This window comes from Emys orbicularis, chromosome 2, assembly GCF_028017835.1.
Source record: "Emys orbicularis isolate rEmyOrb1 chromosome 2, rEmyOrb1.hap1, whole genome shotgun sequence".
NCBI classification, from domain to species: Eukaryota; Metazoa; Chordata; order Testudines; family Emydidae; genus Emys; species Emys orbicularis.
Genome location: NC_088684.1, coordinates 166,270,747 through 166,559,104, shown reverse-complemented (window position 1 = coordinate 166,559,104; position 288,358 = coordinate 166,270,747). Strand labels below are relative to the sequence as shown.

The 288,358-nt window shown below is 45.4% G+C and overlaps 1 protein-coding gene across 3 annotated transcripts; it reads left to right on the top strand.

The window, feature by feature from the left end:
• The first annotated feature begins 60,464 nt into the window (after positions 1-60,464).
• On the top strand, positions 60,465-162,444 carry TENT4A (terminal nucleotidyltransferase 4A). 3 transcript variants are annotated; one of them, XM_065397930.1, is made up of 14 exons: positions 60,465-60,947; positions 60,984-61,240; positions 81,453-81,576; positions 84,281-84,327; positions 85,433-85,553; positions 88,453-88,560; positions 110,442-110,570; positions 113,311-113,524; positions 116,189-116,315; positions 128,998-129,098; positions 129,681-129,841; positions 144,246-144,404; positions 153,426-153,590; positions 160,206-162,444. In XM_065397930.1, the coding sequence occupies exons 1-14, from the start codon at positions 60,465-60,467 to the stop codon at positions 160,386-160,388; spliced, it is 2,379 nt and encodes a 792-aa protein (XP_065254002.1). In that variant the 3' UTR covers positions 160,389-162,444. The 3 variants fall into 3 exon arrangements, with proteins under 3 accessions (XP_065254002.1, XP_065254001.1, XP_065254000.1); XM_065397929.1 differs by having other exon boundaries at positions 160,203-162,444; XM_065397928.1 differs by having other exon boundaries at positions 60,465-61,240; positions 160,203-162,444.
• The last annotated feature ends 125,914 nt before the right edge of the window (positions 162,445-288,358 follow it).

Genomic DNA, 288,358 nt, shown 5'->3' with positions numbered 1-288,358 from the left:
ATAAAGCATGCCTTGTAACAGGGGTGGGCAAACTTTTTGGCCCGAGGGCCACATCTGGGTGGGGAAATTGCATGTAGGGCCATGAATGTAGGTCTGGGGCAGGGTGTTGGGGTGCAGGAGGGAGTGCGGGGAGTGGGGGGGTGAGGTGTGCAGGAAGAGGCTCAGGACAAGGGGTTGGGGCGGAGGAGGGGTGCGGGGTATATGAGGGGGCTCAGGAAGGGTGTGGAGTGTGGGAGGGGGCTCAGGGCAGGGGGTTGGGTGCAGGCGGGGTATGGCATGGGGCTCAGGGCAGGGGGTTGGGGTGCGGGGTGCAGGAGGGGTTTGGGGTGCGGACTCCGGCTCAGTGCCAATAACCTGGAGTGGCTCCGGGGTGGCAGCAGCACCGTGCCACTAAGGCAGGCTCCCTACCTGCCCTGGCCCCGCACCACTCCTGGAAGCGGCCGGCACCATGTCCCTGCGGCCCCTGGTGGGGGAGGGGGCAGAGGGCTCTGTGCACTGCCCTCACCTGCAGGCACCGCCTCCCGCAGCTCCCATTGGTCAGGAACAGGGAACCGCGACCAATGGGAGCTTTGGGTGTGGAAGCCACAGGTGAGGGCAGCGTGTGGTGCCCTCTGCCCCCACAGGGGCCGCAGGCACGTGGTGCCGGCCACTTCCAGGAGCGGCACAGGGCCCGTAGTGCCACGGGGTGGCAATCCCATGGGCTGTATCCAGCCCGCAGGCCGTAGTTTGCCCAACCCTGCTTTGTAAGGTATCAGGGGAAAGATTATGATCTGCTGAAAGTCATTTCTCTATCCATATATGTGTATCATTAATGCATATGAAGTTATGAGAATTGTGTTGTATGGTGGTCACTAAAACATGCTGCAAGTTGGGGAATCAGCCAGTTATTAGCTCCCCAGAGGCAACAGCAAGGAAAGTAACCAACGCCCGTGCGGGGTGTCAAACAACCCATCAACAGCCATTGTCCAGCAAGGGAGCTACAATGCAATGACTCACCTGCATGAGGCAACACCAGGGCAATTGCTCAGCCTTGCTTGGAGAGACTCAGCAGTGCCCCCCAGACGTGCCTGGACTTGTGCTCCCCAAGTACATAGACTGAGGGTATAAAACAGAGTGGACACATACTGGGCCCTTCTCCTGCCCCCACTTTCACTGCAAGCAAGACACTGAAAAGAAGACAAGACTCCAGCAGAGGAGATTGTTCCTTAAACTGGGCCAAACCTGTATATTAAGGACTGCAGTATCTGGTGGGGTGAGAAAAACTGCTTAATCTAGATGTTGCCCAGTCTAATAGGGTTGAGAGTTTAAACTGCGTGCTCATATTTTATTTCATTTTGGTAACCACTCTGACTTTCTGCCTATCACTTAATATCACTTAAAATCTATCTTTGTAGTTAATACATTTCTTTGTTTATTCTATCTGAAGCAGTGTGTTTGGTTTGAAGCGTGTCTGAGGCTCCCCTTGGGATAACAAGCCTGGTACATATCAATTTCTTTGTTAAATTGTTAAATTGTTAAATTGACAAACTCATATAAGCTTGCAGCATCCAGCGGGTATAACTGGACACTGCAAGAGGGAGGTTCCTAGGGTTGTGTCTGGGACCGGAGATATTGGCTAGTGTCATTTGGTTGCACAATCCAAGGAGCAGCTTACGTGCCAGAGGCAGTGCGTGAACAGCCCAGGAGTGAGGGTTCTCACAGCAGAGCAGGGTAAGGCTGGCTCCCAGAGTCAAGGATTGGAGTGACCTAGCAGATCACCGGTCTGGGTAACACCAGAGGAGAACATCACACTGGGAGTTTGCTGATGTTGCCCTAAAATGTAATTCTTGAGTGGCTGGCTATAGCACTCATACAGTATAGCTGGGAGTGATTTACATGCTAGAGGCTGTGTGTGAGCAGACCAGGAGTAGTTACTCTCACAGAGAAGCAGGGTAAAAGGCATCCCATGTTGGAGATTTGAGGGGACACAGCTGTCCATCAGTCCAGATTGTAACTCCCTTACAGCAATAATTAGACAGGCAACAAAAAAGGGAACTGAAGGAATTGAGTGTGAAACATAACATTCTTCTTCGAGTGATTGCTCATATCAATTCCAGTTAGGTGTGTGTGCGCGCCACGTGCACAGATATCGGAAACTTTTACCCTAGCAGCTACCAATTGGGTCGGCTGGGGAGCCCCCTGGAGTGGCGCCGATATGGCGATCCATATAAGCCCCTGCCAGCCCAACCCCCCTTCAGTTCCTTCTTACCGCCTGTGACGGTTGTTGGAACAGTGGTCTCTTGTCTTTTCAAGTGTTCCACTTATCCCTAGCGTTCTCTCTTATCTTCATTGTAAATAGTTAGTAGTTAGTAAGTGTTAATCTTTCTTTTATAGTATTAAGTGTAGTTTAGCTGTTAAAGGGTGGTCTTGTCAACGACTGCTTAACATCTCGGCACCACTCGCGGTCACGATCAGCCTCCCAGCGCTGATCACCGCGTGACCCGCATCTGCCAGGAGACTCTGTGCCTGCATTGATCCACTCCCGCACTGCCCCCTCTTGGCCGTCGCGGTCCAGATCTCCTTCTGGCAGATCAGAGAGAGCATCTGGGGTCTTGGACATCCCTCACTCTGGCCCAGGAAGCCTCGGTCAAGTCCCTCCAGCGACCCACTGGCAACCCCAGTGGCAATTTTGGACACCCTGGGCATACCATCGAGCCCAGGGTGCTCCCCCAGTTGCCCGGCCACCGTCTCGCTTGAGCAACAGGCCTCCTGAGGCAACCCTTAGCCGTCCTCCTCCTGACACAGACAAAACTGTGGTTCCAGCACCTCCAAAAGAGGCTACTCCAGCTCCCCAAGAGGAGCCATCCACGTCTGATCAGGATGTTCCATCCGCACCTGTCCTGCCGGTGGAGTCATTCTCATCCTCCCCTGACAAGGCTGTGGCTGGGACGTCCACGTCTGGACCACCCCTATGGACTTTAGGGTCCTCCAGGAGCTGTTGAGGTGTGTGGCCCTCAATATGAACCTCCAAGTTGAGGAGGTTGTGGAGGATGAGGACCCCATGGTGGACATTCTAGGGCCAGAAGAGCCCTCCAGGGTGGCTTCCCATGAACAAAACCATACAGAATAATGCAAAGTCCCTTTGGCAGACCCTGGCCTCCATCCCTCCCACAGCTAAAGGGGTGGAACGAAAGTACTTTGTTCCCACCAGGGGTTATGAGTATCTGTTTACCCACCCTGCCCCATGTTCGCTGGTGGTAGATGCGGTAAATGCCAGGGAGAGACAGGGCCAGCAGGGGCCTGCTCCCAAATCAAAAGACACGAAACGGCTGGACCTTTTTGGGAGAAAGGTTTATTCTACTGGGGTCTCTCGCTGCGGATTGCTAACCAGCTGGTGATCCTCAGTAGGTACAATTTTAATTCTTGGTCTGCGGCCCTTAAGTTCCAAGATCTTCTCCCAGCAGAGGCTCGTACAGAACTGGGGGCCATTGCTGAGGAGGGTAAGCTGGTTGCTAGGACTTCCCTCCAGGGTTCCCTCAATGCTGCGGATGTGGCTGCGCGTACCCTGGCGTCGGGAATCACTATGCGGCAGAATGCCTAGCTTCAGTCCTCCAGCCTCCCACCTGAGGTCCAGCATACCATCCAGGACCTCCCTTTCAATGGCCTGGGCTTGTTTGCAGATCAAACTGACTCCCGCCTGCATACCTTAAAGGACACAAGAAACACCATTAAGTCCTTAGGTATGCATACCCCGGTTACCTAGAGGAAGCCCTTTAGGCCACAGACCACCCAGCAACAGCCTTTCCCTCCAAGACCGAGGCAGGACCCTTCTCATCGGAGGAACAGATACTCCTGACGTAGGCCGTCTCGTCCTCCCTCTGGACAAGGCCAAGGACAGTCTAAGCCACCCCCGGGCCCTAAGCACCCATTTTGAAGGTGCGCCAGAGGACGGACTACCAGTTCTCACCCAGGACAGTCATCCCTTTCTAAATCGTCTATCCAGTTTCTACCATGCCTGGTCCCATATTACCTTGGACCGTTGGGTCCTCCGCACGGTGCAAATGGGATATTCTATCCAGTTCCATTCCAACACGCCCTCCCACCCACCCCCGTCCCTCTTCAGGGACCCTTCTCACAAGCAACTTCTCATCCAGGAGGTTCAGTCCCTCCTCGCTCTGGGGGCAGTGGGGGAAGTTCCTCAGGAGTTCAGGGGCAAGGGTTTCTACTCCTGCTACTTCCTTGTACCCCAGGCAAAGGAGGCCTAAGACCTATTCTGGACCTCAGGGAGCTCAACAAGTACATCGTCAACCTGAAGTTCCGTATGGTCTCCTTAGCCACTATCATCCCTTCACTGGACCCTGGAGACTGGTATGCCGCCCTCGATATTAAAGACATGTACTTTCACATTTCGATTGTCCCGCCTCACAGACGTTTCCTCCGTTTCATGCTGGGCAAGATGCACTATCAATTCACAGCCCTCCCGTTTGGCTTGTGCACAGCCCCCCCATGTCTTTACCAAGTGCATGGCGGTTGTGGCTGCTTTCCTCCGCTGACCCCACGTACACGTCTTCCCGTACCTGGACGACTGGCTTATACGGGGCCGGTCTCATCATCACGTGCAGTTGCAGGTACGCCTACTCCTGGACATGTTCACTCGCTTCAGCATCATGGTAAAGCTCAGCAAGTCCGTCCTCGCCCCTACTCAAACAATAGAATTTATAGGAGCGGTCCTGGATGCAAACCAAGTGAGAGCCTTCCTTCCAGAGGCACAGCGCCTGGCTATAGCAGGCATAATTACCAGCCTCTGCATTTTTCCGACCACTACAGCAAGGCAGTGTCTCAGGCTGCTGGGTCACATGGCGTCCTGCACATATATTGTGCAACATGCCAGGCTCAGGCTCAGGCAGCTTCAGGCATGGCTGGCATCTGCCTATCGACCGGGACGCGACAGCCTAGACATGGTCCTTACTGTCCCACTCGACTCCCTGCAGTGGTGGCTGGACCCTCAGATGGTGGGTGCCGGGGTCCCGTTTCATCCCCCCCAGCCCACTCTCACTCTAGTTACAGACTCATCTGCCCTGGGATGGGGAGCCCACCTCGGCAGCCTGACAACGCAGGGCTTATGGCACGAGAGCGAGCTGCCGCTGCACATCAACATCAGAGAGCTCAGGGCGATCCACCTTGCGTGCCAAGCCTTTCTTCCCCACTTGCGGGGTCACTGCGTAGCAGTCCTAACGGACAACACCACAGCCATGTTCTACCTGAACAAGCAAGGCAGAGCCCAGTCATCGCCACTCTGCCAAGAAGCCCTCTCTCTGTGGGACTTCTGCTTAGTCCACTCCATCAACCTTCAGGCCTCATACCTGCCGGGCGTCCAGAACGTCCTGGCAGATACTTTGAGCAGGCGTTTTCTGACTCACAAATGGTCCATACGCCCGGATGTCATTCATTCCGTTTTCCGCACCTGGGGGTTTCCCTGAATCGACTTGTTTGCTTCGCGGACCAACAGAAAGTGCCCAGCCTTCTGCTCCTTCCGGAGTCACAGCCTGGGCTCGTTAGCGGATGCCTTCCAGATTACGTGGTCAGGCCAGTTGCTGTATGCCTTCCCACCGTTCCCGCTGGTTCACAAGGTGCTCCTCAAGATCCGCCGGGACAAGGCAGATGTAATACTGGTAGCCCCTGCCTGGCCGCGTCAGTGTTGGTACCCGACTCTGCTGGACCTGTCAATTCAGGCTCCCCTACGTCTTCCTCTTGACCCTGACCTCATATCCCAGAACCACGGCCATCTCCTTCACCCGACCTCCAGTCGCTCCATCTCACAGCCTGGAGGATCCGTGGTTGAACCAGGCTGAACGCACCTGTTTGGACTCAGTAAGGCGGGTGCTTCTGGAAAGTCGCAAGCCGTCGACTAGGCTTACCTACGAGGCTAAATGGAAGAGGTTTTCCAGCTGGTGCACTCAGCGGAAGGTGGCCCCGCTCCAGGCTTCCATTTCATGCATTTTGGACTACCTGATGTCCCTAAAGGACCAGCACCTAGCCTTTGGATCCCTTAAGGTCCACCTTGTGGCCATTTCTCCATTCCACCCAGGCGCGGCGGGGCATTCAGTGTTTGCACATCCGGTCATGCGGCGTTTTCTCAAAGGCCTGGAGAAAATCCATCCTCCAACGAAGCCACCCGTGCATGCATGGGACCTCAACTTGGTCCTCTCCTGCCTTATGGGCCCTCCTTTCGAGCCGCTGGCCACCTGCTCTCTTCTCTCTCTCTCCTGGAAGGTCGCCTTCCTAGTGGCCATCACTTCCGCACGTCGAGTCGCCAAACTATGGGCTCTCACGTGTGAACCGCCCTATACCATCTTTCATAAAGATAAAGTCCAACTAAGACCTCACCCAGCCTTCCTACCAAAAGTGGTGTCCCGCTTCCACATCAGCCAGGTTATCTTCCTACCGGTTTTCTACCCAAAACCGCATGCTGACCTACGTGAACAACGCCTCCATTCTCTCGATGTTAGAAGGGCACTTGCCTTCTATATAGACTGGACAAAACCCTTTCGTAAAACAACCCAGTTGTTTGTCGCCATTGCGGAGCAGATGAAAGGCGCCCCGGTTTCCTCTCAACAAATATCTTCGTGGATCACCAGGTGCATTCGTGCTTGCTATAACCTGGCAAACGTCCCTCCGCCTGCTGTTACAGCTCACTCCACGAGAGCTTAGGCGTCATCAGCTGCCTTTCTGGCACACATTCCTCTCCAGGAAATCTGCAGGGCTGCCACGTGGGCCTCGGTTCATATCTTTACGTCCCACTATGCCATCATCCAGCACTCTTGGGATAATGCAGCCTTTGGCAGAGTGATCCTTCAATCTGCGGTTCATTGACTCCGACCCCACCTCCGAGGTAAGGCTTGGGAGTCACCTAACTGGAATTGATATGAGCAATCACTCGAAGAAGAAAAAACGGTTACTTACCTTTCTGTAACTGTTGTTCTTTGAGATGTGTTGGTCATATCTATTCCATTCCCCCCCCCCCACCTTCCCCTCTGTTGGAGTAGCCGGCAAGAAGGAACTGAAGGGGGGTCGGGCCAGCAGGGGCTTATATGGATCGTCATATCGGCGCCACTCCAGGGGGCTCCCCAGCCGGCCCAACAGGTAGCTGCTAGGGTAACTACTCACACTATTGGGATGACATTCTGCTGAAATAGTTGATACTGGATTGTTAGGGCGGGTCTCTCTCATCCCACTTTATAAGAAGATTCACATGGCAAACTGTCCTACAGGTTCTCTCCTCAGATATCTTAATAGCATAATCTGCTGGACCAATTTGTCTTAAAATCCTTGCCTCTTGGCCAGTAGCTTATTTTTGTAGTATTAATAACTTTTCACCTGGTTGGAAAATTCTATCGCTTCCCTGTTGATTATACTAAATGTTCAGTTGCTTTTGAGCATTGCTCTGACTGACTTGTGCCAAAATCAGACATCTGAGAGAATTTCTCTCATCTCAGTTATATCAGAAACAGCACTTTTTCCCATTTGGGAGCATGCTAACCATTGTTCTTTAACAACATCAATGGGCATAAAATTTAGTCCTACAAAAAGAAATATATCTATATCTATAGATATATAAAAACTGTTCCTCAAAAAAAAAAAATCAAAAATTTAAGTTTCAGGTTTCTAGGCCCTTGAAGCAAATCCAAGCTGATTGGAATCATTCTGCTTATTACCCTTAAGATGATGTGAAAGGCATCCATTGATATAAAGGTTTTTTCCCTCTACTTCTAAAGCTGAACTTCTAGTTCAACACAGTTTAAGGTAATACAACTACCTCCGTCCTGTTGTGTGCAACACAGTTTGAGAGACTTAGTTTTGGTGCATAGGCATTGTGCTGGCCCCTTGCAGGTAAATTTCATCCTTAGTGAAACTGGAGCCAGTTTTCTTTACATCATGGTAATTCTTGGTTTACATATACCAGCATGCACCTTATGTGCCTGTGCTGCTCTGGAAGCCTATGCATTCTTTCCCTTCTAAAGCCTAGAGAAAAAGAAAAGTGCTATGGCAACTAAATGTTATGGAATGTGAATGTCAAGACAATGTAGGATTTGTTATACTGTATCAAAATGGGATTAATAAAGACATTAGAAATCTGTATGTTATGTTTAGTGCTTTTCTATTGTAAATCCTCACTGTATAAAACCTCCCAGATCTTCCTTAATTAAGTTGGAGGGCTTACCTGGTCACTTAATTCTTTATTCCTTTGTACTTTATCCCATTTAGAAATAGACCTGTGCCTATTCCCCCAAGGCCCAGAGCAGGGGTGGCCAACCTGAGCCTGAGAAGGAGCCAGAATTTACCAATGTACATTGCCAAAGAGCCACAGTAATACGTCAGCAGCCCTCCCATCAGCTTCCCCCCCCCCGCTCCACTCCCAACACCTCCCACCCAATGGCAGCCCCACCATTCCCTCCCCGTACCTCCCAATCAACTGTTTTGTGGCGTGCAGGAGGCTCTGGGTGGGAGGGGGAGGAGTGAGGGCATGGCAGGCTCAGGGGAGGGTGTGGGAAGGGGTGGAGTGGGGGCAGGGCCTGTGGCAGAGCCAGGGGTTGAGCAGTGAGCACCCCCGGCACACTGAAAATTTGGCACCTGTAGCTCCAGCTCTGGAGTTGGTGCCTATACAAAGAGCCACATATTAACTTCTGAAGAGCCGCATGTGGCTCCAGAGCCACAGGTTGGCTACCCCTCGCCCAGAGGGTATTTTTAATAGACAAAGCAGGAACAATAATTTTACTGAATCCCGGAGTCTCCTTTCACTTTTCAAAAGTAGTCTTTGGGGGGGGGGCATGTTTTGTTCTCTCCCCGCTCATGAGCTTTGACAGCAAATCACATCTAATTCTCAAATAATGGCATTTTCATAAGCATTTTATTATTGAAAACTGCCTCTTGCACAAACTATTATTATTTTAAATCCATTATCCAGATTTTCTAGTATAATGTGATTTCAGTTGGTAAGTAGAGGCAGACATGTTGCAACTATTACAACAAGGAGCCATGTTAATGTCCTAGGCTGGGATTTTCGAAGAAGCCTAAGTAAGGCAGGTACATAAATCCCACTGAAAATGCCAGCCCTATGCACTTAATCAATTTATTAGAAAGTGTTCTGGTTGTCAGTGATACTTAATTCTAATCTGAAGGCAGGGTTGTTTTGTTTTGTTTTATTTGGGGGTTCAAAATCAGTCTTATTGGTACAGAATTAGTGGTTTGAACATTAAATAAGGAAAGACTATACTTCCCATACTAAAACAGCACACACCTGAAGAGCTGGGACTAGCACCTGGCTCTCTAATGCACACACCACACTTTACCTGCTTGAGCTAAAGTAAGATCTTTCTCAGTTATAGAAATAGCCTTAATCTCTAAACTACAACCTAATGAAATTCAAATGGATCATTAGCTCATCCACTATCTTGGCTGCCCAGACTTCTTGTTCAAATTCCAGAGATCACTTTCTGTATTTGAGACCAATTAGGTGGTTCCGTTTTGGATCCCCTATTCCCTAGCATTTTGTAACATGTCACATATAATGTTGATGTAAGCAGAATCTGAATGAGCTCTTCCCTGACACCTAGTGGTGAGGTGTGGAAAAAGACTTTAGAAGCTGATCTCATTTGCATGGGCACACCCACCCTGCCTAAGTGCTCAGCATGATGGGACTGCTTGCCCAGATGGTCACTTTTGGCTGGTGTGGGATCCCCAGTCTCCTTGTTATTGGGGCGGGAGTAATGAAGGGTTGTAATCCTTGTTGTGTGAATCAAGGGCAGCAGAACTGTACTTGGCATGTCCAGATTGAAGGACTCACCCTCAACTAAACAGCACTTGCTAGGCAGGGGACCTGGGTTCCAAAGCCCAGTAAGTTGAGAGAGGGTGGGGAAAGTGGGTGATCTAGATACCACTTGACCTTTCTACTCTCCATTATGTAATAACAGAGCTAATTTAGACTCAGTTGAGAGTCTTGTTACATGCTGCAGTGCTGAAATCACTAATATCTAGTTTAAGTATTAGACCTGCTTTGGGATAGTATCTCTGATGCAAGAGACTGCCCAGTGTACACCAGCAGTGAGGCTCCCCCACTAACAGCTGAAATCACTAAGAGCTATGTTAAGTGGGGGGCCCTGAAGACATCTTGGCCTGGGTGGCTGGCAGAGAGTGCCAGAGCAGAGCCCTTCAGAGAGTGGTGATGAATGAGTGCCCAAGCAGTGGTGTGAGTAAGGTGCCTCCTAACCCCCCGCCCCCTCCATCCAGGGTGGGAGGCGAACTCTGCAGATGCAACTCTGGGTCTGCACTGTCCAAGGACAGCAACTGTGAGTGGGGTGCAGAGAAGGGATGGGCACATTAAAGGGACTTTTGGGTTGCTGGTCTTAAGAACGTGAGAGGAAAAAGGACACTGCCCAACTTACTTGGTGATGGGTCTTTTGCTCATGGTTTATGTTTATAAACCCTGTTTGCAGTGTTTTCCCCCAAATTAATGCTGCATTATTTCCTTCCTTTTATTAAAAGTTTTGTGCTACACTCAGACTCTGTTCTTGCGAGAGGGGAAGGTGCCCTCTTAGAGGCGCCCAGGGGATGGTGTGTAATTGTCCCAGGTCACTGGGTGTGGGCTCAAGCCGGTTTGTGTTGTATTGTTGAAAAGGAACCCCTAGATGCTGAACCCAGCCCTTGTTGCTGCCAACTCTGACTGGCAGAAGGGTTACATTATGTTTGAGCCAGTACCCACTACTTATTTCCTGTGCTCTTTTTTCAAATTGGGTGAGAGCCTTTCACTAGACACTTGTGACATTCTGTCCTGGCCTAGCTTATATTTATAACAATCCTATTTATGCCAGTTTTTTCACAGTACCAGTATTTAACTGAACTGCTTTCCCTTAGTTTTTGCATTATTGACTTTTTTAATAAAGTGAATTTCACTTTTTGTAATAAAAAATGTCATGGATGAGATTAGAATCCCCTCTTGCATTTTACATATTAGACACAGAACTGTACTTGCAGAAAGCTGATCGCCATGGGTCCAACTTCCTCACGAGTGGCTGCTTCCTCTTCTGGTGCACTGCTGCCAGGAACATGTGTCTTTGCATGTCTTTTGCCAGTGCAGGTGGCGTCTCCCCTTTCCCACTCTTTATAGCGCTGGGCTGTGCCCTAGCCAGCTCACATTGATGGCTGGCTCCAAACTGCACATTAAGTGCTTGTACCAGATCTGAATAACTCAGTCTCTTTTTGAGGATATGTTTTGCAGCACCATCAGAGCTGGGCCACTCAAGCTGGCTGCCAGAAATCCCCCTCTCTGTTCACCTTCTCAACCATTCATTTGGGCTATGATTTTGAACTGAGCCAAATAAGTGTCCCTGGGAGTTTCCCCCTGAAAGACAGTGGGGTTTTGCATTATTTGAGCTGGGACAGATTGATGTCTCACCTCTGGGCCTTGGGGTGGAGGTTTACAAATCAGGGAGAAAAGTTTGTAAATGTCTGGTCTTAACCAAGTTCTCTGGCTGGCCCAATTCCACATCCAGGCAGCTGACCACTGTGGTTTCGGATTCTGATTTCCTTCTCTAGGTGATTTCTCAGCTCTTTAAGTTCCTGCTTCAACTCATCTCTATTAGCAAGTTCCCATTTGGCTAAGGTCTTCCTGACTTCCTCTCTTTCATGGAAAACCTTCTGATCCATGGTAGTCATTGCTGGTCACCTCATGGATCCATCTTGCCATTCCAGGCTGGGATCTTTGTAGATGGGCTTCCCAATCTGTCCAGACACTTTGTAGTTGCTGCTCCAACAGAGATTCTTCTTCGATTAGTGTGCCTGTAGGTGCTCTGCTCTAGGTGTATCCACGTCCTTGCGCATCAGATTGAGATTTTAGGTAGCAGTGTCCGTTTGGCCCGCACATGTGCTCTTCTCATGTCATGCCCTGCCTCATGGCTATATAGCGCTGCACAAGTTAGCCGCTTTCAGTTCCTTCTCAGTCGCCTTTGGCCTGAGATGGAGCCTCAGAACGGTTCAATTTGAGAATTCCTCATCTATATCTTGCTTTCTGTTCTTGATTAATAATGTTAGTTCATAGAGTTTCCATTAGTAAGTTGTAATACGCCTCCCTTTTTTCCATTTTTCCCCGAACACAAAAAAATTTAAAAATTTAATAAATAAAATTTCCTTTATTTTATTGTTAGAATAGCCAACTACCTGTCCTTAGTTAGTTTGTTATCTCTTGCCTCGGGGGAAGTGAATCATGGAGCGGGTATGCCCAGCTCTCCTGGGTTTAAGTATTGTATTTCCTACTGGAAAGCAATTCCAGTCAGCGATGGACATTCTTGCTGCATTCATGGCCTCAGAGAGTCACACGTGCCTCAAAAGTGCACTTTCTGGATGAAACTAAAATTGAGAGCTAGGAAGAACCATGCACTAAACCCTAAGACTTCTAATGATGGAAAGTTCACTCAGACCAGCCCCGGGACAAGCCCCCTTCCCCTGTTACAGCAGTCCCCAACAAGGCTGATTCCATCAATGTCCTCTGCTCAGAATTCTCCAGCAGGTTAGAAGAGGGGTGGGGGGGTTACAAATCTCCGGAGTAGAGAATCTACCGTAAAGAGACAATCCTTGAGAAGGTTGATCACCTTGGTACCATCCAATCTACAACTGGGTACCCATGAGAACAGTCGAGCTCCATCCTCTTTGAAACCCCCTTCAGGTAGTTGAAGTCTGCTATCAAATCCCCCCTCACTCTTCTCTTCTGTAGACTAAATAAGCCCAGTTCCCTCAGCCTATCCTCATAAGTCATGTGCCCCAGGCCCCTAATCATTTCCATTGTTCTCTGCTGAACTATCTCCAATTTGTCCACATCCTTTCTGTAGTGGGGGGCCCAAAATTGGAAGCAATACTCCAGATGTGGCCTCCCCAGTGCTGAATAGAGGGGAATAATCACTTCCCTCGATCTGCTGGCAATGCTCCTACTAATGCAGCCCAATATGCTGTTAGCCTTCTTGGCTACAAGGGCACACTGCTGACACATATCCAGCTTCTCTTCCACTGTAATCACCAGGTCCTTTTCTGCAGAACTGCCGCTTAGCCAGTCAGTCCCCAGCCTATAGCAGTGCATGGGATTCTTCCACTGTAAGTGCAGGACTCTGCACTACTCCTTGTTGAACCTGACCAGATTTCTTTTGGCCCAATCCTCCAATTTGTCTAGGTCACTCTGGACTCTATCGTTACCCTCCAGTGTATGTACCTCTCCCCTCAGCTTAGTGTCATCTGCGAACTTGCAATTCATCCCATCATCCAGATCATTAATAAAGATGTTGAACAAAACTGGCCCCAGGACCGACCCCTGGGGCACTCCGCTTGATACCGGCTGCCAACTAGACATGGAGCTATTGATCACTACTTGTTGAGCCTGATGATCTAGCCAGATTTCTATCCATTTTATAATCCATTCATTCAATCCATTCTTCTTTAACTTGCTGGCAAGAATACTGTGGGAGACCATATCAAAAGCTTTGTTAAAGTCAAGGTATATCATGTCCACCACTTTCCCCATATCCACAGAGCCAGTTATCTCATCATAGAAGGCAATCAGGTTGGTCAGGCATACCTTGCCCTTGGTGAATCCATGTTGACTGTTCCTGATCCCAGCCTGCTCAATTTCCTCCTGCCCACAGGCATTATGAACCCCAAAGAAAAAGACAGACTACAAAAGCGGAGACCAGTTGCCTCACAATCATCACCATCACAGCTCTCTACATCTAAACACCAATTCTGATGTGTTATCACCCCCACATTTATTTGCCGAAACAATCCAAACATCTCCATCCCTTTGGCAACCGTCTTACTCTTCTTCTTCAAAACTGGGAGCGTATAACCACAAACACCTGGGTATTGGAGATCATCTACATAAGAACATAAGAATGGCCATCCTGGGTCAGACCAAAGGTCCATCCAGCCTAGTATCCTGTCTACCGACAGTGGCCAATGCCAGGTGCCCCCGAGGGAGTGAACCTAACAGGTAATGATCAAGTGATCTCTCTCCTGCTGTCCATCACCACCCTCTGACAAACAGAGGCTAGGGACACCATTCCTTACCCATCCTGGCTAATAGCCATTAATGGACTTAACCTCCATGGATTTATCCAGTTCTCTTTTAAACCCTGTGTGACAGACCCAGACCAGTGGGGTACAGGAGTCTGGTAGAGGGCAAATATACCGGTCACTGGATGAGTAGTTTCCTGTTCCCTGAGTGACCAGAGCAGGGGCTGCACTAGAGTAATCAGGAACCTGCTAGAACCAGTTAAGGCAGGCAGGCTAATTAGAACACCTGGAGCCAATTAAGAAGAAGCTGCTAGAATCAATTAAGGCAGGCTAATCAGGACATCTGGGTTTTAAAAGGAGCTCACTTCAGTTTGTGGTGGGAGTATGAGGAGCTGGGAGCAAGAGGCACAAGGAGCTGAGAGTGAGAGGGTGTGCTGCTGGAGGACTGAGGAGCACAAGCGTTATCAGACACCAGGAAGAAGGTCCTGTGGTGAGAATAAGGAAGGTGTTTGGAGGAGGCCACGGGGAAGTAGCCCAGGGAGTTGTAGCTGTCATGCAGCTGTTACAGGAGGCACTATAGACAGCTGCAGTCCACAGGGCCCTGGGCTGGAACCCAGAGTAGAGGGCGGGCCCGGGTTCCCCCTAAACCTCCCAATTGACCTGGACTGTGGGTTCTCCCAGAGGGGACGGTCTCTGGGCTGTTCCCCAACCCACATGGTGAATCTCTGAGGCAAGAAAATCCGCCAATAAGCGCAGGACCCACCAAGATAGAGGAGGAACTTTGTCAGACTGGTGTCAGGAGTGGGATCTTGGGGTGCACAGCGTGGCGGAAGAAGGAGGGCGATTTAAACAAAAAAAAACAAAAAAAAAAGGGAGAGGGTTTATTTTTTTTCCACCACAATGGATGACGTAGTGCGGGCACTGATACAAGCTACGGTGGCCCAGCAGGAGGCTACCTGTGTCCAGGCAGCCGCCCAACAGGAGGCAGTGCGGCTGCAGCAAGAGACTAATCACCTGCTGATGGACCAGGCTGCTCAAGACCGAGCTATGTTGCGGGAACTGGTAAACCAGGTAAAGTCCCTTACAGAGCTGAATCGCTGTCATGATGGGACTCGGCTCATACAGGCCAGCCATTGGCTGCAGAAAATGACACGGGAGGATTATGTAGAGGCATACCTTCTGGCCTTTGAGAGGACAGCCCTACGGGAGGCCTGGCCTCGAGATCAGTGGTCTGGCATCCTTGCCCCATTCCTGTGTGGGGAGGCCCAGAAGGCCTACCATGATCTGCCTGAAGAGGCTGCGGCAGACTACCCCCAGCTGAAAGCAGAGATCCTGGCCAGATCTGGGGTAACAACAGCAGTGCGGGCCCAGCAGCATCACGGTTGGAGGTACCAGGAAGACAAAACCCCGTGGTCCCAATTGTATGACCTCATCCATCTCGCACAAAAGTGGTTGCAAACAGAGTCCCGGAGTCCGGAAGAGATACTAGCGGTTCTGGTCATTGACCGATACATGAGGGGACTACCACCAGACCTTCGTGCCTGGGTAAGCCAGAACGAACCCTCCACCTATGACGAGGTTGTCGCCCTGGTAGAGAGGCGAAGGACAGCGAGGGAGCTGACCTGACCAGTTAAGGAAGAGGCACCCTGGGTTAAACTAGCAGCACCAAGCCCTAAAGTTCGGGTGACTGGGCCACCAGGAGGGCCCAGGTGGAAAAAGAGAGAGGCTGAAGGCCCATCAGAGGCCACAAAGAGTCGGAGCACTGAGGGAGAAGAGGATCGTGGTGCTAGACTGCCCAAACCAAGAGACCGGGGAATGTCTAGGGCTCCATACAGATGTTATGCCTGGGGGGAGTGGGGACACATAGCTGCACAGTGTCCCAATGCTGAGGAGCCTATGCAGTGTAACCTGGGGAACTGGGGCAGATCCATGCTCCCTCATCCACCTTGTGGGGGTCTCACTAACCCCACATATGTATACCAGACCAGTGAAACTAAATGGGGTAGGGACCACGGCACTGGTCGATTCGGGGAGTGCTATCACGCTTATCTCAGGGAAGCTCGTGAAGCGTAGTCAGCTTCTGCAGGCTAAACGTACGGCGATAACATGTGTCCATGGGACAGTTAGTTACTACCCCACCATCCCAGTAAAAATCAAGATCCAAGGGAACACTACTGAGGTAGCAGCAGGTGTAGTCCCTAAACTCCCATACCCGGTGCTCATAGGGAGGGACTTCCCAGGGTTTGGAAACTTATTCCCAGTAGGGGGATTGGAGAAAGATGGGGACCCTAAAATTGGTGAGGCATCCACAGCAGACTGTCAACCCCCAATCTTCTCTGAAATATCCCCAGATTTGTTCTCCACTCCCAGACAGGGTAGAAAGACAAAAAGGGAAAGAAGGGCAGCTAAGGCCTTGGGAACCCGAATACTGACCCAAAGCCAGTGGGTCGCTCTTGTAGGTAGGCGGACCCGCGCAGCTGAAAAGGAGGCCATGCAGGAGGGAGAAGCACCTGAGTCTGACCCCCACCCTAATGCTGCTGAACCAGTAGAGGCAACAGAGACTGGGCCCCTAGATCTTGGGCAGATTAGCCCCGGGAGAGGAAATTTTGGACGGGACCAGGCAGAAGACCCAAGGTATGACAACATTAGGAAGGAGGTGACTGAAATAGATGGGGTCCCCGTGGAAGGGAAAACCCAGGGACCAGGACTCTACTTAATAATGAAGAAGGATCTCTTATACCAGGTTGCACCAGTACAGGGGCAGAAGGTACAGCAGATCCTAGTACCTCAAAAACACCAGAATGCTGTATTAAGTCTTGCTCATAGTCATCTTTTTGGGGGGCATTTGGGGGTAGAGAAGACCCTGGCATGAGTCCTACGATGGTTTTTCTGGCCTGGAGTACATGAAGAAGTGCGGAGGTACTGTGCCTCCTGCCCGGAGTGTCAGCTGCACAGTCCCCGTCCCCACTTGAGGGCACCTTTAGTACCCCTTCTCATCATAGAGGTCACCTTCGAGCGAATAGCCATGGACCTAGTGGGACCCCTGGAGAAGACGGCTCGGGGCCACCAATATATACTTGTTGTTTTGGACTATGCTACTCGCTACCCAGAAGCCGTCCCCCTGCGGAACACGGCCTCTAAAACTATAGCCAAAGAGCTGGTGGGGATCTTTGCCTGAATGGGGCTACCGAAGGAGATATTAACCGACCAAGGAACCCCATTTATGTCGAAGCTAATGAAGGACCTCTGTACGCTGCTCCATATACATACCCTGAGAACTTCGGTCTACCATCCACAGACTGATGGGTTGGTAGAAAGGTTTAACCGAACCCTCAAGGCTATGTTAAGGAAGGTGGTAAGTCGGGACAGGAAGGATTGGGACACCCTACTACCCTACCTTATGTTCGCTATCCGGGAGGTACCTCAGGCCTCAACTGGGTTTTCCCCCTTTGAGTTATTATACGGGCGTCACCCCCGTGGCATACTAGATATCGCCAAAGAGATCTGGGAAGAGGAACCCAATGAGGGGAGAAATATAATAGAGCATGTAATGCAAATGCGAGACCGGATAGCCCGGGTTACCCCATTGTACGGGAACATTTGGAGAAGGCACAGGAGGCCCAGCGAACCCATTACAATCGCCAGGCAAAAGTGTGACAGTTCCAACCAGGGGATCGGGTTATGGTGTTGGTACCCACGGCAGAAAGGAAGCTTCTGGCCCAATGGCAGGGGCCCTATGAGGTGGTTGAACCCGTGGGGGAAGTAACCTACAAGGTGCGGCAGCCAGGACGCAGAAAACAAGAACAGATTTATCACGTTAACCTTCTGAAACCCTGGCATGCACAAGAGGCATGCACAACGGTCCCAAAAGACCTAACCCCGGAAAACAAGCCTTCCAAACAGGTGACAGTGTCTCCTGATTTAACACCAGACCAGAAGAATGAGGTGTCTGAGATGATCTTCCAGAACCAAGATGTGTTCTCGACAAAACCGGGTCGAACAACCGAGACATATCACCACATCGTCATGAACCCTGGGGCCAGAGTAACAATGAGGCCCTATCGGGTGCCAGCGGCAAAAAGGGAGGAAATAAAAGCAGAAGTAAAAAAAATGCTGGAGTTGGGGATCATCGAAGAATCCCACAGTCAGTGGTCCAGCCCAATCATGCTGGTGCCCAAACCTGATGGCACCACAAGATTTTGCAATGACTTCCGGCGACTAAACGAAGTATCCCAGTTCGATGCGTACCCCATACCTCACATAGGTGAGCTAGTGGACCGTCTGGGTAATGCCCGGTACTTGACTACCCTAGACTTGACAAAGGGGTACTGGCAGATTCCCCTTGCAGAAGGCGCAAAGGAAAAGACTGCATTCTCTACACCAGAGGGTCTTTTTCAATATACCGTCCTCCCTTTTGGACTACATGGGGCCCCAGCTACCTTCCAGCGCCTCATGGACAAGCTATTATGCCCGCATAACAGTTATGCTGCTGCCTACTTGGACGATGTGGTCATTCATACCCCAGACTGGGAAACCCACCTGGAGAAGGTGGAGGCAGTCCTCGATACCTTCAGGCGAGCTGGCCTTACAGCAAACCCTGCCAAGTGCGCTGTAGGGTTTACGGAGGCCAAATATCTTGGCTACATTGTGGGGAAAGGTCTGGTAAAACCCCAAGTGAACAAGTTAGAGGCCATCCAAAATTGGCCCCGACCAAGTCGCAAGAAACAAGTCCGGGCGTTCCTAGGTGTGGTGGGGTATTACCGACAATTTATCCCCACTTTGCCACAAGGGCAAGCCCCCTGACAGACCTAGTGAAAGCCCGTGGACCTGATCTGGTGAGATGGTCTGACGCAGCAGAGGAAGCATTCACAGACCTACGGACTGCCCTCTGCAGTAACCCCGTACTGATAGCCCCTGAAAGGGGGTGTAAGGGCTTGGGGGGATATTTTGGGGGAAGAGGAACTCCAAGTGGCCCTTTCCCTGTTTCTTGTTAAATCACTTGGTGGTGGCAGCGTACCAGGTTTTAACCTAAGCTGGCAGAAATAAGCTTAGGGGGCTTTCATGCGGGTCCCCACATCTGTACCCTAGAGTTCAGAGTGGGGAAGGACCCCTGACAGACTTCTAGCATTTGTATATGAGCATTTACAAAATTTGTCACTTTTTAGCTGTCTACTATATGTTATGTAATTGAATGGGACTCGTTTGAATTTTTCTCTTCAGTTCCTACTTGTACTTTATCTCCTCCTTACTAGGATATAGAGAATCCCCACTGTTAGATTCTCCCCTAACGGATGTCTCTGTTCGAACCGAGTGCTCCTCTGCACGTGTCAGCTTTCTCCCTTATTTTAGAAACTCCTCTACAACCTTTTAGATTACTACAATAGTGTGTAGGATGTGAATATAGGGTTGCATTCTACCACACTGGAGCTTGGGTAATAGGGGAGGTGATAAAATAAAAATAGGAGAATAAAAGTAGGGGACTGGGAAGTGAGAAGGAGGAAAAAAGGAAAACAGGAAAGGTTTCAGAGGTCAAGGAGAAAAAAAATAGACTTGAGTATTTGAGCGGACACTGTTAGAAAAGAGAAGCAGAGGAAAATAAAATCTTCAGACTTACCAGAGAGCCAATATCAATGGAAAAAACTGAAAGGAAATATAATTGGTGACAAGGGAGATTGATCAAAAAGCTCTGGACAGATCCTGGAAGCAGTAAATGAAAAGCCCATTGTAGCGGGGTGGTCCCCTGCTCCTGCCCGGAAGGGCTTGAAAGCAGCCCTGAGAGGGCTGTGGCTGGGGACGGCTGATTGGGGAAGCGGACGCAGCTGGGCCATGCCCCAATCAGGCCTCACCTGGCCCTAGATAGGAGGCTGGGAGCCAGGAGCTCAACAGTCTCTTTCTAGCTGTAGAGGGAGACAGACCTGGCTGCAGGGACCTGAGTAGAGTACCTGAGAGGAGCAGGGCTGGGGAAAGGCAGAGGAGCTGGGGAGGCTCCAGCCTGGAAAGCCCCAGGCTGTGGCCTAGCAGAAGGCCAATGGGTACTGGGGGTTGCAGAGGGCAGCCCACAGTTAGGCAGAGGCAGCAGGTCCAAACCCTCCTTGCCAGTGATGAGTGGCTTATACTGCAGTCTGCCCCAGGGAACGGGGGCTAGTTGGTGACTGGCAGTATCCCATGACTGAGGCAATGTGGGGATAGTAGGTGGGGGTTCCCCGGGGAGGGGAAACCCCGAGAGTGAGGGGTTACTGCCAGGGGGCAGAACCCCAGATAACGGGGCACCGGGTCCAGGAGGTGCCCCCGGGGGCCAAGCGGCAGCGGGACACCGGCCTGCAGAGGGTGCTTTGGAGGCTGGACAAGCTAATTCCCAGAGACAACCAGCAGGAGGTGCCGCAGGGGTGAGTCCCGCATTGCTACACCATCCACAATGGACCTGAAGGGTATGAACAGAGTGAATGACTGAACATCTGTTGACAGAATAGAGGTCAAAGGTGCCTAATGGACAAGTGAGGGCCCAGTAGATGTGGATAAACTCGGTGAAGAGGTACAGCCACAGGAACATCAAATCTAAGGAGCACTTCAAGCTGAAGAGAAGCAAAGAACAGGACAGCAAGAGTGGAGCTGGACTTACAGCCAAGACAGGAAATGTTCATTCTTCTGAAAAGACAGAATATTGTAGAGCAATCTCTTAGAATAATAGAATCATAGAATATTAGGGTTGGAAGAGACCTCAGGAGGTCATCTAGTCCAACCCCCTACTCAAAGCAGGACCAACACCAACTAAATGATCCCAGCCAGGGCTTTGTCAAGCCGGGTGTCAAGGTTCCTTCCCCATTCTGAACTTTAGGGTACAGATGTGGGGACCTGCATGAAAACTTCTACGCTTAACTACCAGCTTAGATCTGGTTTTGCTGCCACCACTCCCAAGTGCTAACTCCCTTCCCTGGGTAGCCTTGAGAGACTTTTTCACCAATTGCCTGGTGAACACCGATCCAAACTATTGGATCTTAAAACAAGGAGAAATTAACCATTCCCCCTTCTTTCCCCCCACCAATTCCTGGTGAGTCCAGATCCAACCCCTAAGGAAAAATCAATCAGGTTCTTAAAAAGAAGGCTTTTACTTAAAGAAAGAAAGGTAAAAATCATCTCTGTAAAATCAGGATGGAAAATAACTTTACAGGGTAATCAGATTCAAAGAGCCCAGAGGAACCCCCTCTAGCCTTAAGTTCAAAGCTACAGCAAACAGAGATAAACACTCTAGCAAAAGGAACATTTACAAGTTGAGAAAACAAAGATAAACCTAACACGCCTTGCCTGGCGGTTACTTACAAGTTTGAAATATGAGAGACTTGTTCAGAAGATTTGGAGAGCATGGATTGATGTCTGGTCCCTCTTAGTCCCAAGAGCGAACAACCCCCAAAACAAAGAGCACAAACAAAAGCCTTCCCCCCCACCAAGATTTGAAAGTATCTTGTCAGGTGTCAGCCAGGTTACCTGAGCTTCTTAACCCTTTACAGGTAAAAGGATTTTGGAGTCTCTGGCCAGGAGGCATTATAGTATTGTACACAGGAGGGCTGTTACCCTTCCCTTTATAGTTATGACACCGGGCCTTAAAAACCTCTAAGGATGGAGATTCCACCACCACCTCCCCAGGTAACCCATTCCAGTGCTTCACCACCCTCCTAGTGAAATAACGTTTCCTAATATCCAGCATAGACCTCCCTCACTGCAACTTGAGGCCATTGCTTCTTGTTCTGTCATCTGCCACCACCTCTTTGGAACCCCCCTTGAAGTAGTTGAAGGCTGCTATCAAATCCCCCCTCACTCTTCTCTTCTGCAGATTAAATAAGCCCAGTTCCCTCAGCCTCTCTTCGTAAGTCATGTGCCCCAGAGCCCTAATCATTTCCGTTGCCCTCCGCTGGACTCTCTCCAATTTCTCCAAATCCCTTCTGTAGTGGGGGGACCAAAACTGGATGCAATACTCCAGGTGTGGCCTCACCAGTGCCGAATAGAGCAGAATAATCACTTCCCTTGATCTGCTGGCAATGCCCCTACTTATACAGCCCAATATGCTGTCAGCCTTTTTGGCAACAAGGGCACACTGCTGACTCATATCCAGCTTCTCGTCCACTGTAATCACCAGGTCCTTTTCTGCAGAACTGCTGCTTAGCCAGTCAGTCCCCAGCCTGTAGCGGTGCATGGGATTCTTCCACCCTAAGTGTAGGATTCTGCACTTGTCCTTGTTAAACCTCATCATATTTCTTTTGGCCCAATCCTCCAATTTGTCTAGGTCACTCTGGACCCTATCCCTACCCTCCAGCATATCTACCTCTCCCCCAGTTTAGTGTCATCTGCAAACTTGCTGAGGGTGCAATTCATCCCAACATCCAGATCATTAATAAAGATGTTGAACAAAACTGGTCCCAGGACTGACCCCTGGGGCATGCCGCTTGATACCAGCTGCCAACTAGACATCGAGCCGTTGATCACTATCTGTTGAGCCCGACAATCTAGCCAGCTTTCTATCCACCTTATATAGTCCATTCATCCAATCCATACTTCTTTAACTTGCTGGCAAGAATTCTGTGGGAGACCGTATCAAAAGCTTTGCTAAAGTCAAGATATATCACATCCACAGCTTTCCCCATATCCACAGAGCCAGTTATCTCATCATAGAAGGCAATCAAGTTGGTCAGGAATGACTTGCCCTTGGTGAATCCATGTTGACTGTTTCTGATCACCTTCCTCTCCTCCAAGTGCGTCAAAATGGATTCCTTAAGGACCTGCTCCATGATTTTGCCGGGGACAGAAGTGAGGCTGACCGGTCTGTAGTTCCCCGGGGTCTCTTTCTTTCCTTTTTAAAATATGGGCACTATATTTGCCTTTTTCCAATTGTCCAGGACCTCTCCCGATCCCCACAAATTTTGTGTTCTTGTTAATAACAATGCATTTGGTACTAGCGTGCACAAGCTCACAAAGGTTAATGAGTTGGTAACCTATAGCTTATTATTATGAACAGCAAGTCTTTGGTAATGTTCTATATCATTTATGCTCCTGGTACAATTTGGGGGTTTTCTCTTATAAAGTACCAAAAAATTAAAATTTTCCCTTTTGTCTTGGTTTGCCTTTCCTCAGAGTTAATATAAGCTAGTCTAGCCAGGACACCACCATGTCATATAGATCTGCTACAAATCACTCTCACAGTCACTATTTAGACTAGAATGCACTTTAAGAATTAGAGGTTGTGGAAGTGTAGACTCATCACTGGAATCCCCCTTGTGGCTAAACATGGCATAATAGGCTCTTTCATTTCTAGCAATCCCTTCCAACAGTCACTCTGGTGGTCTCTCTTCTCGTTACTTGGTCCTTCAGTGAGGTCAGGTATTGTCCCACTCCTTCCAGGATAACAGAAGGTCCAAAAAATAATTTCAAAACATTGTGTCAGGTCTCTGGCTCCTGACACAGTCCAGCCCCACACTCCGGCCCCAACAGTCATCATGTCCTTTTGTCCAGGTTGTGAATTGTCCTTATCCCTTTACACCAGGGAGCTTCATACTACTTTCCTAATGGCTGGAGGGGAAACGCAGGCCCACCTGCTACACTGAGTTCCAGTGCATGGACCCTACAACAAGTAGCCAAGGTCTGCTCCATTTGACACCTTGCTGCTGCCTCCCTGGACTCCTTCCTACCATTAACCTTTCTTCAGGCCTTCATCCTTTCCCCTTCCTGGGCTCTTTAGAACAAGCAACACTTACCAAGGCTTCTCCCCAGAGGTTCAGTTCCTACCCTTGTATCAGGGCCAGCCACAGGATCTTACCCTAATCCAGGGGTTCCCAAACTTGGTTCGCGGATTGTTCAGGGTAAGCCCCTAGCGGGCCACGAGATGCTTTGTTTACCTGAGCATCTGCAAGTATGGCCACTCGCAGCCCCCAGTGGCTGCAGTTCGCCATTCCCAAATTTGTGAATCCCTGCCCTAATCCTGTGTATTCTAAGCATCTTCCCTCCCCAAGCTTCTTCCATGAGCCTGTGTTCCCCACAGGTCTCTCCACTTTTACTACTCTACTCCCCAGAAAGTGACTGCAGAGTTCTTCTTCCTCTCCCTGCAGCCCTTCAAACTTCAATCCCAAATGCCCCCTTAAGTTTTAACATCACAGCTTTGTGGGCATTACTGCCTGCAGTTTCCTCATGACAGAGGACCCTCACTAGCTCACGTTTCTCTCTGCCTTTAATTCAAGCCAGGAAACTCCCAGCTACCCCTCTCCTGAGTTTTCTCCCTGGTCTCTGTCCTCCCCCTTTTATGAAGACCCAGCTCCTGCCACCATTCCAGATGCCACCCAGTGACCTAATTGGGCTCAAGCTCCTGTTAACACTTTTGTTGCCTGTGTGGGGTACACATCCTATCACAAATGTTAATACATTTACATTCATACAATAATTCTAGTTCAGCTGAGTTCATTTTAGGCTCAGCTGTGAAAATAAAACCCCAGTGTCCTGGGTGAGAGATGATGTATTACTATCTGAGTGGAAGGAGTACACATGTAAACAAATGAAGAGTTTTTTTTCCCTACTGTCTTCTCAATGAAGGGCCTTCATGTATTTTTGCAAATATTTTATTGGTTATAACATTTTATTAGAAATAATTTTTAAAAACCAGCAAAAATATTGTAGTTAGACTTCTCAGAAATTTTATCACTGGAGATGGCTCTGTTTTCTTGGGCTTCTTTTAGAAAAAAGGCAAAATGAGAAATTATATTAAAAGGTTACTTTGACATAATTCTATTTGGAGTTATGCCACAAGAGGCTATTGTGTGTTATTGATTTCCCTATCTTACATATAAATGAAAAATTTTAACTTCTAATTTTTTTTCCCTGTAGAGATATTTCACTGACTACTAAAGGAAGCCTCAAAGTATCATCTTGGGACTCACAAGGGAACTGGCATAATGACAAACCGTGTTGTGAATGTGAATGAACTTTTCCTCTCCAATTTGTATTCTTAAAATATGGATTCCTAAGTAAGTGTTGTATAAAGCCCCCTCTAAGGAATCATTATAGTGGCACTGCTGCACTATAAGGTTGCATCACAACTTCTGTTTAAAGGTTGATCTTTGTAAGTCGTCTAAAAGCAACATGCTTGTGCCTCAGGAGCATATGGTTAGTGACCCAAATTTGGGGTCATTTGAGTTTGAGGTTGTGGAGATATAAGTAATGAAAAAAGGCATTTTTCAAAAAGTTTCTAGGTGGGGTGTTTTTTGTTGTTGTTGGGTTTTTTTTTTTTTTTTTTTTTGCACAGAGCTGGAGATCAAACTAAAAATGTGATGTGGGTAAAAATAGTCTCAATTGGTCAAGTTTTATGTAAGATACTGCATGGCACCCACTAAATCTTTGGGGAATCCAAGAGAATGGTATTTATGAAAATGTATACTTTATGGCTTGCATGTGCCAATACAGAAAACAGCTAGAAGATTTTCCTTCTCGCCATTTTATATGCTTTAAAGCTTGACTTTTGTAAGTGCTCTAAAATTTTAATAGTTACTCAGATTGCTTTGAAATTTGGGGTGCTTCATGGGGCACAGGATAGCATTATCGATAGACCCCCAAGGGGTTCCTGAATTCCACCCCCTGCTCCTCCCCAAAAAACCTGGTTTACTTCTGCTACTTTCTATTGTTAAACTGAGAGGTACTAATGACTGGATAAATCACAAGACCTCTTGATGGCTTTGAACTCACCCTTCAATCAACATAACTAAGAATAAAGTAATCACAACCACCCACTAACACAAAAGGAGTTTTGGACTTAAGGTATGTCTATACTGCAATTAAACACCCATGGCTGATATGGGCTTGTAGGACTCGGGCTAAGAGACTGTTTAATTGCCAGAGGGCTCCAGAGCCTGGGCTCCAGTCCAAGCCTGAACTTCTACCCCACAATTAAACAGCCCTTTAGCCCAAGTCCTGAGTCAGCTGGCATGGACCAGACCTGGGTGTTTAATTGCAGTGTAAACATACCCTGACTGGCTGGAGGTTGTTACAATTTGTGAGTCATGGGTGGCAATTTTAGTTTGGGAGGAATGTAATCCAAGTCTTTGGGGGGAAATTGGATGTGTGAATGCTTCCTGGGAGGGGATAAGCATTAGGGGGCAAAGGAGTTGGGAAATAGGGGGAGAGGGATTTGGGGCTTCAGCAAGGGAAGGGAGGTTATGGAAGGGGAGGGGGATAAATGGAGATGGGTGGTAGAGGAGGGGAGAGAAGTTGGGGGCTCGGGGCGGGGGAGACTTGGCATCCCAAAGGTCTCCCAGTGCTCGAGAGCAGTCCCTGGCCCATGTTCCCACCCCTTGGAGTGCACCACCCAGGACAGGTGGAGGGTCCGGGGCTCCCAACAGTGGCCTGGGCTCCCTGGGTGGCTCTTACCACTGCCCAACTCCAGCTTCTGGCCTGGCCAGGGGCCAGGGCATGGGGTGGGGAGGAGCAGAGGTGGGGTCATGGAGAGGGGCCAGGCCTTGTGGTGAGGGGGCGCTAAGGCGGAGGAGGGATAGCTCAGTGGTTTGAGCATTGGCCTGCTAAACCCAGGGTTGTGAGTTCAATCCTTGAGAGGGCCACTTAGGGATCTAGGGCAAAATCAGTACTTGGTCCTGCTAGTGAAGGTAGGGGGCTGGACTTGATGACCTCTCGAGGTCCCTTCCAGTCCTAGAGTCTATGAATCCCTGCCACTGGGAAGAGGCTAGCACTGCATATTATCTTATTAGCTCCCCCACCGTGAAGCACAACCCCTGTCGGCATCACTCTGCACCAGCCCGAGGCTTGCAGTTTGAGGGGGCAATGTGGCCCTCTGCCCCGCAAACTACACCCATGTTAAAAAAGTGGACAAGCATGGCCCTCTCACTTTTAAAAAGTGGGTAACAGCCTCCCTGGTCCCTCCGGTTCTGACATCCCTGTCTGCAGCTAATCCTGGAACTGGGGGTTGCTGATTCAATAAGCAGCAACCCAAGACTGTAGAAAGAACAGGGAGTACTAGTGGCACCTTAGAGACTAACAAATTTATTTGGGCATAAGCTTTCATGGGCCACTTCATTGGATGCATGAAGTGGAAAATACATATACACAGAGAATATGAAAAAAGGCTGTAGGTCTGCCAATCAGGCTTCAAAGTGAAAGTGGAGAAAGATAGCAGGGGTGGGGAGGAGTGGAGAGGAGTGGTGAAGGAATCAGGTCTTCAGGATCTTTTCTCTACAAAGCACTAACCTTTCAGGTGATTAAAGGGAGCGAAATAAGGATAATAAACTGGGAAAGAGGATAGTAAAAGAAAAGTAGAAACATTAATTGTAGGTATAGCAGATATTATTGCCTATACTTAAAGTTGCCCAGCACTTTTCATTATAAGACCCTATTTTCAGTTACTTATAATTTTGCCAAACTGTAACTATTTTGTGCTGAAATTCTCCATGCTGGGTGTTTGCCTGTGTCGGGTTTTGTACCCCGTCGACCCCTTAAGTCGGGGGGGGGGGGGGGAAGAGGTAACCCTGTCTCTCTACGCCTACATCTGTTTTTACACCCCACCCACCGGTAGTCAGCACAATGGCCAGGGTCCATATACTGCCTCTCTCCGAGTGGGGTAATGTGGCCTAGCAGCCTGAGTCCATGCAATGTGCCCCTCGGGCAGTGCGGCCCAATGGCTGGAGTCTGTCTAATTCCCCCTCCCCTAGTGGGATAGCACGACCTAGTGGCTGGAGTCCACACTGCCCCCTTTGGAGGCAAAACAGGGGATCAGGTAACTGGGGGCTGTCACAAGGGGCGATGGCCCCTGGTAGGGGGGCCTGGGCCCACCCAACTCCACCGGGCCCCGACCCAGGGTCCTGCCAGTGGCGGAGTGGTCCGCCACGGGGTCAGAGTGGAATCCTCCCTAAACATGCTGACCTCATCATGGTGGGAGGTACCATTCCCCTACCTTCCCTGGGTCACTTCCTACCGGTTCTCCGGCAGCACTAGTCCATATGGCATTGGGGTCTCCAGGTTCCCCAGCACCAGACACTCCCTGGGGTTCTGATAGCTGCAGGTCTCTGATCCAGGTTTCTGGCTCTTCAGCCCTTGTAGGTAAGGGCTGTAGCAGTTCCTAGGCTGGAGCCTCTGCCGAGTGTCCTTCCTCCTCAGCAGCCAGCCCTGACTGAGCAGTTCTGCAGGCTTTTATATCTGACTTCCAACTGGAGCATGCCCAGCAGAGCCTCAGGGGCGGGGCTTCTTCTGCTAGGAGGGAAGGGTTAACCCCCTCAGTACCAGTGCGGGGCTGATCCGCCCCGTCACACACCCTCCCCCTTAAAATGGTGGCCGGAGCTTCCACAGAATCACCCTCCTTCCTGTCTTCCTCTTCCCCCACCTGGGAGAAAAAGTCCGCATTTCGGTGGGCCCTACCTGGCCTATGGAGCACTTGAAAGGAATAGGGCTGGAGGCACAGGTACCACCGCATGATTCGGTCATTTGTCTCTTTCATGTTTTTGATCCAGCGAGGGGGGGACGTGATCAGTCACTAAGAAAAAGTGGTTCCCCAATAAGTAGTACCGCAACATGTTGACTGACCATTTAACTGCGAGGGCCTCCCATTCTATGGTAGAGTAGTGCGTCTCGTGTAGGAACAGCTTCCGGCTGAGGTACAAAATAGGGTGTTCTTCCCCCCCCCCCCGAACCTCTTGCAACAATATGGCTCCTATTCCTACTCCCGACGCATCGGTCTGGAGAATGAAGGGCTTTTTAAAGTCAGGTTGGGCTAACACAGGCTCCTGGGTCAGTTGTTCTCGGAGCGCGTGGAAAGTGTCCTCGCATTCTTCTGTCTATTGGACCTTCTGGGGCTGCGTTTTCTTTGTTAGGTCTGTCAGGTGGGCAGCCAGTGTTGAAAAATTAGGGACAAACCACCAATAATATCCCGCCAGCCCTCAGAAGTGCTGTACTTGTTTTTTTGGTTTTAGGGGTGGAGTAGTCCCTTAAAGCCTGTACCTTATCTATCATGGGGCGTAATTTCCCCCGCCCTACCATATAACCTAGATAAGTCACTTCTTGTTGCCCTAGATGGCACTTGGCTGGATTCGCTGTGAGGCCTGCATCGCCTAGGGCCTGTAGTACCTTGGTTAGATGCTGTATGTGGTCTTCCCAGCTGGTGCTATAGACGATGTCATCAATGTATGCTGCGGCATATGAATTGTGGGGGCTCAGTACCTGGTTCATGAGCCGCTGGAATGTAGCCGCAGCCCCATGTAAACCGAAAGGCATCACTCTAAATTGGAAGAGGCCGAATGGCGTGGGAAAGGCTGTCATCGCTCGTGAGGTAGGTGTCAGGGAGATCTGCCAGTACCCCTTGGTCAGGTCCAGGGTGAAGATAAATTCTGCATGGCCTAGTCTCTCCAGTAACTCCACCTGTGGCATAGGGTAGGCATCAAAGTGGGAGATGGCGTTTACTTTACGGAAGTCGATGCAAAATCTGACCGAGCCATCCGGCTTGGGGACCAGCACTATGGGACTCCGCCACTCGCACTTAGATTCTTCCACTACCCCCAGGGCTAGCATTGATTCCACCTCCTTCCGCATGGTCTCCCACATCTTCTTGGGGAGCGGGCGGTAGTTCTCCCTCACCTTTTGGCCGGGGACGGTGGCGAAGTGGTGACTGGTCACCGTGGTCTTTCCTGGTTGGGCGGATAATATCGGGGGGGGGAAGCTGCCACCACCTGACGCACCTGTTCCTGCTGGGTAGGGTTGAGTTCCCGGCCAATGGCTATGGACCCCAACTCTTCACACTCACTGGCCAATGGCCCTAGTTCGGGTTCCAAGGGGCATGGGGTGATCAGGAATTCCTCTCGGTCCTTCAACGCTTTAAGAAGGTTTATATGGTACACATGGGTGTCCCTTTGCTGTCTGGACATCCGGATCTCATAATCGATGGGACCCACCCGCCGGACCACCTCGAACGGCCCCTGCCATTTGGCCAATAGTTTAGACTCGGAGGAAGGCAGTAACAGCAAGTCTTGGTCCCCATACTCGAAGTTTCTCATCTTCATTCCCCGGTTGTACTGGGCCTTTTGGCTGTGCTGTGCCTGCAACAGGTTCTCCCTGGCCAAGGTGACCAATTCCTGAAGCCGCTCCCTCAAATGGAGGATATACTGGACCGAGCCTCTGACCCCGGTCTCCTGCTCCTCCCAGGTTTCTCTCAAGAGGTCTGAGATTCCCCGGGGTTGCCTCCTGTAGAGGAGCTCGAATGGGGAGAATCTGGTGGAAGCTTGGGGCACCTCCCATATGGTGAAGAAGAGTGCTGGAAGTAACTTGTCCCACTGGTGGGGGTCGTCCACCATGAATTTCCATAACATCACCGTCAGTGTCCCATTAAAACATTCCACCAGCCCGTCCGTCTGGGGATGGTAGACCGAAGTCTTGAGGGCATGAATGTTCAACAATCGGCAGAGTTCTGCCATCAACCTGGAGGTCACATTAGTCCCTTGATCCGTTAATATCTCTCATGGCAACCCCACTCGGGAAAATATCTGCAAGAGCTTGTTGGCGATGACTGGGGCTGTGGCTGTTCATAATGGTACTGCTTCAGGATACCGAGTCGCATAGTCGACCATGACCAGGATGTATCTATGGCCCGATCTGCTCTTTTCCAGAGGTCCCACCAGGTTGAGGCCAATCCGCTCAAAAGGAGTGCCAATCACTGGTAAAGGTACCGGGGGGCCCTTGGTATCCCCTTTGGACTGGACTTCTGGCACTCAGGACAAGAGGCACAGTAATCCTGGACCTCTTGATGTATGCCTGGCCAGAAGAACCATTGGGCCACCCTTAGTAGGGTCTTTTCTCTCCCCCAAATGTCCTGCCCAGGGGACCGTGTGGGCCAGGTGGAATAGTCCTCCTCGGAACCTTCGCGGGGCCAACATTCGTGCAACATGGCTCTCGTCTCCGGCTCCTGAGCCACCTGATAAAGCAAGTCCTTGTGGATCTCAAAATGGGGGCCTTGGGGCCAGTGTTGCAGAGAGCAGGGCCGGCTCCAGGCACCAGCCCAGCAAGCAGGCCAAGGGGAAGGAGCGGCCAGTCGGGCTGTTTGGCGGCAATTCGGCGGCGGGTCCCTCTCTGAGTGAAGCACCTGCCGCCGAATTCCCGCCGAAGAAGAAAGCGGCGGGGTGGAGCTGCCGCTGGAGTGCCGCCTATCGCAATTGTGTTTTTTTTCCCCCGCCGCTTGGGGTGGCAAAAACCCTGAAGCCGGTCTTGGCAGAGGGTGGGCCTCTCTGGCCCAGTGTGCCACCTCCTTCTAGGCTTGGCTAAGGCTTTAGTCTCCTCTCTGTTCATCCAGGAAATCTCCATCAATATCCAGCCATCCTGGCTCTTCCCCTGTCAGACTTTTGGCCAGGGCTTGACTTTCCTTGGCTACTTTGGAGCCTCTCGACGTCCCCTCCAAGGGGTCCTGGGGCCTGGTTTGGCCTAACAAACCCTGCCTCCCGTGGCGTACTCTCCCCTTTTTCTTGGGCTGTCCGCTCCACCCCCATATAAGGTCAGCGAAACCCAGCCACTCGTGCCCCAGAATCATGGGGTAGGCTAACCTATGGGCCACCCCAACTAGGCAACACAATTCCTGTTGAGCGGCCTCCAGTCGCACCCAGATGGTGGGGTAAGATTAACTGTATCGGTGCCCCGGTGGGATGGGAATGCTCTACCAGTCCCGTGTGGATGACAGTCTGGCTACACCCCAAGTTCACCAATGCCACTGTTGGAGTTACCTCCACTAGCACCAGGATCACGATCTTCAGTGGCCCGTCCTTCCAGGCTCATCGGTCCACCGCCAGGACCTGCCCATAATTACAGTCCATGTAGGAACACTCTCTCCTGAAGTGTCCTGTTTGTCCATACTGGTAGCATCGGTCCCGGTTCCCCTCCGTGGGTGGGGTGCTTTGCGGTAGGCTCGGTTCCCCTGACGATTCCTCCTGGCCCCGAGACAGGCGTGCCCTCAAGGGGCCCCATGTCCTGAGGGTCATCGGGGACCCCATCTGCCTGGTGTGCAACCGGGGCTTCCCTCTCCTGGCTTATGCATCGCTCCCTCTGGCGGTCGGTCTCCCCATGCTGAACTCCTTGTCGGGGGGAGGGATAGCTCAGTGGTTTGAGCATTGGCCTGCTAAACCCAGGGTTGTGAGTTCAATCCTTGAGGGGGCCATTTAGGGATCTGGGGCAAAAATCTGGGGATTGGTCCTGCTTTGAGCAGGGGGTTGGACTAGATGACCTCCTGAGGTCCCTTCCAACCCTGATATTCTATGATAAGATCCGCTCGCTCCTCCTGCTTGGCTGCCATGTAGCCCTCCGCAAGGGACATAGCCTCCCTGAGGGTCTTTGGCCAGTGTCGCTGTACCCACTCCTTCCCCCCGGTGGGCAGGATCCAAAGGAACTGCTCCAGCGCCACAGCCTTGGCCACTTGGCAGCTGGTGCGGCGCTCTGGCTCTAGCCACCTCCAACAGACGTTGTGGACCCTCTGGGCTACTGCCCGTGGTTTGGCCCCTGGTGGATATTTCTCTTGGTGGAGCCTCTGCCGGTACATCTGCAGGCTGATGCCCATCTGGTCTAGGATGGCAGCCTTAATCTTCTCATATTGCAGCGCCTCCTGCAGGTCAAAATTGCGATAAGTGGCCTAAGCCCCATTAAGTACAGGGCTAGAATAGTGGCCCAGTGTTCGGGGGGCCACTGAGTGACAGTAGCTACCCATTCAAAAGTCACTAAGAAGGCCTCGGGGTCATCCCCGGGCCCCCATCTTTGTAAGACGCACCGGTAGTCCCCCAAGGCCATCCCCAGGCCCACCTCCAGCTGGGGTGTGAGAAGGCCTTAACAAGGACTCAACCTGTTGGAAGAGATGGTCTTGATTTACGTGCTGCTGGGCGGCCAACTACTGAATCAGCTGTTGCTGTGATTCTTGTTGCTGTGCTGCCTGCAGTTGCTGTTGCTGTGCAGCTTGTTGCTGTTGCTGTGCAGCTTGTTGCTGTTGCTGTGCAGCTTGTTGCTGCTGGTTTTCCAGCAGCCATTTCAGGAGCGTCTCGGTCTCCATCCTGCAAGTGTGGGTCCTTCTATCAGGCTCTGGTCAGTGTCCACATTCTCCAACACATGTGGCGGGTTTTGTACCTTGTCAACCCCTTAAGTCGGGGGGGGGGGGGGAGAGGTAACCCCGCCTCTCTACGCCTATGTCTGTTTTTACCCCCACACACAGTAGTCAGCACAGTGTGGTCCAATGGCTAGGGTCCGTATACTGCCTCTCCCCGAGTGGGATAATTTGGCCTAGCGGCCTGAGTCCATGCAATGTGCCCCTAGGGCAGTGCGGCCCAATGGCCGGAGTCCGTCTAATTCCCCCTCCCCTAGTGGGATAATGTGGCCTAGTGGCCGGAGTCCACGCTGCCCTCTTTGGAGGCAAAACTGGGGATCAGGTAACTAGGGGCCGTCGCAAGGGGCAACGGCCCCCGGTAGGGGGGCCCAGCCCCCCCAACTCCACCAGGTAGGGGGGCCCTACCAGTGGTGGAGCAGTCCACCATGGGGTCAGCATGGAATCCTCCCGAAACACACTGACCTCATCTTGGTGGAAGGTACCACTCCCCTACCTTCCTGGGTCACTTCCCACCAGTTCTCCAGCAGCAGTAGTCCATATGGCATTGGGGTCTCCAGGTTCCCCAGCACCAGACACTCCCTGGGGTTCCGATAGCTGCAGGTCTCTGATCCAGGTTTCTGGCTCTTCAGCCCTTGTAGGTAAGGGCTGTAGCAGCTCCTGGGCTGGAGCCTCTGCCGAGCGTCCTTCCTCCTCGGCAGCCAGCCCTGACTGAGCAGCTCTGCAGGCTTTTATATCTGACTTCCAACTGGAGCATGCCCAGCAGAGCCTCAGGGGCGGGGCTTCTTCTGCTAGGAGGGAAGGATTAACCCCCTCAGTACCAGTGCGGGGCTGATCATAGAATCATAGAATCATAGAATATCAGGGTTGGAAGGGACCTCAGGAGGTCATCTAGTCCAACCCCCTGCTCAAAGCAGGACCAATTCCCAACTAAATCATCCCAGCCAGGGGCTTTGTCAAGCCTGACCTTAAAAACCTCTAAGGAAGGAGATTCCACCACCTCCCTAGGTAACCCATTCCATTGCTTCACCACCCTCCTAGTGAAAAAGTTTTTCCTAATATCCAACCTAAACCTCCCCAACTGCAACTTGAGACTATTACTCCTTGTTCTGTCATCTGTTACCACTGAGAACAGTCTAGATCCATCCTCTTCGGAACCCCCTTTCAGGTAGTTGAAAGCAGCTATCAAATCCCCCCTCATTCTTCTCTTCTGCAGACTAAACAATCCCAGTTCCCTCAGCCTCTCCTCATAAGTCATGTGCTCCAGCCCCCTAATCATTTTTGTTGCCTGATCTGCCCCATCACAGCCTCCCATTAAATTTATTTATTTATTTATTGTTTGATTCAGGTAAAATGGTTCAGCCATTTCCAAGGAGAAGATTTGGGGGAAATACTTTGTTTTGCGAAGGTTAAAATAATTCATATAATTATTTAACGGAGAAGCTCTAGCACTTCTGTGCTTTGGAGCAGGGATTTGAAATTTGGCAGCAGGGTTGCACTGTGTCAGGGATATACCTTAGTTGCTCATATGAACAACTGCCAAATTTGGTTAAGTTGTAAATTTCAAAGAAAAAAAAATCTCAGTTCATTCATGCTCAGTAGAGACTTGTTAGAATTTGCCTGTTAAATCCCCCGAAAATTCTATGCACACACAGCATGCTCCAGCCCTTCATAGTTCCCATCGGCTGACTGAACTGAGCATGTGCCACCCTCTCAGAGCAACTGAGGAAGCACCATCCTAGAGCTGCAGGGGCTGAGGAGGACTTTCCTTGCAATAGCTCCTGCTGGCAGCCATGGCTGCTGTGGCCCAGGCACAGGAACTGAGAGTAGGGAGACCATATATTCTATGCTCCCAATGTTCTCCCTGATGGCACCCAGACAGCAAAGAGGAGGAGGAGGAGGAATTAGCTATAATGGACTGTAGCAAGGTGAGGAACTAGAGTTGGTAGGAGCAGAGGTTTGTAGGAGCCACTGGGTGGGGAAGCAGAGAAGAAGGGGGAAAAGCAGAGCTTGCTGGATTTGAAGACAAGGTGGGACTAGGAGGAGAGTGGGCAAAAAAGCCTAGGGGCAAAGAGGCAGAAGGTTCTACAACCAGTAGAATACATTCCCCTAGAGAATCTGGAATTCAACCCAGAAATCCTCAGTCTCTACATTCCTTTTCTGTCAGCAAATAGCTGTGAAAATCACTGGCAAAGTGCCTCTTTCTTCCTTGCTCTAGTGACTGGTCCAGAAGGTGAATAACATATACCTACTGCAGTTCTGGGAGACGGCAGGCCTAAACCTGTCCATAGCTAAAGTCCCTCCCCCAGTGCAGCCGACAGACAACAAATGAAAAAACAGGGATGTGAGTGAAGATTACAGGGCAAAAACCAGGTAAACATCTGGAGAAACTGAGCAGAGGCCCCAACAACACCCAATGCTCCTCAAAGGCTTCTAGAGAGTCAGTGGACACTGCCCAGAAGAGCTCTACTCACAGGTGTGATTGGACAAGAAAACAGAAATAGACCCCACAGTCACAGAACCTACTTCCTCCTCCTGGTGTGATGGATGGCAGTCTTGGCCAGCACCAGGAGGAGCTTGATGAGAAGGTCCCATGACTTGATTGGCCCATGGATGGGGTGTGCCAGGATGAGGAGTTGCAGGGAAAAGTGAAGCCAGAATGTCAGTAAGCGTTTCTGGAGGAGCTGGAAGAGGGGCTGCAACCTGATGCACTCTATGTAGATCTGCACCAGGGTCTCCCTCTCGCTGCAAAAGGGACAAGTATCGGGTGAGATTGTGAACTGTCCCAGGTACATGCCCGTACTCATGGCTCCATGAAGGAGCTGCCAGCTGATATCCTCTGCAGGCCATGGGACCAGAGTGGAGTACAGGCTGTCCCACTGGGGATCCTCTTCCTCCTCAGTTTGCAGCAGGTCCTGTTACTTGGTGTTGGGATGGGACACAAGGGTGAGGAAATGAATAGAATGAAGCATGAGTTTGTACAGATGTTTCCTGAGTGCAGTTCGGAGGTGGATCATCTGGATGACATTCAGTCAACTTAGGTTGTGTGTTGGGGCGGCTGGGGAGGCTCAAGGGGCAGGAACCCGATGACAAGTTCCCAGAAGACATCAGTGGGTAGGGAACACCCTCATGCAGGAACTCCCAAACTCGAGGAAAGCAAGAGAGGAAGGAGGCAAGGTTGCCCTCATCTCCTGGGGCACATAATTGGGGACGTGCAAGGTGGGCAGCCCCATGCATTGGCTAAGTGCCATGGGATCCACCCAGTCCCTCTGATCATAGTGCAGGAGGTCTCCAACTCTGGAGTTACCAGCCCTGACCAACCTCCAGCACACTGGGGTTACTCTTCCACCCCCACAAGTAGATGGGGGTTGTGTAGCTAGGGTTCTGCAAGAAGGTCCTCCCCCTCGGCAGCTACTATGGACCTGGTCTCTGAGACTAGCTTCCAGGGCCTGAGGAAGTCCTGGTAGAAGACTAGTAGCTTAGGAGAGACCTCTCAGGTAGAGATAAAAGAGCTGCTGGTCGTATTTAGCCCTTGGAGATGATGGAGGAAGGTGTGTGCCAGCACACTCAACACTAGACTACCGGCACTGTGAAGGAGTCACTGAAGGCAGAAGGCTTGGACCTGGCTGTGGATGCAACCATGCCCGGGGGAGGATCAGGAACCCCACAGTGCATTCCTGGCCAGAAAATCTCCAGGATTTTCTTATGGAGACTGGCCAGAGTTCCCGGGGGTGGGCTCAGGGTGTTGGATAGGTACCAGGACATGGACGGGACCAGCTGGGAAAGGCACCAGAGCAGCCCTGTCCTCCTTCGCAACAAGTCAGCCACCCTGGCCTCGAGATCACTCCAGTTCTCCAGCCAGGAAGGATTGGTGGCAGAAAAGTAGATGCCCAGATAGAGCAATGGACCTGCACCCAACTGGATGGCCTGGTGCAGGTGGGAGGGAGCTCACCTGCCACCCATCCCCAACCATCAGGCCAGAGCTTTTGACCAGTTGACCCAGGTGGAGGAGGCCACCAAACAGATAGTTTGGCAAGCCTCCACCCTCCTGGGCCACGAGGAGCACACTGTCAGTATACGCTGACAGGACCACCCACAAGTCCAGTTCTCAAAGCATCAAACACATCATCCTCTTACAGTGTAGGGATATTAAAGAAGGTACTAACAGTGATTCCCCCAAGTGACAGTGACCCCCTCATAATTTGTCCCCCACACTTTAAAATCCAACAGTTTCACCAAGTACAAAAATCTCTTGGGTCTTCTGTTAAAACTTGTAAGCTACTGTCTGTAGAAACCATTGATTATATCTATCCTGTGAAAGATACTTTACTACTATGTAAAACTTACAAACAAGTTAACTGACTTTGTTCTTGAAGTAATTGATACAATGTAAACAAACACTGTAAGCTGTTAAGTGACTTTCACTTCATTCAACGGCTCCTAGGACAGACCCCCCCCACCCTCTGTGATTAAAGGGCCGGGAGTCTCAAATGAATTAGCACACACCCCGAAAGTGGTGGAGACAGTAAATTAAAATATGGTTAAGGTATGGAATGTATGCTGATGAATGCTTGATATACATGGATGGTTAGGGAGGTGCCAGCCTAGAAAGAAAGTATCCATCGGCCGAAGAATGTGTCAAGTGGATGACCAGAAAACCCCCGGAGGGTAAACTGGGATCCACCCCATCACCTGGAAGGATGAGAAACACAAACTTTGGACAGTGTGGAGCCACCAGGAATGTGCCACTTTGGACAGGAATGTGTGCCATCTGCTGATTGAGTCAGCAACAGCAGGATGAAACAGCTCCCATAGACTAACATAGGAATTAAATCCTATAAGAATGGACTCTCAAGACTGAGGACTTTGAGTCTCTCTGGTTCTGCTGCCAGCCTCCAGGAGCATCAGGTGCATCTGACACAAGACTTGGCTCCATCCTCATGACCAAGCTACCTGGCCAGTAACTTGGCATGAGCAACTTCTAGGCTGGTAACTATAACACCTATACAGAACTTGAATGAATGATTGTGTGAATGAATCTAATCTAATCTATCTATCTATATATATGTGTGTATAAGGAATAAGTAGTGATAGGAATAAGTAGTCAAACAACATTGTTTACTTTTATCTTTTGCTTTATCATTATATTTACAATAAATGTGGCATCTTTGCCTTATCCCTCTTAATAAGATCCTGCTGGTTTTTATTCTATTAGTATAACAACAGCGGAGATAGAGAAAGGGCTCCCTGGTTATGGTATAGAGCTGGCCAGACAGCAGGCAGCCCTGATGCACCCCTGGACCAGAAGTGACGAGTTCGCTCAAGGCCCAGTTGAGCTTGACCAGACACCCCACAGAGGCATACAGAACCTGGAGAAAGCCCACAAAACAGGGCCTGAAGCCAAAAACCCGCAGAATGCCCATGAGATGCCCATGATCCATCCTGTCAAACCACCTTCTTCTGGTCCAGAGAGAGGAGGGTGAGCAACAGACCATCCCTACATGCTAGATGGAGTAGGTACTGGACCGGACAGAGGTTATCAAAGATGGTCTGACCTGGGATGGTGTGGGTCTGGATGGGGTAGATGACGTACGCCAGTACAGACCGCAGATGCTGTGAGATGGCTTTCACTATGACATTGTAGTTCATGCTGAGGAGCAAGATTGGATGCCAATTCCTTAGGTCACAGAGGTCCCCCTTCTTAGGCAGCAGAGCAAGCACAGCCTACCAGCATCACAACTCCCTAAGGACTCGGCCCTGTACATGGCAAGGTACAGGCTGAGGATGTTCCAGAATATGCCGTAGAACTCCATGGTCAGCCCATCGATGCCCAGGGATTTATTGGTGGGCATCATACGGAAGTCTTCCAAGAATCTGGCCAGAATGAGAGATTCCTCTAGCTGGTCCAGGTCCCCATGCGGACCATAGGGAGTTCATCCCACAGGGTCTCACAGGTGTTGGTTGGATCCAGGGAGAAGAAGCTGTCATAGAAGGCCTTGGCCCTTCCCTGTATCTCCACTGGATCCGGGGGGCGTCCTCCAGTAGGTGATGTGCTTCTTGAACCTGTAGCGGGGTAGCCACCCCGCTCCTGCCTGGAGGGGTTAAAACAGCCCTGGAGAGGGCCACAGCAGGGAAAAGAAATGCTGATTGGGGAAGCAGCCACAGGTGAGGCCACGCCCCAATCAGGCCACGGCTAGCCCTATAAGAGGGCTGAGGGCCAGAGGCTGAAGACAGACACTCTCTCTAGCTTCATTGAGAGAGAAGGACCTGGCTGCCTGGGAAGTTGAGAAGGGTATCTAGGGTGGAGCAGTGCTGAGGAAGGCCAGAGGGAGCTGGGGAGCTCCAGTCTAGCAAAGCCCCAGGCTGCAGGCCGAATTAAGGGCCCGCAAGGGTACTAGGACTGCAGAAGAGTGGCCCAGGAATAGGCAGAGGCAGCTGGTCCAACCCCCCCTTGCTGATGATGAGTGGTTTACAAACTGCAGTCTGCCCCAGGGAGCAGGGGCTAGATGATGACTGGCAGTAGCTACTGAGGCAAGGTGGGGATAGGGGGTTGGGGGTTCCCCTGGGAGGGGAGACCCAGACTGAGGGGGTACCGCGGTGGGCAGAACCCCTGGACAAAGGGCACCGGGGTCTGGGAAGGACACAGGGCCAGTGGCAGGCGAGACATCAGCCGGCAGAGGGCACTCTGGAGCTGGAAAAGAGCTAATTCCCTGGACGACCAGCAGAAGGTGCCGCGCCAGTGAGTTGTCGCCCCGCCACAGGACCCCATCTTTTTCTTTGGGGCATAGAAGAAGCAGGACCTGCAAGCCATCTCCTGAAGGATTGGGCACCCTGGGCCTGATGATCATGAAGGGCCCAGAGCTCATCCCACTTCCCCTGATGCTCTCTGCAGAGGGATGGATCCCAGGGTGAGTGACCAGCTCCAAAATCTCCCATTGCAACTGCTCTATCACCATGTCCCTCCTTCAGCTAGCCCGCCCCTGCCCCACCCCCGGGTGTAGTCATGGCAGAAGAGCCAGGTACATAGTTGCCCCACATCCCACCACCCCCTCACTGAAAGAAAGACACACCTCCACCTCTGCCAGGCCACCCAGAATACCTAGAAGGATGCCACAAAGCCCACATCCTCCAACAGGCTGTTACTGAAATGCCAGTAAGCCCGCCCCAGCCTCTAGGATGTCAGCAAGGTCATCATAGTCACCAGATAGTGGTCTGAGAAGTTACTCACCTTGTGCAGCAGTGATGGTCCTTCGAGATGTGCGTCCCTATGTGTGATCCACTGTAAGTGTGCTTGCATCCCTGCACTGCTGATCGGAGAACTTTGGTAGCAGTGTCCATTGGGCCCCCACATGCGCTGTCTCTCCTTGTGCTCCGCCATGAGGCTAACCAGTGTGTGTGGGCTAACCCGCTTCAGTTCCTTCTCTACCACAGAGGCAATGACAAGAACTCCCAAAGTAGAGGGGAGGAGGATGGGTTTTGGAGCACCCATAGGGACACACATCTCAAAGAACCATTATTACTGCACAAGGTGACTTCTTTTTCTTTGAGTAGTGTCCCTTTGGGTGCTCCACTGTAGGTGACTCCCAAGCAGTATCCCCCACTAAAGGGCTGGGGCTTTGGAGTCGAGTCAGTTACAGATGACAGCACCATGGAGCTGAAGATGGCATCGGAGGCGGAGTTCACAGTAATCGCACAATGTTCTGCAAAGGTATGGACTAACACCCAGGTTGCCTCTCTACAGATCTCTGAGATAGGGACGTTCTTGAGGAAGGGAATGGATGAGGAGATCGATCCTGTGGTATTCATACACACTCCATCTGGAGGTGTCATGTTACGAAACTGATAAGATTGTCTAATGCAGTTTGAGACCCACTTGGAGAATCTCTGGTCTCATATTCCTTAGGGACTTCTTAAAAGCCTTTCTCCTGTCTAGATAAAAGGCTAGGGCTCTCCTAACCTCTAGCGTGTGTAGTATAGCCTCCCTGTTATCATGGTGAGACTTGGGATAAAAGGTCAGAAGACGTATCAGCTGGTTCATGTGAAAGAGGAGGTCACCTATGGGGTGAATTTCAAGTGTAGCATGAATGTGATTTTTGTCCTGAAAGAATACTGTGTAGGGGTTATATGCCATCATAGCTGCTATTTCCCCTATTCTCCTGGCCGAAGTGATCACCACCAGGAAGGCTGTTTTCATTGACAAGTATGTAAGAACAGGGTTCAAAGGGAGGTCTAGTCAGGGTTTTCAGCACCAGGTTAGGTCCTATGGAGTGATTTTTAACTTGTTCTTTTTTTATTTTATCCCCTAGGAGGGCTTTGGCTTCCTAGACCACGGGATGCTATTTGAGGAAGGACTGCTAGGCAGAGATGGCATTCACCTTTCGAGGAGGGGAAAGACCCTATTTGGACACAGACTGGCTAACCTAGTGAGGAGGGCTTTAAACTAGGTTCGACGGGGACAGGTGAGCAAAGCCCGCAGGTAAGTGGGGAACATGGAGACCTGGGAGATGGGTCGGAAACGAGAGGGAGTGTGGGCTATATTGGCAGAGAGAAAGGAGGGTCAGGACAAAACTGGGAGGAAAGATCAAACCAGTATCTTAGATGCCTATATACAAATGCGAGAAGTATGGGTAATAAGCAGGAAGAACTGGAAGTGCTAATAAATAAACACAACTATGACATTGTTGGCATCACTGAAACTTGGTGGGATAATACACATGATTGGAATGTTGGTGTGGATGGATACAGCTTGCTCAGGAAGGATAGACAGGGGAAAAGGGAGGAGGTGTTGCCTTATATATTAAAAATGTACACACTTGGACTGAGGTAGAGATGGACATAGGAGATGGAAGTGTTGAGAGTCTCTGGGTTAGGCTAAAAGGGGTAAAAAACAAGGGTGATGTCATGCTAGGAGTCTACTACAGGCCACCTAACCAGGTGGAAGAGGTGGATGAGGCTTTTTTTAAACAACTAACAAAATCATCCAAAGCCCAAGATTTGGTGGTGATGGGGGACTTCAACTATCCAGATATATATTGGGAAAATAACACAGCGGGGCACAGACTATCCAACAAATTCTTGGACTGCATTGCAGACAACTTTTTATTTCAGAAGGTTGAAAAAGCTATGAGGGGGGGAAGCTGTTCTAGACTTGATTTTAACAAATAGGGAGGAACTCGTTGAGAATTTGAAAGTAGAAGGCAGCTTGGGTGAAAGTGATCATGAAATCATAGAGTTTGCAATTCTAAGGAAGGGTAGAAGGGAGAACAGCAAAATAGAGACAATGGATTTCAGGAAGGCAGATTTTGGTAAGCTCAGAGAGCTGATAGGTAAGGTCCCATGGGAATCAAGACTGAGGGGAAAAACAACTGAGGAGAGTTGGCAGTTTTTCAAAGGGACACTATTAAGGGCCCAAAAGCAAGCTATTCCGCTGGTTAGGAAAGATAGAAAATGTGGCAAAAGACCACCTTGGCTTAACCACGAGATCTTGCATGATCTAAAAAATAAAAAGGAGTCATATAAAAAATGACAGGTTTCAGAGTAGCAGCCGTGTTAGTCTGTATCCTCAAAAATAACAGGAGTACTTGTGGCACCTTAGAGACTAACAAATTTATTAGAGCATAAGCTTTCGTGGGCTACAACCCACTTCTTCGGATGCATATAGAGTGCTTTGTTCAGTGATGTGTGGTTGCTGGTGAGTATTTGCTTTAGGTTGGGGGGTTGTCTGTAAGCGAGGACAGGTCTGTCTCCCAAGATCTGTGAGAGTAAAGGATCATCTTTCAGGATAGGTTGTAGATCTCTGATGATGCGCTGGAGAGGTTTTAGTTGGGGGCTGAAGGTGACAGCTAGTGGTGTTCTGTTATTTTCTTTGTTGGCCCTGTCTTGTAGGAGGTGACTTCTGGGTACTCGTCTGGCTCTGTCAATCTGTTTTTTCACTTCAGCAGGTGGGTATTGTAGTTTTAAGAATGCTTCATAGAGATCTTGTAGGTGCTTGTCTCTATCTGAGGGATTGGAGCAAATGCGGTTATATCTTAGAGCTTGGCTGTAGACAATGGATCGTGTGGTGTGTCCTGGATGGAAGCTGGAGGCATGTAGGTAAGTGTAGCGGTCAGTAGGTTTCCGGTACAGGGTGGTATTTATGTGACCATCGCTTATTAGCACAGTAGTGTCCAGGAAATGGACCGCTTGTGTGGATTGATCTAGGCTGAGGTTGATGGTGGGATGGAAATTATTGAAATCATGGTGGAATTCCTCAAGGGCTTCTTTTCCATGGGTCCAGATGATGAAGATGTCATCAATGTAGCGCAAGTAGAGTAGGGGCGTTAGGGGACGAGAGCTAAGGAAGCGTTGTTCTAAGTCAGCCATAAAAATGTTGGCATACTGTGGGGCCATGCGGGTACCCATAGCAGTGCCGCTGACTTGAAGGTATATATTGTCCCCAAATGTGAAATAGTTGTGGGTGAGGACAAAGTCACAGAGTTCAGCCACCAGGTTAGCTGTGACATTATCAGGGATACTGTTCCTGATAGCTTGTAGTCCATCTGTGTGTGGAATATTGGTGTAGAGGGCTTCTACGTCCATAGTGGCCAGGATGGTGTTTTCTGGGAGATCACCGATGGATTCTAGTTTCCTCAGGAAGTCAGTAGTATCTCGAAGATAGCTAGGAGTGCTGGTAGCGTAGGGTCTGAGGAGAGAGTCCACATAACCAGACAAGCCTGATGTTAGGGTGCCAATGCCTGAGATGATGGGGCGTCCAGGATTTCCAGGTTTATGGATCTTGGGTAGCAAATAGAATGTCCCTGGTCGGGGTTCTAGGCATGTGTCTGTACAGATTTGTTCCTGTGCTTTGTCAGGGAGTTTTTTTAGCAGATGGTGTAGTTTCTTTAGGTAATCCTCAGTGGGATCAGAGGATAATGGCCTGTAGAATGTGGTGTTAGAGAGCTGTCTAGCAGCCTCTTGGTCATATTCCAATTTATTCATGATGACGACAGCACCTCCTTTGTCAGCCTTTTTGATAATGATGTCAGGGTTGTTTCTGAGGCTGTAGATGGCGTTGTGTTCAGCATGGCTGAGGTTATGGGGCAAGTGATGTTGCTTATCCACAATTTCAGCCTTTGCACGTTGACGGAAGCAATCTATGTAGAAATCCAGTCTGTTGTTTCGACCGTCCGGAGGAGTCCACGCAGAATCCTTTTGTTTGTAGTGCTGGTAGGGGGGATTCTGTGGGTTAGTATGCTGTTCAGAGGTATGTTGGAAATATTCTTTGAGTCGGAGACGTCGAAAGTAGGATTCTAGGTCACCGCAGAACTGTATCATGTTCGTGGGTCTGGAGGGACAAAAGGAGAGGCCCCGAGATAGGACAGACTCTTCTGCTGGGCTAAGAGTATAGCTGGAAAGGTTAACAATATTGCTGGGTGGGTTAAGGGAACTACTGTTGTGGCTCCTTGTGGCATGTAGCAGTTTAGATAGTTTAGTGTCCTTTTTCCTTTGTAGAGAGGCAAAGTTTGTCTTGTAAATGGCTTGTCTAGTTTTTGTAAAGTCTATCCATGAGGAAGTTTGTGTGGAAGGTTGGTTTCTTATGAGAGTATCCAGTTTTGAGAGCTCATTCTTAATCTTTCCCTGTTTGTTGTATAGGATGCTGATCAGGTGGTTTCGCAGTTTCTTTGAGAGTGTGTGACACAGTCTCTCAGCATAGTCTGTGTGATATGTAGATTGTAATGGATTTTTTACCTTTAGTCCTTTTGGTATGATGTCCATCTGCTTGCATTTGGAAAGGAAGATGATGTCTGTCTGTATCTGTACGAGTTTTTTCATAAAGTTGATGGATTTCCACTCCATACGGCTAAATGCAGTGCCTTGCATAATGACAGGTTTCAGAGTAGCAGCCGTGTTAGTCTGTATCCTCAAAAATAACAGGAGTACTTGTGGCACCTTAGAGACTAACAAATTTATTAGAGCATAAGCTTTCGTGGGCTACAACCCACTTCTTCGGATGCATATAGACTCTATATGCATCCGAAGAAGTGGGTTGTAGCCCACGAAAGCTTATGCTCTAATAAATTTGTTAGTCTCTAAGGTGCCACAAGTACTCCTGTTATATAAAAAATGGAAACTAGGACAGATTACAAAGGATGAATATAGGCAAACAACACAGGAATACAGAGGCAAGATTAGAAAGGCAAAGGCACAAAATGAGCTCAAACTAGCTACGGGAATAAAGGGAAACAAGAAGACTTTTTATCAATACATTAGAAGCAAGAGGAAGACCAAAGACAGGGTAGGCCCACTGCTTAGTGAAGAGGGAGAAACAGTAACAGGAAACTTGGAAATGGCAGAGATGCTTAGTGACTTCTTTGTTTCGGTCTTCACTGAGAAGTCTGAAGGAATGCCTAACATAGTGAATGCTAATGGGAAGGGGGTAGGTTTAGCAGATAAAATAAAAAAAGAACAAGTTAAAAATCACTTAGAAAAGTTAGATGCCTGCAAGTCACCAGGGCCTGATGAAATGCATCCTAGAATACTCAAGGAGCTAATAGAGGAGGTATCTGAGCCTCTAGCTATTATCTTTGGAAAATCATGGGATACGGGAGAGATTCCAGAAGACTGGAAAAGGGCAAATATAGTGCCCATCTATAAAAAGGGAAATAAAAACAACCCAGGAAACTACAGACCAGTTAGTTTAACTTCTGTGCCAGGGAAGATAATGGAGCAAGTAATTAAGGAAATCATCTGCAAACACTTGGAAGGTGGTAAGGTGATAGGGAACAGCCAGCATGGATTTGTAAAGAACAAATCATGTCAAACCAATCTGATAGCTTTCTTCGATAGGATAACGAGTCTTGTGGATAAGGGAGAAGCTGTGGATGTGGTATACCTAGACTTTAGTAAGGCATTTGATACGGTCTCGCATGATATTCTTATCGATAAACTAGGCAAATACAATTTAGATGGGGCTACTATAAGGTGGGTGCATAACTGGCTGGATAACCGTACTCAGAGAGTTGTTATTAATGGTTCCCAATCCTGCTGGAAAGGCATAACAAGTGGGGTTCCGCAGAGGTCTGTTTTGGGACCGGCTCTGTTCAATAACTTCATTAACGACTTAGATATTGGCATAGAAAGTACGCTTATTAAGTTTGCGGATGATACCAAACTGGGAGGGATTGCAACTGCTTTGGCGGACAGGGTCATAATTCAAAATGATCTGGACAAATTGGAGAAATGGTCTGAGGTAAACAGGATGAAGTTTAACAAAGACAAATGCAAAGTGCTCCACTTAGGAAGAAAAAATCAGTTTCACACATACAGAATGGGAAGAGACTGTCTAGGAAGGAGTACGGCAGAAAGGGATCTAGGGGTTATAGTGGACCACAAGCTAAATATGAGTCAACAGTGTGATGCTGTTGCAAAAAAAGCAAACATGATTCTGGGATGTATTAACAGGTGTGTTGTGAGCAAGACACGAGAAGTCATTCTTCCGCTCTACTCTGCTCTGGTTAGGCCTCAGCTGGAGTATTGTGTCCAGTTCTGGGCACCGCATTTCAAGAAAGATATGGAGAAATTGGAAAGGGTCCAGAGAAGAGCAACAAGAATGATTAAAGGTCTTGAGAACATGACCTATGAAAGAAGGCTGAAAGAATTGGGTTTGTTTAGTTTGGAAAAGAGAAGACTGAGAGGGGACATGATAGCAGTTTTCAGGTATCTAAAAGGGTGTCATAAGGAGGAGGGAGAAAACTTGTTCACCTTAGCCTCTAAGGAGCAAGAAGCAATGGGCTTAAACTGCAGCAAGGGAGGTCTAGGTTGGACATTAGGAAAAAGTTCCTAACTGTCAGGGTGGTTAAACACTGGAATAAATTGTCTAGGGAGGTTGTGGAATCTCCATCTCTGGAGATATTTAAGAGTAGGTTAGATAAATGTCTATCAGGGATGGTCTAGACCGTATTTGGTCCTGCCATGTGGGCAGGGGACTGGACTCGATGACCTCTCGAGGTCCCTTCCAGTCCTAGAATCTATGAATCTATGTAGGGATGGGAAGTTAGGGTTGTGGGAAAAGGTTTACTATACCCCTTAAGAATCGTTTTGTAATTGGGAATGATAGCACTGAGTATCCCTCCACTGATAGGTGGAAGGCTATTATAGCTACTTAGTGGACCCTAAGTGAATTGAGAGACTGTACTGACTCTTAAAAAATCAGGATTTAGTCTAGGATCTTTGGAAGAGTCACAGATATATGAGAAATTTGTTGAGTATTACACCAAACCTGAAACCTGGACCACTTTTGTATGTAAGTATGATGTGTTGAGAACTGTCTACTGTGTAGTAATACCTCTTGTACCTCCTTCATGCTTTCTATGCATTGGAACCATGAAGGAGCCAAGCTTTGAGGCAGAGAATCCCCGGGTTGGGCTGTAGAGTGTGTCCTTCGTTCTGCGAGAAGAGGTATGGAGTGGATAGCAGAGAGATCAGTGGGCATCTCATGAATTGTGACAGGTAATGGTACCAAGTCTGTCTCGGCCAAGTGGGAGCAATCAATATGATGAGTACTCCTTCTCTTTTTAATAGGACTTTCAACAGTAGGGGAAACAAGAAGAAAGGCATAGAGAAAGCCCCTGTCCCAGGGAAGATCATCGCCCAGGGAGTGTTACCCAATCCCAGCTCTGGAGCAATAGCATGGACATTTCTTGTTCAGGTAAGTAGTGAATAGGTCTGTGGTTGGTGTCGCCCAGCATCTGAATAGGCTGTGAAGCACTACTGGGTTTATCTCCCATTGTGTGGGAACTTGCGACTGAGACTGTCCACTATAGAGCTTTGTGTGCCCAGAAGGTAGTCTGCTGATAGTGTAATGTTGTGGGAGAGGCACCAGTTCCATAACTTTAGTGCTTCTGTACAAAAGGGAGGATGACCTGGCTCCTCCCTGTTGATTTATGTAATACATACATGCTCTGCTATCCATTAGAAGTCTCGTGTGTGTTCCCTTGATCAGTGGGAGGAAATGGGCACAGGCATTCCTGACTGCCCTGAGCTCCAGGAGGTGGAGGGATATCTCCATGGATGACCCCTTGCCTTGTGTTGTAAGGTCGTTTAGATGCGCGCCCCATCCTATGAGGGATGCTTCAAGTGGTGAAAAGTAACAATGGGGAAGATTGTGAAAACGGCATGCCTTTGCAAATATTTGTTGGGTTTTTCCACCAGTCCAAGGATGTCTTGACCTTGGTGGGCAGTGACAGAGGTTTGCCTAGTCTATCTCTGTTTGGTCTGTAAGCCTAGCTGAACCGCATCTGGAGACATTGCATGTGGAGCCTGGCCTGAGGTAATACCGCTGTGTCCGTTGCCATATGCCCCAAGAGTTGGAGGCAGTGTCTGGCTGATATTTGGGGACCGTTTTGTACTGTCTCTATGAGCATGGCCAAGGAGAAGAACCTGTGCTGAGGTAGGAGTGCTTTGGCCTGTAACGAGTCCAGGTGCTATACTGGGGTGAGGATTGATTTCTGGGCATTGATCTGTAGGCCCACTTCTCTGAACAAATCTATTGCAGTTTTGGTGACACAGAGACAGAGGAGGCAATCGTCCAGGTATGAGTAGACATGATCCCCTGAGAACGAAGGTGAGTGGCCACTACTGAGAGGACCTTGGAGAATACCCTTGGAACCAATGATAGTCCGAAGGGAAGTACTCTGTATTGGTAGTGGTCTTCATTGTTCCCTCTAATTTTTTCCATCCATGTGCGGAATGAATTTTTTTTATGTGCACCAATATCGAGGTAATGTGCGGACGTGTGCCACCAGTAGAAACAAAAAGCCTAGTTATAATATATATTTTTAAAAAGTTACCATAGGTATAATTACTCCAGTCAGGACAGGTTAGGCATTTTAGAACTCACTACTCAAAGAATTAAATTTAAGCATAAGAGAGAAATAAAATTATAAAATGCATAGACCAGTCAAAAAACTAAAATAATAGCACTTTGAAAGAATAAAATTAGAGAGAATATATGTGCATTGCAGGAAATACCAAGAAGTAACAACAACAACACAAATATATGTTGGGAGGTGAGTATGAAAGAGACAGCGAGTGTGGGGGTGTGTCAGACACAGAGTGGTGTGTGTATGTGTGAGACATAGAGACTGTGTGTGTATGTTGTATGTGTGTAAGAGACAGACAGTGTGTGTGTGAGAGACAGAGACAGAGTGTGTGTGTGTGTGTGTGAGAGAGAGAGAGAGAGACACCGAGACAGATGTGCTGGCTGCTGGGAAAGTCTATGAGAGACTGTGCGCTGTCTCTTTAAGGCACTCACCAGAAAGCTCATTGTTCAGACCGCAGCAACTGCCAGCAGCTCTCCTGCTCCTGAACCATGCCCTCCTTCCCCACTCTGCAGAGATGGGGTACATGGGCAGGGGAGAGGCAGGGGAAGGGGGACACCATGACATCAGCGCCCCCTTCTCCCTCCCCTGTTCTGCATAGCAAGCAGGAGGGTCCTGGGAGCAGCTGGCCAGGGGCTCCAAGGCAGAGAGATGGCAGGAGCAACGCCACTGCAGAGCAACAGGGGAAGGGGCACCTGAACACACGTCACCGGATGTCCATGGCTCTGCTAATCGAGTGCGCGGCACTTGATTCTCTCCTGGGCAGCCACGTGACCACGCAGCTAAGATGGAACACAGGTCTTGTCCCAGGGTAAATCTGATTAATCGTCTGTGGGACAGTAGGATTGAAATATGGAAATAGGCATTCAGAAGACTGAGGGCCGACAGACCTCAGGATTTTAAAAACATTTTTTTATTTTGGCTGATTGAAAAAAAAACCTCCCTGGTTTTCAAAGGACTTTTTTTTTTTTTTTTTAAGCAAGGGAATTCACAAGCTGTTTTTTTTTTCCTTTCTAGCTCTCGGGTTAGGCTAGGCTACGCGCAGGGAGGCTAGGATGACGGAAAGTGAGGTCCAAAAGAAACTTGAATTAGCCAGATTGGAAGCTGAGGAAAAAAAAAGAACATGAAAGACAAATGGCCTTAAAGCGCTTGGAGTTGGATGCAGAGGAGAGGAAGGAGGCAAAATGCTTGGAGGCAGAGGCAGCCAGGGAGGAGGCTGCCCATAAAAGAGCCCTGGAGTTAAAAGACAAAGAAATACAGGCCCAGATTGAGGCCCAGATTGAGGCCCAGAAGCATGAACTGGCTGTTATGCAGTTGAAAAGACAGAACCCTTCAGCAGCTGGCTCCACTTCCCCAAAAATCCACAAATGGGAGTGACTATGTCCACAGTATGATGAATCCAGTGATATTGCTGAATATTTCATTACGTTTGAGAGACTGTGCACCCTCCATGCAATTCCTGAAGATCACAAGATGACCACACTGGTAGCAAAATTGACTGGAAGAGCTCTGGACATATTCAACAAGATGCCTATTAAGGCTGCTTTTGACTATGGTAAATTTAAGGATTTGGTTTTGAAACAATTTCAAATTACACCTGAAACTTAGAGTAAAAATTAGAGCCCTTAAGAGAGGGGCTGGACTAAGTAATGTGGCTTATGTAAACCAGATGAAGGATCTGTTAGATAAATGGGTCAAAGGAAGGGGTGTAACTAGTTTTGAAGGAATGTGTGATTTGGTTGTACAGGAGCAGTTCCTGACTATGACCAATGATGATGATGTAAAACGGTGTTTATGGGATAAGAAAATGGACTCAGCAGAAAGTCTTGCTTCTTAGGCAGATCAATACGAGCAGTCCCAGACCATCAGAGAGGCGGGGCAAATCGTAACAAAGTGGGTGGAGGTAGCAGAGAGGAACAATGCTGGTTGCAGTTTGGGCAGATACCAGAAGGGACACCCCAAGACCACACCATACCACCGGGGGCAGCCCAAGGCCCCACCTACACCCCAAGGAAAACCCCAGACACCTTATAGTCTCACCACACCATTCCCCAGCAATCCACCTCGCCCCAGTGACCAGTCATCTGGGCGATGTTTTAAATGTAACGAGCTGGGGCATGTAAAGGACAACTGTCCCAAGAACCCCAACAGATTACAGTTCATTGCACCGGTGTCACACCAAAGGTCCTCAGGCCCAGATGCCTCCCAGATACCCTCAGAGCAAAGGGAAACTGTGAGTGTGGGCAGGAAGAAGGTTATCACGTGGAGGGACACTGGAGCACAGGTGTCAGCTATCCACCAATCCTTAGTGGACCCTAAATTCATCAACCCAGAGGCCCAAGTGACGATTCAACCCTTCAAGTCAAACTCTTTTGACTTGCCTACAGCCAAGTTGCCTGTCCAGTACAAGGGCTGGTCAGGAATGTGGACTTTTGCAGTCTCTGATGATTATCCCATTCCCATGCTGCTGGGGGAAGACTTGGCCAACCATGTGAAGCTAGCCAAGAGGATGGGAATGGTCACCCGCAGCCAGACTAAGCAAACCTTCATGCCTATTCCTGTTCCTGAGCCTTCTACAAGAGCCCCAACTGTGTTACCAGAGACCCAGACTGAGGTAGTGGAACCGGACCCCATGCCAACGTCTGAGACAGCAGTAGTGGATCCAGTCGCAGAGACCCAGCCAGAGCCAGTCCCAGAACCGGAACTGGCAGAGCAACCAGCACCAGAACCATTGCCAGCACTGAATCCAGCACTTGCAACCCCGTCTGCAACTTCAACACCAGAGGGCACCACCGAACCTGCACTGGCAGCAGCAGCTAAACCTGCGCAAGAGACTCAGATGGAGCCTGAAACACAATATAGTGCACCAGTGGAGAGCGGTTCACAGTCAATGGAAACAGCCCCAACACCTACATCGCTTCCAGAGAGACCAAGCCCAAGTTCACCATCCAATGAGGAACTGATGTCTCCAGCATCAAGGGAACAGTTCCAGGCCAAGCAGAAAGCAGATAAAAGCCTCCAGGGAGCTTGGACGGTGGCACAGAGCAACCCACCGCCTCTCAGCTCTTCTAATCAATCCCGGTTTGTTGTAGAAAGAGGACTTTCATACAAGGAAACTCTTTCTGGTGGGCACCACGAAGAATGGCATCCTCAAAGCCAGTTGGTAGTTCCAACTAAGTACCGGGTAAAGCTCTTGAGCTTAGCCCACGATCATCCTAGTGGCCATGCTGGGGTGAATAGAACCAAAGAACCCTTCCACTGGAAGGGAATGGGCAAGGACGTTTCTACTTATGTCCGGTCTTGTGAGGTGTGCCAAAGAGTGGGAAAACCCCAAGACCAGGTCAAAGCCCCTCTCCAGCCACTCCCTATAATTGAGGTTCCATTTGAATGAGTAGCTGTGGATATTCTGGATCCTTTTCCAAAAAAGACACCCAGAGGAAAGCAGTACATACTGACTTTCATGAATTTTGCCACCTGATGGCCGGAAGCAGTAGCTCTAAGCAATACCAGGGCTAAAAGTGTGTGCCAGGCATTAACAGACATTTTTGCCGGGGTAGGTTGGTTCTCCGACATCCTTATGGATTCGGGAACTAATTTCCTGGCAGGGACCATGAAAAGCCTTTGGGAAGCTCCTGGGGTGAACCCTTGGTTGCCACCCCTTACCACCATCAAACAAATGGACTGGTGGAGAAGTTTAATGGAACTTTGGGGGCCATGATATGTAAATTTGTAAATGAGCACTCCAATGATTGGGACCTAGTGTTGCAGCAGTTGCTCTTTGCCTACAGGGCTGTACCCCATCCCAGTTTAGGGTTTTCACCATTTGAACTTGTGTATGGCCGCAAGGTTAAGGGGCCATTACAGTTGGTGAAGCAGCAATGGGAGGGGTTTACGCCTTCTCCAGGAACTAACATTCTAGACTTTGTAAACAACCTACAAAACACCCTCCGAAACTCTTTAGCCCTTGCTAGAGAAAACCTAAAAGATGCTCAGAAAGAGCAAAAGGCCTGGTATGATATACATGCCAGAGAGCATTCCTTCAAAGTAGGGGACCAGGTCATGGTCTTGAAGGCGCTCCAGGCCCATAAGATGGAAGCATCATGGGATGGGCCATTTATGGTCCAAGAGCACCTGGGAGCAGTTAACTATCTCATAGCATCCCCCACCTCAAACCTAAAGTGTACTATGTTAATTCTCTAAAGCCCTTTTATTCCAGCTTCACGCCGATGTTCTCAGCCACCCCAAAATGGACCGAACAGGCAGGCCACTCCATTGACACAGGTAATGCTTGCCCAATTAGAGCCCAACCTTATTGGGTGGCTCCTCAAGCCAAAACTGCTATAGAACAGGAGATCCAGGACAAGCTACAGATGGGTGTAATCCACCCCTCTAACAGTGCATGGGCATCTCCAGTGGTTCTAGTTCCCAAACCAGATGGGGAAATACGCTTTTGCATGGGCTACCATAAGCTAAATGCTGTGACTCACCCAGACAAGTATCCAATGCTATGCACAGATGAGCTATTGGAGAAACTGGGACGTGCCCAGTTCATCTCTACCTTAGACTTAACCAAGGGGTACTGGCAAGTACTGTTAGATGAATCCCCCAAGGAAAGGTCAGCCTTCAACACCCATGTAGGGCTGTATGAATTTAATGTGCTCCCTTTCAGGCTGCGAAATGCACCCACCACTTTCCAAAAACTTGTAGATAGTCTCCTAGCGGGATTGAGAGAATCTGCAGTAGCCTATCTTGAAGATGTGGCCATCTTTTCTGATTCATGGGCAGAACACCTGGAGCATCTACAAAAAGTCTTCGAGTGTGTAAGGGAGGCAGGACTAACTGTTAAGGCTAAAAAGTGTCAAATAGGCTGTAAACGTGTGGACTCACCCCTGCGGCGCCTCCTGCTGGTCGTCCATGGGAATTAGCTCTGCCAGCCTTAGAGTGCCCTCTGCAGGCCGGTGATCCGCCTTGCCACTTGGCCCCCGTGTCCCTCCCGGACCCAATGCCCCTTTATCTGGGGGCTGCCCCCTGGCAGTAACCCCTTTCTCTTTGGCTCTCCTCTCCCCAGGGAACCCCCACCCACTAACCCCACCTCACCTCAGTGTTACGCTACTGCCAGTCACCATCTAGCCCCACTCCCTGGGGCAGACTGCAATATAAGCCACTCATCATAGGCAAGGTTGGATCTCGACCTGCTGCCCCTCTCTGAACCCAGTGCCTCTCTGGGGCCTTGGACAAGGCCCTGCAGCCTGGGGAGTTGCCAGCCTGGAGCTCCACAGTCCTGCCTCACTCTAGGCACCCTGAGCTTCCCAGCAGCCAGGCCCTTCTCTCTCTGAAGGCAGAGAGAGACTGTTTGGGCTTCTGGCTCGCAGTCTCTTATAGGGACCAGCTGGGCCTGATTGGGGCGTGGCCCCAGCTGTTACTGCCTTCCCCAATCAGCCCAGGCTTTCCTTCCCAGCCTCAGCCCTCTCCCAGGGCTGGCTTTAACCCTTTCTGGGCCGGAGCGGGTGACCACCCCGCAACACAGGCCTAAACAGAGTGACTTACCTTGGACACCAGGTGGGTCAAGGAACTATCAACTCCCTACAGGCCAAGTGAATGTTATCCAAAAGTGGCCTGTCCCAAAGTCAAAGAAACAGGTCCAATCCTTCTTAGGCTTGGCCGGATATTACAGGCGATTTGTACCGCACTACAGCCAAATCGCTGCCCCACTGGCAGACCTGACCAAAAAGGAACAGCCAAATGCAGTTCAGTGGACTGAAGAGTGTCAGAAGGCCTTTAACCAGCTTAAAGCGACACTCATGTCTGACTCTGTGCTAAGGGCCCCAGACTTTGACAAACCTTTCCTAGTAACCACAGATGTGTCCGAGCGTGGTGTGGGAGTAGTTTTAATGCAGGAAGGACCTGATCAAGAATTCCATCCTGACGTGTTTCTCAGCAAAAAACTGTCTGAGAGGGAAGGCCATTGGTCAATCACCGAGAAAGGAATGTTACGCCATTGTGTACACTCTGGAAAAGCTAAGCCCATACGTTTGGGGATGGCGTTTCCACCTGCAAACCGACCATGCTGCACTGAAGTGGCTTCAAGAAAAATAACAAAAAATTTCTTCAGTGAAGTTTAGCTCTCCAAGATTTTGATTTTGAAATACAACAAATTTCAGGAGCTTCTAACAAAGTGGCTGATGCACTTTCCCATGAAAGTTTCCCAGAATCAACTGGTTAAAATTGTCCTTGAAAAGTGGGAAATATTGTTAGTCTTTATATAATCAGTAGTATATCTATAGGTGCATGTGTCTTATTAACTCTGTTTTCTCCTAGAGCTCCAGGAAGAAATCACAGCCAGTGTGGAACAGGCTGTCTAGCACCGGCTGTGATTTGGGGGGCGTGTCATAAATATAAAGGGAAGGGTAACAACCTTTATGTATGCAGTAATATAAAATCCCTCTTGGCCAGAGGTACAGAATCACTTACCTGTAAGGAGATAATCAGTTCAATTAATCTAGTTGGCACCTGACCAGAAGGACCAACGGGGAAAGAAGATACTTTCAAATTTGGCGGGGGGGGGGGAAAGAGAGAGGGAAGGTTTTGTTTGTGCTCTGTTTGTTTTTCCTCTCGGACAGAGAGAGGGACCAGGGCAGGAAAAAACATATCCTAAAAATATAACTGAAATGAGCATCTAAGATTACAAAAAGTGTAAGTAAGCAAGGAAGTGCGTTAGATTATATTTTGTTTTATTTTGTGAATTTTCCCTATGCTAAGAGGTAATTTTATTCCTGTTTTGTAACCAGGAAGCAGAATCAGAGGTTTTAAATCAAAGATTTAAAAATAAATCTTTTTATTACCCTGTAAAATTACCTTCCATCCTGATTTTACAGAGGTGCTTCTTTTACTTTTTTCTTTATAATAAAGTTCTTCTTTTAAGAACCTGATTGATTTTAGTGTCCTAAACATAAAGGGTCTGGTCTGTACTTTTATTAAAGGCAATTGGTTGGTATATTATTCTCAAGCCTCCCCAGGAAAGGGGGTGAAGGGGTTTGGGGGGATATTTTGGGTGGGGTTAGGGCTCCAAGTGGCCCCTCCCTGAATGTTTGTTTAAATCACTTGGTGGTGGCAGCAATACCATCCAAGGACAAGGAAAGGAATTTATGCCTTGGGGAAGTTTTTAAGGATATCTAATGCTCTAATGCTAAAAGGTTCCCTCCCCACTCTGAACTCTGGGGTACAGATATGGGGACCCCCATGAAAGACCCCCTAATCTTATATTCCACCAGCTTAGGTTAAAAACTTCCCCAAGGCATAAATTCCTTTCCTTGTCCTTGGATGGTCTTAATGGTGTCTTACCTATAGAATTAAAACAAATTATGTGGACTAATGTACGTAATTTTGAAAAAGAGCACCAGCAATGGTGGAAGCTTGTAAACTTCACGTATCTCCACCTTAACAAGACCATAGTTGCTTCTGTGATAATCCTAAAGAATGCAATTAACGAAACAATCTATTTGACAATCCCTTTGGGCATGTATGTTAATGAATCAATGCCCATGCCAATGGAATCCAGCAAGTGGGTTCATGTTAGGGGAAAACAATATTTTACCCTCAATATGGAAGCATGCACAGAACAGAAAGGAATGGGTTTCACTTGTACCACAGGAGTATGGGAAGAGTCACATGTGAGTCTTAACCCTCAATATGGAAAATGTCATTATCAATGGCACCATTCTTCACTGTTTAACGACTCAGTGGTAGTTCAAGTAGCCAGACATTGCATATGTATGCGTAGTTTATGTAAGCGCTTTATTGTCAACATGTTCCACGAAAGTGTACATAACTCTAGTTTCAATCTGTGTCTTTGTTCAATATTTTCTATCCAACATTACATTACATAATGTGCAATCGGAAACGTTTAGGACTCATTATGCAGTGTACCAACATATTGAACTGGTGCATATAGGGACAGATCTTAATGCCTGAAAGCACCTAATGCACCATAAGCATTTGGGATATTATATGCTACGATTGCAGGTAGAGGGAATGAGCACTTTACTAACAGTGTATCACTCTGTAGCAGCAATAAAATGAATGCTAAAACGAGTGGAAGAAGAAACTCATCCTTCGCATTGGTGGGAGAATATTTTCAGTACCAATTCAGGGGATATTAGGCAAGCGTGGGAAATAATGATGCACCCCATCATAGTGGTACTGATCACTCAAACGTTAATAATCTTCCACCTCATGGGTTTGACCATATATTCTTGTTGCTCTCGTAAAAAGAAAGTTGTTATTATGCCTTTTGATTTAACAAAGCTCAATTGCTAAGGTTTGCACTTTACATGCATTGTAATAATCATTGTATTGCACAGTTATATTGCACTTTGTTAAATGACAGTTTTCTATGATCTTAAGGTTATTTAAATTGCTTTATTGTTATAGCACTTTCCACCTTTATGTGTCTGTGTAATGATAGTACCTTCGGAATTTCCTCAGGACTATCAAGGAGAGGAAATGTAACATGGTTTTGTATATTAAATAGAGATTATGAGTTGTTTTGTGCTTTAAAATAAGTTATTCTTTATGCCTTTACATTTGATTAAGGTATTTGACCATGTATTAGATATGGAGTCTGAAATTCAAAATGGCGTGCCTGACAAACAACAGTTCAACAAGAAGCTAAACAAAGATGGAGTCGAAGTTTTCGCGCCCTTTTGGAATTTTGGCGGGAAAAGCAGTTAACGGTCAGCACAGAACTGGTTCAAACAGGTTCCAGCAGGGGAGCTGCCAATTTTACCTCAGAACCTTGGTGCGCTTGTGCCTATATAAACTGTGAGCACCCGCTGCCTAGTTGCCGTCCGTCCTGGAGGCAGCCACAGTACTGTTGTGTTTGTGCGGCGACATGGACCAGAAGATCAGAAGATCATCACCTGCAAAGTAAAGGAAGACATCAGCATTAAGAACTGTGATTGTGCTTACCTCTGAATTCTACATCATTTTCTGAGAAAGGTATAGAGGTCCTGTTGATCGCTCACCCTTGGGTGATTGCAGAGCCAGGCCTCTCTTCAGTATCAGCATATCCTCTTGATCTCCCTTTAAGAAGTGGTTGAGACCCAAGGTCCATCAGCTGCCTGTGACAACGGTGTCGTACCATCTACTGCCTATCAACACCTAGAAACGGTGCAGTATCTGGGGTATTTTTGCATCATGGGATAGGGAGGCACACTATCATTCCCTTCTAACACCTGGGTGATAGATAAGGGTCCAAGATCCTGCTAATTAGCTGCAAATTATAGCTGGCCTATACCATCCTCACCATCATAGTTAACATTGCAGGGTTAACACTCTGGATCCCTAATTTGGAACCTATGACCCCCCATTCCTGAACCTGTTATTCCTTAGTTATTGCCCCATCATCAGTTGATTCCCAGGTCCAGTGGCTCCTCCCACACAGCTGGGGGAGGGGCCTTTAGACACAGGCAGGCTTGCACCTGCCCGCCTCCCAGAATTTCAATAAGGCTGAATGAAGTCAAGGCTCCTCCCACCCACCTGTGTGTGTCACCACTCTGCAAAGATTGCTTCCCCATCCCCCGTGGTATGAGCCATGGTCTAGCTAGCCCCTTAAAGTTAGTAAAAGTTTTGCATTAGTAAGGACAGTGACATTAGGTGAGCAAATTGTTTTAAATATAAATTTAGACTGATACCATAATTACAACTTCTGATTTAAAGGAAGGGCTCATTTATGCTTACTATGGTGCAATGCAGGAGAAAGGCATGAGGAACCTGCTCCTGGCTAATGCACCACTCTTCCGGGGGCTCTGGCCCTGCACCTCAGCTAGCAAAAGCTGGTGTGGGGCCATGAATACACTTACTACATGTTGTCCCTATGAGATTTGTACAGCATCTGAACTCCCTGAGGACTGGGGGAACATTGAGCCTACCTTTCAGAAGTGCTGCAGACCTCTGCAAACCAGCCCATTGTGACTGTGGGAGGCTCAGTGCCTCCAAGCGCTGGTGCTGAAGGGTCATCACCCCTGACTGCAGGCTGCAGCTTAACAGGCTGTTTGACTTACAGTAACAACAAGGTGTCTGGTGGCACCTTAAAGACTAACAGATTTATTTGGGCATAAGCTTTCGTGGGTAAAAACCTCACTTCTTCGGATGCATAGAGTCTATGCATCCGAAGAAGTGAGGTTTTTACCCACGAAAGCTTATGCCCAAATAAATCTGTTAGTCTTTAAGGTGCCACCAGACTCCTTGTTGTTTTTGTAGATACAGACTAACACGGCTACCCCCTGCTACTTGACTTACAGTAGTAACTCTGTATAGCTGCACGCCATTAGATGCTTAAACAGCTACTATGGCATTGAAACACTTCAGCATAAGTAAGCACGTGGTTTGGTACATTCAAGACAAAGCACTTAAGCATCTCACCAAAGAAAGGGACCTGCTTCCTTAAAGCCAAAGGAATGTTTGCAACTGTTTTATCTGGGGTGGGGTTGCACCTTTATTTATCCAAATCTCAGAGTGGGATTAACCTGAGAGCTCTCTCCAACGTGCCAGCCCATGCACCTTCCATTACTCACAGGAGGTGACTGAAAAATAGTCCTTGTGTGGGGGAAGTGCAACATAACGCCGACAGCCCGGGCTGTCTTGGGCCGGTGTAGTGTAGGATACTGCTCTGCGTAGTACAATCTTCACGTATCAATAAGTGCCACCGGTAGCACATTACTACTCGGAGCGGTATCCTACACACTACACCAGCAGCACGGGCTACACTGGAGCTGTTAGGCAGAGCGCTTGGTGGAGATGCTGCAGAAAGGCTCTCGTGAGTAGGGCGCATGGACCAGCCACGCCGAGGCTGCTGCTAGGATCTGCCATTGCTCAACACTGCGGAGGGGCTGGCTCTGCTGGGGCGCCCCACGCCGCTGCCCCTCAGGGTGTCAGGGGAGCGCACGGCTGGGGCAGGGGAAACCCCGCAGCAGCAGCCCCGCGGGCCGGGCTCCCTCCGGACCTTCAGACAGTTCCACGCGGCAGTGCGCAAGCGTAGTAAGGCAAAGACCCCCCCCCCCCCCTCGGATTTTCTGAACGGTTCCAAAATTCCACGCGCCGGGAGCGCGCGAGCAGATGCCGAAGGAACGTTCCGAGCCACCTCCCTCAGCGAGGCGGCACCGCTCCCAGTGCGCATGGGCGGTTGCCAGGGCGGCCGTATCCAGTGAAGGTTTAAAATCTGCTGCGCATGCGCACTACTGGTTCTGGCTCCAGCGAGGGGACGCCACATTAGGGCAGCGACCGCCGCGCTTCAGGCAAAGCCGGGCCGGGCCACTCCGCGCGGCCTCCCCTACCCCGCGAACGGGGCGCCAGAGTCGGGCTCTCCCTGCCGAGTCTCCCTCCTGATGCCGCTGCCCGCGGCGCGTGTCTAGCGCCGCTCCGGATCCGGCGCCGGGCGGAGGAGCCGCGGCGAGCGGGGCCGGCCGGGGGCGCGGGCGGGGTGGATGGATCCCCGCGTGGCCTGGATCCAGCCCGAGCAGAAAGGCCCCGCCAATGCGCTGTGGATGCAGATCTGGGAGACCTCGCAGGGCGCGGGCGGCCGCGGCTTCCCGCATTACCTCTGCCTCAACTCCCCGGCGCTGGACCCCGCCGCCTCCCCGCCCACCGCCCGCGGCCACGCCAGGCTTGGGCCGCCCGGGGGCGACGGCCTGTGCTGCTCTCCGCCACCCTCGCCCTCGCCCCCGGACCTGCTGACTGGGCTAGTCCCCGCCGCGGGCTCCGCGGGGGGCAGCAGCGAGGGAGGGAGGCGGCTGCAGAAATCCCCCTCCGTGTCCTCCTCGTCCTCCTGCTCCTCTGTGGAGTCCGGCACCGAGAGCCCCGGCTTCTCGTCCTCGGGCTCCTGCAGCAGCGGCTCCTCCTGTGGCCGGGCCGGGGCTCGCGGCAGCGGGGCTGGACCCGGGGAGTTTTTTAACTTCAGCGAGAGCAAAGTGAACAGCGTGAGCGGCCAGCGCCCCGTGCACCAGCCCCCGCAGCCCGCGGCGAGCAGCCCGCACCAACCTCCGCCCGCCTCCCTGCAGCAGCAGCATCAGTATCACCCTGGCCGCAGGAAACGGGAGAATAAAGCTAGCACGTATGGGATGAATTACCTGCTATCCGGCAGCCGGGGGGCCGCGCTGAACAACTGTCCCCGCCAGCAGGCGCTTCGGCAGCCGCCACAGCCAGCGCCGCAGAGCCCCGGCACACCCTGGAAAACTAGGCAATACAGCTTGGGGGTACAGGGGTGAGTACCCCCATCCGGGGGAGGGTGAGCAGCTCTACTAGAGGGGCGAGCATGGAGTGGTGGAGAGACGGGGCTCTGCCTCTTGTAGCCATAAACTGTAGGAAATGTTCTCTTCCCCTGTTATAGCCAATTCAGGGGGGGAAGAGTGTTGGCTCCTGCCAGGGGTAGGTTTGGGAGGCACAAACTAGTCTGGAGCGGGCTCCGAGCCGGCTGTAAAAATAGTAAAAGGGCAGGAGGATTAAATGAGCCTCTTATAAAAAGCATTTACATAAATCACTGTTTTGGGCCCTGTACTGCGATCATACGGATTCGGGTAGCTCCATGCTGGCAGGACAGGCCCTGAGAGGAGGCAGAATTAAATTTGTATGGCCTTCTTTGGCCATAGACATGAATATTGTAGAGTGGGCATTGGCAGCCAACCTGCGTGTTGGCAGCCAACGAGAAGATCTGTCACACTAGAAGGTGGGTCCCGTTTTCCAAATGCGTGAAGAGAAAGGTTGAGATTGAAATGTCATGTCAAAGACACTTTTGGATTAAAGGGTCATTGTAAGGAAATAATTCCAGTGTACTACTGAATGATTTGAAAAGCGATTCTGGGTTATGAAAAACAATTGTAGATGATATAAAATAATTCATTACATTGCTTGAAGAGTTGAATTGATGAATGTTTGAATGGAGTTCTCCTCTTTTCTCAAAAATAGGAAAACACTTTAACTAGAGAAGTCTCTACTACTCCATAATGCATATTTCTCTTAATAGGTTGATATTGCCATTGATAGGCTTTAAGGCCAGAAAGGGACCATTAGATATTCTGGGCTCCTGCATAACAAGCTGTAGAATTTCACCTAGTTACCCTTGCACTGAGCCCAGTTACCTTTTGAATTAAAGCATATAATGCAAATAAATTAATTTTTCACTTCATTTACTCAGCTTTCCTTCTCTTCAATCAGAAAAAAAATGATTTGTACAAAAAGTATTGAACATGCTTTTTTCATATCAGCTTTGGAGAAAGGGCATGAATAGTCTTTCATAAACTTATTTTTGGAACATATGAAATCCAGAGCTGTTGAATGTAGATAGAAGTAACAGATGCAATTCATTTTTACAGAAGACTTAGAAAATAGATAAATATCTTACTGTGGTTAGTATACAATGAGAGACAAGGAAGGGGTGGCTGAATACAATTTCTAGAGGTACAAAAGATTACACATTAGTAAAGTTAGCAAGATCAAATTAATCTAGCAACAAGAATAACATTTCCTTGGTTGTGTTATGACTCAACAAATTCTGTGTCTTGGCAGGGGGTTGGACTAGATTGCCCTGGGTTCCTTCTAACCCTGTGATACTATGACTCAAAGCAGCAGGTTCTCATAGTGCTATAGTGCTTGTCAAAAATTGTGAAAGAACAATATTAAGAGTGTTATTTCTTGTAACTTTAAAAAAGAGCCATACAACTTAATTAAACTGAAATAGTTTCACTTATTTAATTTTCTGGGCCAATTTCAGATTTCTACTGAATGGTATCAGGAGGTAGCCGTGTTCGTCTGTATCCACAAAAACAACAAGGAGTCCGGTGGCACCTTAAAGACTAACAGATTTATTTGGGCATAAGCTTTCGTGGGTAAAAAACCTCACTTCTTCAGATGCATGCAATGAAGAAGTGAGGTTTTTTACCCATGGAAGCTTATGCCCAAATAAATCTGTTAGTCTTTAAGGTGCCACCGGACTCCTTACTGAACGGTGTTTGCCAATGTTTCTAAAACATGTTCTTTCTCTGCACCACCCACACTGACACTTGAAAAATAAAAATTCATTGCATGCACTGAAAACAGATAAGGGTGTTTCAGGAAGTATTCAGTTGTGTTCAGTGTTAGTGCTTTGAATTTAGTTTAAACTTTCTTCATATTGCAAATGCAATTAGCTTCTATTTCAGTATTTCTTTTTACTCAGTCTCACCATTTGTTAACTGTTTTTTCTGTCTTTGGGCACGTCTACACTTGCCATTTAAAGCGGGAAAAAGTCCCTTTTTGCGCAAAAACACTTGCCAATGACTTTTTGTGGTGAAACTCAGAAGTTTCACCGCGCCAAAAAACAACAACAACCCATCTCCACAAGAGGCATACAGCTCTTACCTGTGGCTACATCTACACTACAGGGGGGGGTCGATTTAAGATACGCAAATTCAGCTACGCGAATAGCGTAGCTGAATTCGACGTATCGCAGCCGACTTACCCCGCTGTGAGGACGGCGGCAAAATCGACCTCCGCGGCTTCCCGTCGACGGCTCTTACTCCCACCTTCGCTGGTGGAGTAAGAGCGTCGATTCGGGGATCGATTGTCGCGTCCTGACGGGATGCGATAAATCGATCCCCGAGAGGTCGATTTCTACCCGCCGATTCAGGCGGGTAGTGTAGACCAGGCCTGTGATGCTTTTGCGGTGATGTGTGCAAGTGAAGACGCATCCTTCCTGTTTACATGGCTTTTAGCCTCTGGAGGATATCCCACAGTGCCTTGGTGACCACTCTGGCCATCAGCTCTGCTGCTCTGATGCCAGGTAAACAGACATCCATCCCTCCCCCTGTAAAGCCCCTGGAACTTTGAAACTCCCCTTCATGTTTTTTTGGCAAGTGCTCACTTATCATTTGGCCAGGTGACAATGCCTGCTCCACTGAGCAAATGATCCCCTGCTTGGAACAATGTTGAGCTACTGGAGCTGATCAGTGTTTGGGGAGAGGAGGCTGTGCAGGGATCAGGATGCCCCCGATCACGCCCCCCGCTTCCCGCAAGACCCATCCTCAAAATGTAGAGAGCTGCACTGTGGGATAGCTGCCCTAGAACGGCTACTCTCATCAGTGATGGAAGTGCTGCTAATGTAAACACAGTCTGATGGCTGAGGAATTAAGTGAGTACACAAACCAGTGCTGTACTTTCACTGGTTCCCTATCACCAGTGAAACTTACAGTGCAAAAACTCTGCAAGTGTAGACATACCCTTAGTGTTAACTGCCTTATACTCTTCTTTCCCTCTCTTCTGGGTAATTCACTTTTATTCTGTGCGGTGGGTGTTTGTGTGTGTGTGTGTGTGGTTTTTTTTTTTTTTTTTTTTTTTTTTTTTTTTTTTTTGAAGAACCATGTTAAGTTGACATTGATTCTTGAAAGGATGGATGAGATATATTGTAACATCCTTTGTGCCTGTCTCTTTAGACTTACTGTGAATACTGTGCTGGTAAGTAGGCATTCCACAGATTTGAATAGTCATGTTAATGTAATATAGGATGTCTATAAAAACTTGTTAACTTCTATCAACATAATTTCTTAATTAGGAATAGTTTTGACAGGCGGTCAGCTCTCATTGTAAATAGAGAAACCACTACAGTAAAAGCTTTTATTTAACCGGCATGCTGGGGTAACTGGGGGTGCCAGTAAATTAAAAATGCCGGTTAACTCGGAGGGAGGAGTTTGGAGTGTGTATGTGGGGGGATGCAGGTCATGGGCTGTGGGGCATGGGCTCTGGGAGGGAGTTTGGGTCTGGAAGGGGGCTTGGGGCAGGGGGTTGGGTTGTGGGAGGGGGCTCGGGGTGCCAGATGGGTGGGGGGTCGCTCATCTCCAGTGGCTCCCTGTCCCTGCTGCTCCTGGCGGAGACACAGCCAGGCAGCTCTGCACGCAGGCATGCTGCCTCCATCTGCAGGCACCACCCCCCGCAGCTCCCATTAGCTGCAGTTCTCGGCCAATGGGCTGGGAGCCACGGAGTCAGTGCTTGGGGAGGGGGGACAGCATTCCTGCCGCGCCTCTGTCAGCAGCAGCTGCGTTGGGGAGCTGCTTGTAGGGAGCTGCCGGAGGTGAGCGCCCCCCCCATCCAGCACCCTGAGCCCCTCCCGCACCGCAACCCTCTACCCTAAGCTCCCTCCTGGATCCAAACTCCCTTCCAGAGCACGACCTGCAGCCCTTCCCACGCCCCAGCCCTCTGCCGGCCCCACACCAACTGCACTATAAACCAAACTTTCAGTGCAGATCAGAAATGCTGGTTTATAGAGCTTGCCGGTTGGTGAAGTGCCAGATAAAAGAGCTTTTACTGTATTTGTCTTACAGCAAGAGTGGAGTAGGGTTGGTGCTAAAGTCTAGTGTAGATGGAAATCAAGTATTTTTACCAATACAATAAAAATGCTGCCCAAGTAAAAAATACCTGAACCCTGTCTCTACTATTGCTTATACAGTTCCCATGATCGGTGCAGCTGCACGACAGGTACTAACATTTGCTGTGGAGACAAAGCCATTGAATTCAGTGTGTGTTGCATGCTACGTATCTGAAGGTAGAATTTGTCCTTTAATGTCTTTAAAGCATTGCAGTGATAGACTGGACCTATTTTGGGAATAGTAGCATTTTACTATCTAAATATTGAACAGCCAATCTGCCTACTTCATGTTTGTTTTCATAAATGGAGAATGGAATCCCTGCAGGTGATGCAGCCACAGGTCTTGTGAAAAGCAGTACACAATCCTATTCAATTTATGAAACAATACAGTGAAATGTAAACTCTAAAACTAAAGTAACTTAAACATGCTCTGAAATTTTGAATTTATGTCCATGTATTGTATTTGGAATAATCTCATTACTAGTAACTTAAAAGTAGTAAATGCCTAGCAACAATTCTTGCAATTTCATAATCGCTCTTTTAAAGTAACATTTGGTACCTCATTTATAAGGATAGGCATAATGTTCTCACCAGACTGAAAAAGATCTAGTAGACTGCCCAAGGAAAAGCCAAAAGTCTTTTGGTGTACTCTGCCACTCCTTATTGGAATGAAAGGTCCATTAGGTAGGGTCCTATTAATTCAGATGCCATTACATTATTATTTTTAACTGTTTATAATTAGGGCCTTACCAAATTAACGGCCATGAAAAACATGTCACGTACAGTGAAATCTAGTCTCCCCCTGTGAAATCTGGTCTTTTGTGTGCTTTTATCCTATACTATACATATTTCACAGGGGAGACCAGCTTTTCTCAAATTGGGGGCGTTTCCCAAATCTAAAGGTAAGGGCGGCAATACCATACCATGTCACCCTTCTGTGCTGCTGCTAGCGGTGATGCACAGAAGTAAGGATGGTATGGTATGATATTGCCACCTTTTCTTCTATGCTGCTGCCTGCAGAGCTGGGCCCTCAGTCAGCAGCTGCCGCTCTCCAGCTGCTCATCTCTGAAGGCAGAGGAGCCACAGCCAGCAGCAGCACAGAAGTAAGGGTAGCAGTACTGCAAATCCCCCCACCCCCAATAACCTTGCCACCTCCCCACAACTCCTTTTTTAATCAGGACCCCTACAATTACAACACTGTGAAATTTCAGATTTAAATAGCTGAAATCATGAAATTTATCATTTAAAAAATCCTACGACTGTGAAATTGACCAAAATGGACCATGAATTTGGTAGGGCCCTATTTATAATGGTAGTCCTTGGTCATTTAAGGATTGCTAGTTAACCAGTAAGATCAGAATTTAAGTGAAAGTATTCCAGCAAACTTACTTGTAACATTGTAAGAACTTCTACTGATGACATTGAAGTTCTGGTGATGGAAAAAGTGTTCAGTTTTCTGTTTTAGTATTTTAATCATCTATTGTTACACTTCATTGGTTTGCATTTAATAGGATTTATTTGTACCATTTATCAAATTTGTGTTTAAAGAGAATTCATATAAAGTATACAGTAAATTGGCCTAACTAAAGCTTGTAAAAATATTCAGTTGCATTTCTCAGATTGTAGTGTTCTAGTCAGACGACTTGGATGTTTCAGTGTTAACTAAAATATTACATGGCAAGGCCTAGAGGCTTTTCAGTTAATCAGAAAAGCTAGAAAAAATAAAAAAAGACATGGCCTAAAAGAGCCCTGTCTAGTTACTTATCCCTTAAACATACAAGCTCAAAAAGAAAATCTTCAACATGCAGAAGGTGTCACAATATTCCTTTTCTTGTGAGAACACTCCAGAGTCATGGGGCCCTCAACTGAAGACTCTGCCTTGGTACTTTTTGTGGGGATGATCAAATTGTCCAAATGCTATTGATAGGAGGAAGGTGGTTCCTTACATAAGTTAGTCTCCTACTGTTTAAGGCATTATGAGGCCTCTAGTACAGTGGTTTTCAAAGTTTGGATCGTGACCCAATACTGGGTCACGGAATGCAAGGCACTGGGTCGCCTTGCTCAGCACCCAGGGACACTGGAGGCTGGGCAGTAAAAACTTGTAGTAAAACTAGTAGTCCCTACCCGGAAGTGGCCAGCAGCAGGTCCGGCTCGTAGGCAGGGGGGCCATGGGGCTCCGTGCGCTGCTCCCACCCTGAGCACCGGCTCCACACTCTGGGGAAGCTGGGGGTGGTGGTGCCTGCGAGGGGGAGCCGCTTGCGCGCCTCCGCCTAGGATCCGGACCTGCCGGCCGCTTCCGGTGTGCAGTGCAGTTTGCAGTGCCAGGACAGGCAGGAAGCCTGCCTCTGCACCCCGGCTGTGCTGCTGATCAGGAGCTGCCGGTGGTAACCCAGTGCCTCAACCCCGTGCCCCAATCCCCTGCCCCAGCCCTGAGCCCCCCTTCCTGCACCTCAGCCCCCTCATCCCTGGCCCCATCCAAGAGGCTGCACCCCAGCCCTGAGTACCCCCAAATCCCTCAGCCCCCACCCATACCCCAACCCCCTGCCCCAGCCCAGAGCTCCCTCCCACATCCCAAACCCCTCATCCTCAGCTCCGTTGGGTTGCGGGCATCAACAGTTTCCTTCAACTGGGTCGCCAGAAAAAAAGTTTGAAAACCACTGCTCTAGTGCACTGAATGTAGAGTCCTGCCCTTCATAAGCATGTGAGAAACTCAGCTTTTGCACAACGCAATGGCAATCTACATCTAGTTTTCAAGGCATTTTATTTAACTTTATAATACGTAGATAATTGGAGCCCCTGGTAGAGGCTGTGGTGGTAGTCTAGTGTAGAAGTCATGAAAACAAGGATCACCATGGTTCCTAGAAACAAAAGCTGCAACTTTAGAGCTGAGAAAAATCTGCTTTGGACCACTTTTGAAGCCTAAGCCTACATATTTGGCTTGTAGTTTAAAATAGGTACTAAGTTGCTGTCTGCTTTTACAGGCTTAGCTTTAGTTAATGGAAAGCGGCTACTGAGTAGACAAGAACCACCAGTGCTTTCCCTCAAACCTATTAACAATTCTCTCAACCAGTATTGACTGGGGGAATTCTGCACAAGTGCAGAATTAAGGTTCCCTGCTTATTTTACTCAATCCCTGCAGAATAAATGATTCACATGCCTCTCATGGGCAGTGGTCGTAAGCATGTGTCTGCTTCTGGTGTCAGGAGCAGCCAGGGGAAATGTAAATCACTGCTTTGGGAGGCAGGGCTGGCTGGGTGTGCGTGTGAGAGACTGTCCCTTTGGCTCACTATTGCGGTGTGCTCGGAGCTGGGAAAAACAGGGCTGGGGATTCCCCAGCCAGTGGCTCCTAAAGTGCACCAGGCTCCAGCTGCTAGTCCTGGCTGGGTCAGACCCACCCCCAGAAACCTCCCCTGGCTGCAGAAAGCTCTGCACTCCCCCTCCCCACTTTGATCCCCAGCCACAGGGAGAGGGGTCATTGTATGGAGAGCTGTTCACTGAGCCCCACCCCCTGCACTCAAACCCCAACCCCACTAAGCCCCAACCAGATTCACCCAAAGCCCCCCGCTGAGCCCCAGTCACCTTCACTTGGACACCCCCCCCACCCTGCAGAGTCCCATTCCCCTGGACCTTTCAACAAACCCCTTCATATTCAGACTCTTGTCCCCCCGCTGACTCGCCCACACCCAGATTGCCCCCCACAGAACTTTCTCACTCCACATCTGGATACCCCCTACACTAAGCCCTTCCACACTTGGATCCTGTTGGGCTGAGCCTGCTTGCCCCACACCTGGATTGGGGTGGGGTGGGGGGGGGCAGAGCTGGGAGACTCTGTCCTCGCTATTGTGATGTACCCTGTGTGGAGGGGCAGAGCCCTGGGATGTTTCTGGGGTAGGCCTGGCCCTTGTGCTGTGTCAGGGTTGGGTGCAGCCTCACTGCCGAGCCTGTCCTGGGGCGGGGAAGGGGGCTGCAGGGTGATCCCACTGACTTCTGTGCAGCCAGTGGCTCCCCATTGCCATGCTGGAGCCTCCACTCCCATTGCCCTTATGACCCACTGTCTGTAACAATTTTCATTCTAGTCCAGTGACTATACAGTGTCATTGCAGAGTACTACTTAGCCATGCATTCACTAAGGCCCCAATCTGACAAAGCATTAGTTTCAATGGGGATACTCAGGTGCTGAACGTTATGCACATATGTAAGTGCTGTGCCAGATCATGGCCTAACTTCACTCCTAAGGATGTGTTGCCCTTCAGGGTATGTCTGCACAACAAAGAAAAACCCGAGGCTGTCCCCTGCCATCTGACTTGAACTTGCTGGGCTCAGGCTGTGGGGCTGTTTCATTGTTGTGTAGACCTGTGGACTGGGGCTAGAGCCTAGGCTCTAGGACTCTTCTGGGCGGGAGGCCCAAGAGCATCAGTTATGCACCACCTGACTGGAACCTATGCATACTAACTACTCTAAAGCAATCCCTTCCAAGCAGTTGGTACAGTATGCTCTAATGGGATTAAAAGCAATTGATGTAACAAACCAGTGTGGAGAGTTGTCTCCTATTCATCTTAGATCAAGGTTAATCTTTTTTCTTCACCGGTTCATTTCTACTTAAAAACAGCTTTCTGATTTAAGATATTGGTATCCTTTGCCTGAGGTTGATCAATGTTTGCCTTTTCCAGAGTGGTTGGGTGTCCAGAGTGGGGTGGGATGAGGAGAAGGATGGAAGCATATCTTTCTAATTACAGATCTTCAACTGACTCGTGTGGCAATAGCGGATGAGTTCTTTACCCAGTTTCCCATGTGTCTTCATATTTGACAGTGTTACTTTCAGCCGTTACTACAATTGTGGAGAAAAATGCAATATATGCCACTTAATACAGACATGCCTAACTGAAACCACTTTATTGGGATGTGCCCTAGGGCAATTCTGCCTTTTAATACCATTAAGATATGTTCAGGACAGTAGTTGCAAAAACTACACTTTCATAGGACACACTTGGCCAGTGCCAAAGGGTTATGTAGTGTTTAAACAGCTCTTGAATCTTAAGGTCTTGTATTCTAATGCATTAATAGATAAAATATGTTGACAGTTCACAGAATTTAATCTTTAAAGTGTCTGAAGAGATTTAAAATGGTCTTTTCCCTTTATTTAGAAGTTCAAGTAGGATGGTATGCTCTCCACAAGATGTCCCAGTTAGGAGGATTCTCTTGTAACATGTAATCAAATTGGCTCATTGTTTCCTTATTGATAATTTTAATGCCAGACTTTGATGGTGTCTGCTGCAAGAAAGAGTAAACTTGAATGAATAAATCAGTTTTCTTTTCAGAGTCCCAGTCTTCTGAATGGTGAACTGATTTTAATAGGTGTGGATTTTAAAGATTTAATGCTGTTTACACAATCCAATAGTAAATATAACATTTAGTTTAAACTTAAGTGAACTAAGGTACTTTTAAACTATAACTCTGACGTTAATTTACTATCTAATTCCTCTAGAAACTAAATTCACATTATGCTTTAGTCCTTGGAATTAGGATAGAACTCGGTGTCTGACCACTCAAATCTATCTTGGCACTTCAGTTTATCTCCTTCCAATTAATCCCACATTTCAGCCTGTCTTTGACAACCTTTTAATGTGGCAAGGTGAGTGAGGTAATATCTTTTATTGGGCCAACTTCTATTGGCGTAAGACAAGCTTTTGAGCTACACAGAGCTCTTCAGCTGCTTCTTCAGAGCTATGTGTATCTCAAAAGCTTGTATCTGTCATCAACTGAAGTTGGCCAAATAAAAATTCTCACCCACCTTATCTCATGTGACATATTAAGCTAAAACCTTATGACTTTATTTATTTATTTTTAATATTAAATCATCTTCCCAAAACCTCTTCTCTCTAAACCCAGTTCTGCCAATGTTGGAACATACCATCTCTGTTGTCACTTAGTTTAGTAATCAGGGAGTTGTTAGGTTCCTTTTTCTCCCCACACACCCACACATTGCGCTTCCAAGATAACTACCATTCTCTCCATTTTTATACTGTTAAAATTTGTCAGACCTTAATTTCCTATTTTGATTATTCTAACCTCATCTTGGCTTCCCTGACATCTCCCCAGTTTGCTTGAGGCACAATTGCTAAGGGGCCAGATCCATAGAAGGACTTAAGTGCTTACTGGCCATTTAAGATGTCTATGTCCAATCTTTAGGTGCCAGTGAAATCCCAAAAAACCTTTGCTCAGCTGCCACCCAACCCTAGAAGTGCCTAAAATCCCTAGATGCTTGTGTTCTTGCCAGTGAGCACATGTACAATCACCTCAGTCTCCACTTAAGCTAGTTAATTATACAGAGTGGAACAGCTTCAGCAGTAGAGCGAGAAACCCATACAAGAATATCCAGTAGCACAGTGGTTAGGGCGCTCCCATGAGGTGGGAAACCAAGGTAAAATCCCTTCTCCACATAATCAATGGGGGAAATGAATCCAGGTTTCCTGCATGCCTGGTGAGCACTGTGCAAAAAGTTGAGAGAAGCTACCACCATCTCCTTCTCTCTCTCCTCCTCCTCCCCCCCCCCCACATTTATTGCAAAAAATGGCTTGGATGCTGAACTCCAGGAGAGGTTCCATGGCTAAGAATACCAAGCCGAGGTAGGCACCTCCCTTCTGCTTGGATTTAGGTACCCAACTTCCTAAGAGAGGTGGAGCTTAGGCTGTACCTTGGTTTTTCCTATTGGCTGTCTTAGGTGACTCTCCACTTAGCATGCTGGCTTTTGTGGATCCCTTCTTAGGCACCTATCTCCATGCACTACAGAGGGATCCAGAGTGCCTAAATCAGGATGTAGATTCCACTTTGTGGCAAGGGACCTAAAGGTTAGGTGTAGTAACACCGAAGTCCTGTCGTGGATCTGGGTCCAGATTTTTTTCCTATGTGGTTACTTTAACCATGTCACTCTGTTTAAAATTGTCTATTGCCTTCTTTTCCACCATACCAATTTCTTTGCTTTATGTTCTTGCTTTCAAGATCCAGCCTAACTCTGTCCTTCTCTACTTATCAACCCACTTCTATTACTTTGCTGCTCTCCTTTGCAATGCCAATAGTGCCAACTTCTGTGACCCCTAACTATGAGATATATCCTCCTTGATCTATTTGTACTGTTTACTAGTTGCCTGCAAGTAAGAATATGCAGAAGCTACATTAAAGAGAAGCTACTTAACAGCAGCTATGGTTCTTGAAGTGTTTCTTCTGCATATTCATGGTATTACCTTAGCTTCCCCTCTGCCTCAGTTTTGCTTTCATAGGACTCTGGGGTTTGACTGAAGGAATTGCAGGTTTGGGGTCTGCATGATCTGTTTAACATCTGTGCTGAACATTCATTCGGTGCCTTAAGGGTACTTTTTCACCTCCAAAGGGCAGTTTTCCTAGAGCACAACAGCACAGTTCTGATTATTCACACTTGTGGAATACACACAAGTAACTCTATGGACAACAGGTTTCAGAGTGGTAGCAGTGTTAGTCTGTATCAGCAAAAAGAACGAGGAGTACTTGTGGCACCTTAGAGACTAACAAATTTATTTGGGCATAAGCTTTCATGGGCTAAAACCCACTTCATCGGATGCATGCAGTGGAAAATACAGTAGGAAGATACTCTCTCTCTCTCTCTCTCTCTCTCTCTCTCTCTCTCTCTGAAAAAATAGGTGTTGCCATACCAACTCTAACGAGACTAATCAATTAAGGTGGGATACTAGCAGCAGGAGGGAAAAAAACGTTTATAGTGATAATCAGGATGGCCCATTTCAAATAGTTGACAAGAAGGTGTGAGTAACAGTAGGGGAAAAATTAGCATGGGGAAATAGTTTTTACTTTGTGTAATGACCCATCTACTCCCAGTCTATATTCAAGCCTAATTTAATGGTGTCCAGTTTGCAAATTAATTCCAGTTCTGCAGTTTCTCATTGGAGTCTGTTTTTGAAGTTTTTTTGTTGGAGAATTGCGACTTTTAGGTCTGTAACTGAGTGACCAGGGAGGTTGAAGTGTTCTCCGACTGGTTTTTGAATATTCTAATTCTTGACGTCTGATTTGTGTCCATTTATTCTTTCGCGTAGAGACTGTCCGGTTTGGCCAGTGTGCATGGCAGAGGGGCATTGCTGGCACATGATGGCATATATCACATTGGTACACGAAAGCTTATGCCCAAATAAATTTGTTAGTCTCTACGGTGCCACAAGTAGTACTTGTTCTTTTTTTCTATGGACAACAGTTCATTAACATGATGGCTTCATTGTTATGATAATGTTGACACACCAGGAGTGGGGTCCTGTTGTGTTATACAGAGAGGGTCCCTATGCTTTTAGGCCCTAGTCCAGGGGTAGGCAACCTATGGCACCTGTGCCGAAGGCGGCACGCGAGCTGATTTTCAGTGGCACTCACACTGCCCGTCCTGGCCACCAGTCCGGGGGGCTCTGCATTTTAATTTAATTTTAAATGAAGCTTCTTAAACATTTTAAAAACCTTATTTACTTTACATACAACAATAGTTTAATTATATATTATAGACTTATAGAAAGAGACCTTCTAAAAACATTAAAATGTATTACTGGCACGCGAAACCTTAAATTAGAGTGAATAAATGAAGACTCGGCACACCACTTCTGAAAGGTTGCCGACCCCTGCCCTAGTCTAAGGGCATGTCTATACTTGCAGTACTGCAGCAGTGAGCTGTACTGATACAGCTGCACTGCTGCAGTGTATGTGGTGAAGACTCTCTATGCCAATGCAAGAGCTTTTCTGTCTGCAAAACCATCCCTTTGAATGGCAGAAGCTATGTCGGTGGGAGAAGCTCTCCCACTGACATAGCTCTGTGCGTGTTAGCGCTTATGTTTGTGTAACTTACGTTGCTCAGGGAGGGGTGGAATATTCACACCCCTGAGCAAGATAAGGTTTGCTGACATAAGTGGTAGTGTAGACATAGCCCTTAAAGGCAAACAGTGGATTGGAAATGGGGATATAGTGTGAGCTGTTGAATATGATGAAGAGTTAGTACAGCCTTGTTATATATTTTGTTGGCTTATGCATTATTTTGGGGGTAGAAATAGGATGAGAATGGGATAATTAGTAAGTGATGAAGTAGGGGAAGGGAGGCAAAGAAGGGACAGTCATAGCTAGCCACCTCCCTTGTCAGGATCAGCAGGTAAGGTGTGTTTTTGTCTTTTTTTGTTTTGTTTTGTAGGTGCCTTGGCATAGATGAATTTTAAAGAGGGACTTGGAGGCGGTGTGCTGAGGTAGTGGCTGAACAGATTTTGTCTGAGTCTTTCCCAGGTGTTATAGGTGGTATGGGAAAAAGCACACACTGTCTGAGGGGGAAACTGATTGGTAGGTAGGAAAGGCTGGGAACACTGGTAGAGCAAAGATGGCATTTGGTTTGGTGGTAACTCATTCTTTACCATCAATCTTACCTAGCCAACCTTGTATTTGCAGAATGAAGGGGCAGCCCATGTAGGAGCCGAGAGGGGACTGAAGCACTCTGAGCTATGAACCAGGAAGAAGATGTTAGCAGTAGCATTTTGAATAGACTTGAGAGAAATAACTTGGTAGTAGTAAAGACTGTAAAAGAGGATGCAGTAGTTGAGAACATGAAACGAGGGGGCCTTGGGTGAGTTGTAGCTGTGTGGACAGGAAACATGCTTGTTTGGAATGAGTGCTTAGGGAGGGCAAAGTCATAGATAATGCCTGGGTTAAGAAATATCTTCCCAGTCACTAAGGCCATGTTCTAGTTGGTGATGGAGAAAGGAGGGTGTGGTGGTAGAGGGTGCAGCAAGATGAAGAGCTCTGTTTTTGGTTAATTGAATTATTGGTGTACACCTCTTCTTGCAGTAGAGCCATTATCTTTTTTTTCCATAGGCATTGCAATAGAGCTCAACTGCTTCAATCAGGGACCTATTATACTAGGCATAGTGTACAAACACATAGGAAGATCTTAAATGGAAGCATATTTTCCATTTTGTGATGTATTAACCTGGTGCTAAACTGTTATCAGGGTGGATCTGATTTAAATCATGATTTAAATCAGTAGTCAGGAAGACTCAATGTAATCATGGATTTCAACATAAAAGTGCATTCTTATTGGTTGTTATAACATTAATACATATTCTTCACAACTCAGAGATAGATGTAGGTTTCATTTTTAGAAGGTACACAATATACATTTTTAAAGTGATTTATTTTGAAAACTTTTCAGATTACCGTAATTTTACAGCTATATCAGAAAATGAATGGTTGTTTGGTTATTTCATTTACCAAAGGTAATTGAAGCAGATATTTATGAAGTCATTGGGAAGTGAACTCTCTCAAATTCAACAGGTTAATCCATTAATATTTGGAGGATTTTTTGCCATGCTGTATTAGGTGGAGAACATCACCAGACAGACATTTAAATTGTTTTATTTAACTAAAACAACAACGTTATATAGTCTGGATTTTTTTCTTCAGCAGCAAACATATAATATTTTAACAAAACAAGCATTTGCATTTAGTTAAACATACACGTTTTTTAAAATCAGGTTTGTTTTTGTTAAAATTGTTTTTAACTAAAATAATTATTATTATTATTTTTTTAATAATTTCATTTAACGCGACTATGTCAGCCAGGTCAACACGAGAAACTTAAAATATTGGCTTCTGCAGCTAACTCAGTCGTCTTCACCTTCATTTTCCTGTTTGTTCATCATCTGGAAAAGAAAAACAAGCTTTCCTGCTTTTTCAGAACCCAAACAATTTCTCAATTTGTAATGAATTAGTCCAAAGGAAGAAAATATTCTTTCTACACCGGCAGAAGAAGCTACTGCTGTTAAAAGTGAGATTATCACTTCAACAGTCTCTGAATCCAAGTGCTTAAGTGACTTCCACCAGTTCACTGGTGTGACTTTCTTTAAAACATCATCAGCAAACATATATTTCTTGAATGTTTCACCCTTAGCTCTGAAGTTTATTATAGTTGGCATTATGGAGGGATGATTGCTGGATGTCCATGTCATAGCCAACTCCTCTTCTTCATCAGTTAAGGTTTGACCTTGGTACCGAGTATTGAGAATATTTGCAAGAAAATGAGCTGGAGGTAGTGCTTGTCCTATTCATTTTTTTTAATGTTTGTAATTTAACTCTGTCATTGCAGAGATCTCTTTTTAAGATCTAACTCAGTTCCTTCCAAATTTCAAAAGCGTCAGCAATAAAACAGCTATTTCCCTGCATTTTGTTCAAGGATACAGAAATGGGCTTCAGGGTGTACTCAGCATGTGTTCAACATTTCTCTTAAGCCCAATGTTGAGAACTTTGGCTGTGACAGTGCCATCTATTTTTTTTTCACGATTTTGTTCACAAACTGTCATCAGATTAGGCCAGTTCTTGATATATAGTGCTCAAAACAGTCCACTACTGAGTTCCATCGCACGTCTTGTGGGAGAGTTAGTTTGGTTCTTCCCACTTTTTTCAGAGCAGCTGCTGCAAAGAATACGGAAGTATTCTGCAATTTCAACAACGTTAGCCTTTATTTCTGGAACACTGAAGTCTTTGGCTAGGAGATGCATCAAATGAGCACTGCAACCGTACGTTATTACTCTCTTCACTGCCTTCTAAATAATTTCTTCTCATCTTGAATACATTTGCAGCATTGTCTGTGACCAAGCTGCGTACTAGACATTTGAATTTTTTTTCACAGTTCGTTGTAGCTTTTACTGCTATTTCTTGTAAGTGTTCTGCTGTGTGTGCGTTTCCTGATGTATCAATCCTTTCTGTAAGGAAACAATTCTGTTCTTCTGTTGTCCTTCTGTTGTCACACAAGCACATTCAACAGGATCATTGTGAACATTGCTCCACCCATCAAGACTCAGGTTAACAATTTTACCCTCTCGACCTTTTGCACACTGCTCAATTTCTCTTTCATACACTTTATCCAGCAATTTGCTTGCAACATCTGCTCTCTTGGGTGGACTGTATCCTGGTCTTAATGACAGAACCATGTTGAAGAAGTGTGGGTTCTCAGTCATACGAAAAGGAGAGTTTGTTGCATAAACAAACGGGGCAGTTTTTTCATCAATTACCTCTTTTTGTAATCTGCTGGTTCTTATCACAAACTTACCTATGGTTGTTTCTGGATGATGGAGATTTTTTCTTTTTGCTGCAGGTGATATACTGTGGCTATGTGACATACATGATGTGACTGAAACACTATAATTGGCAGATACTCTGAAACTATAGAAAATGATGGTGATCTTGAAGGTGGATAGTCTTCAGAATCCTGTATGTTGAGGATGGATTCTCCTAAACAAAATAAGTCAATGCAGTTCTTTAATTATTACCATACTGCTCATTTAGTATTACTCATCGCATTCACTGACACTCCGTACTACTTTAAGGTGAAATTGTAAAAGGAAGGTCCGCCTATTTCAGCTATTTATTTTTTATCACAACTGCATCTAAAATGATAGTACCATTCAGTAACAACTATATTTTTGCTCAAACATGAGAATTCAAGAATAGTGCAGAAGGAAGACAGGCAGTCCTTACGAAAAGTGTGAAATAAAAAAGTTTACCAATCTGAAGATCCTGCATGTTCAGACATGTTCCTTTCATCATCTTCAACGCAACTTCCTCCTGAGAAGGAACACTTCTCATTATGTTGTTTCATTTGGGCAACCAGGCCTTGCATTTTTTTGTTGCACTCTGCATTTTGCACGCATGCCTGTCTTACCCACAGGTAGAGGAACTTCATTAAAATATTCCCAAACTGGGTCTCTCATGTGGCCTGCTGCCATTCTAGGTTTTCCCTTCTAGTGAGAGAATAGTATGGTAGATCTCAAATCAAGACCTCAAGACTTCTGGAATATGGTGCTCAAACAGTTTCATTTTTGTTTCTACTGCCTATTCCTCCCTTCTCACATTTATGTCCAGACTTCTTCTCTTTGTCCAGATCTGTTCCGCCTCCAACAATCTTCTATTCACTGAACTTTCTGAAACTTTTCAGTTTTAGAGAGAGGTAAGGGATTGACTGTGTGTACACAAATTTACAGAGGGACAATAGGGTTGAGGTCTGTTATTTCTCACCTCCATTTATTTATTTATTTATGAACATTTTTGCTGTTAACAAGCATGTTATCTCTGGAGACACAAATCCACAGTTTGAAAAGTGCAAAACTAAGCACCTCTGATGGTATCTTCTAGACTGAGCACTGAGTCCCATTGGGTAGATAGAAAGATTAACTTAAATAATCTATACAGAATCCCCTGGAACCCATAAAATTGGGTCCCTAATCCACGAACTATTGGCACTCATTTACAAAACTTATTTTAAACATTAAATTAATATATTTTCTCGTACTATAGATTTAGAATTTATAATCCCTATTCCATGGTGAGATACATTATAGCTCAAATATAACTTAATTAAAACTATCTTTAGATAGTTCCCCCCCCCCCCCCCAAAAGCATTTGATCAAAAAATCCGATTTTTTTTTTTTTAAATCTTTGATTCTTATCCACCCTGGTAAGAATCCTGCTAGATGCCTTCAGAAAAGCAGAATTTACAAGAAATTTATATTTTTTTATGCACAAATTAGAATCTCTATAAGACTAAAACTAGCGTAAACTCTGTGGAGCTCACCGTTTAAGAACCCCATTGTGTAATACTCAGGATTTTATGCATCTTGCCATTTCCCCCTCATTATTTTGAAATAGCTTCTTTACTTTGGAAATAACTAGCCAAAGTTGATCAGGCTTAAATTAGTGAGCTAAGGGGGATAGAAATCGGAATGTCTACCAACAAAAGTATTTGTTGGAACTTGCTTCAGTTAAACTTGTACATATTTCTATTCTGAATGTATGGAGGCTATATAACAGGGGTGGCCAACCTGTGGCTCCGGAGCCACATGCGGATCTTCAGAAGTTAATACGTGGCTCCTTGTATAGACACTGACTCCGGGGCTGGACCTACAGTTGCTAACTTTCCAATGGGCCAGGGGGTGTTCACTGCTCAACCCCTGGCTCTGCTACAGGCCCTGCCCCTACTCCACCCCTTCCTGCCTACTCCCCTGAGCCTGCCCTGTCCTTGCTCCTCCTCCCCCCCCCCCCCCCGCCCCAGAGCCTCATGCACGCCACAAAACAGCTGATCAGGAGGTGCGGGGAGAGATGGGCTGCCGGTGGGCGGGAGGCACTGGAAGCAGGGCCGGGGAGGGGGGGGGGGCTGCTGACATTACTGTGGCTCTTTGGCAATGTACATCCTAGAATACTCAAGGAGCTAATAGAGGAGGTATCTGAGCCTCTAGCTATTATCTTTGGAAAATCATGGGAGACGGGAGAGATTCCAGAAGACTGGAAAAGGGCAAATATAGTGCCCATCTATAAAAAGGGAAATAAAAACAACCCAGGAAACTACAGACCAGTTAGTTTAACTTCTGTGCCAGGGAAGATAATGGAGCAAGTAATTAAGGAAATCATCTGCAAACACTTGGAAGGTGGTAAGGTGATAGGGAACAGCCAGCATGGATTTGTAAAGAACAAATCATGTCAAACCAATCTGATAGCTTTCTTCAATAGGATAAGGATAAGGGAGAAGCTGTGGATGTGGTATACCTAGACTTTAGTAAGGCATTTGATACGGTCTTGCATGATATTCTTATCGATAAACTAGGCAAATACAATTTAGATGGGGCTACTATAAGGTGGGTGCATAACTGGCTGGATAACCGTACTCAGAGAGTTGTTATTAATGGTTCCCAATCCTGCTGGAAAGGCATAACGAGTGGGGTTCCGCAGGGGTCTGTTTTGGGACCGGCTCTGTTCAATAACTTCATTAACGACTTAGATATTGGCATAGAAAGTACGCTTATTAAGTTTGCGGATGATACCAAACTGGGAGGGATTGCAACTGCTTTGGCGGACAGGGTCATAATTCAAAATGATCTGGACAAATTGGAGAAATGGTCTGAGGTAAACAGGATGAAGTTTAACAAAGACAAATGCAAAGTGCTCCACTTAGGAAGAAAAAATCAGTTTCACACATACAGAATGGGAAGAGACTGTCTAGGAAGGAGTACGGCAGAAAGGGATCTAGGGGTTATAGTGGACCACAAGCTAAATATGAGTCAACAGTGTGATGCTGTTGCAAAAAAAGCAAACATGATTCTGGGATGTATTAACAGGTGTGTTGTGAGCAAGACACGAGAAGTCATTCTTCCGCTCTACTCTGCTCTGGTTAGGCCTCAGCTGGAGTATTGTGTCCAGTTCTGGGCACCGCATTTCAAGAAAGATGTGGAGAAATTGGAAAGGGTCCAGAGAAGAGCAACAAGAATGATTAAAGGTCTTGAGAACATGACCTATGAAGGAAGGCTGAAAGAATTGGGTTTGTTTAGTTTGGAAAAGAGAAGACTGAGAGGGGACATGATAGCAGTTTTCAGGTATCTAAAAGGGTGTCATAAGGAGGAGGGAGAAAACTTGTTCACCTTAGTCTCTAAGGATAGAACAAGAAGCAATGGGCTTAAACTGCAGCAAGGGAGGTCTAGGTTGGACATTAGGAAAAAGTTCCTAACTGTCAGAGTGGTTAAACACTGGAATAAATTGCCTAGGGAGGTTGTGGAATCTCCATCTCTGGAGATATTTAAGAGTAGGTTAGATAAATGTCTATCAGGGATGGTCTAGACCGTATTTGGTCCTGCCATGTGGGCAGGGGACTGGACTCGATGACCTCTCGAGGTCCCTTCCAGTCCTAGAATCTATGAATAGGTAAATTCTGGCTCCTTCTCATGCTCAGGTTGGCCACCTCTGCTATATAATCTATAAAGTACCAAAACCTTGTCTCTAGACTGTTAGCACACATAATTAAGATGATAAAATATACATCAACTTAGATAAACTATTTTTGAAACAAGGAATCTTTTTTGTAGAGTAATATCATAAAACTTAATTTCTAAAAATGTTTGGTTGAAAGGCAACATATATGCATACATGTATATGGTGTTAGGGTAGAAACCATTTTGTTTGTTTGTATTGGATAGAGAAGTTCCATCACCACGGTCATTGCTGATGCTACTATTTTATTCCCCACCCCCACCTGTAGGCTCCATGAAGAAATAATTGACTTTTATGACTTCATGTCCCCTCGTCCTGAAGAAGCAACTATGAGAAGAGAAGTGGTGAAAAGAATAGAGACAGTCATCAAAGATCTTTGGCCTACAGCTGATGTGAGTACATCTCAAGTTTCAAAGCAAATTTACTAGTACACTGTAGAACAGAGTTCATTTAAGTTCCATTTTGTCTTCCTAATGCAACCTTTGGAGAGTTCTCTCTCCATTTAACTTTTTAAAAATGAACTTGTCACAACTCTTGCATTATAATATAATAACCATTGCTGGCTCTTACAACAAGCTACTCTTAATTGAAACCATCAAAGGAGTAGAAGCTTAATACAAGAATTTCAAATCTAGGCTTCAGGTTGCTGAAGCCTAGTAGTTATCTTGCTCTCTAAATCTTCAACAATAGCCAAAACTGACTAAAGCAAAATTACAGCCAAATTAGAAATTCTTGTATATATCATTTCTTGAGTAATAGCTTATGATTAAGTTGATTACTGGCATATGAACTTAATTCCTGATATTAGAGTGTAGACTTGCTTTAGCAACACTAGCTAAATGTTGGACATTTGTTTTTTAGAACTTTTTAATTTTTGCGGGATTGGTATTGTAAACTATAAAAGAAACATGTAAAACCAAGCACTGATAGGCAGGCAGATACTTTTAAAACACTATGCCTTGAAGATCCATACAGATCTTCCTACATTATGGAATCAATAGGATATCAATATCCTGTGGGAAAAACGTGATACAAAAGTATGACCAAAATATGCTTAAGGATTATTGAGGGAAAAGTGGGTCAGAGGAACTAAATCACAATGTATAACCTCCACCAAGAGGCCTAAAGAAGGAAATTAGTAACAGCAAGGTGAGATGCTCAATTGCTTGAGGCCATATTTTGGACAAAATTCTAGGTCCCTTTCCTTTGGTTTTCAATAGCTTAAATAGTAAAATTTTTACAAGCCCTTTCTGGAAGACTGTTCTTACTTTTTGTGGTTCCTTTTGCTGTTACTTTTGCATACTATTGGTGACTCTTCTAGTAAGCAGGCTTTAATCAGATTTATTTGCAGCTGTGATGGTCCGCTGAAATGACCAAACATGAAGCAGAGAGACATATTTATATAAAATACGTTAGTGTAATAGGGAATGCAGGGAAAGTTAAGTGGCATACGTGTGAGAGAAGTTTGTCTCAGAAATGGTATTACACATCTACTGTTGTCTAAGTTAATTATCTCTGTAAACATATGGAGAAAATTTAACCGCTGTTGACTCTTTTGAATTTGATTGGACCAACTTCTGTTGGTGAGTGAGACATTACCCCACACACCTTGTGTCTCTAATATCCTGACACAGCTACAACTACATTGCATACAACAACCAAATTTGATAAGTCAGCCTTGCATTATAGGTGATTTATGTTGTTTCTATTAAACTGTTAGCATTCATGTATTGTGTTTCCTACTTAATACTCGTGTATGCATAAAACTTGGACACAATGACTTATTGGACAAGGACTTGTTTTTAATGTCTGTTTAAATTGGTTGTGTTTTCAGCATGTCTGCAGCATCCTGAATTAGCTTTACACAGAAGAAATATGATCCTTAGAGTAGTTTCAAAAGAAATCCTGGTGAAAATTAGGTCTTGGATACTATGTTCTTCATTGGTTTCACTTAAAGTATATTGAAGTAACCCCATTTACCAAGAATAACCAGTAACCTATCCAGTTGATTAGTTCAACCACAGGAATTGCCATATCAAATCGGTGGTCCACCTAATCTAGTCTTGCCTCGCTCGAGATTCTAATGGGGTGGTTTCCATATTTCAACCAATAAATATGGAGCTATAATGTGGATGTTTGAAGTCTTTCTACAGTTCACTGGCTATAGAATTAATGTATTTACTTTGCTCAATGTATTTTTAATATCTATTCCAAGACTGGCTTCTTCTCTTGTCTTTAAAATTCATTGCTACTGTCTTCAGATTCTAGCATCACTGATTTAAAAAGTAAAGCTATCCCTGAGAACGGTTTTCCTCTGACTGTCCAATTATGCTTTTCTAAGAGGAAGGGATTGTTCTTCATTAGCGTAAACATCTCCAAGTGGGGTTGAGAGTTAATGCGATAAATGACTTAGGCCAGGTCTACACTACAGACTTCTACTGGCATGGTGTTCCTCAGGGGTGTGAAGAAGTGACCTCTGTCTGATGTAGCTGTTATAGCAGTAGTCTCTACTGTTTTTACAATAATACTGGCAAAGCCATACTTTTACAAGTATAGCTTACTTTCCCTGTAATGGGTGGCTTTACTGTAGTGATACAAAGTGCAGCTTTGCCAGTATAGCTGTAAGCACACTAGGAAAGCTTTGCTGGTGTAGTATACTCCTACAGTAGGCATGGCCTTGCTTGCACTAGTCTTTGTTCTGCTGCTTATGGTGCTAGGCATGGTTTCCCTGAAGAGAAGTGACCACCCTTTCCTGTTAAGTCTCCTTACTTTTAAGTCTAAAGATAATATCAAAAATAACATTTTTAGACTTACTGTATTAAACTCCAAACTTCTCTCAACACTTGAGGGGTTGGGGGGGCAGAGTGAGGCTAACTTCACACCACCTCTTCCTTTATGATGTATTAATCTAAACTTGACAGAATTTGAGCTGAGGTGGGATAACATTTGTTTACATTAGTCAGATGGAGTCTTAAGGAATAGTTTAAGTAAACTCATGTTTTTCTCGACCTATTAATAGTAAGACTTGTTTGGCTACATTTTGCTTTAATATTAATAATTGCAGGATATGTTTTAGTATTTAACTTTTCCTTTCAGGTTCAGATATTTGGCAGCTTTAGTACAGGGCTTTACCTTCCAACTAGGTAAGTAGCAAGTTACTTTGGTACATAACCTTTTTGGTCTGTCTTATGAAAGTGGTGATAAACCTCTAGAAGAGAATTGGTTTATTTTAAAATATTTGCAAACCAGAATGTGAAAATGTAATATTACTGAAAGTTTGTATCTAATGTCTCACCTAAGCAGGGAAAGAGCCACTGAACATACTATGAACTTTTGGAAGTACATAAATATTTTAATAATCTTTGTGCCACCATCCATACCCTCCACTGATTGCTGACTCTTGATTTAAATAGCTTCTTCTAGATGCACTTTGGGATAACACTTGTTATCTTTTGAGATGATTCATGTCACTTACCCATACAAATTGAGCAGTATTGTGAAATATTTCATACTTTGGTGGGATAGCTAATATTTACTATCTAAGCCATATAATAACTGAGGTAATCATTGAACATTAATCATTAAACAGACAACCACTGAAAATTAATTTCCCTACCTCTTACCAACATATAAATCTTTTTAGAACTGAAATTTAGTGTTTACAAATTATGCCATTTATCTTTTGCAATTCAGTCAACTCAGTGTTTAAAATTGTCTAGTTAGTTTCACTGTGAGTCACTTGCACAGTGTACGTGTATCTTTATTTACAATATTGCAGGCTCCTGCATACTTCCAAAGCTGCTGCTTCTAGTGTTTGTTTAAAGCCTATTGTATTCATATATTTATTTTTTTTATAAAATCACATTAGTTCTTGAAAACATTTTGGACTCCACGATTCTGTAAACTGCTTGCTTGATCAACAGCATAATTAAACCTCAGTCTGCAGCAGTAATGAACCATATCATTTTTATAGAACCGTATTGTTTCTTGATTTGAACTAGGCTTCGGTAGGAAAACATTGGAGAAATTGACTTAATTATTTTTATAGACTTAATTGACCATTCCTATATCGGCTTAAGTTACAGTATGCTAGAAAGTATGGCAGAACTACCATACTTAAAGATTTGAGATTTTTGGGAGCTCTTTCAAAGTATTGTGCAGAAGATTAGTGTTACCATTTATCTACAGGGGAATATTACTCTCTCATTTCAGTGGACTTTATTGTTATATTTTGTTTCCTGTCTATAGTGATATTGATTTAGTTGTTTTTGGGAAATGGGAACGCCCACCTCTACAACTGCTGGAACAAGCACTAAGGAAACACAATGTGGCTGAGCCATATTCCATTAAAGTACTTGACAAAGCTACGGTAAGTAATGAGAAACAAAATTCCTATTTGGAAAAATAAACTGCTTTGATAATAAGGTGACATAAATACAATGTAAAGAAAAAACTTGTTAAAGATGGCACATGTAGCTATTTTGGTGCTTCGTGCATGTTGACTTGCTGTGTTCTTTTATCCCATGTTTTCCTGTTTTCTGGATAACACTTTTGTAGGGTATGTGGTTTGACAGAATCCAGCTAATAATGGTGTTCATAATCACTGATCCAGAGATGTAGCTTCTTACGAATTTTATTTACAGTGCTGAAAGTTGTTAAAGGACTTCCTCAATCACTGTTTGCAGTTTGAGTTGCTATCATGTTGCACTTTGTTAAACTCCCTGTCTCTGAAAATGGAATCTTGCCTGCTGATTGCATAATGCTCTTTTACTTCAGCAACCACCTTGTCTCTGGTCAGAACTACTTGGCTAACTAATCTGCAAAGTCTTCTAGAATTCAGAGAACCTTGATCCTATAGACTGTACAATCTTGACTTTGTGGGCAGAGGGGAAACTAGACAAAGAGAAATGTGATAATGGTTCTAGGTGCTGATTAAACCTTTTTAGCACTACTACATTGGTTGTGCAGCACTTAGTGTGGTAAGCAACTCAGAGAGTACCCTGGATATGGATAACCCATAGGCTCAGTTCTTTTCCAGTGTAGTTTGGTTTTAGTATAGCTGTCTCTTGCAAACCAGAGAGACATAGAATGTGAGATATCATCTCTTACCGGTCCAACCTTTTGTCTCTGTAAACAACTCTAAACACTAGTTCTTCATTGTGGGCAGCTTGCCTAAGTTTTGAAAGCTTTCACAAGTGTGACTTAAGCTAAAGATTGAATCTTTGGTACACTTGTTCTGGCATGGGATGTGATTTCTTGAACTGATTTGAGAAACGTAACTTGTTGCCTCTCAAATGTTCCCTGTTTGTGGATAGTGGTATGGTCTACAACAGGGGTGGGCAAACTGTGGCCCGAGGGCCACATCTGGGTATAGAAAGTGTATGGCGGCCCATGAATGCTCACAAAATTGAGGGTTGGGGTGCGGGGGAGGGGGGTGAGGGCTCGGGCTGGGCATGAGGGGTTTGGGGTGTAGGAGGGTGCTCCGGGCTGGGACCAAGGGGTTTGGAGGGTGGGAGGGGGATCAGGGCAGGGAGTTGGGGTGCAAGGGGGGGAAGCTCAGGGGTGCAGGCTCTGGGCGACGCTTACTTCAAGCAGCTCCTGGAAGCAGCGGCATGTCCCCCTCCAGCTCCTACGTGGAGGCACGGACAGGTGGCTCTGCATGCTGCCCTGTCCACAGATGCTGCCTCTGCAGCTCCCATTGGCCGCGGTTCCCGGCCAATGGGAGCTGCGGGGGTGGCGCTTAGGGCGGGGGGCAGCGTGTGGAGCCCCCTGGCTGCCCCTACGCATAGGAGCCGGTGGGGGGACATGCTGCTGCTTCCGGGAGCCATGCGGAAAGCCCCCCGACTCCGCTCCCTGGTTCTGATGGGCCGGACGTGGTCCACAGGCCGTAGTTTGCCCACCCCTGGTCTACAGGGCTTGTGTATCTAGTGCCTTTCAGGAGATCTATACTTACTGGAAAACACCTAAACATGTAATAATATTTGTTTAGATTTTGTGTAGCAGATTTGAGGCCACTCAGTTTTAGAAGCAGTGGTTGTTGTGTCTTTGCTATTTATGCAGGACTGTAGAGAGGCCTTAAGCAAGGACACTTAGCAATCTTGTAATTCCAGGTGAAAACACTGAAATCAACAACTTATTTTTCAGAAGGCTTCCTAATACCTATGGAATAGACAGGTGTTCCATAGTGATGGTTTAGCATTTCAGTGCATGATAATTTCTAGCAACCACTCGTTTACAAGGCATGTGTCTCAAACCTTTCTTACAACCCTGATGAAACAGGTGTCATGCGTGCAAAAAGACTTTCTGATGGAAATTATGTAATTGCATGATTGGACTGACTTTAGGGAGATGCTGTACAGAAGTATAGATTAATTCTCCAGGGGATAAAATATGAACTCCTAAATCCCCTTTGAAAATGAATGAGTTGGCAATGTCAAAAGCAAGTGCCCAGAAAGGTGTTACTACTGTACTGATGGCAGAGCTAGTGTAGTCCACTGAGGTTGTGGCATATTATCTTAGTACTTTGAAACACTTTGGAAACTGTTAGGACTCTTTTTGGTGGTTAGAGGTGCTAAAGCTCCTCCACTGCTTGGCATTTATTAGTCTAGAAGCCATTCTAATCTGTATGAGCCCTTCCTTAATCACTTCCTTCTACTACTAGTGTGGATTAATTAGGTTATAATTGAAAACTGGAAAATGATAAACCTCTAATTGAAAATGAACACATGCAAAAAAAATATCCATTTTAGTATAGGAATGTTTTGTGTTGGTCTGGATTTAGTTGGTCTTCTAATCCAGTCACTTCAAGACGTAATTGTCCACTTAAATTAAAGATAATAGTTCTCTATGGGTGTGTCTGCACTGCAGTCAGAGGTGGGACTAGAAGATGTAGGCATAATATAGCTAGTTTGAATCACAATAGCATTGAAGCTGCCACATCTTGAGTTAGCACTAGGTACCCAGGGAACCAGGTGGAGTTGTACAGCCTGTGCTGCCAGGGCTTCACTGTTACTGCTTGAGCTAGCTAGCTCAAGCAGTATCTTGGTAATTTTTACAAGTGCTGCATTCATGCCTGTAATTGCAATGCAGACATACCCTAAATCAGCCTCTTGAAGACATCCACCTGATGTTCAGTAATATAGTGTCACTATAGGCCAGTTGTGTCTGAATGCCTTAAATTAAGGAAATGTCTGACTAATCAAATGTAGAAAAGCTTCAGCCTACTGTTTGGGATGTATAAAATGTCTCTCTTCTATAAATATTTGCAGGTACCAATAATAAAACTTACTGACCAGGAGACAGAAGTGAAAGTTGACATAAGTTTTAATGTGGAAACTGGTGTGAAGGCAGCTCGATTTATCAAGGAGTACATGAAGGTACAAACTGCATAATTGATGCCACTAATCAATAAACATCAGTATTACTACTTTTGTCCTTTACTCTAAGGCATGTAAATTTATGTCTTAACTCTAAAATATTTAGAGACAGGGAAATGCTATGGGTCTCTACCTGGAAGAGAATAAGATTAAATTCCGTTAACTTTAACCAGTCTTGTGTTTTGTAGATTGGAGACCAGCTGTGGAAACAGTTAAACTTTTGAAGGGCAATGGGTTTTCTGAAGAGGCCCTAATAAAATTGGACTAGAAACTGTTTGCTTTAGTTTTCTGGCAGTGTTGTTCTAAGGATTTGCCAGAGGTGGTTAAGAACATAAGAATATCCATACTGTCAGACCTAAGTTTCCTGTAAGCTGCACGGCTACACAGTAGCCTATTTCGCACTGCACAGGCACTCAGGGAACCCACCTGGCTGGGACCTGCCGTGGCTGGGGGAGAGGCGCCATTCCCCCGGCCAGGACCTAGCTCGGCCCCCAACCTGCTGCGGCCGGGGAAGGGGTGGCTCGAACTGAGCCCCAGCCTGGACCGGCTGTGCCCGGGGCGCTCCTTTCCCAGCCCCAACTTAGCCCCGGGCCTGCCGTGGCCGGGAAGCTTATCCTGTGCCCCCAGCCCTGGAGCTGCCGTGGCCCAGGTGCCGCTGTGGGAAGAGAGAGCTAGGAGGAGTCCTTTCTCCCTGATGTAACCCCGGGGCACTCTCCTGCACCCCCAGCTGGAGCCCTCATCCCCTGCACCCCAGCCCTCTGCCCCAGCCCTGAGCCGCTCATCCCTGACCCCACCCCAGAACCTGGACCCCCAGCCGGAGCCCTCACATCCCTGCACTCCAACCTTCTGCCCCAGCCCTGAGCCCCCCTCCCACACTCCAAACCCCTCGGCGCCCTCCCCCCCCCCATGCATTTTGTTATGTGCACCAATATGAAGGTGATGTGTGTCACATCACTTCCATATTGATGCATATAACAAAATTCAGTCTGTACATGTGTGGTAAAAATTAGAGGAAATGCTGTGTCAGACCGATGGAGCATCTAGCCCAGTATCCCGGCTTCCAACAGTGACCAGTGCCAGATGCTTCAAGGGAATGAACAGAACAGGGCAATTATTGAGTGATCTAACCCCTGTTGTCCAGTCCTTCTGGCAGTTGGAGGTTTAGGGACACCCAGAGCATGGGTTTGCATTTCTGACCATCATGGCTAATAGCCATTGATGGACCTCTCCTCTATGAACTTACCTAATTATTTTTTGAACCCAGTTTCACTTTTGGCCTTCACAACATTACCTCGCAACAAGTTCCACAGGTTGATTGTTCATTGTGTGAAGAAGTACTTCCTTGCATTAGTTTCAACCTGCTGTCTGTTAACGTCATTGTGTGATCCCTGATTTTTGTTACCCCTTCACATAACACTTCCCTATTCACTTTCTCCATACCATTCATGATTTTATAGACCTCTGTCATATCCCCCACCCTTAATCATCTCTTCTCTAAGATGAACTTTTCCAATCTTTTAAATGTCTCCTCGTATGTACGCTGCTCCATACCCCTAATCCTTTTTGTTGCCTTTCTCTGTACCTTTTCCAATACTAATATATCTTTTTTGAGATGGGGTGACCAGAGCTGTGCACAATATTTAAAATGTTGGCATGCCTTGGATTTATATAATCTGGCTTGTCCTCATCCATCCCTCCATGAACGCAAGTTGATGCTACACCATTCTGTTTCGTTGTGAGCATTCTTTCCATTTCTGGCCAAAGAGTTTTGTCATGCGATCCGCCCAGCGCGATTTCGGTCTGCCCAGCAGTTGCTTGTGGTCTCTGGGGATCCAGTCACTGATGCAGGTTGTCCACCTATTGTCTTGCCTGTGGACTACATGGCCCGCCCATCTCCACTTTGTGTTGTACATCGCCTGCACTACATCGATCACCTCTGTACGTCTTTTGATCTCCTCATTTGGTATATGATCATGATTATATAGTGGCATCATGATATTTTATGTCTTATCTATCTTTACTAATGACTCCTAACATTAGCTTTTTTGATTATTGCTGCACATTGAGTAGACATTTCTAGAGAATTATCCCCATTGACTCCAAGGTCTCTTTGAGTGGTAGGAGCTAATTAGAACCCATCATTTTAATGTGTAGTTGGGATTATTTTGCAATGTGCATTACTTTGCACTTATCAACATTGAATTTCATCTGCCATTTTGTTACCCAGTCACCCAGTTTTGTGAGATTGCTTTGTAATTCTTCACAGTCTGCTTTGGACTTAAATATATTGAGTAATTTTGTATTGTGTGCAGACTTTGCCATCTTGCTGTATACCCCCTTTTCCAGATCACTTATGAATGTGTTGAACAGCACAGGTCCCAGTACAAAAATGACCATTTATTCCTACCCTTTGTTTACTGTCTTTGAACTACTTACTGATCCATGAGAGGACCAGGGGCTAGGAGGGCTGTCCACACACACTCATCCTTCATATAATATAGAATCACAAGACTCTGACGTAAGACTATCAAGCCAGCTCCTTTATAGTTGTGTAACAAGATTCTACTATAACTTTAAAATAAGATGTCCTAATTGGCTTGTAAGAGCTAAGAGCAACCTTAACCTTATCAGAAAGTTTCAGTTTAGTAGAATAAGACTTCTATCACACTGAAAAAGTAGCCAATATGAATATTATACTTATTTGAAAGTTTTATACCCCCTATGGTTACATGTAACACGTATGGCTACTATAAAAAGAAAATGAAATATCTTTCCCATTCTGTTTTGCTGTGCTTTGACAGCACTTCATGTTAGGTAGTTTATTTGCTCATGTATAGTCAGTGTCTCCATTGCAGACGAACCCTTAAACATAAAAACAACGAGGAGTCCTTGTGGCACCTTAGAGACTAACAAATTTATTTGGGCATAAGCTTTCGTGGGCTATAACCCACTTCATCAGATGCATGGAGTGGAAAATACAGGAGCAGGTATAAATACATGAAAGGATGGGAGTTGCCTTACCAAGTGTGAGGTCAGTCTAACGAGACAATTAAATGCCACAAGGACTCCTCGTTGTTTTTGCTGATACAGGCTAACACGGCTACCAGTCTGAAACCTTAAACATAAAGACTTTCTGCTCCACTGTTTCTTTTTTTAAAAAGAAACACCTTTTGTTTTATCAGAAATCAGATTTTTTTTTTTTAACTGATGATTTGAAGGGACTGTGCCAACTGGAGTATTAATGGTGGGAGGTATTAGGTTAGCTAGAGGGGAAAATACATACGCTGAAGAGATTTGCATGGTCGCTTTTTGATATGTAGTCATTTTTTGACTTTGTTTAAAAACATTAGACAACTTGAATCTCACTAAAATACTTGACTATTATATCTTAGATTCTAAAATCACATATTAGAATATCATTGTAATAGCACTCCCAATGAAGGTTAAGAAAGTACTTCCTTGCCAAACCTTATTTTCTTCAAGTAGTGTCCCTGTGGGTGCTGCACTGTTGGTGTGGCTTGTTCGAGTGCTGGTCCCTATGTGGATTCCAAATATGGGTACGCATGAGCACCATGCGCCACAGCCGTAACTGTCCATAGTAGTGTCCGTTGACCTGCACGGCTTTAAGAGGCTGTGCAGGTCGACACCACTTTAGTTCCTTCTTACCTCTGAATGGCCAGAGTTGGAACCACTGTTCCTTGGTACTCTTAGCTCGCTAAGAGAACTACTCTTTTTTCGTTGTATATAGTTTTCCCCCTTAGTTCTTAGGTTTCTGTTGGACTTCTTCCCTCCAGGGATCTTTCCCCGGCTCAGGGACTGTGCCCCAGTAAGCTGGTTTTAAATACTGTGCTTCCTGCCCATGCTCCTTCTCTGTGAGTGACTAGCACCAGCACTGAATCTATTGTCTTGGTGAGAATCACATCGCTGCCTGCTGCTAATCTGTCGCTTGTTCCCGCCACATACCTGGGAAGACAGAGAATTTCACCTCTGCAAATTGCTTATGGAGGAGGCTGTGCGCCCATGTGCACAATTGGATCTGGCGACCATGGATCTGTCGGCGACGCCCGGTACCGGCAGTCAGCACTTCCCTGGGCCTTTCCCGTCCGGCATTGGTGGCACCGGCCCATCCGGCCAAAGCCCACACTGTGCACAAGAAGCATGCTCATGGGCATAAAGGCAGCTCCCTGATGGGGACTACCTATAAGCGCAGTGTTGCCTAACTGAGCCGTGCCAGGTTGGGTGAGAAATCTTGCATTGATCCAGATGCTCCTGCTCCAAAGAAGCCTCGCATGGAGCATAAGTCCAAGCACTATGCCCCACCGGTGCCACTGCTGGCCTTGGTGACTGATCCACTGCCAGGACCATTGGGACTTACGGCTCTGCGTACACCAGGCCCTCTCTCCCCTCTTAGGCCCACAGCTGAGTTCATGCTGCCATATGCTGGGGCACCTCTATGTCCCGTCTCTATAGGTGTCTTTCGTCTGCTGTCTCCCGAGGATGAGACGCTCCTGCTCCAGCTCCGCTCCACCTTTCTCCACAGTTTTCCTCCGACGCACCCTTTCTTCTCTCGGACCGTGCGTCCTTCACTGCACCAATGGTGCCACCGGCTCCGATAGCCCCACCCTTACCTGACCGGTCTTCAGACTCTGAGTGGTCCTCTAAACCAGACACTACCTTCACGCCGGCCTAGTCGTACAGCCCAAATCCCCGGCACCAACCGTATCATCCAATGTATGCTCTACTGGCTGATCCATGGTTCTGCTACCTGCGAGCCCTGTCAATGCCTGATGACCCCTATGCTTGGCTCTACTGGGCCGCTTGGGATCTCTACCATGACTGCGTCCTATTGCTTCACCCGCATCATCGCCCTTCTCTAACGTATACCACTTTTTCCTCCCCCCCCCCCCCCCCCCAACTTGCTGGTGTTGCAAGCTGTGACTGAGTGTGCCTGCCAACAACATTTCTGCTCCATGCCGCCCGACCGGGCTGCTAAGAAACTGGACCTGTGGGACGCAAGGTCTACTCATCTGCTAAGCCTCCAATTTCATATTGCCAGCTACCGGGCCATCCTGGCCAAGTACAACTTCCTTTCATACTCTAAGCTGGCAGACTTTCAGGCTTTTCTTTCCCTGGAAAAACAGCAGGACTTCCAGCTTCTTGTGGACGAGGGCAGGCTGGTAGCTAAAGTGGCTTTCTAGGCTGCAGTTTATGCCGCTGACACGGCCTCCTGCTCCTTGGCATCTGGGGTCGTCATCTGCTGAGATTCCTGGCTCTAGTCCAGCCGCTTTCCGAAGGAGGTCCATGTGACGGGCTGGATCACAGAAACCCCCTTGGGACTGCCACCTGATGTGCTTGAGACTACCTCTAAGCCCATTTTCCCTGGCAGGTTGGGACTTCAGTACCCTGCCTGGTTGTGCCAGATATACTAGCCTGCTACAAACACAGACCCAGGTTTGAACCATGTCCCCCAAAGCTACAGGCTTAACTGAAAACATCTTAAGAAGTGCTCCCGTCTCCAACACCCAGATACCGAGTTCCCAATGGGATCCAAACCCCAAATAAATCCGTTTTACTCTGTATAAAGCTTATACAGGGTTAACTCATAAATTGTTCGCCCTCTATAACACTGATAGAGGGAGATGCACAGCTGTTTGTGCCCCCAGGTATTAATATATGGAGATATACCTATCTCATAGAACTGGAAGGGACCCCGAAAGGTCATCGAGTCCAGCCCCCTGCCTTCACTAGCAGGACCAAGTACAATACTTGCTCTGGGTTAATTTAATAATTAAAAAGTGGTTTTATTAAATATAAAAAGTAGGATTTAAGTGGTTCCAAGTAATAACAGACAGAACAAAGTAAATTACCAAACAAAATAAAATAAAACTCGCAAGTCTTAGCCTAATACAGTAGGAAACTAAATGCAGGTAAATCTCACCCTCAGAGATGTTCCAATAAGCTTCTTTAACAGACTAGACTCCTTCCTAGTCTGGGTCCAGCAATCACTCACACCCCCTTAGTTACTGTCCTTTGTTCCACTTTCTTTCAGGCATCTCTTTGGGGTGGAGAGGCTATCTTTTGAACCATCTGAAGACAAAATGGAGGGGCTTCCAGGGTCTTATATAGTCTTTCTCTTGTGCAACATCACAGCCACAAGATGGGGTCTCTAGCCACCTGGGCAAGTCACATGTCTATGAATGATTCAGCTTTTTGCAGGCCGACACCATTGTTTACATGTTAGTTTGAACATTCCCAGGAAAGCTCAGATGTGGATTGGCATCTCTCAAAGTCCATTGTTAGTTAAGTACTCCCAATTACTTGAATAACCCCTTCACGCTATGTTGACCAAATCTGCCTTATGTGCTTCCTACAGCAAACACTTTAAATACAAACATAGAGCCAACGCTCATAACTTCAGATATAAAAATGATACATGCATACAAATAAGATGAATACATTCAGTAGAACATAACCTTTGCAAAGATATGTTACATGGCATATCTAGCGTAAAACATATTCCAGTTTTGTCATATTTACACCCATAAGCATATTTTTATAAAGCATTATGGGGTGCAACATCACAGTCCAGACTACTCTGGAGGACCTTCCCTTCGAGAACAATAAACTGTTCAGTGATCAAATGGATTAAATGCATTCTTTCAAGGACTCTTGCTCCTCTCCAGTCCCTGGGCCTCTACCAAACTTTCCCCACCCCCCACAGCTTGCCACCAACAATGGTCGTCCTTCAGACTCATGCCGCATGCAGCCTTACCCCCAGCGCCTGCCTGACTCTTCCCACCATTGCCCATGTTCACAATGGCTACACTCCTCCGCCACAGCTACTACTTCCACGTCTATCTTCCTGCATCATCCTCCTAAGCAACCCTTTTGACTCCTTACTCAAGACCTGCGAACCTTCCTCCACCCTTCTTACCACAAGTGGTTTTCAGGGGTCGCCTCTCCCCCTTTGCTTGCAACTGGGGCCAGATTACCACCAACTGTTGGCTGCTGGACATTGTCCAGCAAGGCTATCTTATCGAATACTTCTCCTTTCTGTCCCACTACCCCGCCCCAGCAGTTCCTGGACACTCCCTCGCAGTGCCACCTTTTCAAAGAGGAAGCAGATACCCTCCTGCGGAAAGGCACCATAGAACTCGTCCTGCACCGCTATCGGGGCCTGGGCTTCTATTTTCTCGTACCAAAGAAAGGGGGTGGCCTACGCCCTATTCTGGACCTCGAAATCTTGAACAAATTTATCCGCAGATTCCATTTCCGGATGGTCACCCTTCCCCTCATTCTCCCTTCCCTCCTCCGTGGAAACTGGTTTGCGGCTCTCGATATGAAGGATGCCTACTTCCATATCAACATCTACCCCGCTTGTCGCAAGTTCTTTCGATTCACAGTGGGTCATTCCCACTATCAGTTCTGGGTCCTCCCCTTTGGGATTGCTACCGCCCCCTGCGTGTTCACAAAGGTCTTTGCTGTCGTGGCAGCATACATGTGGTGACTGAGTCAATTGTTGTTTCCTTATCTGGACGATTGGCTCCTTGTAGCACTGTCCCGAACCGGCCTTCTGACTACCATTCAAACCCTACGTTCCCTCCTCAATGCCCTAGGAATCATCATCAATGAGGACAAATCTGTCCTCATCCCTACCCGCCTTCTTACCTTCATAGGAGGTCGTCTGGACTTTGTTGCATCATCTGTCTTCCTTCGTACTGCTCTCACACTCATTGCGCAGCTCTGCCGCTGCCTGCACATGCATCAGTGCCTTTCCTTTCTGGGCCATATGACAGTATGCACCTCGGTTCTGTCGTATGCCCATCTCCATATGCGCTGCCTCCAGCTGTGGCTCCGCTCTGTTAACAACCCACAGTCAGACCATCTCAGCAAGCTGGTTCTTTTCACCCCCGCTTGTCCTTGCCCCTCTCTCACCTGATGGCGCAACCCATCCACAGTCCTGGCTGGCATTCCTTTCATGCCTCCCACATCTTACAGCAGCCTCACGACGGACGCCTCCCTCATTGGCTGGGGAGCTCATCTGGACGGCCACACAGCTCAAGGCCTCTGGTCATCCGGGGATGACCATCAACGTCTTGGAACTGCGGGCCGTCCGCCTTGTCTGCCAAGCCTTTCTCCACTCTTACCACGTCCAGCTGCCGTCCTACAACGTGGTGGCAGTCATCTGTATAAACAAAGTAGTCCTCCATCCCCCTCTCTTTGTGCAGAGGCCATCCTCCTTTGGAACTGGTGCCTCCAACGCAAATTTACACTACATGCCGTTCACCTTCCAGGCACCACCAACTCCATGGTGGACATGCTCAGTCGCTCCTTCCATGCCAACCACGAATGGGAACTTCACAACCCCACTCTCTGGATTCTCTTCCGTCTCTGGGGCACGCTATGTTGGGAATTCTTTTGCCACACTGGAGAACCACAGGCTGGGGCTTCCGGGGCGACGCGACACTCCCCTCTTGCCCTGGACCACCGGCATCCGCTAAACATTCCCGCCCATTCCCCTGCTTCCCCAGGTCCTGCACAAAGTGTGGTGTGATGATGTGACTCTTCTCCTGATTGCCATCACCTGGCCTCGCTGGTACTGGTACACGGATCCACTACATCTCTCCGCTTGCCTTCTGCTCAGTCTCCTGGATCATCTTATGCAAGCTAGCGCCCAGCTGTGACACCCCAATCCGGGCCCTCTCCAGCTCGCAGCCTGGTATTTGGATGGGGCTCGTGCATAGATATTGCATGCTCCTCCCTGTCCACGACATTCTTACCTATAGCTGGTGCCCGTCCACTCGTGTTATTGAGCCAAATGGCATCATTTTGCCATCTGGGTGCAGTGCCACTGACACCACCTGAACTCTGTCTCCATTCCCGTCATCCTCGACTATCTGATCTCTCGCCGAAGCTCAGGCCTCATCCACTCCTCCATACACATCAACCTGGCTGTGCTTAGTGCCTTTCTTCTACCTCTGGATGGGTTTTCCATTTTCACCCACACTACTAGTTCCTGGTACCTTTGTGGCTTCCTCAATGCTTTCCCTGCCGTCCAGAAGCCTACTCCTTCCTGGGACCTTAACCTCGCCCTTTCCGCCCTCACCAAGCCACCCTTTGAACCACTTGCCACCTGCTACCTTGCTCATCTTTCCATGAAGGTGATGGTTTTTGGTGGCCATCACATCCATGACAAGCGTTTAGGGGGGAGGGATAGCTCAGTGGTTTGAGCATTGGCCTGCTAAACCCAGGGTTGTGAGTTCAATCCTTGAGGGGGCCACTTAGGGATCTGGGGCAAAATCAGTACTTGGTCCTGCTAGTGAAGGCAGGGGGCTGGACTCGATGACCTTTCAAGGTCCCTTCCAGTTCTAGGAGATGGGATATCTCCATTAATTTATTTTTTATTTTATTTATTTTAGCGTTCGCTAACTGACTGCAATGATGGCAGATAACCTTTCACTGTCTTCCACGAGGACAAGGTCTCCCTATGTCTCCATCCCAAATTTTTGCCCAAAGTGGTCTTGTCCTTCCACCTTAATTAGTGCATGCACCTCCCACCCTTCTACCCCAAACTGCATGTCCCCCTCGAGAACATGCGCTCCACACTTGATGTTTGGCAGGCAGGGGCCTTTTATCTTCAGCGTACCTGCCGCTCTCTTCACAGTGACTCTCTCTAAATAGGGGTAGTCAATTATATTTTGTCCAGGTCCAAATTTCTTGGTCAAGGTATAGCCAAGGTCCACCAGAGAAGAAATTAAAATAAATAAATAAATTAAATTTCTGGGGTCCATTCAGAAGCATCTGCTGGTCCAGATTTGGCCCATGGTCCGCCTATTGACTGCCCCACTCTAAATGGATCACCCAGTGATTTGCCGATGGCTATGTGCTCTCCTACCTTCCCCACCCCACAGCCCCCGGAGGGTCTCGACCCACTCTGTGGGCATATGCTGCTATGTTGGCCTTCCTCGCAGATTTCCCGTGGCATGAGATTTGTAGGGCGGGCACCTGGACCTCCGTCCACACCTTTTCTGCCCATTAGGCTATCGCCCCGCCACTGCAATGGATGTGGCAGTTGGTCATGCTCTCCTATAGACTCTCTCTTCTCATGAGCCCTTGTACCCATCTTCTCACTGCTACTCTCCCACCTTTGGAATCAGCCTCTTAAAGCCTTGGACACGCCACACAGTCGACGCACGTGCGGGTCAACAGACATTACTATGAACAGTTCTGGCTCCGGCACATGGCGTGCATGTGCACCCATGTTTGGAATCCAGATAGAGATCACACATCTTAAAGAACTTCCAGTTACAGTAAGTAATCTCTTGCATCCCTGCACTATTGATCGGAGAACTTCGGTAGCAGGGTCCATTGGGCCTGCACATGTGTGGTCTCCTTGTGTTGTGCCACGAGGCTAGCCAGTACGCGTGGGCAAACTGTCCTCAGTTTCTTCTGAACCACTTTGGCTAGAGACTGAACCATTAGCAGTCCGTTAAGAGTATCATCTTAATCTGTTTACCTATAGTTAGCCTCCGAGTTACAGTTGTAGTCCCCCCCCCTTTTTTGTTTTTAATGATAAAACAACTTTTTTCTTCCCACCTTTTTCTCTCCTCTACCCCCCCCCACCCCCCCCTGCAATCGGCGACCCTTTCCCCCAGTGGAGTATGCTTGGTTCCCGGGCTTCAAGAAGTGTAAAAAGGCAATCCTGATTGTGGATAAATACTCAATGCATTTGCTGCTTCGGGGAAGGCTGCATACAACAGAAGTGTGGTCTTTGCCCACAGCTCCGCCCAAGATCACGCTCTGCCAGACGATTATCTTCATGGAGGCAGCTCTTCGACCCCAGTTGCCAGATAGACGTGAGTTTTCCCCACAGCCTTCTATGTCTAAGTCCTGTGGGTTGAAGAAGCAGGCTGCAGATCCCTCTCATAAATCTTCTCAGAAGAGAGTGGGAAGCCCCCATAGTGAGCCCTGAGATAGCTGCAAGCAATCACAATCTCACTTGGAATCTTCGGCACTGAGGCCATCTCAGTCCGGCACCCATGACTCACAGAAACCGACAGTAACCAATACCACTGACGTGCCTATGGACTGGATGGACCCTGAGTTCGGAACCGAAGGACTGGAGTAAGCACTCCTCTAAAAAGACGTTCACGGTACACGAGCCTGCATCATTCCTGCCTGTGGTGGCTCAACCGGCACAAGAGTGACCAGTACGTACAAGATTCCCGTCCTTCTGGCACCGCCACCGACGCTGGGACGATCGGAATTCTGCTATTCAAGAGACCTCAGAATGTCAGTACCGAGACCTCTGCACCAAGCCACTACCAAGCACAGGAAATATCCCTATTGCCATACTATGCCCCTCCGCTCTTTAGCGAGGGTTCAGGCAGCGAGCCTGAAGAGATAGTGTTGCCGTACTCCTCCCAAACTCCACATGGTGCTCACTACCAACAGAGCCCAAGGATATACCCACAGATAGCCCAACCACCACCATCCTGGTATGTCCACCCATGGGCGCCACCGTGGGGCGGCACACTCCCTTGGCCTCACCATCCAGGGCTTTGGAGCCGCCTTGAGACTGAGGATCAGGAAGTCAGTACCAAGGAGGAAGTGACTTTGAGGACCGTATTGTCTTCCTCCAGGTGAAGCCGCCATTCTCCACCAACTTTGGGGGACGACTTTCGTCTCTTTCAGGAACTAGAAAAGAGGGTGGCAGGTACACTCCAGATTCCAGTGGAGGAAGTCAGGGATACCTATCATCAACTCCTTGATATCCTCCATTCTTCGACCTCCTCAAAGATCACCCTCCCGATTAATGAGGCCATTTAGACCTGGCAAAGACCTTGTGGCAAACCCCGGCATCAGTGACCCTGACCTGCAAGCGGATAGATAAAAAATACTTTGTCCCTGCTAAAGAATCTGAATTTTTATTCTCCCACTCGCCCCTCAAACACTATCATAGTGGAAGCTGTCAACTCTTGCGGCCCATATCAATCAAGGGTTTCTCCTACAATAGGGATTGGAAGCGCCTTGATCTGTTCAGCAGAAAAGCTTACTCCTCAGCCACTCTGCAAGTTTGTATTGCCAACTACTAGACCCTCATGGCTAAATACTATTATATAAAATTACTCAAAGCTGAATGACTGACTTTATTGAAAAGGATGCCAGAAGTACATCGTGAGTCATTCAAAGCGAAGATATTGATTCAATCTGCCCTCGACATGGCTGCTAGATCCATCTTCACGGCTGTGGTGATACTACAACATCATGGCTTCATTTGTCGGGATTCCCGAAAAAGGTGCAGTCTGCGATTGTGGACCTTCCCTTTGAGGGAACTAAGTTCTTCGCCGAGAAGACTGACACCTCTCTTCACACCCTGAAGGATTCCAGGGCTATCCTCTGGGTCACTGGGTATTTATACACCAGGACAAAGATTTAGTCCCCCAACCCCAGAATAGATCACACAGGTCTCAGTACCAACCTTAGTACCACTACAAGCCACAAAGAAAGGGAAATTCCCTAAATGAAAACCATCTTGCTCACAATCTTTGTCCCAGCCCTCTACGTCTAAACACCACTTTTGACGGGCAGGTCAAGGCATCATTGGACCACTCCCTCTGACTGACACAAGCAACCATCGTACCACATCCATTTGGCCACTGATTTGGCAATGTTCCGCAGTATCTGGGAACGCATAACATCAGACCAGTGGGTCCTAGAGATTGTCCAAACCCAGTGTTCAATTCAGTTTACCTCCCTACTCCCTCCACAGCATCCTTCCTGATACCTCTTCAGGGATCTTCCTCATGAGACTTCACTATGTGACCAGGTGGATCGCCTCCTCCAGCTGGGAGTCAGAAAACCAGTACCTCAACATCTATGAGGCAAGGGGTTCTACTCTCGTTATTTCCTAATACCCAAAAGGAAATGAGGTTGGAGACCCATACTAGACCTCAGAGCTCTCAACAAGTTTGTCAAGGCTTAAAAATTCTAGATGGTTACCTTATCAATGCTCATTCCAGCACAGGAACAGGGAGACTGGTTTTCCACCCTGGACCTCTAGGATGCCTATTTTCACATCTCGATGCTACCAGCTCACAGACTATTTCTCAGGTTTACTCTGGGACATGACCAATACCAATGCGGAGTGCTCCTCTTCAGGCTATCATCAGCCCTGAGGGTATTTTCCAAGGTTCTCTCAATGGTGGCTACTCATTGATTCTCTCAAGGGATAATGATTTACCCATATCTGGACGATTTTCTCCTCAGAGCCTCTGGGAGGCTCACCAAGTAGCCAACGCTATGATACATTTGTTCACAGAACTGGGTCTACAGATAAACACCCAGAAGTCAACACTCACTCCAGTGCAATGTCTGGAATTCATTGGGGCCAACCTCAATGCATTATAGGCCAAAGCCCTCTTACCTCATAACAGGTTGCTATCCTTAGTCACACTCAGACACTGTTCAAAGTAGCCCACAACTACCAGCCAGTCTTTACCTCCAATGATTGGGACATATGGCAGTGGGCATGGTAGTGCTACCTCATGCCAGGCTCACATGTGATACCTCCAGCTGTGGTTTGGCTTGGTTTATAGACTGACCAAGGATAGGTTGGACAAATCTGTCGCTACCACCAGGGATTAAAAAAACTCCTTAAACTGGTGAAAGGACGCAGCCAATGTTTGTAAAGGGATCCCCTTCTCGCAAACATTAGTCATTTGCTCCTCACCACTGACGCATCACTCATAGGGTGGGGCATGCACCTAAACAAACTCGTGACATAAGGCAAATGCTTGCCTGTGGAGATATTCCTCCACATCTGTCTCCTCGGTGAGAACAGTCAGGAATGCCTGCGCCTCTTTCCTCCTGCTGATCACAGGATCGCATACAACGATCCTGACAGACAGCATTGCTTCTGTGTACTACATCAGTCAGAGGGGGGAGCCAGATTGCCCTCCCTATGAGCAGAAATGATGAGATTATGGAATTGGTGCCATCTCCCACAATGTTACACTGGCAGCGGCGTACCTTCCAGGTACACAAAACTTAATTTGTGACTCAGGCTGTCCACTTTTATCTCACAACTGCAAGTGGGAGATACACTCGTCAGTACTTCACAACCTATTCAGATGATGGGGGACACAGTCTGCCGATCTGTTCACTGCTCACCTGAACAAGAAGTGTCCACGCTACTGCTCTAGAGAGGAGATGGGACAACTCTCTAGGTGAGGCTGCCCCCCAGCATGGGGACCTTCTCTGTGCCTTCCCTCCATTTCCCCTACTGTAGAAGGTCCCGCTGAAAATAAAAAGGGATGGAGCTAGTGTAATTTTGATCGCTCCTACTTGACCAAGACAGACCTGGTACCCTTACCTGTCAAAGCTTGCGCTGATCTCTGTCCCAGCTATTCTCTCACAGAACAAAGGATGTACCTTATCTGCAGAAATGGTCTAGGTTTCAGATTTGGTGCACGTCCCAACACATCTCCCCAGAATCTGTGACTCTTTCACATATCCTAGACTATGCTTTAACCTTAAAACGGTCTGGATTAGCTCTAAGCTCTCTCAAGCTCCACCTAGCGGTTATTAGTGAATTTTACCAACCTGTAGAGGGGTACTTAGTGCTGTCACACCAAACTACAAAAAGGTTCCTCAAGGGCACAGTAAACCTCTTACCTCAACTTCCTACCCCCACATGGGACCTGAACCTTGTACTGAAAGGACTGAGTAGGCCCCCCTTTGAACCCATGGCCACCTGTTCACTAGCGTACCTATCCATGAAAATGGCCGCCTTGTTAACTATTACCTCGGCCAGGAGAATAGGAGAGAGAGAGAGCAGCTCTGATCATGCATCCTCCCTATGCACCATTTTTTCCGGACAAGGTTACACTTGGACTGCACCCAAAATTCATCTCTAGGTAACCTCTCACTTTCACATGAATCAGTTGATTCATCTCCATCTTCTTCTCCAAGGCTTGCCAAGACAACAGGGAGGCTATATTGCATACCCTGGATGTCGGGAGAGCCCATGCCTTCTACCTGGACAGGACAAAGGCCTTCAGGAAGTTCCCATGGCTTTTCCTCTCCACTGCAGAAAAATCCAAGGGCTCAGCAATATCAACCCAAAGACTTTCCAAGTGGGTCTCGAACTGCATCGGACATTGTTACCAAACTCAGTGTGACCCCTCCAGATGCCATTTGTACACACTCCACAAGATCTATCGCCTCATCTGTCGCCTTCCTCAAGAATGTCCCTATCTCAGAAATCTGTAGTGCGGCGATATGGCTGTCAGTCCACATTTTTGCAGAACGCTATGTGATCACTAGGGACTCTGCCTCCGATTCCATCTTTTGCTCCACATTGCTATCATCTGTAACAGACCCGATCCGAAGTCCCAACCTTCCAGAAGTGGTACTGCTCGGGAGTCACCTACAGTGGAGGACCCTTGGAGACAATACTCGAAGTTATTCACCTTGTGCAATAACTATTATTCTTTGAGAGGTACCCCTCCACAACCCATCCTCCTCCCCTCTACTTTGGAGTTCTTGTCATTGGCTCTGCGTAGAGAAAGAACTGAGGATGGTTAGCGCCCCCCGCACACACACACTAGCTTTGTGGCGCACCACAAGGAGAGATTGCACACATGCAGTCCCAATGGACACTGCTACTAAAGTTCTCCGAATAGCAGCACAGGGATGCAAGCACACTTACAGTGGAGCGCCATAGGGGGACGCATCTCGAACAATCATCACTTCTGCACAAGGTGATTACCTTCTTCTTTAAGCATTTAACTTTTAAAAACAACTTTCTGTAACTAACTTCAGCTGAAATTTTTCATGGTTCTCAATGCAGCTGGAGCTAAGGGAGATGATCCCACAGTTGAGACCCTCCTTCCAGATGATGTCGTGGTGTCCTCTCGCACTGAGGATTCCTTTCCAGGGGAGGGAACTCTAGTTATTAGGAAGAACAGGTATTAGTAATGGGTGATTTGATCATTAGAAACATAAATAGCTGGGCTTGCGATGACCAGGAAAACCGCATGTAACTTGCCTGCCTGGTGTGAAGGTTGTGGATCTCTCTTTTATGTGTAGTGCTGGAGAGGAGATGGTGGTTGTGGTACATGTTAGGTACCAATGATATAGGGAAGGATAGGGGAGAGGTACTGAAGGCCAAATATAGGCTGCTAGGTAAGAGATTGAAGTCCAGGACCTCCATGATAGCATTTTTTAAAATGCTTCCAGTTCTATGCGTAGGGGCAGTTACAGGCAGAACAGCAGGGTCTCAATGCGTGGATCAGACAATGGTGTAGGGAGGAGAAGTTTAGATTTATTAAGAACTGGGGAAACTTTTGGAAAAAGGGGGAGCCTATACAGGAAGGATGGGCTCCATCTAAACCAAAATGGAACCAGATTGCTGGCACTTGAAATTAAAAAAGTTATAGAACAGTTTTTAAACTAAGGGCTGGGGGAAAGCCGACAGGTGCAGAGGAGCACGTGGTTCGGATAGACACATCCCTTAAGGGAGGATCTATTAATGGAGATTATATGCCTTAGTAAGTAGGAGAGGCTGGAAGACGATAAAATACGTGTAGGATCTGATGGGGGGTGGGGTGGGGGGAGAGAGGAAAGTCCCATTCAATTACATCATGTAATGGCAGACAGCTAAAAAGTGACAAGTTTTTAAAGTGCTTATATATAAATGCTAGAAGTCTAAATAATAAGATGGGTGAACTCTAGAGTGCCTTGTATTAAATGAGGATATTGATATAATAGGCATCACAGAAACTTGGTGGAATGAGGATAATCAATGGGACACAGTAATACCAGGGTACAAAATATATCGGAAGGACAGAACAGGTCATGCTGGTTAGGGATTGGCACTATATGTGGGGGAAAAAAGCATAGCATCAAATAAAGTAAAAATCTTAATTAACCAACCTGTACCATAGAATCTGTATGGATAGAAATTCCATGCTCTAATAATAAGAATATAGCAGTAGGGATATACTAACCAACCACCTGACCAGGATGGTGATAGTGACTGTGAAATGCTCAGGGAGAGTAGAGAGGCTATAAAAGTAAAAAACTCAATAGGGGATTTCAACTATCCCCATGTTGACTGGGTACATGTCACCTCAGGACGGGCTGCAGAAATTGTTTCTTGGCACCTTAAATGACTGCTTCTTGGAGCAGCTAGTCCTGGAACACAACAGAGGAGAGGCAATTCTTGATTTAGTCCTAAGTGGAGCACAGGATCTGGTCCAAGAGGTGAATATAGCTGGACTGCTTGGTAATAGTGACCATAATATTAAAATTAAACACCACAGCAGCCCATGGCTGTAGCATTTAATTTCAGGAAGGGGGACTACACAAAAATGAGGTTAGTTAAATGGAAATTAAAAGGTACAGTACCAAAAATGAAATCTCTGCAAGACCTCATAATGAGGCTCAACTGAAATGTATATCCCAAATTAAAAAACATAGAGAACCAAAAAAGTGCCACTGAGGCTAAACAAAGTAAAAGAAGCAGTGAGAGGCAAAAAGGCATCCTTTAATAAAAAAAAAAAAAGTTAAATCCTAGTGAGGAAAATAGAAAGGAGCATAAACTCTGGCAAATGAAGTGTAAAAATATAATTAGGAAGGCCAAAAAAGAATTTGAAGAAATGCTAGCCAAAGACTCAAAGTAATAGCAACAAATTTTTAAGTACTTCAGAAGCAGGAAGCCTGCTAAACAGCCAGCAGGGCTATTGGACAATCGAAATGCTAAAGGGCACTCAAGGACAATAAGGCTATTGCGGAGAAACTAAATGGAATTCCTTGCATCAGTCTTCATGGCTAAGGATGTGAGGGAGATTCCCAAACCTGTGCCATTCTTTTTAGGTGACAAATCTGAGGAACTGTCCCAGATTGAGGTATCAAAGGAGATTTTGGAACACATTCATAACAGTAATATGTCACTAGGACCAGATGGTATTCACCCAAGAGAAACATAAGGAACTCAAATGTGTAATTGCAGAAGTACTAACTGTAGTCCATAACCTATCATTTAAATCAGCTTCTGATTGGAGGATAGCTAATGTGACACCAATTTTTAAAAAGGGCTCCAGAGGTGATCCCGGCAATTACAGGCCAGTAAGCCTGACTTCAGTATCAGGCAAACTGGTTGAAACTATAGTAAAGAACAAAATTGTCAGACACATAGATGAACATAATTTGTTGGGGAAGAGTCAACATGGTTTTAGTAGAGGGAAATCATGCCTCACCAAATCTACTAGAATTCTTTGAGAGGATCAACAAGTATATGGACAAGGGGGATCCAGTGGATATAGTGTTCTTAGATTTTCAGAAAGCCTTTGACAAGGTCCCTCATCAAAGGCTCTTAAGCAAAGTAAGCTGTCATGGGATAAGAGGGAAGGTCCTCTCATGGATTGCTAACTGGTTAAAAGATAGGCAACAAAGGGTAGGAATAAATGGTCAGTTTTCAGAATGGAGAGAGGTAAATAGTGGTATCCCCGAGGGGTCTGTACCAGGCCCAGTCCTATTCAATATATTCATAAATGATCTGGAAAAAGGTAAACAGTGAGTGGCAAAATTTGCAGATGATACAAAATTGCTCAAGATAGTTAAGTCCCAGGCAGATTGCAAAGAGCTACAAAAAGGTCTCTCAAAACTGGGTGACTGGGCAACAAAATGGCAGATGAATTTCAATTTTGATAAATGCAAAGTAATGCACATTGGAAGACATAATCCCAACTATACACATACTACTCAAGAAAGAGTCATTTTGGATAGTTCTCTGAAAACATCCACTCAATGTGCAGCGGCAGTCAGAAAAGCAAGCAGAATGTTGGGAATCATTAAGAAAGGGATAGATAGTAAGAGAAAATATCATATTGCCTCTATATATAAATCCATGGTATGCCCTCATCTTGAATACTGCGTGCAGACGTGGTCCCCCCCCCCCCCCCATCTCAAAAAAGGTACATTGGAATTGGAAAAGATTCAGAAAAGGGCAACAAATTATTAGGAATATCGAACAGCTTCCGTATGAGGAGTGATTAATGAGGCTGGGACTTTTCAGCTTGGAAAAGAGACAACTAAGGGGGAGAGGTCTATAAAATCATGACGTGTGTGGAGAAAGTAAATAAGGACATGTTATTTACTGCTCCTTATAACATAAGAACTAGGGGTCACCAAATGAAATTAATAGGCAGCAGGTTTAAACCTAACAAAAGGAAGTATTTTTTCACACAACACACAGTCAGTCTGTGGAACTCTTTGCCAGACGATGTGAAGGCCAAGACTATAACAGGGTTCAAAAAAGAACTAGATAGCCATTGTTGGATGTAGCCTCCATTAAGTTATTAGCCAGGATGGGCAGGGATTGTATCTCTAGCCTCTCTTAGTCAGAAGCTCGGAATGGGCGATGGGATGGATCACTTGATGAGTATCTGTTCTGTTCATTCCATCTGGAGCACCTGGTATTGGCCACTGTTGGAAGACAGGATAGCTGGACCTTTGGTCTGACCCAGTATGGCCATTCTTACGTTCTTGTGCAAGGAGAATTATTTGTTTGAAAAGGTCTGCTTTAAAATGACATTTAGATGGTTGAGTAACAAGTGTGGAAAGAAGTCTCACTTGTTGAAATTTTGCATATATAGTACTCGTGTGCTTAGCTAAGTTTGGTGAGAGGAAACACTCTAATAAACAGTTCATTTCCAATATTTGAAAGATTTAAACAGGGACATTATCTCAATTCTGCACAGAAGTGTAATTTGGAAAGGTGAAGGACAAATTTGTGTCACTTTATTAAACCTTTGTGATCTCTTCTGCTGATGCTTTAAAATATGGTCTTTGTACTACATATTTGCCAAATTATGCAAATAAAAATGTAATGATATACAGTGACTTGCAGTACATAATATCTTTGAATTTGGCTTGATTAAGTTTTCATTAAAACTTTAAAAATAAATACCGCCCCCCCCCAAAAGAAAAAAACCCTCCCCAGAATCTGAACTTGTAGAAAACCTAAGTAGCTTTTAAGTTAGAAACATTTCTGACCCAGAATTTGTCACAATCCAGTTTGAAGTCACTCTGTCTTTGAAGGTACCTTAACTTTAAGTTTTGAAATATCAACAATATCAGGCTTTCACTTTTTTTCTTGGTGACTGAAATTGTGATGTCCCCTGACTTAACCTGGGATGCTGATTTACACCCATCTCTTTAGGCTTCAGAGCCTGAGCTGAACCTTGAAAGAGTTGTCCACACAGCTACTTCTAGAGCACTAGCATGACCTTCAGTAGCCTGAGTCTGTTGCCTCAGGCTGGGAGGCTTGCTGCCATGGTCTGTTAAACATACCCTTAGTGTTTTGTGTCTAAATGTTCGTTGCCCCAGTATTCCAAACTCCAGTAGGTTTTTAGGTTAATATAAAAAATTGATTGCAAATTTCTGTTGTAAAAGTTAGTTTGACATTTTTGGTTTAATGTTTCAGTGAAAAATTGAGTTTTTTGTCAAAATAAACTTTCATGAGTTCAGTTTCTGATGAATTTTTGTTTTTGATAAGCCTCTCAAATTTGTAGAACAGTTTCTAGAAAACCATTTTTTTGAGTTTTTCCCAAGAAGGGGAAAAACATTTCCTAACCAGCTCTAGTTAAAACTACCAAAACCATAATGAGAGCTACCAATTTCAGCTTTTTAATGCATTCAAAACGGAAACAGCTGAGCTGCCTATTCAAAACTGGCAATTGCTTGTAGGCTGAGAGCAAGCTTGGAAACCGTCAGCCCAAAATGAATTTGATAAATTCTGAAGAACTTAACTAGAACTCAGGATCCCCCCCCCCCCCATCCTAGCATACCTTTTGTTTGCCCATTAAATAAATGGGAGTGGTGTGTCACACAGAATTGAAGTGAGCTGCACTGAAGTTAGTCTTAAGTGAGGCAAGGCTCCAGATAATACACTGCTTAAGAGACTATTAGCTAAATTAAGCATGTTGCACAGCAAACATTACCATCATTCTGAACATTTAATACTTTATTACCCACCTTTCCATGAATGACATGTGAAAGCCTAGCTTTTACAGAAGTGAATAGCTTCTATATATGAAATATGTAGGGACTGAAAGTCAGTTCTTTCGTGCAGAAAAGCAACTTTTTTGCATGCTAGGTACTCTTCCTATGTCTGTTAAAGAATTCAGCAGTGTGCCCACTGTGGTGCACCTTCAGTATGCTAGTATGCTGCTTTAAAGTCTCTACCTTAAATATAGCACTCCTTTGTATGGTCTCAACACAGGTCCTGAATAGCTTTTATACTCTGTGAACTGAACTGTTTTCTTGGAAAGCTTAAATAAATGTGAAGCTGGTATACTGTGATGATTTGTTTCTTCACAACTTTGTTACTATGCATAATAACTAACCAGCTTTAGTGAAATGTTTATATATTAGATCTGGTTTGGATTATTAATTATACCTATACAGCAAAGTGTTAGCTGTCTTCTAACTATTACTAAAATCAGCTGTTGTAGTAGTTACTGCTGGTTATATCCCTCCTGCAATATAATTTGATGATCACTTTGGATAATAATGTTGTGGCTGATGAAGGAGTTTAAAAAAGTAGCTTTCTGTGTTAACCTTTATTTTCCTTTTGTTAGGCAGATACAATACCAAATTAAATACCGTAGTTACATAGAAATAAAATGTGAATAGAATAAAATAAAGTGTTAACTGTTCCTTTGAGTAAACAGCTAGTAAAAAGAATTTCATATAGCCTGATTAAAAAGTCCTATAGTCATGCTTTTGAGGAGAGAATTTTACATGTTAATGCCTCTTATAATCTATTACAAATTCTATAAAGATTTTAACAGGCCTATTTTTCCTATTTACAGAAATATTCATTGCTGCCTTACTTGATTTTAGTATTAAAACAGTTCCTTCTTCAGAGGGATTTGAATGAAGTTTTTACTGGTGGAATTAGCTCTTACAGCCTAATTTTAATGGCAATTAGTTTCCTGCAGGTAAGTTCTCTATTTTGTTTGTTACTCTGTTCTTAAATTTGTTTCTGCCATGAATTCCCCAATTGTCAATTGGCTGTTCCTCTTCTCTCTCCCTTAGTGACACACAGCACTCCCTTTGTTGTTAAGGCTTTGTGATCTCCATTCCCCTGCAGGCTGCCTCTCATATCTCTGAGAGCTCTGATCAGAGTATGGATGAGAACAGCAGCAGAGGCCTCTGAAAATGTGTTATATGATTATAATCAATGTGGAGAATGGCATAGTGGCCCTCTCCACACAACCTTTTTGCCGAACCTGCTGCCTAGAACTGTCCCTTTCTCTGGCAGAGGCTGCCAGTAGTCTGCCCCACACCCTATTTGGTTGGGCTGCAAGCAAGCAGGCCACCCAACATGGTAATCATTTCAGTAGAAACACTGGAAACAAACTGTTGTCAAATTATGGTAGTGTCAGAGAGCCTCACTGATTTCTCCATGACTACTCCTCCCTTATCTCTTTTACTCCTTCCTCCCTGTTACCAGATAGAGGATGGATGGAGGGGATGCCCTGAGGGCATAGGCTGGAGCACCCACGGGGAAAAATTAATGAGTGCTCCGCAGCCAAGCTCCTCCCTCCTCGCCTCCTTCTGCCCCCCCCAGCGCACCATGTCCCTGCTCCTCCCTCTCCCTTCCAGTGCTACCCTCCGCCCCGCCACCTAACAGCTGTTTAGCAGCGCTTAGGACTTTCTGGGAGGGAGAGGGAGGAGCGGGGATGCAGTGCACTCAAGGGAGGAGGCAGAGCGGGGCGGGGACTTGGGGGAATGGGGGTGTGGTGAGGGGGATTCAGGGGCGGGGCCAGGGGCGGGGTGGGGTCAAGCACCCACCGAGCAGAGGGGAAGTCAGCACCTATGCCTGAGGGTCCTTGCATGCCCCTGAATTCCTTTGGAATCTTCTCTGCATCCTTTGCTTGCTTGCCTCCCTTGTCAGCAGACCTCCTGCTGTGCTAATGGGAGTAGGCTTGGAACCAGGACAGCCTGGCTGTTCTCTCACCCAAATGCCTGTTATGATAAAGGCTGCTTCTGACACCTACAAAGATGTATGTTTATGGACCACACACACAATTTTGATACCTTGTTAAAAAGGTAAATTATGTGCGAATTTTGTGTTCAGTATATTATAGGTGAGGCTAGTTGCCCAACACTTTCCATTATAAGACCTTGTTTTCAGTTGCTTATAGCTTTGATTGGGCTGAAATTTTTCCATTCTAGGTGTTTCCTTCAGATTGACTTGTTCCTAATTTCAGCTAAAATGGTTTGAGCAGTTTCCTAGAACAAAGCTAAGGAGAAATAAAATCATAATTCAGTCCCTTTGTGTGGATGCATTATGATAGTCTTTAATTACATACTTTTTCCATATGGCCCATTTGTAATTGCTTGTGGAATTTCTGGATTATCATTATAAAGCCCAACTACAGTGAATTGGCAGTCAGTTAACTCAGATTAAAAACAGGGCCTCACACTGATCTAGACATACGCTCCAGCATAATAGGCGTTCTTTATGAGTAGCTTTGGTGTTTACTGTATATACTCGATCATAAGCCAGTTTGTTTATAAGCTGACCCCCCCCCCAGAAGATGGATAAGTAAAAATGGAAAATTTTTATAACCCATTCATAAACCGACCCTATAATTCAGGGGTCAGCAAACTTTGGCTCCCGGGCCATCAGGATAAGCCCCTGGTGGTACGAGATGGTTTGTTTACCTCGAGCATCCGCAGGCACGGAGGTAAACCTACGTAACCAAAGTGTCCCGGCACACCAGCTGCTTACCAGGACAGGCTGGGACAGCAACAGGTGGGGAAATTTGGGGGGGGGGGGAGAGAAGCTGGGAGTCAGGGGAGTAACTCCTGTGACCACCCCCCACATGACCCCACCCCTAGCCCAGGACCCCCCCACTCTCCCCATCCCAGCCCTTCCCACCTTATCTGGGGAGGATGTCTCTGACCTGGCGGCAGCCTGCTCCGGCGGGCCGGGCCCGCCGCTGCAGCTGCTTTGGAGGCTGGGGGGAGAGCAGCGTGGCCAGAAGTGGCCCTGCCTCTTCCCTTCTGTCTCTGCTGGCTGTGCTGCCTCTCCTTGCTTCCTCTGTCTCCCATTCATAAGCCGACCCCCATCTCTGGTGCTTCCCTTTTTTACTAAAAAAATTCGGCTTATGAATGAGTATATATGGTAGTTATTGGCTAGTTGTCGGCTGTCTGAGGTGGTCTTCAAGTTGTGTACATCTGGTAAAACATGGGGATGATGGTGAGAGGCCAGCAATGTGTATCTGTTCTAGAATGCATAAGCATTTATAGGGGAAACACTGAGTTCTATTTTCTGTCCATTTTCTGGAAACTGCCACCACTGCAGAATCCCTATGAAAACTTAAACCAATATTCCTTCATTATCTAGGCATCAAATCTAAGTGGCAATTCTTCTGTGTTGCTTTTGGACTAGAAACCTGGACTAAGTAGAAAGATTTGGTTAAGTACCTATAGGCTCCATATACTATTCAAGTGCTGCCCCCTCTTGGTTACATTTGTGAAGTGAAGTTTAAGGAAAGCTTAGGGGAATTTAGTTGGGAAAGGTAATAGGATTGCAACTTTTAGGTTATGAAGTGGCTATAATGGACCAGTTTTATGTCTAATCGTTAGTACATGGCTTGTCAGTTTGCTAGTACATGCCTATAATCCACCCTCACTTTTTTAGTAAGTATCAGACATTCTTCTTTACAGTTGCATCCAAGAATTGATGCCAGGAGAGCTGATGAAAACCTTGGAATGCTTCTAGTAGAATTTTTTGAACTGTATGGAAGAAATTTTAATTACTTGAAAACTGGTATTAGAATAAAAAATGGAGGTGCCTATATTGCCAAAGAAGAAATCATGAAAGCCATGACTAATGGATATAGACCATCCATGTTGTGCATTGAAGATCCTCTTCTCCCTGGTAAGATTACATAACTTTTTAAATACTTTTTTTAAAAATCAGAAATGTAGAGTATGACAAAAAGATCAAAGTTCTTTGTTATGTGAAGGAACTACATCGTGTTGCTTTAAGATGTCCATACCTTGTATTCAGTTAAGTTTACAAAGTGCTAGACTAAAAGCGCACGCAAGGAAAAAATTATAAATTAACATTCAGAATTATGTTGGTATATGTGAAGAAATTATCTTACAATTTAAAATACTTACCTGTATATGAATATTACAGGAACTCCAGCTTCATCTGTTTGGTTATTGTATGTAAGTCTATTGAGTTTACCTGTTTGAGTCACTGACAAATCAGAAAATTACCTTGAATTTTTATGGATCAATGTCCTAAAAAAAAAAAAAGCCCCAGATACTCCAAATAAGACTATGCTACATACCACCAGATCACACTTCAGTCTTAAAGGTGCCACAGGACTCTCTGTTGCTTTTTATTTGAACAGTAACTTGGAAGAATGTTAAACAGTAGCTACAAAAGTTAGACATCTTAAAACTAACTGCACCACATCCAAGAGTTGCATCCAAGAATTTTAAAAGAGCTGGCTGAGGAGTCTCTTGCTCCTTAATGTTGACTTTTACTGAGTCTTGAAACACAAAGTAAAGTTGTGCCAATATCTAAAAATGGTAAATAGGATGACATGGGTAATTATAGGCCTGTCAGCCGGATATTGGTCCTGAGCAAAATAATGGAATTACTGATATGGGACTCTATTAATAAAGAATTAAAGGAGGTTAATATAATAAATGCTACTCAATATGGGTTTATGGAATATAGGTCCTGTCAAACGAATTTGATCTTTTTTGATGAAATTACAAGTTTTGTTAAAGTAAAAGTGTTGTCATATACTTCAACTTCTGTAAAGTATTGACTTGGTACCTCATGACATTATTTAAAAACAGGAATGCAAAATCAACATGCACATTTAAGTGAGTAAATAAAATATAACTGCAAATGAGGAATAATCAAGTGGGGGCATTTCTAGTCAGAGTCTCATAGGGATCAGTTCTTGACCCTACACTTTTAACACTGTTTATCAGTGATCTGGAAGACAACATAAAATCATCACTGTTAGTTTGCAGATGACCCAAAGATTGGGGCAGAGGTAAATAATGACGTGGACAGGTCACTGATGCAGAGTGATCTGGGTAACTTGGTAAACTGGGCACAAGCAAACAATATGCAGTTCATTGCAGCCAAATTTGAAATCCTACATCTAGGAATGAAAAATGTAGGCCATACTTACAGGATTGGAGGCGGGGACTCTATCCAGGGAAGCTGTGACTCTGGGGGAAAAAAAACCAAAAATACTTGGGGGTCATGGTGGATAATCAGCTGAACATGGGCATGCAATGCAGTGCTCTGGCCGAAAGAATGTGATACTTGGATGTATAAAATTGGAATCTCAAGTAGGAGTAGGGAGGTTATATTACCTCTGTATTTGACACTTGTGTGACCTCTACTAGAGTACAGTGTCCAGTTCTGGTATTCAGAGTTCAAGAAGGGGGTTGATAAATTGTACAGGGTTCAGAGAAGAGTCACAAAAAGGATGAAAGAAATGGAAAACATCTTATAGTAAGACTCCAACTTAATCTATTTAGTTTAACAAAGAGAAGCTAAAGGGTGACTTTTAGTCTGAGTACCTACCTGGAGACCAGAAATCAGGTAGAAGGATTTGGCATGAATCATGCTACTGTCTTCTTAAAGTGATTGGTCTTGGATCTAGGGGCAACTGGAGGAACTGTTCTAGGTTTTGCTCTTAAGTGTTTGGAAAAGAGGTGGTTATCAAGCATCCCTCTGATGCTTTATACCTCTTCAGCTCAACTGCCCTTAAAGTAGCGTTAGTAAATTCTCCTCTTTTTTTTGTCTGAAATATTTAGTCCATGAATTGCAATTTCTAGTAAAACTCTGAAGTTGCAACGCTAGTTTACAGGCTTTCTGCCTTTTTGTAAGGATCTAATTACAGTACATATCGTGAGCCAAAAAGGAACAAATAACTGAGGTGGTATTGGTTTGGAGTTTTCTTGCTACAACAGTTGACAGGTTATGGCAGTTCCCCATCTAACTTATGGCTAGTTGTCCATGTTTTGCTTTTCAATCTCTGTAGCATATTGAGTCTTCTGGTTAGTGTAGATGAGGTAAGAACAGGAGAGGCAGTGAACTCCAAAGTAACTAAAACTGTTAATTCAAAAAGACACGAGATCAGTCACGGGAGCTCTGCTGTGCTTTATTATTCACAGTAATATATAACTTATTCTAAAATTTCAGCTACCTTCCCCATACAAATAATGCAGGGTAGATTGAAGCTACTTTTAACAGGGATTATTTGAAATTTGTTTTATAGGTTTTATTCTAATCCTCTTTATCGGGATTGAGTTTCTTACGTTACCACACATAAAAACTGGCATTCGTAAAGTGCCAGACTACACTGGCGGCCCTAATTCAGCTTTGTAGTTTTTTTAGCACACTTTGGTGTGCAAGGACAAATTTTCAGCATGAGATCTTTCGGATAATCAACTCTCACCATCTGTGGTGAAGCTTCTTTGGTATTGAGCTTTCAGGCTCACAGGATTTTTCTGGATACTAGTTTAAAAATGTGTTAATTGATAATTGTCATTGTTACAGGAAATGACGTTGGCAGAAGTTCTTACGGCGCCATGCAAGTGAAACAAGTTTTTGATTATGCCTACATTGTTCTTAGTCATGCAGTATCGCCGCTTGCAAGATCATATCCAAATAGAGATTCTGAGAGGTAATAGTCCACTTCTTAAATATGCATATGTTTAGGTAATCAAATAGGAATATCTGAAAATGCTTATTAAAATCTTCTCAAATATAAGAAGGGGTATTTTTGTTGTATACTGCCATTCTATTGAAATTTGCACAGATGTATTCATACTAAACTTTGTGTTGTAAGAGTGCATGTTTCGGTGCACATGACTTGAAGTGTCTGTTTAGGGAAACGTAGCAGACTGCCTAGCAAATCTGGTGGGAGCTTTTATTCCTCTATCTCCCTTTCCTCAGCATGGATGGAATCTCTGGGAGATCTGCTGGTCTCTGTTCTGGATACATCCTCTTCTTTTCCTCAAGCAATCTATTTTAAATATTACTCAAAAGTGTGGACTGCTTCCTTAAGTTCAGTGGCATATTTGTGCATGTGTAGCTATAAGGTGCAAAGATTGAGGAGTGCTGGCTAAAACAGACCAGCTGAACAAAGCCAGGCTAGTGTTTACGCAGTTTTTAAATATTGCTTTCATAAATCACTAAGATGACCCTATTCATGCTTGATACATAATTTTCAAATGGCCATAAGTTTATATATACTAATTTGTTTTTTATTGTCCTTAAAAGTTGTCAAGCTTCAAGGTTTGATATTTATAGTGCATGTAACCTATATAGCATTTTACAGCAAAGTGCTGATGAGTCGTCTAAACTCTCCGCATTTGCAACTCCAGATGGATATTGCATGTGTGAATGTGTTGAATTAAATCCCTCAGGCCAAACTGGAGGCAGCTCTGCTGAAGATTCTTGCTTAAGGCTTATCTACATGGGGAAACTTATTGGCATAATTAGGAGTATAATTATGCCACTCGTTATGGAATAAGTGTCTATATGGGGAGTTACCCCTGTATAACGAGTGGAATCTTATGCTGGAAAATTTCCCCATGTAGTTAAGCCTCTTGTTTGCAGAGTTGGTATGCTCTGAAAGGCTAGATGTGGCAAAATGCCTCTACTATTCTGCTTCCAGCAGAAAGTATTAGCATCTCTGCTCTCTGCCACAAAGTGAATCAAGTCTTTCACATTTCTGGCCTATTGCAAGTGGCCTAATTCTTGCTTTTAACATGGTGACTGTGGATCTCCAGGCTCTCTTTCCTGTCATCTGATGTGCAGTCATGGCCTCCCTGCTCACTTGCTGCTAGACTGGACCAGCTGATACTCATGATTAGACTTTCCCCTTATCACTAACGCAGAGTCTGTCAAGGAGGGGAAGGTAACAAGAGTAGTGCATACAGGGCTATACAAAGTTAACCCCTCTGCATTTCAAGGTAATTCTGGGAACTAGCTATCAGATTCTGCATCCAACAATCTCTCACTCCCTCTGCTTCGGTAGCAAGGGACTGAGCAGTTGAGGGGTCCTGGAGGTTTGTTAGGCCTTTGTGTGGTCATGTAGGGAGTTGCGTTCTGTTCTTGTGCTGCAAGCTCTTGCCAATAACCTCTTACTTTGCCAGTGCACTTAGTCAAACATGATAGAGGCACTCTAGACAAGGAAGCTTTAGATACCATTTTGTATTTCTTGGTCCTTTCAACTCCTAGATGGAGAGAACAAATCACACAACCCATCCCTCTTAAACGAAGAACTGACACTTCTGAGGAAGGGGTAACTTCTTTGAACGCAGAAGTCTTGGATTTGGGAAGCACATGTAGGCTCTCCAAACTCAAACAAGACCCATAAAGCTCTAAAGCCTCAAGTCCATAAGATCATCTATTAAAAACAAGGGGGTAGCTCAGTTTCTCTATCCTGGAATCCTACCTTCCATTCCTTAAGGCTTCACTCCAATTTTCTTTTCTAGGATAGATTATCAGTATGGCTTTTCCTGCATTGTTTTTAGTGTGTTCCTCACGGTGTGTTTTCTCTCTCTCTCTCCTGCCTTATCTTTCCCCCCCGGTTTATGGTATGTGCTCTATCTCTTTCCCTCTCCAAATCTATCTCAATAGTTCTCTTAATTCAGGCCACTCTCCCTCTCCTATACTCCTGTACATATTATCTTCCCAATTTGATTAACACGCAAGCTTGGAAAATTTACCAGCATTAACAACCAGAGAACTAAACTTAGTTGCCTATATTCGATATTGAAGGACAAATGTCAACCATTTATATAGAAGGGAAACTTAATGTCTGAGCAGACTTGGGAGTGAGACACAAGTTGGACCAGACTCTACCAGATAACTAGATCTCTTCAGATATTTGGATAAGATAAATAAGTTCTTTATGGTCAGACATCTGGGTATGCCTTCACTTCTCTTCTCTGGGCCATGATGGAGGAAAAAAATTATCGTGCTTTCACATACCAAACAAGGTATGCCTAGCCAACTTGCTGGTTTTACCATAGCTTATGTATGAAAAGTGGCTCCAGATCACCTAGTGTGGAGTCCAGTCTTGATTTATTTCCCAGAATTCTTCTTACTTGTAGAACTGAGTGCAGAAGAGTGAATTTAGTATACTTCAGGTAATTCCTTGGTTGATAGAATTATGAACACTGGAGTGTCTACAATTCTGTTACTACATACAAGTAGGTCTGGATGGTGTCTGATGCAAGGAGAGTGGATATCAATATTGCATAAATTAGGTAGCCTATCCCTACTTTTTAAATTCCAGAAAGACCTTAGTCACAACACCCTGTGTAAAGTTACCAGCAGTGGGAACACTATCTTTTTAGGAACCAGGACAATCTTCACGTATCCAGCTTCTTTAAAAGAAGACTTCATGAATAGGATCTGTGAACCTGGTTTTTCAAACACTAACTTTACCTTTCAAATGACTAGGTATGGTTTCCTGTGTTACCTATAAGGAAACATCTTTGGTGGTCATATCTGCCCTCAGGGTCTCATTTGATAAAAGGACATTACATTCCTTTGTACATTACTGAGGGTATGTCTACACTACGAAATTAGATCGAATTAATAGAAGCCGGTTTTATAGAAATCGCTTGTATACAGCCGATTGTGTGTGTCCCCACATAAAATGCTCTAAGTGCTCTAGTCGGTGGACCGCGTCCACAGTACGGAGGCTAGCGTCGACTTCCGGAGCATTGCACTATGGGTAGCTATCCCACAGTTCCCGCAGTCTCCGCCGCCCATTGGAATTCTGGGTTGAGATTCCAATGCCCGAATGATGCAAAACAGTGTCGCAGGGGGGTTTGGGTACATGTCGTCAGGCCCCTCCCCCTCCGTCAGAGCAACGGCAGACAATAGATTCGCGCCTTTTTACCTGGGTTACCTGTGCAGACAACATACCACGGCAAGCATGGAGCCCGCTCAGCTCAGCTCACCGTCACCATATGTCATCTGGGTGCCGGCAGCCGTGGGACTGCATTGCTACACAGCAGCAGCAGCTAACTGCCTTTTGGCGGTAGATGGTGCAGCATGACTGGTAGCCTTCATTGGCGATCTGGGTGCCGGCAGCCGTGGGGCTGGCAGCCGTGGGGCTGCATTGCACCAGCCCCCTTGCCTTTTGGCAGTAGATGGTTTATTACGACTGGTAACCGTCCTCGTCGTACAGCAGTGGCTGTCAATCATGGGCACCTGGGCAGACATGCTCAGTCGTATGGAACTGTCTTGATGATGATGGTTATCAGTCGTAGTATGCCATTTTCTGCCACGCGCCCTGTTGGCTCATCGCACGTTAGCTGAGTCTTCCCTGAGCAGCAGATCGTGCAATAGGCCTGAAGGCTAACTGCCAAGCGCCCAGTATTTGCTGCCAAGCACCCAGAAAATGCCGAGGGCTATCAGTCATGCTGCACCGTCGTCTTAAGATGTAAAAAATAGATTTGTTCTGTATTCATTTCCTTCCCCCCTCCCTCCGTCAAATCAACGGCCTGCTAAACCCAGGCTTTTGAGTTAAATCTCGGGGGGGGGGGGCATTCTGTGTGACAGTTGTTTGTGTTTCTCCCTGATGCAAAGCCACCTTTCTTGATTTTAATTCCCTGTACCTGTACGCCATGTCGTCACTTGCCCCTGCCTCCCTCCCTCCCTCCTTCCCCATGTCCGTCAGATACTAGTTTCGCGCCTTTTTTCAGACCAGACGCCATAGCTAGCACTGGGATCATGGAGCCCGCTCAGATCACCGCGGCAATTATGAGCACTATGAACACCACGCGCATTGTCCTGGAGTATATGCAGAGCCAGGACATGCCAAAGCAAAACCAGGACCAGGCGAGGAGGAGGCGATTGCAGCGCGGCGACGAGAGTGATGAGGAAATTGACATGGACGTAGACCTCTCACAAGGCACAGGCCCCAGCAATGTGGAAATCATGGTGTTCCTGGGGCAGGTTGATGCCGTGGAACGCCGATTCTCGGCCCGGGAAACAAGCACAGACTGGTGGGACCGCATCGTGCTGCAGGTGTGGGACGATTCCCAGTGGCTGCGAAACTTTCGCATGCGTAAGGGCACTTTCATGGAACTTTGTGACTTGCTTTCCCCTGCCCTGAAGCGCCAGAATACCAGGATGAGAGCAGCCCTCACAGTTGAGAAGCGAGTGGCGATAGCCCTGTGGAAGCTTGCAACGCCAGACAGCTACCGGTCAGTCGGGAATCAATTTGGAGTGGGCAAATCTACTGTGGGGGCTGCTGTGATCCAAGCTGCCAGGGCAATGAGAGACCTGGTGATATCAAGGGTAGTGACTCTGGGAAACGTGCAGGCCATAGGGGATGGCTTTGCTGCAATGGGATTCCCAAACTGTGGTGGGGCGATAGACGGAACCCATATCCCTATCTTGTCACCGGAGCACCAAGCCACCGAGTACATAAACCGCAAGGGGTACTTTTCAATGCTGCTGCAAGCCCTGGTGGATCACAAGGGACGTTTCACCAACATCAACGTGGGCTGGCCGGGAAGGGTACATGATGCTCGCGTCTTCAGGAACTCTGTTCTGTTTCGAAAGCTGGAGGAAGGGACTTTCTTCCCGGACCAGAAAATAACCGTTGGGGATGTTGAAATGCCTATCGTGATCCTTGGGGACCCAGCCTACCCCTTAATGCCATGGCTTATGAAGCCGTACACAGGCAGCCTGGACAGGAGTCAGGACCTGTTCAACTACAGGCTGAGCAAGTGCCGAATGGTGGTGGAATGTGCATTTGGGCGTTTAAAAGCGCGCTGGCGCAGCTTACTGACTCGCTCAGACCTTACCGAAAAGAATATCCCCATTGTTATTGCTGCTTGCTGTGCGCTCCACAATATCTGTGAGAGTAAGGGGGAGACATTTATGGCTGGGTGGGAGGTTGAGGCAAATCGCCTGGCTGCTGATTACGCGCAGCCAGACACCAGGGCGGTTAGAGGAGCACAGCAGGGCGCGGTGCGCATCAGAGAAGCTTTGAAAATGAGTTTTGTGACTGGCCAGGCTACGGTGTGAAACTTCTGTTTGTTTCTACTTGATGAACCCTCCGCCCCTCCCCCCCCCCCACCCGGTTAACTCTACTTCCCTGTAAACCAACCACCCCACCCTCCCCTATCCTCCCCCCTTCGAGCACCACTTGCAGAGGCAATAAAGTCATTGTTACTTCACATTCATGCATTCTTTATTAATTCATCACACAACTAGGGGGATAATTGTAAAGGTAGCCCGGGATGGGTGGGGGAGGAGGGAAGGAAAAGGACACACTGCAGTTTAAAACTTTAAAACTTTAACACTTATTGCTCGGGAAACCATCTGGGGTGGAGTGACTGGGTGGCCGGAGGCCCCCCCGCCGTGTTCTTGGGTGTCTGGGTGAGGAGGCAATGGGACTTGGGGAGGAGGGCTGTTGGTTACACAGGGGCTGTAGCGGCGGTCTCTGCTCCTGCTGCCTTTCCTGCAGCTCAACCATACGCTGGAGCATATCAGTTTGATGCTCCAGCAGCCGGAGCATCGACTCTTGCCTTCTGTGTGCAAGCTGACGCCACCTCTCATCTTCAGCCCGCGATTCAGCATGCCACCTCTGCTCTTCAGCCTGCGATTCAGCATGCCACCTCTCCTCTCGCTCATATTGGGCTTTTCTATAATCAGTCATTGACTGCCTCCACGCATTCTGCTGTGCTCTGTCAGTGTGGGAGGCAATCTGTGGTTCTGTAAACATTTCATCACGCGTCCTTCGCTTCCGCTTTCGAATATTCACTAGCCTCTGTGAAGGAGACAGATTTGCAGCTGGTGGAGGAGAGGTGGTTAAAAAAGATACATTTTAGAGAACAATGGGTACACTCTTTCACGTTAAATTTTGCTGTTCACATCACACAGCGCACGTGCTTTCGTTACAAGGTCGCATTTTTCCTCTTATATTGAGGGCCTGCCGGTTTGGTGTGAGAGATCACTCACGCAGTGCCAGGCCACAGATTTCAGCTTGCAGGCAGCTATGGTAAGACACAGTCTTAACATGTCTTAACATGTGGGGATGGTTTCAAACAGTACTGTTCTCATTAACCATACCAAGCACCCGTTGGGTTGGCCATTTGAAATGGGTTTGCAAAGTAAAAGGAGGGGCTGCGGTTTCAGGGTTAATGTGCAGCACAAACCCAACTAATTCCCCTCCCCCACACACCCAATTCTCTGGGATGATCACTTCACCCCTCCCTCCCCCACCGCGTGGCTAACAGCGGGGAATATTTCTGTTCAGCCGAGCAGGAACGGGCACCTCTGAATGTCCCCTTAATAAAATCGCCCCATTTCAACCAGGTGACCGTGAATGATATCACTCTCCTGAGGATAACAAAGAGCGATAAGGAATGGATGTTGTCTGCATGCCAGCAAACACCGGGACCATACGCTGCCATGCTTTGTTATTCAATGATTCCAGACTACGTGCTACTGGCCTGGCGTGGTAAAGTGTCCTACCATGGCGGACGGGATAAGGCAGCACTCCCCAGAAACCTTTTGCAAAGGCTTTGGGAGTACATGAAGGAGAGCTTTCTGGAGATGTCCCTGGAGGATTTCCGCTCCATCCCCATACACGTTAACAGACTTTTCCAGTAGCTGTACTGGCCGCGATTGCCAGGGCAAATTAATCATTAATCATTAAACACGCTTGCTTTTAAACCATGTGTAATATTTACAAAGGTACACTCACCAGAGGTCCCCTGTGTGCCCACAGGGTCTTGGGTGAGTTCGGGGGTTACTGGTTCCAGGTCCAGGGTGATAAACATATCCTGGCTGTTGGGGAAACCGGTTTCTCCGCTTCCTTGCTGCTGTGAGCTATTTACATTATCTTCATCCTCATCTTCCTCGTACCCCGAACCCGCTTCCCTGTGTGTTTCTCCAGTGAGGGAGTCCTAGCACACGGTTGGGGTAGTGGTGGCTGCACCCCCTAGAATGGCATGCAGCTCCGCGTAGAAGCGGCATGTTTGCGGCTCAGCCCCGGACCTTCCGTTTGCTTCTCTGGCTTTGTGGTAGGCTTGCCTTAGCTCCTTAATTTTCACGCGGCACTGCTGTGCGTCCCTGTTATGGCCTCTGTCCTTCATGGCCTTGGAGACCTTTTCTAATATTTTGCCATTTCGTTTACTGCTTCGCAGTTCGGCCAGCACTGATTCATCTCCCCATATGGCGAGCAGATCCCGTACCTCCCGTTCTGTCCATGCTGGAGCTCTTTTGCGATCCTGGGACTCCATCACGGTTACCTGTGCTCTCCACGCTCAGCAAACAGGAAATGAAATTCAAACATTCGCGGGGCTTTTCCTGTCTACCTGGCCAGTGCATCTGAGTTGAGAGTGCTGTCCAGAGCGGTCACAATGAAGCACTGTGGGATAGCTCCCGGAGGCCACTAATGTCGAATTCCGTCCACACTAACCCAATTCCGACCCCCTAAGGCAGATTTTATCGCTAATCCCCTCGTCGGAGGTGGAGTAAAGAAACCGGTTTAAAGGGCCCTTTAAGTCGAAAGAAAGGGCTTCGTCGTGTGAACGTGTCCAGGCTTAATTCGATTTAACGCGGCTAAAGTCGACCTAAACTCGTAGTGTAGACCAGGCCTGAGACTCAGTTGCTCCCCCTCCAAGGGCAATCATCATCTGAGGATATACCAGTCTTGGGGGAAAATAAGATTTGCTCCAGTACAGAGGCTATGAAGGAGAACAGATTCTTCAAGATGACCATTTGAGGAGAGGATAGGAGACTGTAATAGAGGCTTGCAAAAGCATTCCTGTGATGTGAGGACTTGCAATTTATTCTCTGTTAACTTGATGGGTAATAGAACCAACATTCCCTGCGTTTGTATGCCAGTTATATTGGTGTTACTAGGCTTTCCCCAGTCATTACAAGATAGGCTGCTATTTGTTGCTTTAAGAGTTTGGGTTATACAAGTATGCTGTTTAATTACATCTAGGTTTGGAAGGATTAGATTTATTTATATGTAAATGTGGATAACTATTTCACCATACACAAACTGATAAATATTTCCATCCCACAATGACAAGACACTTGATACAAGCACTCTTGGTGAGGACGTGCATCACAGAAACCAGGAGCCAAGTGTGCGCGCGCACACATTTTTATAATTGTGGGGGCTGTATGCTGATTTAAGTTAGGTTGACATAATTCTGAAGGTTAGACATGGCCTTAGGTATCGACTTGCCCAGTGCAACACATTGAGTTAATGCTAGAGGCAAGATTTGTCTTGGGTTCTGTTGTAGATCATGCCTTGAGTCTGCTTTTCTAAAATACCATTCAGACTTGTAAATTAGAGGGCTAAGTGACTGGGGGCTGCTGGTAACTGAGCCTTCTTAGTAAGATAGGCTATTCAGATGTATTTTTTCCCCTTCTCTCTAAACTTAAAGGGAAAAAGCTACCATAAAAAAAGGCATGAGGATAGAGGGCAGGTGTGAAGTAGGGAAGACAAGTCTGTTGTCTAGTACAGTGGTTTTTCAACCTTTTTTCATTTGCTCACCTCTACAAAATTTCAAATGGCAGTGCAGACCCCTTTAGAAATTAAACCTGTGGCCCACCGACGCGTACTATAAAAGTCTTACTGTAATGGGGTCAGCACCCACCTCTTTTGAGCACCCTTCTTGTTGGGTGTGTCTGCATTCTTTCAGTTGTGATAACCCCTTTCGGTGGTTCTCAGGTCGCTTTTTTTTTTCCCAGCAACTCAGCCCTCCAGACGAGTCTCTCTCACACACGGTCTGCATGACAACCAGAACAGACCTCTTCCAGGGTATACAGTCCACCAGGGCCTATCTCAGCACCCCTCTGGTGGGGTCTCATTAGTCCTCCCTGGGCTCAGTCTTTAAGTAGTCCCAGTCCTGGTATGGGGCCATATCCCCAGGGCTTCCTCCCCAGAGACACTATCTTCCTGCAGCCCTCCCCAGGCTCAGTCCCTACGTAGTCCCAGCAGCTTGCCAGGAGCTCCTTCATTGCTTACCCAATCCCTGCCAGCAAACTGTCTTTGGATCAGTCCTAGTAGCCAGGAAGGATCCTCTCACTTCACCAGTCCCTGCCCCAACTTAGCTGTCTGTGGTCCTGCTGCTCTTCCAGCCAGGCACTCAGTCCTTTCTTCTCCAGCTCCAAGCAGCAACTAACTCTTGTACTGTTGCTCCTTTTATATGGCCCTCCTTGCCCCTGATTGGCTGTTCCATCAGCCCCTCTGATTGGTTGCTTCCTTTCAACCACTCTAGGCTGCTTGGAGGACCTCTCCACTGCTCCTTGGCTGGGATGGGTGTGGCAAAACCATGAGGCCTCCAGCAGGAAGCCTTTGGGCTAGTCCACTCCATCTCCTCTCCTCTCCTCTCCTCTCCTCCCTGATAGGATTGGGGTGGTAGTTCTACTAGTCTCTTGCCCCGCTTTAGCAGAGTCTTCTCTCTCCCTGACCTCTCTATCTGGAGAGTGTTTTTCTGTGTCCTTTTGCCCCCTTTAGTCAGGGTCTACTCTCCCAGGTCTCTCTTACCTGAGAGCATTTAAGGATCCTTTCACTTCACCTTTGCCTCCTGTACTTCGGGGTCTCTGCATGCCACAGCTTGTCCATCCCTGTATGCCGAGCTGTCTCGAGGTCTTTTACCAAGTGGAGCAGGTGCTTTTTTTCCTCCTTAGCAAACTGGAGATCCATGGCCAGTTGCTCCCTCTGGCACTTAAGATCCTCCATTTCACTCTCTGTTGACTCCAGCCAGGGCCGGCTCCAGGCACCAGCTGAGCAAGCTGGTGCTTGGGGCGGCAGATTGTTGGAGGCGGCATTCTGCCCAGTCCCAGGGCGGCTGTTTTTGTTTTGTTCTTGTTCCGCTCCGGCCGCCCTGTAGGGGGCAGCAGCGCGGAGAACCAGAGCGCCCTGCAGGGCAGTCCTCTTCCTTCCCTCCCCGCAGACCAGAGCCCCCCTCGCGGCAGGCGGCAGGAGCCGGCGCAGCGGGAGGGGCCGCGCCCTGTTGGCTCATCGCACGTTAGCTGAGTCTTCCCCCCCCCCCCCCCCCCCCCAGCCGGTCCTTCTGCACCCGCGCTCCGGCCGGGCCGCAGGGTTTTTTTTTTTTTTTTTTTTTTGCTTGTGGCGGCCAAAAAGCCAGAGCCGGCCCTGACTCCAGCCATTTGGTTAGCTCGTCAACACTTAGGAGGGAACTCATAGAACCAGCCTGCTCTACCTTCTTTCCTTAGGGTGACCCTGTCTGAGTCCCTGTGCTAACCTGTTCACTGTGAGGTCCAACTTGGTTCCCACCATAACCGGTGACCTTGACAATCTGTGGGGGGTCCCATCTGTATCCTGTTGTTCCTGGGAATCTGTCTGGGTCCCTATATTATCCTGTACTTGAGCTCCATCTGAACCCCTTTTGCCATCCTTCCTCTGGTTCCCAGCTCCTCTGCCTCCTTACCTAGTTGGTCCCAAACCCTCCTGGTCCTCGGGTGCCATCTTGGTCTCTCCTGCATGAGGGCCGAGAAACCCACCCAGTCTCTCTTTTGACTGTCTCAGTCTTGCCTCAGCCTGGGATAGCCGTCTTTTCCCTTGTTGCCCCTCCTTTCTCTGAGAGGGCAATATCTCTTTAAATGCTCTGCCATCCTGCAGGCAAAACACACAGCCTTTTCCCTTGCTTTGGCCATGGGCTGCGTATTTCTTGGGGCCTTTGCAATAGCCCTACTGTCCTGCTGCCCAGAGTCACCCGTGCCTGGTTCCCTTGTCAGTTCTGGAGCACCTACCCCTAACTCATAGGGATTTGCACCAGCATCCTCTATTCATCTGGTTTATCCTTGGGGCCCTTGCCTTTCCCCTTGCATTAAGCCCAGCCCTTTAAAGGGCAAAATCTTTTTATGTGGCCCAGCTCTCCACAATAAAAGCAATTAAACCTTGCTGTTCCTGCCAGGGCAAGCCCTTCTTAAATGCCCACACCCATAACATCTCCGTGGCTGGGCTTCAGGCCTCTCGCCTGCTAAACCCACTAAGTTGCCAGATGTGATGTGACTGAAGTGTCTCTCTTTCTGCTCCTGCTTCTTGGAGTGGATCTCCCACCACTGCTGTTGTGTCGCAAACTTGACTACCTGTTGCCTCTGCAGGTTCTTTATCAGATGTATCAGCAGGGTCTGGGTGCGCTGCTGTTGCACCGCAGCTATCTGCTGCTGTTGGCCTGCCACCAACAGGTGGATCACCTCCTCCATAATCATGCCCCTTGTTAATCAGGGGTTGGTTTGAAGAATCCCACTGCTAGTACCAAATGTAACAGGGTCGGCACTCACCTCTCATGAGCGCCCCCTCTGGTTGAGTGTGTCTGCATTCTTTCAGTTCTGGTGACCCCTTTTAGTGGTTTTCAGGTGTTTTTTTTTCAGCGACTCAGCCCTCCAGCTGAGTCATGCACACTGTCTGCATGTGAACCAGAACAGACCTCTTCCGGGGTATACAGTCTACCAGGGCCTATCTCAGTACTCTTCTGGTGGTGTGTCTCTAGTCCTCCTTGGGCTCAGTCTTTAAGTAGTCCCGGTCCTGATATATCCCCTTGGTCATCAAAGAAACTTGTAGGTGTTACCTCTGCAGTCTAAATCTCAGAGATTTAGGATTGCTTCTAATAAATTTAAATAGTATAGTTGCCAGAAATATAATTTTTCTTCTTGGAGTTCAGTGGCCAGGCAATCCCACACCACTTGCCCCAGTATTTCTCTATTCCTGGTGTCTCCCAGCAGCTGTATGCTGAACGTTAATACTATGCATTATTTGTAGGGATTTAATATCCTTTAATTCCCCCATTTTTTAAATCTATGGCAAAAGATTGAAGGTCTTTCAGTGTCAAAACCAGTCTGAGACCAAGACGTGTATTAACTGAGGTTTCTACTCCATGAATTACTTGTAGTCTAATTGAGACTCCATGAAGGATATAAGGAAGCCATGATTATGTAGTTTCCCTAGGGAATACTTGTAACCTCTGAGGTGCTCTTGTTATCAGGTACAAGTATTTTAATTATTAAAGGTGTTACTACAGAAAAGTTTGGTTGAAACTTGTGTTTCTGACAGAGTCCATTTCAACTACAGTGTCACTAACACTAGTAAAGGTAGGAAGTGCAACAGATGTCATTTAATAGCAAGTCTGCATTGCCAGTGGCTTAAACTGAATAGTAAGCAAACGAAGTCATGAAAGCTAAGATAATACCTTGGTTACTTCATCACCTCTTTAAATCTTAAATCAATCTAGTTCATTTGAATAGTTGTTCATGTAGAATACAGTTTTTGAATATCTAACCTCTTTGTTTCCCCACTAAGTTTTTATATTGGTCTACAAATATAACTTTGTTTCTAGCACATTAGGTAGAATCATCAAAGTGACACAGGAAGTGATTGACTACAGAGCATGGATTAAAAAGACATGGGGAGGCAAAAATAGTCTGTCACCTGATATTGGTAAGTACAGGAGTTGATCTCAGAAGCTTCAAATTACTAAAATACTTTCCAAGAAATACAGAAAAAGAACTTCCTTGGACTGATCCAGTTGTAAATATGTTCTCTGTACTGGGCTATTCACAAAATTCTGCAGTAAGGTCTCATGCACCTGAAATTAATTTCAAGATGTGGGGCTTGCGTATGTGGCTCTGCCGTTTGGATTATGGGGGTGTGAATAGCCGTGCACACCACAGTGTTGCACTGAAACTCCCCCGTGTGGATGTTGCAGGCATGAACTAAAAGGTTTCTAGTTCTCATTATTGTAACCTTTGTTAAAGGTGACTATGGTAATGCGAACTAGGAACCTTTTAGTTCATTCCCTCCGTGTCTTCATATGGGAGTTACCATAGCACTTTGCTGCACACAGTTATTCAGTCCCATATAGTCCAAACTGCAGGGCAGCGTAGACGTAGCCTGAGACTCTTGCTGTTGAAAACTTTTAACGTTAGCTAGTTAATGCAACTTTGGGAAATACTTTTTTCTAAACTACAAGGTGATGAGGTTTCATGTGCTTCTAAATGATGATTATGTGTTTATCAACAGACAATAGAATGAAAGTAAGAGAGCACATAACTCCAGAACAACAGAACAGAGGCTCTGAATCACCCTTCAACCAACACTTGGCTTTGTCATTAACTAGTACCCAACAGTTGTCCTCAGGTTCATCTGCCTCTTCTGTATCATCACTCTCTGGCAGTGATATTGTAAGTGGTTTTTTTTTTTTTTTTCCCTTCTTTAATAGATTAAATTACCAGAAAGTTCGTCTATAAAGCTACAGTGGTCTATTCGTTAAAATAGCAGCACTTAGTGCACTACTTTATTTTTTTTAAAGTAAAGTTTCAATATATCATTCTAGCCTGCCATAATAAGTTGATATTCTTTTGTGTTCTTGTGTCTTCATCAAACTTACTAAAACATAAGACAGTAACAAGCTGTCTTACCCCCTTTGTAACTGTAAGAATTAAACAGTCTATCTGAAGCTCTAGGCACTCTTTGCAGTTTTCTTTAAAACATCAGCAGATATAAAACGATCAGTAACCTGTAAAGCAAAAAAGTGTGGGGCAAGTACCCCTTCCTGATGATGCCCATCGAGCAAAATCTTCCTCATAGAGTCTCGCATGAGGAGATGAGCCTCACATCATGCCATGAAAGTGAATAAACTACTATTTTTGGACCAAGGGGTGGGGTTTAAATTCCAAAGCCAAGGAGCCCTCATGAATAAAGCCATGCTATCAGCACCTTCTCATATTGAGATTTTGTGCCACTGCTGAATTTAACTTCAACAGTATGACGTGAAAAGCGGTGGTTTGTCATTAGGTAGCCCCTCATCCTTTTATGATTCTTTAGGTCAATAACAGTGCCTATAAACTCCACACCAAAACCCACAGGTGGACAGTATAGCTTATAAAGCACCATTGTAATATGCTCATAATGAGATACTTGGCTCAAGCCTACTGCAGCATTCTGGGCCAGGTACAGATTTTGAATGGATTAAAGATGTAGTGCCTAAATAGAACACATTGCAGTAATCTAGTCTTACTAGTGTCAAAACCATGAACCATTGTAGATCTGTATCTGGAGAGATGATTCAAGCGCTTGGCCAGAAGCAAATGAAGAGCACCTGTTCTGACTGCCCCTAAAAGCTGCTAAAACAAATTTGGAATGTGGTGAGACTCCCAAGTTGCAAAAGAAACACCTAGCAGACAAACCCCACTTCTCAGAGGTTCATATGACTTCACTATACCGTCTTGTCACCATTGCCGAACAGAAATTCTAGAAGGCATTCTGAAATGGTAAGAGCCACAAAAGGCAGCACCATCCTTCTGCCTTGAGGTACATCACCTTGTCATCAGCTGTATGAAAGGCAGCTGAGCTACATATCAGCAGATACTTGATCTTCATCTGTTATTAGGAGACTAAAGCAGTTTCTGTATCCTATCCAGATTAACACAAATCAAGGAAAGTAAGGCATATAAAACAGCTGACTTGTCACCATCTTTCCTGTGCGATTAAGATTGAAGATTAAGCACAGAGAAACAGTTAGTCAGGTTGTCATCAAATGGATGGCTCCTTTCAGCAGTAGTGCCAACCACAAGCATTCAGAAACAGATGCCAAAAAATCAAACTTCAAAAAGTTAATACATGGTTTTTCATTTGTTTTTAGTCTCAAGGGTAAATAGAATAATAGAATCATAGAATATCCGGGTTGGAAGGGACCTCAGGAGGTCTAGTCCAACCCCCTGCTCAAAGCAGAACCAATCCCCAATTAATAGCTCATCCCCAATTTGTGTTCATTTCTGGTTCAAAATGCAACCTTAAATTTATACAGAACATGTATCTCCCTGCTCTGGCTGCTTGGAATATTCCTTTCATTTTGAGTTAGGGGAACTGGTATACCTATCTTTCTCTCATTCTTCTGCCTTATGACTGTGTAGTCACTTCTTCCCTTTAGTCTCCTACTCCTCACCTTGCCTCTGCACAGTTTCCTCCCACATTCCCCTGTTCCCTTACCTTGCCTGAGTGCAGTCTATTACTTTAAATGTGAGGGCTTGTCTATACTTATGTGGTAGTTCGACGGCTGGCAATCGAACTTCCGGGTTCGATTTATCGCGTCTTGTCTGGACGCGATAAATCGATCCCGGAAGTGCTCGCCGTCGACTGCGGTACTCCAGCTCGGCGAGAGGAGTACCGCGGAGTCGACGGGGGAGCCTGCCTGCCGCGTCTGGACCGCGGTAAGTTCGAACTAAGGTATGTCGACTTCAGCTACGTTATTCACGTAGCTGAAGTTGCGTACCTTAGTTCGAATTGGGGGATTAGTGTAGACCAAGCCTGAGACTGAAGTCAAGAGTGCCCATTTTTAAATAAGAACAAAATAAATAAGAACATGATTCACAAGTGAGCAGGTAATTCCGCAGCAGCATAGGATGCACTTAAGAAGTTGGCAGCCTTCCATTATTTGATGCACTGACAGACTCCACTAGAAATGGGCTACGCAGTTCACCAGCCAGGAAGGATGTGGATCCAGGTGGTAGCACTAAACTTCCTCAGCCCTGTGGAGCACTCCTGGCAGGAACTAAAATAGATGAAGAATTTGTTTCATCTTCTCATGGACCGTCTGAACCCAATCAATTTTTTTCTCTGCAAAATAATAGGCATTTTCCTTAAAATAGGAGGTAATGTAATCTGCTGATGAGCATGGACATCCACAATGAACCAAGCTGTTCACCCGAGATATATCTGTTTAAGGTCTGACAGAAGCTGTGGTGAAAGGCAAAATATCTCTCCTTGTCTTCCACAAAACCATAGGAATTTTAAAGATCTTTTAAACAATTGATCACTGGAAATTTTCAAATCAAAATTGGATATTTTTCTAAAAGACATGCTCTATTTCGGACAGGAATTAACTCGGGGGAAGTCCTGTAGCCTCTTATGTAGGCTGACCTGTATGATCAGTCATCTCTTCTGGCCTTATCTGCAAGTCTGTGATCCGATTCAAACAGTTCTGCCACCCTGGCTCCACCCACCTTCCCTTCAGCTTCCTTGGTTGCAGATTAACTTGTCAACCAAGATGACCTGTGAGGACTGAGCCTGAGAAGAGCGCTCCTAGGGATGGAGAACAAAAGGTTTTTTTTATACGACCACCCAAATCATTGATTGTCAAAAGAACACTCTGTCCCTGTTGGTGATTAAACCATCGCATTTTTCGAGTGCTCTGAGGGCAGGCTGTCCAATAGGTTTACTGCCCTGACACAGATGTGACTTAGCTTCAAAACAGAAGGTAGTGACCACTTCAGGCCATAGAAGAAATCCAAGTGCCTTACCTCAATCCCATCCCAATCACTACAGATCAAGAATGTGGCTGGCCATAGGAGTTGAGCTAATAACCACCTTGGGTACTCAATAGTAGTCATGGTTTGGAGAGGGGTTGGGAAAACCACACTTGTCCTCTGGGGATGTTAATCAACAAGCAGAATGATCGTGGGCTGTTGCAACACCATTGCAGTGAAGAGCTCACTAGTTTATATCCGAGGGGTAGCCGAGTTAGTCTGGATCTGTAAAAAGCGACAGAGTCCTGTGGCACCTTATAGACCAGGGGTCGGCAACCTACGGCACGCGTGCCAAACACGGCACGCGAGTCAATTTTGGGTGGCACGCAGCTCCCTGATGCGGCCCCAGCCCGACTCAGCCCCACCGCTCTCCCCTGCGGGGGCAGGAGGCAGAAGCTTGGTTCTGCGGCAGCCAAGCTTCCCCCCACCCCCGCTTCTTCCCCCAGCATGGTGCTTTCCTGCCCCTCCTCCTCTCCTTCCCTGCACCAATCAGCTGATGGCCCTAGTGAGGGGGAGGGGGAAGAGTGGCAGCGTGCTTCCTGCTCCGTAGAGGAGGCAGAGAGAGGTAGGGACGGAGCCTGGGGGAAGGGGGTGGAACAGGGCATATCCCGTCCAGCCCCCTGCCATGAGCCGCTCAGGGCAGGGGGCTGGGAGCACCCCCACAAGCCGAGCACCCCAGCCCTCTGCCCTGACCCTCACACCTCCCAGCCCTCTGCCCTGCACCCCCTTACCCCAACACACACCCAGCCTTCTGCCCTGCACCCCCATACCCCCAGCCCTCTGCCCTGAACCCCCCCACCTCAACATACACCCAGCCTTCTGCCCTGCACCCCCCCAGCCCTCAGACCCGACCCTTGAACCCCCCCACACCCAGCCTTCTGCCCTGCACCCCCACACACCCCAGCCCTCTTCCCTGACCCTTGAACCCCCCCACACCCCCAGCCTTCTGCCCTACACCCCCCACACACTCCAGCCCTCTGCCCTGATCCCTGAACCCCCCCCCCCACACACACACACCCCAGCCTTCTGCCTTGAACCCCCTCCCCCAGCCCTCGGCCCTGACCCCTGAAACACCGCCCCCTAGGTCTGGGGTCCCGGCTGCCGGCCTAGGTGAATAGAACCCCATGCTGGCAGCGAGCTGAGCAGGCTGGTGGCGTAAGATCAGCATTTTAATTTAATTTTAAATGACGCTTCTTAAACATTTTGAAAACCTTGTTTACTTTACATACAATAGTTTAGTTATATAATATAGACTTATAGAAAGAGACCTTCTAAAAACGTTAAAATGTGTTACCGGCACGCGAAACCTTAAATTAGAGTGAATAAATGAAGACTCGGCACACCGCTTCTGAAAGGTTGCCTACCCCTGTTATAGACTAACAGTCGTATTGGAGCATAAGCTTTCGTGGGTGAATACCCACTTCTCTGTTAGTCTGTAAGGTGCCACAGGACCCTTTGTCGCTTTTCACTAGTTTATAAGAAGTCTTTGTGTCTTTGAGGTAATCTGAATGCAAAAACTAGTTTCATTTCCACCCTGTATCAAGGACACGTGAGAAAGACACTGTCCAGTTCAGGGAGGGCAAGCATTTGCACTAAATGTACACTTCAATACTTTACATTAAAACAATATTAAGCTTGCATTCAGGAGGTAGAAAATAGAGGTGAATTATCTGTAACTTTAAGTCTTTAAACCATGATTTGAGAACTTCATTAACTCCGCCATAGATTAGGGGTCTATTTCAGGAGTGGGTAAGGTTCTGTGGCCTGCAATTTGCAGGAGGGTGATACTAGATGAACATGATGGTCCCTTCTGACCTTAGAGTCTATGAGAAGTTAACATTGAACAGAAAAAGGAGAATGTGATACATGCAACACCTGTTGATTGAGTTCAATTGTACAGCTGTGATATTGGAGTATGGCATCTCTATGCATTTTCTGTTGGCTTTTTCTGGGCTCTGTCTTCACAATAAAACATAATTTACTTGAATTAAAGCATAATATTTACAGAATGTTGTGTAATGCAACAAATTGTAGAAATCCTAAAATTGAGGGGCACTGTTTTCCATGCCTGCAAATCTTTCCTTTTCCTAATATTAAGGTTGTTTACATATGTTGAATGTCAACAAAAGAGCTTAACAGCCCACATTCAGAACTGGCAGAAGAGTGTGCGGTGAAATTAAAGGGTATTATACATATTTTTAAAATCTTAGTAGTGGCCAACTTAACAAGATTAAACTGAAAGTTTACTGAATATGCCAACATTTCCCCCGCCAAACAAAGTAAAGGCACTAATCCTCAATGACTGACCAATTTCAGTCCCCTACTCTTGTTTTAGCCCTGCTACTTTTCAAAGTACTTTTTTCTTACAATGATCCTTCCCATAATTTAAAAAATTCACTTCCAGGCAGAGAAAATGGCCAGTTGCAGTCCTAAATATGAAGGCTTTGTAAAATCTGTGGGTTTTTAAAAAAAGCATTTATAATGAAAACTATATAATAATTAATAATAATAGCACATGTTCATAAAATCCGTACCTCATAACCTGCTGTGGATAGAAAAGCTTTCTTGGGTATCTCTCCTTCTCACTTTGCTCAAGTGATGATTAGACAGTGTTATGGCTCCTCATACCAAGTAGGAAAGAGACATGATGGTCTTCATTCATATATCTCATAGAAATGATCCCTCAAAGCATATCTGAAGGCGGAATCCAGTGAAGTGGCTAGTGCACTGAACTAGGAGTGAGGCCACCAAGGTTCTATTCCTGCTTGTCAGTGAACTGTTGTGCGGTTTTGGGCAATTTACTTCACATTGCTGCCTTGTAATACTTAGCTTCCTCTATCAAACACTCTGAGATCTTGGTATGAAAAAAGCTATGTAATAACCAAGTATTAACATATAAACACAAGCGTGCTTGCTTCCTTTCCAGTTTTTTTTCTTTCTTTCTGGGTTGGAAGTATGGAGTGCAGCCCTATGCCTCAGTTAGCTCCCATTTGGCCTCTCTCTGACTACTTATCACTTCTGTAAATAAGGGGAAAGGGAGGGAGGGAAAAAGTCCAGTTCACAGGGTAATGTGGACAATGGGGAAAGAATGGAGAAGAGCAACAAGGAAAACTCCTTTGGTGCAGAGACTTCCTACCTATTCAACCATTAAAAAGGGCCTACAGGGAATCCATAGGAAAATTCCATTCTCCCCAATATATCTTCTTTTCTGGATCCTGACTTCTCCCTGAAGTGCATACATGAGCTGTACCCTTTTACTGAAAACAGGCAGTCCCATCTAGTCCACAGGACTCAAGGGCTTGACCATACTCCTTTCACCCTCAGACCAGATTCTTTTCCTCTGGAAGCACAAGCAGCTTGGCAGTTCAGCACTCCTGTTTTATACATTGCAATGTTAGCTCTTAAAGCTGATTTTTTTTGGAGCAGCAACACATGAAATCTCCAATTCCTTTCAAGTGACCAAAATTGCCAGATTTTAGTCCTTTTGGGAAATGAAGCAAGCCAAAGATCAGTTCACCTGCAAGCAGTCCCTTTCAGGAACTGTGAAAGCGGGGAGTGTTGCTGTAACTTCTTGACCACAAAAAAACACAATATTGAGGGGATCAGGTTTGGTCTGCATAGCTTGCTTGGGCTTTTGTATTCTTCTACACCATCTGAGACTTCACAAGATGGTAATTTATCCTCATCTTTTTGGACTCAACAAACAGAATTATCCTTGACAATTTGAGGACTTCTCAGGATTGGGTTCAAAACTACTTGTCTAGTTTACCTTTTAAAGATAAGGCCCAGCAACTCATTCCAGGCTTAAGTGGGTATTCAAATAATGTTTCAAGTACTCAAGCATCCTTTCTTTCTCTCATTCTCAACAGGAAGACCTCTGAAGTGCTTAAGAAAAACACCTGTTAACTTTGTCTCCAAATATTAGATGAGTGCTGGGATTCAGGACCCCTTTACTAGGCTATTGGCTAAAACCCAAAAGCAGATTTTAGATAGAAAGTTAGTCTTCTGCTGATGACCTTCTCCTTTTGAAAGACAAGGGAATAAAAATCTCCAAAAGCTAAAAATTTCACCAAGTTCTAGTGGCTACTCTGAAAAAATGAAACCATTTAAATTTGGATCATAACACTGAGACAAGGAAGCAGGAGACACTATTTTTCTCTGTTTCAAACCATGGGGAGAAAGTGGATGATTGCCATTGAGAAGCCTGCCAGATGATGGCAATGGCTGAACAGACTAACACAAAAGGCAAATATCTGTCATCCAAAATTGAAGCGGAAGTTGCCATCCTCCCTTCATTTTTCTTTTGAAGAAGTTACTCAGGATAGTGAGACACTCCCACCAAAGAAGATGGCTCACTCAAGCCCATAAGTCTTGCAGGGTACCAGGGTCAAATGATTTTCTTGTCCTACCCAAGGTGGTTGTAATAGTGGTATCCCTTTCAGAGACATGGTAATTCCTGTTGAGGGCATTCCTTCCCAGAAGGCTATATGCAAAAAGCACCCTGAGAAGGGACTTTAAAGCTGCTTTGGTCTGCCAATGTACTTGATCACAACTGTAAGGTCCCAGTACAAAAAAACTAAAAGGCCTACACTCCCAAAACCAGGACAAACTTTTTTCCTAATTACTGTGTTGGGGGGGATGAATCTATGGACTACCTGGCCACATCTTGCCAGGCACAAAAGTGTGCTTTTTTAAAAATCATGTTAGCCTGCATCTTAAACAACTGTTAAGAGAGTAGTCAGGTTGGCACTCAGGATCAACTGAGAAGAAATTCAATCACACAATATGATCATGTCTTACAAAGGTCACCAAGGAGTCACAAGAAGTTGAAGTCTAAACATTAAAGCAATAGAGATTTTTTTCTCATGGGCTGATGATAGTCGACACAATCCATATAAGAATGGGGACATTGTTTGGCCAGACTGTTTTTGCATTTAGCTGAAAACTTGAAGCGGCCCTTGAAAGAGGAACTGTTTTAGCAGATACCTGGGGAACTAGGCTACCTCAGATTTTCTTGCATCCACAAAAGTGAGATTCTTTTCCCCCAAGGAACAGATGCTCTGGCTCACATGTCTATCTGCTGCTTGGGTTTTCTCATCTTCTGCTCAAAGATAGAAAGCTCATTGATCAGAAACCAGGTGCTCCAGCTCTTGTAGATTCTTAGCGTAGATTCTTACTGAATCACCTAATCTTGGGATTGCAACATGTCGCAACTACTTTTTATGTCCCTTTGTTAAACCGAGTCAAAAGTGCAGGCCTGTTTAGGTGTCTTGTAGGTCATGTGGTGGTAGCCTCTGGTAGGGTAGTGTGTTGGTTTGGATCTGCCTATCGTGCTAGACGTTTGAGAACTCTTCCCTTCAAATTGGTCAGCTAACTCCCTGTACTTCCTTTCCATAAGGATGTGGTTCCTGATCACAGTTGTTTGAGCAAAAATTTCCAAAATCTCTACTTCCAATCTAGATTCTTGCCCCTCATCCTAATATCTGAGTGCTTCTGACACTAATGGGTTTATCTTCACAACTATGTGAGCTTTAGTATAGTCCCATTTTACAGATGAGGAGCTGAGGCAAAGTGGCTTGCCCAAGGTCACGCAAGAAGTCTGACAAAGCTGGGAATTGAACCCAGATCTCAGAATAAGTCCGGAAGGGAATCTCAGAGTAACTCTAGCATCTTAAGTTGAAGACAGTCTTTTTAGATAATAGAAGACTTGAGCCCTACAACATCTTTCATGAGCACAGGGTAGTTCTTCTTACTGTAGAATTCTTTGTTAAAGGTAGATTCTCTTGCTTCTATACTTACTTTGAACAAAACCACGAATATTCCATATGAACATCCACAATATTATGTTACTTGCTAGATATGAGAAGCAGTGAAAATATACCTTATGAGAGAGCTATATTTTATTAAAACATCTTTATTTCGTTCAACATATCTGGGCTTGAAAATATCCATATTCCATATCATATTCCATATAATATTCCATAGCTAGCCGAGTCAAGTGGTGTGTCACAAGCCTTTTCAGTGCATTCCAAATGACATAAGACCTCGTTCAACAAACTTAACTGCAGCCTTCTGAGCAGAAAGGGCCTGGACACCACAGAGGAAATCTATTAAGCTACTATCTGGTCATCCCCTAATCCCTAATAAAGTGCTACAGGCTTTACTTTAATTCCTTGCAGAAGCATCCTGAGCAGTAAGGTTCTTTAAGCAGTGGTCATGATTAAAGCCTGATAATTTGTTGGTTGGGTACTTTTTCCTTCCTGGTCCCTCTCTGCATACTAATCTTTCTTTTATTACATCCCAAATATATTGGTTTGGGGGAGAAGTCAGGATAAAAGAAAATGAGATGACAAATTTTCATTCCTGGGACCAATCTCTCCTCCAGTCTGCCTTACCCAGTTTAAGTGCTTCAGGAAATTTACAGGTCTCAGCCCATGTATTTAGTTAAGTTGTCAGTGTCTTTTAAAACAATTTCAATGCAGCTTTGGAATAACTATTTTCAGCACAGAGGGTGAAAGTGATGTGAGCAAGCACCAGAATCCCATGAATAATTCTGAATGGCCTCTGAACTGATCTCTCCTCCAATTTGAAATACGCAGGCTATGCCTTCCTGCAAATACCAAAGGGGAAATACTCAGTTTACTTATTTCCCACCCCCCAGGACTCTAAACTGACTGCTCAGAATCAGTCCTCTCTCATTCATGAAGTACTGTTCCAGAGTCTTGGGCCCCATTTTTCTGCATTGTCTGGTTTCTCTGCCTATGTAACATAGGCTATGATAGCCTGAGAGCTCTTCATCTGGTTAGACCCCTCTAGAGCCTATAGGTTTGAGTATTGGCCACCATTAGCCACCAGTAAGATCCACTGTGATGTCTCTATTTTTGGAAGCTTTGTGTTTCCATATATTCCCTCTCTCCTATATGTTGTCTGCAGTCTCTTTTGCCTCTCTCAGGAGAGTGGGGCAATCTTTTTGGATTCCTGTAAGCCAAGCAGCTGCCAAAATTTGGGAAACTCCCCTTTTGGCCATGGAATCATAGAATATCAGGGTTGGAAGGGACCTCAGGAGGTCATCTAGTACAATCCCCTGCTCAAAGCAGGACCAATCCCCAACTAAATCATCCCAGCCAGGGCTTCGTCAAGCCTGACCTTAAAAACCTCTAAGGAAGGAGATTCCACCACCTCCCTAGGTAACCCATTCCAGTGCTTCACCACCCTCCTAGTGAAAAAGTTTTTATTAATATCCAACCTAAATCTCCCCTACCGCAACTTAAGACCACTACTCCTTATTCTGTCATCTGGTACCACTGAGAACAGTCTAGATCCATCCTCTTTGAAACCCCCTTTCAGGTAGTAGAAAGCAGCTATCAAATCCTCCCCTCATTCTTCTCTCCTGCAGGCTAAACAATCCCAGGTCCGTCAGCCTCTCCTCATAAGTCATGTGCTCCAGCCCACTAATCATTTTTGTTGCCCTCTGCTGGACTCATTCCAAGTTTTCCACATCCTTCTTGTAGTGTGGGGCCCAAATCTGGACACAGTACTCCAGATGAGGCCTCACTAATGCCGAATAGAGAGGAATGATCACATCCCTCGATCTGCTGGCAATGCCCCTACTTATACAGCCCAAAATGCCATTAGCTTTCTTGGCAATAAGGTCACACTGTTGACTCATATCCAGCTTCTCATCCACTGTAACCCCTAGGTCCTTTTCTGCACAACTGCTGCCTAGCCATTCAGTCCCTAGTCTGTAGTAGTGCATCGGATTCTTCCATCCTAAGTGCAGGACTCTGCACTTGTCCTTGTTGAACCTCATCAGATTTCTTTTGGCCCAATCCTCTAATTTGTCTAGGTCCTTCTGTATCCTATCCTTACCCTCCAGCATATCTATCACTCCTCCCAGTTTAGTGTCATCTGCAAACTTGCTGAGGGTGCAGTCCATGCCGTCCTGCAGATCATTGATGAAGATATTGAACAAAACCGGCCCCAGGACCGACCCTTGGGGCATGCTGCTTGATACCGGCTGCCAACTAAACATGGAGCCATTGATCACTACCCATTGAGCCCGACGATCTAGCCAGCTTTCTATCCACCTTATAGTCCATTCATCCAGCCCATACTTCTTTAACTTGCCGACAAGAATACTGTGGGAGACCGTATCAAAAGCTTTGCTAAAGTCAAGGAATAACACGTCCACTGCTTTCCCCTCATCCACAGAGCCAGTTATCTCATCATAGAAGGCAATTAGGTTAGTCAGGCAGACTTGCCCTTGATGAATCCATGCTGACTGTTCCTGATGACGTTCCTCTCCTCGAAGTGCATCAGAATTGATTCCTTGAGGACCTGCTCCATGATTTTTCCAGGGACTGAGGTGAGGCTGACTGGCCTGTAGTTCCCTGGATCCTCCTCCTTCCCTTTTTTAAAGATGGGCACTACTTTTTAGCCTTTTTCCAGTCATCCGGGACCTCCCCCGATCACCATGAGTTTTCAAAGATAATGGCCAATGGCTCTGCAATCACATCCGCTAACTCCTTTAGCATCCTCGGATTCAGCACATCCGGCCCCATGGACTTATGCTCGTCCAGCTTTTCTGGAACTACATATCCTTTTAGTAGCCATTCCGGCATTGCTACTGGCTTTTTTTTCTCTCTCTCTCTCTCTCTCTTTCCCCCCCCTCCCCCCCCATGTCTCTTATCCCTCAGCGGTTGTCTGACTTCAAAAGGATTTCAAAGGAGTGTTCTAGTCCTGGAAGAGGCTGCTATCTCTGTCCACCACTACTCCTACTTGGTGGATTGACTGCCCTGGAATTTTGTTTCAGGTCCTCCCTTTGGAATGATCTGGCACTGACTGCAACAGCACAGAGTTCAAACTCTGCCTATCTTTTAAGGGCTGCAGGTCCAACAGTGTCCATCCTCTCACCTGCTGCTTCTGCCTCCCTACCTAATTAGTGTGATTTATGGTAGCTTATGGTCTTTGCTTGGACTTGTTGTCCATTGAAATTCCCCCACTCCCCAACACACAGCCTCTAACCCAACACCAAAGCTAAGCATTGGGGGGGGGGGGGGGGAGTGTGAAATTTCAACTACCCATCCATGTGGTCTAGCTGTCTTACCTGTTAGGGTTATAATGCTACAGCACATAGGTTGCATGTTTAAAACTGCCTGGGAATTTCAGACCCTGCATTTGTTGCATGGCAGGTATCCATTACCGTGTCTGTGATCTGGTAGATAGCCACCTGTGCATTGACTTATCACTAAACTATCTCCCTGTGGAATACAAAGATCTTTCTTCAATGAGTGAATTCCTTCTGCCACTTTGCCTCAAGATGCAATCAGACCAGAAGATATAACTGTTTTCTGTGCCTTCCGAAGTCTGCAACAGTAACTTCTTCCCACTGCTCAGAGGTGCTTGGGGAGTTTCTCTCTTTTCCTCTCCTTTTTCTGTGGCAGCCCATTAGATAAGTGCTTTGTTCAATACGTTCTCATAAAGAGATGACTGTACTCTTGTTCTGGATGTTGATAGGCTTCTCATCTTTATTTCTACACCACCCAATATTGGGTTTTGAAGGCCTATTTTTATATACCAATCCACCCAGCTCATTGGCACTACCTTGTATTGCCCTGGGATACACTTGACTGAGTTCTGTAAACTTTGCTGATCCCCTTCTGACACAGAATGAAACATAATGGTTAATTCTTACATGGACAGCATTGTCATCCAGGTCCTCTACTGCAGAAATCAAAGGAGAGGATTCTTCACTATCTGGATTATGGAATTCTCATCATTTGTAGAAGATACATCTCTGACCCACTTGCATAACTTTCCAGTTGGGAATTCTTTTTAAACAGACTGCTATGGAATTTTTGCCTCCTAGCAAATCATCACACACTAGTCTTCACTTTAGTAAGCATGTCTGTCAACCAAGAGTGTCTGGCTAATCCTCTCCTCACTCCAAGAAAATTTGTTAGCATTATACTCCTGGAGCATCTGGTTATAAGACTGATTCTTCAGTCCTGGGAACCTTTCAGTTCTTACAACATCCATGTGAGCTTACAGCTGGATAGTGACCCATGTTAAGAGGGAGCCCTGTTCACTTAGTCTGGTGATAAATTTCATATCGGTGTATCTGTTGCACCTATATTTGTTTTCTCTTTTGAAATGGAGGAAGATTTTTTTTTTCCTGGATGTCAAGTAAGCCCTGAATTAAACCATCTTGCATTAACAATTTTAGAAAAGCTACCTGTTCATTCTTTTTGATATTTGTCACGACATCAGTGGATTAAAAATAGTCTTATGTCCAAATGACTAAAATCTTCTGTAAGGTGCATGACAATTTCTTGGACTCAAAGTATAAGAATCAATCATTAATATTTGAGACAGCTACCTGATTGTCTCCTTGCATCTTCATCTGATATTAATAGCTGGAACTGTCCTTGTCTGCTTATTTTGTTGGCAGTTAAGTGCTACAAGCACCATAGTAGTAAGACCACCGCCTCTGGCTCACCGCTTGTCTATAGTTGATGTTGGTCATGATGGGAGAAGAGGGCATATGGAAAGCAAATTACTGACAGGTAATTGTCATAGTATTCCTTTCTATCAACCTTAATCCTTCTCTCGTCCCCTGGTGCAGTGTCATTGTCTTCCAAAGGAAAGTAGTAGATAAGATTAGAGATCTTTAACCAGAAAGGAAGTGGATGATTTGGTGCTTGTATATTAGTCATGACTGGCAGATCGTCTGTCTCCTTGTTTCTTGGTAGGTGGAGCCCTAACTTTGCTGTTGCTGGGTAGGATGGGAGAAGACTATAACAATTACCAGTGAGTAACTTTTCTGTACAGATAAGTACAAATAACTTGAATTACCAGCAAACTGCTCAATTGTTGGTATAGGATCAGAACTTTAAAATTCCAGTCCCTGTGTATCTACCAATGCTACTCTCCTTGTTTTCTTCTTTCCTACCTTTGTCCCCATGACTTTTAACTTGGGAGAGTGGAGAATTTAATTTCACATATGGCTGTAGTCTGAGCTGAGTGGAAATTGATCTGAGACCATGATTGATAGTTAAACTGTTTTTCTCAACGCAGGTTTTTAGAGTTTACTCTTAAAACTGCTACATAAAGTAAATGTAGCACCAGCGTGTATTTAATTTCACACTGAAATGGTTTTAACCCAGATTTTACAGTATTTACACTATCAGTTACTGAATCATTGCATTTACAGATGCATAGTCTGTGTATACTGTACTTTCTGTAAAGTTGCTTTTCTTTTCCCCTTTTTCTTTGCCAAAAGGATTCTGATACGCCACCTTGCACAACTCCTAATGTTTACCAGTTCAATCTGCAAGCACCGACTCATCTTATGGCCAGTTTACCACCAGCATTGCCTATGCCAAGTGGTAAACCTCAGTCTGCACCTACGAGAACCTTGATAATGGCCGCCAGTAATCAGGTATGAGCCAACTAATTGGAGTAACTTTTTTAATGAGGTAGTATTCAAACCACAAGTATAGGCCATTTGCACTGTGCTGTACTAGTCTGATTTTAAAGAACTCTGAACACCTGTAGGAGCATTTCATAAAAAGATTCTTTGGGCTTGCTGAAGCTGTTAACAAAAAAGTGCATTTCTAACAGCAAAATGAAAAGAAATTAATCATTTTAAGATGCATTCCAGTACATGTGGCCCATCTTACAACATGCTCTTTGACTCTCATAAGAATAAGACTAAAATGGAAAATGTCAAACTTTTTATTGCTTTATGCAAGATCTGGGATTACCTATGAGCTCTCAAATTTTCAAGGTTTATTAACTTTGTTTTTAAAAAATGCAATTTTTCCTCCATACCACCTTTGTAAACTAGTATTTGGCTTATCTTAAGAACTATGAGTTTTGGTGGCTTGTTCTATCCAGGACTTGTGTGGTGTTCCTGAGAATTTTGGGTCACTACAAGTCTATCTAAACTTCATGTTTTCTGTACTAAGTTTTGGAAGATGACTGCAAAGTTGTATGCTTGTCAACTGTTCTTCCTTCAGGGGGTTATTTATAAAACACATTCTGGATAGAACCCTTATCTGTTTCTTGTTTGTATTAAATCTATGCCAAAAATGTAGGTGTTGGAATGTGGGAAGACGATCACAATATGTGAAAACATACTATTTCTCCCCTATAGCCCAGTGCCCTCTAGTAAGGAGTAGGAGCTAATAAGAAGCTGAAAGGAAGACTGCCCTTCTAATGCTTGCAGTTATGGACTGGTTGACATTTTACAGTTATGGGTTGTGTTGAAAGCTGGTTGAGTGGTTGAGAGGAATCTGAAACTGCTGCAGAGTGGTGAACTGCAGGGGTAGTATATTTGTCTGTGTAGTTACCTTTTCAAGGAAGAAGGGTGGTTTCTCCCCCTCCGCCCCCCCTTGGTTTTTGTTAGACTCTGAAACCTGGTCTCAGTTACAGGCCACATTAGATATAGTGTTTCTTGACTCTCTAGAAGGGATGAGAGGTCTGCTGTGTGTGGGATTTTTATGGTCGGAGGATAACTTTATCAGGGTTGAGGACATTAATTGGGTTCATCTTGACAGTTCGGGTTTGTATTTCATGGCCCTGGTGTGTAATATATCTTGGTCTGGTATGACTTGGGTGGGAAGATGGCCTATGTGTTATGCTTTCAAGTCTACTTGTGCACCCAGTTATGCCACAGCTGTGATGTTTATGGCCCTTCAGTGGCCATGACATGGTGACAGAGCTGACATCACTGTGATAGCTTGGAGATTTGGAAGAGCATAACGAGTCTGTAGTAACTACACTGAAACCATTTCCTTCAAATGGCGGGTGACCTAATGAGTACACCTGCTTGGCAGTGATGTGTGTAGGAGGTACTCTGTAGATTAGACAGCTGTAGATATCTCTGTGAAATTGATCATTGCCCTCATAGCTCAAATGTGAAAGTTGTGCATAGTTGCACATTTCCCAAAGTAAATGCAGTGATCCAGTTTTTCAAACACATTCCAGATTGAACAACTGCCAAACTACCATCTTTTCTTGAGCCTGTTTTTGTCAGTTTCTTGAAAGATTCTGCTGGCAGTCCCTAGACTTTGCCTTGATTCTGGAATGCCCAAGAGTTATTCTCAATTAAATGACTTTTGCTTTTTGGTCTCACATGGCAGTAATTAGATCACATTCTTCGAGTGGTGTCCCTGTAGACGCTCCACTTCAGGTATGCATTCACCTCTCTAGCCCTTGATCAGAGATTTTCCATTAGCAGTGTCAGTTCAGCTTGTGCATGTGCTCTTTATAACCTTGTGTCGCACACCGAGTGTAGAGAGGGCTGTGTGGGCGAATAGCTCTGTTCTCTACCACCTTGGCCTGAGGTGGAGCTCTATCATGTCTGCCTTGTGCGTGCCTTAGCATGTTTTGCAGTTGTTCTGTAATTAGTTCAGTGTTTCTAGTTCAGTGTTTGTATAGAATTAGTTAGATAGTAGTGAGAGGTTTTGGATTTTTCCTTCTTCCTTTTTTCTCCTCTTTTTCCTAGGGAGCTTAGTTGGCCTGGCTGGGCATGCCTGGCTTGCCAATTTTCAAATGCTGCCTCTCTTTTTTCAGGAGGCTAACCTGGTCAGCAATGGACACTGTGTGTATCCATTGTTTGGGAGGGCCCATGTCTCCCAAAAGTGTATCTTTTTTTGCCTGGCTGTCAAATCTAGGGCATGGACGAATCAGGAGACCAAATTGAAGCTTCTGATGATAGAGTGTTCACTTTGACCAGCTAGGTTAGGAGACCTGCCAGTACATCTGGCAGTTGGCTGATTTAGTGCCCTTTCAACCTCAGCAAAGGTCTCCCCTAAGATGGGGAGGACTTCAGAAGGCTCCAGAGAAGAGGAGCTCTATCTCCTACCACAAGGAACCACCTCCAAAAAGATCCTGATCTCCCTCCAAGTCTATGATGTTGGAGGCCTCGATCTGGCAACTTGGTACCATGGAGGTGAAGGACTCTTTTTCCGGTACCAGCCAAGATCCCAGAGTATTTCAGAGAAGCAAGTTCCAGCAGACCCCCAGTAATGTCTGTGAAGGACAGGAAAGCCTAGGACATACACTCCTCTAGAAAGGCAACATCTAAATCAGACTTATCAATGCCTTTGCTTACACGTGTCTCTGTCAGCACCAGCAAAATCGAAGTGCCAAATACCTTCGTACCTGGCACGTACACGCTCCAGATCATTGATACCATTCACTTCAACTACTGAGTTAGTATCAACCTGTTCAGTACTGCAGGAATTCCGCAACTCCAGAGACACTTCAGTGTTAGATGAGTAAGGCCCTGTAACAGGGTGCTGGCTAGGAGAAACAAGCCAGGCCCCTGTTAGCCCTGTTCCAGAGGAATAAGGGTATTAGTTGGGCTGGCAGAAGGGCCACACCCTAATTACCAGAGTGGATCCACCAGCAGGCCTGGGTAGCCAGCCTGCCCTATAAAGCTGGCTAAGAGACAGGAAGCAGGGGGAGACAGGAAAGGGAGGAGTGTGGGCTCTAGATCCCTGCTGGCTGGAAAGCTAGTAGTCTCCCAGAGTGTTGGTCTCTGTAAATACCTGTAAATAATAGGTGGTAGGAATGGACACTAACAGTAAAAGGACATGGGTGCTGCACTTCAGCTGCTCTCTGACTGCATTTGTGGAGGGGCCGGGAGCAGGCGCTGCTACAGGCCCTATAAAATTCACAGTCCATTTTGGTCGGTTTCACAGTCATAAGATTTAAAAAATCGTAAATGTCATGATTTCAGCTATTTAAATCTATAATTTCACAGTGTTGTGGGGGGGGGGGTCGCAAGATTATTGATGGGTGGGGGTTTGCAGTACTGCTACCTTTACTTCTGCACTGCTGCTGGTGGCGGCGCTGCCTTCAGAGCTGGGCAGCTGGAGAGCAGCGGCTGCTGGCCAGGATCCCAGTTCTGAAGGCAGCACCACCGCCAGCAACAGCACAGAAGTAAGGATGGCATGGTATGGGATTGTTACCCTTACTTCTGTCCTGCTGCTGGTAGGGCATCTCCTTCCGAGCTGGGCTCCCAGCCAATAGCCGCCGCTCTCCAGCCACCCAGCTCTTAAGGTAGCGCAGAAGTAAGGGCGGCAATATTGCAACCCCCTAAAATAACCTTGCAACCTGCCCCCGCAGCTCCCTTTTGGGTCAGGACCCCCAATTTGAGAAACGCTGGTCTCCCCTGTGAAATCCCTATAGTATAGGGCAGGGATCGGCAACCTTTGGCACGCGGCTCGCCAGGTTAAGAACCCTGGTGGGCCGGGCCGGTTTGTTTACCTGCCGCATCTGCAGGTTCGGCTGATTGCGGTTCGCTGCTCCAGGCCAATGGGGGCGGCGGGAAGCGGCGGCCAGCACATCCCAGTGGGAGCTGCGATCGGCCGAACCTGCGGACGCAGTAGGTAAACAAACCAGTCTGGCCCGCCAGGGTGCTTATCCTGGCAAGCCGCATGCCAAAGGTTGCCAATCCCTGGTATAGGGTAAAATCACACAAAAGACCAGATTTAATGGGGGGGCGGGCGACCAGATTTTACTGTCTGTGAGACGTGTTTTTTTTATTGACATGAATTTGGTAGGACTCTATAGATGAGTCATAATCCCCACTGCTTATGGGTACTGAATGATTCTTGGTGCCGAGACCCCTGTTTCCAGATTACCATTGCGTCCCTGTAGCACAGGATTCTCTGCCATTTTCTCTTCCCCTCCTCCATTGAATGTCTTCTGCATTCTCCTCAGTGTCCTCCAATAAATAATCTCGTTATCAGTGTGGGGTTCCTCACACATCATTACAGGAACCCATACTTGTACAAGGATCCTCATACACATTAGGGATGGTAGGATCCTTTGTTCTCATCTCTGGACTAGGCAATCGTGCGTCCACTATAATTAATGGCCGATTATTTTTGGCAATTCCAGGACCTGACACTCTCCAAATATCTCTTGAGGAGGTTAAAGACTCCCAACACAGGCTCTTGGACATTCTGCAGTTGGCAACACCTACCCGCTTTGCACTACCCATTAATGAAGTGCTCCTGGATCCACCAAAGATTGTGTGGCAAACTCCCACCAACAACTTATAAATGGGTGGATGAGAAATATGTTCACCCCTGGGACTCAGAATTTTTGTTTTTGCACCCCAGCTTAATTCCCTGTTGGTGGATGTTGTAAACAAGTGGGGTAAACAGCATTATTCCAGGTATACCCCTTATGATAAGGACCAGAAGAGGTTATGCCTTTTTTGCCACAAGGTGCACTCTTCTATGACCGTCCAATTTCGGATAGCAACCTATCAGGTGATCATGGCAGAGTAGGACTTCATGAATTACAACAAGTTTACAACCTTTATTGAATATCTTCCACAGGAGCACAGAATGCACTTCCAGGCCCTCATTTAAGGAGGGTCAGTTTATTAGCCAGAACCTCACTCCAAACATTCTTATATGCTGCAGACGCTGCCACTAGATCCAGCTACACAGCAGTTGTCATGCACAGGGCATTGTGGCTTTAGCTGTCAGGGTTCCTGAGAGATGTTCGGAATACTGTTGAGGACCTCATGTTTCATGGTCAAAAGCTCTTCTTGTGGGCTACAGTTAAGTCCCTGCACATGCCAAAGGACTATAGGGCAACGTTGAGGTCTCCGGGTATATACTTCCATGAACAAGAGGAGATTTAGCAGGTTTCAAGCTGCCCAGAAATCATATCTGACTCAGTTCTCTGGATTTCACAGAACTACTGAAAATGCCAGAAATAGACAAAAATTCCAGAGGAAAAGAGCTTCTCATCTTCCTTCAGCGAGTACCTAGTCATTGAAACAAAAATTTTGATGGGTTGGTCGAGGCCTCAACTCCTCCCTCAACTCTAGTTTGCAAGCTGCAGCCTTTCAACCACCTTTCCTATTTCCAGCAGGCCTGGCAGCATGTTACAACAGAGAAGTGGGTCATGGAGGGTGTAGCATTGGGCTACACCATCCACTTTTCTTCCCTGCCTCCCCTTTCCCTGTTGCTCTTCAGGGACCCCTCTCACAAGACTATACTAAATCAGCATACTCTCTGCTTTGTTTAGGAGTGATAGAACTGGTCCCATCCCCTCACAGTGGGAAAGTGTTTTACTCAAAGTATTTTCTCGTGCCAAAGAGGGATGGAGAGTGGAGATGGATCTTAGATCTAAGACAACTGAACAAATTTGTAAAGTCTCAAATGTTCAGAATGGTGATTCTGGCAGCTATAATCCCTTCTATAGAGGCAGGAGATTGGCTTTCAATCCTTGACCTGCAGGATTCCTATTTCCACATAGCGATACATCCTGCTCACTGGAAATAGATACGTTTCACCATGGGCCAGGATCATTTTCTATACTGAGTACTTCCCTTCGGCCCCAAGGGTGTTCTCAAAGGTTCTAGCTGTAGTATTTGCTTACCTTCTGTGAGAAGCAATTTTAGTCTTCCTGTATCTCAAGGGCCGATCTTACAAAGCAGTACTTAATTCCACCAATATAGCCCTTTCTCTCTTCCAGGAATTGGGTCTCCAGATAAACGTAAAAAAAAGTTCACGTTAGCTCCTGTACAGAGAATACCATTAATAGGGGCATAAATTGATTCAGTGGCAGCCAGGACCTTCATTCCTTTCCACAGACAGATTCATAACTTCAGCGAACCTGGTGGGGGACAATTAAAGGGAACCCCTCATACTTCAGTAAGGAAGTGATTGCAGCTCCTGGTTCATATGGCAGCTTACATCTTCATGATCAAGCATGCAACACTATACCTCCACTGGTTCAGAAGGATCTATTTCTCAACCAGAGACAGTTTGGACAAACCGGTCACAGTTCCCTTTCTGATGAAGAGCTCCTTAGATTGGTGTAAAAATCAACTCTGCATGCAGGTGTCGATTTCATCCACCTAGCTCCAAAAGTATCTGTAGGAATGGATGTATCACTGTTAGGGTGGGGAGCACACCTCAGTTCCCTCACAACTCAGGGCAGATGGTCACCTCAGGAAGTCTGTTTCCATGTCAACCTGTTGCAACTCAGGGAAGTCAGGAACACATGCCTTCAGTTCCTATCGCTTAGCAAGGTCAAATCAATCAAGATCCTGATGGACAATGTGACATGCATGTTTTGTATCCTCAAACAGGGAGAATACCCTTTCCTGTGTGGTGAAGCTATGAAGTTGTGGAACTGGTGTATAGCCCATCAGATTCAGATCTCAGCTGTTTACCTTCCTGACGTCCAGAATGTCTCATCTGATATGCTCAGCAGGTGCCTCTCCCAGGACAACAAATGGGATTTGGACTGTCAAATTTTTCGTGGGATGTTCCAAAGGTGAGGACTTCCGGAGGTGGACCTATTTGCCATATTCAGCAACAAGAAGTATCCCTTATTCTGTTCAACAGAAAGCATAGGTCATCACTCTTTAGGAGATGCTTTCTTCTTTCCTTGGATGAAGGGCCTGTTCTATGTATTCCTTCCAACACCACTAACTGTAAGAGTGATGAACAAGATCAGACAGACCAAGGCCAGGGTTATCCTTATAGTATCAACTCGGCTGGGGCAAGCTTGGTATCTTTACCTGTTTCACCTGAGTGTCCATTCAGCATTCAAGCTTCCAACCATCCCAGGATGCAGGTTGTGTGCCTCACCCCAACATAGGGGTCTTCCTGCCTCCACTCATGGCTTCTTGATGGTTCATGGGATTAGATTCTGCCTGCTTGGCAGGCTTACAACACATATTACTAAACAGTAGAAGGGAGTCAGCTCTAATTGCTTACCTTCAGAAATGGAAAAGGTTCAACCACTGATGTCGTCAGTGTCATCACCTTGTGCCTGAACAGTCTCCACTCTCAGATACCTTGGGTTATCTGCTGAACTTGATGAAATTCACAGTTATCAGTAAGCTCTAAGGTTCATCTGGCAGCAATATCAGCAATTCGTTCTCTTTTAGAGGGGTTTTCTATATTTGCTTATCTTGTGTCATCTAGATTTATTAAGGGTTTTGGGAACCTTTTCCCCCAGGTTGAGGATCTTATTCCAACTTGGGATTTCAATCTTGTACTTAAATGGGACTTCCAATTGAGCCTATGGCAACCTGCTCCTGGCTTCACTTATCTGTGATGATGGCCTTTCTAGTAGCTATTCTGTCTGGTCACAGGGTTGGGGTTTTGATGGCAGACTCCCCGTTTATGGTATTTTTCAAGGACAAGGTCTCCTTATGGCTGCACCCAAAATTCTTAGCTAAGGTGTTTTTAGATTTCCATCTTATCCAGTCTATTCATCTACTGGTATTTTCCCCTAAACCACATAAATGTCAGCATGAGACCTTTCATAAATTAGATGTGAGACAGGCATTGGCCTTTTATCTGGATAGGACTCAACAATTTCAGAAATAAGACTGATTGCTTGTCGCCATCACAGAAAGATCCAATGGGTCCACTATTTATTCAGAGATTTTTGAGGGCGATCTCTGGGTGTATTATTTTCTCGCTACAATGCAGCTGGTGTTTTACCTCCCCAAAGAATAATAGCACACTTCCACATCTTTGCTCAAAAACGTTCCAGTATCTAAGAGATGCAAAGTTGCTACATGACCCATAGTGCATACTTTTTCTAAAGCACTATACCTTGGTTCATGCTATCAGATCTTATGCAGCACTTGGTTCTGCTTACTCAATCTTGGATTTGATTCCGAAGCTCCCTTCTCCCTGTTGGGGTACTGCTTGGAAGCTACTTGAGGTGGAGCCACCCATAGGGAAGCTACTCGAAGAAGAGGAGCTTACTCCTTTTGTGCAGGAACTGTGGTTCTTTAAGATGTGTGTCCCTATGAGTGCTCCACTACCTGCCCTCCTTCCCTTCTGCTTTGAACTGTTCTTTGTTGAATATTCAGATAAAGAATCTGAAAGCGATTTGCCCATGCAACCACCTGTAGCCTCAGTGCGCAGCACGAGGTTGTATAGAGTACATGCACAGGCCAAACGGACACTGCTAGTGTAAAATCTCCAATCAAGGGCTTGAGATTCACATGTATCTCTAAGAAAGACAGTTACTGTGTAAGGTGAGTAACCTCCATTTTCTGAGTGTGATGCAAGGCTTATTTCAGTGTCCGTTTGAGAAGGACTGCCTGAGTATTTTGGTTTTGTATTTAGCTAAAGGGACAACTCTCTTTTCAGGTTTTGTTTCTGTTAATTTGACTTGTATAAAGTTCACTAGTAATGTGTCCAGAAACTATAATGTCCACACTTCTGCAAATTGAAAAGTAGAAACATAAAACCCTTTTGACACTGGAAACCTTAAGGGAAATTGTGAATGAATGCCAAGAAATGTTTGTTTAAATGCAAAATGTAGTTAGTAGTAATATTGGATAATTACATATAGTATGCCATAGTTTTTTAAATAGAATCTATGCATTGAGTTCCTGTATAGTGTATCCTAGCCGCTTCACTGACATATTTTTCACCCCTCTTTTACTTAGACAAGGTTTACTGTCCCTCCGCCTACCATTGCTGGTCCTCCACTTCCCTGCAGACAGGTTGACAATGAAGGGGCACCATCTCTGAAAACTGTTGACCACATGCCCTCTCCTGCTGTTCCCTCTGCATCCCCCAATCCTCTGCCAAGCTCCCACTTGTATCAGAAGGTATGCTTTTGTTTTACTTTAATTTTAATTTGATTCATGGATTCTTTCCTTAAACTATCCTCCCCTGTATCTGGTGTTGGTCATAGCATGTGTAAACAACTTTCCTGATGGTGAATTCTTCATATCTTAGCAAGAATGTAATAAATATTTTGCTTTTAATTAGACTATATAATTGATAACCCATACTGCAAGTGAGATCTGAGATCATAAAGTAAATTATTTATAAAAAATAAAATGAGCTATTTTTAGGTAGCCCATTCTGGTTAATACATAAACTGCAATCCAACCAGCCTTTTTCCTAACAGTCCTTTTTGATAAAGGTAGTTTAACATCTTAACCTTGCCAACAGAGGATATAAATCTGAATCTAGTTTCCAAAGAAGCAGTTAGTGGTATAAATGTGGCTGGGGTATAAGAGTTCATCCTTCAGTTACCAAATACTTGAAGGATTTTGTGTAAGACTCCTAAGAACAATTGTAAATTTTGTAAATAGTTACCTCAATGTCTTCCAGTAATTCAGGTGTTCACGAGGCTATCCCCTCAAAAAACATCTGTAATTTCTCCTTGGGCCTTAATTATAAGGAAACCGTTCAGACAATAAAATCCTGAGACTACTTTTTGTACCTTTTTTTTTCTTTATGGAGAAGTTTGAGGGCAGTTGTCGTCTGGATTCTGGTTACAAGAATTCTGTTGAGAGCTGAAGGATTTCCTGCAGTAATTTGCATTTACACTTTTTCACCTGTGACCAAGTACTATTAATAGCAGATACTCAAAGCTATATAGACTGACTAACTTGGGAATGTCTATACAGATGTTTGCTCATGTTCTATGAGTCTTTTTGCAAAGAATGATTCCTGTGGAAAATGACTCCTTTATTTTTTGGGGGTTTCCCTTCCCCCCCCCCCAATTCAGCAGTTTTCTCCCACTCAGTATAGCTTGGCCTCCGTCTGTAGAGGAGCCCCAGGGTAGATTCTCAGCTCTTGTCAGTAGATAAGCTCCGGCAGCAGCAAAGGTTTACTGTTCCTGTACTCAAAAGAAACTTTGCCCTTGGAATGGAAGGCAGCTGCCGTTGGGGCAGATTTTCTTGGCACCAAAGCTTTCGTCTCATTTACTACCTCTTGGAAAAACCTTGGTGCACTTCCTCTTGTAACCAGGGGCATAACTGCTCCAGCTTTGCTACTTGTAGATTGGGGTCATGCCAAGGATTTAGCAAGGCAGCTTTATCTCCTGACATAGGCCTACCTCACTGTCAGGAACACAGTCATGCCTCCATAGCAAGTAATTATTCCACTTTGCTGGAAAACAGTTTGGAACTGCAGTGGGGACAGCAGCAGAGTAGCCTCTGAACCAGCATTGCCTTTCTGATCCCCGATGGAATCTGCATCATAGCAAAAATCCTGCAAGCATGTTCAGATCAGGGGAGGAAAACTCCCTCAGTAGTCATCACAATGACAACTAAAACCCATATTCCCAGCTCCTGCACATTGCCCTTCTCTCACCAGGGCAAGATGCACATGCCTTCCATGTGCTCTTTCCTGAATCAACAGCTCACTGACTAGCTTTAATCTAATCATATGAGGAGATGGGAGGAACTTCATGCGACTGTGCTTGGATGTGAGCTAGGATTCCATGGTTTCCTTAAAGCTACAGGTCCCTACTAAATCTTAGACTCAAAGTACCCTAAAAGGAAGCAGGACTATTTAGAAAACTCTAACTCTCTTAATTTTTGCCATATGCACATTTGGCCTGCCTCAGTCTTTCCAAACACAATGACTTGAAAGGACGTTGCTAGTATGTCTTATGGTTGAGCCCAAGAAAGGAAAATGGGAGAGGAACTGATACCTTAAGCTTGATTCTGAAGTAATGAATTGAACTGTTTTTATAATCACAGACCAACAGCAGATTGATTTCTTCATATAGTTTATTCTGGCCTTTCTGGCATCTGCCAGTGCTTCATTGTGCTAGTCACTCATACCATCAGCCAAGCAGTGATATTGCTGCTTTTTCCCTAGGATAGACGCTGGCAGAAAACATCAGGACTAACCAAATAAATAAAATAAAATGATTCTGCAACAGTTCAGTAGAGTCCGAAGTGGATGAGAAGAATTACTTTTACCAATCTCTTCCATTCTTAAGGCAGGTTTTAGTGGACATTGCCACTGATCTTTCTTTGGCTTCTCCCAAACAAGAGTTTTTATTTAAAAAAAAAAAAAAAAATCCTACAAAGATACCAGAGAAGGTAGGTTTGAATTGGGGCCTATAATCTGGGTTAGGATTGAATACATGTAAAGTTGTTCTCTTCAAATGGTGTAGACATGAGTTAAATGTTTGTCAAGACTGTTTTGTGGGCTACTGTACCAAATATCACATTTGAAAAGACCAAATACAGAGAGTTGAGGCCACACCTTTCCTTAAAGATTTTGGAAAAGCATGCAGTACTGTACAGTATTTAGTGTTTCCTTTACTTTCCCATACCTTGTCAGGACAATGTCTTTTCAGCCACCTTGTTCATGTGAATGCAGGGTTTCACTTTGACCTACGAAAGATTCTGAATTGATAGGTGGTCTTGTTGAATGCAAGGTGAATCTTCTGGTTTGGGATTCCCTAAATCAGAAGAAATTAATCATTTTTTAAACTCTGATTCTGAGTTTCTCCCTCCTTAGATAGGTGCTTTCCAAATGCTCCAATATAGTAGTCTTTACATTTTGCTGACATGGAGGACAGAAGGGAAGGGAAAAAGATGTAGAAACATATCCTAGTTTCAAGGGCATCCAGTGTCATAAATGTCATCTAATATGTCAGCGGTTCTCAAACTTTAGCAACCCGAGGACCCCCATTTTGATTTTAAATTTTTCGCGGCTCCCCAAGCCCCCACTCCACCCCTTCCTCCAAGGCCTCACCCCTGCTCCTGCTCTACCGCACCTCTCCTCTTCCCCCTCCCCTGAGCGCACCCCGTCCCACTCATCCCCCTCCCTCCCAGCACCTCCTGCACGCTAGGGAACCGAGTGTACTCCTGGGAGTCCGCGGACCCCAGTTTGAGAAACACTGTAATATGTCATAATGTTAGTCCAGTTGACCTGATGCATTTATACATTCATGCCCTCAATTTGCAGTTTCTCTTCACTGGAAACTGGATAGCAACTGTCTTGGTGATAAAAGCTGTTTATTTTATTTGTAATGACCATATATTCACTGTTATCCTCCCTAAACGATTAGTGGGCTATGGTTACTGTTTACTACTTCTCATGAGTATGAACTTCTGTACAGAGCAGTGGGTTTATCATGGGAGAACAACAAATAGTTTGCCTGTAATTTTGATTACTCCCATATAAATCTGCTGTGCTAGACAGACATATGTATGCACACAGGATATGAAATACTAAGTTTGGTTTAACATGGGATTTGATTCTTCCAGTTGGGGCAAGAGGGGATGGAGCCTGAAGTTAAAATGCCACACTATCATAGTGTCTCAAATTGTTCTAGTTTTCTCTTTAGTTTTGGCTATATCAGTCTGGGGAAGAGTGGCCAGTTCATGCATATTTACCAACAGGCTTTTAATTTAAAAAAAAAGAGGAACTCTGCTTCCACTCAATTAGACTGGATAAGTGAACATGAATTATTATTTCTGTCCGGGGCAGTGGATCTAAAGATGTCAAAATTAGAGATAAAATTGATAATTGGTCTTTATCAAGCTACAAAGAAGGGGCTTACTTCCTGACTTCTGGTCACTCTGTAGCCAGTACCTGATCACACGACTCTTAAGTTTTCCATCATTCTTCAGCCCCTATCGTGAGACTAGGAGGCTTGCTCATTAGGGGTAAGAAGCTATTCTTCAGCCACACTGAAGACAGCAAGCTGTTGGCGATTAAAAGTCCAATACAAATACTCTTCATGACAGAAAATCTAGATTAACTTTGCATCCATCCATGATAAGAGTTCTAGTATTTTACATACATCTTGGGAATGCTGTGAGAAGGACAAGTGTGCCTGCCTTGGATCTCTCCAAACACTGCTATTTTTAATCTGTTTGCATCTATAGCTCGTTATTTAAATTCAGCAAACTTTGTACAGGTGAGGCCAAAAAGTGCAGCTAGAAGTTGTCTTCTGATTCTTAACTTTTTGTAGGATTTTTACATTCTCCAGTTAAAAGAATTGCTAGGTTTATGGTATATTCCTTGCGTTTTTCCTTCAGCCTCAAGACTTGGTGCTTCACTACCAGAAGTATTTCTTACAGAGCTAGGATCAGCTATCTGTTCTCTTCTTGAGGTCCTGTCTAGAGGGCACCTTTAGTAACAAAAGAAACCTGTGTATCTGTTTGCTGATGTGTCTGCTTGCTGGTCTTGATGGGTATTTTGAATGTTAAAGGACAATTCATTGTTTTCCTTTGTATTTTTCAATATATTTACTAAATTTCATTGATACATAGGTAAAATTATTTGCATAATAACTGATTCATTTATTTACAAACTTGTTTAGAATAGAAAATTTACTGTGTAGGAGCCAAGAGTGTTGGCTTAATTCCTAATAAACATTTCCTTGAGTTTGCTGCTAATGAGAACACCACTGAACAGCATGACTTTTTGCTTCAAAAGCAAACTACTAAAAATCTATTGTCTCAGAAGTTGTCTGGTTTAAAAACAAAAAAAACCAAAAACCCACATGGTATGTTGGTAACATTCAGTGTTTGAGCCAAAATCCTTAGACTGATGAAGAAATACTTTTGGCAAACACTTGATCTTTTGGTGATAATATATTTGGGTAAACATTTGGACACTCCAGTCTTCAGAGTTGGTGCTTCAGGTGTTCCCTCTCTTCTCCCTGTCTTTCCTGATTATTATTATTATTATTATTAAATAAAGTATAACCATTTCTAGTCTCTGGATTGCCAGGATGTCTTGTGCAAATAATAATGGGTGTATTATCAAGGTCAGGCTTTATTTGGCTAACTTAGGCTGAGATTAATATGGTAATAATATCAAGCACCAAGTCTCAAATCCAGGAACAAAGCTTTCTAGATGCCTGGTTAGGTTGACTCGCATTTTTATGTTCTGAATTTTTCATGACACACAGATTTATTATTTGTATTATCATAGCACCTAGCCAGGTGGTCTGAATGACTACTTCTTGATAAAGGCAGGAATATACATGCTGCACCATAGTCCTACACTAGTTCCAAATGAGTTAATTTAGATAAGGTAAAAATGTGTTTTCTATTGGCATTGTTTATGAGCCCTATTGTGCATTCATTGAAGGAGTCTTCCCATTTACTATTGACCTCAACAGGAGATGGAATGAGCTCTGTACTTCCTGCTACAGTTGCTTTCTTGCCATCCTGCAGCTCATTTTAAACCTCAGCTTGTTAATTCACTCAGATTTCCAAGTTCACTTTTTTCATCTTTCTCCACTTGATGCAGTTATGTTGGCCTTTCATCCATTTTAATATGTTGTTTGAATAATAAAATATGGGCTAGATAAACTTGATGCTGGCTCAGTTGTACAAATAAACACAGTTTCTAAGGTTTACACAATTGCTGTTACTTCAGACTAATGTGGAAATGTATAGTCAATTAGTTGAAGAAACTTCTTTATTATTCTAAGAAATTAATGGACTAAGTCTTGTAGATCCTGTACACACATGTATGCAGGTGATTAACTACCAGTATAAAATTCTCTGCAATTATGAAAGCCTGTTGTGAAGATTAAGAAACTCTGTTTTAGGTATTGAACTAAAATAGGTGGTGATAAAAGGTAATTGATAATGTCCTCCTTTTGAAGACATTTAAATACTCTATAAAATTATTTGTCTGCATAAAACGGAGCTACTGGTCATGCTTCATACCATACTTCTTTCCAAGGCCTCATGACTTGACTTGAGCTGAAGTTACCTTTATCAAAAGTAATACCTTTTTTGTTATTATAAAATACCTTGAATGTTATTACAAAAATACCTTATTCAAGCAGTATCTCACTTAATTTGGACCCGCTAGGGAGGATACCTGTTCACTGTCTGTAGGTGAATAGAATATACCCATGTCACCCACGATGGTAGCAGATTTACACTGGCTGCCATTAAAACTTTTGCCAGCAGTTACCATGCCATGGTATCTGAGAACATAGTTAACACCTATCCCAAGCATAAGGACTTGTGTGGTATCTCAGATACCAGTGTGGTAACTGCTAGAAAAAGTAAACATTTCTCCAACAGTAACTGATCCGATATTTACCATTTACTTGTATTCCTACTAAGTCCCTTCAGAAAATTAACTAAATGTGAAACAAATTAATCACATCTCTAGTCAATATATTTAATGCAAAACTAAAGGGTGCTTAGGACACTTGCCTTTGACCTAGTACCTTTACGTTTGAGGAGCATACTTCAGAAAGGGAGCATACTCCCTTCCATGGTGGTGATCGTGCAAGTTAGTTAACTTAGCTAGTTTCTCAAATGGGATGTTTCTTGTACATTTTAGTCAAGTGTGGAAAGATATCGTTACTTGTTTTGATACATGTTCTGACAGTGAGTAGCACATTGAGAAAGTACAGCTGGTTAGAGAATTGATGCACTTTGTTTCAACTGACTGTAGTACTAAACTGAACACTTCTGTATTTTTAGCAGCACAGTGGAATGAAGTTCTCTATGAAAGGAGCTCATAATCCTAACCAAGGGAATGGCTACAGTCCAGTCAGCAGTGGAGGTGTGAGGCAGCCAGTTGGCAACAGAGGACACCACCAATATAATCGTAACATCTGGCGAAGAAAAAAACACAGAGACAGTTTGCCTATTAGTCTCAGCAGATAATGGCTAATGCCAGGATGATCTTCTCCCATTTTACAAACTGAAGCTGAGTGAACGATACTAAATGGCGGAATGGAGACCAGCATTCAGCACATCAGTTTGTGGGTGTTGCCAAATATCTGCAGCTGACTTTTTGCATGTTTCTTCATGTGGTGGTCAAGTCCATCTTAAAGTAGTTGTGCTTATTTGTGAAGCCTTATTAAATGTGGAAGGTTTTTGTTTGTTTTTTTGCCTTCCCATTACGACTCATACAGTGCCGAAGCAGCTCTGGCCTTAGAACTGCAAGGACGTTATAAATACTGTAGCGTTTTTTCTGTAGCTACATCTGTTCCTTTGTGGGGATTTTGTTTCGCTTTTTTGTTTGAGGAGCAAAGGAACTTCAGTCCTTGACATTTTTATTCATGATAAAATAGTTTTGCTGCCCCTCCTGTTTTTATTTCAGATTTCAAAAAATTTTTGCTCTGTAAATATTGAAAAAGTATAATTTGTGCAATAATTTAGAATTCTTAATTTAATTTCATTTTGTCACATAAGTTGTATCTAAAGGGAGGAGGTGTTTTTTTTTTTTTTTTTTTTTTAATTTACAGATCCTTTCCCAGGTTGTATTATCTAAGTTGGGTTCATAGTTTTGGCAGGTTGTCTGAGCAGTGTTGCGAACATGACATCATTTTTGGTACTATTTGAGGCTTCTTGATTCACAATGAAAGTGCTGATTTGGCATATGGTTTTATGAAGGTATTAAGCTCCAAAGTGTTTTGACCATGCATTTAGCTCATTGTCTGGCCTCTATCAGTTGTCTTGCTCTGACCAGTGGGTTTTAATTTATTCCTTGTAATAGACAACAAATCCAGCATTTAAAGTGCCAGAAATATAACGTCTTAAGGTTGAAAAAGGGTTAAGTCTTGACATGAAATTTAAGAATTGTGAACTATATGCTTCTGTCAGATTTAGTAATGTAACCCGTTAATGGTTGGGGCTGAACATCATTATTAAACAAAGGTACCCAGCTTGAGGAATGTGGAGAAAGGAAATATGTTGATTCCATTAAGGAATCTGTATAGCAGTATGCATTCGTTCTGTTAAGAGCAAATATATAAAGTACTTCAGCTGCTCTAAGCATTGCAAGAAGCATCTTTTAAAGTATTGGAGGAGAGCACAGCCCAGTATTGGACACAATCTGTGGCTGGCACTTAATTTACAGATGCATACAGGTATACTATGCAAGTGTGTATTGCCATGACAACCACTGTCTTTGTTAACTTTTTTGAACAAGGAAATATACATCCTGCCTGACCCTGAGTTTTTAGAGCACCACAGTTGTCCTGGGGGTTGGTTGCATCTCAGATGCCCTCTGACTTCCCATTTTTAAAGTGAGGGTTCTTAACCCTGCTGAACACTACAGGTTGGTTATCTGAAGTCCAATTAGTGGAAAAAGCTGAAAAAATTCTATTACCATGACATCTAAATGTACAGAAGTGGAATATTTTAAAACTGATATCTGAATGTTAAGATAAAAATGAGGCATCTAACATGATGAAGCTTTATAAAGTGCAGTATGCCTTTGAAGCAGGACTAGCCCATATTGTTACTACGTCTGTCAGTTGCAAACAGATCTCCTTGAGATGAGAGGGGGCAACATTCCAAAGTAGAGTAGCACATTTGTCTGCAGTACTTAATGATCCAGATTTACCACAAATTATTTTTTAAAAATTGTGAACATATTCATTAACCAATATTTAAGGGCTGATACGTAGGCCTTTAGTACTAATCTTTCCACACTAGCAATATTGAGCATAAACCTACATTATGGAAACTTCAGAGGCTTTAGTTGGTGTCTTAACTAGCGTCCATTTTAAAGCAAAATTCATTAAAAAAGAAACAGGTATCATGTTCCATGTCAGTCATGGTGTACCAAATAAATTGGCCTGGCTACCGCTGTGGTTATGTGCTAAAAATCATGTTTAGATTTTTTTGTGGGGACAACAATGTGGAAGCTAAAATTGACATATTTTTATGTAAAATTTTCTATTCTTTGATTTTTAATAAACTTTGGAGACCAGTTGTTGTTCTGTGTGTATAGATAGATAGATATTCACAAGAAATCTAATGCAAGGGTTTAATTCACTCTTAACCCCACATTTTAATCTTTATTTCTAACATCTACTTCAGTGCTCCTATGAAACAATACTTCTATTGTCTTTTAAATGTCTTTTAAAAGTCTTACACCTTCCCAGAACAGTAGGAAGGGAAGATCTGGCTCAAAGGTGCTGAAATGTACTAGAACAGGTGTGTTACAGCATTGAACACTTAGTTGTAGTTCAGTGTCTGTAGTGACAATGGTTTCTCATTAAAGCAACCATATATTATAACTTTGGCAAACAGTTAAGTAAATCTTCAGTTAAAGTTCAGCTCTGTTTTCTTTGTCCCACTTCATTTGCATAGAATTATTTTAAAAGAAAAATACCTTGCTAACATACAGGGTTTTTTGTAGCTTGCCATTTTGCTCTCAGCAACTGGTGCAAAGGTAGGGTTGTCCTGGCAGGCTAAAATAAACGGCAAGGAGAGGTAGCATGCTTAAGGTAAGGATGAAACACTTAGGGAAGGAGTATGGCAGGTATCTTGGTTTCTCATCCAAAGTGTTACTTAAGATTCCACTGATCTAATGGAGATGGTAATGTTGTAGTTTATCACATCACCTGTTCAGATGAGAACGCTTTTTGAGATCAGGAAAACAATGTAATAGTAAATCTCATCGACCCATCTTGTGGTGGTAGCAACGGTGATAGCTATGATGGCAGTGCTGGTTAATTCTTCCTGCCATATGTCAGTTTGTTGCCATGCTCTCTTTTCTAAGTAAGTTGTCAGTTGTTCCACTTGGACATTGCTTTTCTGTGAGGTGGCAAGTCAGTTTTGGACACCTCGTCTTATCTGTTGCTGAAACAATTGAGACATCGCTTTGAAGTGAAGGAATGGTAATTAGTTTTAATGTGCATACATCTAGTTCTTCGAGTTGCTTGCTCATGTCCATTCCACATTAGGTGTGTGTGCTCTTCATATGCACTGATGCTGTAAGTTTTTCCCTCAGTGGTATACGTAGGGATTGGCTCTGGCGCCCCATCCCCCAGTTCCTTCTTACCACCAGAGTCAGTGCTGGAATGTCTCCTTACTTCAGCAAGTGCTCTTACCCAGTGGTTCTTATCATTCATTGTGTAAATAGTTCTTAGGTAAGTAGTTCTTTGTTCTCTTAATAGTTTCCTAATAGTACTGTAGATAAATTAGATAGTCCCCTAAGAGATTTAGCCCAGGGCTTCAAGCCTTGTGATCGCTTCAAAAAGCCTATGCTGATCAGCGACCCTCATCAAAACTGCTTGAAGTGTTTGGGGGAAACCCATGTTAACTATAAGTGTCGCACCTGCATCGCCAGTTAGGCTATCCAGCCCTCCTAGGGACCCACCAACCATGCCGGGTAGTGGCAGAGGTCCCTGGCACCTGTAGGTCCCATCCACGCCAGAGACCTTCCAGTCTGCAAAACACGTCATGTCTTTGCTGATGCCACCAATGCACCATCAAGTTGTAGTCCTCTCCAGAGGGAAGCTGGCACTAGGGCCCATGCAACGGTCTCTGTGCAGCATCGCTCCCTGCCACCGCGATGGTCAGCATCGAAGCAGCGATCTTCAGGGATGTGCTTCCAACATGCTATACTGACCAGAGTTCCTGGCACAGTTTGCCAGACACTTGGCACTGGTCCTCTGACCAATGGTCAGTGCAGAGCCCAATGGTCAGTGCAGAGCCATAGTACGCCACCAGTCCCTGGAATCATGGCACCAGTCGTCGGAGTGCAGGCATCGCTCCTCGGGGCAATGAGGTTCACCAGGGCAATGCTGATCCCCAAGCCTATGGAACCAGTCCCCGATGCCAAGACGTAGATTGCTGGACTCATGGCACCGATCCCCGGGCTTGAGACGGCGTTCTCTGCCATCTCGTTCTCAGTTGCCGGACTTCCAGTGCTGTTCCTAGAGCTCTAGGCGTTGATCGCTGGTGTACCGACGCTGATCCGCTGAGCTCCAGCTCCGGTCCCTGGACAGGCAGCACCAGGACCCCAGGCCCTCACCTGTCCCCCAGCCACAGATGCAGGGATGGTAGGCATGGAGGGGATATGGACGTATCGTCGGCATCACAGTGGTCCTCAAGGCAGGAACTTTCCTCCTCGGGCTCGGAGGCTGAGGAGATAGTGGGTCCCTCAGGTCAGGCGCACCCAACCAGATCTGGAGGGGCTCCTCCAAGGCCACCAGCCAGAGCATGACCCCAGGGCCAGTGGCCTACCCCATGGCACTTTTGAAACCCGTGGGGGTTCCTCTAGGTATTGAAGAGCCAGATGCAGTGTTTAGTGTCAGGGATGTCAGACGACAGTCTCCCGCCCCCCTCCAGACTCAGAGGAGGGGTCTGAGCAAAGTGCCCAAGAGCACCCTCCGGCCTCAGTGGAGGCCTCCCATATGCGGGGGATGCTGAGCCAGACCCTCCCCCTGCCCTCATCTCCTCGTCGTCCTCACCTGATGAGGCAGTAGCGGGACCGTCCCAGACAGTGCTATAGGACGATGCTAAGGCACACCAGGAGCTGCTAAAACGGGTGGCAGCAAACCTGGGATTGGAAGCAGAGGAGATGGCAGAACCCTCTGACACTTATTTGACATTCTGGCTGCAGTGGCCCCGTCTAGGGTGGCACTCCTGGTACACGAAGGGTTAGTAAAGCTGGTGAAAGCCTTATGGCAGACACTGTCCTCTCTCCCGCCTATTTCCAAGCGGGCAGAGAGGAAGTATTACATCCCAGCGAAGGGGTTTGAATATTTATATTCCCACCCGGCTACAAACTCTTTAGTGGTCTCTGTGGCCAACGAGAGGGATAGGCAGGGGCCACCCAGCCCAAATCCCCAAAACAAAGGGTATATCTACACTACGAAATTAGGTCGATTTTATAGAAGTCAATTTTTAGAAATCAATTTTATACAGTCGATTGTGTATGTCCACACTAAGCGCATTAAGTTGGCGGAGTGCGTCCTCACTACCGTGGCTAGCATCGACTTACGGAGCAGTGCACTGTGGGTAGCTATCCCACAGTTCCTGTAGTCTCTGCCGCCCGTTGGAATTGTGGGTTAAGCTCCCAATGCCCGATGGGGCAAAAACATTGTCGTGGGTGGTTTTGGGTACATGTCGTCAGTCGCCCCTCCGTGAAAGCAACGGCAGACAATCATTTCGCAGCAAACACCAGGACGATTAGAAGAGCACAGCAAGGCGCGCTACGCATCAGAGAGGCTTTGAAAACCAGTTTCATGACTGGCCAGGCTTCGGTGTGACAGTTGTGTGTGATTCTCCTTGATGCAAACCCGCTCCTTTTGTTTATTTTAATTCCTTGTAAGCCAACCACCCTCCCCCCTTCGAAATAAAGTAGCTATTATTTTGAAACCATATATTCTTTCTTTATTAATTAAAAAAAAAAAAAGAGATAACGGACAAGGTAGCCCGGGTGGGGTGGGGGAGGAGGGAAGGACAAGGCCACATTGCTTATTGTAGCCACACTAAAAATCAAACTGTTTGAATGACAGCCTTCTGTTGCTTGGGCCATCCTCTGCAGTGGAGTGGCTGGGTGCCCGGAGCCTCCCACCTCCCTTGCGTTCTTGGGAGTCTGGGTGAGGAGGCTATGGAACATGGGGAGGAGGGTAGGCGGTTATACAGTAGATGCAGCGGGGGTCTGTGCTCTTGTTGGCTTTCCTGCAGCTCCAACAGACGCTTGATCATGTTCGTTTGCTCCTCCATTAGCCTCAGCATCACGCCCTGCCTCAGCTCTTCGCGCTCACTTAATTCTTTCCTGGACTCTGCCACTGAATGCCTCCATGCATTAAGCTGTGCCCTATCAGTGCGGGAGGACTGCATGAGCTCGGAAATCATGTCATTGCGAGTGCGTTTTCTTTTCGCCTTCTAATCTGCGATAACCTCAGGAATGGAGATGATAGGGGGAGCATAGAAACATTCTACACTTTCTGATTCTGGTGGGACTGCATGGTCACCTGTGCTGCTGAGTTCGCCACGTTGACCAAACAGGAAATGAAATTCAAAAGTTCCTGGGGCTTTTCCTGTGTACCTGTCTAGTGCATTAGAGTTCAAAGCGCTGTCCAGAGCGGTCACAATGGAGCACTCTGGGATAGCTCCCGGAGGCCAATGCCATCGATTTGCATCCGTACTACCCCAAATTCGACCCAGCAAAGTCGATTTTAGCACTATTCCCCTCGTCGGGAAGGAGTACAGAAGTCGATTTTAAGAGCCCTTTAGGTCAACGGAACGGGGTTGGTTGTGTGGACACATTCATTTTTAAATCGACCTAACGCAGCTAAATTCAACCTAACCCTGTATTGTAGACTAGGCCAAAACCAGAAAGAGACTAGATTTATTTGGCAAAAAAGTTTATTCATCTGCCAGCCTCCAACTATTGAGTGGAAAACCTTTAGGCTTTACTCAGGAGGTATGATTTCAATGTCTGGCAGTCTGTGACCAAGTTGGTGGACTCGCTGCTGGAGGATTCCAGGCAAGAGTTCCTGGCCATTTTAGATGAAGGGAGAAATGTGGCAAGGGCCTCCCTTCAGGCTACCAGGTCCATCGCAACGGCAGTGTCAATGAGGCAAGCGTTGTGGCTGCTTTCTTTCTGGCTGTCAACAGAGCCTCAACAATCAATCCAGGACCTCCCCTTCGATGGCCTATACCTGTTTGCAGAACAAATGTACACAAGGTTACATGGGCTTAAGGCAGTGGTCCCCAATGCGGTGCCTGCAGGCGCCATGGCGCCCACCGGGGCATTTATGTGCGCCCGCCTAGTGCCCAGCAGGGGAGAGAAGCCGCGGCCCCGCGCCTGATGGGGACAGAGAACTCTGGCTGCGGGCACAGTGTTCTCTGTTCCCGGTAGGCGTGGGGCCCGCCTAGTGCCCCGCAGGAGAGAGAAGTTGCGGCCCCGCGCCTGCCGGGGACAGAGTGCTGCGGGTCTGCGGGCACCGGTGTTCTCTGTCCTCGCGGCTTCTCTCTGGATTCATATATTATGTAATATTAAATATGATGTTTTTCATATTTAATGTCCAAATACAAAATAAGCCTTGAAAAATTTTTGGCGCCCGCCACACTCTTCTGAAAACAAATGTGCTACTGGCCACAAAGAGGTTGGGGACCATTGGCTTAAGGACTCGCATTCCCTGTGTCTCTAAACACCGGCCCATGCTAGAAAGAGGTTCAAGCTGCTACTACCTCAAAGACCAAGCGGTCAGGTGTGACCAGAGCCCTACCACAAGAAGGGCAAGGGCTATAAGCGCCATGAGGGCCAACAACCAGCTCCTTCTTCCCACTCGGGCTCTTCCCACTACCCGCCTGGAAACAAGCAGGCATTTTGAGGATGCACCCAAGGGTGACCTCCCAAACTGCAGCCAGGATCCTGCACCCCTCTTGTTTTCAAACCGCCTTTTCCCTTTCCTCCCAGATTGGGCTGCTATAACATTGGACCAGTGTGTCCTCAGCACTGTGGCAGTGGGGTATACCCTGCAGTTTATTTCTACACCCCGACCCCGCCTTCCCCGGCCTTCTACAGGGACTCTTCTCACAATCATCTTCTCGCTCAAGACGTGCAAGCCCTCCTGCAAGTAGGGGCCATACAGGAAGTCCCCATACATTAGATAATGGCATAGAGAGTACACTTATAAAGGTTTGCGGACGATATCAAGCTGGGAGGGGTGGCAAGTGCTTTGGAGGATAGGATTAAAATTCTAAATGATCTGAACAAACTGGATAGATGGTCTGAAGTAAATAAGATGAAATTCAATAAGGACAAATTCAAAGTACTCCACTTAGGACGGAACAATCAGTTGCACACATACAAAATGGGAAATGGCTGCCTAGAAAGGAGTACTGTGGAAAGGGATCTGGGCGTCATAGTGGATCACAAGCTGAATATGAGTCAACAGTGTAATGCTGTTGCAAAAAAGTAAACATTCTGGGATGTATTAGCAGGAGTATTGTAAGCAGGACAGGAGAAGTAATTCTTCCACTCTACTCCACGCTGATTAGGCCTCAACTGAAGTATTGTGTCCAGTTCTGGGCTCCACATTTCAGGAAAGATGTGGAAAATTGGAGAAAGTCCAGAGAAGAGCAACAAAAATGATTAAAGGTCTAGAAAACATGACCTATGAAGGAAGATTGAAAAAATTGGGTTTGTTTAGTCTGGAGAAGAGAAGACTGAGAGGGGACATAACAGTTTTCAAGTACATAAAAGGTTGTTACAAGGAGGAGGGAGAAAAATTGTTGTTCTTAACCTTTGAGGATAGGACAAGAAGCAATGGGCTTAAATTGCAGCAAGGGCGGTTTAGGTTGGACATTAGGAAAAACTTCCTAACTGTCAGAGTGGTTAAGCACTGGAATAAATTGCCTGGGGAGGTTGTGGAATCTCCATCATTGGGGATTTTTAAGAGCATATTGGACAAACACCTGTCAGGGATGGTCTAGGTAATACTTAATCCTGCCTTGAGTGCAAAGGACTGGACAAGATGACCTCTCAAGGTCCCTTCCAGTTCTATGATTTATCTAAAGGGAAAAGGATTTTACTCTCGGTACTTTCTCATACTGAAGGGCAAGGGGGGTCTGCACCCCATATTGGACCTGCGAGACCTCAACAAATATCTCAGGTCTTCCAGATGTGGCTGGTGTCAGTCTATACCCCAGCCAGGTATCACCTGGACAGAGTCCTCACAATTCCGCCGCGAGTACTTACCACTCTGAAATGGTGGTCCAACCTGGTAAATATGTTCAAAGGAATACCATCTGCAATCCCAAAACCCACAATGGTGCTAGTGTCAGACGCGTCTGACCTGGGCTGGGGAGCCCACCTCTGATCACTCAAGACCCAGGGGCTGTGGTCCCAGAAAGAGCTGGCACTGCAAATAAATGTCAGGGAGCACAGGGCCATCTGTTTGGCCTGTTACATGTTCCTTCTGCAACTATCCCATCAGGTGGTACACGTGTTGATTGACTTTACAGCCTCCATGTTCTATTTGAACAGATGAGGAGCACGGTCCTTGACCCTCTGTCAAGAAGCCTTCTGACTGCGGGACTTCTGTGTCCTGCACACCATACATATCTAAGTCCTACATCTCCCCAGCATCCAAAAAACGCTTGCGGATTGCCTCAGCAGGTCGTTCTTTTCTCACCACAAGTAGTCCGTCTACTCGGATGTCGTCAGAATGATCTTCCAGAGGTGGAGTACTCCCCAAGTGGACCTGTTTGCCACCAGGCGGAACAGGAAGTGCCATCGGTTCTGCTCCCTTCAAGGGCTCGACAGTAGATCGCTCTCAGACGCTTTTCTCTTGTCTTGGACAGGTGACCTGATGTACACCTTCCTGCCAATCCCGCTTATCAGCAGGACCCTCCTGAAAATCAGGAGGGACAGGGCCCAGGGCCAAAGTCGTCATGATTGCCCCAGCACTGGTTCAGCATGCTCATGGACTTGGCAACAACATCCCAATGGATGCTTCCCAACCACCCAGACCTGCTCTCTTAGGAACATAGGAGGTTGCTTCCACCTAAACTTCACTTCTCTCCACCTCACAACATGTCCAGCACTTTAAGAGATTAAAAAACCCTCCACTAGAGTGACAAACCTGGCAAAGTGGAAGCGCTTCTCCTGCTGGGCGTTGGAACGGAGGATCTCCACGACCCAGTCTTCTCTGCAGTCCATACTGGACTACCTGCTTCACTTGATCGAGAAGGCCAGGCCTTGATGTTTTAAGGTGCACCTGGCAGCCATTTCGGCGTTCCATCCCTGTGTTGAGGGCAGATTGGTTTTCTTGCATGAAATGACTATCTGGTTTCTTAAGGGCCCTGAAAGGCTTTTTCTGCTGGTCTGGTATCTGGTCCCCCATTGGGACATCAACCTTGTTCTTTCTAGCAAAGAGTCCTGTGGCACCTTATAGACTAACAACCTTAGTCTATAAGGTGCCACAGGACTCTTTGCTGCTTTTACAGATCCAGACTAACACGGCTACTCCTTTGATACTAGTTCTTTCTAGGCTCACTGGCCTTCCCTTCGAGCCTCTAGCCTCCTGTTCTCTTTCCCATCTGTTGTGGAAGGTTGTTTTCCTTGTGGCTATCACTTCAGCGAGGCGAGTCTCCAAGATTAAAGACCTTACTTCGGAACCCCCATATACGGTGTTCTACAAGGACAAAATTTAGTTGTCCCCATTCTGCTTTTCTGCCAACGGTGGTGTCGCCTTTTCATGTTAACCAGGACATTTTCCTCCCGGTATACTGCCCAACGCCTCACGCGTCCAACAAGGACAGGTGCTTGCACACCCTACATGTCAGGTGGACTCTGGCTTTCTACTTAGAGCGTACCAAGTCCTTCTGTAGATCAATTCAACTCTTCGTCGCGATGGCTGACAGGATGAAAGGCCTCCCGGTGTCTTCTCAAAGGCTTTCATCTTGGATAGCAAGTATGGATGCAGGAAGCAATGAGTTGATGCAGGTCTTACCTCCACCGATAGTGATGGCCCATTCAACTAGAGCTCAGGCGTTGTCAGAAGCCTTACTAGCACAAGTCCCTATCCAGGACATCTACAGGGCCGCAATGTGGTTGTCAGTACACACCTTTATGACCCACTACGCCATCATCCAGCAGGCCAGAGATGACACTAGCTTTGGCAGAGCTGTGTTGCAATCGACACATCCATGAACTCCTACCCGGCTCCAGAGATACTGCTTGGGAGTCACCTAATATGGAATGAACATGAGCAAGCACTCAAAGAAGAAAAGATGGTTACTAACCTTCCATAACTGTTGTTCTTCGAGATGCGTTGCTCATGTCTATTCCGTGACCCGCCCTCCTTCCCCTCTGTCGGAGTTCCAGAGTTCTAGCAAGAAGGAACTAGGGGGTGGTGGCAGCACCCCTTGTACCAGTGCATGTGCGTGCCATTCCAGAGGGTGCCAGAGCTGATCCCCTACAAATACCACTGAGGGAAAAACTTCTGGTATGTGGTCAGCACACACACCTAACATGGAATGGACCATGAGGAACACATCTCGAAGAACAGTCATGGAAGGTTAGTAATCATTTTTTTCCATCACTTCTGTCTTCAACTAGGGCTGATTTTTTTATAAACATGTAAATATTTCATACGTTTGGTAAAAAGATTCCCTGTTTCAGTTTTAGCAAGGCTCCTGGTCTATAGACTTAACACAATAGTACCACTTTATTACAATAAATCTACCACAAGCAAGTTCCTCAATCGTCTTGCCTGATTAGTGCACAGTTCTACTGAAATATTGTTAGTCTATTGCTCCTGTGTTCCTTTTGGATCATGACAGTAGAGTGAGCAATCGCACTGACTTTGTCATGTCGCTATTTTGACTTTATATTTCATTTAGCAAATTCCCTAGTTACATTTACAAAACTTCAAAGTGCAAAATCCAGAAACATTAAGATATATTAAAAAAAAAAAAAAAAAAAAAACCACCTTCACTTCTCAGTTTATCTCCTCCTGTCCAGGAAAACAATTTCTACAGCGTCATGCTCTTCTCATTTGAGAAGAAATGAGTTGTTACCCATCCCAATCTGAAGAAAACTTTGCACATTTTGACATGTAAACATCATGGGTTAAGTAGTAGGTCATAATGAACTCTACACATCTTACTTTAGAAATCTTAGTTCTTTTAGTTACTAATTCCCTGCCAGTTTTTTCAACTGATGTTAAGTAATCACTAAACACTTCTTTGCAGTAATAATAAACTTTCACTAGATAGAGCAAGAATGAAAAACTAGTTAAGACTTATCTATATAAACATTTAGTATGCAGCAATTTGGAATGAGAGATTCAAAGGTGACTAGATCAAAGCACATTAATGCATATCCACAGGGTCCAGATGGACAGTTCATTGCAGGCTAGTGCGGGGTATAACACTCCAGCTTGCCACAAACTAAGTGTTCATGTAGACAAGTCCTTAGTAAATACAACACCATGAAGAATGAAAAAATAACAGATCATGCGTTCAGGTGTCTCACCTTTCAAAAGCTGGATTCTAGTAATCCAAGCTTTGCTAACAGTTCACAGCATTGTCTGCTCCCCTCTCCAGCATCCAATGGCAACTGATTCCCCCCAACTGCCATGTCCCATTCCAATCATCAATCATTCCACCCATACCCCTTACCAACTAGGCTTCCTGATAGCTCGAAGTTTCTTGTTGCGTAGTAGGCCTAGTAAGAAGCTTTATGTTCTCATCACTTTAAAATATTGAGAGGCTGTGGTTAGTCAAATATTTGAAAACTTTTAAGTATGGTCATGTAAATAGTTTAGTGACTGAAATGCCAAAATCAAAAGCAGTAAAACTGTTGGGGCTGAAAGTTCTTGTTTCCCCTGATTAAATTCAGTTTTTTGGGGGGGAGATAATGTGTTCTGGGTGTCCCATGTTACAGGAGAATGCCATAACCACCAGGCTATAGGGTATACTGGTGAGGGGATTGTCTCAATCCTATTAAAACTGTTTCACTGTGTATATTCACAGGGCTAGAGATAAATTAGAATGACTATTGCCCAGTTGTTTTTCAGCTGAAGTGTAAGAGACCCAGGTTCCAGTCCCCCGTTGTTACCCGGGGTTCTTTCAACCCAAAGCTCTTGGTAACTTTTACTCTGTGTGAGGTGGTGTCAGGAAATAAATCAGGGCAGGCACGGCCGTCCGACCAATAGATGGCTGGCACAAACAGGACAACACAAGAGGGTTTTCACTTAAAGCTAAACTTTACTTAGTCTCAAGCACTTACACACGTCTGCAACAGGTTAGTAAAACACCCCCAACCCTTGATAATTACCAAAGCTGAGTGTGGCTCTCGAGTGACACAGCAGCAGGCTTCCGGTGGCCACATCTTCCATCTGCCAGTGGGGACCGCAAGATGTATCCAGAGGGAGAGTCCAACTACCTCAAACTTTTCCCCCTTATTTATACATTAGTAATAGAATGACATGTCCCTTGAAACTGCTTACTTAAGTTTTCTTTAAGGGTCAAGCAAGAGGTTCCTTCTGATCATTGATTGACCAGGTGTGGGTTTTTCCAGAGTTTGCAGCCTTGAGGCCCCAATAGACATTCCTGGGGTACATCCTGCTCTTCTAAAATGCATGTATCAGCAACTTCAACACAATTCTTATCAGGAAGGACATGGGGTCAAGCTGCCCTTTCTGTGGCACCCAAAACCCCCTCCCCTCCTGCCTTGGTTAAGCTAAGCCTGCTGCTTTTAGCAATGAGCCATAGTGGTTTCAGGCACTTTACTGGTTTGCCAAAATCTCCCCGTACACCTGCTCCAATGACTTTATATATACTCAAATAGTTTCAACAGGAGAGATTGAGACCTGTCTAAGAGCAACCCATAGCCCAGTGGTTAGAGTACTCACCTAAGAGTAGGAGACCCAAATTCAAATCACTTCTGCAGATCAGGTAGAGGGGGCAACTGAACCTGGGTCTGCCTCATCCCAGGAGAGTATGCTAACCACTGGGGTATCAGTTATGAGGGAGGCACCTCCTACTCTTGCCATTTTGTGAAACTTCCAATTTAAAAAAAATTAATTTGTGAACTTGTATCAAATTCACAAATAGTTTTAGGTCAATTGAAACTCCATTTTTCAGCACATAAACTATTTGTCCAAAAAATGTGCCCAGCTCTACAAAGGAATTCTAAAGGAGGACATGTTTTATGTTCACTTAGGCCTGGTTTACACTACAAAGTTAGGTCGAATTTAGCCACATTAGGTCAATTTTATAATCAATGCATCTACACAACCAACCCCATTCTGCCAACCTAAAGGCTCTTAAAATCGACTGCTGTACTTCTCCCCGATGAGGGGAGTAGTGCTAAAATTGACCTTTGTGGGTCGAATTTGGGGTAGTGTAGACACAGCGCTGTGCAATTCTATGATATTGGTCTCCGGGAGCTATCCCAGAGTGCTCCAATGAGTCCACTCTGGACAGCACTTTCAACTCCGATGCACTTGCCAGGTACACAGGAAAAGCACCAGGAACTTTTGGATTTCATTTCCTGTTTGGTCAGCATGGCTAGCTCAGCAGAACAGGTGACCATGCAGTCCCAGAATCGCAAACGAGCTCCAGTATGGAGCGAACGGGAGACACTGGATCTGATTGCTGTATGGGGAGAAGAATCTGTGCAGGTAGAACTCCGATCCAGCAGAAGAAATGCTGATATATGCCAAAATTGCACAGGGCATGGTGGAGAGAGGCTACACCAGGGATGCATATCAGTGTCGGGTGAAAGTTAAGGAGCTCAGGCAAGCCTACCAAAAGACAAAGGAGGCAAACGGTCGCTCTGGGTCAGGGCCCCATACATGCCGTTTCTATGATCAGCTGCATGCCATTCTAGGGGGGGACCCTACCAGTACCCCAACACTCTCTGTGGATACCGGAAAGGTGGCAACCTCACGCAACACGGATGAGGATTGTGTGGATGAGGAAGGAGGAGGAGGAGAATGCGCAGCAGGCAAGCAGAGAATCCAGTCTTCCCAGCAGCCAGGACCTTTTCCTCATCCTGGAGCCAATACCCTCCCAGAGCGTATTGTTCCCGGACCCTGAAGGCGGAGAAGGGTTCTCTGGTGAGTGCACATTTGTAACAACACTACAGGGGTTAAAAGCAATTGTGTTTAATGTTTGATTTGCCCTGAACAATTGGGATGCATTTGCGGCCAGTATAGCTACGGGAAAAGTCTGTTAACATGTCTGGGGATGGAGTGGGAATCCTCCAGGGACATCTCCATGAAGCTCTCCTGGAGGTACTCTGAAAGCCTTTGCAGAAGGTTTCTGGGGAGGGCTGCCTTATTTTGTCCTCCACGGTAGGACACTTTACCACACCAAGCCAGTAGTAAGTGGTCTGGAATCATTGCAGCACAAAGCATGACAGCGAATGGTCCTGGGTTTTGGTCGCATTCATGCACCATTCGGTCTTTATCTTTCTGTGTCAGCCTCAGGAGAGTGATATCATTCATGGTCACCTGGTTGAAATTGGGGAAGTTTTGTAAGGGAACAGTAATCCCCTCTGTTTGGTGATCCCTGACACATTAGACCCCGGGCATGCTGGACTGTTTGCGCTTGGCTAAAAGGCATTATCCTGGAGAATAGACACACTGGGGGGGGGAGGGGTGTGCTGCACATCCACCCCAAAACTGCAGCCCCTCCTTTTAAATGGCAACCGCAGCCCCTCCTTTTAAACGGCAAACACAACCGGCATTGGTTGCTATGGGAAAGGAGGGTGCTGCAGTTTGAAACCTTTCCCACATGTTATGAACGTGGAAGAAGCCAACCCCACATACCCTTTTGCTTACCATGGCTGCCTGCAAACCAAATTCTGTTGCCCAGCCATGTGTAATGTGTCACCTCAATATAAAAGGCAAAATGCGACCTTGTACCTAAAACACATTTGCTGTCTGCTGTGAATTGCTTGATTCACTGTGAAAGAGTCTCACATTTCTGAGAACAAAAGGATCTTCTTTAAAGTCTACTCTCCCTTTTTTTTCTCCCCTGTAGCTGCAAATGTTTCTATACTCCCCACATCAACTCCATCCCTGAGGTTATCGCAGATTAGAAGGCAAAAAAAGTGCACTCACGATGACATATTTTCAGAGCTCATGCAATCCTCCCACACTGATAGTGCACAGCTTAATGCATGGAGGCATTCAGTGGCAGAGGCCAGGAAAGCATACAGTGAGCATGATTGTAACACGCAGGAGAAGATGCTGAGGCTAATGGGGGAGCAAACGGACATGATGAGGTGTCTGGTGGAGCTGCAGGAAAGGCAACTAGACTACAGACCCCCGCTGCAGCCATTGTGTAACCGCCTGCCCTCTTCGCCAAGTTCCATATCCTCATCACCCAGACGCCCAAGAACATGCGGGGGGGGGGGAGGGAGGCTCCAAGCACCCTGCTACTCAACTCCAGGGGATGGCCCAAGCAACAGAATGCTGTCATTCAAACAGCTTTGATTTGTAGTGTGGCTACAATAAGCAATGTGGCCTTGTCCTTCCCTCCTCCTCCACCCCACCACATTATCAAACCCTTTGTACACCCCGGCTTCCTTTTACTAGTCAGCGTTGCCAGTGATCTCAAGTTTTTTTTAATAAATAAAGAATGAATGGATTCAGAACACTAGGGACGTTATTTCCTGTGCCAGCTGTGGTTGAAAGGGGAAGGGGGATTGGCTTACAGGGAAGTACATTGACCACTTTTTCACACAGGCTTGAGCCGGACCCACCCAAGAGACCACCGGGGTGCACCAGGGAACCCCTACTCTTGGGTCGAATCCTCCACTAAGCTGCCCGCATTCTCCACCATTAATGTTACCCGAAATTGGGTCAGCTAGTAAGCTTAGGGAGAACTAATGACCCACCAGAGTTTAGCAGAAAGCAGCAAGTTTATTATATGGATAGCTAAGCTCAAAAGAAGGGGGGGGGGGTGTCACATTCACACTCGCATACTCACGCTCCCAGGACAGGCACGGCACTGGAGATGTCAGGATCCTTTAAGGTAAGTGTCCCACAGCACAGTGATGGATGGTGTGATGAAGGCATGTCTTCCCGAGGCACGATGGAATGCAACGCAACGAACCACTGGCCAGGCGGTCTGGACCAAGGGCCTTCACGGGAGGTACAAGCTTGTGAGTGCACCCCTGAGCACATGGCCCCTTCCCCTTTTAAGGACCTGCTCCTCATGGCCTGCGACTAGAAATGACTTGTCTGGGTCTGGTTGGTCACACTCCACCTCAGCCAGTGTCCATGCATTGGGTGTGTGATCACTGCTTAATTAGAGTCCCAGACACCTTGTCTATTTAGGAGCTCTTCTGATCTTCCAGCTGTTTAAGCAGCCCATTCATCCCACAAGCATTCCAGGAGGGAGGGGTGGGGGAAAGCCACTTCACTGGTATTCAAAGAGGGAGAGGAGACGGGGTGGGGGGAAAGAGTGTAACAGATCTTTTGAGCATACAGGTTATACAGACCATACAGATCACTGCTGTTCCTACAACAGCTATAATAAGCAATGTGGCCTTGTCCTTCCTTCCTTCCTTCCCTCCTCCCCCACACCACCCGGGCTACCTTATCAGTTATCTCCCTTTTTTTATTTATTTATTAATAATAAAGAAAGAATGCATGGTTTCAAAACAATAGTGATTTTATTTCCTTTGCCAGCTGCGATCGAAGGGGGGCGGGTGGTTGGCTTACAGGGACTTAAAATCAACAAAAGGGGCAGCTTTGCATCAAGGACAAACACACACAACTGTCACACCGTAGCCTGGTCAGTCATGAAACTGTTTTTCAAAGCCTCTCTGATGCGCAGCGCGCCTCGGTGTGCTCTTCTAATTTCCCTGGTGTCTGGCTGTTCAAACTTGGCCGCCAGGCGATCTGCCTCAACCTCCCACCCCGCCATACATGTCTCCCCCTTACTCTAACAGATATTATGGAGCACACAGCAAGCAGCAATAACAATGGGAATATTGCTTTTGCTGAAGTCTAACCTATTCAGCAAACTGCACCAGTGTTCTTTTAAAAGACCAAAGGCACATTCTACCACCATTCTGCACTTGCTCAGCCTATAGTTGAACTGCTCCTTACTGCTGTGCAGGCTGCCTGTGTACGGCTTCATGAGCCATGGGAGCAAGAGGTAGGCTGGCTCCCCCAAGGATAACTATTGGCATTTCAACATCCCCAATAGTAATTTTCTGGTCTGGGAAGAAAGTCGCAACTTTCCGAACAGCCCAGAGTTCCAAAAGATGCGAGCATCCTGCACCTTTCCCGACCATGCCACATTGATGTCGGTGAAATGCCCTTGTGATCCACCAGTACTTGCAACACCATTGAGAAGTACCCCTTGCAGTTTATGATCTTTGGCAACGTGGTCCAGTGCCAAGATAGGGATATGAGTTCCGTCTATCGCCCCACCACAGTTAGAGAACCCCACTGCAGCAAAGCCATCCACTATGCCTTGCACATTTCTCAGAGTCACTATCCTTCTTAGCAGAAGGGTACTGATTGCCCTGGCTACTTGGATCACAGCAGCCCCCACGGTAGATTTGCCCACTCCGAATTGATTACCGACTGATGGGTAGCAGTTAGGCATTGCAAGCTTCCAGAGGGCTATCGCCACTTGTTTCTCAACTGTCAGGGCAGGTCTCATCTTGGTATTCCTGTGCTTCAGGGCAGAGGAAAGCAACTCACAAAGTTCCATAAAAGTGACCTTACGCATGCAAAAGTTTTGCAGCCACTGGGAATCATCCCAGACCTGCAACACTATGTGGTCCCACTAGTCTGTTTGTTTGCCAGGCCCAGAATTGGCATTCCACTCTATCAACATGCTCCAATGCCACCATGATATCCCAATTGCCACATCCCACGCTTTCAGGAACGACTGTGTCCATGTCCTCCTCACACTCTTCCTCATGCTGGTGGTTCCTAGCTAGGCTCTGCACATACTGCAGGATAATGCATGAGGTCTTTGCAATGCTCACAAAAGCAGTGTACAGCTGAGCAGGCTCCATGCTTGCTGTGCTCTGGCATCTGCACGGATAACCCAGGAAAAAAGGCGCAAAATGATTGCCATTGTTTTCAGGGAGGGAGGAAGGGGAGACTGATGACATGTACCCAAAACCACCCGCAACAATGTTTTTGCCCCATCAGGCATTGGGAGCTTAACCCAGAATTCCAATGGGCAGCAGGGACTGTGGGATAGCTACCTACAGTGCATCACTCCGTGAGTCGATGCTATCCACAGTATTACGGATGCACTCTGCCAACCTAATGCGCTTAGTGGGGACTGTGACGGGTTAGATCACAGAACCCCCCATGGGAGCTGCTAACCAATGTGCCAAGACTACTTCTACCCCTGCCTTCCCTGCCACCTCAGGGCCCCAGCACCCTGTCTTGCTGAGCCAGACACTCCCGTCTGCTCCAACAAAGACCCAGGGTCTGAATTACTTGCCCCAAAGCTGCAGGTTTACCTGAAAGCAGCTACAGAAGTGTCCCTGTCTTTAACACTCAGATGCCCAACTCCCAGTGGGGTCTAAACCCAAATAAATCTGTTTTTACCCTGTATAAAGCTTATACAGGGTAAACTCAAATTGTTCGCCCTCTATAACACTGATAGAGAGAGATGCGCAGTTGTTTGCTTCCCCAGGTATTAATATATACTCTGAGTTAATTAATAAGTAAAAAGTGATTTTATTAAATACAGAAAGTAGGATTTAAGTGGTTCCAAGTAGTAACAGACAGAATGAAGTAAGTCAACAAGCAAAATAAAATAAAACGTGCAAATCTATGTCTAATCAAACTGAATACAGATAATCTCACCCTCAGAGATGCTTCAGTAAGTTTTTTTCCTCAGACAGGACACCTTCCAGGCCCAGGCACAATTCTTTCCCCTGGTACAGCTCTTGTTCCAGCTCAGGTGGTAGCTAGGGGATTCTTCTGTTCCACCCATTTATATATCTTTTACATAAGGTGGGAATCCTTTGTCCCTCTCTGGGTTCCCACCCCCTTCTTCTCAATGGAAAAACACCAGGTTAAAGATGGATTCCAGTTCAGGTGACATGATTACATGTCACTGCAAGACTTCATTACCTACTTGCTAGCACACACGTATACAGGAAGACTTACAGGTGTAAAACAGCCATCTGCAGACAATGGTCCTGGTTAATGGGAGTCATCAAGATTCCAAACCACCATTAATGGCCCACACTTTGCATAATTACAATAGGCCCTCAGAGTTATATTTCATATTTCTAGTTTCAGATACAAGAGTGGTGCATTTATATGAATAGGATGATCACACTCAATAGATTATAAGCTTTGTAATGATACCTTACAAGAGACCTTTTGCATGAAGCATATTCCAGTTACATTATATTCACTCATTAGCATATTTTTATAAAATCATATAGACTGCAACGTCACAGGGACATGCACGATCGACTGTATAAAATCGGTTGCTAAAGATCGACTTCTATAAAATTGACCTAATTTCGTAATGTAGACATGCACATATTGATGAACTGGCTTTGTTCTCTAAAGATACAATAGAAGGTCTTTCTAGGTCTTTCGCTATCCTGACAAAGGGGGAGCAGAATGAATGGCTGCTCATGTTTTGTGGCTGAGGATGCTTCTCAAAACATATTTAGGACTTATTCCTGCACAGCAGAGGGCTAGAATCCTCAGTCCATAAGCACGAGTTAACAAGGAAAGAGGTAGATAGAGCAACAGACTAACACGGCTACCCCTCTGAGGTAGATAGAGTTCCCCCCGGTGCCCTAACCTTAATTATAATGCTGTTTTATTGCTCATGAGCTGCTACTGCCCACTAAGTTTAGAAGTAAAATTAGAGAGGAATGTATAGTTGAGGATGGTTCTTATGTGTGTGCCTCCTACAAACTTTTTCTTCAACCTAACCCAATCCATGTTTTACTCTGTATTCTTTAGCGCAAGGGAGCCAGCATGCAAGAAATATGACACTTTCTTCTTTTCAGTGTGAAGGATGACACCAAGTGATGCACCACTTGTGCACATGCAGTCTCTACGAAGATTCACACTGGGACTCAGTAACCTTAAGCTCTCTGTTACCACCCAAGCAAAATATCACAAGTATTTCTTTGAGTATTTCACATTATTTCTTTAAGTATTAGGGCTTCTAGCTACTGACCCAGATAGCTAGAGCTTATGCACAGAGGATGCCTTCATTAGAAGCTATTTATTATTTGTTTTGTGATAGCACCCAGGAAGTCTAGTCATGGATAGGATCCAATTGGTCTAGGCCGTGTACAAATACAGAACAAAACTAGTCCCAGCCCTAAAGGACTTACAGAGAAAAAAAAAAGAGATGACGGTGGATACACACTGATGGGGGAGTACAAGGAAATAATAAAACCGATGATGCCAGCTTGATAGGCAGTGGACTCCGCACATGGGCAGCCTAATTATTATGGGTTTTTTTTGACCATTTGAAAAAAGGCAATGAAGTGGCTTTGCGGGGTTTATGGGAAAGCAAGGGAGAAAACACAAAGGCTTATTTGAAATTTTTACAAGTAGGGGAAGAAGTCTGGCATTATTGGCAGAGCAGAGGTGGGAGTTGACAACTTGCTAGTGTATGAGAGATGATAGAGTGAGGACAGGCCACAAAGGGTCTTGAAAGTGACTACGTTTGTATTTGAGGCAACTGGGAAGGGGTAGTCAATGGAGGGATACAAAGAGAGGGTGATGGTCTTGCAAACCCCCTCCTAAAAATGAACATTTCCTGGGATTTTCTCCTTTACCTGAGTATAAATTATAAAAGCAGTGATCTTGGAAATATAAAATTTGTTTTTATGACATGCTTATTACACAATATTTATTAATTATTTATCATTACAGTATTTTTATTACATTATGAAAACGGCAAAACTCTTTCAAGATCTCACTTTCGTAGCTTGTATTACTTTGAATAAGCCTGTTATAAGACAAGGCTGCTATGTTTCATCAAGGAGTATCAGATGTGAAACAGCATCAAGATATTTAAGAAGCCAACTCAAAGTGTGCCTCCTACACAACCATTCAGGTCTTGAGCAGTCCAGGCAAACAACGCATGTTACAACAAAGCTTAAACTTGTTCTTCATAATAATTTTAAAAACAATACTAGCTGCCTATTTAATTTTAAAAACAGCAAAAAATATGCACCTCCCTTTCCATTTCTTATAAGGAGTCTTGAAGTTTAAATCTCCTCAGTGTGATAGATATGCTTGCTTTGGTCTGCTTAGCTCTTGAAAGTCCAGGGGCTCCAGGCTGCTGGCCCCGTTTTGCCCGGCGTCCCTAGGGACACCTCTGTCTGCCATTAGGGAATTTTTTTCCCAAGAACCCCCTGTAAAATTTTGCGAACTCCCAGGGATTCACGAACCCAGTTTGGGAACCACTGATCTAGACCGAGGACAGAGTTGAAAGTGAAGCCCACAATACAGCTCTGAGAGGTCCCTGGTGACAGAGGAGGTGGCGATTAAGAGCTCTGATTTGGCCATATTGATGTAAAGAATACAGCTGGACATCCACAAGGAGATATCAGAGAGGCAGGCTGAGATCTTTGTTTGGACAGAGGGTGTCTACACTACGAAATTAGGTTGATTTTATAGAAGTCAATTTTTAGAAACCAATTTTATACAGTCGATTGCGTATGTCCACACTAAGCGCATTAAGTTGGCGGAGTGTGTCCTCACTACCGTGGCTAGCATCGACTTACGGAGCGGTGCACTGCGGATAGCTATCCCACAGTTCCCACAGTCTCCGCCGCCCATTGGAATTCTGGGTTAAGCTCCCAATGCCTGATGGGGCAAAAACATTGTTGCAGGTGGTTTTGGGTACATGTCAGTCTCCCCACCCTCCGTTAAAGCAACGGCAGACAATCGTTTCGTGCCTTTTTTCTGCACAGACGCCATACCACGGCAAGTGTGCAGCCCATTCAGCTCAGCTCACCGACACCACCGCTGTTGTGTCCTGGGTGCTGCTGGCAGCAGACAGTGCAGTAGGTCTGCTAACCGTCATCATACACGGCTTCCGCTGCAACTCTGCTCTGCTGTTTTGCCTCGATAGTGAATTTCTCCATGTTGTCTGTCATGGGCTCCCGGGTATGTGTGTTCTTCCTCAGGAAATGTACTTGGTGCTAACCGTCGTCCTCCACCACTTCCACTGCAACTCTGCTCTCCTGGTGCCATGAATCCACCTCGCAGGTCCTTTTGTCATTCTGTATAAATATCTATTCTCGTGGCATCCGTCCTCATCCACCGCTTCCGCTGCAACTCTGCTCTCCTGCTCACGCCATACCACGGCAAGCACGGAGCCTGCTCAGCTCACCGCTGCTGTTGTGAGCATTGTAAACACCTCGTGCATTATCCTGCAGTATGTGCAGAACCTGCAAAAGCAGGCAAGGAGGTGACGACAGCGCGATCACGATAGTGATGAGGACATGGATACAGACTTCTCTCAAAGCATGGGCCCTGGCAATTTGGACATCATGGTGGTAATGGGGCAGGTTTATGCCATGGAATGCCGATTCTGGGCCTGGGAAACAAGCACAGACTGGTGGGACCGCATAGTGTTGCAGTTCTGGGATGATTCCCAGTAGCTACAAAACTTTCGCATGCGTAAGGGCACTTTCATGGAACTTTGTGACTTGCTTTCCCCTGCCCTGAAGTGCAAGAATACCAAGATGAGAGCAGCCCTCACAGTTGAGAAGCGAGTGGCGATAGCCCTCTGGAAGCGTGCAACGCCAGACAGCTACTGGTCAGTCGGGAATCAATTTGGAGTGGGTAAATTTACTGTGGGGGCTGCTGTGATCTAAGTAGCCAGGGCAATCAATACCCTTCTGCTAAGAAGGGTAGTGATTCTGAGAAATGTGTAAGGCATGGTGGATGGCTTTGCTGCAGTGGGTTTCCATAATTGTGGTGGGGCGATAGATGGAACACATATCCCTACCTTGGGACCGGACCACCTTGGCAGCCAGTACGTAAATCGCAAGGGGTACTTTTCAATGGTGCTGCAAGCACTGGTGGATCACAACGGACGTTTCACCGACATCAACGTGGGATGGTTGGGAAAGGTGCATGACACTCACATCTTTAGGTATTCTGGTCTGTTTGAATAGCTGCAGGAAGAAACTTACTTCCCAGACCAGAAAATTACCATTGGGGAAGTTGAAATGCCTATAGTTATCCTTGGGGACCCAGCCTACCCCTTAATGCCATGGCTCATGAAGCCATACACAGGCACCCTAGACAGTAGTAAGGAGTAGTTCAACTATAGGCTGAGCAAGTGCAGAATGGTGGTAGAATGTGCATTTGGATGTTTAAAAGCTCGCTGGCGCAGTTTACTGACTAGGTTAGACCTTAGGGGAACCAATATTCCCATTGTTATTGTTGCTTGCTGTGTACTCCACAATATCTGTGAGAGTAAGGGGGAGACGTTTATGGCAGGGTGGGAGGTTGAGGCAAATCGTCTGGCGGCCGATTACGCACAGCCAGACACCAGAGCGATTAGAAGAGCACAGCTGGGCACCCTGCGCATCAGAGCTTTGAAAACCGGTTTCATGACTGGCCAGGCTACGGTGTGACAGTTCTCTTTGATTCTCCTTGATGAAAACCCACTGCCTTGGTTTACTCTACTTTTTGTAAGCCAACCGACCTCCCCCCTTTGCTCACCACTTTCAAAAGCAATAAAGTCATTATTGTTTCCAAATCATGCATTCTTTATTAATTCATCACACAAATAGGGGGAAAACTCGCAAGGTAGCCTGGGAGGGGTGGGTGAGGAGGGAAGCACCGGGTGGGGTGGTGGATGAGGGGAGGAGGGAAGGACAAGGCCACACTACAGTTCAAAACTTATTGAATGCCAGCCTTCTGTTGCTTGGGCAATCCTCTGCGGTGGAGTGGCTGGGTGCCCATAGCCTTTCCCCCCAACACGTTCTTGGGCATCTGGGTGAGGAGGATATGGAACTTGGGGAGGAGAGCAGGCGGTTATACAGGGGCTGCAGCGGTGGTCTGTGCTCCTGCTGTTATGCTCATACAAAGCACATGGGATCTTTTCAGCGGGGGAAAAGGCAAATACGCTGCATTTATTTAAAATACAACAGTTAGCATATGCTTTTCAGTCACACACACACACACACACACACACACACACACACACACACACACACAGAGTCCTGCCAGTTGATGTTTATAGTGACCAGTCTGTTGTAGCTTGAGTCAATCTAATGGCCAGTTATATTGAGCATGAGTATGGAGATGGGCTCTGTCGGTCGTGATCCGATGCTCCGAGGCTTTGCAGGACTGAACCCAAAGTTTCATGGCAAAACACTCCAGCTTTATAGTTGTAAATTCCCATTTGAGTCCATGCATTTTGCAATGTCATCCTGTAATCATTAGTCCTTAAGTGGTGTTATCATTTGATGGTTATTGTCGGGCTTCCCATCATTATTTCCTATTTGTTGTCTCGCCTTCGGGGGTGCCTGCCTCACCTCTGAGGTTGTCAATGCTGCTAACATGTTTAGCATCAGATACAATGGATGTTTTCTGATTGATTCCTGGTCTTTCCAAATCTCTCACTTTTTCTTGACCATCTGGACATTTGTGATGGCTTTCACACCTTATCTTTTCCTGATGCATGCATTCCTCATTCACACAAACAATCTCTTACAGAAACCTTCAAAGGTATACAGACAGCAGTATTTTATATTCAGCAGAATACATTGTAAATCAAGCCTTGCTAAATCTTATAACTAAAACAATTCACATTGGGGCTTCAGGCCCTCAACATTCTTCTATTCTCCTTAACAATACAATACAAGATCCTGTCTCTTACTTACTAAAACCTTAAAATAAAGAAATGTATATTTAACTAGAGTGCCTAATTTGTAATATATATAGGAAACCAGAGTAGACACTATAACTTATCCTAAAACAAAAGGGTGACCATAATCAGTTATAAGGATTTTTCTGGTCTGTCATTCCTTTCTGCTATTCAAAAAGGGTGGCTGGCAGGATGAAATCAATTCATACATTAATTCTCATAGTACAGTTATAAAATCCTGCTCCTACACTGCTGCCTTTCCTGCACCTCCACCAGACGCCTGAGCATGTCAGTTTGCTCCCCCATTAGCCTCAGCATTGCATCCTGCATCCTCTCAACGTGCTCCTCCCTCCTCTCATTACGTTCATTTAACGCTTTCCTGGATTCTGCCATTGTTTGCCTCCATGCATTCTGCTGAGCTCTTTCGGGAGGACTGCATGAGCTCTGAGAACATCTCGTCGCAAGTGCGTTTTTTCGCCTTCTAATCTGTGCTTGTCTCTGGGACGGATATGATAGGGGGGAGCGTAGAAACATTTGCAGCTGCGGGAGGAAAAAGAGGGAGAGTAGTATTTAAAAAGATACATTTTAGAGAACAAAGGGAAGACTATTTCACACTGAATCAAGCGATTCACATTACATAGCACATGTGCTTTTGCTACAAGGTCGCATTTTGCCTCTTATATTGAGTGCCTGATGGTTTGGTGTGAGACATCACACACACTCAGCTGGGCAACAGAATTCGGCTTGCAGGCAGCCATGGTAAGGCAAAGGGTTTCGGCTTCTTCAGCCTTCATAACATGTGGGAATGGTTTCAAACAGCAGCGCCCTCCTTTCCCATACCAAGCAAAGCCTGTTGGGTTGGCCATTTAAAAGGAGGGGCTGCAGTTTTAGGATGAATGTGCAGCACAATCCAACCCCTCCCCCCGCATGGCTAGTATCAGGGAATATCCCTGTCAGCCAAATGTGAACAGCTCAGCATGAACAGGCCTCCCCCCACCACATGGCTAACAGCGGGGATGATTTATTTTCAGCCAAAGGCAAACAGCCAACACCCGGGCCCATTCGCTGCAAGGTTTTGTTCTGCAATGATTCCAGACTACTTGCTACTGGCTTGGCATGGTAAATTAATCATTAAACACACTTGCTTTTAAACCCTGTATTATATTTACAAAGGTACACTCACCAGAGGTGCCTTCTCTGACTTCATGGTCCGGGAGCCCGCCTTGGGAGGGTTGGGAGGGTATTGGCTCCAGGGTGATGAATAGTTCCTGGCTGCCGAGGAGAAGGGATTCACCGCTTGCTTGCTGTGTGCTATCCTCAACCACCTCCTCCTCATCATCTTCCTCAGCTTCAACCTCCTCATCCCTGTTGTGTGAGACTCCCCCTTTGCAGGTGTCCACGGACAGTGGTGGGGTAGTGGTAGGGGCCACCCCTAGAATTGCATGCAGCTCATCATAGAACCCACATGTATGGGGCTCTGACCCGGAACAACCGTTTGCATCATTTGTTTTTTGGTAGGCTTGCTTCAGCTCCTTAACTTTCACGCGGCACTGCTGTGTGTCCCTGTTGTAGCTTCTGTCCATCATGCCCTTGGAGATTTTGGCAAATATATTGGCATTTCATCTTTTGGAACGGAGTTCTGCCTACACGGATTCGTCTCCCCATACAGCGATCAAATCCAGTACCTCCCGTTCGGTCCATGCTGGAGCTCTTTTGTGATTCTGGGACTCCATGGTCACTTGTGCTGATGAGCTCTGCATGGTCACCTGTGCTGATCAGCGCGCCACGCTGGCCAAACAGGAAATGAAATTCAAAAGTTCCCAGGGCTTTTCCTGTCTACCTGGCCAGTGCATCTGATTTGAGAGTGCTGTCCAGAGTGGTCACAATGGAGCACTCTGGGATAGCTCCTGGAGGCCAATACCGTCGAATTGCATCCACACTACCCCAAATTCGACCCAGTGAGGTCTATTTTAGCGCTAAACCCCTCGCCGGGGAAGAGTACAGAAATCGATTTTAAGAGCCCTTTAAGTCGACAAAACAGGCTTGGTTGTGTGGACGGGTGCAGGGTTAAATCGACCTAACACTGCTAAATTTGACCTAAACTCGTAGTGTAGACCAGGGCAGAAGGAAGTTGATCTGTGAGTCATCAGCCTAGAGACAGATGTTAAATTTGTGTTTGTGGGTGAGATCGTCCAGAGATAAGGCGTAGAGGGAAAAAAAGAAGGGGAACAAGCCCTGTGGAACCATCACAGAAACTGGAGGAGGGAGGAGGAGGATTCTCAAAAGGAGACACTGAGGGAGTGATTAGAGAGGGAGAAGAGTGTCATGGAATCCAAAGGGCCAGGCTTCAAGAGGAGTATAAAAAACGATGTCAAAGCTTGCTGACAGGTCAATGAGGATGGAGCTCTGGTTTTGAGTATGGGCCTGGAATGAGTCAGTAGAGTCTTTGGCAAGAGATGTTTCAGTGGAGTGCAAAGGGTGGAAGCTAGATTGGAGTGGGTTTAGGGATGGAATTGAAGGAGAGGAACTCTGGAAAGCCTGCCAAACCCCAGGCCTGACTCAGCCTAACATCTGCTATTCTGCTCCTATTCTTTCTCTGTGGGAATGTCTCTTGGTGGAAATCCTGTCACCAGACTCACTTCCTCCATTACAAATACATTCTCTCCTCTTTCAGGTCTGCCATCTTCTTAGCTAACCAACTCTACTTCTCCAATTTAGTTGAATCCCACACCTGCAATTCCAGCTGCCTTTTTGCCACTTTTGATTCACACCTCGAACCCTCCCCTCCTCCTGTTTCCATTTCTCTCTCTGCACAGGATCCCACCAATTTATTTCAAGAGAACATTGACAAAATATGAGCCCTCAGCTCACCTTCCATCCCTCCTACCCTAATTCTCTCCTCCTCCCCTGTTCAGATGCAGAAGTTTCTCATCTGCTCTCCTCTAACCGCTTGTTATATTTTCAAACCAGCACCTTTGTGCTTTCTCCTATCCCGCCCCTCATGCTTGGGAGGAACTTCCCACACACATTCACAAGTCCATTTCATGGTTCTTCAAATCCCTCCTTGAAACTTTCCTTTTTTGTGATGCCTACAAATAACTTAACACTTAAGCTGCTGGTGTGCTGAGACCACTGCATGTCATTGTAACCAATATTGCCTCATTGCTTTCTTGTACTGCCCTGTGGGCCTGTATTCATCTCCTATCTCTTGTTTTATACTTAATCCATGCCCCCAAAACTTACAATCTTTTGTTTTGTGTTTGTACAGCACATGGTGCAGTCAGGTCCTGGTCCATGACTGGGGCTCCTAGGAGCTACAGTAATATAAATAATAATACACAGTTGCGATTCTGGGAGTGGGTAGATAAATAGTTTCTTGGATATAAAGATGGCAGAGCTGAAATAAGAGTGAACTAGTTATATTGTCATGATTTGCTAAACATATTGGGTAGAAAGTTCAAAGCTGTTGGGCCTCTATGATGGTAAGAAAAATTATGGGAGTGGAATTCATCTAGTCATCCCTGGAAATGGAAATGTTCTAGTTGTGGCAGGGTTTCATGCTGAGTTTACTAGAGAAGATGAGCAGTGCTTCCTTGTAGTGGTTGGTGCTCAAGACTGTCAGAAATACTCATTCCAATGTCCAGAGGAGTCACCTATGTATAGGTCCAGCCATTGAGAAAGACCCATGCTAGGTAACACATCTACAAAAAGGGACACTGCTAAGCCCCCATAAGGCCTCATTTTTTAGAATTATCTGTTGTTCAATGAATGTGTCCACTATGCAGCCTCCACCAACAGCAAACTAAACCTTTTGCATTTCGCACAGGGGAGAGAACCAAGCCCACATGGTTGACTTAGAGCAGTCAGGCCCCACAAAAAAGATTGTGAAAAGTGCCTGGCACTAATATATTGTTGAAGAATTGACAGAGAAGGAGAGCATTTCCAGTGTCAGTGTGATTGTGTTAACTCCAGACATCTACTATTAAAGGGTTTGAGTTATAGGCTGTCACATAGTGCTGGAGTTAAAACACTGGAAAACTATTTGGAATGACCACAACAGAGAAAGAGCATGAGCTGAAAAGATCAGGCTGACACCTGTCTCAGGCTATGATACAGGCAGTTCTTCGAGTGGTTGCAGCATGTATTCCACTCAGGTGTGTGCACATCCAACGCACCGAAGCTGGATAACTTTGCTTTGCAGTACCCGTTGGGGTGGCATTCTGGCCCTTGTTAGCATCCACCCCCACCCCCATTCCTAGTCACTACCTGCAGCTAGTCAGAGATTCCAATGAAGATTTTACCTCATGGTTTCTGAGTGATAACAGTGAGATTGCCCTTGTAGTTAGTAATTAGTTTAGGAATTAGTCTGTTTAAAGCGGGTTTTGGGGCTATGCCTTCACCAGAGTTTAAGCACTGTCCTTTGTGTAGGGTGGCTATTTTAAGTAACTCCTACACATGGTGTTTGTTGCCTCTAAAAGGGGGGCATATTAAAGAAAAGTGCTTCTGTGGTTAGATGTTTGGCTGCGTGTGTGTTCTCACTGTGTGCTGCCCCAGCTCTGCGCAGACAGCCGGCACAGCAAACCTTGAGCGAACCGTCCAATGACCACAAGATCTGTTAAGGTATGAAGGCACCAAGCCAGGTTTATTGTAGACAAAGCATGGTAATAGCACCTGGCCGACTTCACGAGGATAGTGAGACATGTATGCCCGGGACGATGGATGCAGCTCAGTGAATGGCGGAACTTTCCATTCCCCCCTCGGCTGGCCAGAGATACTCCCTCTGATACATCTTTATATCCTGATACAAACAAGTCATGTACTGCCTCTGACATAGTTAGTTACTGCCCCCTGACATCTCTAGTTATCACTGATCACCTTGTACATGTTTGTTTGATCAAAACATTTGTATTACGTACTGTCATCCTGACCTTACTTTTTAGGAGGGGTCAGTGTGTTCCTGTTATCCATGGGGAATGTTTTGTACCATCCTTGATATCAGGATGTTTGTGTGAGTACTTTGCGCTTAGCACTTCTTAAGAATGTGTTTTTGTAATATTAGCACTGTTCTTGACAGATTCTGTGAGTAGGTCTTGCCTCATACCAGGCCTTTGATAAAAGGGCTTATGTGTGAGGCTCTCTTCCCACTACAGCTCCATTTTCTGTTCCTTTAAGAAAGGGACTCAGATTTCCCAGGGTTTGCATTTAAAAGAACACCTCATGGAACAGGTTGTAAGGCCAGATTCGGCCATGGAGCCCTGTATGGATTGCCAGGCTCATCAGTCTCCAGAGCTGGTGCGGACCTCAAATAGGCTGCCAGATTCAAACTCTTCTCTTTTGGTCCCTGTAAAAGGTTCGTGCCGGGGCTCGACCCTCCTGGGCAGGAGGGGAGCCACACCGACTCCCTACTGACGGAACAAACAACCAGTTAGCTCAGGACTCAGGCCCTCTGGTGCAGGGGCTGAGCAAACAACAGATAGTTCCGGGCTCAGGCCCCCTGGTGCAGGGCTGAGCAAATGACAGTTAAAGAGCCCAGGCCCTCTGGTGCAGGGGCTGGGCAAGCAAACAGTTCAGGAGCCCAGGCCCTCTGGTGCAGGGGCTGGGCAGGCAAACAGTTCAGGAGCCCAGGCCCTCTGGTACAGGGGCTTGGGCAAACAAACAGTTCAGGAGCCCAGACCCTCTGGTGCAGGGGCTGGGCAAACAAACAGGAAGGCCCAGGCCCTGGATCAGGGCGGGGCTCAAACCGTCATGGCTCAGGCCCTGGGATGCAGGGGCTGAGCAGATACACAGTTAGGGAGCTCAGGCCCCTTTGCGCAGGGGCTGAGCAACACTCACTTGGGGTAAGCCCTGGCTCCGACACCAGAGCGCTGGGTGAGGGGGAAGCCTGCCACCCATGAGCAGGGGGGAACGCAGGCCCACCCACTCCACTGTGTTCCAGCCCGGGGCCCTAGCAGCGGTTACTGCCGCTGCCGGTCAGTGGGGTATCCTGACCGAAACACACTGACATTGGCTCACATGCGTCTGCAGCCTGACCGGGGTCGGCTACCCCCGGGCTACTTCCAGGATCCCCCTCAGGGCCTACCTCGTCCGTGGCACCGGGCCCGGTCCAGTCCACCAACATGGGCTCCTCTCGGCCGGGGCTTGGTGGCAAGTCCGGCAGCTCCGTAGGGAAATTCGGCCAATTGCACTCGGGCGGCTCCTCCGGGTAACAGCAGGGGCGAAGGGGTTCTGGTGCGGCCTCGCCTTCGGGGTTGGTGTGGGGGAGTTCCAAGGGCTCCTCCCAACGACGGGAGCGGACGGGCTCCGGCGGCTCCTCCTCGTAGTGAGCTCGGGGCAGCTCCGGCCAGCTAGGACAACAGCCTCGGGCCTCAGAGGTATCCCGGCCGGGAGCTCCCGGCCGCACGTCTGCTCCCTGCGGTGGCCGGGCTTTGACTGAGCTCTGGCGGCCGGCCTTTATACTTCCTGTCCCGCCCTGTGACTTCCGGGGGGCGGGGATAGGCGGCGGTGGCTCCGCCCACTCGGGTGCCTGCAAGGGTGCTCCCTCTTCTGGGCAGGAGGGGAGCCACACCGACTCACTACAGTCCCCTAAGGAAGAGAGCTCATAAAATTAATCAGGTATCTCATAGCACCCCCCATGTCAAACCTAAAGCCTAAAGTGTACCGTGTTAATTCTCTAAAGCCCTTTTATTCCAGAGAATTAAAGGTTTTTCAGTTTACAGCCCAGGGAGGAGATGATACTGAGTGGCCTGAAGGTGTCTACTATGAAGGAAAAAGTGATGGCGGTGTGCAAGAGGTGAACCTCTCCATGACCCTTGGATGTAAGCAGCAACAGCAGATCAAAGAACTGTGCGCCAGCTTTGCACCGATGTTCTCAGCCACCCCAAAACGGACCGAACAGGCATACCACTCCATTGACACAGGTAATGCTCGCCCAATTAGAGCCCAACCTTATTGGGTGGCTCCTCAAGCCAAAACTGCTATAGAACAGGAGATCCAGGACAAGCTACAGATGGGTGTAATCCACCCCTCTAACAGTGCATGGGCATCTCCAGTGGTTCTAGTTCCCAAACCAGATGGGGAAATATGCTTTTGCATGGGCTACCATAAGCTAAATGCTGTGACTCGCCCTGACAAGTATCCAATGCCATGCACGGATGAGCTATTGGAGAAACTGGGACGTGCCCAGTTCATCTCTACCTTAGACTTAACCAAGGGGTACTGGCAAGTACCTCTAGATGAATCCTCCAAAGAAAGGTCAGCCTTCATCACCCATAAGGGGCTGTATGAATTTAATGTGCTCCCTTTCGGGTTGTGAAATGCACCCACCACCTTCCAGAAACTTGTAGGTAGTCTTCTAGTGGGATTGGGAGAATCTGCAGTCGCCTACATTGTGATGTGGCCATATTTTCTGATTCATGGGCAGAACACCTGGAACATCTATGAAAAGTCTTTGAGTGCATAAGGGAGGCAGGATTAACTGTTAAGGCTAAATAGTGTCAAATAGGCCTAAACAGAGTGACTTGCCTTGGACGCCAGGTGGGTCAAGGAACTATGAATCCCCTACAGGCCAAAGTGAATGCTATCCCAAAGTGGCCTGTCCCAAAGTCAAAGAAACAGGTCTAATCCTTCTTAGGCTTGGCCAGATATTACAGGCGATTTGTACCGCACTACAGCCAAATTGCCGCCCCACTGACAGACCCGACCAGAAAGAAACAGCCAAATGCAGTTCAGTGGACTGAAGAGTGTCAGAAGGCCTTTAACCAGATTAAAATGACACTCATGCCTGACCATGTGCTAAGGGCCCCAGACTTTGACAAACCTCTCCTAAAAACCACAGATGTGTCCGAGCATGGTGTGGGAGCAGTTTTAATGCAGGAAGGACCGGATCAAGAATTCCATCCTGTCTTGTTTCTCAGCAAAAAACTGTCTAAGAGGGAAAGCCACTGGTCAATCACAGAGAAGGAATGTTACACCATTGTGTACTGTGACAAAGTTCCTCCTCTACCTTGGTGGGTCCTGCGCTTATTGGCAAATTTGCTCGCTTTACAGATTCACCCTGTGGGTCGGGAAACAGTCCAGAGACCTTCCCCTCTGGTAGAAGCTACAGTCCAGGTCAATTCCTCCTGTGTCTGATCAGGAGTTGGGAGGTTTGGGGGGAACCCGGGCCCACTCTCTACTCCAGGTTCCAGCCCAGGGCCCTGTGGACTGCAGCTGTCTAGAGTGCCTCCTGGTACAGTTGCACGACAGCCCATAGCTTCCTCCCAACACCTTCTTTGTCCTCATCACCTGACCTTCCTCCTGATGTCTGATAACGCTTGTACTTCTCAGTCCTCCAGCAGTACTCCTACTCACTCTCAGCTTCTTGCACACCTCTTGCTCCCAGTTCCTCTCACACACTTCCTCTCCTTGGCTCCCCCTGGCCTGACTGGAGTGAGCCCTTTTATAGCATCAGAAGGGCCTTAATTAGAGTCAGGTGCTTAACTGCCTCACCTGACTCTTAGCAGGTTAATTGGAGTCAGGTGTTCTCATTAGCCTAGAGCAGCCCCTGCTCTGGTCATTCAGGGAACAGAAAACTGCTTATCCAGTGGCCAGTATATCTCCCTTCTACTACTCTGCTGTTCCCAACTGGTCTGGGTCTATCACAGTACGCTCTAGAGAAGCTATGCCCATATGTTTGGAGATGGCGTTTCCACCTGTAGACTGACCATGCTGCGCTGAAGTGGCTTCATACATACTGTCAAGAAAAATAACAAGAAATTTCTTCGGTGGAGTTTAGCACTCCAAGATTTTGATTTTGAAATACAACACATTTCAGGAGCTTCTAAAAAGGTGAAAGTTTCCCAGAATCAACTGGTTAAAATCGTCCCTAAAATGGGGGAGATACTGTTATTTCTTCTTTGAGTGATTGTTCCTGTGTATTCCACAGTAGGTGTGTGTGCTTGCCACGTGCACCAGTGCCGGAAGTTTTTCCCTTAGCAGTACCCGTACTGGGGGAGCACCGCGGCAACTCCTGGAGTGGTGCCTGTATATCGCGCTATAAGGGGAGCCATGGGCTCCCTCCACCCTCCGTTCCTTCTTGCCGCCAGTGAAGGTAGTCGGAACTTTGTGCTCCAGCTCTGCTGCAGCCCTTCTTCTCCACCTTAGTGGTACCGTTGGATCATTCTTCAGTTGTTAGAGTGGGCTCAGGGCATGCCCCGTGCCCCAGGCTTCAAGTCGTGTGACTCTTGTCGCCGTTCTATGCCCAGGAGCGACCCTCATGCTGAGTGTCTTCGCTGCCTGGGTGAGACTCACATTAGCGACCGTTGCAAGATCTGCAGGTTGTTCAAGCCAAGGACCAAGAAGGAGAGAGACTTTAGACTTCGAGCTCTCCTGATGGAGTCAGCCCTGGCCCCAACGCCGGTACGCAGATCGGACTCGGCGCCGGCCGCCGCGTCATCGGTACGTAGCAAGGCCCCTTCGACTAGTCAGCGCCGCTCTCCCTCCAGAAAGCAAGAGAAGAGCCTGGCCTTGCAACGCCGCCGCGATAAGGATAAGGGGGAGGCTGGTCCCGCGCTGGGCAGCCCTCGGTCCCCCCCGGGCTCAAGACCTCTGACTCGAGGGAGCAGAGCAGCCTGGTACAATTGGCCCAGGCATCCCCACTGGTACGGATGCCGTCGACGCCGGAGGCGGTGCAGGCTGCGAAGGACATTATGTCCCTGCCCATCCCAAACTTGCAACCGAGTACGGGCCCCAGGTCTCGAGGCAAACTTCCTTTGGGTGCCTACCAGACCTCTCCGGCCAGCCGCAGTTCCCGCTCCAAAGATTGCTCCCTGCACCACTCAGCGCGCAGCGTCCACTCTTCGGGCAGCTCCCGGCCACCCTCGATGCCGGCCAGACCGTCTGAGCCGCCATCGGGATGGGAGTCACGGGGACCCTCCACGCCACCTGCCAGCAAGCGTAGGCACTGGGAAAGACACTGGGAATGCTCACCTGCGAGGCGTGGGTACTGGAGCCGCTCTTGATGGGACAGACGTTGTCGTTTCCATTCCAGCTCCCGCTCGACTAGATGTCACGCCTGAGGCTCCCCCTGAGGCACCTCGGTGTCAGGGCACCAGGTTTCACGTCACCGTCACAGGTACTGAAGCAGTTCGTCGCGTGAGTACCGGTCCTCGACGTCGAGGTCCAAGTCCCAAGGGAGATGACATCACAGGCACCGTTCCTACCGCTCCCGGGGTACCAAGCGTTCTTCGGCAACATCGGCCTTAGCACCTGTCCACCCGTCCTCAGCCCGCGCCGTTCCACCGGGACACATACTGCCATCAGGCACTCAGCCGGGCCAATGGCAGGGGGCCCCGTGGCAAGGACAGTGGTGTCAGTGGGCACCATGGCCACCGGTGCCAGCCCAGATGGAGACCCATTCGGTCGCTGGAGCATCCCAGGCTCCATCGGCCTTGTCTGGCCGCCCATGGGACAAGTCGGCGGGTCACGAGTCGGCGGACCCGCGCCCGGACTCTGATCTGGGGCTCGACCCCCAGCACCGACTGAGGTGCCTGGCTCCGTGCGGGCCCTCTCCCGAGCACCAGACGATACCATAGCGCCTCCTCCATCAATCCCGCAGGAGGACTTCAAGGCGCACCAAGACCTGCTAAAGTAGGTGGCATCCAACCTCGAGCTGCAGGCCGAGGAGATGGAGGGTTCGTCTGATTCCCTCTTTAATGTCCTGTCTCCCTCGGCACCGGGCCGCGTGGCCCTGCCTCTGCACCAGGGTATTGCCAACATCTCGAACTCCCTGTGGCAAACTCCCGCCTCTTTGGCCCCAATCTCCAAGAAGGCTGAGAAGAAGTACTTTGTGCCGGCGAAGGACCACGAATACCTTTATTCCCACCCGGCACCCAACTCGCTCATGGTGGAATCGGTAAACCACAGAGAGCATCAGGGCCAGCCCGCGCCCACCCCCAAGAACAAAGACGCCAGGAGACTGGACTCCTTTGGCAGGAAATTTTATTTGTCGGCTAGTTTCCAACTTCGGGTAGCCAACCACCAGGCCTTACTGAGCAGGTACGACTTTAACCGGTGGGAGTCTCTGCCTAAGTTTGAGCCCCTCCTCCTGGACTGGGACAGGAGGGACTTCAAAGCTCTGGTGGAAGAGGGGTCGGCGGCGGCTAAAGCGGCCCTGCAAGAGGCGTCTGATGCTGCTGACATGGCGGCCCGCTCGATGGCTTCTGCGATCGCCATGCGCAGGGCATCGTGGCTCCTGTTGTCGGGACTGTCGACGGAGGCCCAATCCCTGATGCAGGACCTTCCGTTCGATGGCAAGGCACTCTTTGCAGACCAGACAGATGTTAGGCTGTATGGGATGAACGATTCCTGCACCACCATGCAGACCTTGGGCCTCTACGTCCCTCCGGCTAAGGTCAAGGCCAAATCGCTTCCGGCAGCTCAGCCTGTGAGGAGCAGATATGAGCCCCCATACAAAAGATCCAGAGACCAGAAGCGTCGGTCTCAGTGGCAGCCCCGCTCTGCCCCACAGCCTGGACTCTCTAAGAGCAAGAGGCAGGGAAAGAGGCAGTTTTGACTATTTGCAGGGGGGCACCAGGCCTGTTGCCAGGGAGACCCCCCCGATTAATAAAGTTTGTGTTCTGCAACCGATTGTCTGCCTTCCTCAGGGCGTGGTCCCACATAACTTCGGACCAGTGGGTCCTCAGTACCATTTCCAAGGGCTACGTGTTGCTGTTGACCTCTCCTCCTCCAAATCACCCGCCCTCCATGATGGCCCCGGGGGACCCGGAACATGTCCGCCTCCTGGGTCAGGAGGTGGATCGGCTGCTTCACCTGGGGGCGGTGGAAAGGGTACCAGTTCAATTCCAGGGCAAAGGGTTCTACTCCCGATACTTCCTGTTCCCGAAGGCAAAAGGGGATCTCAGGCCTATTCTGGACCTGCGCGACCTGAACAGGTTCCTAACCCGTTCCAAGTTCTGCATGGTGTCCCTGGCCTCTATTATCCCCTCCCTGGACCCGGGGGACTGGTATGTGGCCCTGGATCTCCAGGACACGTACTTTCACGTCCATATTTTCAAGGGGCACAGACGCTTCCTCCGATTCATGGTAGGGATGGACCACTACCAATTTGCGGTCCTCCCCTTTGGCCTATCCACGGCTCCCAGGGTTTTCACTAAATGTATGTCTGTGGTAGCGGCCTACCTCAGGCGGGAGGGCGTACAAATCTTCCCTTACCTGGATGACTGGCTCCTTAAGGGAGAGTCTTGTTTCGAAGTGGAGTCCCACGTGGAGCTGCTCCTCTCGACATGCGCCGATCTAGGCCTGGTTGTGAACGAGACCAAATCGACATTAGTGCCCGTTCAGCGCATAGAGTTCATTGGGGCCCTGCTGGACTCCTCCAGGGCCACAGCCTCTCTCCCCCTGGACAGGTTCAAGACCCTAAGGGATCTCATTGCCTTGGTCACGGCCTTGCCGGTGACCACGGCGAGGGCGTGTCTTCGGATTCTGGGACACATGGCGGCATGCACTTACGTGGTCCGCCATGTCAGGCTCCATATGAGGCCCCTCCAGATATGGCTGGCCTCCCAGTTCTCCCAAGCTCGGGACAGTCTGGACAAGGTTCTCACGGTCCCGTCCCTGATACTGGCTTCCCTCCTATGGTGGTCCTGCCCGAGCAATATGCTGCAAGGGGTTCCCTTCAGGGAGGCCAACCTGTCATAAGAACATAAGAACATAAGAAAGGCCGTACTGGGTCAGACCAAAGGTCCATCTAGCCCAGTATCTGTCTACCGACAGTGGCCAATGCCAGGTGCCCCAGAGGGAGTGAACCTAACAGGCAATGATCAAGTGATCTCTCTCCTGCCATCCATCTCCATCCTCTGACGAACAGAGGCTAGGGACACCATTCTTACCCATCCTGGCTAATAGCCATTTATGGACTTAGCCACCATGAATTTATCCAGTCCCCTTTTAAACATTGTTATAGTCCTAGCCTTCACAGCCTTCTCAGGTAAGGAGTTCCACAAGTTGACTGTGCGCTGCGTGAAGAAGAACTTCCTTTTATTTGTTTTAAACCTGCTGCCTATTAATTTCTTTTGGTGACCCCTAGTTCTTGTATTATGGGAATAAGTAAATAACTTTTCCTTATCCACTTTCTCAACATCACTCATGATTTTATATACCTCTATCATGTCCCCCCTTAGTCTTCTCTTTTCCAAACTGAAGAGTCCTAGCCTCTTTAATCTTTCCTCATATGGGACCCTCTCTAAACCCTTAATCATTTTAGTTGCTCTTTTCTGAACCTTTTCTAGTGCTAGAATATCTTTTTTGAGGTGAGGAGACCACATCTGTACACAGTATTCGAGATGTGGGCGAACCATGGATTTATATAAGGGCAATAATATATTCTCAGTCTTATTCTCTATCCCCTTTTTAATGATTCCTAACATCCTGTTTGCTTTTTTGACCGCCTCTGCACACTGCGTGGACATCTTTAGAGAACTATCCACGATGACGCCAAGATCTTTTTCCTGACTCGTTGTAGCTAAATTAGCCCCCATCATGTTGTATGTATAGTTGGGGTTATTTTTTCCAATGTGCATTACTTTACATTTATCCACATTAAATTTCATTTGCCATTTTGTTGCCCAATCACTTAGTTTTGTGAGATCTTTTTGAAGTTCTTCACAATCTGCTTTGGTCTTAACTATCTTGAGGAGTTTAGTATCATCTGCAAACTTTGCCACCTCACTGTTTACCCCTTTCTCCAGATCATTTATGAATAAATTGAATAGGATAGGTCCTAGGACTGACCCTTGGGGAACACCACTAGTTACCCCTCTCCATTCTGAGAATTTACCATTAATTCCTACCCTTTGTTCCCTGTCCTTTAACCAGTTCTCAATCCATGAAAGGACCTTCCCTTTTATCCCATGACAGCTTAATTTACGTAAGAGCCTTTGGTGAGGGACCTTGTCAAAGGCTTTCTGGAAATCTAAGTACACTATGTCCACCGGATCCCCCTTGTCCACATGTTTGTTGACCCCTTCAAAGAACTCTAATAGATTAGTAAGACACGATTTCCCTTTACAGAAACCATGTTGACTATTGCTCAAGAGTTTATGTTTTTCTATGTGTCTGACAATTTTGTTCTTTACTATTGTTTCAACTAATTTGCCCGGTACTGTCCATAGACCTGATGTCCGATGCTCGGACCTCGGCTGGGGAGCCCACACGGGGGACGTGCAAACCCAAGGAACATGGTCGGCCCCTGACTTACCCCTTCACATAAACGTCAAGGAGCTCAGGGCGGTACGGCTGGCATGCGTGGCTTTCCTCATGCACCTCCAAGGCAAGGTGGTCAAAGTCCTCACGGACAACACCACTGCCATGTACTATATCAACAGGCAAGGTGGGACTTGCTGCCTAGCCCTCTGCTGGGAAGCCCTGAACCTATGGGAGTTCTGTATAGCCCACGATATCTCCCTGACGGCGGCTCACCTCCCGGGTGTCCGCAATACACAAGCGGACCGCCTCAGCAGGGTCTTCTTCCCCCAGTACGAGTGGTCGCTCCACTCGGAGGCCGCTCACCGGCTCTTCTAAGAGTGGGGAGCTCCCCAGATCGACCAGTTTGCAACCCGTCAGAACTGGCATTGCCCCCGGTTCTGCTCCAGGGGAGGGGTGGGGGAAGGCACGATCTCCGACGCGTTCCTCCTGAGCTGGTCGGGCCAGCTCCTTTATGCCTTTCCCCCGTTCCCCCTCATCGCCAAGGTCCTTCAGAAGGTGAAAGTGGACAAGGCGAAAGTCATTCTCATAGCCCCGGCGTGGGCCCGCCAGCACTGGTACGGGCCCCTCCTATGTCTCTTAGCGCCCCCCCGCCCCCTGGAGGGTGCTACCGCTCCGCCCGGACCTCCTTTCCCAGGACGGGGGGCACCTCCTCCATCCCAATCTGGCCGCACTTCACCTGACAGCGTGGCTGCTCCATGGCTGAATGAGGAGGAGAATAGGTGTTCGGAGCAAGTAAGGCGAGTCCTCCTGGAAAGCAGGAAACCGTCCACGCGTCAGATGTACATGGCGAAGTGGTCCAGGTTCGCCAGGTGGGCGAGTGAGCGGGGAGTGTCCCCCTCCGCCGCACCTCTCCAGTTTATCCTGGACTACCTCTTATCCCTTAGGGCCCAGGGACTGGCACCTGCCTCCGTCAGTGTGCAACTGTCGGCCATATCAGCCTTTCACCTGCCGGTGCAAGGCCACTCGGTCTTCTCCCACTCGATGACCTCCCGTTTCCTGAATGGCCTTGACCGGTCATTCCCGTACGCTAGACCCCCCCGTGCCGCAGTGGGACCTCAACCTGGTCTTGTCCCATCTCACGGGACCCCCCTTTGAACCCCTGGCCACGTGTTCCTGGTCGCACCTATTGTGGAAGGTGGCCTTCCTTGTGGCGATCACGTCGGCCGGACGTGTCTCAGAGCTCAGGGCCTTAACCTCAGAACCCCCCTATACGGTTTTCCATAGGGATAAAGTCCAGCTCTGCCCACACCCGACATTCCTCCCGAAGGTGATCTCCACCTTCCATATGGAGCAGAGCATCTTCCTCCCTGTGCTCTGTCCTAAACCCCACTCCTCTAACAAGGAATGCCGCCTACACACGCTCGATGTGCATAGGGAGTTGGCTTTTTATCTGGATCGGACTAAGCCGTTCTGGAAATCCTCTCAACTCTTTATTGCCTCGGCCGAGCGGGCAAAGGGGTAGCCCATCTCCACCCAGCGGCTTTCCCGCTGGATCACCTCGTGCATACGCACGTATTATGATTTGGCAGGGATTCCCCCGCCACCGATTGTCAGGGCACACTCTACGAGGGCTCAGGCCTCATCAGCTGCCTACGTCGCCCATGTCCCCATCCAGGACATTTGCAGGGCGGCCACTTGGGCCTCAGTTCACACATTTACTTGGCATTACGCGATCGTCTCCCAGTCTAAGGATGACGCCGGGTTCGGCAGGGCGGTACTTCATCCCAAACCATCGTGAACTCCTACCCACCTCCAACAGATATTGCTTGGAATCACCTACTGTGGAATACACAGGAGCAATCACTCGAAGAAGAAAGCACAGTTACCTGTTCCGTAACTGGCGTTCTTCGAGATGTGTTGCTCCTGTCTATTCCGCACCCCGCCCTCCTTCCCCTCTGTCGGAGTTGTCCGGCAAGAAGGAACCGAGGGTTGGGGGAGCCCGTAGCTCCCCTTATAGCACGATATACAGGCGCCACTCCAGGGGTCGCAGCGGTGCTCCCCCAGTACGGGTACTGCTAAGGGAAAAACTTCCAGCACCGGTGCACGTGGCGAGCACGCACACCTACTGTGGAATAGACAGGAGCAACACATCTCAAAGAACGCCAGTTATGGAACAGGTAACTGTCCTTTAGCAACAATGTCTGCTACAAACACATTTCATCTGCTTTTACTAGCTTGTCTAGTTTTTCATTCACTTCAGAGAGGAGAGTTCAAAGTCCTGGCTATAACTCAAAAGATACCTAATGGATACATAGTTACATCAGAGACTCTCTTACCACCACCGGTAATCACCATTTCCTGTAATCTCTAACATCCTGCAAGGACATTGTGGCTGACTAGGCCCATATTTTGACTATCAGATACTAGAAGCAGAACATTTTTGGCAGCATGACCCCAGCTAAGGAACATCTTGCCAGAAGAGACCAAACAAAACCCAATCTTAGTATTCAGGAACCAGGGTAAAACACACCTTTTCCATAAAACCTTCCTCCAGTATCAGTGTTGTTAACCAGCCCAACAAAAATCCCACACACATCCTACAAGCTTTTCTGTTCTGATGGGTCTGAGACAAAAACAACTCTTTATTCCCCACCTTTGGGCTCTTTAATTTTCCACAGCATTATAAGGAAACTAAGAGAGATCTGTAGATTAGATGTACAGTTATTTCATGCAACTTCTGGCAGTAGTCAATCACTGTGTCAGTGAATGGAAATTACATCACCTTTGTCTGTTCCTTTAATTTGTGTGTACTAATGAAGGGAGAATTGTTGATATTGCTCTCTTGTGATTATCTATATAATGCTTCTTAGCAACACCTGTTATGTAGAAGCTTGCTCACTACTTCTAATCATTGCATAAAATTAGGGCGAAAATTATCGGAAACAAGTCAGTCATTTCAGTAAGATTGTCTCTGGGGAACATTTAATTTTTGTATATCCCCCAAATCTGTTAATATTTCTAAAGATACAGGAACAAACATCCCTGGAAGCCTGCTACTGCTTGCTTTAACCCTAACCTCAAAAAAATCATTAGTTCTAAAGGAAAGATATAATTCAGCCTTAATACTAATTTAGACCTTGTCTCTCATGAGGAGAGACTGATTAAATAATAGTATTAGCCAGAGGATATCAACACCTTTTTATTTTTAACTAAAGTCTGAATGTGAGAATGTCCTACAGCCAGGAGGAATAAAAGATGAAATGTTATCTCTTTGGCTGTCTCATCAAGGCTAAGCTGTGTTGCATCATGATAAGAAGAAAATGACTTTTTAAAGCTGTGATTGTTTGACTTTAATATAATAAATACCCTCTGCCCAAAGTAATAGTGGAACTTTATGGTTATTTTTTTAAACAGAAAAAAGACAGAGAAATAAAAAAATAAGGTTTTCATAATAATGTTAACATTTCCTTATTGCACTTTACCTAATTTGTCATTACATATGTAATCTTAAAATTGCTTTAATATTTGCCTTGCCTATTATTGTTTAAATGAGCCTACTTGGGCTGTTAAGTTCACACCTAACTTATTAACATGGTCCTGGGGAGTAGCATTTTCAACTTGCTCAGATGACTATAGGTGGGAAAGGGTGAGTTTGATGCTGTTCTTAATGAATTTTAATTACTTACATCCAAGCAGAAATTAGCCATAGAAAAAAGACATACACTGTTGCACTTTGAAGGATTTTCTTGACAGTAGGTTAGAAAATAATGATTATGTGGTTAATAAAGTATGTCTACTTTTCAGTCTTTCACTTTGGAGTTATCTGCAGAGAATGGTAGAATTGAAACATAGGTTTTGCCTTTTTTGATGTTGTTTCCTACTGTGGTTTAAAATCATTGCACACTGTAATTTAGAAATGGTGCAGAATACTGGAGTTACAGCTCCAGCTCATCGTTTCTCATTGCAATGAATAAAAGTTTTTGATTCAGTGCATTTATTGCACCCATTTGCAGTGACTTCTCATTGAACTCATTTGCAAAGACCTTTCAAGCTTGTTTATCCAAAAACATAAAAACTTCTAAAAGTATTAGTAGAAGCAGTTACTTCTGTCATATCTCCTACCAGAAGAACAAGTATCCTCCTTTCATCATCATCAAATCATTCCCTTCCAGGGACAAAAAAGATCAAAGAAATAACAGTTTCAATTCCCAATACTGGGGTGGGTGGGCTGGGACTGTACTTTTATAGCTACTATAGATTTATACTGCTAAGAATTGTGCATTGATCTATGTTATTGGGTTTGTTCTTATGTATTCTCATAGTCTTGTCATGGAGACAGTAATCAATACATATAGGAAGAAGGAAGGTCTTGAAAGGTACAGGATAGGGTGACAGGGGTCCTAGATTCTGTTGCTGATTTTGTTGTAGACATCTTGGGTGACCTGGGTGAATCACTCTCTGTGCCTCAGTTTTTCTGACAGTGAAATGGAAATAATACTTGCCTATTTCACAGAGGTGTTGTAAAGCTAAATTAATGTGCGTAATGAACGAGCAGATCCTTAAATGGAAGATGCTGTACGAGTGAAAATTAGTATTATTTTTGATCTTCTGCTAGGAGTTATATTTCTCATCCAAACATTTGCTCTAGATCACATTTCTTGAAATGTTCGGAAGGTAGTGATTTACATTTCTTGTATAATTTCAAGGAATGCATCATAGGACCTAATCACATCAGCCATACCATCAGGGGCTCGTTCACCTGCACATCTACCAATGTGATATATGCCATCATGTGCCAGCAATGCCCCTCTGCCATGTACATTGGCCAAACCGGACAGTCTCTACGCAAAAGAATTAATGGACACAAATCTGACATCAGGAATCATAATACTCAAAAACCAGTGGGAGAACACTTTAACCTGTCTGGTCATTCAATGACAGACCTGCGGGTGGCTATTTTACAACAGAAAAACTTCAAAAACAGACTCCAACGAGAGACTGCTGAGCTGGAATTGATATGCAAACTAGATACAATCAATTTAGGATTGAATAAGGACTGGGAATGGCTGAGCCATTACAAACATTGAATCTATCTCCCCTTGTAAGTATTCTCACACTTCTTATCAAACTGTCTGTACTGGGCTATCTTGATTATTACTTCAAAAGTTTTTTTCCTCTTACTTAATTGGCCTCTCAGAGTTGGTAAGACAACTCCCACCTGTTCATGCTCTCTGTATGTGTGTATATATATCTCCTCAATATATGTTCCATTCTATATGCATACGAAGAAGTGGGCTGTAGCCCATGAAAGCTTATGCTCTAATAAATTTGTTAGTCTCTAAGGTGCCACAAGTACTCCTGTTCTTAGAACAAAGAAAGTCACCTAGGAATAGAGAAAGGAGAATGTATCTGGTTTTCTCCAGGCAGAATCATGACTTTGCAGATCTCCTTGTTGAGGAGGCACATATCAAGAATGTTCTGGAACCCCTCATGTGTTTCCAAATCACAAAAAGCTCTGAGTAAAATCTCAGATCTTCCTCCTCTGGAGGGACAGCAGCAATGGATCTTTTGTGGAGGCAGCCTGATGGAAGGCTGGTGACTGGGGGAGAATTTGAATGAATACCTATTGAGGACCATCACCCATGCTCTAGTATTGTACTTCTCATGCAGACTCATTTTCATCTTTCTGTATGGACAGCCAACAAAACTTCCTTCTTTGACTCAGATGAGTTTTGGCTCAGAATTGGCAGTGCCTGGAAGTATTTCCTGTGGGCTTAACCATACTGTGACCTATTGGCCCCTTAGTGCCAACTGGCAGAGGGCACAGGGTTTTACAGCGATCCCCTGGGTCAGATATATCCATAATAGTTCCCTGAAGGGTGGCATATGAGATCTCTATCAAGAGCCAGTAGCCTGCTGGTCATCATAGCCATTGGAACATGAAGGTAAAGTTAGTAATTGAGGAATTGTGGTTCTAAACTGATAATTATGTTCTTAAGAATTTGGGATTAAGAGAGGTCATGAGGTGGTGATGTACCTCAGGATGTGTTCCTTTCAGGCAGGAGATGACTGACACTAATCTCTCTGTCTGGCCACAGTAGTATTGTGTACTGTGTGTCTCACAAAGAAGGACTATTTTCAGACTGAGCCAGGTACCAGAAAGTCTGCAAAAGACTACAAGAGAAAATCAACAGGGAAAACCAATTAGTTGGATGGTGTCCTGTTTATGCCTAAAATCAAAGGATTAGTCTTTTACGTCACCGGGGAGACAGCTGAAAGCATAGGTTGTTTTTTGAAAAAGGGTTCAAAGCCAGCCTGGCTACAAAGCACTGGTGAGCAATATTTATTAGATACAAGGGTATCTTGTTAATTAAGTCTAGTCTATGGAATGCACATTATACTTTTTATGTGTAATTGTTCATTTCCAATGCTTCTTGTTATTAATTGAAACCCTATGCTTTGTTAAATAAATGTACTCTTGATTTCATTATAAACATTTATCTAAGTGCTATATGCAGTGTTGTTGTAGCCATATTGATCCCAGGATATTAGAGATGTTAGGATATTTGTCTCTCTCTGTGACGGTACCACCCATAAGGCTTTATGGGAATATGACATAACTGGAATATGTTTTGTGCTGCCTGTGCCATGTAACATGACTCTGTAAAGGTTATGGTCTACTATATCTATTCATCCTATTTGTACACATATATCATTTTATATTTGAGGTTAAGAATATTGGCTGTTTATACTTGCTTGATTTCTAAGTAAGCTTTGTGAGGCATTTGGTCAGCTTCTTTAGGAAGGAATTTGCAAGGTTAAGTACCCGATCAGGAAGCACTTGGGGAACAATGCATCTTGGAATGCTCCAAACCACATAAGAAGTCTTCCTGGAGACATACAAGATACCATGTGGACAATGGCTTCTGCCTGTAAAGATTGTGAGTCATGCATGGACATGTGACTTGCCCAGGTGACTCCAGAACTCCACCTTGGAGCTGGACTTTTCATAGGAGTGAGGAGGGGGGTCTCCACACACAAAAGAAAGTGTATTTAAACCCCGTGGGAGACCCCTCCATTTTGTCTTCAGCTGGCTAAAGAGAGAGCCTCCCCACCCCCCAGGATACTTGGAAGAAACTCAACCAAAGGGGGGTGAGTGATTGCTGGACCCAGGCTAAAAGGAGATTAGTCTGTAAAAGGGAGCATTCTGGAACTGGTGAGGATCTTATCTGTATTCAGTGTTTGATTAGACATAGATTTGCGCATTTTATTTTATTTTGCTTGGTGACTTACTTTGTTCTGTCTGTTACTACTTGGAACCACTTAAATTCTACTTTCTGTATTTAATAAAATCACTTTTTACTTATTAATTAACTCAAAGTATGTATTGATACCTGGGGGAGCAAACAACTGTGCATATCTCTCTATCAGTGTTATAGAGGGCGAACAATTTATGAGTTTACCCTGCATAAGCTTTATACAGGGTAACACAGCTTTATTTGGGTTTAGACCCCATTAGGAGTTGGACATCTGAGTGCTAAAGACAAGCACACTTCTGTGAGCTGTTTTCAGGTAAACCTGCAGCTTTGGGGCAAGTAATTCAGATCCTGGGTCTTTGTTGGAGCAGACGGGAGTGTCTGGCTCAGCAAGACAGGGTGCTGGAGTCCTGAGCTGGCAGGGAAAATAGGAACAGAGGTAGTCTTGGCACATTAGGTGGCAGCTCCCAAGGGGGTTCTGTGATCCAACCCATCACCCTCTCACCAACAGAAGTTGTTTCAAAAAAAGATATTACCTCACCTACTGTGTCTCTGTAATATCTAATTGCTGTGAGTTAAGCGGAGCAGTGATGTGAGGTGGCATTAGTAAACTGAGGTGTACTGCTTGTTTGGAAGCTGCAGATCTGTGAATACTGCAAGTGTCCAGCAGATCAGGGCTGGACACTCCACAGAGATGCTTGGAAGGCTCTGGATTTGGAGTGTGCCTATCTCTAACCCACAGAGAGACAGCAGGTCCTGCATAGGCCTAGAGGAGAGTGCTTGAGTTGCCTATGGTGGGTGGAGTCAGGGAGCTGACTCCTGACAGGCACAGACAAGGCCTCCTTGCACTAAGGACAGGTGGTAATGAGGTGCCTCACAGCCAAGCGTACATCTGGGAAGCATCACACACACATTTATTGTGATGAGGCATTAAAATGATGTTTCACTGTGTTTCCTTTGCTGTAACTCCATTTTTATTTAATATGTGAAGCATTTACACCTTAAAGAGGCAAACATAAGGCAGGAAGAGTTTATTGTTGATGCACTTTTTTCTTTATCTCAGGCTTATTAAAATGTACCTGCAAATTCTAGGTCATAATACTGTAGTGAGAAGAAACTTACTTCTATTGAGGGTAATACCAAAAGCTGATGTCCCAAAACATTGATACTAATCAAGATGAAGCCAATAAATCTTCAACTTGTCTGAAAACAAGTCAATATCTGATGTGAGGCATCCACTCTAAACTGTATGATTGACACCAAATATGTTAATTACACATGGTTTTCTCTTCTCGTTTCAACGAAAAGGATGTTTGAAGCAGTCCCACAGAATACAGGTGTTTGTGACTGTATGTAGGGGAAAGTGGAGGGGAGTAGTCTGCTTGTGCAGGGATTTTGTCAAAGAAAAAATTAATAGAAAAGACTAGTACCTTCACTTTGCTGATGAGAACTGCACAGATTCAACATTAAAATTGTTTTGATATAAAAAAAATCTGCTTCCTTGCATTTATTTCTTGAAAAGACAGTAGCGGGCGGGGGAGGAATGAGGGTGGGGCATGCTCGGGGGAGGAGGAGGGGCAGGATGGGCATTAAGGGAAGGGGGGGCGTGGGGCCTGGAGTGGAGCAGAGGTCGAGCACTCCTGGGGAAATGAGGAAGCCGGCGCCTATGCCTTAGGATAAGAATTTTTATACTCTGGGCTTCCCTGACACTTTCTAACAAAGTTGGGGCTAAACTTACTCTTGAACCCTTCATCCCTTTTAAACTGGGGGATGCTTACTAAAAGCCCTGTTTTCCACATGTTTATCTGCTATTTCTGCAGCCTGTAAAAGTGAATCAGGTTCCCTATCATACATTGCAGCTTTGATATCTTCTGGAGCTATTTTTAGCAGTTGCTCCAACATAATCAAATATAGCATCTTATCAAAGTTACCATAAGCTTTTGCCCCCATAACCCACCTGTTACATAACCCAACAATTTATGACCACACTACACAAGTAAACTCATTAGACATTTTGATATTTCTAAATTTCAATCTATAAGACTCAGGAGTGGCCTTAAGCCATTTCAATATAGTTTCCTTAAATTTTACAAAATCCTTTTCCATCCCCATCTCATTAAATACCTCTCTGGCCTCTCCAGTCAATTTGGTTAATTGGACAGGCATCTGTTGGCTGTCAGGAATCTTGTGAATATCATACAGATGTTCAAAGGGGGACAACATTTCCCCCATATCTTCAGATTCTTTATAAATAGGGCAGATTCTATCTCAGTCTCTATTGTTGAGAGGAGATGGAATTCCAGGCTGTGGCAGACTCTTTTGCTTTCCCAGTATTTGGAGTTGGTGTGTGGCAGCTTTCATCTGCTTTTGATGGGCTTCTTTCTCAGCTTGCAGCAGTTCCATTCACCTCTGATGAGCAGCTTCTTTCTCAGCAGCTTTCCTCAGCTTCTTTTTCTATCTCAGCTAATGCTTTTTTCTCTTTTAACTGAATGTCAGCCACCTTTGCTTTACAGTGAAGCCTCTTCTCATCTGCCATTATTTGTAACAGGGTCCTATCAGCTTCATTGGCTTCTGCTCTTTGATCATAGTCCACGAGCAAATCTCTCATTTTCTGATCTGCGATGTCCCCTTTTTAAGGGTTATTTTCCTTTTTTTACATAATTGTTTAAACTTCTTTGAGTCATAATCTGCATATGACAGTGCTTCACCCATTGTCAGAATTCTTTAACCCTTAAAACTCTGAATATCAAATTTTAAACTTTTGAATAGCATGGAGTCCTGATCCAAAGCCCAATTATCAAACATCGATAACTTCAGATACAAAGATGATACATAAATATAAACAGGATAATCATACTTAGCAGATTACAACTTTTCCATTGATACCTTAAATGACATATTTTGTTTCTGATTTAGTGCAGCTGTGCAACTGTGATATAAATGATCATTTTCCTTTTCATACAGCATCACATATACATCTAAGAACAAAGAATGTAGACCACATTGCTAATACTTTTCTTGTTGCTAGCAGGTATGTTAGCAACAAGAAAAAAGTCAGGGAAAGTGTGGGACCCTTAATGAATGGGGGAGGCAACCTAGTGACAGATGATGTGGAAAAGGCTGAAGTACTCAATGCTTTTTTTGCCTCGGTCTTCACAGACAAGGTTAGCTCCCACACTGCTGTCCTGAGCAACACAGTATGGGGGAGGAGGTGAGTAGCCCTCAGTGGGGAAAGAACAGGTTAAGGACTATTTAGAAAAGCTGGACATGCACAAGTCCATGGGTCCAGATCTAATGCATCCAAGGTTGCTGAGGGGATTGGCTGATGTGATTGCAGAGCCATTGGCTATTATCTTTGAAAACTTGTGGCAATTGCGGGAGGTCCCGGACGATTGGAAAAAGGCAAATATAGTGCCCATCTTTTAAAAAGGGAAGAAGGAGAACCCAGGGAACTACAGACCGGTCAGCCTCACCTCAGTCCCTTGCAAAATCATGGAGTAGGTCCTCGAGGAAACTATTTTGAAGCACTTGGAGGAGAGAAATGTGATCAGGAACAGTCAAAATGGATTCACCAAGGGCAAGCCATGCCTGACCAACCTGATTGCTTTCTATGATAAGATAACTGGCTCTGTGGATATGGGGAAAGCAGTTGATGTGATATATCTTGACTTTAGCAAAGCTTTTGATATGGTCTCCCACAGTATTTTTGGATTGGATGAATGGACTATAGGGTAGATAGAAAGCTGGCTAGATTCTCGGGCTCAACAGGATGTGATCAATGGCTTGATGTCTAGCTGGCAGCCGGTATCAAGCGGAGTGCCCCAGGGGTTGGTCCTGGGGCCAGTTTTGTTCAACATCTTTATTAATGATCTGGATGATGGGATGAATTGCACCCTCAGCAAGTTCGCAGATGACATTAAGCTGGGGGGAGAGGTAGACATGTTGGAGGGTAGGGATAGGGTTCAGAGTGACCTAGACAAATTGGAAGATTGGGCCAAAAGAAATCTGATGAGATTCAACAAGGACAAGTGCAGAGTCATGCACTGCTACAGGCTGGGGACCGACTGGCCAAGCAACAGTTCTGCAGAAAAGGACTGGGGATTATAGTGGATGAGAAGCTGGATACGAGTCAGCAGTGTGCTCTTGTTGCCAAGAAGGCTAACGGACATATTGGGCTACATTAGTAGGAGCATTGCCAGCAGATCGAGGGAAGTGATTATTCCCCTCTATTCAGCACGGGAGAGGCCACATCTGGAGCATCCAGTTTTGGGACCACCGCTACAGAAAGGATGTGGACAAATTGGAGAGAGTCCAGTGGAGGGCAACAAAAATGATCAGGGGGCTGGGGCACACGACTTATGAGGAGAGGCTGAGGGAATTGGGCTTGTTTAGTCTGCAGAAGAGAAGAGTGAGGGGGATTTGATAGCAGCCTTCTGAAGGGGGTTCTAAAGAGGATGGAGCTTGGCTGTTCTCAGTGATGGCAGATGACAGAACAAGGCGCAATGGTCTCAAGTTGCAGTGGGGGAGGTTTAGGTTGGATATTAGGAAACACTATTTCACTAGGAGGGTGGTGAAGCACTGGAATGGGTTACCTAAGGAGGTGGTGGAATCTCCATTCTTAGAGGCCCAGCTTGACAAAGTCCTGGCTGGGATGATTTAGTTGGTGTTGGTCCTGCTTTGAGCAGGGGTGTGGTGTTTAGATGCTGCTTGTAATTATTAGAACTGGGAGCACTGGCTGTTGGGAGTCTGAAAGGACAGGAAACAGGAAAGAGGGGGGAGGAGTTGAGGAGGCTGGGAGAGTTTCAGAGTGTGCAGCTACAGCTTGGAGAAGAGACTTGCACTGTAAATAAAGTTCTGTTGAAGTTGTTAATACTTTGCCTGGTGGATACAACATTTTGGGGACGAGGATGGATCTTCTGCCTCTGAACCCACCTGCACCCTTTCTGCAAAGCCCAGGTGAGCCTCCAATTGCTTTTACTGCCTGGATCCATATGTTTGAGACTTATCTGCTTGCAATCAGTGCTACGGAGATTTCTGAAGTAAGAAAGCATGCTCTGCTAATCCACTGCCTTGGAGCAGAAGGGCAGTGTATATTTACACTTTTCCCCTTGCAGATGATAAATATGAGACTGCACTCACTGCATTAAAGAACTTTTTTGTGCCAAAAGTGAATGTAGTAGCTAATCGCTACAGATTTCGCCAGCGTGAGCAGAAACCAGGGGAGACTATAATGCAGTATATGGCTTCCCTGAGGAGTCTGATTGTAACTTGTGACTTTGGGAATATGGCAGATGAGATGATTAGAGACCAGTTCATTGAGAAAACAACAATGCTTCATGTAAGAGAACTCTTACTTCTAGAACCACAACTTACACTAGAAAAAGCAATAACCATTGCTACTCAGATTGAGTCAGCTACAGCTGAAGCCAAAATAATGAGCCAGGGTACAAGAGGCCCAGTCCAGGCTGTGACTTCTTTGCAGAAAAGTTCACTATCACTGCAGACAAACAATTGCAAAAGGAAAACTAATGAAAAGCCACTGAATCAGCGAATGCAAAATACAGTAAAAGCATGCTTTCGCTGTGGATCCCCACAACATCTTGCAAGCTACACAGGATGTCCAGCAAAAGTAGCTCAGTGCAATCATTGCAAAAAGATTGGGCATTTTGCTAAAGTATGTCGCAGTAGCCAGTTCAATCAACAGGTGCATGCACTTACAATACCAGATGTTACTGTGCTGAGTGTAGACAAAATCACTACTGCACATATTCCAGAACAGATAAAGTGCATTGTAAATGTTTCTGCCATACTCTCAGGCAAATCACACTCTATTCAGCTAATGTTGGACACTGGCTCAGCAGTATCTATACTACCTGATTCCATCTATTTGTATTACTTTAAAGATGTGCCTCTTACTGAACCCAAACTTCACTTGGTGTGCTATTTGAAAAAACATATTCCAGTACATGGCTGCCTGCCAGCAATAGTTACTTTTGGTGGTCGCTGTGTAACTGCGGAGTTCTACATTGTCCACAAAGGCACTGCTATCCTTGGCAGAGATTTATTAGCTGCTTTAAATCTCAGGGTAGTTAATGGGCGAATTGATCTTCCTCAGCAAAGCACTCTTGCAGTACACACACCAGTTTCAGCTGGGACCCAACTCCAGGTTGAGGAGAAACTCGGCTGTGCTTATGGGTTTCTGCATAAAGTTAAAATGCGGAATAATGTGTTGCCTGTACGACAGAAATTACGGCGCTTACCATTTTCAGTCAGGGAAGCTGTTTCAGAGGAACTTAGAAAACTTGTTCAAAAGGACATTATTGAAGAGATGAACTCCTCGGAATGGGTTTCACCTATAGTAGTGACGCAGAAGAAGGGTGGAGACATTCGCCTTTGTGTGGACTTAAGGGAGCCAAATAAAGCTATTGTGATTGACAGCCATCCTCTTCCTCACATAGAGGAAGTATTTGCAGAACTCCGTGGAGCAAAGATGTTTTCTACTCTTGATTTGCAGAGCGCATACCACCAGGTTATGTTGCATGAAGATAGCAGAGACCTCACAGCATTTATTACACATGAGGGACTATTTCGTTTTAAACGTGTTCCATACAGACTTGCATCAGCCCCAAGTGCCTTTCAAAAAATGTCATTGATTCTGAAGAATCAACATGGAGTTCAGTGCTATTTGGATGATATTATTGTGTTTGGAAATACTACTGAGGAGCATGACAATAACCTGCAGTCTGTACTAAACTGCATCAGCAAAGCAGGCCTCAAGCTCAATAGGTCCAAATGCAAATTTAGACAAACTGAACTCTCCTTTCTGGGGCATACAATTTCACAGGCTGGACTAAAACCTGATCCAGATCATATCCTGGCAATTTCAAATGCTCCTCCTCCAACAGATTTGCAAACCTTACGTTCCTTCTTGGGTCTTACCTCCTGGTATGCAAAATTCATTCCCAATTATGCTTCTGTCATTGAACCGTTACAAGAATTACTATGGAGAAGTTCAACCTTAGTGTGGACAACGGATGCACAAGTTAGTTTCGAAAGGGTGAAAGACTTGATTGTACATAGTCCAGTACTTGCATTATTCAGTCCCGCATTGCCCACAATTGTAACTACTGATGCTTCTGATTATGGACTTGGGGCTGTCCTCACACAACTTCATAAGGACAACACTGAGAGGACTGTTGCATTTGCTTCAAGGACACTAAGTAATGCTGAGAGAAAATATTCTACAGTTGAAAAAGAAGGACTTGCTTGTGTCTGGGCTACTGAAAAATGGAGAACTTGCCTGTGGGGCCTCACGTTCAAGTTGCACACAGACCACAGCCCTTTGACGACATTGCTCACCACGAAAGGACTGGGAAGAGCAGGATATCATATTGCTAGATGGTCTGCAAGACTACTCTCTTTCAATTATGAACTGGAATATAAGCCTGGAAACGAAAATGTGGTAGCTGATTGCCTTTCTCACCTGCCTTTGCCGTCACCAGATGGTCCACCAGAGGATGAGGATGTAGTAGTTGCGCTTATTACAAGCACTCTTACTGCAGTTACAAGAGAACAATTTCAAGCTGCTTGTTCAGCGTGTCCAATTCAACAAAAACTACGGGAATTTCTGACAAAGAGATGGCCCAGTAACCCTAAAAACCTTGACCCAGTTTTGCTGCCTTATTTTAGAGTTCGGGATGAACTTTCTTTGCTCGATGGCTGTGTGCTACGAGGTACACACCGGCTACTTGTGCCAGAAGAATTACAGTCAAAACTCATACACCTGGCACACGATACTCATCAAGGAATTGTCAGAACCAAACAACGACTACGGGATCTGTATTGGTGGCCAGGGATGGACTCTCAAACTGAAGCACTCATAAAATCCTGTGTCACTTGCCAAATGCATGATAAGACAGCAGTGACATGTAACCCTCCATTACAGCCTGTTCCTCTTCCTGAATCTGCATGGGAAAAAGTGGCGATTGACATTGTAGGACCCTTTGATACTGCTCCAATTGACTGTCGTTATGCCATCACTTTAATAGACTATTTCAGCAAAAGGCCTGAGGTAGCGTTTACATCGCAAATTTCTTCTGCTACAGTAATTAAGTTTCTCTCTTCAGTTTTTAGCCGGGAAGGTAACCCCAAAGAACTGGTTTCAGATAATGGTAGTCAATTTACTTCCCTGGAGTTTGAAACTTTTCCAGCAGAGAGGAACATTTTACACAGGAGTTCATCCCTATATTACCCTCAAGCCAATGGAGAAATCGAACGGTTTAACAGAAATTTGAAAGAGAGTTTGCAAACAGCTAAACTGGAAGGGCGATTGTGGATACCCTTCACTACTGATTTCTTGCAAGCATACCGGGCTACACGACATGCCACAACGCAAAGATCACCTGCAGAGTTACTTCATGGGAAACAGATGACTACTAAACTGAACATTGCCAAACAAGGATGATGTGAGAAAGACAGTTGAACAGAACCAAGCAAAGTCTAAGGCTTTCACAGACAAACGGCGGGGTGCTAAGGAACCAAAGTTTGAGCGTGGTTCCTTTGTTAGAATACGAAAACCTGGAATCTTACGCAAAGGGGACCATAAATTCACAGCTCCTCTTAAAATCATAGAGAAGAAGGGACCTTACACCTATCGACTTTCTGATGGGCGGGTATGTAATGCTTCTTATCTTGCACCTGCCTATGCACCAAGAGGAGATTATGCCAATACCCAGTCTGCATTGGATGACTTCACTGTAGAACCAACACAACAAGACATTGCACTGGAACCAGGGCTTGAGAGACGGCCTGTCAGACTCAGACGACCACCTGCCTGGACTAAAGACTATGTTATGTAGTATCTACAGTGTTTTCAGTGTAATATTCCTGCCAACAGTATAGTGTCTTGTTTCATATTTGTTCCTGGGGTTAGAACAACAATGTTTATTTTAATTTGGAAAGTTTCTTAAGAGAGGAGGGAATGTGGTGTTTAGATGCTGCTTGTAATTATTAGAACTGGGAGCACTGGCTGTTGGGAGTCTGAAAGGACAGGAAACAGGAAGGAGGGGGGAGGAGTTGAGGAGGCTGGGAGAGTTACAGAGTGTGCAGCTACAGCTTGGAGAAGAGACTTGCACTGTAAATAAAGTTCTGTTGAAGTTGTTAATACTTTGTCTGGTGGATACAACAAGGGCGTTGGACTAGATGACCTCCTGAGGTCTCTTCCAACCCTAATCTTCTATGATTCTATGATATTTTCAGGTTGGGAGACTCTGTCTTGGGAAGCAGCGACTCTGAAAAAGATTTGGGAGTCGTCGAGGATAATCACCTGGACATGAGCTTCCAGTGTTTAATATGCTTCATACACTTTTTGTTAAAGAAAAGGGCTTTACTGGATTCTTCAGTTGTAAGGTTTTGTTTATCACTGTTGGATAACTCCAGAACAGTGAAATTAATTTTACATAAACTTTCTAGGCACACATCTGCCCACAATTAAATAATCAATAAAAACATCACCTTCACAAACAATATCCCAAACAAACCATTAACTTCTAGTCTAAAAACAACGATGAGAAATTTTAACCCAAAATAATAATTTTAGGAAAGTTACAATACAATGTAAATTCCTGAAAATGGATGCTTAAAATAAAAATCTCAGCTCACTTCTAAGTGCAGCATGATATTGTGACATCTCAAATATCTTTAAACCTTTTAATTTAATATGTCTCATGTAGTTTTTATTAAGGAAAAGGGCTTTACTGGATATTCTGATTATGTTGTGTTTACAACAGTCAAGGCACAATATGCCACATTCGTATAGTAACGATGGGACTACTGAAATCTACTTTTACAATTTACAATTACTTTTGCTTCTTAGTCTCCATTTAGGCAATTGTTGGATTTGCGAAGGAACTTTCCCCTCTACATACAAAAGCAGCATTTAAAAAAATGGAGCATTGCACATAATGATAATTTTGTTAATTGCAATATTTTTAATTTGCCTGAATTGAGTGGTTTGTTACTTGGTTTGTTTTTAGTTATCTCTGCACAGGCTTTAAAAGCATTTCTACATCATTTGCTAAAGGAAATTCTATTCACTCTTGCTGAGCTTTCTTGCTGTAGATAGGGGGCACTCTTGCATCAGAGTTTTATCCCTACCACAAAATAAATACAAAATGCCCATTTCTATTCATGTTGGTACTGTGAAGCATGTTGAATATTCTTTTCTGAGGCAGAGGGTAGCTTTCAAAGTACTTTCATTTTATAACTTAAATTGATGTTTGAATATATACAGAACATTTTATTTACAGTAACCACCCTAATGGCTAAGTGACTGAAGCAATTGTTTTTGTTTTGAGGGGGCATCTGTGAAGCCTTACCTTTGATTCGTAATATGCTGCTAATCATAACATTTTATAGTTACAGATACCAAAATATTGCTTCCTTCTTGTGGGTCCCTGAGTCCATTAACTACATAAATGCAGCTCAGGTGTTCAGATTCCTAATTATGTTAGTATCCAGTGAAGATTATTTTTGTTACCAGATGCCCTTGTGAAAAGTACTGTGTGATACTGACAGTTTTGCTAGCTAACGAGAAATAGCTGTTTTGTCCAAACTTGAGAATGCTGTCAGCAGAAAATATTATAATACACTAACATTGGAATGTAAAGGACTTTCTTGAAAACAGCCCTTAATGCCTCTCAGCCATTAGGGTCTATTGCTTTTTCCACCACATACTAACAATTTTGCATGATCCAGCTCTTTGACGATTACATTCACTATTAAAATATTAACGTTCTAAAGGATAAATACAAAGGTAAAGTACACAATGGGACTCTAACCTCTGGTTTGGGCCTCCAGGCACTACTGTAATATAAATAGTAATAATTAGCATATATCTATCCACTGAGAGTGCTAGAATAAGAATGGGCAGGACTGGTCTTTTAAAGTGGGAGAATGGTGGCCTATCATGAATCAGTGGAAAATGTAGGAAGCTGTCATGTAGACAGCAGTCAATCCTTTCACTCAGTCCAGGCCAGGACACAGGGAGATTTGCTAGGTTGTGTTAGTCACTTAGGAGTTTAAGGCTATATCTGGAAGCCTCAATTAAGAATGTCCTTTATATTCACTGTAAGCAAGTCCTATTTCTTCCCTTCCACAAGAGAGAGAACAGGATTTAGCTGATATAGTGATGAATGAACTTCAAAAGGTTCCATGCAGATAAACACCCCAAAGGTTAGGTGCTTATCCAAATGCACAGTGGTTGTCCAGAAATTTCCAGTTTTGTTTTTGATAACTAGATAACCTTAGAGCAGTGTTCCCACATAGGGTTGCAAATTTTCTACTTGCACAAAACCAAACACCCTTGTCCCGCCCCTTGACCTGCCCCTCCTCTGAGGCCATGCCCCACCCCATCTCTAAGGCCCCACTCTGGGGTGGGGTCAGAAATGAGGATTTCAGGGTGTGGGAGGGGACTCTGGGCTGAGGCAGTGGGTTGGGTTGTGAAAGGTGGTGAGAGCTCTGTCTGGGGGTGTGGACTCTGGGGTGGAGCCAGGGATGAGAGGTTTGGGGTGCAGGAGGGGGCTCCAGGCTGGGGGGTGGAGCCGAGGGGATTGGAGTATGGGAGTGGGCTCTGGGCTGAGGCAGGAGGTTGGGGTGTGGGAGAGTAAGAGCTCTGGCTGGGGGTGCAAGCTTTGGTATGGGGCTGGGGGTGAGGGATTTGGGGTGCAGGAGGAGGCTCTGGGCTGGGATGGAGGGGTTTGGAGTGCAGAAGGGGGCTTTGGACTGGGGCTGGGGGTTGAGGTGCAGGGAGTGAGGGCTCTGTCTGGGGGTGCAGACTGGGGTGGGGCTGGGGATGAGAGGTTTGGGGTGCAGGAGGGTGCTCTGGGCTGGGACTGAGGGATTCAGAGGGTGGGAGGGGGCTCTGGGATGGGGCAGGGGGTTAGGACACTGGGGAGGTGAGGTCTCTGTGTGAGGGTGTAGGCTCTGGGGTGGGTCGGGGGATGAGGGGTTTGGGGTGGAGGAGGGGACTCCAGGCTGGGACCAAGAGATTCAGAGGGTGGGAGGGGGATCAGGGCTTGGGCAGGGCTTGGGGGTCGGGTGGTGCAGGCTCTGGGTGACGCTTACCTCAATCAGCTGCCAGAAGTAGCGGCATGTCCCCCCTGTGGCTCCTACGCAGAGGCGTGGCCAGGCGGCTCTGTGCGCTGCCTGTCTGCAGGCACTGCTCCCACAGCTTTCATTGACTGCAAATCCCAGCCAAGGGGAGCTGCAGAGCCAGTGCTTGGCGCAGGGGCAGTGTGCGGAGCCCCCTGAATGCCCCTACGTGTAGAAGCTGGAGCAGGGACATGCCGCTGCTTCTGGGAGCCACACAAAGCCATGGCAGGCAGGGAGCCTGCCTTAGCTCCACTGTGCACTGACTGGACTTTTAATGGCCCAGTCAGCAGCTGCCAGGGTCCCTTTTCACCTGGGCATTCCGGTTGAACACCGGACACCTGGCAACCCTATTCCTATTCCTAGTATGGGAATGCTATTGCCTAGTGAATGCTGTGGCAAGGTTATTCGGTCATCAAAGACAAAAACAGTTTTTAAGAGTGACCACTGTATCCAAATTCTTTGGTTTGTGGCTCTCACCAGATAAGGCAGTCACATGATATTTCTAGTACTTCATGGCTTTCAGCCAGACTTTAGTACTTTCTGCCTTCAGGGGGATCACCGTAGACATTTCCTTCTCCAGAACCTCATCCCACAGATTTTTATGTGAGATAAAGTGATATAGTCCTTGAATCACTGCCTTGATGAAGAAGAGAGACTACATAGTGTCATCCCTCAGACTGAAATAGGCTGAAGAAAGCCCGATCTACACTAGGAATTTACATCAGTATAACTATGTCCCCTGAGAGATGTAGCTCTACTGACCTAACCCACGGCATAGACATTTCTAGGTCAATGGAAGAATTCTTTCGTCTACCAAACTACCACCTCTGAAGGAGGAGGATTTGTACACTGGCAGGAGAAGTGTCACTGTAGTGTTTTAAGTGTAGACATACTGGAAGCAAAACTTATACTTCAATGCATGAAACATCCCCTTATAAAAAAAAGAGAAGGGAACTAATAAACCCATTATAGACCATAACTCTTGTGATGATCTTACAGGAGAGATTCCCAGCCCCAGGTCCACTCCATTTGTGCCAGATGAGTAGCACAAAGGAGAGAGACATAATCTGGCTGCAAATGGCCAGCTGGGAATTCCTCAATAGAAACAGAATTTTAACAAGAGGGTTTTTGGAGTCACAGAGTACCCGCTCCAGCACTTCACTGCTACATTACATCTCTTCCCCCCCCATACCCAAAACATTATTTTTTAAAAAGTTTTTTAAAATGAAATGAAAAATCAACATGCCATATTCTAACAGGAATAAACCACATTGGCATAATGCACGTTTCAGCTAGAAGCCACTCAGTGTTGTGTCCCACAATGAACTTGAGGCATGCATCAACAGCCCACTTTTTCACACAATATTGTGTCTCACTGCTGTTTTGGACTCGCATGGACTGGGTTTAAACTAGTGACCAAAGGGTGCTCATTTATCCCAAACTTCCTTTCAGTGTGTTTATCACTTGGATCCAGCAAATGATCTGTAACATTTTTGTTCCAAGAACGCAAGATGTTTAATCGGTTTTTAGAAAAAAGTTATTGACCTATATTTCATAGTTACAATCTTTATTTGTAGTTTGGGCTTGTAGTCCAACTTGCTACTCTTGCCATTAAACTATAGAGACTGTGGAGAACATTTTGTGAGACTGGATGATGTATGCCAGTTGCTAAAAAGTACTGATCTAGACATCAGAAGAGCAGGGTTCTAGTCCTACTTCAGGTAATAAATCATTATATGATCATGTACATGTGGCAAATACTCTCTGTAAAATGAGGATAACAATACCTTCCCACCTTTAGTAAAGTGCACTGAACTCCTTTAATGTCAAGCACTATATAAATGCTGAGTATCATAATGTTATCTGGAGGAATGTGTTACAGGAAGAAGCACAAAATGAAAATACAAATGTAATGTAGTGGGCAATTCATGGAACACTTTGAAATACAACTAGGTTTGTTTCTTTTTGTCCATAACAGGCAGAATTGGGCTTCTCTTTCTTTTTGCCTTTCAGAAATCAGGATGCCTTCCAGCTGCTTCTACGTGGATTTTTTTGGAATTAGCCTTTGCCACCCTTCTGTAACTCTTAATTTCCTGATTGAAACTTACCTTTTTACTTCATTAATGTAGCGGAAAAGAGCCAAAGGATAAATGCCCTGTATCTGATCTCACTTGCACCAGTTTTATGCTGGTGTAACTCCACTGACTTTAGTGAAGTGATAGCTGGTTTACAATGGCGTAAGTCGGAGGACACTCAGGCCCAAAGCATATAGAAACTTTATATAGGGTCATGTTTGTATTTATTGCCATGAGAGCAGAATGCTGCTTCACTCTTGCATTTCCCGCCTTTCACTTCCAGAGATTGGAGTTTACCACCCTGAAGTAGAGGGGGCATCCATTCTGCTCACCATCTGTTACTCCTTATCCAAAGCAACATCTCAAGTCTTAATGGAAGTGCCCCAAGTCTGATCCTGCTTTCAACTCTTCTCCAGGCCATATGGCAACTGTTCCCCCAATAAAACGTATGGATTAACACAACATAGCAGCAGGCCTTTTGCTTTATGTCTATAAGGTGTGCTATAATTTTTTAGTGTCTGCCCGTTCATGGTACAATATTTTTATAATGAAATCAATAAAATAATACAAATTAGACAAAGTAATTTGAGAAAGTTATACAAAAGTGAAAAGCTAGCCTATCAAACAGCTTCCAGCAGGACAGTTCAGCTGCCACCAGCATATCCCCTCGCCCCCTGGCAGCTGTTTCCTCCACCTCAATGGCTTAATTTAGATTAGCTCAGCAATTTGCCATCTATACAAAATATGGGTTATAGTCTCCTGAATTTGGCCAATTTCTTTTTGGTAGCAAAATCTACTTAACTCACAGGAGCTTGACCCATCTCCATTGCTGGGAGATTCATTTTTTTAATCTGAAATTTGTCCTGCCTTCAAATTTCTGTAATCTGGTGTATCTATATTTTAACCCCCCCTTCTCTCTCAAGATATGTATTTATATGTACCTACTAATTGGAGATTATTTTAGATTTGGTCTGGCACTCGCCTTCAGATTGCTGCTGTCTGGTTGTGCTATTGACACAAGCTGAAACTAATAAGCAGTAGTTACATGGAGGATGCACTGGGAGAAGCTGGTGGTGGTATTTTTTTCATAATAATTAGTATTATTTCTGGAACCTGGGAATGAAAGTAGGGCTAGAAGGTGGGATTCAGTGAGGAGCAGAGGATGGAGATCACAGCTTGTATCTTAATTTCTTCAACTGTTGTGGTTTTTGGAACTGGAAGGTAAAGGGAAAAGACAGAGGGTAAAATCCTGGCATTACAGAATGGCAAAACTCCTATTGACTTTAATGGGTCCAGGTTTTCACCCAGAGAGTTTTAGGACCTGTCATTAAACAATGCACCTGCTTTTTTATTCAATTGGGCATACTGCAGTGTCAGCACAACATGCTCTCTTTGGATGCCTCTGCCTGCTAGACAGAAGATATATTGTTATATTTATTTAAAGTTAAATGAGCTGATTGCAGTTGTGACAGTTTTTTGCATTTGATCCTGTGCTCTCTAGCATCTGTGCTTGAGGAAAAAGGAGAGCCCTTGCCATACAGCATCTGTGGGAATCACACTCTTTCCAGCACAATCCTGTTTTGCACAGCACCTTTTTATATGATTCAGTAACTGGAATGACACCCAATGTCTGTTCTCCATAATTCACAATGCATCTTCTCATACCCCTGGTCACAGGGTGACACAGAAGCCAAGTCAGAAATGCAGCATTCTATGGGAAGAGAAATGGAAAGGGACAAACTGGTTTATTCACTCAGGAATTGTTTTGCACCTCTCTCTTTCAGCTTTCCCATCAGCATTACCTACAGCATCTTGTGCTTTTCTCATCATTACAAAGCTTGAAGATTCAGGCACATCCTGAGTAGGTATATGGCCTGGTGGATGGAACATGGGGATGGGAGTCAGGATTCCTCCATTTCTGACTCTGCTACCATGTTGTGTGACTGGGAGCTAGTTGCCCCCTCTGTGTCTTCGGATAGTGATCTGTCAATCAGTTAATACTTCATTACCACGATGTGAGGATCAATTAAAGATTTGTAAACATGTCGAGATCTTTGACACAAGGCAATACAAAATATTACTATTTCTCTGGTCACAATTTAATGCCTTTTCTGGCAGACACTGTAGTTACTAATAAGGAAGACTCTCTTTTTAAAGAAGTCACCTACTACAGGACAGGCCCGACAAAGAAAGTAACAGAACGCCACTAGGCATCACCTACGGCTCCCAACTAAAACCTCTCCAGCGCATCCTCAAGGATCTACAACCTATCCTGGAGGACGATTTCTCACTCTCACAGACCTTGGGAGACAGGCCAGTCCTTGCTTACAGACAGCCCCCCAGCCTGAAGCAAATACTCACCAGCAACTACACATCACACAACAGAAACACTAACCCAGGAACCAATCCCTGCAACAAACCCCGTTGCCAACTCTGTCCACATATCTATTCAAGGGACACCATCATAGGACCTAACCACATCAGCCACACTATCAGGGGCTCATTCACCTGCACATCTACCAATGTACCGGACAGTCTCTACGCAAAAGAATAAATGGACACAAATCAGACATCAAGAATTGTAACATTCAAAAACCAGTAGGAGAGCACTTCAATCTTCCTGGACACTCAATAACAGACAGTGGCCATTCTTCAACAAAAACACTTCAAAAACAGACTTCAGCAAGAAACTGCAGAACTGGAATTAATTTGCAAACTTGACACCATCAAATTAGGCCTGAATAAAGACTGGGAGTGGCTGTATAGATAGATAGGGTCACTATAAGATAGATAGATAGATAGGGTCATTACAAAAAGTAAGTTTCCCTCTGTTGATACTCACACCTTCTTGTCAACTGTTGGGAATGGGCCACATCCACCCTGATTGAATTGGCTTTGTTAGCACTGACCCCCCCCCCACACACTTGGTAAGGCAACTCCCATCTTTTCATGTGCTGTACATTTATACTTGCCTACTGTATTTTTCACTCCATGCATCTGATGAAGTGGGTTATAGCCCACGAAAGCTTATGCCCAAATAAATGTGTTAGTCTCTAAGATACCACAAGGGCTCCTCATTGTTTTCTCTTTTTAAAGCGAATATTTACCATTTTCAGACTATAGTCCCCTGCTAAGTTATCCTAGTTTGGAGTATTTTGTTGGGATTTAAAGGCTATGCCTGTTTTGTAAATATACCAGTTGTGAAGATTTTATATATTTAATAGCAAATAAAATAAATATCCTTACATTTTCCAAATGTTGGCAGGTAACACTGTTTTCACTATTTGCTATAGATGCCATGTTTTTCCTTTTCAAGGTTTCTAATTCTTGTGGTTATTTGCTTTGTCCTATCTCCATACATCTGAAAAAAATTTCCAGTTAGTAACATGGTATAGCGGGGTGGCCACCCGCTCCTGCCCTGAAGGGTTTAAAACAGCCCTGGGAGAGGGCTGTGGTAGGGGAAAATCTGGGCGGATTGGGGAAGTAGCCACAGCTGGGCCACGCCCCAATCAGGCCACAGCTGGCCCTATAAAGAGGCTGTGGGCCGGGAGCACAGGCAGTCTCTCTCTAGGCGCAGAGAGAGAAGGGCCTGGGACTTGAGTAAGGTACTGGAGTAGAGCAGTGCTGGGGAATAGGCAGGGCCGGCTCCAGGCACCAGCTTGTCAAGCAGGTGCTTGGGGCGGCCGCTCCGGAGAGGGGCGGCACGTCCAGGTATTCGGTGGCATTTCGGTGGACGGTCCCTCACTCCGCCTCAGAGTGAAGGACCTCCTGCCGAATTGCCGCCGCAGATCGCGATCGCGGCTTTTTTTTTTTGGCTGCTTGGGGCGGCCAAAACCCTGGAGCCGGCCCTGGGAATAGGGCAAGGGAGTGGGGTGCTCCCGCCTGGAAAACCCCCAGGCTGCAAAGGCCTGAAAAGGTACTGGGGTTGCAGAAGTGCAGCCCGGGGGTAGGTGGAGGCAGCAGGTTCAAACCCCCCTTGCCGATGATGAGTGATATGGACTGCAGTCTGCCCCAGAGTGCGGGGGCTAGATGAGGACTGGCAGTGAACACTGAGGCAAGGTGGGGATAGAGGGAGGGAATTCCCCTGGGAGGGGAGCCCAGAGAGTGGGGGTACTGCCAGGGGACAGCACCCAAGGGAGAGGGGTACCGGGGTCCAGGAGGGACCTGGGGCCAGCGACAGAGGGACATTGGCCTGCAGAGAGCTCTCCAAGGCTGGAGAGCTAATTCCCATACTAGACCAGCAGGAGGTGCCGCAGGGTGAGTCCCGCATCGCTACACATGGGAACAAAACATATAGGCCATAATGACTGTAAAGGTATTTTGGTTCATCAATGAGGTTGAGAATAGGAGGGTAATGTACTTTATTTGGAGAATTTTAGTCCCTGAAAGTGGAATGTTTATAGTGAAATCAAATTTTCTAAATAATCAGGGACAATGTTCTTTTTTTACATTTTACACATTCTTTATCATGCATTGGAAATCAGGTATTCTGTATATTTCTTTCTATCTAAAAGGCATGTGCTTCTTTTATTTGACTTTTGTTCATTCAATATCTTTGGCTATGATCTTGACTATGGAGAATGTTGTTCCTTGTTTACATTATAAAGAAGTTAGATTTTTATTTTTAATCACTTTTACAAGAATGTATCACTCAGATAGAAATACCTGCTTATTGCTACCATATTTGCTGTGGGTGACCTATCATGTGTTTCTCCAAGGCTACTCCCCTTTTCACTGCCATGTCTTGTCCAAACTCCTCCTCTGGGGAAGGCAAATCAGATAGAAACATTGTGTTTAAACAGGTTGAATTTTGCTGGGAACCTATGTGCTATGCTATGCATAGATTCTGTTAATTGAGGAATGCACAATACAGTCAAGTAAAAGCACTAATAGCAGTAGTAATACACCAACTGTTAGGTAAATGGTGTCAAAGGTTTCCTCACAGTAGAAAAAAATAGACTATCCACAGGTTACCATTAGCTTTTATGGAGCAGCTGGCTGTAAAATGACCTTATTGTTAGAACACTTTAATAAGGTCTTCACTTGATTATTTGCACAGAGGCTTGTAATGTTATGAATTCTTTTTATGAAATTCCTGTTATATAAACTGAAACTAGCATAAAATATGCTCCAGGCATTTTTCTTTTAAGATAAGGAGGACAATAACAGAGGACAACATGAATTTGTCCATCAAGTCAGACAATTTCATATTATATCACCTTTTCTTACTCTTGGGTGTGGGATTTTCGTTGCTGTTTTATATTTGAAGGTATAATGTCTTTCTTTGGCAATTAACCTTTGAAGCACATTTTCATTATCCATATTTGATTTCATTACAGTTGTCTGTTACCATACCCTGTATGGGTAGGGCTGAGGACTTTGATTGTACACTTCTGAATACTTCAGCGGTGAACTGAGAAGGGCACATTCCATCAATGATCAAATTGTGGAGTAATACAATCTCAGGTCAAGGGCTTCTCAAGACTATTAGGTGTTGCATAGCAGACCTCTGAATTAGTTTCTAACTGCTTTCCATTGTGCAGCATTTTTAACATGTACCTGCTTGACACAGTTACTTAAAAGATGGAAAATAAATTTCAGATTAAGGATGACTTTCATCCTCCAAGAAATGTTCAAAGGGCACTTTATCTGATCAAAAAGCAAATCTTGTTGTTCGTGGCAACAGCTAACTTGGTTGTACAATCTTTCCTCTAGTTATGAAACTGTAAAATATTCTGCCAGGGTCCCTTCTATCCTCTCTCTGAGTATGGAATGATATTTTTGGAACTGATGCAAGCACAATGATTTTTCAAATGAAAATGTTGTTAGTTTAAATTTTATTTAAAAATCCTTTCCCCCCCCTATAAACTATTTTACACAGTACAGTGAAAATAATAGAGTGTAGGCTAAGAGTTACAATAAGCAATACCTCATGAGTACAGATAGCAAATATCAAATGAAATTGTCCTGGCATACAGTTCAGTGCCTATGAGGGGTCTGAATTAATATGGGATTTAATATTTTTCTTGTCAGCCACAACAAACTGCATAAATCTGTAATTAATGAGCCTATTATTATTATTAGCCCTGAAATTATTAGGAAGTGAAAAGTTATCCACCAGAACAAATATATGAATGTCACTTGTTCAAAATATTGGCAGGAAGAATTGAATTAAGTGGAAGAAATGCATAAACATCAGCTTCATGACTAGTCTCAAGAAATAGCTCAACTTTATGGACAGGTCTCAATCTCATTAAAGTCCGTGCAACTACTCACGTGCTTAAAGTTATATATGTGCTTAAGTGCTTTGTTGGATCAGGCCAGAGTGTTCAGCACCTTGCAGAATCCAACCCATGGTCCATAAGCTAACTTCGTGTCAGGCCATAGGCGGAGGGCCTGTCTCACAAAAAGATGGCTTAGATGCTTAACTACAAGAGAGTTTTTACAGTTGAGAACTCCAAGCAGAGGGAATCACTTCCTGTTAGATACCCAAAAGAAACCTGACAATGGTATTGTCCATTACTAGATGAAAATGGTAGAATTATCAATAATAATTCAGAAAATGCAGAAATGTGTTCAATAAATATTTCTGTTCTGTAGTCAGGTAAGAAACAGATGATACAGGCATCATATTGTGATAACACTCTTTCCATTCCACTAGTTGCTCTGGTTAAAGCAGAAGCTACTAAAGTTAGACATTTTAAAACCAGCAGGTCCCGATAACTTGCATTCAAGATTTTAAAAGAGCTGGCTGAGGAGCTCACTGGACCATTAATGTTGATTTTCAGTAGTCTTGGTGCACTGGGGAAGTTCCAGAAGACTAGAAGAAAGCTAATGTGCCAATTTAAAAAAAGGTAAACAAGATGACCCAAGTCGTCCTAAGGCTAACAGTCTGACATCAATCCCAGGCAAGATAGTGGAGCAGCTGATTGCAGACTCGATTAATAGTGAACGAAAGGAGGGTAATGTAATTAGTGAAAATCAACATGGGTTTATGGAAAACTGATCCTATCAGACTAATTTGATATCCTTTTTTGATAAAATTACAAATTTGACTGATAAAGGTAAAAGTCTTCATGCAATATACTTAGACTTCTGTAAGATGTTTGACTTTGTACTACACAGTATTTTGATTAAAAAACTAGAATGATATACAGTGAACATGGCTTTAAAACTGATTAACTTATAGGTCTCAAAATGCAATTGCAAATGGGGAAATATCATATAGCAGGTCTATTTCCAGTGGGGTATCATAGGGAACAGTTCTTCTCTATGCTATTTAACATTTTTGTCAATGACCTGGAAGAAAACACAATCATCACTGATGAAGTTTGCAGATGACACCCAAATTGGGGGAGTGGTAAATAATGAAGAGGACAAGTTACTAAAAAGATCTGGATCATTTGGAAAGCTAGGCTTAAGCAAACAATATGCATAAATGTATACATTTTTGGGAAAAAAGAATGTGGGAAGCAGTGACTCTGAAAAAGATTTGGGGGCTGTGGTGGATAACCAGCTGAACATGATCTCGCAGTGTAACTCTGTGGTCAAAAGAGCGAATGCAATCCTAGGATTCATACACAAGGGAATCTCAAATAGGAGTAGATAGGTTATTTTACATCTGTATTCGGCACTGGTGCAACTGCTAATAGAATACTGTGTCCATTTCTGGTGCCCACAATTTAAGAAGGATATAGATAGATTGGAGAGGGTTCAGACAAGAGCTGCGAGAATGATTAAGGGATTGGAACACATACCTTATAGCGACAGAGTCAAAGAGACTAATCTATTTAGATTAAGGGGTGACTTGATTACAGTCTATAAGTAACTACATGGGGAACAAATATTTAATAGTGGGCTCTTCAATCTAGCAGAAAAAAGGTATAACATGACTCAATGGCTAGAAGTTGAAACTAGGCAAATTCAAACTAGAAATAAGGAATAAACTTCTAACAGTGAAGGTAATTAACCACTGGAACAATTTACCAAGGGCTGTGGTGAATTCTTCATCACTGACCACTTTAAAATCAAGATTGGATGTTTTTCTAAAAGCTACACTCTAGGAATTATTGTGTGGGATTTCTATGGCCTGTGCTATACACAAGGTCAGGCTAGGTAATCACAATGGTCCTTTCTGGCCTTGGAATCTATGAATCTATCAAACTCCCTTTGTAGGACAGGTCTTAGGCCCCTTCCCTCTTCTTGGCATTTCCTACTGGCTACTTTAGGTGACTTCCTGCTCAGGTTGCTGGCTTCTATTCCTATGGGCCTAGCTCTCCCCATACTTGGGGCTGTGCATTCCACTTGGCAGCAGGGCACTAAACATTAGGTACTACAACACTGAGTCTAAGTCTCCATTGTGGATCTAGTCTACAGTGGTTACTACAGGAAAAGTGGGAACATTTTTGTGGGATGCCCCTTGCAGAACTCTTTGTAGCACATCACTGAAAAAAGGGCTATAATTCGCTGAGCACACATGTTACTATATACTCATCATTTTGAAAATTGGTACAATGGTATTTATTAGGTGGCAATCGTACAGTTTGAAGTTTACAAAAAATAAAGATTTTTTTCAATGAAACCTTGTACCTGCATTTCAGTTTATTATGTGCAGTGTGGTAATGTGGGCATGATTTTCCCCCCCCACTGAATGGTAGGAAATTAGTTGCTATTCTGAGAGAAAGTGCTATAGCAAACTGCTGTGCAGAGTCAAATTATTAACATGGATTTGAATTGTTAAAAGACTTATTAATTCATATGCTTATCAAGGTTATGACTAAAGATTTTTCTTCATGAAATGTCTGATATCACATGCTTGGAATAGTAATGATCCCATTTCTACATGAACTTTGAGAAATGGAGTCTTGTTGACTATTATAGCTTCATTATAAAAATATGCAGTATGTTTCTATATGGAAGGAAAAAACACATCAACTTGATTTTCTGATGCAGTATAATAATTGTTGCTCTTAGCTGTAATTAATAATCATTTACTTTTCTATGAAGTGTTCAAAATGGGGACAGTTCCTCAGCTGATGTAAATCAGCGTGCATTAATGAAATGTAGCTACACTGATTTACACCAGCTAAGGATCCCCCCCCAATTTTTAAATACAGTAATTAATATTTAGCATTTTACATTTTCAAGGCATTTTACAAACATTAATAAGTCTCACAAAAAAGCTAAGTGGTAGGTATTCTTAAAGGCTGCAAATCTTACCACAGTCAGAAACTGCAAAACTCACCTCTTTGACATACATTTTCTACAATAAATAGACAAATACAGATTTTAAATATAATTAATTTTATGGGACAGAAAAAATTCAGTTGTTTGTAAAGAAATATTTTATGGTGCTTAGAGACCATAGCAGACGAGCACAATATAAAAACTTAGGACTAGATCCTCAATATGAAGAAGATGCAGCCAAACCGATTTACACCAGCTAAGGATCTGGATTTTACAAAACTCCTTTTACAACTGTGGAAACCAAGGTACAAAGAGTAAGTGACTCATCTAGTAACTCATTTCTATGATTCTGATCATCATGTGTTTTCCTTTTTCCTTTTGCATCTTTTAAATAGGTGATTGGTTTCAGAGTAGCAGCCGTGTTAGTCTGTATCCGCAAAAATAACAGGAGTACTTGTGGCACCTTTTGCGGATACAGACTAACACGGCTGCTACTCTGAAACCTGTCATTATGCAAGGCACTGCATTTAGCCGTATGGAGTGGAAATCCATCAACTTCATGAAAAAACTCGTACAGATACAGTTTGTTAGTCTCTAAGGTGCCACAAGTACTCCTGTTATTTTTAAATAGGTGATTGTATTCTCAGCCATCATTATTTGTCCTTATTTCCCATTCACCTCCTGATTAGAGCCATGCAAAAGAAAAGTAGTGGCCCCCATGTGGCCTGACTGCCTCATGTATCAGTTTGTGGTCCCCAGTCATTTTCAATTCTCCATTAAAAGAACCCCAAAACTTTTAAAAACTCCCAATCCAAAATGATTTGAAAGTGACTATTTATTTAGTGTGGGGTTGTATTCCTGGCTGTGCCAATGACTTGCTATGAGAACTTGAGCAAGTCATTTTGCCTCTCTAAGCCTGAGTTTCCCTTGCCACCCTTTGTCTATTTAGACTGTAAACTCTTTGGGTGAGGACTGTCTTTCACTAGATGTTTGTGTAATGCCTACTGGAATGGAATCTTGGTTGCAGCTGGAGCCACTAGCCACTACTGTATTACAAAAAATAAATAATAACAAGACACAAATCTCTGTTGAAAGAGCAGCCAGGCACATTGGGCAGAGAAGGAATAAGGCACCTGAAGAGAGTCTAGGAAACCTTAAAAAAAGATGGTGATAAATATTAACATGTATTCAAAAGTGTAGGGAAAGTGTTTTGAACATAACAGCCTTCCCTCCCCTTCACTACACTGGTTGTTAAAAGGATTTTTGAAAGAAATATATTTTAAAGTTGCTATACTCTAACAACAAAAGGACAACTCAATTTTGGCATTAATAGGTTGCTAGTGCAAGCATCTGAGACATTATCAAGAGGCCACTGAAGACTTCCATTGACTTCAGTGGCCTCTTGATCAGCAAATATACAATATATACAAGCGTCTGATGAATGTGTTACTGCATACCCAGTTGTGGCAGAGTGACACATTCTATACCAGTGGTTCTCAAACCTTTGTACTGGTGACCCCTTTCACATAGCAAGCCTCTGAGTGCGACCTTATAAATTAAAAACACTTCTTTATATATTTAATACCATTATAAATGCTGGATGCAAAGCGGGGCTTGGGGTTGAGGATGACAGCTCACCCCCCCCATGTAATAACCTCGTGACCCCTGAAGGGTCCCAACCCCCAGTTTGAGAACCCCTGTTCTATACTAACTGACATTGTCCCATGATGAGAAACATAACCATATCCAGGAGCAAATGGGACAAAGTCAATATTTAAAAACATACTGTGTTAGAAAACACTTGCAGATCTCTTGAGTGTGCTCTCAGTCTTACAACCCACTGAGCTGAAGTTCTTCATGTCTGTGCATCTGACAAATATCAAGATTTGAAAGTAGATAAGATTTTGATCAAATGTGGTTCACTCTCAATTGTCACCACAGGGATGTTCTGTGTAGCTTTTCAATTTAAATCCTGCTCCTGCTGAGGCTGTCAACTATTCAGTTCTATTATATTTTAGTCTCAAAAATTATAGTTCACCATGGGAAGTCCCAGAATATGAAACGTCCAAGCACAGGATGCTAATTAAGCAGAAATAACTAATGTATATTTTGTCAAATCATCTACTGGAAATAGTTCAAGCTACTTTGGTTTGGATTTTTATTCTGTGCAGCTAGCAAAAGTTATTTTTATAACTAAAAGCTGAAAACCACTTATTTTCTTTCTGAAAGGGTCACACAGCAATGACTAGGACTCAGTTGGCCAATGTTGAATAAAACTCATCAAGCAGGTCTTTGTGTTTGCTTCTCACTCCAGCTGTGGAACAATGGACCGATGTAATCATTGTCATGCAAATGCAGAAGTAATCTTTTAAAAGGAACACTGCAATGTAAAGCTTGAATGTCAAATTTATTTGATTTAATTACATAGCCTGCAAACTACAACTACAAACTACAACTACCTTGGTTTTGGAAATGTGTTGCTGGATAGTGAATTTAAAAAGAGAGCTCAGAAAGACAGGAACATGATGTAAATGAAACAAATGCTAATACAAAAAAGAAAAACAAAAGCAGTGGAATGTAGGCCTGACTTGATATAAGTAATTGGACATGTATGAGGCCTTATTTCTTGCAGGATAGGAGTAGGAGCAGCCTGGAAACAGAATGTCTGTACTAGCTAAGGTCAGAGGGAACACCAAGGAACCATTCATAATGGACAAGATAACAATGCATCAGGGCTATGCTCAGGAATTTAAATTTCACTGCTTTTTGAGGGGCACATTCCATGCCCCCACTGTGGCCCCGGGCTGGAGGAGCTGTCAGCTCCCACTTCAGCCCCCGGGCCAGAGGAGCTCGCTGCCCCTTGCTGTGGCTCCGTGGCCAGAGGAGATTGCTGCTCCCCTCTGCTTCCCTGGGGCCAGAGGAACTCGGTGCTGCCACCAATTATTGCGGGGGGGGGGCTGTGACCCTGCTTACCCCCACTTGTGCACTCCCCTTGATAAGATAAGCCTAGAATGTAAAATAAGGTTAAAGGTCAATCATATGTAGTGTGTGGACAGAACATGCTCTACAGGGACTGGTTCCTCGAGACTGACCAAGCCATTTCCAAGATGTGTGATGTAAATTATAATAAATGCAATGTAATGTGTAAATGTATATAAAGGGAGTGGTTTGCTGTTTAACTTTGGTTGTGTGTTATGCCCTATATGAACCCACTAAGCTTGAGTCTAATTAACTCAATGTAGCTTTACTGTATGCCAAATAAAGGAAACTGAATGATGAGACTTTGGGAACTGTGTGGAAGAGATCTCAGGAGAACCTCACAAAAATGTAAATCAATGGAATTTCACTACAGTAAAAGTTCAATAACACAGTTGTGAATTAAACCCCTTATTTGGAACTTGTCTTTAGGGGGTTAATGAATCTAATGTAAAGTCTATGGAAAGGACAACTATTAGTTTAGACTGTGTTTATGAGATTTGAAAAGAGTTTACAGTGACTGTAAAACCAGTGTATTAAAACTCTGAATTCAAAGAATCTCTAAAAAACTAGACAAAGCTTATCCAGTATCCTAGAGAGACAATTCACATTGCCAAATTGATTTAGTCAGGAAAGTGAGTTGAAAGATTATCCTTAGCTGTCCAGAATGTATATAATTTGCCAATATATTTAAAATGAATATCAGAGGGTTGCAAAATATGTTTTTCTGAATGTATCTTAACCTGTGAGCAAGAAGTTAATGGGGATTAAAACAAATTCTCTCTCGCAACCCTAAACCTGCCAAGAAAGGAGAAAACTGGTTTCATTTTCAGATTTGATTACCATGATTTCAGCTAATATCAGTAAACAGGAATAAGGGATTATTCTGCAATTCACCTACCTGTCTGTTTATAATTTATTGTGTCCAAAAGTTTGTATCAATAGAATTTAAATAATTTCTTCTTCATCATAGCTGTAATTGTTACTATAAATTGATATGAAAAGTCTGTGCTGGTGTATTGCATTGCCATTGATTCATGATGTTGATCCTTCATTCTGACAACACCAGGAAATGTGTCATCCTGGGTCTTTGAACATAAAATCTTAGTAGTGAACTGAAAAGTCCTCTTTTTTTTTTTTTTTAGCGTTAAAGCTTATGGAATTTGTCAGTATATTTGCCAGCCTCAAGTTGCAAAAAAGACAGGGTGATAACTTTTCAAAAGGCACATACTAGGATGTGTTGAGGGAGTTGTATATAAAGAGACACACTTGTGTATAGAGGGATGGCCTTACAGGTGGGCAATGATGGTGACCAACCAGGGTGCTGTACTCAGGGGCGCACCATGGTCAGGAGTCAAGGAGTGGGGTGGGCCTAGGGTGCGAGGCCATGGAAGGGAGCTCAGGACAAGTGGGGGGCGGGGAGAGGCAGCGGGACCCAGGGACAATGCGGGGTGGTAGGGAGCCCGGGGAGGCAGCAGTGGCCAGGGGTGCCAAAATACAAGTTTGACCAGGGTGCCACTTTCCCTAAGGCTGGCCCTGCTTATATACAATTATATGTAGATAATGTACAGCATTGTAGTCGTGTCAGTCCCAGGATATTAGAGAGACAAGATAGGTGAGGTAATGTCTTTTATTGGACCAACTTCTGTTAGTGAGAGAGACAAGCTAATACAAGGAGTTCCATCTACTGACAACACATAAGAATATGTAACATTGTGCATACATTTGTAAAACCATTAGTTATTGTGCTTGTGTATGGAAAATGGCTTCTGGATTACACGTCTTAACAGGGTGTTCATATTACAAAGGACTCCTGACTACACAAAGCAGCCCAAGAATGACAAGTGTATGGGGCCTGTATAACAGACTGAGAATCCTTTGTTGCAACCCGCTCAAAAACTGTATAGTGTTTCTGTTCCTTCAGTGCAGTGCACACCAGCCAGCCTGTTATGAGTGTGCTTGCTGTTATAGTGGGAGCTATGCTAAGGCTAACATTCCTGGGCAGATGTTACTAGAATGAAATATATGAATAGCTTTACAATTTTGTCTTTGTGTGGCATTCCCATTTATTACAGTGCTTACATGCATTGAAGTCCATTTGGTGAGTCACTGTGCATTCCCTGATATCTTAAATTGCTCAACACCCAAACCATTAATTGATCACACAGAGCTTCATTTAATAGAATCATAGAATATCAGGGTTGGAAGGGACCTCAGGAGGTCATCTAGTCTAACCCCCTGCTCAAAGCAGGACCAACCCCAACTAAATCATCCCAGCCAGGGCTCTGTCAAGCCAGGCCTTAAAAACCTTTAAGGATGGATATGCCACCAACTCCCCAGGTAACCCATTCCACTGCTTCACCACCCAAAGTCCTTTTCTGCAGAACTGCTGCTTAGCCAATCGGTCCCCAGCCTATAGCAGTGCACGGGATTCTTCCTTCCTAAGTGCAGGACTCTGCACTTGTCCTTGTTGAACCTCATCAGATTTCTTTTGGCCCAAAACTCCAATTTGTCTAGGTTACTCTGGACCCTATCTCTACCCTCCAGCCTATCTACCTGTCCCCCCAGCTTAGTGTCATCTGCAAACTTGCTGAGGGTGCAGTCCATCCCATCATCCAGATCATTAATGAAGATGTTTAACAAAACCGGCCCCAGGACCGACCCCTGGGGCACTCCGCTTGATACCGGCTGCCAACTAGACATCAAGCTGTTGATCACTACCCGTTGAGCCTGACAATCTAGCCAGCTTTCTATCCACCTTACAGTCCATTCATCCAATCCATACTTTTTTAACTTGCCGGCAAAAATACTGTGGGAGACCATATCAAAAGCTTTACTAAAGCCAAGATATATCACGTCCACCACTTTCCCCATATCCACAGAGCCAGTTATCTCATCATAGAAGGCAATCAAGTTGGTCAGGCATGACTTGCCCTTGGTGAATCCATGTTGATCATTCCTGATTACCTTCAAGTGCTTCAAAATGGATTCCTTGAGGACCTGCTCCATGATTTTTCCAGGGACTGAGGTGAGGCTGACCTGTAATCTATTTGCCTGTAATGGATGTTATGGAAATCACAGAAAACCTGCACAGAGATCCTCTACTTATGGAATGACTATTTACAGCTGAGTATGGCACAATTTTGTGTTCAGGTACTCAGACAGTGGGGAATGCTCATTGGATCACCAAAGAGACTTAGAGACCCAAAAAGCAGTTGTGTGTAGGCTCTCTAACAAATAGGATTGCCACACAAGAAACACAACCCTGTTGGCTCACCTGATTGTCTCTGTGAATTTTCATCATGAACAGTGCTTGGAAACTTTCCTTGCAGCCAATGCCATCTCATTATTCTGCATGTCAGTGACAGACTTGAAGGTGGCAATTTTGCAACAAAAAAACTTCAAAAACAGACTCCAAAGAGAGACTGCTGAACTTGAATTAATATGCAAATTAGATACAATTAACTTAGGTTTAAACGGAGACTGGGAATGGTTGGGTCATTACACTAATTGAATCTATTTTCCCATGTTAAGTATCCTCACACCTTCTATGGGTCATCTCGATTATCACTTCAAAAGTTTTTTTTCTCCTGCTGATGATAGCTCATCTCAATTGATTGGCCTCTTACAGTTGGTATGGCTACTTCCACCCTTTCATGTTCTCTGTATGTATAAATATCTTCTTTCTGTGTGTTCCATTCTATGCTTCCAATGAAGTGGGCTGTAGCCCACGAAAGCTTATGCTCAAATAAATTTGTTAGTCTCTAAGGTGCCACAAGTACTCCTGTTCTTTTTACTGACTGAATCAAAACAAACAGTGCTGAAACTTCTGCAAAGTGGCCTGGGTTGCATATACTGCAGAAGTTTAAGAAGGGATAAACTGTATCAAGTTGATCCCAGAAACATATGACCACTTTGTTTGCCTTCTTACCAACGCTGTCACGAAACACATTGTGAGATCTATACTCCTTGCTGGCAGCCAGAAACAGAAGCATTCTACAAAAAGTAGGAGAACAGCGGTGATTCAGAAACAGCAAAAGCAGAACTCTGCTCACCTAAAGAGAAGGAATGGAACAGTGGTGGGTCTTGACTTCACTCTTTCCAGGGGCAAAGCCTTCTCTGTAAACTTGGGGACACTGAGCTGGTAAAAACACCATCAACCAAAAGTGACAGCCAATGCTGTCACCTCACACTTTCTCCGTAACTCAAAGACCAAAATTAATAAGCTGACTAGATAGAAGGTTCAAGAAGAACTTTTCTGAACACCTGATAAAGTTAGTGGAGAGGGTTTTACTCGCCCATTTCCTCCTGGTGTTTGAGTCCAACAAACCAGTTTTAGGCCAGGACAAAGCTGCTGTGACCAGGTTCTCTCCATTGCTAATCACACTGAGTCCATTTTCCATCAGAATCTAATAATTGCAACAGCACTGATAGATTTATCCATTACATACAGCATGGCATGGAGATATGGGCTATTGTTTAAGGCATCACGGGTGATCACATGCCATACCATCATGCAACTCCTCACCAGAAAGTTGAGCTTCAATTCAATGTCTGGCAGAGACAGATCTGGATGAAAAGCATTTGGTTTCATTACAAATTTAGACCTTGTCTATACTCTCTCTATATATATTCTATATTAGGCCTGGTCTACACTAGGCGTTTATGTCGAATTTAGCGCCGTTACATCGAATTAACCCTGCACCCGTCCACACCACGAGGCTATTTAGTTCGACATAGAGGTCTCTTAAATTCGACTTCTGTACTCCTCCCCAACGAGGGGAGTAGCGCTAAATTCGACATGGCCATATGGAATTAGGCTTGGTGTGGATGGAAATCGACGCTAATAGCTCCGGGAGCTATCCCACAGTGCACCACTCTGTTGACGCTCTGGACAGCAGTCCGAGCTCGGATGCTCTGACCAGCCACACAGGAAAAGCCCTGGGAAAATTTGAATTCCTTTTCCTGTCTGGGCAGTTTGAATCTCATTTCCTGTTTGGACATCGTGGCGAGCTCAGCAGCACTGGCAACGATGCAGAGCTCTCCAGCAGAGATGGCCGTGCAATCCCAGAATAGAAAGAGGGCCCCAGCATGGACTGATCGGGAAGTCTTGGATCTGATCTCTGTGTGGGGCGATGAGTCCGTGCTTTCCAAGCTGCGCTCCAAAAGACGGAACGCAAAGATCTATGAGAAGATCTCGAAAGCCATGGCAGAGAGAGGATACAGCCGGGATGCAACGCAGTGCCGCGTGAAAATCAAGGAGCTGAGACAAGGCTACCAGAAGACCAAAGAGGCAAACGGACGATCCGGATCCCAGCCCCACACATCCCGTTTCTACGAGGCACTGCATTCCATCCTAGGTGCGGCCGCCACCACTACCCCACCACTGACCGTGGACTCTGAGGATGGGATATTGTCCACGGCCGGTTCCTCGGACATGTTAGCGGATGGGGAAGATGAGGAAGGAGATGAGGAGGACGAGGCAGTCGACAGCGCTTACCAAGCTGATTTCCCCGACAGCCAGGAGCTCTTCATCACCCTTACAGAGATCCCCTACCAACCCTCCCCAGCATTTAACCCGGACACAGATTCAGGGGAAGGATCAAGCAGTAAGTGTTTTAAACATCTAAACATTTATTTTTAACAAAACTGGAATATTAAGAATAAGAACAATGTGTTCTTCATGATTTCTTTACCCTGGGCGCTTAAGTATTCAGTTCCAACTATTTAAAAAAAATCTAACAGTGTCCGGTTGTGCATGATTCTGCTGCCCAAGCTGCTCCACTCTTTAGTCCCTGCCACTGCAGCTATATTAAAATGCGGTCTATATGTCCGGGGATAGAGCTGAAATCCTCCACGGACATCTCGAGGAAGCTCTCCTGGAGGTAATGGGAAAGCCTGTTCATCAGGTTCCTGGGGAGAGCGGCCTTATTGGGTCCTCCAAAGTAGGAGACGTTCCCGCACCAGGAGATCCTCAAGTACTCCGGGATCATTGCCTTGCACAGCATGGCGGCATAGGGCCCTGGTCTTTGAAGGCTTTCCCGAAGCATCCTTTCCTTATCGCTGTCCGAGATCCTCATTATTGTTATGTCGCTCATGATAACCTGCTTTGAATTAGGTAGGGGACTGTTAGTATTGGGACTGCTTGCAAGTTCCTTTACAGAACTGTAACCGCTGGTTTACAGCCACGCGGTGGAGGCGGGAGAGGGGCAGCATACAGGGATCTTTCCCTGGGACATCCGCGAGGGGGTGGGACAGGGCCAGAGTTCATGCTTGGCCGATTGCTGGCAGCAGAGACTGGCATTGCTTTCAATGTGAAAGGAGGCCAGTGGTACTACTAAAGTTTTAAGCAGCCACAAGTCTACGGCTTACCATGTCTGCCTGCTACAGAAATTCCGGTGTCCTGCCCCGCTTCCCAGATCGGCAGTGCAAGACCCCAGGCACTGAAGGCGAGGTCCGAAAATTCGACCTTGTCCTGAGTGCGCATGTGATAGGTGCGGTGCATGGTCTTGTTCACAGAGAAAGACTATGTTCTTTGTTCACAACTACATTTATGTTTCAGAGGAATTCACTACCTTTTTCTCATTCCCACAGCCACATCTGCGACTGTCTCCCAACCCAGCCTGGCATCACACTCCCAGAGGCTAGCGCACATTAGGCGGAGGAAGAAGAAGACGCGAGAGGACATGTTCTCAGAACTAATGGGCTGCTCCCGAGCCCAGGCAGCACAGCAGAACCATTGGAGGGAGAATTTGTCCCAAATGCACCGGACACACATGGAACGTGAGGAGAGGTGGCAGCAGGAAGACCAGCAGGCGACTCAAACGCTGCTTGGACTTCTGAGGGAGCAAACGGACATGCTCCGGCGCCTTGTTGATGTTCTGCAGGAACGGAGGCAGGAGGACAGAGCCCCGCTGCAGTCTATCAGTAACCGCACTCCCCCGCCACCAAGTCCCATAACCCCCTCACCCAAAGTCCAAAGAAGGAGGGGCGGCAGAGTCCGTGAAAACTGTCACTCGACCCCTGCAGACTGCTCAAGCACCAGAAGGCTGTCATTCCCCAAAATTTGAAGAATCCTTTCCTGCCCGCCTCACCCAAGCCCCCGTCCAAGTTTCACCCCCCAGTTTCATGTGTGGTTGTTAATAAAAAATATGTTTCTGTTCATTACTGTTTCAATCATGTTCTTTTGTGGGAGAGTCTGTCTCAAGGGGGGGAAGGGGCTTGGTAATTGGACAGGACAGTCACCTTTAGCAGGGTACAGAGGCGGGGGCAGGTCCAGAAGCAGGGCACATACACAGTGCAGTGACTAGTTACCCTGGTCAGTCTGGGAGGTGGTTTTCATGTTCTGTGCGTGGGTGGGGGGGGGGTTGCTCTGTGACTTTGTGGCGGGGGAGGGCAGTTACAGACCTTATGCAGCGGTCCTTGTCCTGGATCACAGAGCCACGCAGCAGGGGATCTGTAACCCTCCTCCCCCTGCCATAAAGTCACATAGCCCCCACATACATGCAGTCCCGCTCAGGAGGGCTGGCAGGCTCCGTTGAAACAACCAGTCCGCCACTGCGAATCCTGTCATTCCTGGAGTTTAGAAGGATCATTTGCATCAGTACACTACACCCGCTCCCCACCACAGTCTGCGTCCCAGGTTTAAAACATTCCCGCGAAAACAGTAATCAAGACAACGGTGTTCATTAACAAAATAAAACTGATTTTATTTTTTTGGAAGGGGGTGGAGGGGGTCTGTAACTGGAGAGGATAGTCAACATTAACTGGGTAAAGAAACGGGGGTAGGTTCAGCTTCTCTGTACAGAAACTTAAAAGTCACTGGTTACCCTGCTCACTGTGGAACCTAGCTTTCAAAGCCTCCCGGATGCACAGCGCGTCCCGCTGGGCTCTTCTAATCGCCCGGCTGTCTGGCTGGGCGTAATCAGATGCCAGGCTATTTGCCTCAACCTCACACCCCGCCATAAAGGTCTCCCCCTTGCTCTCACAGAGATTGTGGAGCACACAGCAAGCTGCTATAACAATGGGGATATTGGTTTCGCTGAGATCACAGTGAGTCAGTAAGCTTCTCCATCTCCCCTTGAGACGTCCAAAAGCACACTCCACCACCATTCTGCACTTGCTCAGTCGGTAGTTGAACAGTTCTTTTTCAGTGTCCAGGGCGCCAGTATAGGGCTTCATGAGCCAGGGCATTAGCGGGTAGGCTGGGTCCCCAAGGATCACTGTAGGCATCTCCACATCCCCAAGACTTATTTTGTGGTCCGGGAAGTAAATACCTTCCTGCAGCCGTCTAAACAGACCAGAGTTCCTGAAGACGCAAGCGTCATGAACCTTGCCCGGCCATCCGACGTTGATGTTTGTAAAACGTCCCCGATGGTCCACCAGTGCTTGCAGCACCATTGAAAAGTAGCCCTTTCTGTTAATGTACTGGCTGGCCTGGTGCTCCGGTCCCAGGATAGGGATGTGAGTTCCATCTATAGCCCCACCGCAGTTTGGGAATCCCATCGTGGCGAAGCCATCTATGATGACCTCCACGTTTCCCAGGGTCACTACCTTTGAGAGCAGTACCTTAACGATTGCATTGGCTACTTGCATCACAACAACCCCCACGGTAGATTTGCCCACGCCAAAGTGGTTCGCGACATACCGGTAGCTGTCCGGCGTTGCAAGCTTCCAGAGGGCTATGGCCACTTGCTTCTGGACAGTCAGGGCTGCTCGCATCCGGGTGTCATTGCGCTTCAGGGCAGGGGACAGCAACTCACAAAGTTCAAGGAAAGTCCCCTTCCGCATGCGAAAGTTTCGCAGCCACTGGGATTCGTCCCAGACCTGCAGCACTATGCGGTCCCACCAGTCCGTGTTTGTTTCCCGTGCCCAGAATAGCCATTCCACAACATCCACATGACCCATTGTCACCGTGATGTCCTCGGCGCTGGGTCCCGTGCTTTCTGACAGGCCTGTGCTACTCTCAGACTTCAGGCCCTCACCGTGGTGCCGTAGCCTCCTCGCCTGGTTTATCTGCATCTGCCTCTGGTAAAGGTGGATGATAACCTGCGAGGCGTTGACAACGGCCACAACTGCAGCGATGGTCGCAGCGGGATCCATGCTCGCAGTGCTGTGGCGTCCGTGCTGGCACTGACCGGAAAATTGCGCGAACTGATTTCCCGCCGGCGCTTTCAGGGAGGGAGGGAGGGCGGTAGTGACAGACGGATGACGACAATTACCCAAATGCACCCTCGACCCCTTTTTTTTACCCAGAAGGCATTGGCGGCTCGACCCAGAATTCCAATGGGCAGCGGGGACTGCGGGAACTGTGGGATAGCTGCCCACAGTGCACCGCTTCCAATGTCGACGCTTTCCCCGTTAGTGTGGACTCACAAAGTCGAATTACTGTCCTTAGTGTGGACACACACGTTCGACTTTGCAATATCGATTCTACATTTTCGATTTAAGAGAAATCGAACTACCCTCGTAGTGTAGACATACCCTTAGACCTTGTCTTCACAGATAAAGAGGAACTGATCACAAAACTAAAAATTGATGGCAACTTAATTACAAGTCATCATCACTTGTTCACACTTATAATGTGAAAACAGAATAAAGTCCAGATTACTGAAATATATACTAGGTGCTTTAAAAACTGAAAGCAATTATGAGCCAAATCAGCTGGGAGGAAGATTTTAATCAGAAAAATGTGAATGATAATTGGGAATTGTTTAAGAACATTTACTAGATGCCCAGAAAGCCAAAGTCTTGGAGTGTCCAGCCCCTGTTCCACTGGACACTCACCATATTCACAGATTTGCTGCTTCCAAAGAAGCAGTACACCCCAGCTTAGCAGTTCTACCTTAGATCACTACTCCTATTAGCATACTGCACTTAGATATGTTTACAGTGCAAACAAGCAAAAGTTTATTTAACAAAGAATAGAGATTCAAGTAATAGTGAGTAGCAGTATTGGAAATAAATGGTTACATATAAAATAATCATAACATGCATTCTAGAACCTAGACTTACTTAACCAGACACTTTCCTGTTTTATAGATTAATTCTCAAACACAGTCCTTGCAGCATTTTAGACAGGCATGGCTGTGATCTTCTGATCATGAGACAAGCCATGCTGTCAGCTTGCCTCTTGGTGAAAGATCCTGGGTGTCTGTCTGCATCCCCAAATATATCAGAACAATGCATTGTCTTTATTCATAAGCAGGACACCCACCCACTGGTTGTTTTTTCCTGTAAACTCCTTGCTCATAGATGTCACAATTTGGTTGGTTACAAGAAAACAAAAGGTAAAATACAACTAATATCTAAGGCCATGTCTACACTACAGACCTTACAGAAGCACAGCTGTACTGCTGCAGCTGTGCTGCTTTAAGGTAGCTGCTCTATGCCGATGGGAGAGAGCTCTCCCGCCGGCATAATTAAACCACTCCCAATGAGTGATGGTAGCTATGTCAGCAGGAGAGCATTTCCCACTGACATAGCACTGTCCACACTGGTACTTTTGTCAGTGGAACTTATGTCAGTCAGGGTGTGAAAAAACACACCCCATGACGGACAAAATTTTACCAACAAAAGGCTAACTTAATGGGCTAAGTGATTTCAAAACAAAATGTTTCTCTCACCACACGCTTTAGCAGTCTCACTGGCTGGAATCCTTTCAGTTAAGATGCCTCCCCCAGTCCAGTGTCCTCCAGGTGTCACTGTTGCCATGAGCAGAGCAAAAGGAAAGAGAGATAATCTGGGGAATTTGCTCCCTTTTCTTATAGCATTTCTCTTCTTTGAGAATCATCTCCAGGTACAGGTGACAAACTGTGGGATGGGAACTTCTAGCTGTTTCATTGCCAAGATGTAAATTTCTTGCTCACACCCTTATTCTTGCCAAAGAATGGCCACTTACTCAGGTGATAGTTCATTTGATTTTGTTGACACCTGGCTGAGGTGTCAGTGTGCATTTTGTCTTGGGTTTGGGTCTGCTTTTCTAAACTTGGAATATGTCTCAGTAATGTTATACAGTAGAATCATATAACTTTACATACAATGTTGCCACACATATTTTACCAGAACTATAATGATCAGTAAATTATGAGTTTTCAAATGATACCTCACAAGGCATATTCTCTACAAACTCCATTATAGTTATGTAAAAAGGGTGAACATAGGGATACAAAGTATCAGAGGGGTAGCCGTGTTAGTCTGGATCTGTAAAAAGCAACAGAGGGTCTTGTGGCACCTTTAAGACTAATAGATGTATTGGAGCATAAGCTTTCGTGGGTCTGTTAGTCTTAAAGGTGCCACAGGACCCTCTGTTGCATTTTTCATAGGGATACAGACTGTCACAATAGTCATCCTAAAACATAGAGCTAACTTGTTCCCCTTTGTCTATATTAATGATGTCTATTTATTTATTCAGTACTCACAGTGTGCTAGGTGCTGTAGCAAACAAAACATACAGACTGGGATTTTTAAAGTGCCTAAGTGACTTATGAGTGCTCCTAATTCACTTAGGCACTTTTGAAAATCCCATCCTCACTCCCTGCCTCACCCTGCTTTAAAATTTTAGCATTCCCATGTGTAGTTTAAATTGTAAATTATGCTGGGAGTTTCTATCAAGTCCATCAGATTAGACTCCGTCTGAGCACTTGTGAAATGTCAATAGGGGAGTGACGCATTGCTCCTCCTCAAGTTATTAATAGACCTGCTAGCACATTTTAAAACTTCTTTTAATCTTTATAAGATTTTGCTTTTTTCTGTACCTTTCTCCCTCATTCAGACAGAGATAAAAGCCTTGAAAAGCCCAAAGAGGGCAACTGAGGTTTCAGAGGAAACACTGAATGCAGATGGAGCACTCCAGGAGCTTTCCTGGAAGACTAGGTTAGTGCTTGCCATGGTTCATTGCAAATTACTCCTTCTATGAAGACACATACAATATAGGTTAGTTATTGCCCGAGGCATCCTCTGGGTGAGATGCTTTAAAGGAATAAATCTTGTAAATAACAGTTACAATTTGCATCTCCACATGATTTAGGAGTTTATTACAAGAAGTAGACTTACCCACCAGCTAGAGTTGCACTTCAAGATTGTTTTATCACACACACACATAAAAATTCAGTAAGATCTAATTTAAAAATAAGAACATGTAAAGATGAAATTGGTTTGCTTAGTTTATTGGTAACCTCCCATTAAAGGCCCAAACCTGCTCCAAAGAAAAACAGTCGCAAATTGTACAATAAAAATGAAATTGACAATACCTTACTTTTGTCATAAAAACCCTTCCAAAACACCCAGTCTCTGTGCCTGTCACCCTGCTGATTGAGCCCTCCTCCCATTCACATTCACTGTTTCCCCACTGTCAGTTTTTTCCTTTCTCATCCATGTACCTGTCTATTCATATGTACATTATAAGGAAACATCACCAGGTGGTACTGTTACAGTCTTGCAAGTTGCTGTTTTGGTTATGTGAAGTTCTTTGTAGAGGCAGTAGTCCTTGGAGATGGAGTGGTGTAATGGCATGCTAAATTGTATTCCACTGTTCAGCCATTAGGTGGAACCATGTGTAACATAACATGCTCACTACAGCTATTCCTGATAGTACATTAAAGGATCTGATAGTGAACACCCATGTGTATTCCTCCAGGAAGAAAGCTCTGTAGGCAGTCCATTTCTGGTACAGGTGCCTGACCTACTAGTATCAATCCTGCAACCTACCATGTTCAAGGGGTACACAACAGAAGAAGTATTCCTCATAAGAAGCTAGTGCCAGAGGAGAACAGAAACAGAAGGAAAACAGCACCAAAGGTTGCAGGATCAGTTTAATCAACATGCCATTCTTCAATGCTACAGAGAACTTCAGCTGTGATAGGCCTTCAAAATGGACAAACTGGATGCAGTATTTTGCAAGATTTCACATTGCTACAAAACTCCGCCAGGAACTGGACATATCCAGGTATCACCCTTAATTTATACTGTAGGGAAGCAAGCAGAGTATAGCTTTAAATCCTTTGATTTTACTGAAAACAGTCACAAAGATGACTACGAAATGGTTCTGGCTATGTTTGAGTCATACTATATACCGCCAAGAAATGTGGTTTATTAAAGAGCAAGTTTTCACCAGAGAATTCAGGAAGCAGGAGAAAATATTGAATCTTTTATAAGGACTCTGCATGCATTGGCTGAAAACTGATTTTGGAACTGCAAAACATGAAGATATCAGAGACAGTCTGGTTATTGGGTTAACAGGCAAAAGCCTCTCACAGCAACTACAATTAAAGACAGACTTAAATCCATCTACAACTATACAGATAGCAAAGCAGTCTGGACTAGTCAAACAACAGAACAAAAGGCAGGAGTAACTTGAAAAACCTGAAACTAGCTTAGAAGTTGTAAACAGACACAGCATGATTGCTGAAAGTCATTACTCTAAAAGCCCTGAGGCTATGGGGGAGACCCAGGGTAACTACACAACTTTTCAGACTAAATGCACAAAATGTAGAAAATTTCATACCTCAAGATGTGTGGCCACATAAAGGTGCAAGGTATATTAAATATGCAAAACATGGACATTCAGTCAGGGAAGTGAGTACTACAGACAATCAAAAGCCATTGTTCCAGAGATCTATCACGTGTGATGACACAGCCTGCCTGGAGAATGAAATATGAATGGAAAGACTATTAACTATTCACTAGTATAAAATTGACTCAGGAGCAGTGATCATCATCTCAGAGGGGACTTACAATCATCTTCATCCCCTGCCAGAGCTGAAGTCACCTGACACAGCCTTGAGTAGCCCTGGAGGTATTCTGAGCTGAATGGGCCAGTTCACCACAGAAACAACTTACAAAGACAAAAGCCTTGCATACAAAGTGCATGTGATCAAAGACCAACAACCTTCTCAGTTGTAGTCATAATGGATCCAGTGAGGAAGGTGGAAGAACTAGCAGAAATTGTTGATATTGGACTTTTGAAGCGAGATTCAGAACAAATAACTTCAGGAAACAATATTGAACTATATAGTGTAAAAACATCTCTACCACACAGACCTTGGAAGAGACTAGATGCAGATTTATGCAAATTCAGAGGACATCATTACGTGGTCATAAGGGACTATTTTTCTAGGTACATAGAAATAATGTACTTGAAAGAAATAACGTGTCTAGTGCTATTGAGAAATTGAAGTGCACTTTTGCTCATTTCAGTATTCCTGAACAAGTAGTGACAGACAACAGACCACAAGTAAATAATTCTGAACAAAATATAATTTTGATCATATTACTAGCAGCCCACATTATCCACCTGCAATGGAGAGGCTGACAGAACTGTACAGAAAGATCCATTCCTAGCTCTTCTGAGCCACAGATCAACACCATTAGCAGCTACTGGATCTCCTGATGGGAAGACAACTCAGAACCACTGTTCCAAATTTGGAAAAGAACCTTTCTCCAAAGTGGCCAGACTTGGAGAGTAGCCAGATTGGATTAATAAAAAGCGACAAAGAGTCCTGTGGCACTTTATAGACTAACAGAAGTATTGGAGCATAAGCTTTCGTGGGTGAATACCCACTTTGTCAGACGAAGTGGGTATTCACCCACGAAAGCTTATGCTCCAATACTTCTGTTAGTTTATAAGGTGCCACAGGACTCTTTGTCGCTTTTTACAGATCCAGACTAACACGGCTACCCCTCTGAGATTGGATTAAGAGGCAAAAAGAATTTACAAACACTTCTGCAATAGTTCGAGATCTTCTATGCCTAGAACCTGGTGACTGTGTTTGTGTCAAACTGGCTGGAGAAAAAGGACGGACAACTCCAGCTGTTTTAAAGAAAAAGTATTAATTGTCCATATCAAATGTGATTGAGACTGACAGTGGAGCGTTCAACAGAAACTGTATACATTTTCAGTTTGTTCCTCAGAATGAACAATCAACAGAGGAAACTCTACAGATGGCAGATGCAGAACAAGAAGACTAAAAGATTCCAAACTGACCAGGGACAGTTGTTGCAACTAATGGACCATGAAGACCAAATTGGTACACATTGAGGTGTAATTAGAAAACCAATGTGATTCAGAGACACTTAACAGACTGATCCGTATTGAACTTTAAAGGTAGTATGATAGTGTAAATTTTGTAAATGGTAGGAATGTAAAACTTCAAGGGGGAGAAGTAATGGAATGCTAAATTATATTATACTGTTCAGCCACTATGTGGTGCAATGTGTAACGTACTTCTCTTATGCTCACAACAGCCATTCTTGCAGTGTATTAAAGGAATGTATAGAGATACATCAGTGTGCAATCTGGGTAGGAACTTCATTGCTGTAGCCAGTCCATACTGGTACAGAAGCCTGACCTGTTAGTAGTAGTCTTAATATTAATATATGGAGATATCCTATCTCCTAGAACTAGAAGGGACCTTAAAAGGTCATTGAGTCCAGCCTGCTGCCTTCACTAGCAGGACCAAGTACTGATTCTGCCCCAGATCCCTGAGTGGCCCCCCTCAAGGACTGAACTCACAATGCAGGGTTTAGCAGGCTGATGCTCAAACCACTGAGCTATCCCTCCCCACAACCTCCTGTGTACAAGGGGTATGTCAAGTTGTGCAATCAGCAAGAGACGAAGCAAAAAATTTCTTTCTTCCTTAAGGTCTGATTACAGTCAATTCTTCTGGCAGAGTTGATCTCTGGGAACTGGGCACTGATGTGGGTCTGAGTTTTCAAAAAGAAGGGATTGCCTGCATGTTGTTTGACCATCTCTGTTTCAGGACTGGTGTATATGTCTAAATAAAACAAGTTATACTTTGAATATACTCAGAGTCTGCATCACTGACTGGGAAACAAATCTGTAAGGTCTTGGACACCTATCATCACTCAAGAGAAGGGCAACACTGGTGTCAGAATGGGACAAGGATGTTAGAAGAAGGGGCAACAAATACACACACACACGTGCGCGCTTACACATAGGGCCGGATTTCCAATTAGGTACAGTAGCAGGTTGCCAAATATGTGATTTTTCTAGCTCAATTGGGCAGTTGTGAGTTGTGGTATTTGGGGCTATTTTTCTGCCCTGCTGCTGCTGGCCACACTGCTTGGGAGTTCTCAGGAGGGAGGGAGCCTCCTGATCTGCCCTGCCCCCTGTCAAAATACCCCACATGCCGCTTGTCTCACGTCGTGCCCCCTCCCTTTAGGTGACTTCTGCAGCATGAGCAGAATTCTTGTCCGAGGGAGGCAGAATAGAGCACATAGAATCATAGAATATCAGGGTTGGAAGGGACCTCAGGAGGTCATTTAGTCCAGTGCTTCTCAAAGTTGGGCTGCCACTTGTTCAGGGAAAGCCCCTGGCGGTCCGGGCCAGTTTGTTTACCTGCCGCATCTGCAGATTCAGCCGATCACGGCTCCCACTGGCCACGGTTTGCCATCCCAGGCCAATGGGGGCTGCGGGAAGTGGCAGCCAGCACGTCCCTTGGCCCGTGCCGCTTTCTGCAGCCCCCATTGGCCTGGGACGGTGAACCGCGGCCAGTGGGAGCTGCGATTGGCCGAACCTGCGAATGTGGCAGGTAAACAAACCGGTCCGGATCGCCAGGGGCTTTCCCTGAACAAGCGACGGACCGGCTTTGAGAAGCACTGATCTAGTCCAACCCCCTGCTCAAAGCAGGACCAATCCCCAACTAAATCATCCCAGCAAGGGCTTCGTCAAGCCTGACCTTAAAAACGACTAAGGAAGGAGATTCCACCACCTCCCTAGTTACATTCCATTGCTTCACCACCCTCCTAGTGAAAAAGTTTTTCCTAATATCCAACCTAAACCTCCCCCACTGCAACTTGAGACCGTTACTCCTTGTTCTGTCATCAGGTACCACTGAGAACAGTCTAGATCCATCCTCTTTGGAATCCCCTTTCAGGTAGTTGAAAGCAGCTATCAAATCCCCCCTCATTCTTCTCTTTTGCAGACTAAATAAGCCCAGTTCCCTCAGCCTCTCCTCATAAGTCATGTGCTCCAATCCCCTAATCATTTTTGTTGCCCTCTGCTGGACACTTTCCAATTTTCCACATCCAATCTGCTGGCAATGCCCCTACTTATACAGCCCAAAATGCCGTTAGCCTTCTTGGCAACGAGGGCACACTGTTGACTCATATCCAGCTTCTCATCCACCGTAACACCTAGGTCCCTTTCTGCAGAACTGCTGCCTAGCCACTCGGTCCCTAGTCTGTAGCAGTGCATGGGATTCTTCCATCCTAAGTGCAGGACTCTGCACTTGTCCTTATTGAACCTCATCAGATTTCGTTTGGCCCAATCCTCTAATTTGTCTAGGTCCCTCTGTATCCTATGTCTACCCTCCAGCGTATCTACCACTCCTCCCAGTTTAGTGTCATCTGCAAACTTGCTGAGGGTGCAGTCCACGCCATCCTCCAGATCATTAATGAATTAATGAACACATCTAAGTATATTAGGCCCTGCAGGTGAGATAGGCAGGGGAATATCTAGTTTGAGAATCCCACTGGGGCTTAGGTGTCAGCTAGATTACTGAGCAACTTGGCAGTGGCAGGGCTTAAATGCCTAAAGTAGCAGTTAGGCACCAAGTCCTTTTGTGAATGTAGCCCCAGTATCATTATAATGTTAAATTAAGATCAGGGTGTGGGAGCCTGGGGTTGGCTAGGTAAGGAGAATGGGACTGGAATGAGAAGTCTGAATGGAGACTGGGATTGAATATGTAAGGTGAAGAGAATGAGACTGGCATGAGGAGCCAGGAGTGGGGAAGAGACAAAACTGGGATTGGATGACCCAGGAGAAAAGAGGGGTGGGTGAGAAGGGCAGAAAAGTCTGTGCTCACAAGAGCACACTCCCCTCCAGAGCCTGAAATGGAACCCAGGATTCCTGAATCTTGCCCTTCTTCTGCTGTCAGCAAATGTCTGTGAAACCCACTGGCAAAATGTACCATCCCTGTCTAGTGTTGGTCCCCATAGAGGATGACAACCTATTATTGCCCCACAGTGACACCAGGGGTGAGCTGGAGCCGGTTCGCACAAACCGTTTGTTAAATTTTGAAGCGGTTTTAGAACCGCTTGTTAACTGGCTTCCCTGCGAGGGAAGCTTTGATGGGCTCCGTCCGGGAAGCGTGTAATTCCTTCTCCCGGCTGCCGGGGGGCGCTGTGCTGCGGGAGCCATGTGGGCTGCCTCCTGGCCCTGTTGCTGCTGCTGCTCCTTGGACCTCTGATCCTGGGGCTCCTGCTGCTACCTGGTGGGTCCCCGGCTGCTCTTCTGGGTCTGGGCTGCGTCCTGCTGCTCGGGCTGCTCCCAGCCGCTCTCCCCAGCCCCTGCACACAGCCAGCCCCTGTCACACCCCCTGCCCACAGCCAGCCCCGGCCCACAGCCAGCCCCTGTCGCACCCCCTGCCTGCAGCCAGCCCCTGTTGCACCCCCTGCCCACAGCCAGCCCGTCTGCAGCCAGCCCCTGTCGCACCCCCTGCCCACAGCCAGCCCCTGTCGCAGCCAGCCCGTGTCGCACTCCCTGCCTCCAGCTAGCCCTGCCCCACGCCCCTGTCTGCAGCCAGCCCCATGTCCACTGGTGCCCTGCAGTTCTCAGGGCAGTAACGCTGCACACCTGCTTCAATGAGGGGGGGGCAGGGAGCAGCTGCGACCCACACATGTGCACACCCTAGGGCAGGGGTTGGCAACACTTGGCACGCGGCTCGCCAGGGTAAGCACCCTGGCGGGTCGGGCCAGTTGTATTTACCTGCTGACGCGGCAGGTTCGGCCGATCGCGGCCCCCACTGGCCGCGGTTCGCTGTCCCGGGCCAATGGGGGCGGTGGGAAGCCACGGCCAGCACATCGCTCGCCCACGCCGCTTCCCGCTGCCCCCATTGGCCCGGGACGGCGAACCGCGGCCAGTGGGGGCCGCGATCGGCTGAACCTGCCGCATCAGCAGGTAAATACAACTGGCCCGACCCGCCAGGGTGCTTACCCTGGCGAGCCGCGTGCCAAACGTTGCCGACCCCTGCCCTAGGGTGACCAGACAGCAAGTGTGAAAAATCGGGACAGGGGGTGGGGGGGTAATAGGAGCCTATATAAGAAAAAGACCCAAAAATCGAGACTGTCCCTATAAAATCGGGACATCTGGTCACCCTAGCACACCCCAAGGGAGTGGCGGGGACCCACACATGTGAAACGGAGCTCATTTCTAGTTCAGGCCCATCTTTTTAAAAAAGAACTTTAGGTAGGGTTAATATACATCCGTGTTTTCCCAGAGATGTCAGGCTTTTTGGTTCTTAAATCGCTGTCCAGGAAAATACGGACGTATGGTAACCCTATTGATACAAAAAATACATACTGTGGCACATCCCTTAAATCAGAACTTTTTATAGGGAACCGGTTGTTAAGATTTTAGCAGCTCATCACTGAGTGACACCAATAGCACAAGTGAAGAGGTCTGTGTGGTGATTTAAAGATTCAAACAATACAGCTAACCCATGCAGACATCAATATGATGCCACATGATAGAATTTCTGATTTTTCTGTTCAGTTTTTTTGTAATTTCTTAGATTTAAACAAAAACATTAAAAGTACATTATTAAAGTGGCAAAGTCAAGCACTCAAAAGTTAAGAAATGCCAGAATTAAGGCTACTTGTGCAAATTTAATTTGGCCCATTGTTCAGTCTTTACATGATCACATACTGTTTTTTCCGTAGGACCCCTGCCTCAGTCAGTGCGTGGGATAGATTATACTCTGGGGATGAATCAGGATTGTGTTTCAATAGTGGGCAGTGAATAAGATCAGGCCACACATTCAACAATAAGGAGCAAGTAATATATTGAATACCTGCTCATTAATTGCATACTGCCTATTCTGTGCACGGAATGAAGCAGGGGTTCTAAGGAAAAAATGCCATGTGATTAAAGAGTATATCATAATGCAGATGTACAAGGGCACCATTTAATGGTTAAGGTAATTTTAATTCTGACATATCCTAACTTTTGAATACTTGACTTTGAAAACTTAACATTCTTTTAATGTAGTTTTTGTATGTGACATTTCATATAGATTTCTTTGGAAACATAATCCCTACCCCACCTCCACACACATCCCACAATAATCTGGCTAATTTATACTTTTTGTGGTGAGTGGTTTTCTATGTTTGCTTGTTTCTCTGTGACTGATCAGTAAACTCCACAATCTTCCTGGGATGGTGATCAGTTGTGTCCATTTTTACTGCACAGATGCTTAGAACTTTCTTTGAGCAGAGTGAAAGCTTTATCAGGTATTGAAAAATCATTTTTCTACTCCCTACAAATATCAGGCATTGTACCTTTGTCAGTGACAAACTACATGCACAAAAATAAAAGTAACTGAAATCATAATAACAAGATAATGTTAAAGATTAATAACAGGTCACTTTCAATCCTACACAAACTCCTTCATTGGATAAATCAAAACAGAAGAGATGTCATAAATGGCAGTCTTATTTACAGGAAAATTATTAATATTCGCAGTGTACTTGTACTTTGAAAAGTAACTGTAGTTTACATGGCAAAGGAGAGCTTTCCTAAGTGCTAGCACAGAAAATTGAGCATAGGTTCTGAAGATCAAACTGTGTTCTTTCTTCTTGCATCACCATCAGTTATAAAGATTCTGCAGACAGAGTTTAGCTGATAATTTTGACCATGATACACCATCCCTCTCACTGTGCTCCACTCTGAAAAGCTGGAAAGTGGAGCAATTTAGGATTGAGCAGCTGCTGGGGAGGGAGAAGGCTCAGCAGGAGCAAGATAACTAGGATACAATGCAGGCAGAAGCCCAGCAGCAGAGTGGGGGCTATCCAGTTTATTGCACCGACTGTTGCATGTATGATTACCTGCCCTGTGGGCGGGTGGCGTATGTGTGCAGTCGGTGCAAGGAGCTCCTGGCCCTCAGAGACCATGTACGGACTTTGGAGGCCAGGGTGGCGGAACTGGAGGAGCTGAGAGAGGCAGAGAGATATGTTGATGAGGCTTTCCGGGACACTGTAGAATTGTCCCACCTCCGCTTAGACAGCACCTGTGCTGTTAAGGAGGAAGAAGGGCCCAGGGAAGTAGAGCAGTCAATGGGAGCAGAGGGAAACTTTCCCGTAGTTGGGACCCTCCTTCCAGATGGTTCTGGGGTTGCCTCTCGCACTGAGGTTGCCTCTCCGGGGGAGGGAACTCCAGTTTCTAGGAAAAGGCAGGTGTTAGTAATGGGAGATTCGATTATTAGAAATGTAGATAGCTGGGTCTGTGATGACCGGGAGAACCGTATGGTGACTTGCCTGCCTGGTGCGAAGGTTGCGGATCTCTCGAGGCATCTAGATAGACTTATGTGTAGTGCTGGGGAGGAGCCGGTGGTCGTGGTACATGTAGGTACCAATGACATAGGGAAGGGTAGGAGAGATGTCCTGGAAGCCAAATTTAGGCTGCTAGGGAAGAGACTGAAATCCAGGACCTCTATGGTGGCATTTTCAGAAATGCTCCCAGTTCCACGCGCAGGGCCAGGTAGGCAGGCAGAGCTTCAGAGTCTCAATGCGTGGATGAGACGATGGTGTAGAGAGGAGGGGTTCACGTTCATTAGGAACTGGGGAAACTTCTGGGATGGGAGGAGCCTATACAGGAGAGATGGGCTCCACCTAAACCAAAGTGGAACCAGACTGCTGGCACTAAACATTAAAAAGGTTGTAGAGCAGTTTTTAAACTAGGAGATGGGGGAAAGCCGACTGCTGCAGAGGAGCGTGTGGATCGGACACAGACTTCCCTTAGGGGAGAGTCTGATGATAGAGAATCTCCAGGTTATAGTCAGGAGCAGAGGACTGAAAAGTATAATGTAAGGGCCGGATCAGATGATAAACAGCCACATAAAAAAGAATCTGGCACATCAGAAAAAGACAGGCTAATAAACAGGGACAAGTTTTTAAAGTGCTTGTACACAAATGCCAGAAGTCTAAATAATAAGATGGGTGAACTAGAGTGCCTTGTGATAAAGGAGGATATAGATATAATAGGCATCACAGAAACCTGGTGGACTGAGAGCAATCAATGGGACACAATCATTCCGGGGTACAAAATATATCGGAAGGACAGAACAGGCCGTGCAGGGGGAGGAGTGGCACTATATGTTAAAGAAAGTGTAGATTCAAATGAAGTAAAAATCTTAAGCGAATCCACAGGTTCCATAGAGTCTCTATGGATAGAAATTTCATGCTCTAGTAAAAATATAACATTAGGGATCTATTATCGACCACCTGACCAGGACAGTAATAGTGATGATGAAATGCTAAGGGAAATTAGAGAGGCTATCAAAATTAAGAACCCAATAATAGTGGGGGATTTCAATTATCCCCATATTGACTGGGAACATTTTACTTCAGGACGAAATGCAGAGATAAAATTTCTCGATACTTTAAATGACTGCTTCATGGAGCAGCTGGTACGGGAACCCACAAGGGGAGAGGTGACTCTAGATTTAATCCTGAGTGGAGCGCAGGAGCTGGTCCAAGAGGTAACTATAGCGGGACCGCTTGGAAATAGTGACCATAATACAATAGCATTCAACATCCCTGTGGTGGGAAGAACACCTCAACTGTCCAACACTGTGGCCTTTAATTTCAAAAGGGGGAACTATACAAAAATGAGGGGGTTAGTTAGACAAAAGTTAAAAGGTTCAGTGACTAAAGTGAAATCCCTGCAAGTTGTGTGGGCCCTTTTTAAAGACACCATAATAGAGGCTCAACTTCAATGTATACCCCAAATTAAGAAAAACAGTAAAAGAACTAAAAAAGAGCCACCGTGGCTTAACAACCATGTAAAAGAAGCAGTGAGAGATAAAAAGACTTCCTTTAAAAAGTGGAAGTCAAATCCTAGTGAGGCAAATAGAAAGGAGCACAAACACTGCCAACTTAAGTGCAAGAGTGTAATAAGAAAAGCCAAAGAGGAGTTTGAAGAACGGCTAGCCAAAAACTCCAAAGGTAATAACAAAATGTTTTTTAAGTACATCAGAAGCAGGAAGCCTGCTAAACAACCAGTGGGGCCCCTTGACGATGAAAATACAAAAGGAGCGCTTAAAGATGATAAAGTCATTGCGGAGAAACTAAATGGATTCTTTGCTTCAGTCTTCACGGCTGAGGATGTTAGGGAGATTCCCAAACCTGAGCTGGCTTTTGTAGGTGACAAATCTGAGGAACTGTCACAGATTGAAGTATCACTAGAGGAGGTTTTGGAATTAATTGATAAACTCAACATTAACAAGTCACCGGGACCAGATGGCATTCACCCAAGAGTTCTGAAAGAACTCAAATGTGAAGTTGCGGAACTATTAACTAAGGTTTGTAACCTGTCCTTTAAATCGGCTTCGGTACCCAATGACTGGAAGTTAGCTAATGTAACGCCAATATTTAAAAAGGGCTCTAGGGGTGATCCCGGCAATTACAGACCGGTAAGTCTAACGTCGGTACCGGGCAAATTAGTTGAAACAATAGTAAAGAACAAAATTGTCAGACACATAGAAAAACATAAACTCTTGAGCAATAGTCAACATGGTTTCTGTAAAGGGAAATCGTGTCTTACTAATCTATTAGAGTTCTTTGAAGGGGTCAACAAACATGTGGACAAGGGGGATCCGGTGGACATAGTGTACTTAGATTTCCAGAAAGCCTTTGACAAGGTCCCTCACCAAAGGCTCTTACGTAAATTAAGCTGTCATGGGATAAAAGGGAAGGTCCTTTCATGGATTGAGAACTGGTTAAAGGACAGGGAACAAAGGGTAGGAATTAATGGTAAATTCTCAGAATGGAGAGGGGTAACTAGTGGTGTTCCCCAAGGGTCAGTCCTAGGACCTATCCTATTCAATTTATTCATAAATGATCTGGAGAAAGGGGTAAACAGTGAGGTGGCAAAGTTTGCAGATGATACTAAACTACTCAAGATAGTTAAGACCAAAGCAGATTGTGAAGAACTTCAAAAAGATCTCACAAAACTAAGTGATTGGGCAACAAAATGGCAAATGAAATTTAATGTGGATAAATGTAAAGTAATGCACATTGGAAAAAATAACCCCAACTATACATACAACATGATGGGGGCTAATTTAGCTACAACGAGTCAGGAAAAAGATCTTGGCATCATCGTGGATAGTTCTCTAAAGATGTCCACGCAGTGTGCAGAGGCGGTCAAAAAAGCAAACAGGATGTTAGGAATCATTAAAAAGGGGATAGAGAATAAGACTGAGAATATATTATTGCCCTTATATAAATCCATGGTTCGCCCACATCTCGAATACTGTGTACAGATGTGGTCTCCTCACCTCAAAAAAGATATTCTAGCACTAGAAAAGGTTCAGAAAAGAGCAACTAAAATGATTAAGGGTTTAGAGAGGGTCCCATATGAGGAAAGATTAAAGAGGCTAGGACTCTTCAGTTTGGAAAAGAGAAGACTAAGGGGGGACATGATAGAGGTATATAAAATCATGAGTGATGTTGAGAAAGTGGATAAGGAAAAGTTATTTACTTATTCCCATAATACAAGAACTAGGGGTCACCAAAAGAAATTAATAGGCAGCAGGTTTAAAACAAATAAAAGGAAGTTCTTCTTCACGCAGCGCACAGTCAACTTGTGGAACTCCTTACCTGAGGAGGTTGTGAAGGCTAGGACTATAACAATGTTTAAAAGGGGACTGGATAAATTCATGGTGGCTAAGTCCATAAATGGCTATTAGCCAGGATGGGTAAGAATGGTGTCCCTAGCCTCTGTTCGTCAGAGGATGGAGATGGATGACAGGAGAGAGATCACTTGATCATTGCCTGTTAGGTTCACTCCCTCTGGGGCACCTGGCATTGGCCACTGTCGGTAGACAGATACTGGGCTAGATGGACCTTTGGTCTGACCCAGTACGGCCTTTCTTATGTTCTTATGTTCTTATGTAAGATAGTGGCAGAATGATCAGCAGGAGAAGGAGGAGGAAAACAAGAGTAGATGAAAAGAAGAAACAAACTGATTACAGTATTGAAAGAAAAAACAGTTGCGAACAGAAGTGGAGGGGAAGCAGCCAGGGACAGGAAGGGTGTCAGGGCGGGAAAAATGGAAGAAACAAATGAGAATAAAGGAGACAGAAAAAGGAGTAAATATCAGAAAACAGCAATCTGGAAAGAAATGAGAGAAAAAATAGCAAAAGAAAAATTATTGACAAAGGAGACAAATTTTAAAAAGAAAAAATCTGATGTTTGTGGTGATTGGACCAGGAGACATGGAACTTGTGCTAGGAGAACAGGAAAGGACAATGTGAATGGAGAGAGGCAATGGGGAAGCACACATCATGCATAAGGAGAAAGGATTAATTCAGGGGTCGGCAACCTTTGGCATGCAGCTCGCCAGGGTAAGCATGTGTGGTCCAGGATACCAATAGTTCAATTTCATCTCTTGGAGTCGTTCCACTTTTATAAATAATTCAATATTAATTGTTCCAAAGCAAGAGATTGGCTCAAAAGCCTGGTGGTTAGGACACTCCCCTGTGGTGTGAGATCCAAGTTCAAGTCTCCCACATCCTACGTGAGTGTCCAGACCACCAGGCTATTGGGGAGAAGAGGTGGGAGAGAAGGTTGACCTGGATTAATTGTGTAACTCCTGGAGACTGTTCATGGCTGTAAATCCCTCTGGTTCTGCATTTCCCCCAGCTGCCCAAACAGACACATCTGAGCTACTGGGAGAGGTGAGTGAGCACTGGTGCAGTTTCTCTTTACTTTCTCACAGAAACCATTTTCTGCAAGGAAGCAAAGAGAATCTGCGGGGGGAAGGGAGGCGCATTTTTCGGATGCACTGCAGGGGTGCAGATTTCCCCCAGGAGTAATTTTCAAAGCATGGTACAGACATATAGAACTTGATTCTTTTCTTATTGAAATCAATGGAAATGGTACCACTGACTATGAGAACAAGACTGAGACCTAACTAATTAATTAACTTAAATTTAGCAGTCATTTCTCTTGTAAGGAGATTGCATGAACATCACTGGTCATTGACATCTATACCTGGAATTAAAAATGTAACACACAAACTGCCCTTAAACACTCATGGTTGTAGTTTCCCATTGGTTAGTTTTCAGTTGAGTGCACATTTATTCATTTTGCAGCTGCATGTTTTGTGAACTCAGTTGGGAAGAGGAAATTTTCAAAGGCACAAAGGGGAGTTAACTCCCACCAAAAGTCAGTGAGAGATAGCCACTTAACTGGTATGTGCCCCTTTGGTGTTTTTGAAGATTTAGCTGAGAGAGCCATAGGCATTCAGCTGAGCACAAATTAATACTAACAAAATATTTTTGATATCCTGCTGCCTCTCCCGCCTCACTTCATCATAAAGCCTTTAAGAAAACCAGCCAAAGCCCAACATTTTTTATTTTGGCACTGTCAGTTTTTCAATGAAAACCAAGAACTTTTGAAGAAAATTTTTGACAAAAATGAAAACTTTTTAGTATTCATCAAAACTTTTCACACTAACAAAGATAATTTCCCAGCTGTTCTAGTATTATTTCTTTAACCCTGGTTAACCCCAGGAAATCCATTCGTGCTTCCAGTCAAGTGAGCTAATGAAAACATTTTGGAGGGCATACACAAGGATGAAAGGTAAAGGGGAACTGGCAGTAGATAGTGGTTTTCTCCCGAAGAAACCAGATATTATGGTGACCTTCTTAAAGTTTTGTAACCATCTAGTGCCCTATTGGTTGATTGTGGACTGGCTAAATAGACTGATGACTCTTTTGGGCCCCAGAGAAAACGTCTTGAGTTGACTGGGAATTCAGACAGGGGAATACACATTCATAATGTGCTTGTCCAGATTCTTGTACAACTACCATATTCTGCACTTATCCAGCTCCTTTATGGAAGCAGAATAACGGGAGTATGTTAGTTATGTGGGGAAACCTCACAAGGGGGGGTTTCTGATCACTTTGCTGTCTCTTGCCATCTGGCATAATGTTACTGCTATAAGCAGCAGAGCCACTTAGTAGTTGTGTGTCCACATTACACCAGATGTGCATGGTGTGGGAATTGGGGGCACAGGGAGGAGATACGTACCAAGGGAGCACACAGAGGTGGGTAGGATTGTATTAGAAAGAAGCAGAGTAATGGGGATGGCAGTCTGCCTCTAGAAGCAAGTAGTAGGCAAAATATGATGTCTGAGAACAAGACAGATGAAAAGGGGAAGGGGAAAAGTGATATTGCAATGACACACCGCCCCCTCCCCAGTTGCAGATAGAGGAGGTGAGAAGAACTTGCCAAAGATGTTTCTTTTCTAGAAGGGTGGTGGTGCATGGGCAAAGGTGGTAGAGGATAGGTGCAAGATGCTACAGAAAGCACCTCTCCAGCAGGTGAGGAAGATAGAGCAGAAGGGTAATCTTTACATGGGAATAGAGAGGTCTCAGGCATTGGCATAGTTTACAAAGGATGAGGAAGGGAAAAGGGTTGTGGTTGAGGGCAAGGTTCCTAAAGCCTTATGTCCTTTGTTAAAGGAGCAGGGGACTGAAGGGGAAGGAGTGGTGCTCTCTCAATGTCTGCTAGCAAACAGGTATGGAGTATGTTTACACGAGCTGGGATTCACACCCCTAGCTCCAGGTGTAGAGATAGCCTTCGTGAAAGGAAGTGCTGCACTGAGTCTAGACACATCACTTCCCTTTGTTACAGTAGACATTCATCCAGCTAGCTGCTTCATTTTGGTACACGTGCTTTATCAGAAAAGAGAAAAATAATGGCTGAAAGGAGAGACAGTAAGAAGGAAAACAGAGTACAGCAGAGAGAAATTTGGGGCCTGATTTTTCAGGTGCACATTTCTGAGGCATAAGCCTAAGCGTTGGGTGTCTTCACCCACCTGAATTGCCAGTGCCCACACTACGTGAAGTGAGCATTTATAAAATATATATTAAACAATTTTAAATAAAAAACCGAAACACTTCACACTGCACAGAACTTTGGCACAAGAGTTATAATCTACACATTTAGGGTGATCCACAGAATGTCTAAAGGGTCCTTCGTACCAGAAGTTTGCACTTCTTTGTCCCCTAGATGTTGATAAATTGGAGAGGGTTCAGAGAAGAGCCATGAGAATGATTAAAGGATTAGAAAATATGCCTTATAGATTGAGTTCTCTGAGTCTATTTAGCTTAACAAAGAGATAGTTCAGTGGTGACTTGATTAAAGTCTATAAGTATCTCCAGGAGGAACAAATGTTTAATTACTGGCTCTTCAAGCTAGCAGCGAAAGGTATAACACAATCCAATGACAAGAAGTTGAAGATAGACAAATTCAGACAGGAAATAAGGTATAAATTTTTAACCATGAGAGTAATTAACCTTTGGAACAGCTTACCAAGGGTCGTGGTGGCTTCTCCATCACTGACAATTTTTTAAATCAAGACTGGATATTTGTCTAAGAGGTCTGCTCTAGGAATTATTGTGGGGAAGTTCTATGGCCTGAGCTATACAGGAGGTCAGACTAGATGATCACAAAGATTCCAAGGCCAGAAGGAACCAGTAAATCTGGATATAGCCTACCTCTACTCATGCCATGCCTATTGGAATGCACAGTCATATCAAAGTATACTTCCACCCCTTATACACACCTTTCCAGTGGCATTGCCTGTTGGCTTCATTCACTTTAGAGTTTTTCTAGATACAATGGTGACTCCATTTCTGCCTATAACAGCTTGGCAACATAGCCCAGGGAATGCATTAGAGGCAAAAACCACATCAGTACTGCCCAGGTTGGAGCCTGCCAGAATGTCCACATCAGTACTGCCCAGGTTGGAGCCTGCCAGACCGGGGTCTGTTGGCGTTACATTTACACCAGTTTAACTAAATCAATTTAAATTAAGCCAGTGCAACCAGTGAAGATAAGCACTTCGTCTTCTTTTGTACATACACCCGATGCACAATCATACCAGAAGTTCCTTATATAAGGAAGGGAAGTTCAAACTTTATTTGCAAGAGTTTCTTTTTTTTTTGTCTGACCTGGTGCCATGTTAGTGATGTAGTTGAATAACACTTTATAGAAAAATATTGTGTCTTTATTCCTTCAAAGTATTACCATTATCATCATCATTAAATTTAACATTTATATAACAATAGCTTCCAAAGGGCTAAAGACAAGACCATTATGCTAGGTTCTATACAGAATCCCAGCTCTGACAAGTTTACAATTTAATTAAAGATAAGAAACAACAAGAGGCTTTTAAAAAAAAAATCTGAGCAAATGGGAGGGTGGATAAGAGTGTTAGTGTGAGGAACAAAAGGTTACATAGACTGGGTCTATGAACAATAAGACTCCAAACTGAGTACTCATGGTGCTAAAGTTAAGCAGATATATTTGTCTTTACAGGATCAGGACCTTAAATAGTTCTGAGTCATTTATTTATTCATTTATTTGTTAATGATAAGTTGTAAACATATACATAAAATAGATAGCAGCAAAAAACCAGAATGACCTGTTCATAAAATCAAAGGTGATCTGCTTTATTTAAAAGCAGTTTAGGTGTAACGACACCTTGTTATTTATTTTATTTGATTTAAAATTAAAGCTCGAGAGATGTTAGGAGCCAAAGGCAGTTCATGGCCAGGCAATGCTTTGGAAATTGGCACTTTCACTGATGAGTTGGCTGCTGGTGAGAATTCAGTGAGAGACAAAAGTACTTACTCACTGGCAAAGACTTAAGGAGATAAGGCTTAATAGGACTATCTATCCCTATTAATGTTTGGTCTTATTTCTCAACCAGTCGGATTGAAGTTATAGTGCTCTCTCCCATGGTAGCTATATCAGGCTTTTATTGCTTCCTGCGGCCATGCTCATGGGTGCTAGCTGCTCTTCTATCCTTGTTCTAAGGACAAGAACATTGGATCAGTAAGGAGGGGCAGGGGGTGGGTGGGAACACAAAACAAAACAAAATCTCCTTGTTTCAAATGCTGACTTTAAAAGAACTCGCACTTATGATACCTCATAATCTCTGATTCAGAAACTGGTTTTATATGCAGAAAGACAACATATACAGTTACATTGTACATTTTTTTACCCTATAGACACTGCCAGAACCTGGGATTGGATGACAGGGGGATCAGTTGAAATTGCCTTGTTCTGGTCATTCTCTCTGAAGTATCTGGTACTGTGCACTGTCAGATGACAGAATACTGAGCTAGATGGACCATTGGTCTGACCCAGTATAGCTGTTCTGCTGTTCTTATAAGGGATATAAACCTGCGTGCTTCTGGGCATGCGTTAACTGCTACCTTGTTTTATGAAGACTCTTCCCTTACGGTGAGGTTATTTCACAATGACCTATTACGGTTTTTTTTGCAACTTCCTCTGAAGCATCCATTAGAGGCTACTGTCAGACGCAGAACACCAAACTAGACAGATCACTGGTCTGATCCTGTAGGGCAATCCCTGTGTTCCTAATACATGACCTATATTTACACTGAAGGAGAAATGTACAGGCCTCTGACAGCCAACACCTGAAACTTCCTTTCATTCCTTGCACCTGCTCTCTATCTGCTGAGCTGGGAACCTGCCAGTTCACACCCAGATTTTAGGAGCCTCTGTGTATGCCTCCAAACTGACTTTAAATCCCTACTTTTTATATACACAGGCCTGGTACCCACATCCCCTCTGAACTTCTCAAGCTGTACATCTCAGCCAGATGTTCAAGATCTGCTGACTCAACTACTCTCTTATTTTCTAAGGCCAGATGCTGACCTCGTGTCTGGACTACTTGTGGTATGGCTCAGTGTCTGGAACCACTGCTACAGACTCTGAGGGAAGCTCCTTGTCTCACTATTTCTAAGACTAAGGATAAGACTTTTTGCTCTAGCATGAAGTTCAGATTAGCAATGTGACCAGGGCTGTGGGTTTTTTCTTCTTCTAATTATAATATGGCTTAAGATCTTTGTATGTGAAAATGCTCTATTGACTCTTTGCGCTCAATGTAAATTCAGTATATTTTCATTCCCTTTAAAAACACAGTGCCACTCCTTCAGCTGACCATTCTGGACATCTTAGCCTATGCATGTTTACTCTTTTTGGCTGCAGGAAGACTATTCCCACAGGTTTTCTTCAATGGGCTCTGAATATTTCAGTATCACGTCATTCAATTAACTCCCACTAAAGAACTAACCTCCGGAAGAATCTGCTGGGAAGGTTTGAGGCTGTCTGCTGCAGTTGGTTATGGATCTGAATTAAAATCTGCCAGTTAAGAGCAAGCAGGAGGATGGTTGGAAAGATTAAATTATAGCCAACAGTTACATAAGATGCAGTTACACTAAGAAATTAGGTGCAGATCTGCCTATAAATACATTGAAAACTTTTGAAAAAAAATTAAACTTTTTGACTTATTATTTTAATATAATAGAAAATTATTTTTCTCTAAAAGTTTTCTCTAGTTTAAGCCTTCCACTTCCCAAATTTATCAGAAAGGCTGATACCTTGAGTTTAAATGAGGTGGCTTCTATATGCATATGAATTTACAGATGAGGAAAAAGACACAGAGGTTGAGGAATTTACCCAAGGTGTGATGGAGCAAGGCCAGATGGCTATAGGAAAGTAGTGAGAAACAGGTATGTTAGCCCCAGGCTAAACAAATCCCTGTTACCATAGTAACCAAATGGCACTTGCTCCAGGTTAATCAAGACACCTGGGGCCAATTAAGATCCTTCCAGAAAGCAGTGGAGACAGCTAGATTGATTGGGACACCTGAAGTCAATCAGGGGCTGGCTGAAACTAGTTAAAAAAACTCCAGTTAGTCAGGGAGGTGTGCATGTCAGGACTTGTGGGAGGAAGTTGCACTGTTGGAGAGACTGAGCAGTACACATCATATCAGGCACGAGGAAGGAGGCCCTGAGGTAAGGGTGAAATGGAACTTGAGGAAGTGGGGGCTGCTGTGGGGAAGTAGCCCGGGGAATTGTACGTGTCCTGTTTCTAAAAGACCAGCTACCATAGCTGATACTATTAGGGTCCCTGGGCTGGAGCCCAGAGTAGAGAGCGGGCCCAGGCTCCCCCCTTTGCACCCTGATTAATCACTGAGACTGAGAGGCAACAGAGACTGTGCAAGGGAGACTAGCTTCTCTTCACTTCCCTCGCTGGCTTATGATGGAAAATGGCTCAGTAGGCTGTGACCTCTGCCTCTAGAGAGAGAAGGGCTATGTGTAGGGTCACAGTGTCCCTCTGAGGCTAGTGAAATCTGCCAGGAAACGTGGGACCCACGGAGACAAGGACAGAGCTTTGTCACAAAGGTCACACAGAAGGTCAGTAGAACAGCCAGAATTAGAACTCAGGAGTCCTGATTTCCAGATCATGGTTTCTAGGGGAAGAAGGTACAGAAATTTGCATAGAATGAAGGACTTTACCCTCTATGGTGAACTACTCATTTTTTCCCATTTTTTCCCCTTCCTCTTGAATCAGGCTTCTGGGGTAAGCATCTGTCTCCTGTACCCACATACCCAGGCTTCTCCTCTTTTCTTTTATCTGGCTCATTGGGTTCCTGAAACAGGAGATGTCTTCTTTCTTTTCCTCCTCCCTAGGTGAGTGAGATGTTGGCCAGGCTGGGATCTCTCATCTTTTATTCTCCCCTTCACTGGGAGAGGGGAGATGCTTGGGGGAAGCGTTTCTGCATTATGCTCTAGTAGATCAGATACTGCACTAGCAGCTAGGACTCATGGCTTTGCCATTGGTCTTCTTTATGATTGTGGGCTAGTCACTTAACCTCCCTGTCAGGAATGTTTTAGAGATTGATATATAATCATTTTTGCAACTCTCTTGTAAAACCAGATGACTTAGTTTGTTTGCTTAGTTTGATTCTATGAAATAAATTAAATAATCAGGGCGGGAAGGGACCTCAGGAGGTCATCTAGTCCAACCCCCTGCTCAAAGTAGGACCAATCCCCAGATCCCTAAATGGCCCCCTCTAAGGATTGAACTCGCAACCCTGGGTTTAGCAGGCCAATGCTCAAACCACTGAGCTATCCCTCCCCCATTTATTTCAATTTTAAATAAATAAAAAGATGTGTACAGAAGGTTCTAGGTACCTTAACACACAATTAAGTCTCAGCAGCATTAAAATAATAATTCAGCAGGAACTCAGCCAGTGAGCCTGATTTAAAGTCTGTCATCTCAGGAACTCCCCAGGCTAGGAGGAAGTGCTTTATGTCTCACTGAAAAGTTGGGATATCCCTTTCCACTGGTGTAATATTCTGGCATGGAAATTCCACATGCTAGCCCTGCAGAGACTCAGGATAATGGACTTTAAAGTCTGTAAATTTTTATGTACAGAAAAACTCTTACAGCCCTTAACTGAAAGCTGGTGTAATTTTAGAGGAAAAATTCCATATTTGGGGAGAAAGTAGGAAACCTTTTTCTGGCAGGTTGGTGTGGTTTTTTTTAAATGGTGTGTGCCTGAACCTGCTCCTAGGTTTGGGATGTTAGAATATAATTTCTTGGGAAAGTGAAAAGGCAGAGAGAAGGAAGGCTGTCAGAAGTGAATAATATCATTGATCCCATGAGTGTGCGGTTTATTATCAGAAAACCACCTCTACCTATGAAGTGCATGTGTTTGTGTGCATGACTCATTTTTTTTTTTAACACACATTAGCTCTGTTTTGTACAGCCCTTAGCATAGTGGGCTGCTGGCTAAAATGGGGGGCACTAGCACAATAATAATAATAATAAATGGTTTTCATCAGAATTATATGACTGCCATGATAGCCTGAAGAATTTTCCCTTTGGAAAGCAGCTTGCATTTTTTTAATTGGGAACATTTGGTTTTCTAATATGGTTTGAGTTAGCCCGGTAAGAGTGGGGTTAATAGAACCAATAAATATTTGTTTACACTGGGGAAAGTCCTGAATTGGACCCAGGATCTGAACTTCGGAAATCTAGCTTCAGGAAACTCGGACCTGGATATGAAATTGACTTCATGGTTCAGGCCTTTCACTATAATGGGGTCCATACAATCTCTCCTCCCCTCCTGCCAAGTTGGAATTCTGATATGGTTCTGGATCCAAATGGCATGGCTCTTTCCTCTCTAGTTTATACAAGTACCAGCTGTTTTCAATGTGATAGTTCATTTATGAGTTCTGGCTTGTTGCCCCCATGATTTCATATGAAACTTTTTGTTGTAGAAAAAAGACTGATTCCAATAGTGGAAGTTAGGACAGCACCTGCCTTCTCCATAGAAGGATGTCCCTGGGGCATAGCATAGGGGTAGTAACAGATTTTTGCCACTGCACCTACCTTCCTCGTTGAGGTACCATATGACTAGGGTGACTGGTAACAGGAACAGAATTTGCTGCACCTCTTTGAATATGTTCTGCTGTTGTCACTGTTTGTATAATATAGGAGAACTTTAAAATACACCACAAAGCTTCTTTTAACTTTGCCTCCTGGGGCAGGAGAGTATCCTACTCCTATCTGGAAATGCTTTGCCAGCCCAAATACTAATTTGTAGGAATGCCTTCCTTGCCTTGTCTTGACAACAGGTCTGGAGCACATAAGCACTATTGCAATAATAGTGAACCTTCTGCTTCAAATGGGACCAAAAATATAACAGTTTCTTTTAAAAATCCCCATGGCCTCTGAGGAGGGCAAGGGTGGGAGGAAGAGAGGGAGAAAGATAGGAAAGAAAGGTCTCTTCTGTGGCATTTTGATAGACAGGGCTGCAAATCTTCCTGTCCAAATATTTTTGGAAAACAAAAGGACCAGTCTCTGAAATATTTGTTTTCTGCATTTCCTTATCTGAGGAGATTCTCTACTCAGAGCTTATAATAGTGTGCTGGTTCCCTCTTCACGTATTCTTCAGGATCTATTTAAAGTCTGGCTTTGTCTGTTTCTTAGCAGGATATACCAATCTGATTCCATGGCATGCAATATACTTCAATATTTGAAGAAAGAGTTCAACTGTGATTGTAAAGTGGAAGTTGGAAACAAATTTGCCTCCGAACCACTATTATGAGAACAAAATATGATTTGAACTGCATTGTCAAACCGACTTTCTTTAATGCATCTGCATCTTTCAGATTATCTACTTTCCCCCCCCCCCAAAACCAGAGAATGGGAGAGAATCCTCTCAGCAAAATATGTTCACTGTTATCCTATTCTGTTCAGGTTTTTATATTGCACCCATCACTCTGATACCTTTGTCTAATAGTGTTACTGTTTTTACTGAATCTTAATATTTGGGGTCGTCTTTTCCTAGAGCCTATGGTTTTTAAAGAGAATAACTGAACCTGTCTTCTTAGGCATGCTGGCCTCAGTGGAGGCCATGCTTGGGAGCCAGTTTTTTGAAGCCTGGGCTGTAGATCTTGTTACTACCTGTGGGTTCATAAAATTGGATCTGAATTGTTTTAATGTCTGAGACCAGGAACCAAATTATGGTTTCTCTAGTGTGCATCAGTTAGATTCTGGAGGGTTCAGGGGAGCCGTAATGGGCCAACATTTCAAATTAATGTTAGGCACTTAGGTACTTGTTATAGGTACTTTTGACCCACCATCCTCTTAATGCCAGCTGGCAAGGGGGTTAGGGAAATAATCTGATTCAGGTATGTACATTCTGGCTCACCAAAGAATGTCACGTGAGCTCTCAAATGAAAGCTGGGGTCACACACATCATCATGAAATGTATGTACAGACACTATGAAAGGAGTTAGCTGTGTGTATATATACTGAAAATATGTTCTTAGAGTCTGTATCACAAGGTAATATCTTGTATTGGACCAACTTCTGTTGGTTAGAGACCAGCTGTCACAAACCTCTTCTTCAATCTGGGAAATGTACTCAGTGTCACAACTAAACAATTACAAGGGACCATTCCAGGTGAAGCTGCCTGTTAACCTTTCCAGTCATAAGGGGGGGGGAAAAACTGGAAGTGGGGGACACACGTGTAGTAGGTTATAAATCCAGTGTCACTATTCAGTCCATGACTTTTAGCGTCTAGCAAAGTTATTGAATTTAAGCTCCCAGGCTTGTCTTTTGAAAGTTTGGTGGGGGTTTCCTTTGAGGCTGACGACTGAGTGGTCAGATATAGAGTGATCACATTGTGAAAAGTGTTCACCCACATTTTTGTGTGAGTTCATTCGAGAGCATAGTGATTGTCTTGTTTCACCCACATACTCTTGAATGAACGCACACACAAACGTGTAAGACAAAGACACCATATCACCTGTGGGTGAACACTTTAACTTTGGTGGTTGGTGTGTGCCTGTTGCTACCTGTATAGAAAGAGTTGGGTCTGTCTGGAAACAAGTGCTTGTGTTGCCAGAGGCTGGTGGTTTCAGGAAGCTGATCCTAGCAAGCACAGACAAGACTCCTTCATGCTCAGGGCAGGTAGTGGTGAGGTGCATCACAACCCTGGGAACCCATCGGGAGTGTGTCAGTACTTAAATGCTCATTAGACACCCAAATCCCTATCTAGCTGTTTATGCTTAAGTGGAAGTTTGAAGCTGACCCATGTTTGCAGCTGTATGTATTACCCCCATAGGAGACACATCTGGGCAGGATTATGGTCCTTCTTCTCTATATACCAGCAGACAGAAGCTCAGTTTTGTGAGATCCCTTTGCAACTCTTCAGTCAGCTTTGGACTTCACTATCTTGAGTAACTTTATATCCTCTACAAACTTTGCCATTTCACTTTTACCCCCTTTTCCAGACCATTTTATGAATATGTTGAACAGCACTGGTCTCAGTACAGATCCCTGGAGGACACCACTAATTACCTCTCGCCATTGTGAAAACTGACCATTTTGGGCTACCCTTTGTTTCCTATCTATTTAACTGGATTCTGATCCATGAAAGGATATTCGCTCCTATCCCATGACTGCTTACTTTGCTTAAAAGCCTTTGGTGCGGGACTTTGTCAAATGCTTTCTGAAAGTCTAAGTACACTATTCCCACATGCTTGCTGATACCCTCAAGGAATTCTAATAGATGGGTGAGGCATGAAAACAAATGCTCAATCTACAGCAGTAGTCAAACAAGCTAACAGAATGGTATGAACAATCAGGAAAGGGACAGATAAAATAGAAAAGATGATCATGCTACTATATAAATCCATGGTACACCCATACCTGAAATACTGTGTGAAGTTCTGATCCCCCCCCATCCCAAAAAAGTATCTTAGGAAAAAGTACAGATAAGGGCAACAAAACTGATTAGGGCTATGGAACAGCTTCTATATGAGGAGAGATTAAAAGAACTGAGGCTGTTCATCTTGGAAAAGAGATGACTAAGGGGGGATTTGATAGATGTCTATAAAATCATGGTGTGGAGAAAGTGAAGAAGGAAGTGTTGTTTACCCTTTCACACAACACAAGGACCAGGGTCACCCAATGAAATGAATAGGCAGCAGATTTAAAACAAACAGAAGGAAGTACTTATTCATATATCACATACACAATCTGTGGAACTCATTGGCAGGGGATCTTGTGAAGGCTAAAAGTATAATTAGGTTAAAAAAAGAATTAGATAAGTTCATGGAGGATAGGTCCATCAATGGCTATTAGCCCAGATGGTCAGGGATGCAACCCCACGGTCCAGGTGTCCCTAAACCTCCAACTGCCAGAAGCTGGGACTGGACAACAGATTGTAGATCACTTGATTGCCCTACTTTGTTCATTTCCTCTGAAACATCTGGCACTGGCCATTGTTGGAAGGTAGGATACTGGGCTAGATAGACCATTGGTCTGACCCAGCATGACTGTTCATATGGCGTGGACTGCATCCTCAGCAAGTTTGCAGATGACACTAAACTGGGAGGAGTGGTAGATAAGATACAGAGGGACCTAAACAAATTAGAGGATTGAGCCAAAAGAAATCTGAGGTTCAACAAGGACAAGTGCAGAGTCCTGCACTTAGGATGGAAGAATCCCATGCACTGCTACAGACTAGGGACCGAGTGGCTAGGCAGCAGTTCTGCAGAAAAGGACCTCGGGGTTACAGTGGATGAGAAGCTGGATATGAGTCAACAGTGTGCCCTTGTTGCCAAGAAGGCTAACGGCATTTTGGGCTGTATAAGTAGGAGCATTGCCAGCAGATCAAGGGATGTGATCATTCCCCTCTATTTGGCATTTGTGAGGCCTCATCTGGAGTACGGTGTCCAGTTTTGGGCCCCACACTACAAGAAGGATGTGAAAAATTGGAAAGAGTCCAGCGGCGGGCAACAAAAATGATTAGGGGGCTGGAACACATGATTTATGAGGAGAGGCTGAGGGAACTGGGCTTATTTAGTCTGCAAAAGAGAAGAATGAGGGGGGATTTGATAGCTGCTTTCAACTACCTGAAAGGGGGTTCCAAAGAGGATGGATCTAGACTGTTCTCAGCGGTAGCGGATGACAGAACAAGGAGTAACAGTCTCAAGTTGCAGTGGGGGAAGTTTAGGGTGGATATTAGGAAAAACTTTTTCACTAGGAGAGTGGTGAAGCACTGGAATGGGTTACCTAGGGAGGTGGTGGAATCTCCTTCCTTAGAGGTTTTTAAGGTCAGGCTTGATGAAGTCCTGGCTGGGATGACTTAGTTGGGGATTAAGTCCTGCTTTGAGCAGAGGGTTGGACTAAATGACCTCCTGAGGTCCCTTCCAACCCTGATGTTCTACGATATGTTGTTCTAAGACATTCTAATCAGAGCTGCAGCACTGCTTCCTTAACTTTTGTCACTGTGATCCCTCTAATATTTAACCATGAGAGATGATTTATGTGAGCTGGACAGGAAATTTACCATTTGTTTCTATGACAATGTTTCACAGTGTCTAATCTGGAGGTAAAAGTCCATAGGGATACATGTGCTATTAGTTATAAAAATGACATGGCTGGTCTGGTCTAGATTTTTACAGAATACATCTGTAGTGAAAATAAACCCTCTGTACTCATGAGACACTGTTTTCTTATTAATTCAAAGAGAAATGCAAGATTGTGAAATAGCCAATAGTAGCCAAGAGATGAGAAATAGAATACCCTAGCTTCCCTTTTAAAATCAAAAATTTCACTTTATAATGTAAAGAACTATACTAACTTCTATTTTTCACTCTTCAGAGAGAGAAAAGAGGGCTAGGGGAGATTGTGTGATGAGGCAACCAGTCCTTCCCAGCAGAGTGTCTGCATATGCTAGACCGCAATTTGTCTCCAACTAATTTCAGACTTTAATGCTAACCACGGGCCTGGATATTTCATTTGACATGACAAGCTATAGATCTAACTGTTCAGCAGAGCTAGGCATAAGTGTGTCATCCTCTGAGGTAACTGATTTGACTAATTTTATTCTGGATTTCCTGTACTCCCAGATACATTTGACAAACAGCTTTTCAGAAACTGAAAAATCTTGTGTTAGCACAATTGGCAACATACTGCATACAAAACCCAGGGAAGGTGAGGCAACTTCACCAGGGATTTAAGGCTAGATTTACAAGGGGGACTAAAGCACTGCACTGCTGAGCATTGCTATGCTTAGCCCTGAAGTACTCTGCCACCCAGTGGAATTCACAACCTCCAATTATGCACCCAGGCTCTCGCTGCATATGGGGAGAGTTAGGTGACTGAGAAGAGAATTCTCTGACACAGAAGCCAGCAAGTTGAGTAGGGAACTGCCTAAGCTAGCCAGCAGGAAATGCATAGGAAAGGGGCTTGAGGCCTTGGGTGCCTAACTGAGGGGCGGCAGGGAGATGCCTCCCTCCAATCAGGATTTTCAGCTGTGAACCCTGTCCTAGAGTTAGGTGCCTAAGCCAGGTCAGCCCTTTCTTATGAGACTGGTCCTCAGCCTATTATAGCCTGGTGGTTAGGGCACTCACCTGAGAGGTGAGAGCCCTGTTTTCAAACCCCTACTCTACCTGATTTGAAGTAGGGACATGAACCCAAGTCTTCTACTTTCAGGAGAATCCCCTACCCTCCAGGCTATGGAGGGTACACGGGGCTAGGTTCTTCTCAGTTGCTCCTGTTAGAGCTGTTCCAATTTTTATAAATTAAATATTCATTGGGCCAGACAGAAAGGAAAAAACAAGAGACTGAAGTTAGACTGGTGGTTGGGACATTGCCCTAGGATGTGGGAGAGTCAGGTTCAAGTCATGGCACCAATGACTAATGACAAATACAATGACAATACAAAGTGGAACAGCTCCAACAGGAAAGATTGACATAGATACACTGCAGGTTACCCAATAGCCTAGTGGTGAGGGCCCTCTTCTAGGAGGTGATAGACATGGGTGTTAGTGCCTGCTTCAAGGCAGGGATTCAAACTTGGGTCTCCCACCTGCTAAGGAAGTGGACCACTGGACAAACACAGAGCTTGCCATTTGCTGCTTATTGTGCTGGTTAGGCATGCTCTGAGCACACCTACCAAATCTCGCATGTTATGATGTCTAATTTGAAAATCCCACCAGGGTTAGGGTGCCAAGCAGCTTGGTGGCATCAGGACTTAGGTATTTGTGTGTGTGCCCACTGGCAGAAACATAAATAGCTTCCACTTACCCTGTAGACGAGTAGTAGTTTTGTGGATGTCAGTAGCTCCTAAACATTGCACTTAGGTATTTAGGTGCTTAAGGCCCAGGTTCTCAAAGATACTCCCCATGGGAGTTAAGTCACATTGTGAATCTTGCCCTTACTGATCATTCAGCCTGAAGCAAATCTCTTCCAGCATAGGAATGAATGAGAGCCTGAGGCAGGTTAAGATTGGGTATTTTGCCTGTGGTCTACTCCAAATGTGACCATCCCACCAATTTGAATGTAGTGATTCCTAGGTATATGGTCCCAGGAAAGTGATTTGTCCAGGAATGACATGATATGTTAGCTAACTCAAGGTAAGAACGCATCTATTTTTCTTAGTGAAGATGTGCCCAATATAATGGCCTCCACCAGTCTGAAATTCCTGTCTGAGAGGAACACCTAGAAGCAAAAACTGAGTGCATATCCCTCATTCACTATACATCTCATGTTATGTAGCTTCCATTAGCTTGTTAAGAACTGTGACAAAAATTCCAGGCTGATGATATAGGAGAGTCTACTCTTTGGTACAAAATGAATAGCAATGGATGAATTCAATCACAAACACACACCCACTGTTCTTTCTCAGAGCAAGGCATAAGAAAACCGTGCAGTCTTCTTGAACCTTTCTCCCATAATTTCTGTGAACAGAACCAGTGGTTATAGTGGACTGAAACAGAAGGGGGAGCTCTTATCACAATAACCAAGGGGTGAAAGAGAATTGTGGGGGAGCACTACTTATCCAATCCAGGGTGAGGAAGGGACCTTTTCTCTGCTTTTGCCAAACAGGGGAACAGTCATTTTTGCAAGTCAACCTTCAATATTTTAAAAGGTAAAAAATATATATGGCAAAGTTCTCTGTTGGTGCCAATGGGTGCAGTTCCAATTAGTAAAATGGTGTTTTGCCAATTTGGACCAGTAGAGAATTTGGCCCACAGCATCTGCCTCATGTTTCACTTTAATAATATAACCAGAAGTACCCATAATGCTGAAATTCAAACTTCAGATTGTGAATTCAGAGACTCGAACTTAATATTAAGGTATTGGTTTAGGCACTATTGCCAACCCCAAACATTCAAACATCATAAATTCAGATGCAAAAGATAATGAGAGACTTAAAAATAATGAGATTTCAAAAGTAATAAAATTTGGGTTCTATTTATGTGCCTTCTGGGTTCTGAGTTAAGGCCAAGTTTTCAAGCTTTTCTACACAACCATGAGGGCTAGAAACTTACTTTTTAAAAATAAAATGGAAGCTGAGATTTTTCATGTCCTATATGATTCTAGGAGCTGGGTCTTTAAGAAAAAAACACCAAATATCTCAAGACTAACAGTAAAATCACCAGAGTTGGCAACACTACCCCTTTCCACATTCTTGGCATCTCTGGCTCACCTTCACTGTTGCTTTGGGGTCCCCATTCCTGTCCATTCCTACCACTACTCTGAACCACAGACTTGTCTCAAGAGCAACTGAGTTTGATTCATTACCCTGGCAGCTGGATGACTGCAATGTAACCCAGACATTCTTTTCTCTTGTCACTCATAGTAGTAGAATCAGGATCAGATCTGAGTTTTGAGGACAGGTTCAGAGCGTTGCCAATTCTATTTGGGGATAAGGAGGAAGTTTGTCTACTGGGTTATAGGCTAGAGCAATGAGGGAGGAAGGCAGGAAAGAAAAAGATTGGTGGGGACAACTTTATACAAATTGTTCTCCAAATTGGTTGGACAATGTTATGGAGGAATAAAATTTAATTTATGGATGGATAAGAGCTGCTGAGTAAAGTGTGGCAGAGGGCTAAGAGTTCTCAAAGGACAATTGCATTGGATGATGATTTTTGGTTGGGGTGTGTGTGTGTGGGGGGGGGGGGGCGGCAAAGGAAGGATAGGGGAAATATAGCACTGAAAAACCAACAAAATGTACATTACTTTTAAAATGAAAGTTCCACTGATCTCTGGATTCAAATTATTTGATGCATGAATATAAGAATAGGCCAACGACAGGGGATTTTCAGAGCATCAAACAAGGGGAAGAGAGGTCAGTAACAGATGAACAAGTTGAATCTGTGTGGGAGACTAGGGAAAGTTTTTTTTATTGCTGTTATAATTATTAATAAATAATCTGATAGTGATGAAACAGGAGAGAGTGAGTACCACCTCGTCAGCATACAGTCTAGAGGGAAATAGTATGTTTTGTTGGTCACTAAGAATATGATCAGTCAACAGGCCAATTACCCTGAAAGACATCCAGAATACAGTTAATCAAAGATACGTAAGGGAAAAGAGATTTTTCTTTTCCTGAGTCTGTGCATTTTGTAATACTAGATCATATGAGAAGAAGGGGGTAGGGGAGAGTATTTGGAAACTCTTAACTGTATTGAATAACAATAATTGTCCAGCTTCAGACTCATATTGTTCCTTCATTCACTGGTACTACAGAGATAGTCTCTATCTATTTTATTTAGTTTATCTGTAGTGATAAATCACAATGGGTTTGTCTATATATGTTCCTAAAGTAAGACAAATAACTTTGTCTTACTGCACTTAGCCATGAGGGCTCCCTGTGGAGGACATATATAACTGGAAGATTAAGTGAGAAATAACTTATTTCATGACAGAGTTGCCATTTGTGATACTGTAGAGAAGGAAACGTTAATTTAACACCAATACTAAACCCAGATTTTCAAGGGATTATAATTTGGTTGTAAAACTTGGCTCCAGCATGCAATGTCATCTGAAAGATCTCAAAAGACATTTTGTAAACACACACAAACACAATCTCTTTTGAAAAAAGAGATTTGACCTCAAAATGTATTGAGCTACATCTACTGTAACTATAGAAATCAGTGCAGCTAGTCTGGATTTAAACTAGTGCAAGAGGGAACAGAATTTGGGTTCAAATATTTGCTTATTTCCCAAATGAAAACAAATGCAGTTATTTGGTTCAGGTTCCACAGCAAAGAACTCCATAAAAATGCTGACAAATTATTTATATAAAATTAATATCAGATTGACTATAAACATTGATGGCACCTTTCTCACCCCAATAGTTAGAGCTCAGGTTTGAGCCAGCCTGTGCACCTGTGCCGAGGCTTAAGGGGGCACAAGGCACTTCCTTATTCCCATGTGCAGGCTATGGACACTGGAGGCATTCAGTAGGGAGAGCAGTGTTTGCCTTCCAGGTTGGGTTGCCAAGCCTCCAGGATTGGCCTGGAGTCTCCAGGAATTAAAGATTAATCTTTAATTAAAGATTGTCATGTGATTAAATCTCCAGGAATACATCCAACCAAAATTGGTAACCCTGGGCAGGGAGTGGTTACGGAATAGATGGAAGCTTGGCTCTACCCCTGCAGCATGCCTACCAGAGCTGCAGAGTCAGAGTGGAGTGGGGTAAGCTATGCAAGGAAAAGGGCTCTCCCTACTTATCACCTCCATGCAGCATGGGGAAGCAAGGGGCAATAAGTCACAGTTTGGTCCCTGTTCAGCTCTGGGGCAGCACAACTGTGCTCTGCCCCTTACTTGGGTTAGATTGAAATTTACGCCACAATGAGAACCTCTGTTTCAGTTTGGACATGGAAATTTTCTGATTTGTGTCATTGTGAGAGCAAAAACAATTGTAGCAGTAGCCTGTAAAAACTGCACCCAGTCCACTTTGTGAGGCCATCAACAAGTGGTTAAATCAGTTTTTGATCAAAATAATGCAGATTACATTTGTAGTTCTTTGTAGCATCTCAAATGTTATGAGCTCAATCCTGCTCTCACTGATGTCAATTACAACAGTTGCACTGAATGCAACAATCCCACTTTCAATACGTCCTGCTTCCCACAGACTTCTGCACTAATGCTCAGTAGAGCAGCATCTATGGATATCTGTGGCATGAATTTGGAAAAGCACCTAACAAACTACCAGAATTTCTTCTCACCCTGTATATTTTGAGTTATTGGCATTTTCATAATAACTTCTACTTTGCTATTATTATTTAACACTTTTCACCAATATTGCAAACATACCAACCATATAATCTGTTACCACCATCTTTCACCATCATCTTGAGGAACACTATCTGTGCAATAGCATTATCAAAAAATAGCTGTAGAAAATAGTATATTCCAAATGGCATGACAAATGAATTTTTGTTTTATCCAGGGCTATTTTATTAATAACATCCACTGGATATTAGCAATATTTAACTCCATGCAGTCTAGAATTTTTATCTCTTCCACAGCTGGAAGATCAAACTGACCTAATTTTCAAGCTTTATAATGTTCCTTTGGAGCTACACATTATCTCAATCCTATTTTATTGCCTCTATTGGTTATAACTAGTCGATTAGTTCACTGACTTTCTCTATACTTTTAAATTCACCTTGTGCATTATTTCCTTCAGAACTGGAGATGGAGTATTTCAGGATGTATAGGGTTACCATATTTTCCCAAAAGGAAAATAGGACATTGCACAGGGCCGGCCCGAGGCCCCTGCCATCCCTCTCTCATGTGGGACTGGCTCGAGCCCTCCCTACCTCCCCCGCACATGGGACTGGCACAAGCCTCCCTTGCCAGCCACCCACCGGTGCAGCGCCGGCAAGGGCAAATGGGACTAATGCCCACTTTTGCCAAAAAAGTCAGTACAGCCAGGACAGGGCTTAAAAAAGGGACTTTCCCAGCAAAAACGGGATGTATGGTCAACACACCCATGGGATGGGCCGGGGGGGGGGGGGGGGGAGGTTCACAAATACACATAGGGAGTCAAGGAGAATGGCTAAGACTCCTCAGAAACAGAAATTATTTGAAAATAGGAATTGCCATACTGGGTCAGACCTGTGGTCCATTCAGCCCAGTATCCTGATTCCAACACTGGCCAGCACCACATGCTTTAGCAGAAGATGTAACAACCCCACAGTAGGCAGATGTGCCAAATCTGATCCTAATCCCTTATAATTAGATATTGGTTTAAATCCTGTAGCAGGAGATTTTTATATCCCTCCCAAAAATGTTGTTAGCATTATCTATTATAACTTTAAATATTCCAGTATCCTCACATTGACATACATTTTACATCCCCCAACATGATCAGACAGTTTTGAACCCAAAATCTTCACATACACAGCCCAGACCGCTACCATTTCAACTAGAAGTAACTAGTAAAGCTTGGGACACTACTCTTTAATCTAAAGGACTGGGGTTTATATGCACAGTATAGTGTAAAAGTACCCAGTAGATCTTGGGATACTATGGAAAAAAGGCATGTCTGTATGTAATAATGCCAGAAGGGCCAACTGAATTATTTTATTTGACCTTCTGCAGAATACACAATCCCCCCCCAATTCTTGTTTAAACTAGAGCATAATTTTATTTAAAAAAATCCAACATTGATTCAAAAATTACCAGTAATGAGGAATCCACGACAACCCTTGCTATTATTGTTCAACAGTAAATAATCCTCATGTTAAAAACTTGCACCACATTTCCAGTCTGAATTTGTCTAGCTTCATTTTCCAGCCTCTGGATCTTATTATACCTGTCTGCTAGATTTAAGAGTCCATTATCAAATATTTGTTCTTTATATAGGTACTTATAGATTATGATCAAGTCACCCCATAACTTTCTCTTTCCCAATCTAAATAGATTGGGAAAACATGCCTCAAGGAATTCAATCATTCTTGTGACTCTTCTTTGAACCCTCTCCAATTTATCAACAGCCTTTTTGAATTGTGGACACCAGAACTGGACACAGTATTTCAGTAGCGGTGGAGGAAAAATAATCTCATATTTCTACTTGAGTCCCTGTTTGTGCATCCAAGGATCACATTAGCCCTTTTGGCCACAGCATCACACTAGGAGCTCATGTTCAGCTGATTATCCTCTGACCCCCTTCCCCCAAAGAATCTCTGCTTCCAAGGATAGAGTTCCCCACCCTGTAAGTGTGGCCTACATTCTTTGTTTCTAGCCATATACATTTAACCATATTAAAGCACATATTGTTTACTTGAGCTCAGTTTATCAAGTAATCTAGATTGCTCTAGATCTGTCCTTCATTATTTACCACTCCCCCAAACTTTCTGTCATTAGCAAATTTTATCAGTAATGATTTTTTTTCTTGAGGTCATTGAGAAAAAGGTTAAATAGTGTAGGTATGCCTTGTTCTCTATTTGGTTTGGTTTCTGGATCCAGAATAGCATACATTAGCAATCTCTGAAAGTCATATCATGCTGATCCTCCTTAGCACACTCTCAGCATTTCAGTATTTTAAAAAATGTATGGAGGCAAACACACCCTAAAAATGGAAGTGACACCTATTTTAAAGTAAGAAACATACTTCCAAATTCAATGCATGGGAGCTTCATGACCATATAGCACACTAAAAATGAACCACTAATGCTCTCTATTTTCATATTGCCTTGGGTTAATGAAACATTGTCTGAGGGCAAAATACAAGAGGAAAAGAAAAATGAAAGTAGGAAATTAATATATATGTTGGAATATGCATGCATTATATAAAAGCTGACCAAATCATTTTGTTTGGTTGGGGGGCCAGACTGAAAAATCAGAAAAAAAAAATCAGTTTGGTTTGAACTGAAACTTTTTTCCTACTAAAACAAAAAATTGGGGGTGCGGGGGGGGGGGGGGGTGTCCTGTTGAGTGAAAGTTTGTTTAAGCTGAAATTTGTTTTAGGGTTTTCATTTAATTTTGGGTCACTTTTAATTTTTGAAATGAAACACTGTCTTTTTTGAGATGGGGCAGCCACATCTCCATGCAGTATTCAAGATGTGGGCATATCATGGATTTATATAGGGCAACATGATATTTTCTGTCTTATTATTTATCCCTTTCTTAATGATTCCCAACATTCTATTAGCTTTGACTGCCACTGCACATTGAGTGGATGTTTTCAGAGAACGATCCACAATGACTCCAAGATCTCTCTTGAGTGGTAACAGCTAATTTAGACCCCATCATTTTCTATGTATAGTTGGGACTGTTTTCCAATGTGCATTACTTTGCATTTATCAACATTTTGTTGCCCAGTCACCTAGTTTTGTGAGATCCCTTTGTAGCTCTTTGCAGTCTGCTTGGGACTTAACTATCTGAGTAGTTTTGTGTCATCTGCAAATTTTGCCACCTCACTGTTTACCCCTTTTTCCAGATCATTTGTCACACCTACTTTGCCTCTCAGTGCCAGACCCTCCACTGGTTCAAGAGTTCACTGTTGCTATGGCTTCTACAGCTTAGTCCTCCATTGTGTCCTTGGCACCTTCTGGCTGTGTCACAGGGCTACTGGAGCCATTGGGCAGTGAAAGCTGTGGTGCCAGGCCTTGGACTGTAGATTTGAGTCTGATGCTGGGCCCAGAAGTCCCCCTTGATGTTGGTGCAGCCTTCATCACTGTCATTGTCTTGGTGGCAGATCCCTTAATCAAGCTTGATACTGCCTCTGTACCAGTGCCTCTTCTGGTAGCAGGTGGGAGTGTATTTCATTCGGTACAACTGGTGCCAATTGCCCTTTCCTCTTGGGCACTGATGCTGCCTCTGTATTGGGCTTCAGATGAATATGACCATTTGTTGCCCCATTGGGCTTGGCTTCCCTGTTGTCACCAGAGAAGCTCTGGGACTCCTTAAGATTCAGGTCGGGGTCATTCTCTCCCTCATCAGATAGGCACCAGAGATCATCCTTGCATCATCATTGGTACTGAAATCTGCATGTGTCTTGCAGTTGGGACAGGGGCTCTTGGCCTGGAGCATACTGGACACCAGTGCCTTATCTGTGTGGACTTCTTGGAATCTGTGGGATACTCCTCTGTCCCTGAGGCTCCACTCTTCAACCCTCTCTAGTGTAAGATCACCAGTCCCAATGGTGGCTCCCACTTCTAAATCATCTCAACTACAAGCAACTGCTGAGTTCATTCCCTCAGCATCTCCTGGAATATTCCAACCGGATCCTGTGGTGCAAGAACAGTCACTGGTACAGCAAAACCTCCTCCTTGTCCTCCTCAGATGACTCTACTATGCCAAAATCTTCCTCCCCCTTGGTACTCTAGGACTTTAAGGCGTAACAGGACCTCTGGAACTGTACAGCTGCTACCTTGGGTATCCAGGCAGAATTCTTGCAGGAGTATATGCATAAGCTGCTGGATATTTTCAATCATCAGCTCTGGGGAAAGTTGCCTTCCTAATAAATGAGGCTCTCTTGGACCCTGCAAAGGCCCTCTGGAATACTCTAGTTTCATTGCCTCCTACAGTGAAGAATTTGAAGAAGTGGTACTTTGTCCCTATGCAGAGTTTTTAGGGTTTCTACTCTCTACCAGCCCCTAACTTCTTGGTGGTAACTGCAGCAAAAGTGTGTGTGTGTGTGTGTGTCTCATGCACTAAACTCCAGAGGCCTCAGGTTCAATCCCATCTGCCCACAACTGTGGTCTGTCAGTGTTACATCTACACCTAAGAATAAAGAGTTCAGGAAGATGAACTTAATAGGGAGGAAGATTTATACCTCCTGTTCCATGCAAAAGTGCATCACAAACCAGCAGGTGTTGCTCTCTAAATATGATGTTGTCAGTTGGGTGGCCATTTCTAAGTTCATAGACAAGATGCCAGAACCCTCTGGGAAGAGTTTATGGCCTTCCACAATGAATGCCATATGGTGGCCAAGACTTTGTTGCAGTCAGCTCTGGATGTAGCAGATGACATGTCCAGAATTATGGCATTGGCTGTTGTGATGCTGGCAAGCAGGGGCTAGCTCAAGCCAAGGTCCCCATGTCTCAACTGAATATTGAAAAATATATAGCTGGAATCAGTCTGGCTCACCTGTGTATTAGTATTGTTAAAATAGGTATTAGAAGTATAAGAATGTGTTTAGACTTGAATTTTTGTGAATTGTTGCATGCATTAATCTCACTTACAGCTTCTGTATCCCATAATGCAAGGTAATATTTAAGCATTTGTATTGTAAGCCTCTGTGGCATTGTAAATCACCAGACAGGAGAGACATTAACTAGTGCAAAGTGCTGGTCTCCAATGGAAGGTGTTATGTCCTAGACAACACGGAAGGCCCACTGTCACCAGATGGACTGTTGTGGAACATTAACAACAACAAAAAACTTTGTTGCTCTGCTGTTCCTCCCCTCCCCCCCCCCCCGCAGATGGGTAATGCAAGTGGATTCCTGCTCAGAGCATGAATGGAAGGGAATAAAAATCCCTAACAAGAAGACACTGTATTTATATGCTGCTTGGTCTCGGGGGGGGGGGGGGGGGGGCAAGGTTTCAAGGCAAAAGCAAGGGCTTAGCCTTTGTTAGTCTAAAAGATACTTATTAGAGAAGCTTACATTTCAAAAAAATAGAAGATTGGAACTCATTTGTGTACCTGCTTAACCTTGTAAGATAACTCTTATTTCCTTTTCCTCATTAATAAAGCTTTAGACAGTTTATTATAGGATTGGCCACAAGCGTTGTCTTTGGTGTGAGATCTAAAGTGCAATTGACCTGGGGTAAGTGACTTTGGAATTGGGGGTAACCTGAATATTGCTGTGGTTCTTGGTGTAAGGGACTATCTGTCACAAAGCTAGACTTGGGTGGTGAGACAGATCAGAGTACCCCAGGGGATTGTGTGACTCCATGTTAAGGCTATTCTGATGCCTGAGGAGTTTAAACTTTACAGTTGGTTGGTGAAATCTAAGTATAGAACTCGCAACCAATTTGGAGTTTGTGTCCTGGTTTTTAACAGTCTGCACTGAAGTTGGTGCTAATGCTCTTGAGTCACTGCAGGACAGCTTGACACTGGTGTAGTCTCAGCAGGCTTCACATACACAGGCTTTGCTCCTAAATTTCGACCAGGTGTATCCCAACAGAGAGAAAGAGAGGAGACCCTTCTGCACCAGATACTTCAGAGAGAACCACAGTGGAACTGGCCTGATTGCAGCACCTGAGAGCCCAGAAGAATGCGAGTACCAGAGACTGATGACCGAACTGTGGATCAGGGAGACTGAAGCAGCCGAGGCAGATGAGGAGAGAGCCAATCAAAGACACATGAAGCAAATAGCAGCAGTCCAAGCCAATGAAGAAGCTGAGGAGAGGGCATACAGGAGGCAGATGGAAGCTCAAATTACTGGAACCACAAAAGGAGCTTCCCTATCCAGTAAGTATACCCCCTGCAACACAAGGGAGTGGGAGAAAGTCTGCCCAATTTATAAAGAAACTGACTCTATAGAAGAGTACCTATCCAACTTGGAAAGACTATATGGGATTCACAATATCCCAGCAGATAAACAGATGCCTGTCCTCTTAATCAGATTAACTGGGAATGCTGGACAAGCTTTTAATGATAAGAAGGAAGATGATGCTAAATTGTATAAGAAATTTAAGGAAAAACATATGGAAAAGACTTAAGATTATCCCTGAGACCTAATGATCGAGGTAAAGAAACCTCAGAATATTTGACAATGTCACTCATGTTGAATATATGTATAAAATGTGTGATTTTTATGAGAAAATGGATAACTGGATGGGGGCTGAGGATGATTAGGGAAAACGGTTTGATCTGATGGCCCAGGAACAGTTACGAGTAGTTACAAATGAAGCAAAGGCAGCCATCTTTGACAAAAAACAACAATCCAAAATTTGAGGCTGCAGTAATTTATGAAAAATACGTTGAATCAAGGGTGCAAATCTCAGGGGAATGGAAATCTCCATGTCACCCAAATGAAGAGGGGACCAGAAATAAGCCTAACCCCAATATTGATTTAAAAAAAAACAAAACAAACCAGCTGAAGAACCAAGGGAGCCCAGGATTTAAGGCTCCATACCAAAAGGGAAGGCAAGTAATTTGCCATTACCTTAATTTTGGGGCAATTAGTAACTCCATGATCCACCCTCCCACCTCCTGCCATAGTGAATGCCACTACCATTGCTCCAGAGGCAGCAGCAGAGCAGGAGAAAATCATAGTGAACTATATTATGACTTACCCTTTGGAGTGTAGTGAAAAAAATTATTAAAAATGCCAAGGTAAATGGCATAGATTGTAAGGAAGAGAGGGACACCACATCCCAAGCCACTTTAGTCAAGGAAAGTTTGATAAGGGAGGAAGACAGACTTCATTATAAAAATTTAAATATATTTGCTTTGGCTGAATTCCTTGTAACTGCATCTTTGGTCCAGATCTACCTTGAGTGGTAGGATTTTAAAAGACATATTGTTGTGGGCATTAGGAATCTACTCCCCACTGATGTTCTAATAGGTAATGATATTGAAACTACAGGGCCATGCCCTGTCCACAGGAGAGCATACTGTGCTAAGGGAAAATGCAAAGGAAGATTCAGGATGAGGTGGAAAGCAAGCTACCTATGGGGGGGTGATTACTAAATCAAAAAGCCCCTGGGCATCTCCTGTTATAATGGTACCTAAAAGGGATAAAACCATGAAATTTTGTATGAATTTTAGAAGGGTAAATGACATCACCTGATCCTTACTCCACACTTCCAATAGAAGACCTACTGGATCTATTGGGGGGGATACAGTGCCAATATCTTCAAATCAAATCCAAAGAAAATTCCTATAGAAGCTGATGCCCAGGAAAAATCCACTTTCATAGTGGAATCTGGCCTCTATGAGTTGAAGGTTTATGCCTTTTGGAATAATTAATGTGGGGGCTACCTTTTAAAGACTTGTCAATGAGGTGCTGCAGGGTTTAAGGACCTTTGTCAGGGCCTAGATAGACAACTGGGCTCTTTTTAGTGACTCCTGGCAAGACCACCTGAACCATGTGGGAATTCTATTGAAGAGGCTAGGAGAAGCTACTTTCGTTATCAAGGTGTCCAAATGGAAGATGGGGAGGGGCAGAGAGGTACCTTATTTAGGATACAGGGTGGGCAGTGGGCTTGTCTCCCTGTCTTTTAAAATGGAAGCCATTCAGAACTGGCCTGCCCCACAAACCAAGAAGCTGGACCAATTCTTTATCTGTCTGGCCAATTACCCGAGGTTTGTAAAGAGGTTTAGCCTCCATAAGATCTTACAAAAGAGGGGAAGCCAGACCAGATGGTGTGAATTGAGGCCTGTGAGAAGGGCTTCAAGGACATAAGAGTCTCTCTAAAAAGCCATTTTTAGTCCGCCCCAATTTCAGCAAATTCTTTGTGCTGTGCTTGATGCTTCTAATATTGGGTTAGGCAAAGTGCTAATGCAGGCTGAGATGGGGTGACAAAAAGCACACCATTGCCTTCTTAAGTAAAAAAAAAAAAAAAACGACCCTCCGCCCGACCAGAACTATGCTGTTATCTGGGGGAATGTTGTACCATTGTTTGGGTCATTAAGCTACTTAATGCTGGTCACCTCAGTTTCAAGGATGATGTAGACAATCATCAGTTGTACTAATGGGTCGTTGCATGACTCCATAGACCACTAAACATTGTTCTTTCTGAATTGAAGTGGCCACAGAGCCATTTGCCTACTTGTGTTGATTGACCTGCATGTTGTTTCCATGCCTGGGGTTGTCCTTCCAGCTGCTCCACATGAATCTTCTCAAAGTCATGGTGTGGTGCCAGGCAATATGATCAATCACCAGTTGCTCATTAAGCACTTTAAGCCTTATTTGTATAATATAAAATTTAAGGCCTGTGGTTGGAACAGGAAACTTCTCTGCATATGTCCTGGAGCTTTATGCCATCTACAATGCCTGTCAGACCTTCCAAGATCACATCAGAGATGCAGCGGTTTTCATACTCACCAATAATACCACCATGATGTATTATGTGACCACACGGGAGAGCACACTCAAACAAGTTGTGTCAGAAGGCAATTAGGCTTTGACAGTTTTGCACTGGGGAGAACATTATCCACAATCACCTGGCGGATCACCTCAGCAGGAATTTCTCCATGAATCATGAGTGGTCTCTGAAGCTCAGAGTACTGCAATCCATTTTTGTAGTTTGGGACATCCTGACAATTGGCCTGTTTGCCATGAGAGACAAAAATGCTGTCTGTTTTGCTCCTGATGGGGTCTCAGTCCAGGCTTCTTGAGCAATGCTTTTCATCTGAGCTGGGAATTGGCACTCCAGTATACTTTGTCCTCCAATTCCCATCATCCAGCAAGTCATTCTCAAGCTGAAATTGGACTGAGCCAACCTCATTCTCATTGCTCCAGCATGGCTGAGACAATGTTAGTTCTCTGACCTCCTTACATTCTCTTAAGCATCTCATACCCCCCTCTTCATTCCAACCTCCTGATTCAGCATCAGTCAGAATTTGCACCTAGCACTCAGCTCCCTACATCTCACAGCGTAGATGCTGCATGGTTGGAGGAGGAGGAGGAACTGTTTGGAGGCAATCTGGCAAGTCTTGTTCAATACTAAGAAGCACTCCACCAGAGCAACCTATTCGGTCAAGTGGAAGTGGTTCTCAATTTGGGCATTAGCTCAGACTTCATCCAATGCTGTTGTATCCAGGACATCATAGAGAACCTGTTACACCCACCTTCAGTCTTCTGGTCTTGTGCTTAGTTCGTTGAGTCAACCTGGGGGTGACTTCAGTGTTTGATCTGCCCATCCATGGAAAGTTAGTGGTTTTCAAACCCCATGGCAGTGAGGTTGTCTTGTCTCCACCTTCTGGTTAAAGAGCCAATTTGTTAGTGAGACCTTAATACAGTCTTGGTGCCTCTGAAGGGGCCTCCATTCAAGCCTATGGCAATAAGCTTCTTCTTTGACCCTCCTGGGTCAGAAAATATATTTCCAAATGTGATGACCCAGGTAATGTGTGCAAGGAGGGTTGGTGAGTTGCAGCCTTTGATGGCAGAGCCCTTTGCATGCAATTTTCTAAAGACAAAATAACCCTGTGGCTGCACCCTAAGTTTTTATCCAAAGTGGTTTCCCAGTTTCACTTGAACTAAGCAACATATTTACAGTGTCTTTTCCCTAAGCCAAATTCAACCCAGAGGAACAATGGCTTCAGACATTGGATGTCAGGTGATTAACTTTTTATCTAGATAGGACCAAACCTTTTCACTTCAACTCGTTTGTCTCGTATGAAGAGTGAATGAAGGGTCAATTGGTCTCTTCACAGACCATCTCCAGGTGACTAATTTCCTGTATCATGACAGAACATGGAGTAACCCAGGCTACTTCTCTTCATAGGGTGTGAGCTCATTCCATGAGAGCCCAGGCAACATCAACGGCATTCCTAAGTGACATTCCTACACTGGACATTTGCAGGGCTGCCACTTGGTCCTCTGTGCATACTTTTACAAACCACTAAGTCATTATTGCT

Bases quoted from the DNA above. Each gene is read 5' to 3' on its own strand.
- TENT4A (XM_065397928.1), top strand. From the start codon at position 60,465: ATGGATCCCCGCGTGGCCTGGATCCAGCCCGAGCAGAAAGGCCCCGCC. The intron at 85,554-88,452 runs GTAAGTAATGAG...AAATATTTGCAG, and splicing joins AAGTACTTGACAAAGCTACG to GTACCAATAATAAAACTTAC. The intron at 144,405-153,425 runs GTATGAGCCAAC...TCTTTTACTTAG, and splicing joins TAATGGCCGCCAGTAATCAG to ACAAGGTTTACTGTCCCTCC.